This window comes from Sciurus vulgaris (genome assembly GCF_902686455.1).
Source record: "Sciurus vulgaris genome assembly, chromosome: 4".
NCBI classification, from domain to species: domain Eukaryota; kingdom Metazoa; phylum Chordata; class Mammalia; order Rodentia; family Sciuridae; genus Sciurus; species Sciurus vulgaris.
In genome coordinates this window covers 149,470,111-149,719,329 of record NC_136464.1, presented here as the reverse complement: position 1 = coordinate 149,719,329, position 249,219 = coordinate 149,470,111, and the positions used below count along the sequence as shown (strand labels likewise).

General features: G+C 40.2%; 1 protein-coding gene across 2 annotated transcripts; it reads right to left on the bottom strand.

Moving 5' to 3' along the window:
• Positions 1–49,060: 49,060 nt before the first annotated feature.
• Positions 49,061–209,020, bottom strand: WDFY2 (WD repeat and FYVE domain containing 2). Of its 2 annotated transcripts, XM_079136184.1 has the most exons (13): positions 186,092–186,445; positions 185,927–185,955; positions 150,792–150,859; positions 136,275–136,348; positions 108,198–108,252; positions 104,153–104,303; positions 95,372–95,484; positions 84,619–84,745; positions 66,070–66,175; positions 59,854–59,955; positions 58,484–58,614; positions 53,555–53,663; positions 49,061–51,826 (listed from the first exon to the last, which is right to left on the bottom strand). In XM_079136184.1, the coding sequence occupies exons 1-13, from the start codon at positions 186,188–186,190 to the stop codon at positions 51,797–51,799; spliced, it is 1,194 nt and encodes a 397-aa protein (XP_078992310.1). In that variant the 5' UTR covers positions 186,191–186,445; the 3' UTR covers positions 49,061–51,796. The 2 variants fall into 2 exon arrangements, with proteins under 2 accessions (XP_078992310.1, XP_078992309.1); XM_079136183.1 differs by lacking the exons at positions 185,927–185,955; positions 186,092–186,445 and adding an exon at positions 208,643–209,020.
• Positions 209,021–249,219: the final 40,199 nt, after the last annotated feature.

The window sequence follows — 249,219 nt, the reverse complement described above, 5'->3', positions numbered from 1 at the left end:
AGCACATACGACATGTTCTAATCAGACTCCTAAAAAGCCTGGTGACTCAAAACATTCCTCTGTTCTGATCACTTATTCACCCCATTAGTGAGGGAGGGTCCCTGCCCCAAGTGATGTGAGATGGTCAAACACACCATCCCTCACCCTGAACAGATGAGATCACTAGCAGCTTATTATTCACTTAGACTCACAGTCCCAGGGCAGAAGGACACAGCAGGCAGAAGGCTCGCCATGTTGGGCCACCTGGGTGTTGCACTCAGGAACCCAGTGAACCAGCAGGGAGGATCACGCTTTGTAGTAACCAGAGGGTGGGGTGCTCCCGCGTTCCCATGGGAATGCTTGATTGGCTTGTTAGCATTAACTTTACAGACTGGGGGGAGGGGGGTGGAACCCATTATTAGACTGTTAACTGAATGAGGGGCGGCCAGCCCAACTGCTGGGAAACTAGTCAGGTGGAGTCCTTTCCCACTGTCAGGGACATTTCTGGGAGCTCATGGTTAGGCCTTTGGGCCCTTGTGAAGCTCAAAGTTGTCAAGGCAGCCTATGAAACTTTAGGCCTTACCATGTGTCCTCCTAAGTCAATCCCTGCCTTTACTTGGCCTTATTCCACGGGTTACTTAGTCCTGGATTTGAATTTTCTCTACAATCAAAGGAGAAAAAGTAAAGAGGGAGACGTGATCAATGGTAAGATATATACAATCTAGGAAGTTCAGGGAAAACAAACCAAAACAAAACCAGGGCTCCCCTCCAACCATCCCAGGAACACCCTCTGCCTCCTCTGGGCATCTCTGAGCTGCAGCACAGCCTCTCCCCAGCCTTCTGAGGACTTTCCCAACAACCACAAACTGCCCGTTTTGATTCAGTTCCCAAGTCATTGGGGAAAGGGGTTACAGCCCAGACTCCCCAGGGATTCCTTTTGTCAGTCCAGTGGCCTCTAAGCAGGTCTTGCCACCAACGCCTACCCTCCTTCCAGGATGAAGGATGCAGGTGGCAGGTCACCCACCCATTCCAGGGACCTGCCTCTGTTGACAGGAGTGGCTGCCACCCACTGCATGATAGTCACTGCTCTGCTCCCCACCCTCACTGCACAGGTGCCCTTAGCTAAAGACTGAGGGGAAGAGGGAGGAAAGCCCAACTCCCTGTTTCAGGCCAGGTCAGCCTCATGCTCCAGAGCCCCCCAACTTCCCTGGAATCCGATGGAAGATGGATGATTTTATTGGAGCCACATCCTTTCTCCCAGGCTTCCCTTTGCCTGCCTGGCTTCCCTCCCACCTTTCTGGTGTCCCCTGAGGTCATGCCCTCTGGGGGAAATGCAGAATATTTCAAGCCCCCACCCTAACTGCCAGTCCCAGTGTTAATTTTTTAGTATTCTTCCAGAAGAATATAGTATTTATGTATATTTGTGTATTCGAATATGTATATTTAAGCCCATATGTGAACTTTTACATAAATTACATCCAAGTATTCATATCATCATGGCCAATATTCCTAAGTCTCCTTAACTGGCATGGTCTATCATTTTTGTGAATCAAAATGGGGAAAGTTGTAATATAAAATTTTATTTTGCCTCATGATGTTATTTCTGCTTTCGTGTGCCTAATGAAGCAAGCCTCTGGCTGAGCCAGAACTCCTGATGAAGGTCGTGTCAGAGCCTTTTGGATGAAGGCATGTGACTTTCCTGAGGGGCTGGGAAAGGAGAGGGGTTACTATTTAACAGGTACAGAGTTTCCATTTGGGAAGGTGAAAAAGTTCTGGAGATGGATGGTGGAGGTGGCTGCAAAGCAATGTGAAAGCACATGATGTCACTCAGCACTGATTCAAATGGCAAAGTGTATGTTATGTGTATTCCACAGAATGACCAAATCACACAGTTCTACACTGCCTGCAATGCGGGATGCTTTGGTCATCCTGTGCATATGTAAAGACACGCCCGCCACAGACTCAAAACCCACTCCTGTGCTTAGCCGATGTTGGTCTGAGTGCCACCCCGAGGTGCTGCCTGCCTCTGCCCTAGGGGTTGGGAGGGAGGAATGTTCTAGAGGGAACTGTGGGGATTGTAAACTACCCTGTCACAGATGGGAACAAATTAACTAGCCAATAAAGGGAAGGGGAAGTGTCTGGCCCCACTGAAGTTACTAAAAGCAGGCTAAGGATAAGCCACCAAGGGACAAGTCTGTCTTTAGCCAAAAAAGGGTTAAGCATGTGACTTCTGGACACAAAACTGACCACTGGAATCCTGACCCTGTTCCTTTCTAGACACCTGCCATCTCAGACATGCCCCTCCACTTCTCCAAGCCTCATTTTTATCCTTTGTAAAGAGCTTAGAACAAGGCTTGGGACACAGTATGTGGAGTATGAGCATTTGTTAAATAAAAGTTCCTTCATTCTATCCTCACTGCTCTACTGTGCTAATGTTCAGTTGTACTCCTATGTCAAGGGGAAACTGAGGCTCAGAGAGATGAAGAAGCTCTTTTGAAGATGTGTCAGAACTGAACTCAGGTCTCCTGATCCTGGACTCCAGTTCTTGACACGTCTGGTCCATCTCACTGCCAATGTGTCCGGTCCCTGTGGGGTGGTCCAGCTGGAGAAAGAAGGGGAGATTTTGCACAGATTCTATCTGAACATATGGTTCACGCACATGGTACAAAATTCAAAAGTACAGAAGGATACTCATTGGAAAGGAGCCTCGCTCCCACCTCGGCTCCCCACTGCCAAAGTTCCTGCCAGAGGCCTGCACTGTGATTAGCTTCTTGTGAAAGGAAGAAAACGCTTAAATCAAATTGATCTGTCCTTTGTGAAGTTGCTTTAGACAGACAACAGATAGCCCTGGAGGGAACCAGTCTGTAAAAGCTGAGAAGCATCAAGGGACTTAGGGAGGCAACTAGAAAGAGATTTTAAATGGTGACTGAGTTACTGAGCAGCAGGAGAGTGGCTTGGTGTCTTCCATGCACATCTTCCTTGGGCAGCTTCTCTCCCCCACTAGTGTGAATTCCAGAAAATAGATAGTCACCTTGGGTTTCTTATAAGACTTTCATAATTGAGGCTGGGAGCCTTGGATACCCTACCCGCTATTTGCTGTGCAGAAGAGCTCAGTTCCTTCATCTCTGCACAGGCAGGGTCAGGACCTGTGCATGGTCTACACTAAGAAAAACAAGGACGGCATCGGAGACCTTCCTCTCTATCCCCTGCCTCATCCTCTTCCTTTTTGTTCCTTTCCCTTCACTCTCATTTCTATTCCCCACCCCCAAAAACACACTAAACATATACAGTGAATGGTGCCTGGCTTCCTATGGACTTATGATTTATGGTTACTCATCTTATTAACTAAGTGGCTTTGCCAGGTAAAATATTAAGGCATCATTGCCATTACAACCTGGTCTTCTATGATCTCATTGGCAGCTGGTGTTGCCATGACAACTTGGCTAGAAAAACTGGTACTGAGCATCAGTGGAAGGCAATATGAACACTGGTGCATGTGTGTGTAAAAGGTCGCAGACTTGTCATCATGTATATCTTTTGTGCAGGAAGCTATGGATTTCTTAGTCCACGTGTTCTGCTTCTCCTTCCAATTTTGTTAAGAGTAGCCTCAGAGATTGAAATTAATTGGAAAAAAGCTTTGGGGGATGAACTCTTTGACCTTTAGAATGGCAAAGTGGAACCAGCAACACATAAGAAATATGTTAGAGGCTGTCTACCTGGGTGGGATGAAATCACCACACCCACCAACTTCACTCCTAAGAGCATCTTGGGCCTAACTTATTTAACATCTGTATTAATCTGGTTTTCATTACTATAAAGAAATACTTGAGCAGGGCGCAGTGGTGCCTGCCTGTAATCTCAGTGATTCAGGAGTCGAGGCAGGTGGATTACAAATTCAAGGCCAGCCTCAGCAATTTAGCAAGGCCCTTAGCAACTTAGAAAGATCCTGTCTCAAAATATTAAATACAAAAAGTGCTGGGGGTATAGCTCAGTGGTAAAGTATCCCTGGATTCAACCTTCTGTACAACAGAAAGAAGGAAAGGAGGGAGGGAGGAAGGGAGTGAAGGAGAGAGGGCGAGAGGGAGGAAGGGAGAGAGGAAGGGTAGGGAAAGAAAAAAGAAGAAATACTAGAGGCAGACTTTTTTTCTCTTTCCACATTTTTTTATTGGCGCGTTATAACTGTACAATAGTGATGGGATCTGTAGTCACATATTCGTACATGCACACAATTTAACAATATAATTTGGCCAATATCACGCCCAGCACTTCCCCCTTCAGTCCTCTTCCTATGCCTGGTCCTTTTCCTCCATTGATCTCCCTTTTTCAGGAGATCCCTGCTCTGACCATCTTTCTTTTCCTTTATCCTCTCTAGCTTTCACATCTGTGAAAACATACAGTCCTTAACCTCCTCAGTTGGACTAATTTCGCTTTACATATGGTCTCTAGTTCCATCTATTTTCCTGCAAACGAAATGCTCTCATTTTTCTTTAAGACTGAGTAAAACTCCAACGTGTATACATACTCCATTTTCTTGATCCATTCATCCGCTGTTGGACACCCAGGCAGGTTCCCCAGTTGGCGACCGTGCACTGTGCTGCTGTAAAGATGTGTTTGCATGTATCACAATGCCTTGAACTCTCAGGGTAAATACCGAAGAATGGTACAGCTGGGTCACATGATGGTTCCATGCCTAGTCTTTTGAGGAACCTCCATACTGATAGAGGCAGACTAACTTTACAGAGGTTCATTTAGCTCATGGTTTTGAAGGCTGAAGGTACAGATAGTATGGTGCAGGCTCTGATGGATGCCCCCCTCCCCGTCCCCTCGTGGAGGAGGTGGGAGCAAGTGTGGGAGGAAGAAACCTATCTCCAGATAGAAAGCCAGCAAGAATGGGCGGGGCCGGCTTCAGCCTTTTATAACAGCCCTCTAGGAAGAACTAACTAGGACCCCACCAGAAATACCCAATCGCTTCCAGGGTACTTCCTCACGACCCAAGGATCCCTTAAAGGTCCAGCACCTCAACAGTGACATACCGAAGACCAAGCCTCTAACACAGAAGCCTTTGGGGCAACACACTTACACCACATCCAAACCATGGTAACATCTTTATATAACACTCCTGTTAGACTGTAAAAAATTGGAGCTGGAAGGGCCCCAGATGTCACCTAGTCTTTTAGGAGAAAATTGAGGCCCAAAGAGGCTGACTTGCCTCTCCACAGTATTTTACAGTGGGAAAACTTAGGGCTCTAGTCATACTGACTGGTGTCAAATCCTGGCTCCACTATATATTTTCTCTGACTTCAGTCAAGTTATTTAACCCCTCTAAGTCTCAGTTTGCTGATTTGTAAAATGGGGGTAATAGCAAGAACTGCCCTTTTTTATTTTTGTGTGTTACTTGTTATGCAAGGGAGAGTGGAAACTCCTTTTATGACGGGGTTGCTTTCCTTAAAACCTTCCATGGAAGCGTGACTAATATGTACCCTAAATAACTTGGGGATTCTTGTTAATGTGAGGCTAAACATTTAATGCTTCAAGCACTCACAGAACATTTACTGAATGTACACAGTTGGCTCTAAGTGTGGGAGAAGATAGGAATGAGAAGAAAACTTACAGAGGACAACCAACATTTCTGATCACCTCATATAAAACTAACTTCTTTATAATGCTTTCAATCACCCAACAACCCCACAAGATGACCATATTAATTCCCATTTTATCAATTAAAAAACCCTCCAAGACTGAGTGTTTATGCAGCAAGCCCAGGTTCTCATGGCCATTGAAAGAGCTAGGTTCCATCCACCCCTTTCCTTCAGGGATCTGCTCAAACCCTCCATAGACCTTGTGGTTCAAAACAATTTCTTGCTCTCTCTGTGAGCCAAAAGCATTATTTCCTGAGTTGGTGTGAGAGATTCTGAGAAGACTGACACCTTTTCCATTGCTGACACAAAGCTGAATGTACAAAGCACAGTGTGTAACCCAGGGGATCTAAAATATTCTCCCAGCCAAATCAGACATTGAAAGTTAACACCCGGCTGGATGGTTTTGCAAACTGCCATTTGTTTAAGCTTCCTTTCATCACACTGTCAGGAATAAGAGCAATGCAGGGGAGCTTCAGAGTCCTGTTGGAGGAGCAAGATGTTAGCAGAAATTTATTTCAGAAGTTATTCTAAACTAAGAATATGCCCACAGGGGCGGGGGTTGATGTGGGGGGCAGGGACGGGCAGTGATCTTAATGAGGCCATTAAAGCAGCCGGCCTCTGCACATCTTATGTAAGAGTGCTCAGTCTCTGGGTGAGTGAGGTAAAGCAATGCAGAATTAAATCCAGCGACAGGGAGGTGGGACAGAAGCAACCCATTTGTAATATGACATTAGGGATGGGAGTCAGATATGGACAAGGGTGAGTCCCACATAACAGGGTTGGGAATAGAGCTGTATGAGTTGTCTGGGATCTGGGTTCGGGCAACGACCATACTTTTTTGCCTGCCCTGTATGTTTATTTGGGCATTGTTGGAGGGCGGCAGATGAAGATTTGGGGAGATCAAGGGGACCTCCGAGGCACTGCACGAAACTACAGAACTGGTGTCAAAAGCCTGGACTTTGGAGTCAGAATTACCTCTCAGGTGGGAGACCCAGCCCTGCCTCTGGGCAGTTGTGTCAGTGGGTGCACAGAACTGTTACCCATCTAACTCTCTCCCTGACAGACGCTGAAAGAGGGCAAGCTGTACTTGGGATATTGCGCGAACTAATACGTGTAGAAATGCTAATTATGATAAAACCCATTCAATGAAGAAATCATTTAAACATCATAAGCCTCATCTTTTTACTGCACATGATTTTCTAGGTTATAAAATTCTAGCAAATGCGTTTGGAGACCGTCTTTGCATTCTGATCCTACCCAAGACCCAGCATGCAGATATTCTCCAGATGGCCTGGGGTCTCAACCCGGAGGTGACGCTGTGGACCTCGGCACGACCACGCTTCCCTGTGAGATGAGCAGGAGCAGGGTCTACCCTCCCGTTAGGGAAAAGCCCTGGAAGCTGCGGCGCTTACATAACCGGGATGACGTAACCGCGGGCTGCTCCCAGGCTGGGGAGGGGGCACCCCGAGCACGACGCACGAGTCGCGTGCGGCATGCACCCCACCATGTTCCTCCACCGCCCTGCAGTAAGGCTAGCACGATAAGGCGGCCCGAGGCCCACGCGCCGCGCCGGGGCCCGTGGGCGGGGCGGCATCGGTCACGTGGCCTGGCGCGGTCTAGCTGGCTTGGCGGGGACGCGCCCGCTACTCCTCCACCTCGCTGAGTGGACCAACCGAGTCTTCAGCTACAAGGGCGCCCGCAAACCAGCAGTTAGGAGGTGGGAGTGGGGGGCTGTGCCCGGAGTCCCGCCCCTGGACGATCCCAGGAGGGGCTGCCCGAGGGGCTGGACTGGCTGGTTCCTGAGGAGGCGGGGCTGACGTCCTAGGGGCGGGGCTGGCGGCCAAGAGGTGGGGATGCTTCCAAGGAAACAGGGTTGTCATCGGGGGGCGGAGCTGGCGTCCAAGGGGCGGAGCTGGACCCGAGGAAACGGGGCTGTCCCTCCGAGGGGCGGGGTTAGCTGCCTTCCGAGGGAGCGAGGCTGGAGTCCAAGGGCGGAGCTGCCTCCGCGGAAAAGGGGCCGACTGGGGGCGGGCCTTGCGCAGGGGGCGGGGCTCCGCCGCTGGAGAGCCCGACCCACTGGCGCCCGGGCAGCCGGGGCGCCTGTTCCTGCTCGCCGTTACCACGGCGCCCCGCGGTTGTGCTCGCATCACTGTGTTCGTAGGACTCCTTGTGGCGTCAGTCGCGGCTAGTTCCAAATCGCTAGCCAAGACTCGGTCTTAGTACTTTCCTGCTTGATTTCTTCGCACTAAGAAGATGCGAGTGGACTGCGACCGCTTGCTCGACGTGGGTTTCAGGGCTGGTTTCAGGGCTCTGCACCCACCGTGTGCGCTTGGTTCGTGGCGCTGATGGTCGCGCCAGCCTGAGCCCACGCTCGATGTGCCCTAGCCGGCCCTCCACCTCCTTGTGATTTTAAGGGGTGACATTTTTCCCGAGGAGGGGTGGAAGTTATCTTAAAATTGATTCAACTAACCAGTCGTTCTCAACCCTGCCTGCTCGTCAGAATCACTGGCAAAGAATTAAAAATAGAGTTTTCGGGCCCCACCCCTAGAGATGATATGTGGTGGGTCTGCATGGGGCCTAGACGCATTTTCATCTCTGAGAGACTTTCTCTCCTTCCTGCACTAGGGTTTTATCAGTTCCTAAGGCCACCTGGGCAAGTTTCCATCATAACCAGGACACAGGAGGAATTACTAGGAGAGTCAGGGCTTATGCTCTCTTCTTTTCATCCACATCCTTTTGGGGAAAATTCACACCTTCCCCAGAACCCAGTCCCGCGAAGAATGGTGAGAAGTGTAGCTGTCAGTCCTGCTTCCCAGAAAATTTCTCTACCCTGAGTTTAGTGGCAACTACCCTCTTTCAAAGGAGTGTCCTCTGGCAGTGGCCACTGTTTGCTGGATATTTCCATGTTACACAGAACACTACAGTCAGCTTCCAACTCAAGAGCTGGAGCCGGTCCCAGGGAAAACAGGCTTGTAAAATATCTTTCCCTTGGACTCTGAACTCTTCAGAGATTTTCACACCTTGCCTTGAAGGAAGGTAGAAGTCAGGCTGAGGGGTCCAGGGGAGGGAAAGAGAAATGGCAAATTTTAGAGGGTTTCCTTGTTGTTGTGCACTTAGTGAATTGGAGGGAAAGACAACAACTTCATTTTGATTTCAATGTGAAGCTTATAGCTAGGGTTTATGGTGTTTTCTGGGCTCACGAGGATTTTTATAAAGCCTCCCTGTGTTGGGCCCCTAGCAACAGGATTTTGTCACTGTTTCCAAACTTGTGTGAACCTAATCATTCTCTGGAGCAATTTTTAAAAGACTCCTAAGCTCCTGGTAGGGGTGGGTGAGACCCAAGCAAATTCCTTATTTGGGTAAGTGGGAGACACTGATACCTACAAATTTGCTCCTTATCATCTGGGGTTCAGGAAACACTAAGGACAAGAATTTCTTCAGCTTGGATCAAAACCAAGTGAAGTGTGTGTGAAGCCAAATTATTGGGCCACCCTGAGGTGTCTGACTCAAGGGAGAAGATAAGTCTTTTCTAAGCAGTTTTCCAGATGGGACTGATGCTCTTGGTTTAGGCACACCTTTTGAGCACCTAGTCTGGGTGTTTAATGAAAGGGGAACTTATTTTGGCTTTATCACTTACCATCCTGTGACCTTAGGCAAATCATATCAATCTGCATTGAAAAATAGAGGATATCAATTTGTGAAGATAAAATCTTCCCCAAAAGGGGGCATGAGGATACATAAAAGCCAAGTCTTATTTTAACAGCAGATTGGACCATCATGGAATTCCAGTATAAAAGGCAAAAATCCAGGGCAGAGGACAAAGGGCAGGCAGGACACGTACCACAGACCAGCCCAGCGCTGCCTGTTGGCAGAGCTCCCAGCCTAGGAAGAGGTTTAATCCACAGGAACCACCCTCAGCAAACTCTAGTCTCTAATGCAAATAAATATGGAAGCCCAGAGGCTAACGTCTCCTCTGGCTGATCAGGAGAAGCCTCTATGTCCTTTCTACGGAGGGGATTTTCCGGTCTTCTTTTCAGAATGTTCCATGTGGGCCTGCTCTCTTTTTCTGACTCCGCTGTGGTTTGGGACGAGTCTGCTCATTCTCATGATACCTTCTCCTGACCAGTCCCCTATTCATTGACCCAGGCCTTTGGTTCTTTCTGATAAACCCTTGACCACTACCAGAAAAACCTTTCACAGAAATTTTAGGACCCACCTCTGCTCTTAGGGGAAAACAAATCTTTCCACTTCATCTTTATTTATAGTTTTAAAAACTCTCAAATTCCTCACTGATTTGAAGATGGGGGTAGGGTGGGCAAATGAGTTCAATTTTGAACATGGAAGGTGTTGTTTTTATTAAATAGTTATAATAGTAACCACTATGTATTGAGTTCCTTATATGTTCCAGGTGCTGTACTACGTGCCTTACATACATGATCTTGTTTAGGCCGCCCAAGAGGTAACCCTCCTTATCACCTTTCTGCAGATGAGGAAACAGGAGCTCAGAAAGGTTAAATCCACACATAAGATCCCACAGCTTTTTAAGAGGCAGCGCTGTTTAGTCCAAGCCTTTGCTATTGATACTATTTTTAGTTTCAAGTCATACTTTCAGGAAGGCTTTGGAGTAAGAAATCTTCTTGTCCCACTAACTGGGCCTCTCAGAGGTGGCAATGGGTAGGACAGTCTCTGAGGGGCCTTGGTCAGGAGAGCTACAGATGGTACAAACAGGAATTTTATTCTTGTTCTCTTAAGTCTGTCTGGCTTAACTGCCCTATGGCAAAAACTTCTAAACCAAACCCAAGCTCATAAACATGCTTTGGCCTCTTCCCCAGTGTCTAGGGTGTATAACTGGCAATGGTGCTGGGCCAAGGGAATGGGGCAGTAGGCCAGCAGTTGGCAAGGTGCGTGTAAACAGCGGGGCGGGGGCAGTAGGGCCCTCAGCCTCTTGTGAACCTTCAGCTTAGAATCCTGTTCTGCATTGCAAGGCAGAACTCACCAGGGTCTGTGAGTGAGAGGCATAAGCTCTGGGGCCCCTCTCTGCCAGTGCAGGGGTTGGGGAGGGGGGCCTCCTGCCAGTCCCTCCCTTCTGCCTCCCCTGACCTCAGTCAGTTTTTTAACCAGGAAATACTAGAAAGTGAGGATAGAAGGGGAGAAACAGTTAAGGAACTCTGGGTTACTCTATCCAATAAGACACTTTCGTGCAAATTAGAAAAAGCACCTCGTCCTCAGTGTGTTTTGCTGTCGTCTGGCAGAAAACGATCAGTACTCAGACACAAGTCCCCCACAGCTGTGATCCTAATGGCACAGCCTAGAGCTGGGCCACACATACCCCGTAGCCCTGCAGAAGCCTTGGTTTCCTCTGAGGAGGTGCAGAGCTGCTCGGTGACACTACCTTTCTCTTTTTTTCATTCCCTACTTGTCAGTCTGCTCTGCTTCTCCAACTAGGTCAGAATTTCTGGTGTGTGAGAGGCAATAAGCGTAATGCTAATGGTCCCCTAAATTAATTCCCCCACACCCAAATGGGAAGAAGCTATCCAGCTATCAAGAGGTGTGTGTGTGTGGGGGGGGGGTATTTCCCATTATCGGAGGCAGCCAGGGAAAGATAGTTGAGATGCCAGTGTTCAGGAAAATAACGTTCCAGAAAATGTAGGCTCTGAGAAGATGCTGCTGTTGGTGAGATTTGGAGGGAAAGCAGGGAGACCAAGGAAGGAGGGATTGGAAGAGGCAGGGAGCAATGACAGCAACCCCAGGCTTTCTTCCTGGGGGCAGGGGGTGTGGTCCCAGTTCCTATGGCCATTCTTTCAATAGGGTTTGCTCTTTCCAGGAGTGGCTATGAATCTGCATCTTTGTCCTGGTGACCTGGAGGTCCAAGTTCTGGAAGAGCCTTCTTGATCACCAGAGGAAGGAGCAGCATTGGAAAAGTAACTGCCATTGAAATAGCCCAGCAAGGTGGGCAGTTTGTAACCATGGGTCCACTGAACCTGGTGACCAGTCTGCAGCTGGTCCACACTGGGAAGAGCATCCGATGTCACCTGTAGGTGAGCAAATCCTGGACAGTGCTCCTATGGTGATGGGCACAGCTGCTGACTTTTGGAGCTTCGTGTTGAGCTCCAAAGGAAGTAACCGAAGCCCTTTCCTTGACATTTAATTCACAGGAAAGCTCAAGTTCTGCCCACAGGCCATGGTATCTTCTGATTAAAAGTGAGTGGCTCAAGCTGACTTTGGTCATCAAAATCACCAATGGAACTAAAAATAAAAAAATTAATACCTGGTCTCCAGCTCATGTCTTCTCAATGAGAATCTCAGGGGTAGGGGGTGAGCATGAAGGGGGATCCTGGAAGTCCACTGCAATTTGGACGTGGACCCTGTTTAAGAACCAGTGCCCCCCAAATAACTCCCCTTGGGGTGCATCAAGGTAATGTCTTCCTTGCCCATGTGCAGCCTCCAGGGACAGAACAGACCTTCTCCTCCTAACTTGCCTGCAAAGAGGCCCTCCAGTTGCCCGTGATTATTCAACCAGCAGAAGGCTTCCAGAACTGAGCAAATGCCAGAATTTCCTTCATGAACTCATTTCCCTGGGTCACCAAGAGGGACCATGGTAGCTGGAAAAGTTTACCATGTCTCTTCTCTCTTCTTCAGGAAAAGTTGATGTTTCTGCAAAAGTTCAGGGAATAGATTGGTAATTTATCGCTTTTCAAGGTGCTAAAGATGTTCCCCCCACACTTTATTCCCCTGTCTTTAAAACCAAGGTAGGCATTTTCCAGGGGAATGTTTTATCATTTGGAGCTTTGTTTAATTATCTGCCAAGTCCAGGAGGGGGATGACTGTGTCTTAGCATCACAAGAGTCGTGGACAGGAGGAGGGTGAGTGGCTGGTTTTGCAGTGAACTCGGAACGTCCCATGAAACAGGCCCAGTTTTAATAAACTGGGCTATTTTTATTGAAGAAACCAGACTCCATAATGTTTACTTGCCTCCTTGGCCCTGGCGTAAACCTTGGAGTAACCCTGGAGCAAACTCCCGTTAAGTAAACCTTGAGTGGTGATTGTGTGGCATTTGCTGACTATGAGGGCCATTTATGCATTCAGCATCCAATAACTATTGTGTCCCTACTGCTTGTTAAGCCAGTGGTTCTCCAGTTTTGCTGAAGAGTAGATCACTAGGGAGCCAGGGCCCATCCTCTGGATCATTAAAAGCTCCCCAGGTGAATCTAAAGTGCCGCCAAGCTCAGCTGTCTGAGTTAGGTGTGATGCTAGATGCTGGGGAAAGAGAAATGTCCAGGCTGATCTTTGTTATCCTTCCCGTGTTCAGACCCCTAACCTTGACGGCGATCCCAGATGCACGGTCGTTCAGCCTGGATAGGCAAGAGAGAAGGTTCCAGTGTCACTCTCACTATCTACTTTTACCCTTTCTGCTCAAGCTGTGGGGCTGACCATCTAGATTTTCCAGAATAGTCTCAATCTCAGGTCTTCTTTTTGTGGGTCCGTATGTTTTCATCTTTCTTGCGGAGAAGCCGGTTTCCCTAGCTACACTGTCACTCACAGATGGTTTTGTCGAATTCCACCAGGTGGCACAGTCCCCTCGGTTTGTGATCCAGGAGGAGCAGAAGGTGCCAGAAGTGAGATCATCAGAGAGTGGTTACCAGGGGACTGCTCTTCGCCCCTCCTGCTTGGGTTTCTTGCCTCAGTGTTCAACTCCAGGGAGGCTGGGTCCCTGCCCAGGTTCTCTGGGTTGACAATGCCTGTGTTTGCTTTGGTGTGGAGGCAGCCACAGCTCTCGTAGAGTTGAGCCCCACCCCTGAACTCTGTTATGAGGGTGCTGAGGTCTGACCCGTGGGCCTGGGCTGCCTGTGAGGCCAGCAGAAGCCAATGGGCAGGGGCCAAACCTTGCTGTGAGACAGAGCATTGGACAATGATCCAGGTTTTCCACCCCAGAAGGAGCCCATGTCAGTGACACATCAAGGGTGACTCAGGTGCCACCAAGTCAAGCCATTCATTCATTAGCCCACTGACCTTATAATGAAGAGAAATAACAACAGAGAAAGACCAACAGCATTTTGGTCTTAATACATGACAGTAGAAAGTACTTTGACACATCATATATACAGAGAGAATAACTTCCATTCTCGTGATTGTACATACTGTGGAGTTGCAATGGTCGTGTGTTCACATGTGAACCTGGGAAAGTTATATCCAGTCCATTCTACTGTCTTTCCCGTTCCCATCCCTCTTCCCTTCCCCTTTCCCCCTATTCAATTTGGTGAACCTCCACTCCTCCCTTCCCCACCCCTCTTGAGAGTCAGCATCCACATATCAGAGAGAACATTCAGCCTTTGGTTTTTTGGGTTTGGCTAATTTCACTTAGCATGATATTCTCCAGCTCCATCCACATACCTGTAAATACCATAATTTCATTTTTCTTTATGGCTGAGTAATATTCCCTTGTGTATATGTACCACAGTTTCTTTATCAAATCATCTGTTGAAGGGTAGCTAGGTTGGTTCCATGGCTTAGCTACTGTGAATTGAGCTGCTATAAACATTGATTTGGTCACAACGCTATAGTATGCTGATTTTAAGTTCTTTGGGTATATGCCAAGGAGTGAGATAACTGGGTCAAATGATGGTTCCATTCCAAGTTTTCTGAGGAGTCTCCATACTGCTTTCCCACCAACAATGTATGAGTGTACCTTTTTCCTCACATCCTTGCCAACATTTATTGTTATTTGTATTCTTGATAACTGCCATTCTGATTGGAGTGAGATGAAATCTCAGTATAGTTTTAATTTGTATTTCTCTCATTGCTAATGCTGTAAAACATTTTTTTCATGCATTTGTGGACCATTTGTATTTCTTCTGTGAAGTGTCTGTTCAGTTCCTTTGCCATTTATTGATTGGGTTATTTGCTTTTTTCGGCGTTAAGTTTTTTGAGTTCTTTATATATCCTGGAGATTAATGCTGTATCTGAGGTGCAGGTGGCAAAGATTTTTCTCCCATTCTGAAGGTGAGAGAGCCACTTTCTAATAGGAGCTTTTAGACCTGGCCCACATCCTTTTCTGAAAGAGCAGAACCAGACTGGCTACAGAATTTACAGGGCTTAGTATAAATGAAATTGTGGGGTCCCGTGTAATAGGAACAACAGGACAGCAAAGACAGAGAATGAAACCAAGCACAAGGCCCTTCTGACTGCAGGGCCTGGGCAGCTGTGAGGGTAGTGCCCCCTAGGAAGGCTGGCCCTGAATGGAAACCCTGACATCGCCCCCACAATCAAAGTGAAGAGAAGGGGCCTCTGGAGATGACCCTGTCACCTCGGCTGCTCACTGCCACTCAAGAGCATCTTCATTCCATTCCATTTCCATAGCTGTGCTATGAACCTCCTGTCCTGCAGGCCCCACATCCCAGGAATCCATGGGGGAGAAAGGGGAGCCAAGGAGGGCAGACAGCCCTCCCAAAGAGAAAAACGTCCCAATCGCAGATGGAACATCTTGCAAGGCTCATAATGATGGCCCTTATTTTTTTAAATAATATTTTCAAAGCCAGGGGCCGTTTCTTTCCTTCTTACAGGCAAGTCTCATGTCATCAGATGCTTCACAGAGGCTTGGTGCTGGTGGTGACTACGAGGGTCTCTAAATCTTCCTCTAATGTCTGCAAGTGCTGCTGCGACTTGGGCTGCAGTGGTGGGGGCTGGACGCTGGCTGTCTGCCTGCTGATAACTTTCAGTTGTGCTTGCTGCAGGATACAACAGGAATACTAATCTCAGGCTGTGGGCAGGTTTGCCTGGCTTCCAGCCACTGTGGTTTGGGACATGTTTTTTAAAAGTAAATTGTATGGAAAATGATGATGATATGGTTCTGCTTATAATATTGAGCCATTTTTATATCCATTTCCACCATTCTGGGAAGAGATAGAAAACTGAGAGGGGAGCAGCCTGCTTCCAGGCGCTGGGAGAGGGAGAGTCCTGCCCCGCCTGCCCTCTTGCCTCCATACTCGCTCCAGGAGACCCCTGGCATTCCGAGCTCGGGCTGTCTAGGGCCGAGGGTACCTGTCTGTTTGTACCTGTGTAAGTGACTTCCCTGACTCAGCGGCTCCTCCAGGCTTTGCCAGTGAGCAGCTCTCCTGCCTCTTGAGAAAGGGGCACCCCTTCACCATTCATCTGGTCTCCCATGGGTAGGAGCCCCACACAAATCACGACCTGCCTGAAAGCTCTGGGCTCTCTGCACTCCATAGCCCTGGGAACTTGGGCAATGTTCTTAGCTCCCCTGAACCTCAGCTTTCTCATCTGATAAATAGGTTTAAAACATTACTCAGCTTTTAACACATATTTGAATGTGAAGCACACACCAGGCAGTGTGCTGGGAGCTGGAGAGAGACAACAGAGAAGACACAGCCCCTCACAGTGCTGTGGCAAACAAGTGACTAATGAGCTATTTCTCTAGAGAGTGCCTGCCTGCCCTAGGCCTCCTGCCCTGCTCCAATCACAGCAGGGGTGGGCTGGGGACAGATGGTATGGTCCCCAACCCACCCCTGTTCCTCCAGCTCATAGAGCAGGCAGCTTCTGGCTGGGTTTGATGAATGGCAAGTATTAGAGGAAGACTGGTAGGTGGGAGGAAGGGGAAACCTCCCTGGTGGTGCTGCACCTCCTCTCTGGACTCCTGGCTGGAGTCACACTGAAGTTATCCTTTGTTCCTTGGTCCTGGGCTGATAGAATCTTTCTGTTCTTAACTAAATCTCTGGATTATTTTGTCAATGTTCATCAAGTTCTCACCTTCTGTGTTGGTCAGCTTTTCATTGCTGTGAGCAAAATACCTGACAAGAACAACTTTAAGGAGGAAAAGTTTGTTTTGGCTCATGGTTTCAGAGGTTCAGTCTGTGGTCAGCCTATTCCTTTGCTCTGGCCCCAAGGTGAGACAGAACAGGATGGCAGCAGAGTGTGGTGAAGGAGTGCTGCCCCATTCAGGGATCTAGGAGTAAAGAGAACAGGGGTAGAGGCCACAGGGAAGCCCTTCCAGGGCATACCCCCAGTGACCCACCCCCTCCCAGCCACGCCTCACGGCCTGCAGTTACCACCCACTTAGACAGACTATTCAAACTGGAGTGGACTGATTAGTTTACAGCTTTCATATCTAATCATCGTACCTTGGAATACTCCTGTGTTAACACAGGAGCTTTTAGGGGACACCTCATATTCAGACCATAACCCAACCCTTTATTGCCTGGACAACCAATCCTTGAATTCAGTTCCCTCTGCTGAAGGTGGTTTCTGTTAGATCTTGACCTATCATGATAAAGGCTACATTGGAAGTTCAGGGTATCATTCTCTGTCGATAGGAGCAGCTGTTGTTAACTACAGGTTGAGTAGCTCTTGTCCAAAATGCTTAGGACCAAAAATGTTTTGGATTTCAGATTTCTTTGGGGTTTTGAAATATTTGCATGTACATAATGAGATACCTTGGGAATGGAACCTAAGTCTGAAAACAAAATTCATTTATATTTCCTATACACTTTATATGGAGAGCTGGAGACATCTTACACAGTATTTGAAAAGCCCCTGCATGTTGACTTTGAGCTGTCACATGTGATCAGGTGTCTCAAAATTACAGTTCTCCTGCCTCAGCCTCCTCAGGATCTGGGATTACAGGCATGTGCCACCATGGCCAGCCTGGAACTTTCTACTTGTGATATCATGCTGGTATTCAAAAAATTACAGATTTTGGAGCATTTTAGATTTTATGGACTAGGAATACTCAGCCTGTCTTACTGGTGTCAGCATGTTGTTTATACTATCACTTCCACTCCCAATCTTATGTACTCTGCTTTAAGTTCTCCAGTTCTCTTTAGTTAGTGCCAACGCCCTGCTCTGTGGGAGTTGTGAGCCTGAGAGGCCCCAGATGTGTGGCAGAGCAGTGAAAGACTGGAGGGCTGGTCAGCTGCATGCCTGGTTGAGTGGACCTCAAAGATCAGAGGTCTCTCGAGGTGGTATGCCGCAGGCCAACTGAGTTGGGTAAGCATGGGAAAGAAGGACACCAGATAAGACTTCAGGCCACGTGGAGAACTGAACTTCTTGTGCACACTGGCTTATTAAGATCAAATGTGTAGACATGTGGAGAGGTAAATACCATGGCAAGGTGATCTTTCTGGAGTGGTTGTGTGTGGCCACAAGCTGGTTATCACAGAGCAAACTTTCTGTTCACCCATCCACTTGGCACGATGCTCCCAAGGAGTCTGGGGGAGAAAGCCAGGTGGATCCTCCTTCCTAAGCTTCTAGTTACAATTTATCACTATCTTATTGCCTGGATAGGAGGATATCAGACTCCTTCTTTGGAAGTTACTTCTCTGAGCTGTATTTTCTAAAACAAACTTTTTATTTTAGAAGAGTTTTAGACGCACAGAGAAATTGTGATAATAGTACAGAGGTTCCATTTACCCTATCAGCTTCTTCATACTTTATTCTGACCCGCTCACTTTTCCCCTAATGTCCTGTCTTGGTTTTTGGTTCCCCTCCAAGATCCATGTTACATTTAGTTGTCAGTCTCCTTGGCTCTTCTTGGCTCTGACGTTTCTCACTTGTAGTTTTTGAGGACCTTGACAGATTTGAGAAGTAATGATCAGGTATTCTGTAGTCTGTCCCTCAATTAGGATCTTTCTTGTGATTAAACTGGAGTTACGGGTTTTAGAAGGTAAGATCTCAGAGGTACAGGTGTCTGGGCTGCATTTTAACTCCTGCCACCCCCGTGATGTGTGTGGACAGTGCTGTCAAATTGCCTTAAGCCTTTTGGGGGATTGACCCATCAACATCACACACCAAGAAAAGAACTAGGGAGTTCTACTCTTTAGTCATCCCAGGTCAGCCTGGATTCCCAGCTTGTCAAGAACAATTGGCTTAGTTCTGCAAGTACTCAACATTAAGAATAAATGCCACCTCATCCCTGCATAGTGATTTCTATTCACACACTGTTGACATTTGCTCATTGTATGTGTTGGATAGTTTTCCATCACTATAACAAAATACCTGAGATAATCACCTTATAAAAAGAAAAGTTTTATTTTGGCTCAGAGTTTGGGAGGTTCTCGTCCATGATCCATTGGCCCTATTGCTTTGGACCTGTGGCAAGGTAGTCCATCACAGTGGGAGCCTGTGATGGAGCAAAACTCCTCACCTCATGGCAAGGAAACAAAAGACAGAATGGGAGGCTGAGTCCCACATACTCCTCAAGGTCATGCCCCCACTTACCTGAAGACCTCTCAGTAGGCCCCATGTTCCAAAGGCCCCACCACCTCTCATTAGTGCCACTCTGAGAACCAAGCGTTCAACACCTGGGGCCTTTGGGAACATTCAGTTTTCAAACTACAGCATTGTGGAAACTGCTCTGACGTAAGTGGGTATGCCCATGATGTCACCTCACGACTTCTGGGCCACACAGAAGCTAGACAATGGCTTGTCCACAGAAAGGATCCTTTTATTTCAATAACCACACCTGGCTCCCAGGGTTTAGAGTTAGTACAGAGGAGCCCAGCGGTTCCTGGGATCAGTCTTTCCATTGTAAGGATCTGAAGATTGGAACTTTGTACCTAGTCCCTCAGTTCCCATTCCTTCTGGCCTTAACAGGCTGCTAGCCTGTCCTCGGGGGACTCCTCGAGGAAGATGGATGATTGCCTTCATCTTTCCATGATCCTTCACTTCCCCAGGCTCTGTGGCTCTTTATTCTAGGACAGTAATTCTCTCTTCCTTGTTGCTATTTCCTTTTCATTCTGAGACATATAGGATGCTTCCAGAAAGCTCAGGGAGCTTGTGGAATGTTCAGAGCAAATTTGGTTTTGTTCACTTGAATTGTGGGGTAGTGGTTGTTTTTAACCTGAATTTTGGATAAGTGCTGGGCCGCATTGCTGGGTGGGAGGGGTTTAAGCAGCTGCGGAGAAGGCCTCAGAAGGAAGGATTAGGTGTCTAGACTCAGGTTGCAGTCATTGGTACCGGTGCACACTGACCCAGGTCTGAGTCATCAGCCTCCTGTCTGCTCTGGCTGGGTGAGGGCCTTCACAGATCTTTTTTTTTTTTCTTTTTAATTGATACCTAATAATTGCACATACTTATGACAGACATTTTAAAAGAGCCCAATCCTGCACAGACAATACTTTTCCTATCCTTTGAAGGTAGAATAGTCAGTTGTACCACACTTCAGCCAAATATGGCATTCAAGCTGACTACAGACGTTCTGAGTCATGAAAATGTAGGGTTGGTTCCTCTTTCTCATCTCTGGGCCTTTGTCTCAGGGTGAGAAAAACAATATATCTTAAAACAGGAGAAACTAATTGTGACCATACTTTGTGTTCTGTGGTTCAGTTAATAGGGAAACTGAGGCAGGGCACTGCCTTCCCTGCTTTATCAAAGACATTGTGACTTTTATTCAGATCCTTGTCTGTAAGCTCAGTACTCCAGTCTCTGCAGTAGCAGGAGTCTCTGCCGCGGGTTGGTGATAAGTCACATATGTCTACTGACCATTCCAGAAGGAATATCCTTGGATCTATGCCCTGGGCACAACCAGTGTATATTAATCATTTGCCATACACATGGCTGCATGTGCTACTGTAGGAGAAAAGGGAGCTTTAGACACAACTTCTCCATCAAGGAGTCTCACCTCTCCTGGGAAAGGTAGTTGTGTCCAGTGATATACATGATACAAAGCAGAAATTAATAAACTTCATAAGCAAGGAGAAATCAGAACCCTTACACATTGTGGGAATGTAAAATGGTGCAGCCACTATGGGGAACAGCATGGGAGATCCCCAAGAAATTAAAACAGAATGAACTAACATTTGATCCAGCAATTGCACTTCTGGGTATGTACCAAAAGAACTGACATCCAGGACTCCGAAGAGCTATTAGCAATATACGGAAATGACCTAAATGTCTATCAACAGGTAAACAGATAAAGAAAATGAAGTAAATACATTGGAATATTATTGTCCAGTATACAATGGAGTATTGTTTGTCCTTATAAAAAGAATGGAAATCCTGTGATATATGACAACATGCATGTACCTTGAGGACATAATGCTAAATGAAATAAGCCAGTCACAAGAAGTACAAATGGTGCATGATTCCATTTATAGGAGAGTATCTAAAACAGTCAAACTAATAGAATAGAAGAGTAGACTAGTGATTGCCAAGGACTCAGGGAAGGGGGATGTGGGGAGTTACTAGTCAACAGGCATAAAGTTTCAGTTAGGCAATATGAATACTCTCTAGAGATCTGCTGTACAACATTGTACCTATAATCAACACAATTTGTCCTACAGTTAAAAATCTGTTCAGATAAATAGATGTCATATTGTGTTATTACCACAATGAAATAAAAGACATATTATTAAGTGAAAAAAGAAGATGTAGTACAATGTAGAGTCTGGTCTTATTTGTGTAGAAAAAAAATACATAGTGTGTTTGTGTATAAATATGTCTATGTAGTGTCATTGAAAAATTTTCAGAAGATTTGTAAGAAACCATGAACAATGGTTTACTTCTGAGGAGTGGAACTCTTTATTTTTCATCTTGTATCATTCCAAAGTATAATTAAAAAAATTTTTTTTTAAATAGGATCTTGCCAAGTTGCCCAGGCTGGCCTTGAGTTTGCAATCCTCCTGCCTCAGCCTCCACAGTTACTAGAATTACAGGTATGTACCCCTGTGCCCAAGCATTTTAATTTTTAAAAATTATGTTTATGTACTAGTTTATATCTTTTTTTTAAAAAAGCTTTAACTTTTTTTTGACTTTCTGGTTTAGAGCATCTTTCTATGCATTGTGGACTTGTCTGATCCCAAGAACATCTGGAAATGTGTTGAAAATTTCAAGCAGGAATATAAACTTGATATTTTGACAGGCTTTGCAAATGTAAGTAGAGAATAAAGTTCAAGTTTGCACATTTCTGCACTGTGTGGAGGCAGTATTTACATGTGTTTGTGTGTCTTAATGTAAGGATCTTCAAATCTTTTAGGTGGTACCTGTTTGTGTAATCAGGTTTACTCCTTGGATTCAAGAGGTGACCCAGGCTTGTTGGTTAAATTTGTGGGAAGCAAGGGACTGTCCACTGGGTAGGTATCATTCTATTTTTCATGAAGTGATGATTTGTTTATCTACATTCCTGGGTTCTGTAGATTTAGGGATTGGTGTATCAAAATTAGAGGCTCAGGGAAAAATAAGAAGCTTAGTTCAAAAGATTGCCTGCTACAGAGAAGCAAACCTTTTGGTGACATCATCAGTTCATCAGTGTGAGGCTCCACAGAAAGCTGAGAGGATTCTGGTGAAAGATGGCCAATTACCCTCCCAGATAGTCACCTTTGAGCTAGGCTACATTTTTTATCCAAATAGTTAGTTAGTTTCTTTCCTTCTTCCTTCTTTTTCTTTTTTGGTACTGGGTAGTGAACCTAGGGTCGCTTCACCACTGAGACACATCTCAAGCCCTTTCGCATTTATTTTATTTTATTTTTTTAAAGTTCAAGAGAGGGTCTCTCTGAGTTGGTTAGGGCCTCACTAAATTTCTGAGGCTGACCTTGAACTTGTGATCTTCCTGCCTCAGCCTTCCGAGTTAATGGGATTATAGTCATGTGCCTGACTGCCAAATAGTTTCTGATGTGTCCCTTAGTGTCATCTGGGACCTGGTCTGAACCATCAACTATGGCTACAGAGCATTTGAAATGTAACTAGTCCAAACTGAGATGTGCTCTAAGTGTAAAAATCAGCAGATTTTGGAGAATTAGTGTGGAAAAGATCTACGAATATAATATTTCATATTTTATGTTACTTGTCAAAATTATGCTATTTTGGTTATATTTGACTAAATAAAATATATCCTGAAAGTTAATTTTACATGTTTCTTTATACCATTTTTTTTTTTTTTTTTTTAGACTGGGAATGGAACCACGCCAGGCACTTGCTAGCTAGACAAGTGACCTACCCCTGATTCACACCCCAGCCCCTTTTTACCTTTGGAACACAGATATTAGAAAACCGACAATTAGATATTCGTATTGGACATCATGGTCTAGAGAGATTCTCAGAGCACTTGCTCGTGAATTAAGTGGCCCTGGGCAAACCCAGATAATTGGAAATTCTTGCACAGTTCTGTGGCTGAACCCTCTGCACAATGGCATTTCCTGGAAGAGGTTTGGAGAGAAGTTGAGCAGAATTGTCTTCATTTCATTTCATCCCAATGGAAAGAGCCATTGGGATGAGGTGGTGGTGAAAGTTTGGAAAGAGGACCTTTGGCCCTATTTTTCTTGATTTTGAAATGGGCACTGGAATTTCTAAGTCAATGATGCAGGAAGATGGACTTGAAAAAAAAACTTTGCTACTAATATTCTTGTTTCTTGCAATTTTCTTGTTGTTTTTAGCAAAATAAATATAGATGTAGATGAACTCTAGAAGAATAAAAAGAACGTTGATCAATTTTTTTTTTTTTTTTTTTTTTTTTTTTTTGTTGAGGGTTGAAACCAGAGGTGCTTTTACCACGAAGCTAAATCCCCAGTTCTTTTCATTTTTTAATTTTGAGACAGGGTCTTGCTAAATTGCTGAGGCTGGTCTTGAGTTTGTGATCCTCCTATCTCAGCCTTCCAAGACACTGGGATTATAGGTGTGTGCCACCACACCCGGCTAACTTTTTGTATTCTTGGCCCTTGGCACAATTACATTAACTTTACACCTCCTTACATTATTTTTCATAAAACACCTTCTCTTTTCATGTTTCCTATGTGTCAGTGCCAGAAATAGTATTATTAAGTCATATTTTTCTAGGAAGTTCAAGGCTTATTGTAGACATCATTTTGAAGAAAAGAACAAGTTCAACTCAAATGGGGAGAGTGAAAAGAGTCCATAAGAATCTAGTCAAGGGATCTTCCATCTGGGGCTTAGGAAGGCACAACCGCTAGATGAAGAAGGACTGAGAAGGGCAACCTGATAAGGCACAGGACACCTGGGCTCAGGCTGCGGCTCTGTAATAACAGAATGAAATCATTTTATGTCAGTCCAGTGGTTCTCAAAGTGGAGTTCCCAGGTCAGCAGCATCACCTGGGTCTTGGGTGGGCATGCGTATTCTTGGGTCCCATCCCCAGATCTACTGAACCTGAAACTCTGAGATGGGACTGAGAGTTAAATCCTTTTTGACAAGCCTTCCAGATGATTCTGATGCACACTGAAGCTTGACAACCAGTGTGTCTTTGGATTTTCTCCCTCTTGAACCAAGAGGTCTGGAGAGCTCTTGTGCCTTTCAGCTGGGAGACGTGATGAACCTAAGACCCCACCCAGTACCTGCAGCTGTGGTGGGTACCTGTGGTAGGTTAAGTGTTCGGTTAGGTGTTTTACATACTATGTCGGAAGACGGATGGCAGGGGTGCATGTGGCTGCTGGAGCCACTGAAGGTGCCCATGAAGGAGCATCCCCTTTCCACCCCATTCCTGAACATATTGAGGAGTGAGATGATGGAGGAACAGATGAAGGCCAAAATACGCCTACCCAGAGGGCCAGTTGAAAGGCGTGGCTCCATGTGAGGGCCACATGAGTTTCCTAATGTGGCACCCAAGGTTTGGAAAGACTCCTCTCCTTGTCGCCTAAGGCTCTCTCAGGGAGGGGAGAAAGGGAGGGTCAGCACACACTCGGTTCATTGTTCCCACATTGGCTAAATTTGCTATTGAAAATTGCTTCACCTCCCCATGGAGGGAGGAGGGGCCCAGGCAGAACGGAATCACCCTAGACCTTAGGAGAGGGAACAAGCTTTCTCCCCAGCAGGGAGATGGCTTTGTTTTAAATAAATACCTGAAAGCTTGCTCTTAGGTGGCACAGCTTTAGTACAAAATATTTCCATCATTGACTTTATTCCAAATCTGATATCCTAACTCAAATCACCCAAAGTGCCAAAATGTGCCTTTGTATCTGGGGTCTTGCCAGAGTTGGATTCTCCTCTCTGTGGGAAGGCAAAATTTCCTGGGGTGACACAGCTGGCCTCCCACGTGGCCTCTCAGCAGGGCTGATTACGCAATTTGTAGACCTCAGTTTCAAATGGAAATGTGGAGGTCTGTGTTGAAAAATCAGGATTTCAATACAGTGACAACAGAACACTAAATCAAAGGCAGGGCCCTTCCAAGTGCAGAGCTTTACGCCCAGTTTTGCAGTCTCTTCCCCACTCACCACCCAGAAAATTCCAGTGACCGTTTACTGTGTGCGGAGTATAGTGAGAGTTTTACCAATGTATATTCCACTTAACCCTCACAATCACCCCTCAATGGAGGTATGGAGGTGTTCCTACCTCATACATTGCAGATGAGGGAAACCGAAATGGAGAGAGGTTCCATAGCATGCCCAAGGTCAAGTGGAGGAGCCAGAATTTGAACCAAAGTCTGGTTGCCTCCATAGCCCACGTTTCTAACCAGTACACATTTCTGACACCCCAGCATTTCCTCCAACACGCCTGTCACTGTATTGTCATGGAATAAATGCTAAAAGGAATACTGGGGGTGGGGGTGACCAGCCATGCCAAGGAGACTGGGTCAGGGCTGGGGCTGCTTCTCTGCAGAGCCCAAAGGTTTGGAGTAAAGAAGAGGAGGGTAGTTGGGGGAACTTTGAGTCACTTGAGGAAATGGGCAGGCATGACAGACTCAAGGGACTGCCTTTTTCATTATGTAGCTGGTTGCTCTGCACCTCTGGACAGGTCCTGCCTGCTCCTAAGAACCTTAACATCTCTTCATTTTCATTTCCTATTTGTGTTAAAAAAATAGTTTGTTGATCTTTCCATCCTCTGTGAGAAGCATAATAATTCTCGTGCTTTGATACCATGAAAGATACAGTATAATATCTGAAGAGGCTGCCAACCAAGAGCGGGCAGCGAGGTGTGTCTGCACTTGAGAGCTGAGAAGCAGAGAGGTTGAAATGTCGTCATCCTTGAACAGGTCCAGGGCCCAGTGAAAAGCCCAGACCGCTGTCTGAGTCCCGGGAAATGCTGGCTGCCTTTCTAATGGGAAACATGTTTTCCCGGCCCTATTATGCAATGGGGGATAGGTTGTTTTCTGTTTTCCAAGATTCCTTTGAGCCTCCAGAAACATTTTCAGTCCCCAGCCAAACACCAGTAGGTTCCTGATCCTCGGAGGACAGTGCACACATCTGTATTTGCAGCATTTCTCACCTAATCCTCAGGGTTTGGGAGCTAAAGTCAAGATACCTTCAGAGCCCATGCCTGCACACAGCTCTTGGTCGAGTATACGGATTAGATGGAGTTTGGACATCATTTTCCTTAACCTTTTGTGGGGGCGGGTGGGGATGGAGAGATTTTCAAGCTTTATCCAACTGAGGGATAAAAACAAGCTGTTCTGGGGAGGGGAGTGGAGGGGAGGGAGGAGATCACATGAGATAGGTTCCATGTGGTTGCTAGTCTCGCCCCTGTGTTCTGGGTCCTCCCCATTCATACACGTTTTGGCTATTATAATGTCCAGTGGCATTAAGAGTCCCTGAAGACAGATGGGCAGGGTGGCGGGACTGTGTTGAGTGCCCTGCTGGCAGCCTGCCATAGCCTGGCGTTAGCAGATTAAAACTCTCTCCCCCATCTTTGCCTCCCTCACACCGCAGGACACAAGATGAGGACATGAATTCTGCCTCCACCAGGACAGCTGTGTCACCAATTAATGGACTGTAATAAACAGGCAGCAGTGCCTTAGCTCTTTGGCAGAAGGTAGGAAAGTTCACTTTAGGTCATTTCAGAAGGTCATACATCAGTAAGTAGCCCCCCCTTATCCATGGTCTCACTTTCTGTGGTTTTAGTTACCCCAAGTCAGCTGTGGTCTGAAAATATTAATATTTGTGTTTATTCTTTTGAGAGAGAGGAACCACACTCAGAGAACTTTTATTGCAGTATTCTGTTACAACTGTTCTATTAGTAATTATTATTGTTTAATCTTCTACTAAATTTACTTTATCATAAGTACGTGTACGGAAGAAACATAGTTTATATAGAGTGTGGTATAATCCACAGTTTCAGGCATTCATGGGGGGTTTTGGAATGTGTCCCCACAGATAAGGGGGTGCCTCTGTGGACAGTAAATGTTGCCAATTGACATTCTGTCATATAGAGCTCTCTACTTGCTGCATATCTCCATACACAGTGACAAATGCTATTCAACATAAAGACCCAAGGTACAAAAACATGTTAATAATACTAGTATGTACTGAGACCTTTCCATGTGCTAAATGCTTTTTTTTTGGATTCTATAATTCATTCCTCAAAACCCTCAGATAAGGAAACTGAGGGTCAGAGGTAGTCTAACAACAGTCTATGACTCACTTTCCTAAATACAGGAACCCATAATTATACGTAAGGCTTTTTTAGTCTAGAGTTGTATCTTTCAGTTATTGCTACATAATAACCCAAAATTCTACAAGCAAAATTTACTAAGCACATATCTTTTGCTGACTCTTCCGCAGGTTTGCTGGGTGGTCTAATTTTAGCTTGTCTCTGGGGAGCAGGTTGAATTGGGGGTATGTCTCAGATGTCCTGCATCTTCCTTGGGCCATTCGGCAGGTGAGGGTGTGTTCTTATGGCAATGGCAGGAAGTGTGCAAGAAATCCCAGCCCCCTGCTCACTTCACATCTGTCAGCCTGCAGTTGGCCAAAGCAAATCGTTTCACAGAGCTCAAACTTAAGCCTCGGGCACACATTTCTCCCATGGAAGGCTGGAGAAGGGACTGAGCATTGAACAATAATCTACCACAGGATTATAATGGAGCTGAGAAATGGAATAGTACTTTTCTGTTCCTTTTCTGTGTTGTGATATGCTTAAATGCACAAATACTTACCACTGCGTCACACATGCCTGCAGCGTTCGGTACAGTTTTGCATCCTAGGAGCAGCGGGCTACCCCCTATAGCCCAGGGGTGTAGTAGGCTGCACCATCTAGGCTGTGTGCATGCTCTCCACGACGCTCACACCAGGATGAACTTGCCTAATGACATTTCTCAGATCCCAGTTCATAAGCAGCGCATGACTGTTTGCAGAAATGGCAGCTCTTTTACCCGGAATTGAAGCCCTTTGTCATCAGAACCCACCTACCTGTCCAAACATATTTCCTATTGTTTTCCTACATGGATCCTCTAGACATCGGTCCCATATTTTGGGGACATGCCATCAGCAGTGCCACCTCTGTACTTCTGTCCCTGCTGTTCCTGTGCCTGCAGTGTCCCCACCTGATGAGCTTTACTGCTCCTCTGTGGTCAGATCCCAGTGCACCTTCTGTGCATTTGCCACAGCACCAGAGAGACATCTGCTCAGAGGCTGGTTCTTGCACAGAACATGGGACAGTGGGGACAGCTGCCTGGCTTTCAGGAGGAGCTCAATGGGACCTGTCAGAGCCGAGCCGGTAACTCTCTACTCAGCTCCTCCAGCATGTGACTAGGTGCAGATTAGTTAGACCTCCTCCGCCTTCCTTGGCCATTCAGTACAATGGGGATAATGATACTTGCACGGGTCAGAGGTAAGGATTAAAGAAAGAATTGGAAGTTATTCACCAGAGGAAAGCAACTCGAGTCCTCACACAAATGTGTGCATGAATGGAATAGCAGCTTTATTCTTAATTGCCCCAAACTGGAAACAGCCCAGATGTCCTTCAACTGGTGAATAAACCATAGTGTATCCATATGACTGAATGCTTTTTGGCAATACATAGGAACAAAACACTGATACACGTAAAAGGGACGAATCCTAAATAAATTGGTGAAAGATAAGTTAGATTCAGAAAGGTGCAGGCTGCATGATTCCATCCTGTGACGTTCTAGAAAAGTAAACTAAAGGAACTGACTAGATCGTGGCTGCCTGGAGTTAGGGGTGGGAGGAGGGTATGACTCCAAAGGGAATGTGAGTGGCAGTGAGGCAATGCTGGGGACTGCTGTGAGTCACACCACAGGGTGATGCATGGAGTTGCCCAACCCTGCGCATTTGTCAAAACCCAGAAATGCACACATGCACGCGCACACATGCACAGAATTTTGTTTTGTTTCTTTTTTGGTGCTGGGGATCGAACCCAGGGCCTTGTGCTTACAAGGCATCACTCTACCAACTGAGCTATCTCCCCAGCCCCACAGAATTTTACTCTATGTAAAAAATGCATTTAGGGGGGCAGAAAACAGAAAGGAAAGCATCGTAACTTCCAGGACCATGCCTGGCACATAGTGAGTCCATTTCTTAGTAAGAAAGAAGCGGGTTTTTTTATTATGTTTCCTTGGAACTCGTTTTCCGTAATCGGTGAGCTTCTAGAAGCAGGAATTTTGTCCTCTTTAGCTGGTGGGGAGCAGATTTCAGACCACTGGGGTTGGGAGCTCCTCAAACCCCGAACAGGAGCCCTCTTTTCCAGAAGGACCATGGAGCCCCCATCACAGCTAAGGTCCTGAGGGGAGACGATTTGTAAGTTCAAATGTCAGTAGCATTCAACTTCCTGCCGGTCATGATGCTGCTTTTGATGTTACAGAAGAGCCTCCTGGAGGGCAGCACCATGCAGGGACCCACCTCCCTGCCTGCCTCCCTTTCCCTGGCCGGTCTAAGGCCTACTGGGCTCTTGGGGACTGCTCTTCTCCCTATCCAGTGTCCCCACCAAGGAACACTGGCTCCGACCCCAGTAAGTCATCATGTGACCAAGATCCCATCTGATTATCTGGCTGGGATTCAGTGAGTGTTTCCAAAGGCGACCAGGCGACGGAAAGGCAAAATCCCTCCAGGCAGTGGTGGCGTATACCCATAATCCCAGTAGCTCAGGAGGCTTAGGCAGGAAGATCATGAGTTCAAAGCCAGCCTCGGCAACTTAGTGAGGCCCTAAGCAACTCAGCAATACCATCTCAAAACTAAAAGAAATAAAAGGGCTGGGGGTATGGTTCAGTGGTTAAGCACCCCTGGGTTAAATCACCAGTAGAAAAGAATAAAATAAAATAAAAACAAAATCCCAAGTAAGCTCATCGGTCCTTTAATGAGCTGAGGCCCACGTGCCCAAGCAGGGTCTCCATGCGCTCTCTTTGTCCTAAGGAGCCCCCACGTGGGTCAGCAGGGGCGAGATCCTGACACCAGGAGCTGACCGCGGCTGACCTGGGGTGGATGACCTGGAAGGACAGCAAGTGACGGTGCTTCCAGGTGGCTTCCTCTCCCGCCTTCCCACCAGTCCTGCCACCTATGTCTGATTTTCTCCCCAACCTTGCTGAGGCCACCCGTGACCCTCATGCACCCTGAATCCAGGGAGAGCCACCCCTGCTTTCCCGCTCCCTGGGCAGCACGGGCCACAGCGGCCCACACTGCCTGGAGGGCCTTCTGCGTGGGCCTGTGGTGCCCCCCGCCCAGGGATGACTCTTCCTCCCTGTGCATTTAAAGGTAGGCGTTCCTGGGCTGGGGAGATAGCTCAGTCGGTAGAGTGCTTGCCTTGCATGCACAAGGCCCTGGGTTCGATCCCCAGCACCAAAAAACAAACAAACAAAACAAAAAACAAAGGTAGGTATTCCTGCCAGCCAGCTCCTGCGTCCTCCCCGTCTCCCTGCCCTCTCAGGACCTCATCCCTGCCTCCAGCCCCAGTGCCGTCCTGTGCCCAGGCTCCCCGGGGTCTCCACCCAGCCCAGGGCTTCCCTCTGAGCTCGGATCAGATGCCTGAAGCTTGGCGTGGCCAAACGCAGCCTTCGTCATCCCTCTTCCAAATGCCGCCCCTCCAACAGTCCCCACCGCATCGGAGCTCCTCGGTAAAGTGGACAAAGGCTCCTTAAACGCACGTCTCTCTTGTTCTGCCTGAGTCTGCCCCTGGGTTTCATAGGAGTTGAGGTCTCTGATGGCCTTTGAGCACAGCCTTGCCTTCCGCCTTGCTCACTGGGCCGCGCGGCCCTCTGGTTGAACCCCCAACCTCAGGGCCTCCTTCCCGCCCTCCCTCCCCTCTCCCACCCGCGGCCCGCCTTTTCCTGTCTCCTCCAAATCTTGACTGAAATACCCCTTCGCTGCCCACTTAGTCCTGGCCTACCTGGTGTCACCGTGTGCTAGTCGCAGCTGCGGGGAGCACAGGCTGGCCACCTGAGGCCTGGTGAGCACGGTGTGGGCAGTCCTCACTCTGTGCCTTCACACCCAGCACTGCTTCTGTCACCTGATCAGGCCCTTGATAAATTCCTGTGGAGTGAACGAAACTGGATAAGGGGGCTGGGTTGAGGGGGGCTAAGGGGAAGACCTTCCCTCTCTCAGACCAGAATGCCCCAGGACTCCAAGGCCCATTTTTTTCTGGGACTCTGTCCCGCTGGCTTCCCCCCAGGTAATATGATCTTTGAACTCATCTTTATTCAATTTATAAGGTCAGTATGTGAGTCCTCCGGGGCTCCCTATGGGAAGTTTGCTGTACCACAGGAGAAGCAGCAAATGGTGTTTGCCTGTGTAATTATCTGCTCCTTTAAAGTGACACCAATAACTTCCCAGGAATAGAAGGACAATGTTTTTCCCTGCAGAGTGCACAATTGGTAGAGGTATATAGCCCATTGGATGGTAACCAACGTAACTTTTAATCCAAGGTGGATTTGATGGTTTCTTAAGAAAAATTCCAATCAGTTTTCCTATGCTAAATTTAAAAATTGCAATGTATTTTTATCATCAAAAAACAATTATACTGACCGATTTCAGGGTCAGTATTTAGTATTTGGAGGATGGAACTGTGGTTTGAGAAATGCTTTAAGAACACTGAGCATCTCTTCCCTATTCCCCAGGCTTGACACAGTTTTACACCCCTTCTTAATTAGTTTATTGAGAGATTTGCTTCAAGTCATGTACCCATGTAATAAAAGTCCTTGTTGCCATATTTAGAAGACTAGGCCCAACATAAATTCCACTCCCAAATCTCTTTTTTGTAATGAACATCCATGACATAATGAGTCTTTGGAAGGAAGGCATTGTGTAAATTAGAAATATTAATGAGTCATATTGATAATGAATTATTTGCCTTATTACTGGGAGCAGGACTAACTTTGGGCAAATTTTCCAGTAGCTGAAGGTGACTTCCCTACACCCTGGCCTCTCTTCCCCTGGGAACATATATCCTAAAATATCTCTCCCTTGATTTTCTTTCATCAAATCCCCAAATCCCAAAAATGTCCCCAATATTAGCTAGGAAGTCTTGGAGGAAAGGAAGTTCCTGATCTGGTTCATACAAAAGTATGAATGACTGAAAGCACCATTAGCCATTTCCAATCATGCATATTATGTGTCTTTAGAGACATTCTTATTTATTTATTTAGGTATTGGGGCTTGAACCCAGGGGTGCTTCACCATGGAGCTACATCCCTAGTCCTTTCTAATTCTTTTTTGAGACAGGGTCTCACTGAGTTGCTTAGGGCCTCCCTAAATTGCTGAGGCTGGCCTTGAACTGTCTCCTGCCTCAGCCTCCTGAGTCACTGGGATTACAGGCGTGCAACTCCACATTTGGCTGAGATATTCCTATTTTAAAAGGTAGCTGACTATCTCAGGAGAACTCCTGCATTTTGTGTTATACCTGTAATCCTAGTGGTAGCGCATCCCTGGGTTTAACGTCCAGTTCCTCAAAAAAGAAAAAAAATTAACTCCTGGACTTTCTAGCTGAGACAAGCCAAGTGTCTTAGGGATTGTATGCTCATGAGTAACAGGAACCCACTCAAGCAGACTAAACAAAATAATTTATCAATAAGTACATCAGTAGCCCTCAAAGAACTCTGAAACAGAGAAGTAGAAACGCAGCTGGGCTTGGGAAGGTCGGGAGAGGAGGATGAACCTCTTGTCTGGGCCTGTTTCCACAGACTCATTCTCTCCCCTTGGGAAGCGGCCTCTGCTTTTCCATGAGAATGGGTCAGCGGCAGCTGCCAAGGGGACAAGGGGACAAGCTGCCCTGGTTCAAGGGTCTCGTTGCCACACCAGAGGGGAGGGCTCCACTGTGCAGCTGGGCTGGGCTGTTGGCCCTGGCTCAGTCCACTCTACCCATGGGGTCAAGGCCACAAGGACAAACAGTGCCTGACCCAGGGGCAAGATTTAGTTATGTGCACACAATGGGGTTGGGGGTGGGGATGACTAGAAGTTCACTGGATGAGACAAAGGGGGATGGAGGGAAGGGAGGAGGGACAGGAATGGGAAGGACAGCAGAATGAATCAGGTATGACCTTCCATGTTCATACATCAACACACAACCAGTGTGACTCCACACCACGTACAGCCACAAGAACGGGAAGTCGCACTCCATGTGTGTAGGATATGTCAAAGTACACTCCACTGTCATGTGCACCTAAAAGGAACAAATGAAAAGATTAAAATGAAGACTTGGTTATGTGCATTATGTTGCTGGGAGGGCATGGGGCAGGGGAGGGGAGGGGGATGTGTCCAGAGGAAGCAGGGCTGAGGAGTTTATTTACTTAATTTGGTGGGGAATCGGAATGTTGAGGGCTTTGGGAGCAGGAGAGTGACTCTGGCTCACATGTTAATGACAGGCCGGAGCCAGGCACCACGATCACTGAGGGAACAATGACTCCAAGCAGTGGGACACCTTCTTATTCCCTTGGCTTAAGAAGAGGGAGATTTCCCGTCTGTTTTTCATCCTGTGGGAACTCGTGGGGACCTTGGGTAGGTCACTGAGCCTCCCTGAGAGTCTACAATGACAATTCTTTTTTTGCAGGTGGGTACCAGGGATTGAACGCAGGGACACTCAACCACTGAGCCACATCCCCAGCCCAATTTTGTACTTTATTTAGAGACAGGGTCTCACGAGTGGCTTAGCGCCTCGCTTTTGCCGAGGCTGGCTTTGCTGAGGCTGTCTCAACCTCCTGAGCCCCTGGGATTACAGGTGTGCGCCACCTCGCCCGGCTACGATCACAATTCTTTTAATAACAGATCAGACGTGCATACTACACCTGCAATCTTATAGATTTTTATGTTATTATTTCAACAGGTTGTTTTTGTGTTTCCCTTTGCTGGCCAGAAATGACTCTGAGGATGTACAGGAAGTGCCTCCAAAGGCGACTGGGAGGGTGGAGATTCTAAATGGCTCGAGTTGGACAGGGCCTCTTTCCTCTCCTCTTCAGAGAGAAGCAGTGCCTGCCTGCTGGTATTGAACTTATGTGCCTTCCAAGCTGGGCAGGATGGGGAACTCCTATAATCCCAAGGTCTCCAGAGGCTGAGGCAGGAGGATCACAATTCTGAGGCCAGCCTCAACAACTTAGTGAGAACCTGTCTCAAAATAAAAAATAAAAACAGCTGCAGATGTGGCTCCGGTAGAGTTTCTGTGGGTTGAATCCCCAGTACAGGAAAAAGAAAAAAAAAAAAAAAAAAAACAAGCCGTGTTCTGGTGACCCAGCAGACGAAGGGGATGAGATACATACTGTCCCGGGTGCGGCACAGGGGTAGAGCGTGTGGTCCTGCGTGTGGTCCCTAGCACCACAAAAATAATAAACCAAAAAAGGAATTTAAGCTGTCTTAGCTCTCAAGGGTAGAGAAGGACTCCTTTGCAGACTTGGGGAGGGGAAATTTTTAAAAAGATCTGGAAGGCCTGTTGCTAACGACTATGCTGCTTCTCCAGGGGACTTAAAAAGCACCTGCCACCTGGCTGTGCCCTGGAAGAGTGTTTGGCAGGGACTGGCATGCAGCCCAGCTCGCCTTCCTGCAGGTGATATGAACAGCTGAATTGATAATGTGCATTCCCACAGAGGAGGCAGGGACTGCGCAGGGGCACCTCTGGAGTGGGGAGGCCGGGCCTCCGTGGCAGGCAGGAGGAGCTGGTCCCACTCGGAGCCTTCCTCAAAGGCCCCGTTTGCAGTACTTCCTCAGGGCAGGCTGAGGGGGCAGACTGCTTCCGGCAGAAGTTCTTTCTCCTTCTCACAAATTAAATCACAGAGAAAGCCACCAGCAGAGAGTGTGAAAAGTGTCCAAGATACTGAATGGAGGTTAACAGCTGTTAGAAACCCAGGGCTCAGGAGACTTTCAAAATTCACAAACACAAGGAGGCAGGCCCCTTTATAGGTAAGATGGGCTATGGGCAGCTAAGAATGCTCTCGAGGAGGGAAGTCACCACCCAGAATTGCAAATGATCCAACAGCAGTGCCAGGACGAAGCTGACCTGCCCAGAGAAGTTTCCAGGCCTTCCAGGACATAGGCTTATTTTTATTTCACCACAAAGCCCTCTGATCCTCTGAGGTGGGTGCTGGCTGGAAGCTCCCTTCCACAAGGGAGCCGAAGACCAAGGCCGAAAGTGCTGTGACCTGCCCACGGTCACCCCACTGACCAGGGCCCAAATGCAGGCCCTGCCTGGACCTCAGGGCTAGTCTGCCTCTTCAGACCCCTCACTTGATTCCCATCTCAGCATGGGGTGAGGGACTGGAACCCCCCTCCCCACACACATACTTTAAACACAAGCACTGTATGCTCATTGCCTAAAAAAAAATACAGAAAGGTATAAGGCCATGGTAATGATAATTCCGCCATTCAAAGATAAGCATTTTTAACATTTTTGTGCACTAAACACTGAACACCCTCCTGTGGAAACGTTCCCATCGTTTTGACACATTTTTTTCCCTCATAAATCCAGAGTGGTGTTATCCCCACGGCTCGGCAACTTCTCCTTCCCGAGAGGAGCAGCTTTCTCCATCAAATACACGTCAACACTTTTCTCCACCCATTAAAAATGCAGCAAGTGTATTTCTTGATTGCAGGAATGATCACAGAGTGAAATTCTTGTTGTAAAAGTTCTCAATTCCAAACCACACAGAAGGGGATGAGAAAGGAAGTGCAAGTTTTCCTTAGTCCCACCTTGAGATGTAAGCTGCTTTGCTAAATTTCACATTCATATTTTTCTATGCACAGACTAGACATGTATGTATATACACACACACGTGCATACGCATATGTGTGTATATCTCTTTATCTGTATCTATCGCTATCACCTATATTTGTCATGGAGCTGGTGCCTTCCGAGAAACGGAGGCAATGTGAAGTCCCTCTTCAAACCCTGATTCTTGCAATCAAGTCAGGAAGATTTCAGACCTGTCACTCAGAGTAACAGGAATGAGTTTATGGAAGGGATACAAAAAGAGAAAGGGGACACTCTCAAGGGAGAGAGTGGGTCTTCTCAGACAGGAGAGGGATGATGTGCCTCTCCTGCACTCCAGTTTTATTGGGGATCCCAGAGAAGTTTCCAGAGAGTCCCAGCCAGGTCCACCTCTTGACTTTTGACTGACAGCAGGGTATCATCAGACTCTCAAGTCCCCACTGTCATGGCAGCTCTAAGTCACCTTGGCCCATCCTGACTGGTTCTAATTGGATTCTTAACCATACATTCTCACAGATTTTATGGTTAGGGGGAACTGTTCTTATCTCCCAGAATTTCAGGATCTGGTCACAAAAGTCTCCTTTGGGGTAACTTGGGCTCTTCTTTTCAACATTATTCTGGGCCTGCATTTCTCCTGCAGTGAACAGGTAGTTTGCTGAGGAATGTGACATATCCTGTCCTCTGAGGCCAGGCAGGGCTGCAGGTGAATTGCTTCTTGGAAAAGAAAGCATGTGGGGATCAGCACAGTGTGCCCACTTGATAGAATTATTCTCTTAACCTGGTGTCCCACCATCCTCCTCTGCCTGTGCCCGAGCATGTCTATCTCCCTTCCACAAGGCAGGCCCTTCCAGAGTTTGCTTTTCTGCTCCCTGCATTCCCATAGCGAGAATATCTCTTCCTGTCAGTACCTGAGGCTCTGAGGCATCTTTCTTCCAGTCCTGCAGAAGGAGACTTGATGTGACTGGAGGAGATTCAGAATGCCAGCCACAGCTCACACAGCTTCTTCCAGCTTGATGTGAGTCCCAGGGAAGAGAGACTGCATTTCAGGAGGCCGCTGGTCCTCTGCCAAGCGTGGAGGCCAATGGATGTTCCTGCTTCCTGCCCTCTCCAGGGCTCCCCAAGTAGGGGCTCTAGGGGGACCCTACCACCACAAGATGCTTTCTGTCCCCTCAGGTGTGTATATTCTCACGACTGCCCTGATCCCTGGGCTGGAAAAAGAACACGACTCCAGAGAGGTGAGTTGACCTTTTGGAATGTCTTGAGATTAATGGATTTTGTTCCTGTTGGGAAGCCTGACCTAGGTTTGCTGCCCATCTGTCTCAAGGGGGCTGTCTGTCCACATCCACAGGGAAACCCCAGGGCTGCCCAAGGGCCAAAGGCAGGCGGAACCATGCCAAGAGCTGTGTTTAGGGGCCCAGCCCTCTCTGGAGGTGGCGCCCCTCCTGTCACTGAGCTTCTCTTCACAAAGCCTTGGGAGGTGGCTTCTGAAGGGTAAGGGCAGCTGGGGAGGCATTCAAGTGAGGGCGGCTGTATTTCCTGGGCCTACCTTGTCCAGATGGAAGAGACTGGCATATGGATCCTGTCTTCCGAGTGGGTCAGAATGACAAAGCAGAGAGGTCAGGGAGGAGGCCATTTAGTCCAGTGGCCTTCTCTCCTCTGGTGGGGTGGCAGGATAATGATCCCTCCCCAACCACATCAAGATGTCCTAGTTCCTGGAACTGGTAACCAAGTCACCTTTACATGGCAAAAGGGACTTGGCAGATATGATGAAGTTCAGGACCTCGAAATGGGAAGAGCATGATGGATTATCCAGGTAGAACCGAGGTCATCACAAAGGTCCTCATGAGAGAGAGGTGGGAGGGCCAGAGTCAGAGAGGGAGATGGAAGCAGAGGTTGCAGTGATGTGACCACAAGCCAAGTCACGTGGGCAGCTGCTAGGAGCTGGAGCAGGTGAGGAACAAATTCTCTAAAACCCACAGAGGGCACACAGCTCTGCAGACAGGTGGATTTTAGCCTTTGAAGCCCCATCTCAGATATTTGTTAACAGAAGAATAAAGCTGTGTTATTTAAAGCATCCATTTCGGTCATTTGTCACAGGAGCAACAAGAAAACGAACACACTGCTCCAGGTAGAGAAGAAGGGGAAATGTCACAAACTCATGTTTGTAAATCTATTATGTGTACTGTAGACAACAGTGATCTCAGGGGGAAAGTTGTTCGGACATGGAGCCCGGCCACCTCCCGTCAGCAAGGATGGTGTCAATGGAATCATGCCTAGGCACACAGCAGGCAAGGGAAGTGGTTTTTCCAAGACTGCATTGATTAATGTGCCCCCTGGGCTCTTTCCCAAGGTGTACTCTAGGATGCAGGTCCGTCTGGACCCTGGCAGGCCACAGTAGCACCTGAACATGTCTCAGGCCAAGAAGGAAGTTCTCATCTCCACCAGGAGTCAAGCATGGCTCTGCTCAGGCCCAGGTGAGCCTTCAGCCCCATCCTGAGAGCAGCTACAAAAACTACTGCCTCTCTTCTGCATGTTTCTCAGACCTGCACAGGAAAGAGGGAAAGCTGGTAACCAATGACATGACAGCCTCTCAGGGGCGCCCTCTGCCTTGTGCAGCTCAGAGGGAACAAAGACGGTAGATGGTCACTCCTCTCTGCTCTGGGCAGCCCTTGGCTTGGCCTGGACAGATGCCTGAGGAACCACTGGAGTTTTCTTGAGCTCACTGTGAGGGGGATGAACATTTGATTTTCAAGAACTGGAAAGGCAAGAGTTCAAATCCTATTAATGGACAGAAAAGTCATATTGCCACCTCTCAGCTGATTACAGCTCTATTTAGCATCCTGGTGTGGCAGTCCCTCCTTATCCATGGGGTATTCGTTCCAAGACCCCCAGTGGTAGCCTGAAACTGCAGACAGGACCAAACTCTGATAACTACGTTTTTCCTATGTGCCCTGCAGCATTGGAACACAGTATAAGTTCATCTGTCTTTTTCTTTTATGCCCTGGTACCTCCTTTGCATCACTACTCTTGTGTTTTAGGGCCATTACTAAGTGAAATAAGGGTTAATTAGACGTAAGTATTGCCATATGGCAACAGTAGATCTGATAACCAAGATGCTACTACCAAGTACCTTGTGGACAGGTAGCATGTACAGTTTAAACTCTGGGCAAAGGGCTGATTCACACCTGGGAGAGATAGAGTGGGTAGAACATGATTTCGACATGCTACTCAGAATTTGTACGATTTAAAATTTTTATATTGTTTATTTCACTTACTATTTTTGGACTGCAGCTGACCACTGGTAACTGAAACTAGAGAAAAAACAAAACAGGTTAAAGAGGGGCTACTGTATATGCAATTCCACACTTCCTGTTCTTTACCTCAGATTCACCTAACAGCACCCAAATGCTTGTAAGTTTCTTTCTTTCTTTTTTTTTTTTTTTTTGGGGGGTGGAGTGCTGGGGATCAAACCCAGGGCCTTGTGCTTATAAGGCAAGCACTCTACCGACTGAGCTATCTCCCCAGCCCTGTGAAGTTTCTTTGGCGCTGTGTGCCTTTGGCAGGTAGCCCTGGAAGGTGCGGTCCCACCTCCACCCCCACCCACCGTGTGCCCTTGGTGTGTCCCACTTTTGCTCACCAGCCCGCCGCCCCCCCAGACCAGGCCAAGTCCCCCTCATGACTCCATGTCTTGGCATCTGAAAGAGTTAACACTTCTTTATAGTTTTCCAAGAGGACATGGGAATAAGCCATCCACTGGTCAGAACTGAGGCCCAGAGCTGGATTTCTTTGCAAAGTATAGTCCAGCTGTCCTGGGACAGGGCAATGGGCTGAATATGGCTGAGGTCTGATAAAGGGGGTGGGGAGAATTTAATGATTTTTACTGTTTGTAATTGATGAGCTTTCCAAGTGTCTCCAGTCTGTCTGCTACAATTAGGGCAGGAGCTAATTCCCGTGTTAATTGGACACCTGCTCCGTGCCAGCCTGTGCTGGGCCTGAGGAACAGCAGGGCAGATACCACTCCTGCTCTCATTGAGCAGTGAAGAGTAGTCACAGAAACGACTTGAGAAGAGCAAGATCTAGGTGCAGAGGGGATTTCTCGGGGGACAAGGAGGTCAGGGAGTTTCCGGGGTACAGTCTGGTTCCCTCTTCTCATGGTATTTTGCTTATTGCATATTCTTGCCTCCTACAGAGGGCAGGATCCAGCACTGGGTCCTAGTCATATATTGTTGGGTCTTTACCCAGATTCAGGAGGAAGGTGACATCAAGGGGTGACAGGCATTACAGAGTCCCTGCCAACCTGGGAAGGGCTTGTCCCATGCACTTGCCGCCAACTCCCTGGCCTGGCACCTACAGGCACCTTCTTCTTGTTCCTTCCTCACTCCTGACAGGCCCTAAATCGCTTGGCCCCAAAGCACCTGACCCTCCCCTTTTCCTCAGTGCCTCCTGGCTCTAGATATGTCCTAGCTTTTTATTGCTGAGCTGCTTACGTTTCATCTAAAAATATCTGAGCAGCCACAGGATCGAATCTCCCCAGGAATGACCTAAAACCAGTGTAATGAGCACTGACAGTCCGAGGGGGGTGCGCTGGGACAAGGGAGGGAGCCACCTCCTCCTCAGGGACAGAGCTTTTGTTTTCAGCTTGCCCTGTACAAACTCGGGGAGGGCACATGGTGTGACAGGGTTATTCCTGGGGGACCTTCCCTTATGTGCCCACATCGTCACAGCTGTGTCCTGGTGAAGAAGGGAGCTGGTGAACCTTGTCACCCCTGTGTTAGGTGGGAATGAGCAGGGCCTGAGGGAAGTCAAGGGGGAGGATTGGTGACCCAGGGACAGCCCCAGGTCCCCTTACTACTCCCTAGGTTTTGGGAAATATAGAATGCACAAAGGTAAAAGAGACAGCTGGAAATATCTGGAAGTGTGTTGGAGCAGCCGCGAGGGGCAGGATACTCTACTGGATCTGCTCACCAGCAGTGGCCATGACCTTGGGCAGCTCACCCGGGCTCCCTGCCGCCCTTCTGACCTTCCTAAAGCAGTGCTGATCTCAGTGCTGACTCAGGCAGCCTCACAGCCCCTGTGAGGTGGGCATGAGGTGCCATGGCACCATTTACAGATGAGTGAGCTGAGGCACAGAGGGGCTAGGACATTCTGGAGGTCCCACCTCAGTGCTGGGGAAGCAGGTTCTCCGGTTCCCTGCTGGCAAGACCTCTCTGAAAGCCATTAGGTGTTAGGTCCTAATGTTGGCACAGACACCTTGGAATTCATCTTAAGGAATAAAGATATGGGAGGAGATGAAGTTAATAAATCCTGGAGCACCTGTACAAAGGAAATCCGTTCAGGCTTGAAAACTGCTGTTGATAAATATCTATGGGAAAAAAAAAAACTGTGCACTTTATCATTAGGTGAAGATAACAGGTTTTAAATAGTATACCGTTTATAATCTTTTAAAAAATTTATTTCAACTACATCCCTATAGAAAAGTATACTTTGGTGCAGTGTGACATCCCAGGGAGACCTGGCCTGGGAGCTTGGCAGAAATTAGCCCTCTGTTGCACGCAGCTAGGGAGTTTTGCAGTCTGGTGTTGTGCACACAAAGAGGATATTCTTGGCCATCAGAAGAGACTGAGGCTGTGGGTGTTCTTCTCACTTCCTAGTGGGACACATGCGTGGCTCCTCCTATCCAGTCCCCAGCCTCTTATGCTTCCAGGTTCACCATCCTGACACCTCCAGCATCTAAGTGTATGTTTACATCTATGTTCAGCAAGTCCACTGCTGGGATCTAACATCTAGGTTAAGGGGCAGGCCACCATCTGTCATCCCCAAGTCGTTGAGAAATGATGGGGTCTCTTGTGTCATTGACCTATCTGTGGCCAGAGGCCCGGAGTGCTGGGCAGGGGCTGGAGCATGCTGGACATCTATGGTCTCTGAGGGGCACTGCAGAGAGTCTCGAATTCCTTCTTACTCATCAGTATATCCTAATTTTCCCATGGCAAACAAGTATTTTTCTGTAAAAAGAAAAAAATGGGGGCTGGGGTTGTGGCTCAGTGGTAGAGCGCTTGCCTAGCACGTGTGAGGCATTGGGTTCGATTCTCAGCACCACATAAAAATAAATCAATAAATAAATGTCCATTGACAACTGAAAATATATTTAAAAAAAAGAAAAAAATGTTTATTTTTAATTCAAAAATAAGGGCCTTAGATCGGATGATTCCTTCTCTGATTCTATGATCTCAATCAGGCCTTTAAAGTTTACTTACTTTATTTGGTTTCCTGTCTCTCCTTGGCTTTGAGAAAGAACTATTTTCTTTTCCAACATGTTCCTGGTGGAGACACTGCTTTCCCTGAGGTCTGGGGTGCGGATACAGCCTGTAGCCAGAGCTTGGAGGAGGCTGTGGTGCATCTGTACAGATGGGTGGGTGGATGGGCCCCCTGTAGTACAGGGTCTGGCCAGGGAGGCAGGCCAGGTGACACCTCTAAGCAGAACTGGGGTGTGGCATGCAGAGGCAGGCAGAGGCAGAAGCTTGGCAGAGGAAGTGAACAAATTCTTCCCTTTCTTACTATACTCCTCCCTAAAAAGAAGAAATTACTAAAACAGCCCCCAAACACAATGGCCAGCGTCCTCAGGAAGGTGGCAGGGCAGGAGGAGTGGGTTAATGACTGTTTAATCTCCTTGGGCCTCACCCCTCTTACAGTCCTTGCTTATTAGACTAGAAAGAGGGGGCGGTTGCTCTCAGGGATGGGCTGACCTAGGTGCAGGTGCCCTGGAACCTGGGGGACATGAGGACTCAACACACGGAGGATAAAAGCACTTTCTGCTAGTGGAATCTCAGGGGCTTTAGAACAAGGTTGTTTGTTCTAAGTTCTGAGCAGCTTGGATAAATGCTATTTTGAGGTAAAAAGAGGGCCGTTTACCACCCAGCTTCAATATCTGCATACTTTTTTTGGTATTAACAAGGAGTCAACTGCATGGAATCCCTTCACCGGAGAACACGGTGCTCATCAGCCTTCCCCATCCTTCTCCCAGCCGGGAGGCTGACGACGCCGAGTTCCATGCCAGGCTGGGGACAGGCTGTGCTCCGCGGCCCGCCTTCCCCTGCAGCAGCCCTGCAGCCCGGCAGCTGCTCTTGCAAGGTGACCCCCTCCAGGCCATGAGGACAGCTGACATAGATAGAGCTGTGGTGGCATCTCTGCCTCCAAGGTGCTCCCTCCCCCATGAGACAGGGTGGGACTGTCCCCTGCTTTCCCGTGATTGCACCCAGGCTTCAGTGGTGAGAGGACTCTTTGCCTCGGAGGTTAGTTTTGGAAAGTGCTTCATCCTTGATTTTGAAGCCCTTCTTTTTCCATTTATCTTTATAAATTTGGAGGATCTCTTGAAGACCTGCGACAACCCTGGCGCGCGGGTGCTGGGCAACACCAGCCCCTGTGGGGATGGGGTAGAGGGGGTTTCTAGCTGAGGAAGCTTTGAGTCCCAGGGGATCAGGAGCTTTCCACAGCAGCCATGCGATGGAACTATGATCCTGCTCTTCTGATTCAGAAGTGTTTACCTGTTCAGTTTGGCTCTCTACCTTGGTGGGGCCCTAAGGGCTCAGGTTCCAAGACAGGAGGCAGGAGTGAGTGTAAACGTTTATGGTCAGAAAAGAACACCTGGGAATGAGAGTGGGGACGGGGCGGGGGCATGAAAGATGGTGGAACGAGACAGACGTCATTACCCATGCGCACGTATGATTACACGGATGGTATGAATCTACATCGTGCACCACCATAGAAACGAAAAGGTGTACCCCATTTGTGTACAATGAATCAAAATGCAGCCTGTAAAAATAAAAAACAAAACAAAAAAAAAAAAAAAAAAAAAAGAAGAGAACACTTGGCATTGGGCACAAGCCAACCCCTTCTTCCTGGTTTTCTTTGCCATTACTGTTGACAACCACCCTGGCTGGAGTGGCCGGGAGGACAGTAGTACCATCTCCCTCCATCCAATCCTTGCTGCCACTGGCCAGTTCCCAAACCCCGACGCATGCCTGGAGAACAACTGTGAATACATTGCAGTTCTAGCTTCTCTTGTGACTCACAATGCTACAGTGACTCCTAATGCATAGCACCTTTGAGGAAAGGGACAGGGTCTAATTCCTGCATGGCCCTTCTATCCCACCCCAGTAGGGGGTCAGGGGCTCATACATCTTTGTCATCCCTTCTCACATTTAGATCAGAAGCCAATTTTACACTCTTGCCTCTCACAGCATCATTGGCTGGAGAGGAGAAACTCACTGAGATCCTGAACAGCCGGCTCAGAGATTTAAATAGGCCAGGCCAGACCCCATACCAGGCTAGAATCACCTGAGAAAATACCAGGTGTGGACTGGGCTACACTTCCACTGAAGACACCGCGATAGCAATGAGGACCAGGAACGTATTTTACTTTTTAATTGTGGTACTGTGGATTGAACTCTGGGCCTTGCACATACCAGGCAAGCAGTCCTACCACTGAGCTACCTCCTCAGCCTGGCAACTTTTTAGAATATGTATAACTGGGGGTCTGAGCAAGCGAAACTTGATCTTCTGAGGTAGAAAAAAAAAAGTGGTTTTCTGAATCACTGAGTTGAAGTTTAACCACTTTTGTCAGTTTGAGAGGGCATAGGTGGGAGGATCACACATGTAACCCCTGGACTCTTCTTCTTCCCTTCTCAACTCCTTCATGCCCAAAGGCTGCTCTCTATTTCAGTACCAGGGAAAAGACTGGCCACAGCATTGGTCATGGCTCTCCCCAGGACAGCATAACCAAGGCAGATGTGTTTTTATATAAACAATTTAAATGAGGCCTGGTTTACGTTTAAGATTAGGAGTGGTTTCAACAATGCGCCTGGCATTCTGGTGCTAGACTTTGATACAAGTTCCTAAGTTACACCTGTGTATCCCTTAGGCACTCCAGAGAAAGTTGAAACAAAACCAGCAAAGAAATTTTGATTCCTCTTCCCAAGTTTTGGTGTTCAAGGTGAAATAAACATGAGGAAAACCCAGGTGGGTGTGGTTCCTTGGTGGGGTTGAGATGTTCACATCCAGGGACCACCACCCAACGACCCCAACGAAGAGATCTTTCTGGGCACGCCTGCCTGGAAGGCGTCTCCATCTGCTAGGTGGCAACACCATCTAGCAAGTATGGGCTTCCCTTGACAGCCTCGCCCCTCCCTTCCTTGTCTGCAGGAGGAAGACAGGGCTTTCTTTCTTTTTTTTTTTAAGTTTTATTTTTACAGACTGCATTTTGATTCATGGTACACAAATGGGGTTTCTGTGGTTGTACGTGATGCAGAGTCACACCATTCGTGTAATCATACATGTACATAGGGTAATGATGTCTGTTTCAGTTCACCCTCTTTCCTTCCCCTACCCCTTCCCGCCCCATTTCCCTCTACACAAACCAAAGTTAGGAGGAAGACAGGGCATTCTGCAGTGGCTGGGTGTGGGTGAGGCTGCACTGGCAGGACCAGGGACAGGGCCTTGGAGAGCCCAGCTGCCCTACTTCCTGGCTATTCCATACCCATTTTCTTCTCCACAAAATGAACCTCATTAGTTTTGAAGAGGCTTTCCCTGGTTGTATTTGCCCTGAAGTCTATTATTTGGAGAATTTATTAAAACGGTAAAAGCAGACATATATGAAAGGTAAGGACCACGTGGCCACAGTCCATGCACTGGGTTTAGTCCAGTAGATGTAGCTCTCCTTGAGGTCTAGAGAGTCAAGAGCAGGAAATTGCCCTCCTGGCCAATCCTGAGGGGCCAGAACCCACAAGGGTTGTGAGGTGATGCGATTATGCGTCACAATAATGATGAGACCACAAATGCAGGCAGGTATTCACAGACATTTATTTTAAACCATGGAGGCAACTCTGCATGAGAGTCTTACATTGGTAATGGCTACATGTACATTAGAGGTTAGAGGGCGGCACAGTGGGAAATGAGCAGAGTGAAAACACACACTGCTCAGCAGCAACGAACGGAGGACTGGATATAGGCATCTCAACATCACAGGACCTTCTTGCTCATACCACCTCATTAGGAGGTCAATGTCAAGACTGGTTGAGGGATCAGTGGCATAGAGCATGGGGGGTTGGCCGGAACCACTCTGTAGAGATCTGGTTCAGCTTCAGGCTTACAGCATTCTCAGTCTGACCCCTCGGAGAATCTCCTCATTCCAGAAAAAGGAAAAAGAAACCATAAAGTAACCTGCCTGCTGCAGGCAGGTCCAGATGTGGGCCACAGTCTGATGGCCACGCAGCATGGAAGAGCGACCCTGGTTATGAACACAGTGTGGGCAGGCACTGATGTGGGGCTGGCCAGCACCTTCCCTGTCGTCCAGTTGGAACAGTTTTTATACTTTCCACATAAAGATTTTCTTTTGCAATTTAACAGTACCTTGAAAAACAAAGTCATTCAAAAATCAAGGCAAATGGTATATAAGTCATGAATATTTGAGAACAATGGTTAACAATGACACGAGTGTTTTGGTCCATTCTTCATATTGGTGTATGCTACTGACAGAAGACTGTCATTCATTTAAGTGATTAAAAAAAAAATATATATATATATATGAGAAATGCTTTTTTTTCAAATCAGAGTTCCCTTTTTTGAGTTATATCTCACCCTCTCATGCATCCTAGAGAACCAAGGGAGTCAAAAAATTAAAAAAAGAATCATACATATCAAGAACAATCTAAATTAAAAAAAGAATCATACATATCAAGAACAATCTCCAAATCTAACCTTTCAAACAACCAGAAATTCCTAGACATTTCCTCTCTGGAGGAAGTCAGATACTCTTGACTCACTAAAGATGAACATTTTGAGGTATTTATTTTTAATGAGATGGTACCATGATTAATTTCTACCTTCACCATCTTCTTCTAAAACCAAACCTACTAGGCTCTAGATGGAAAAATCCAGAAAGTAATGCATTTGATGTGACAGAAACAAAAACAAACTTGGTATATGCCCTCATTTGTCTGAGTGAAGTCAGCCATCTGACTAGTAATGGTTTAGGTTAGTCCAATAATAAAGAACATTCATAGAATCGTGAAATCACAAGATTAGAAGGGGCCTTAAGCAGGACTATCAAATCCATCTTTAACTCAAAACTTTAATCTCCTTTTTAACATCTCTGACAAGGGCTATCTACTGTTAAAAACTCCCCTGGCTCAGAAAATATAAAAGGGAGGGAGTTTACTCCAATTTTGGGCAGATTTGCTTTTTAGACACTGCTGCCAGGTTAGACCTGAAGAGGCTTCCTGGTGGAAAGGCTCATGTTAAAAGGTAGAATTGTCAACTAAAACCCCACTGAGTGTTGGTATGTAATTCCTGGTGGTAAAGCTGAGCTAAAATTTAAATGCAAACATAGATGTTCTAGAAATCAGTTATGGACATATGATACTTGGGTCTTAAAAAAGGGCAAATAATGTAATGGCAAGAAATAGCTCTGTCAAGCCTTGCCATGGTGCTCTTGTGTTGGCAGAGCAGGGTCCTCCTGATGGTGGCTGCTGAGTCCCTTCCACTCTGAATTGAGAATGATCTTTCTTTTCCACTTGGCAGGTGACCCTTGAGGAGGCCCTTCTGCTTCTACCACATTGTACTGAAATGATCTGTGACTTTCGAGAGTGGTCTGAGGCTGAGGACAGGGAGGGTTGCAGCTGCCTGTTTGTGCCCTGTGACACTTAGCACTGTGTCATGCTAGGGCAGGTCCAGACCTTCTCTTTTGTAGAGCAGAGCAGCTGAGTGCAGCCCATCTATGGATGAGTCTGGATTCTTCCAGGCAAAGGGCTGCACATGTGATGGCCTCTGTTCCACCTCAGTCTCCAGTGGAAGCCAGTGCATCCAGAAAGGCCCCAAAATTAGCTACCCCTGGTCACTTTCAGATACCATTTCTGGAATTTCCAAAGAAAAAGAAATTGATACTAGCACTGGCTACAGGGTGAGCATCTGAACAAAGCCATCATGGACACTGTCCACCTTCCCTCAAGGCTCTGAAGCATCGGTGTCTAAGAGTCACATGGGTGCAGGCTCCAGGCCTGCAGCCCAGCCACCTCTGGTTCTCTGGTAAAGCCAAGCCCTTTGTGTCCTTGGACACACCAGGTGAAGATGAGGACTTGGTGGCTGTTTCAGCTGCCTAGGTTTCCTTTCTCTCCCTACTTGGCTCACTCTTTATCATGTGACACTCAGCTCAGAAGTCCTTTCCTCTGCCAGGTTCCTTCTGCCCCACCTGCTGGGTTGGAGGCACCCCCCAGGGTGGCACCCCAAACACACCTCTCTCATTACACTAATCACAGAGTACTGAAATGAACCATTTACTCATCTGTGTGGCTCTTGCCCAGCCAGGTAGGGGCCTGGGAGACCTGGTTACCCCAGTGCCTAATTCGAAGCCTGGAGCATGGTGGGTACTCAACAAAAGTGGGATGACCTGGACTAGAATCTCAAGGATCATCTAGAAAACTCGATGTTGGAAATGGATTTGTGTTTTCTAATCAAGTTGCTAAATATCTACTTTCACACCAGGTAAAATTCAACATAACATTATTTTTAAAGGAGAAAAATAACATTTTCATAAAGTGATTTTCTTCCATTTTAAAATAAAAATCCTACTGAACAAGCTTACTGACATATGATTAAACTACCATGAAAAGGCAAAACCAAAGAAATCTCATTTAATGAATATTTATGTCCACTAACAGTGACATACAGTTTAGAGCTATTCTGGTGCTTTTTAAAAGCTAAAATTTAAGATTTAAGGTTTGATGTTAAACAAAAATACATTATGCTCTAAGAAATGAGACTCAGAAGATGAAAAAGTGATGTCCCACAAGAAGGAAAAATGCAGCAGACTCCAGGGACCCGAGGCCAGCCTTCAACAATTAGGGCAGTAAGTATTTTCAGGGCCCCTGGATTTCCAAGTTGATTTTGCCCCTGGGGTGGTCTGGGAAAACAGTATGGAGATGAATTTATGTGGGTGAAGAACTGCAATAACTGCCTCCTGATATAGTACTCACCCACTCATAACCACAGGGCCAGGTCCAAAAGTGGTGTCAAACACACAACTGAGAGGAATAAACCTGGTTCCAGAGAGTTCCCAGTCTCGGGGCACTGACATCGCTTCTCCCACTCATGCCATTCCTAAGTAGTGCTCAAAAACAATTGTTCCTTGAATATTCTTTTGGTTTTTCTGGTTTATATGTCAGTTATATCTAATTGCCTGACATGACTGAAGTGTTTTCTGCTTGGAACATTCTAGATCTCAAGATCCCTTCTAGAGCCAGGTATGATTACAGGCACACACCTGTAATCCCAAGGACTCCAGAGGCTTAGGCAAGAAGACAGAAAGTTTGAGGCCAGTCCCAGCAACTGAGAGAGACCCTGTCTCAAAATAAAAAATTAAAGAGCTGAGGTATCATTCAGTGGAAAAGTGCCCCTGGGTTCAACCCCCAGTGCCAAAAAACAAAGATCCCTTCCAGTTTTGTGATTTTATGATTCTCTGAATACTTCAATCAATCAAACGAGGAACATATTATGGTTGGTTGACCTCATATAAAAAATGATACAAAATTCCAAGTACTTAGTCTAAAACCATCTTTGTTACTATGGAGACACACCCAGGCAGCAATAGAGGAACCAAGAACATGAGATTGGTTTTATTCTACCAAGTGGAACAACTCTGTGTGTGATATGTGCAGTTTTGCCGCTTCCCCAACATAGCCATGTTAGGTATTATTTGCCAGAGACGCTGTATGTTTAAGTAACAGAGCAAAAATAAATGTAAAGTGCAAATCCAATAGGGTAAAACAAGAACTATGATTTTCGTCGATGCAGGAGAAAAGCCAAGTGCTGGAGTCAGCTTTCACTCCTAATGAATGAAGCCTCCTTTTCCACAAATTGCTTGGAAGACACCCAACACCGGCACACATTTCTCCTTGAGTTACAAAAATGGTGAAGACAATGCAAAACTCAAGAATTCACAGTATTACAAACTCATGCACCCGATTTGCTAAACACTTCTCACCAAATTCAAGCACCCACACAGATGAAAGGAAAGGAGAGGGCAGAGCAAGGGCTACCTTGACCTATCCGGTTTCCAATCATAATTCTCATCACCAGAGAGGTTTCAATGTGTGAGTGGCTCTGTGGGTTAGGCCAGAGCAATGCTGAGAGGGAGGTGGCTGGAGCAAAGCTCAGGGACACGGAACAGAGCAGCCACAGTGTGTGTGATCTAATGGGCCCACTCAGTATCCCAAAGGAGGTCTGAACTCATGTGTACCTAACTGGGAATCCACGCAATGTTTGCTGGGTCCTGATCCTAGGTTTCCCTCCCTGTACGCAGTCCTCACTCTGAAGTTCAGGAAGGGAAAACAGAGCAGTTCACTTCCATTTCTTCCAACATGCTATTCTCTATTAGGTACAATGAGTAAGGGGTTGCAGGTTCTAGTAATTAACTACAAAATAGATATTTGAGTATTTTAAGTGTAATTCCCTTTTTAAAGCTCTCTCACAGAGCAATCATGCAGAAGAGACTCAAAGCAGTGATAGCAACTCTGAGTCCAAGCAAGAGCAAGGGAGGGGTCAGTGAAGTCACAAGTTGTGTGACTTGCGAGTGCATACATATGGACTCAGAGTTTCAGATTCAGGTGACAGTGTCGTCAGTGGCTTTGTGAGACACACACACACTGGCCAGTAGAATCATCTGCAGGAAGCCTCATCCCTAGCAAGCATGACTAGGTGGATACTAGGGTGCTGTCTGTGGCACATCCCCCAGTTAGAAAAGTATTGAATGATCATGAAGGGAAACACTGTTTTCCAGCCTAAGAAGAAAAACAATAGGGAGGATTTCAATTTCACTCAAATCTTACCTACCACCCCCAAACTCAAATCAGAAGTGAACAAGACACTGGAGATAGGACCCACAGGGAAGGGCAAACAGTTGGCCTATATGTCTGTAAGACTTTATTTATTTAGACTGCTGATCCACAAGAGTCTTAGTGCTCCCCCTGTATGTCTGCCAGGTAAGGAGCCAATGAGGTGGTAAAGTGCTTACAGTGGGACAGGTACCTGGCATATGCTTACCACTAAATTTTAATTCTATTTTTATGGAAGAAAATAAGATTTCAAAAAAGGAATTCAATATCCTCAGGTGCATTGCTTATTTCATTTTATAAAGTTCGATGGGATTCCCTTAGAAGTAAGAATTCTTCAGGCTCATTTTCAAAAGTCCTCTTTTAAGTTCCCAGCAGGGACACGGCACAAACTGTAGCATTTCAGTACCTGTATGTCTCAGGTCATATATGATCTTAGAATAAAAGTGTGCAAAGCATTCTGATGGATTAACTTAAGATAAAAATGTTTGAATATCTGGTTTTTAAAGAGGAAGAAAATACAGATAATGAAGAACAGAGCAGGATAACAATCTTGAAGTAATAAAGGTTCAAGTTCAGAGATGGTGTCACACAGAAAAATACCCTAAAGACGCTTATTTAGGTTTAGGTTTTTGTTGGTTTTGAATGTTGTGAGGGAGAGCTATCCAAAAAAACTAAAACACAGAAGGCTCAGGAGGCCCCAGCTGAATGGTAACTGATCCAGGCACTGATGGCGGAAGCTCTGAGTCCTACTCATCTACTTCTGGGATGACAATGGTTAGGAGCAGCTTTCTCACAGCATTTTCTAAGTGGGGAAAGACAGAAGACTAAGGCAGAAACACAAGGGCATTCCTCCTCGGCAAGAGCATGAATAGGTCAGACCATACAAACGGATCTCCCTCAGGGGAGTCAAGAAGTCAGCTGGCAGATCCACACAAACGGTTTTCCAGCTCTCTCCACGGAGGAGGACATGCAAGTAGCAACACTGGGAGTGAAGAGCATAAAGACCAATACTCTGGAGAAAAGCGGCAAAGGCGCAGGGAGATGAAGACAGAAGAGAAGATGCTGACCACACGACATGCCCGGGTGAGGCAGATGTAAAACCTACTTTAGAATGACCAACACACCCTGGACAGGTCGACGCTTCCCTTATTTCTCCAACACACAAAGCAATAAGTAAAACGGAGGGTTGAAAAATAGAAAAATTAAACACCCCACACAGATTTTTCAATATACTCAAAACAATGTAGTACAGCCAGACTGTATAAACCATTTGTTAAAAAAATATCTTCTTTTATATCGTATGAACAAGTTGAAGAGTCCCTGCAAGTGCCCTTTTGCTAGTTCCCACTGACTGCGTAGGTAGGGTGCAGATTCACCTCGGGGCTTCAGCTTCTCTTACTTCTCGCACGGAGCTTTGCTGCTTCAGTAGCCATGTGGATTAGAACAACCGTTTCTTTAGTAAATACTATCTTTCTGATTTCCTGGGAGAGTCATCAAGACACTACTGGGGTCATATCCCACAACTGTGAAAAGAAAAAGAAGATGAAGAACAAATTAAAACTGAATTGGGTTGAGGGTGAACAGTCCTTATAATTGAATCCAAGTGAGTATTTTTTCATTTAACACGAGTCTTCGTACTCCACTAATATGATTTATAAAGCTCAAAACCAAGACAAGAGCAGCTTGAAATTTTGATCCAGATAGTGGAGACTAAAGGCAGATCAGAGCCATCTGAGGGTGAAGGAACAAACTGCACACCAAGCCTGGGCCGTGTTCTTTCCATATCGTCTCTGTTGATCTTCCAAACAATTCTATAAGATGTCAAAAATAAAGGAATCGAGGATCCCAGAGTTTGCTTTAAACTTGTTCCAAGTCACAAAGGGGGCTTCAAACAGGGTAATTTAACCACATCACCTCACTGCTGCCCTTAAGAATGGGACAGGAATGACACAAAGGGCTCCTTCTGTTTGTGCATCCGCTGGGACACTGAATCCATGAGGTCTACCACAGTCCTCAGAGAGGCCCCAGATGAATGTGCTTGGATTGACTGATTTCACTGGGAAAAGACGTCATTACCTGCTGGCTTCTGCATGTCCTGCCTTTCTTTCCGTGCTCAGCTCCTCCCCACCTGCTACAGGAAGTCTTCTCCAGCAGCTCTGCCTCCCTGAGGGAACTCTTTTTTTTTTGTATGGGAGATTGAACTCAGGGGCACTTAACCACTGAGTCACATCCCCAGCCCTTTTTTTGTATTTTATTTAGAGACAGGGTCTCACTGAGTTGCTGAGGCTGGCAACTCAGATCCTCCTGCCTCAGCCTCCCTAGCCACTGGGATTACAAGCATGTGCCACCACGCCCTGCTGATGGAATTCTTAAGATTCTTGTCTGTGTCACTCTTCTGACTGCTGCATGTGTGACCTACTATTGAAGCCAGAATTGGGGACAGGCAGTTAGTGTAGAAATAGGGGATCAGTCAAATTGAGGAAATGGAGGCCGCAAAAGCCATCTGCCTTCTGGAAGTTGGAGACTGCCCCTGGGAGAATGGAATGTCAAGGATCTCCAGAGCCTACTGATTACCAAATTTACCTGCCCTTATCAAGGGCTGCAGGCAAGGAGCTGCTAATTAATACTCCCTGGCCCCTTGCCTGGCTGAATCACTTTGGCCCGGCCCCTGTCCATCTCACCTGCAAAACTGGGCCTAGTCACATTGGCAGGAAGGAGAGGTAAGGGGAGAGAGAACTGAACAAAAGAGACCTTAACCTATAAAAGATGTAGGGTGTGCTCACTTCTTGGAATTCTAGAACATCAGTCATGGCCCCCTTCTCCCCTTCGGGAGAAGTCTGTATTATTACTACTTTAAATAAAACCTGCTTAACACCCTTGCCTTGGCGTGCTTCTCTAGTGTTCAAACTTCAACATTAGAGGGAGCAGAACTCGTCACCAGTAAATGGTGGCATCACTATTATTTGTCTTTTAAGGAGTGTGTCCCAAGTAGATGATCTGTTCTGTCCACACTGGAGCTATGCATGTGCTAGGCTCTCAAAAATGTCCGGGGCTGCGGAGAGAGCTCAGTTGGTAGACTGTCCCCCTCGCAAGCACAAGGCCCCGAGTTCAATCCCCAGCACCACACCAAAAAAAAAAAAAAAAAATCTCAGTTGCAAGGGTAACCTTGTAAGCAGAGCCTCAGGTGTTCTTGGTGCTCCTGTCTAATCACCTAAGATCACAAATGGAAAGCTTAAGATGGTGTGTCTCACCTTAATGACTTTGTCGGTTCCAGAAGTCAGTAACCATCCCCTGGTTGCATCAAAATGCACGTGCACAATGTTATGTTTACTGTCATGGAAAGTAGCTGTGGGAGCACGTCTAGAAAGAGCAAGGAGAGAGTAAAAGGCGGGACATAGGAATCACAGAGACTGAGGATGACATTATGCTCTAATTTTTAGGCTAATGGCTAAAACTGCCTCACTATTAGAAATGCTCCCCAGATCTGCCTTCATTCCCTGGTGATCTATTACATGATTTTAACAAGATAATAAGGTAAAAGGATCCCCAGTCTCCAAAATGAGAGAGGAAACCTCCACAGGCACTTCTCTGATTGTCTGAAAATCTCCACCTGCACTTTGGAGAAATCTTTTCAAAACCACAGTGGTTTTGCTAAGTTTGCATTCAGAAGGATGGGCTTGAAGGTTAAATAGTCTACACCTTGGCCCATTTAATTAAAAAGAAAAAAAAAAGAGAGGTATGATTGTTAAAATACCTAAGATACTACTGTCATTCTATTTGAAGTTCATCAGTTTCTTTTTCTTTGTTCACAGGTGTAAATGCCAACTTAAGTTTTTCTCTTTCTAAAACTTTAACAGGTGAAACAAAGCAGAAACAAACATCATTATTTGTTTTGTTTTTGGTACTGGGAATTGAACTCAGGGGTGCTTATGAGCTATACCTCCAGCTTCCCCTTTTTTCTAATTTTTAAATTTTCTTATTTTGAGACAGGGTCTCCCTAAGTTGTGTAGCACCTTGCTAAGTTGCTAAGGCTAATCTCGGACTTGGAATCCTCCTGCCTCAGTCTCCAGAGTTGCTGGGATTTCAGGTGTGTGCCACCATGCCCAGCTGTTCTGTGTTTTTTAGCCTGTGCTTTTTTTGTTTCTTTGTTTTGAAGGAAGGCTTATCAGCACTTGCATTGCTCTAGGGGCGGGTAAGTGAGGCAGAAGCCAGCAATTCCCTGGGAAGGGCCGGGGAGGAGAAAGTAGATGGTCACTGGTCACTCCCTAGTTGTGTTTCCAGGGGTGCCACTCCACTGCAGTGGGCTCTCTGGAGACAGTTTTCTTCTTCCTTTTTCCTGTGTCTTTATAAAAAGTAGAATTAAGATGGACTATCTGAGGTTTCCTGCAGCTCTCTCCTTAATAAGAACTCTTATGAATTTCATGATGAGTGGAAACTAATGGATATAAATGCCTATTTATGCAAGAGCATCTTAATTTATGTTTGCTATAAGTATACAAAGAATATGTCAAGTAATTTTATTGTACTAAAAGGTGCTGGGAGGACTGGGAAGACAAGTCACCTAAGAGATTGGTTCTCCTGTAAATTACTAACAGAAACTTGTTCCACAGCATTCTGTTTGCAGCTGGGAACAATTTTCAATTAGCTAACATGAAAGAGACAATGCAGATTTGCCCCACCTTCCAAAGCACACCTAAGGTCCTAGGATACTGGGCAGGACCGACAGGCTGTAATGACCTAACATTACAGCTCAAAGCCCTAGAAAAAGAAGAGCAGAATAACAGCAAAAGTAGTAGAAGACAGGAAATAATTAAAATCACGAGCTGAAATTAATGAAATTGAAACAAAAGAAACTATTCAAAAAATTGACAAAACAAAAAGTTGGTTCTTTGAGAAAGTAAACAAAATAGACAAACCCTTAGCCACACTAACAAAGAGAAGGAGAGAGAAGACTCAAATTACTAAAATACATGATGCAAAAGGAAATATCACAACAGACACCACTGAGATGCAGAACATAATGAGAAGCTACTTTGAAAATCTGTATTCCAACAAAATAGAAACTACCGAAGACATGGACAAATTCTAGAGACATATGCTCCTACCAAACTGAACCAGGAGGACATACACGATTTAAACAGATCAATATCAAGCAATGAAATAGAAGAAGCCATTAAAAATCTACCATCCAAGAAAAGTCCAGGACCAGATGGATTCTCAGCTGAGTTCTATAAGACCTTCAAAGAAAAACTCATTCCAATACTTCTCAAAGTATTCCAGGAAATAGAAAAGGAGGGGTACCCTACCAAACTCATTCTATGAAACTAATATCACCCTCATACCCAAACCAGGAAAACACACATCAAGGAAAGAAAATTTTACACCAATATCCTTGATTAATATAGATGCAAAGATCCTTAACAAAATATTGGCAAACTGTATCCAAAAGCATATTAAGAAAACTGTGCACCACGATCAAGTGGGGTTCATTCCTGGAATGCAAGGATGGTTCAACATCTGTAAATCAATAAACGTAATCCATCATGTCAATAGACTTAAGGATAAGAATCATATGATTATTTCAATTGATGCAGAAAAAATGTTTGACAAAATACAACACCCTTTCATGCTGAAAACACTAGAAAAAATAGGGATAGTAGGAACATACCTGAACATTGTAAAGGCTACTTATGCTAAGCCCATGACCAACATCATTCTTAATGGAGAAAAACTGAAACCATTCCCTTTAAAAACGGGAACAAGACAGGGATGTCCTCTTTCACCACTTCTATTCAACATTGTCCTCGAAACTCTAGCCAGAGCAATTAGGCAGACTAAAGAAATTAAAGGGATACAAATAGGAAAAGAGGAACTTAAGCTGTCACTATTTGCAGATGACATGATTCTATATTTAGAGGATCCAAAAACCTCCTACAGAAAACTTCTAGACCTCATCAATGAATTCAGCAAAATAGCAGGCTATAAAATCAACACGCATAAATCTACAGCACTTTTATACGCAAGTGACAAAACAGCTGAAAGGGAAATGAGGAAAACAACTCCATTTGCAATAGTCTCAAAAAAAAAAAAAAAATACTTGGGCATCAATCTAACCAAAGAGGTAAAAGATCTCTATAATGAAAACTACAAAATATTGAAGAAAGAAATTAAGGAAGACTTTAGAAGATGGAAAGATCTCCCATGTTCTTGGATAGGCAGAATTAATATTGTCAAAATGGCCATACTACCAAAAGTGCTATACATATTCAAAGCAATTCCAATTAAAATCCCAATGACGTACCTCACAGAAATAGAGCAAGCAATCATGAAATTCATCTGGAAGAATAAGAAACCCAGAATAGCTAAAGCAATCCTTAGCAGGAAGAATGAAACAGGGGGTATCGCAATACCAGAACTTCAACTATACTACAAAGGAAGAGTAACAAAAACGGCATGGTATTGGTACCAAAATAGACAGGTAGATCAATGGTACAGAATAGAGGACACAGACACAAACCCATATAAATACAATTTTCTCATACTAGACAAAGGTGCCAAAAATATGCAATGGAGAAAAGATAGCCTCTTCAACAAATGGTGCTGGGAAAACTGGAAATCCATATGCAGCAGAATGAAACTAAACCCCTATCTTTCACCCTGCACAAAACTCAACTCAAAATGGATCAAGGACCTCGGAATCAGACCAGAGACCCTGCATCTTATAGAAGAAAAAGTAGGTCCAAACCTTCAACTTGTTGGCTTAGGATCAGACTTCCTTAACAGGACTCCCATAACACAAGAAATAAAAGCAAGAATCAATAACTGGGATAGATTCAAACTAAAAAGCTTTCTCTCAGCAAAGGAAACTATCAGCAATGCGAAGAGAGAGCCTACAGAGTGGGAGAATATCTTTGCCACTCATACTTCAGATAGAGCACTAATTTCCAGAATATATAAAGAACTCAAAAAACTCTACACGAAGAATACAAATAACCCAATCAACAAATGGGCTAAGGATATGAACAGACACTTCACAGAAGAAGATCTATAAGCAATCAACAGATATTTGAAAAAATGTTCACCATCTTTAGTAATAAGAGAAATGCAAATCAAAACTACCCTAAGATTCCATCTCACCCCAATTAGAATGGCGATTATCAAGAATAGGTGTTGGAGAGGATGTGGGGAAAAAGGTACACTCATACATTGCTGGTGGGACTGCAAATTAGTGCAGCCAGTCTGGAAAGCAGTGTGGAGATTCCTTAGAAAACTTGGAATGGACCTACCATTTGACCCAGCTATCCCACTCTTCGGCCTATACCCAAAGGACTTAAGATCAGCATACTACAGAGATACAGTCACATCAATGTTCATAGCTGCTCAATTCAAATAGCCAGACTGTGGAACCAACTTAGATGCCCTTCGATTGATGAATGGATAAAGAAACTGTGGTATATATATACAATGGAATATTACTCAGCTATAAAGAATAATAAAATTATGGCACTTGCAGGCAAATGGATGAAATTGGAGAATATCATGTTAAGTGAGATAAGCAATCTCAAAAATCCAAAAGGCGAATGATCTCACTGATAAGCGGATGATGACACATAATGGGGGGTGGGAGGGGTGCAAGAATGGAGGAAGGAGGGATTGTATAGAGGGAAAAGAGAGGTGGGAGGGGTGGGAGAGAAGGAAAAAAATTATGGAATGAATCAAACATCATTACCCTATGTAAATGTATGATTATGCAAATGGTATGCTGTTACTCCATGTACAAACAGAAACAACATGTATCCCATTTATTTACAATAAAAATAAATTAAAAAAAAAAACAAAACAAAACAAAAAAAAAGAAGTGTGCAGAGATGAATTCCTCAAGCCTATGCTCTCTTCATTCATCTCTCAAGATAAATCTCTTGAGGGAGGAGGGAAGGCAAAGGGAGGGTACTGGAATGAGACTGATAAAATCATATTGGGTGCATGTATGATATGACATAATGAATCACACTGTTGTAATTATAATGCGCCAGTAAAAGAAACAAAACCTCTTTGCCATGGTCTACACTCTAAACTGGCAGGAACAAGGGCTGCAGGAGTCATGGCTGGAGCGCCGAGTGCAGCTCTCAGACTGGATTCTCTCCTTCACCTCGAGAGTCCTGCTGGCCACTGGAACTTACTCTTCATCTGTGATGGCTTCATGGCAGCTGTCACAGACTCTCACTTCAAACTCGAAGCCCATCAGGGGGATGGAGGAACGCTTGGAGCTGCACTTGCCGCAGACAGCCTTCCCGCACTTACGGCAATGGTGCTGCAGGAGGGAGGGAAAGCAGGCTGCTGTGACGCGGCGCCACTCCCTGGCACTCAAGTGTGACTGACCACACTCAGGTGAATGCCAAGCCAGAGTGCTCCCCTCGCAGGAGCACACCAGCTGTCTTCTCCTTGGGGGCTGTGTTCTGATGAGGGCTGCTGGGAAACACCCGGACAGTGCCACCTCCCCTCTCCTCTTTCCCCATCCTCTACCCTGTCCTGGTACCGCTGCTGAACCACAGAGGAACCATGCAGTGGTCAAGGGATCTCAGTGGTGGGTGGACTGAGGAAGTGTCATCTCCTGAGATCATGCTGCTGAATGAAGAAGGATGTAGATGAAAACTGATTCAACCCTTGTCTGTATCTCTGGCCACGTTCAAACCAGGTGACCTAACATTTGATTTTCCTGGGGAAAACCAAACTGAACTATGCAATCTGACTGAAAATGCTATATTATGAGTAGATCTAAATAATCAAAAACAAATCAGGAGGAGGGTAAGTAAAATAATTAAGAAGAAATACGTAGCACTCGTCTAATTTAATGGTTTGGAACCAATGTGAACTAAGCATGGCACCTCTGATTTTAAGATGTATTTCAATAGATGCCATTTGAATTCTAAAACTATCCCTTAACTATTGCTTGGGACCAAATCACTATACAAACCAAACCTAGTCGGAATGAGCTATGGTAGATAAGGGTCCATTAATGTGAAGTCACAAGGCAACTCCAGGATAATAATTTACCTCTAGCACAGCTCACACCCAGGAGTGCTACCTCTTCTAAGATTACAAGGTTAAGTTAATATAATATAAAGCTGCTTCCCCGCCCTTTATGCTGCAGTCCTTTCCCCGCCTCCCAACTTACAACCTAGCTTGTCAGTATGTGAACATCCTAGCTGGCTATTGGTTCATCAGTCAGCCTGCAAGTATTCTTCTCCATTATTGGTCCTTGTTAGCCTGCGAAACTCTGCTGCTTAAGAATGGCTCCCCCACCACCCCCATTTTCTCTCTTTCTCTCCTCCTCGCTTCATGCTCTCTCTTTCTGGTTTTCACTCTCCTGCGTGTGTGCGCTCTCTCTCTCTTTTCCTCTCATTTTCTCTCTCACCCTGCAGGGAGGCACTCTGCCTGTTTGCTTAATAAACTCTCTTACGTGAGTTCCTGCATCCGGAGTGGTTTCTGGGTTCTTACATAACTTATTTCCACATGATTACATTTTGATGAAGAATTCAAATCACCTTACCTGTCTTAGGCCTATTTTCTTACTGTCCCACATTTGCTTGAAGTTCCAGAAGAAAGGCTGATCACACTTTTGACAGGAATCACTGTCCAGCCACTCAGGTGTCTTGTCAAATAAAGCACACACAGGTCACAGTGAGAAGTGGCATGGACAATGGAACCAGTGACACTGATGAAACTTCTGGAATCAGGATGTGCTTATCAAAAAGAGGGTGATTTCTCAACCATTCAAAAAGTACTAGAACGCCTCTTATGTGTCAGGCCCTGGAGATGGGATGGGAGGCTGTGGTGGATAAAACAATCTCTACTGTCATGGAGCTCATGATTTCCAGAGAAGAGTGCCATGAAATACTATTACTAATAACCATTCGAGAGTACAAGGGCCTGAGGAGAAGCACTGAGTGCCATGGCGGAGGTGTAACTGGGGGCTCAGACCCAGTTGGGGCTCTCTGACAAATGCGGGAAAGTTGAGACCCAAGGATGGGTGGGAGGAGGCCAGGAAAAGGGGCTGAGGGCAGGTCAGGATGCTGAGGGCAGATGGGGGAACAAGGGATGAAACCACAGGATTCAGCTGGGGCCATATCCCACAGGGACTTGATAGCGTGCTGAGGATTTAGGACTAATCTCCTGTTCTCTGGATGTAGCTACATTTGCTCTGATTATGAATGAGGATGTCTAACTGCATATCACGCATACATCTGGTCCCCCACATTGGGTGACACAGCACCTGACTCAGGGAAGCTACTGCCCACTGTTTACTCATGGCAGGGCACAGCGGGTTTCAGGCTCTGCTCCTCAGCTCACAGGTCACACGACGTTCTAGCTTTGTTCACTATTTCTCATTCCTGCCATGACTTCTAAATTATGCCAGGCAGGTTCTTAAAGTGAGTCTCACTTAAAGCTATTCTTTAGCAAATCTTTATGGATTATACATATGGTAACTACATTCGCTTCCAGAGTTCATGTCCAACTCTCCAGATTTTATTACTTGGCAGAGGAAACTATCTCTTCCCGTATAGCAACGAACCCAAGGAACCTTGAAAAATATTTCCAATCCAGGATTTCCCAAATGAGAATTCCAGGGAACGTCCTACTCACTGGACACTTACTTTTATAAAAGAGGCCTGAGATCAAACAAATTTGAGAAATGCCATAAATAGAAGCCTACTCCTCTGGACATTCACAGTAGACAGTAGCATAGTCAAGCTCTGGAATCTGTTTAGGGTCAATGCGACCCTTTTCTGAGGAATATTTGCCATGCATCAGATGTTAGGATTTAGCTTCTTTCACCTTTAGGCAGAAACGTACCTAAAATTACAGTCCCCCCCACCCCCAGTGGCTCCAGAGGCTGAGGCAGGAGGATCACAAGTTCAAAGCCAGCCTTAGCAACTCAGCAAGGCCTTAAGCAACTTAGTGAGACCCTGTCTTGAAACAAAATATAAAAAAGGCTGTGAATGTGGCTTAGAGGTTAAGCACTCCTGGGTTCATTCCCCAGTACCAAAAAAACAAAAACAAAACAACAACAAAAAAACCCCAACAACTTAGTTTTCCCCAACATTAAGTAAAAAGAGGACATTTCAAAGTGCTTTACTCTTGCTCCTTATTGTATTAAACAAAATAAAAGGAGTAAACCTTAATTTGCTTTGTAATTTTTGTGCCCTATTCCAGTTAAAGACAGGTTAAACACAATAATACAAAGTTTTTAGCAAAAGGCATCTTTCCCCTAAAAGACTGATCTGTTACATGATTTTTCCAGAACATATGATTCAGAAGAATCAGGAAGATTTAAAAAAGAAGTAAAAAATTTTTTGTTACACAAATAAATCAAGTAATGATTACAGTGTGTAAACAGACTGGGGTTAATCAGGAATTTCTAGGGGCCTGAAAAAACTGAATTAGCAACTCATTTCACATAGTAAAAAACATACTTAATGGGCTTCTTAGAGAATTGAGGGGGCAGGACTAATGTCTTCTTTATGGAATATTCTCAAATATCACTTTATTACTATTAAGAATCATGAAGTAGAAACAATGAACTTAACCGCCCCCCAGATATTAAGTACTATATATAGCACAAAGTTAACAGACTAAAAGAAGATATTTACGAAGTCTGTAACTAACAAAGAATTCCTGCTAATATCTACAATATACAAAGAACCCCTGCAAATCAATGAGGAAATGATGAGAACAGATGAAAAACTGGCAGAAGATACAAGAGATAGAACCATGCAATTCATAGCCAGGGGCATCTGAATAGCTAAAATATACAAAGAGGAACTCAAATTTACTACTAAGCAGAGATGCAAATAAAAACAAGACACTAATATATCCCTGTCTCCAATAGGGCAAAACCAGAAAGGGGGTAACAATAACCATTGGTGAGGCTGTGTGGTGTCAGGACAGCAAACTCCCTGTCCTCCACCAGAAATGTATGTGGGTACAGTTGTTTGGTTGTTATTTAGCAAAAATCAAGAATATACCTGGATTGATCCTACACAGGTCAATGGGGTGACATGTACCAGAAGCCATCGGGTGCCGTGTGCAGTGCCAGAGAGTTTGCATCTATCTATGTGCCCTTCAGGTGGGGAACAGAGAGGTAAAATGTGACTGCTACATATTATGAGAACCTATACACAGGCACCTCAGTATACACAGGGCTCCAAAAGGGTTCTGGGGGAAAAGTTGGAAACAACAGACTTGTAGTATAGTATCATTTATATAAACTTTAACACACACACACACACACACACACTTGTTTGGGTCACTTATCAAATGTATCACATTGGGTACCTAGGAAGAGGGAAGTGGGAGGAAGGATTTGGAAAGGGGAAAAGTAAATCAACAGGTATTAGGATTAATTTTTGTTAAAATTTTATACAGGGCTGGGGAGATAGCCCAGTTGGTAGAGTGCTTGCCTCGCAAGCACAAGGCCCTGGGTTCAATCCCCAGCACTGCAAAAAAAAAAAAAAAAAAAAAAAAATTTTATACACATGTACATACAGGAAAAAAAATGTAAGGGAAGATAACGTTTTGCCATTTGTAGGTGATGGTATTGGGAGTACTTGACCTGGCTTCTATTTGTTAATGAGCATCTTATAACTTTCCTAGGAACATGTGGTATATATAAAACATACTTTTCAAATGATAAATGTAGCAATTAGGGATCTGCAAATCAAAACCACACTGAGATTTCATCTCACTCCAATCAGAATGACAATTAAAATTAAATGTTGGCGAGGATGTAGGGAAAAAGGTACCCTCATACAACATTGGTGGGACTGCAAATTAGTACAACCACTCTGGGAAGGGGTATGGAAATTTCTCAGAACTAGGAATGGACCCACCACCATATGACCCAGCTATCCCACTCCTTGGTATATAACCATAAGATTTAAAATCAGTATACTATGGTGATGCAGTCATATCAATGTTTATAGCAGCGCAATTCACATTAGTCAAGTTATGAAATCAGCCCAGATACTAATCAACAGATAAATGGATAAAGAAAATGTGACACACACACACACACACACACACGCATGCACACACACAATGGGGCATTAGTCAGCCAGAAAAAAGAATGAATTATGGCATTTGCAGATAAATGGATAGAACTGGAGGACATCATGCTAAGTGAAATAAGCCAGATCCAGAAAGTCAAAGGTTGAATATTTTCTCTGATATGCAGAAGCTAGTCCAAAATAAGGGGGAGGGAGGGGGGAAGAGAAGAGAAAAGAGAAGAGAGGAGAGGAGAGGGGGAAGCAGGGGGGAAAGGGATTCCATTCAAATAGAAGAAAAATCTGTGGAGTAAGAAGGGGATTGAGGGTGAGGGTGAGGCAAGAGGAACAGGAGAGAGGCAGAACAGGGGAATGAATCTGGTCTAATATTCCAACAAACATATATGAATATACCACAGTGAATCTCACCATCAAGTACATCCACAAGACACTAAGTGAAAAAAAACAAAACAAAACAAAACAAAAACAAAACAACTGAAGAGCAGAAAGATCAGGAGAGTAGAGGGAAGGGAACAGGGGGAGGGAGAGAAGAGGCAAAGGGGAGGGTTCTGGGACCTGATTCAAGAGCAAATTATATTCCATGCTTTTATAATTATGTCAAAATGAATCCAAATGTTATGTATAAAATACAATATTAAACATTTACCAAAATGGGCTTTATTCACTGCACAGACAAACACAGGTCTAACACACAGAATGTCCACCAGATCTGTATCTGGCCACTCAAACTCCTCCATCATCTGTCCCTGGCCATTCTCTCATCTCTAACTGCTACACACCTGCTCATGAGCACCAATGCACCACACACCACTTCTCAGTTCACCTTGTCCTCACTCTTGGTGTCTTTTGGCCTGCAAAGTCCATGTAACTCCTGGTCAGTCCAGTCCCACTGATACCGTAGCATTGTGTCCTTCCATAAACCCTGCCCTGAGAACACTGGCCAGTGACAACGACGCTCCCTCTGAAATACCTAGCACTGATGTTCTCTCTTGTATCAATGTCATTTCATCATTTATACAATTTAATAGCATTCTGAAGTTTTCTGAGAGGCCGTCAGCACCTCAGGTTAGGGACTGCTTCATCATAGTGTTAGGCCTCCCAAGGAGAGCCCCCAACAGTCTTTGCCATAGCCAGCAGGCAGCTCCCTAGATAATGAATTACAAACACTATCTCCAGAGATTTAGGTTTATAAAATATGACACTTGAAAAGGATGGATAGAACCATTTCCACTGCTTATTTAGAACTTTCTCAACAAGATTTTAAATCCATCAACAACTATTGAGTGCTCATATATCTGCATGTCAAGAGGCATAATTTAAGTCAGATGGCTCCAAGGATTGCCTGTCAACCACCTGATTTCACCTCTGGGAACCTCTCAGTTCATAAAGGATGAAGCTACTTACACTGAGAGAAAAGAACCTGATGTTCTCTCCTCCCCTGGTTTGGTCAGTTAAGCCTGGAACGAAACCAGGTCAGATGAGGTATGACTGTCCCTCACCTAAGGCAGACCTATCATGCAGAACGCAAGCCAGGACACAATCGAAGCTCACAGGGGAGCCTGGTTAGCATGACCAGCACTCATGGTAACAATTCCCTAGCTATTTGTGGATGATGCCAAATGCTTTTCAAAAGCAATATTCTACAATTCCCCACTTCCTAACAGTAATGATCATTTTAATTAGTTACTAATAGAACTCCTGTGGATTTATGGTTTGAGCAAATAAAGCTTTAATCTTCTTAAGCATTTAATTACTAGCATTTGAAGGGCATTACATTGTGGGCAACAGAAAATTCCCTCTTGAAACAAGACGGGTGAGGGCAAGGAAAGAATTTGGGAAATTGCTTTTGTTTTTAAAAGTATTTCTTTTCTACTTAATTCTTACATCCTGCAGGAAGTAAGTTCAAAGACTGCACAATGTCAAAGGGAAAGTCTACCTAGAGTCATTCTAGGGTACTGGGAAGATGGTTAACTTCAAAGTACTTGTCAAAGGGGACATTAAGTAAACACACTAGTTAAGATACTCAAAGATTAAAAGCAAAACTCATATAAGAAAGGAGTGCTGAAAAAATTTAAATATGTGCTTAAAAAAGACAGTATATGTAACTGGGGAATTGTTTAGAACATGACTCAAAAAGAAGCAACAAAAAAATTATTCCTAGCATCATCTCTCTCTCTCTCTCTCTCTTTTTTTTTTTTTTTTTTTTTTTTTTTTGCGGTGCTGGGCATTGTACCCAGGGCCTTGTCCTTGCAAGGCAGGTGCTCTACCAACTGAGCTCTCTCTCCACCCCTAGCATTTCTCTTAATACCAAATTAAAGGTTCTTACTTCTTTTTAGTCACCGTTTCCTTCAATGACATAAAGCATGGGAGCTTTTGGTGTCCCTGGGAAATTTCATGCCAAAGGGCTAATCACCAGAAAACAATGGATCCTTTTCTCACCTGTATTTTTGCTGTGAATGGTGTAACAGATTTAAGTCTAAATAGTTTAGTCTCAGTGAAAATTCTCATGAATCTCTATCACATTAAGGTAACAAGCTAATTTGTTAGGGGTGAAAAAAATAGGAGCTCCTTTTATACCACAATTTAAAATTCTCTGATATAACATATCTCATTACATACATTAATTATAAAATATCAAGAAATAAGCAGGAGGGAGGTGGAGTCTGACCTCAGGGCCAAACCCAGCCTCCTGGGACACCTACCTCCTGTCTCTCCACATCCATGTTCCAGACGACTATCCCACCGTCACCACCACATGAGATGAGCTGTCGTGTGTGCTGTGCATAGGAAAGAGCCTGGACTTTGTCACTGTGAAAGAAACCAAGAGTTGGTCACAGTTCAGAAGAGCAAATGATAGGTCTAATGACTGACACCCCAGTAAAGTTGGCCAATGTGTATACACACTCCTGAGCCCCAAGTGTAGATCTTAGAAACCTGATGGAATTTTCAACATGCTAACAGAAGGGTACTCAATATTTAAAATAAGTCTAGTAGCATACTATAGAAATGATCCCTAAAAGTAGATCTCCTCAACAGATGAATGGATAAAGAAAATGTGGTATATATACACAATGGAATATTACTCAGCCTTAAAGAAGAATGAAATTATGGTATTTGCAGGTAAATGGATGGAGTTGGAGAATATTATGCTAAGTGAAATAAGCCAAACCCAAAAAACCAAAGGCTGAATCTTTTCCCTGATATGCAGGTGCTGATCCATAAAGGGGTAAGGGCAGGGAGGAGTAAGGGGAGGGAGGAGGTGTGGAGTGGGAAGGATGGTGGAATGAGGTGGACATTATTACCCTGTGTACATGTATGATCGCACAAATGGAGTGAATCTACACAGTGTACAGGAAAAAGAGAAGTTGTGTTCCATTGGTGTACAATGAGTTGAAAAGCATTCTACGGTCATGCATAACTAATTAATGAACTAACAAAGTGAAATGAAGTAAAATAAGTCTAAATGCTGCTTTAACCTGCTCAGGCCCCAGGAGGAGGCAGTGACTGTCAGTTACCAACACTTAAAAGAAAAAGCTGATCAAAGTTGAACTGGTTGTAACAGCTTACCAGTTCTTCTTCCCTTAATTAAAATCTGCAGCACATGTTCATTTTATGTTTTTCCAAGAATCATGATTTTACCTCTGAAAAAGCTATCCTTTAAGAACTCTGGAGGTCATCCCTAGAGATATCCACTGGTTTCAGCGGACAGAGTTGGGTAGCTGTGCCTCTTTTTGGCTCCCAGAGTGAATCCAAAGCAGTAATGGACTTGAATTTCACTGACCCTCTATGTATCTAGTTTTTATTCTCTCTTCTGGTTTTGTTTTATTTTCCTATCTCGTTTGTGTATGGCTGATAATTTATTCACCCATGGGGGTAAAAATGAAGGAGAATTCAGTTTTATGGCTCAATAATTTGATGATTTGTTAGCAATGGATTAGAGATCTATCCTCTGTTGGATGAAACAGAACAGGGTGTCTGGTTTCTTGGTCATTTTGTTGGATTATTATTATTTTTTGTACCAAGGGATGCAGGGGTGCTTAACCACTGAGCCACATTCCTAGCCAACCTCCTTTTATTTGGGCAGTGCTGGGGATTGAACCCAAGCCTTGTGCATGCTAGGCAAGCACTCTACTAACTGAGCTATATCCCCAGCACACCCTAGCCCTTTTTGTTTTATTTTGAGACAGGGTCTCACTGAGTTGCTTAGCGCCTCCCTAAGTTGCCGAGGCTGGCTTTGAACTTGCAATCCTCCTGCCTCAGCTTCCCAAGTCACTGGGATAATAAGTGTATACCACCATGCCTGGCTTGTATGTCTATTCTAAGCTCAAAATCAATTAAGAACTGTGTGTCCACTGGGAAGGAGAGAGGTTCTTTGACATCTAGACTAGTGATGTAATCATAATGCTATATCACATGGTTGTGTGTCTGTGAGTTTTGCTAAAATGCCGGCACATGACAATTCTCAATTGTTTACTCCCACTCTCCTCCCAATTTTTTTCTATGAAATATAAGTGAGGGGGCTGGGACTACAGCTCAGTGGTACAGTGCTTGCCTTGCATGTATGAGGCACTGGGTTTGATCCTCAGCACCACATAAAAATAAATGAATAAATAAAGATACTGTATCCATCTACAACTAAAAATACATTAAAAAAAGAAGTGAGTGTCTTTGGTAATTATTATAATTGAAATGAGTGATTAAGATTATGACAGATGCAATAATGAAAAAGAAGTAAAAGTGTGAATGTATCCTTTTTGTGTGTGAGACAGGGTCTCACTATGTTACCCAGGTTGGCTTTGAGGTTAGCATTCCCCTTATATTTTTGTTTTAGAAAAAATTGAATAATTTTGCTTATATCAGTGGTTCACAAACTTTTTGGTCTGAGAATCCCTTTAGACCCTTGAAACTTATTTCAGGACACCAAAAAACTTCAATAAATGATATCAAAATTTATTGTACTTTATGATATAATATCAGAAAATTTCCCAAATCTGAAGAATGAAATGGAAAATCAAGTACAAGAGGCTTATAGGACTCCAAATACACAAAATTACAACAGACCCACACCAAGGCACATTATAATGAAAATACCTAACATATAAAATAAGGACAGAATTTTAAAGGCTTCGAGAGAAAAGAATAAAATTACATTCAGTGAGAAACCAATACGGATATCAGCAGATTTTTCAATCCACACCCTAAAAGCTAGAAGGGCCTGAACAACATTTTTCAAGCCCTGAAAGAAAATGAATGCCACCCAAGAATCTTATACCCAGCAAAACTTACCTTCAGATTTGATGACAAAATAAAATTCTTCCATGATAAACAAAAGCTAAAAGAATTTACAAAAAGAAAGCCGGCATTACATAACATTCTCAGCAAAATATTCCATGAGGAAGAGATGAAAAACAACGATGTAAATCAGCAAAGGGAGGAACTATCCTAAAGTAATAGCCAAATAAAGGAGAAACCAAGTCGTGTCAAAAAACAAAAATGAGCCAAATGACCGGGAATACAAATCATTTCTCAATAATAATCCTGAGTTATGGCCTGAACTCATCAATCAAAAGACACAGACTGGCAGATTGGATTAAAAAGAAAGATCCAACAATATGCTGCCTGCAAGACACTCATCTCATAGAAAGAGATACACACAGACTAAAGGTGAAAGGATGGGAAAAAACATACCATGCACATGGACTCAGCAAAAAAGCTGGAGTATCCATCCTCATTTCCGATAATGTGGACTTCAAGCCAAAGTTAGTCAGAAGGGATAAAGAAGGTCATTTCATACTGCTTAAGGGAAGCATAAATCAGCAAGATATAACAATCATAAATATCTATGCCCCAAACAGTGGCTCATTCATCTACGTCAAACAAATCCTTCTCAATTCCAGAAATCAAATAGACCACAGCACAATAATACTAGGTGATTTTAACACACCTCTCTCAGCACTGGACAGATCTTCCAAACAAAAACTGAACGAAGAAACCATAGATCTCAATAACACAATCAATAATTTAGATTTAACGGACATATATATAGAATATACCATCCAACAAATAGCGAATACACTTTCTTCTGAGCAGCACATGGACCCTTCTCTAAAACAGACCATATTTTATGCCACAAAGCTAATGTTACCAAATACAAGAAGATAGAGATACTACCTTGTGTTCTATCAGATCGTAATGGATTGAAATAGAAATAAATGACAGAATAAAATACAGCAACTACTCCAACACCTGGAGATAAAATAATACGCTATTGTATGATGAATGGATAACAGAAGACATCAGGAGGGAAATAAAAAAATTCTTAGAGGTAAACAAGAACAAGGATACATCATATCAAAATCTCAGGGACACAGTAGTTAGAGGAAAATTTATTTTGTGGAGCGCATTCCATAAAAGAAGAAAAAAAAAAATCAACAAATGAACGACTTAACACTACAGCTCAAAGCCCTAGAAAAAGAAGAGCAGACCAACACCAAAAGTAGTAGAAGACAGGAAATAGTTAAAATCAGAGCTGGAATCAATGAAATTGAAATAAAAGAAACAATAGAAAAAATTGACAAAATAAATAGTTGGTTCTTTGAAAAAATAAACAAAATGGTTAAAAACCCTTATCCTCGCTAACAAAGAGAAGGAAAGAGAAAACTCAAGTTACTAAAATTTGGAATGAACAAGGAAATATCACAACAGACATGAGTGAAATACAAAACATAATTAGAAGCTATTTTGAAAATCTATACTCTAAAAAAATAGAAAATATCGAAGATATCACTAGGTTCCTAGAGACATATGAATTACCTAAACTGAACCAGGAGGATATACATAATTTAAATAGATCAATTTCAAGTAATGAAACAGAAGAAGTCATCAAAAGCCTGCCAACAAAGAAAAGTCTGGGACCAGATGGGTACTCAGCCGAGTTCTATAAAACCTTTAAAGAAGAGTTCATTCCAATACTTCTCAAAGTATTCCATGAAATAGAAGAGGAGGGAACCCTCCCAAACTCATTCTATGAAGCCAATATCACCCTGATACCTAAACCAGACAGAGACACATGGAGGAAAGAAAATTTCAGACCAATATCCTTAATGAACATCGACGCAAAAATTCTCAACAAAATTTTAGCAAATCGCATACAAAAATACATTAAAAAGATAGTGCACCACAATTAAGTGGGTTTTATCCCAGGGATGTAAGGTTGGTTCAACATCCGGAAATCAATAAATGTAATTCACCATATCAACAGACTTAAAAGTTAAGAATCCCATGATTATTGCGATAGATGCAGAAAAAGCATTTGAAAATATAGCATCCCTTCATGCTCAAAACACTAGAAAAAATAGGGATAGTGGGAACATTCCTTAACATTGTAAAAGCCATCTATGCTAAGCCCATGGCCAATATCATTCTGAATGGTGAAAAACTGAAAGCATTCCCTCTAAAAACTGGAACAAGGCAGGGATGCCCTCTTTCACCACTTCTATTCAACACTGTCCTCGAAACTCTAGCCAGAGCAATTATACAGACCAAAGAAATTAAAGGGATATGAATAGGAAAAGAAGAACTCAAACTATCCCTATTTGATGATGACATGATTATATATTTAGAGGAACCGGGAAACTCCACCAGAAAACTTTTAGAACTCATAAGTGAATTCAGTAAAGTAGTAGGATATAAGATCAATGCTCATAAATCTAATGCATTTTTATATATAAGTGATGAATCTTTGGAAAGAGAAGTTAGGAAAACTACCCCATTCACAATAGCTTCAAAAAAAATAAAATACTTGGGAATCAATCTAACAAAAGAAGTGAAAGACCTCTACAATGAGAACTACAGAACACTAAAGAAAGAAATTAAGGAAAACCTTAGAAGATGGAAAGAACTCCCATGTTCTTGGATAAGAAGAATTAATATTGTCAAAATGGCCATACTACCAAAAGTGCTATACAGATTCAATGCAATTCCAATTAAAATCTCAATGATGTGCAACAGAATGAAATCAAACCCCTATCTCTCACCCTGCACAAAACTCAACTCAAAATGGATCAAGGACCTCAGAATCAGACCAGAGACCCTGCATCTTATAGAAGAAAAAGTAGGTCCAAACCTTCAACTTGTTGGCTTAGGATCAGACTTCCTTAACAGGACTCCCATAGCCCAAGGAATAAAATCAAGAATCAACAACTGGGATAGATTCAAACTAAAAAGCTTTCTCTCAGCAAAGGAAACTATCAGTAATGTGAAGAGAGAGCCTACAGAGTGGGAGAATATCTTTGCCACTCATACTTCAGATAGAGCGCTAATTTTCAGAATCTATAAAGAACTCAAAAAACTCTACACCAAGAATACAAATAATCCAATCAACAAATGGGCTAAGGAAATGAACAGACACTTCACAGAAGAAGATCTACAAGCAATCAACAGATATATGAAAAAATGTTCAACATCTCTAGTAATAAGAGAAATGCAAATCAAAACTACCCTAAGATTTCATCTCACCCCAATTAGAATGGCGATTATCAAGAATACAAGCAACAACAGGTGTTGGCGAGGATGTGGGGAAAAAGGTACACTCATACATTACTGGTGGGGCTGCAAATTAGTGCAGTCACTCTGGAAAGCAGTATGGAGATTCCTCAGAAAGCTTGGAATGGAACCACCATTTGACCCATGTATCCCACTCCTTGGCCTACATCCAAAGGACTTAAAATCATCATACTACAGAGATACAGCCACATCAATGTTCATAGCTGCTCAATTCATCATAGCCAGATTGTGGAACCAACCTAGGTGCCCTTCAATTGATGAATGGATAAAGAAACTGTGGTATATATATACAATGGAATATTACTCCGCCATGAAGAATAATAAAATTATGGCACTTGCAGGCAAATGGATGAAATTGGAGGATATCATGCTGAGTGAGATAAGCCAATCTCAAAAAACTAAAGGACGAATGATCTCGCTGATAAGCGGATGAGGGCATATAATGGGGGGTAGGAAGGGTTAGCGTTAGGGTTAGGGTTAGGTTTAGGGTTAGGGATAAGGAGGGTGGTAAGAATGGAGGAAGGAAGGACTGTATAGAGGGAAAAGAGGGGTGGGAGGGGTGGGGTGAAGGGAAAAAAATAACAGAATGAATCAAAGAACATCGCCCTATGTAAATTTATGATTTTTAATAAAAAAAAAAAACTTGAAAAAAAAAAAAAACTAAAAACATGATTCCTATGGGGGGAAAAAAAAATCCCAGTGATGTACCTTACAGAAATAGAGCAAGCAATCATGAAATTCATCTGGAAGAATAAGAAACCCAGAATAGCTAAAGCAATCCTTAGCAGGAAGAGTGAAGCAGGGGGTATTGCAGTACCAGATCTTCAACTATACTACAAAGGAATAGTAACAAAAACAGCATGGTATTGGTACCAAAATAGACAGGTAGATCAATGGTACAGAATAGAGGACACAGACACAAACCCAAATAAATACAATTTTCTCATACTAGACAAAGGTGCCAAAAATATGCAATGGAGAAAAGATAGCCTCTTCAACAAATGGTGCTGGGAAAACTGGAAATCCATATGCAGCAGAATGAAATTAAACCCTTATCTCTCACCCTGCACAAAACTCAACTCAAAATGGATCAAGGACCTCAGAATCAGACCAGAGACCCTGCATCTTAGAGAAGAAAAAGTAGGTCCAAACCTTCAACTTGTTGGCTTAGGATCAGACTTCCTTAACAGGACTCCCATAGCCCAAGGAATAAAAGCAAGAATCAATAACTGGGATAGATTCAAACTAAAAAGCTTTCTCTCAGCAAAGGAAACTATCAGCAATGCGAAGAGAGAGCCTACAGAGTGGGAGAATATCTTTGCCACTCATACTTCAGATAGAGCGCTAATTTCCAGAATATATAAAGAACTCAAAAAACTCTACACCAAGAATACAAATAATCTAATCAACAAATGGGCTAAGGAAATGAACAGACACTTCACAGAAGAAGATCTACAAGCAATCAACAGACATATGAAAAAATGTTCACCATCTTTAGTAATAAGAGAAATGCAAATCAAAACTACCCTAAGATTCCATCTCACCCCAATTAGAATGGCGATTATCAAGAATACAAGCAACAACAGGTGTTGGCGAGGATGTGGGGAAAAAAGTACACTCATACATTGCTGGTGGGGTTGCAAATTAGTGCAGCTGCTCTGGAAAGCAGTGTGAAGATTCCTCAGAAAGCTTGGAATGGAACCACCATTTGACCCATGTATCCCACTCCTTGGCCTACATCCAAAGGACTTAAAATCATCATACTACAGAGATGCAGCCACATCAATGTTCATAGCTGCTCAATTCACAATAGCCAGACTGTGGAACAAACCTAGATGCCCTTTGATTGATGAATGGATAAAGAAACTGTGGTGTGTATATATATATATATATATATATATATATATATATATATATATATACACAATGGAATATTACTCAGCCATAAAGAATAATAAAATTATGGCACTTGCAGGCAAATGGATGAAATTGGAGAATATCATGCTGAGTGAGATAAGCCAATCTCAAAAAAACAAAGGTTGAATGATCTCGCTGATAAGCGGATGATGACACATAACGGAGGGTGGGAGGGGGGCAAGAATGGAGGAAGGAGGGACTATGTAGAGGGAACGGAGGGGTGGGAGGGGTGAGGGGAAGGAAAAAGTAACAGAATGAATCAAACACTATTACCCTATGTGAATGTATGATTGCACAAATGGTATGCCTTTACTTCATGTACAAACCGAGAAACAATATGTATCCCATTTATGTACAATAAAAAAAAAAAAAAAAAAAAAAAAAAAAATCCTAGAGAGTGACCAAACTAAATGTGAAGAGGACAAGAAAAACCCAACTCACTGCTTTGCAAGTAACAGACATTAATTAAATACTGGTCAAATTATATGAACTTGATTATATTTAATTTCCACATTTAATTTCAGCCCACTTGTGCTAGTTTTGTTATTCTTGAGCACTACTTTCTTAACTTCTCTAAGTCTTAAATTCACATCTGAAAAATCTTATTTAAAAGAACTGCGATTGGGGCAAGAGAAGAATGGAGGAACTTTGGATTGTGTAGAGGAAAATGGGATGGGAGGAGTGGGAGAAAGGAAAGATAGTGGACTGAGAGACATCGTTACCCTGTGTATATGTGTGATTACATAAATGGTGTGAATCTACATTGTATACAACCACAGAAATGAAAAGTTGTACACAATTTGTGTACAATGAATCAAAATACAGTCTGTAAACATAAAATTTTAAAAATAAATAATTTATTGTATTTTAAATTAAAATTGAGTAATTTAAAAATACTGATTCATTTGAAAAATGCATTGATGAATCCATTCCATTTTAACATTACATGTATTTTGTGAAAAACACTTTGCCAAAAAAAATTGTTGCTGAGAAAAATGTTACTTTAATGTTACTTTAGTGTTTTTGTCTGGCTTAATGGAGAGAGACAGATACTCCTATCTTTGTGCATTTATTATGATATCACTCATCATGCAGCCTATAGAAAACTCTGCTGTATACTTTTGAGAGAATAAGGATGCTAACGGCAATCCTAAAGTATCAATCTGTTCCAGAATGTGAAAGTGAAAAATGGAGGAAACAACTTGGAAAGAGAGTTTTGTTTGCTTTGGTTTATAATATGAGTCTGAAAGAAAGCTATAAAAAGCATTATGATTTTGGTAAATTTCCCTTGGTTTTGATGGCTTGCTTCCCTGGTTTACTGATTAACGCCTTTGACTATAATACAAAGGCAAATTCTTTTTTTTATTAATTTTTTTTATTTTTACAGACTGCATTTTGATTTATTGTACACAAATGGGGTACAACTTTTCATTTCTGTGGTTGTACAGGATGTAGATTCACACTATTCATGTAATCATAAACATACATAGGGTAATTCTGTCTGTTTCATTCCACTATCTTTCTGTCCCTCACCCCCTCCCACCCCATTTTCCTCGACATCATCCAAAGTTCCTTCATTCTTCTCTTCCCCACATCACCACTCCTCGTTTTATATCGTCATCTACTTATCAGATAGAATATTTAGCCTTTGGTTTTCTGGGCTTGGCCTATTTCACTTAGCATGATATTCTCCAACTCCACCCATTTACCAGCAAATTCCATAATTTTATTCTTTACCTTCTGTGGAACCTGCCTAGCTAGAAGAGATTCTGTGTCTCATTAGAAGTATTCTCAATGCTTTATGTGTCCTTGATATTTTTTAGAAGGGAAAGGGAAGAACAAAGGACCCTTCCTTGTGAAAAGGACTCAATTTTAAAAAACTGTGTTAATTTCAATGTTAATTTTAAAATATTTTATTGATCTTTCTATCATGTAGAGAGCCAGGTGCTGTTTCTTCAGCACATGGTTTTACTTTTCTAGACTGAGCCCTCTATTTTGAAGAAATAAACTATTTAGAGTATGTTGTATGCCTAAAATTCTCTATGATATTTCACAGAGAGATCCTGGACAACCATGAAGATTTGTTCCTTCACCTTATAAAAAAAGAGATGCTATATGTAATTGCATTTAGTGTGTTACTACTTTAAGAGTTGGAAGTGGAGGTGTAGCCCAGTGGCATAGTGTCTATCTGGCATGCACAGGGCCTTAGACTCTAACCCTAGCACCACAAAAAAAAAAAAAAAAAAAAAAAAAAAAAGGAAGGAGTTGTTAGTTCTAGGTTAAATCGGTATTAGTAAAGTGTTATTAATATAAATATTTCAGAAATGTTATGTTTTATGGGAAGATCCTGGAGATCTGCCAATGCCCTCATTGTCTATAATATGGTTTTACCTGACAGGTACATACTGTTCAAAAACTCTGAGGAAATAATTATGCACAGTATTCTAGTACAAAATTTGATTCTTCCCCATTCTGATAATATTGGTCACAGTGACATATTAACCATCAAATCACTAATCTACAGATAACTTTTATATTACTCTGATACCTGCATGAGGTTCTGATGTAAGCACAAACCAGAGTTTGTGGCGAGGACAGCCTCAGAGTTTCATGGAAAAGGACAGTATGTACCAGGTATTTTAACATATTGACATTTCAAATAATAGACTCTTGGGTACATACCACTGAGTTGACACTGTTTAGACAATTTTTAAGCTGTGCCAATGAACTGAGTCAGGATTTCTTTGGATTTTTGGACTCTTTTTAGCCTGGATGCAGATGGCTTCATCAATGAGGACTGCTAAGCCAAGAACCAGCAGAACAAGAATTAATTACAGTTCACTCACAGGATTGAAGGAACAGAAGAAGGAAATTTATTGTGGATGTTTTTCTGGAATACTGTTGAAATTGTTTTAATGTTCTATTTTCTGGATACATGAGGATGTCTTTTTTTCCTCTTACTTTTTAAGTCATCTCCTAACCTCAATTTAGTAAAGTCTTTTTTATAGTTGTAATCAAAACATTAAAAAAATGTTATCTAATTCTCATCAATTGCCCAGAATTCAAAATTGTTACTGAGTCCCCTTAATTTTCACGGCAATACAGTTATCTGCATAGGTTTGCTGAGAATCTGTCCACAAGATAAAACTGGGCAAAGCAATTATATAACCAAGCCTTTTGCTGGAGTGTCATATTTTAGAGTGATACTCCCTGAATCAGAGATGAGCCTCCTTTTCAAGAATGCAGGGAGCTAAGGCCTACAAAGCCCTCCTAGGAAAACAGACCGGCAACCTGTGGCAGGTCCTGGTCTTCTAGGCAGTAAGGAAGGTGCCAGACAGGGAGTACAGCAAATACTGGAAACTTCCAGGAATTCTACTGAAACATTAAGAACCACAGGTGAAATACGGTGGGAGATTTCTCAAGTTTGATTTTCAAGCCTTGGAAAAGCAAATAGAGGTTCTGAAAAGTTCAATCCTTGATCCTTTGTAACAACGTCCAGGAGAAAGCTAATTTTGCAGGCATTAACAGCTGTGGAATGTAGAGTGGTCCTAGATACACAAAGCAAGCCCAATAAGGCCTAGATGGTTGATTAATACTGCACCAATGTGAACAATCAGACCAAATCTTATGAAGCCAGCCTCTTTGTGTGTGTAATCAAAACTAATATTTGCAATTATTTTGATCATAGGAGGGAGAAAAAATTGTTAAGAGAAAGTGAAAGCCCTAAAATGGGTCAAAAGAGATGACTAGGTGCCTTTCCAATGGAACATTAGGTGTTAAGCATACTCTTCTAGGTTATCTGATTCTCCAAGAGTCTGTATTTTTCAGTACATTTAACTGGGTTATTTTATAACTGTGTTATAGAAAACTGACATTATTGCAAGTAAATCTTACCCAGTGAAGACACCATTATGCCTGGACCCCAGCCCACCCATGGAAGAAGCCAGCAGGGCATCTACTTACAAATGCACCTCAGCATGCTCCACTGCCCATGTATGTCTCTCTCTTTGGATTGACTTTTGAACTAGCAGTGACATCTTACTGGTTTTCTTATTAATTAACTGCTACTATAAAATCTTTGACATGCATTCATTTTTTTAAAAAGCCGATTGTTTTCTTACTCTCTCCTAGTATTATTTCAGACCTTTAAAAGTATGGAGTGCCACCATTCTGACATTCAAAGGGCAAGAAGGAAAATCTACCTAGCTGAACAGGCTCGTAACTGTGATTTGAACTGCATTTCATTTGTTAAGGCACCCTCATACACATCAATGATCTTGTCAAACCAAAATACGCTGCAGAAGAAAATGCTTTGCCACACGTAGCTGGCAGCGACATTCAGCAACAAATACATAATTTATGGGACTCCAGGACTGTTAATATTCCAACACAGAAGTGTGGAACACAGTGATGAATACTGGATTCTGAGCTTTTTAATAAACGGCTCAGGGTTGTCTTGATGTATGAATTAAAAATGTAACCACCTCACAGTTAAAAACTAGGTGAGGGAATGTCTCTCCAGGTTCAGAGAATGAAAAGATGCCTTCTTCCATTTGTGTTTCATATGACATCACTGCAGCATGTACACTGGAAAGTCATTTCAAAATTGGTTATGAGTTTGTGGATAAGTGTGTTCCAGGCACTGCACTGCAAATGCTCTTACAGTGCACAAAATCCCACTTGTCAAAGCACCAGGATGTCCCGTCTATAAACATTACACTTAGTAGGATAGCTGCATTTCCTTTCGTACCAGGCCTATAGGCAACATATGTTTGATTGGGTCTAGCTATATAATTTGAGACCAGAGCAAAATGAAAATAAAGGGCCCCTTGTTAAATATTTATTGAAGTTACAAGCTGGTGCCAACAGAGCTTTAAACCAAGGGGGCCTGTGGGACTGCACAGGTCACACACCCATGTCCATCCTGCATCGATGCTTAAGGGGAAAGCGCAGAGGAGCCTTTATCCTCTTTACAAAAACAGACTCTAAGACACAGCCTGACCAAAGGTTGCTTCAGAGGTCACCCGAGAGGGTTTGTGGGCACTTCAATGTACGGCATCTTTCATCTCTGTGATGAAAGTCTAGGTGATTTAGTGAAAGTTCAATTAGTTATGCATCTGTCACCAGAGATCTCTCTCCTATAAGTCTCCCAAACTTCCAAGGAATAAAGAAGGTTTGTGAACAAAGAACACACGTGAGGTCTCCCAGATAATGATCTCCATGGTCATCCCATGTCAAATGGGATCTGCCTCCACAGGATCCTTGGGCCACAGTCAGTCTGAATGGGAACTCTGGGACCCCTGGTGGGCACTGGGAACATTCTGGAGGTGAGGGTGGAAATTCAGATATGGTACTGCCCCTCTGTCCTCTTGCATCTATCTCTTGAACCCACTGTATTTTAACTCGTGTTGATCCATTTTGGAAAATGTCCTAACCCTGACAACTAGGAGAAGCTCTTCATCTCCTGAGATTCAAATCAAGAGGGACTCCTTCACACCCCACCTGATGCTTCTTCTTTCCAGTAATGCTGATGAACTGTCCTACATGTACCCTTTTTCCTCCTGGCACAGCTCTGTATGGTGGGGACTGCTTCCTTACTCACTGTTGTGTCCTAAGTGCCTAATACAAAGTCTGGCCCACAGCTGGAGCTCACAAACATTTGTTGAATGAATTGTGAACAGAAGGATTAGATGCATGTGGCAATATTTTCATAGGACATACAACAGAGAGATACAGCAGTTATGTCCAAAAGTGTGACTTTTTTGACTTAAAATTTTGTTAAAAATAATTGTAACAATGGAATACTACTCAGTCATAAAGAGAAATGAAATTATGGCATTTGCCAGTAAATGGATGGAAACAAAGACTATCAGGCTAAGTGAAATAAGCCAGTCCCAAAAAACCAAAGGCCCAGTGTTCTCTCTGATATTTAGATGCTAATTCACAATAAGGGTGGTGGGGGCAGGGGGGGATGAAGGAAGAGTAGAAGCACTTTGGAATAGACAAAGAGGAATGAAGGAAAGGGCAGGGGAATGGGAATAGGAAAGAAAGTAGAATGAATTGGACATTACTTTCCTATGTGCATGTATGAATACACGACCAATGTAATTCCACATCACGTACAACCAGAAGAATGGGAAGTTATACTCCATATATATTTAATATGTCAAAATACATTCTACTGTCATGTATAACTAATAAAAACAAATTTTTTTTTTTTTTTTTTGGCAGTGCTGGGGATTGAACCCAGGGCCTTGTGTGTGCAAGGCAAGCACTCTACCAACTGAGCTATATCCCCAGCCCAAGAACAAATTTTTTAAAAAAAGAATAACTGTAACAACTGACATTTATTAAGCCTTTACTCCTGGGCTGATTATTTTACATGTACTACATCGTTTTATTTTTAGACAACTTTGTGAGGGGTTTTCCTTCCAATATTATCTTTATTTTAGGGCTAAAGAACTGAGGATAAGGGAGGTGACATGCCTTGCTTCAGCTACATGGTTGCTAGCAGAATAGCTGGCTCAAATACAGTCTGACTTGACCCAGGGGCCTGCACACCACACTAAACAGTACCACTTTACGACACAATTCTACCCTCTATGGAAACTCTACTATCCAATTTTCCATTCTATTATGCACTTAGCTAAATAATTAGAAATATGAACATCTCTTCCCCTCTGCCTATTAGTTTCTTAATCCTATAGTGAGAAACACTCCTAAAACCCAGAGATTTGCAAGGAAAGAAAGTTGCCATACACATTGATCCCTGCCTGCTGTCCCTGCCCCAAACTCAAGAAGAATTCCAAGAATTTCACTCCTTTCATAATGTTAAATCCGACACTTGATAAGAGGATAAGCACAAATCTTCCCAATGCATATTTAGTTATAAACTGCTCATTTCTTTACCAAAAGGTCTGAGGACACTCATAACAAAAATCTTACACATGGTAAGAGAAGTAAGACAGAAACCAAGAGCTGGAATTTCAGAAAGAGGAAGCGAACACACAGGCTGTGGGTGCTGAGCATGGCTGTGACCAAGCCTCATGCAACCTGCAGATTCCAGTTTTGGCGGAGGGTCCCAACACAAGGCACTGCACGGGTCTTGACCAGTGATTTAAATAAAGTTATATTAAATTTCCAAAAAGTCTTAGGCCAAAAAAAAATTAATAGAAAAATTACCATCACAAAGTTGGTCATGAAATTATAGGTCATATATAGGAATAAAAAATGATTTAAAAAGGCAGGTTCCATTATTAGATAATGCACAACACAAGTTCAGGTTATGCTTCTCTAATATCCAGGTAACTGGTGGCTGATGCCTGAAAAACGTAACCAGCCCCTGGAACTAAAACCTTTTTTTGCTTTTCCTCTCACAGAACAAGCGTAACAAACAACCATATTCCACTTGCTACAGGAATAAAAATGCCAAAATTCTTCAAATCCAGATAATATTGTGTAAAAGTATACTTTCTGAGCTTTCTCCCCTCAGACTCAGAAACATTTTCACTGTCATCAATCAATTTCTTTAGTGCTAAAACTTTCTGCTTTGATGGGATTTTTACACATCAAATCAAATCACAGTCCTTGCTTAACAACAGAGTTACGTTCTGAAAATGGCAGGTTAGGGGATTTTGTCACCGTGTGAGGGCCATGAAGAGCACTTACCCTAACCCAGATGGTGTCGCCTGCTACACACCTAGGCTATATGGTGGAGCCTGCTGCTCTTAGACTACAAACCTGTGCCACCTGTTACTACACTGAACACTGCAGGCATTATAACCACAGTATTTGTGTATTCAGGCATACCTAAATGTACAAAAGGAACAGAAAAATAAGAGCCCAAAGGATTTTTCATCTTCCTTATAATCCCCCAGGACCACCATGGTGTATGAGACGTCCTTATGCAGAACATGACTGTAGTTCTAACAGTGGATCTATTGCTGCAGAACAGGAACAAAAGACCCCTAGAGCTTCCCCTCAACACTTCGGTGGACATTCCCATGTCAAGGGAAGGTGGCTTCCCCTCGCATTTCCCACCTGTTGTCCCTGATGTAGATAGAACTCCATGAGTGCCCCTGGGGGAAGGAAGGAAAACTAAGAATTGGAGGAGAGGAGCAGGCAGCTGTGGGCCCCAAGCAGAAAAGAAAGAGAAAACATCAGCAGGCCGCAGCGGGGACTGCTTGTTGGCCAAGGTTCACTGTTGCAGCCCTGGTGCCTCACAGCGCTGGATCCGCAGAAGCAGAGCGCTCTGAGTCTGAAGGAAGTAAGGCTCAGGTGTGCTATTTTAGAAACAGTACCTGATCTCTCTCTCTGGGTGATTACGAGATTAAACTGAGGCATTTGTAGGTTTTCAGAGCTCTCTGACAAAACATCAGGTGCTATTCAAATACAAGAATCACTGAGATCCACTCCTGCAGCTCCTTTTCAAGGGAAGGAATGGCTACTATGAAGGGGCCGGGCCTTCTTCCTTGCCCAGTGCGCTTCACCGGCTCTTCAGCCTCTTGTGAATCCCAACCTACTACTTCCAGCAGCCCAAGTAGCCCCATCCCCACCCGGCAGTCAGACCCACCTAACGGGGTGACACTGAGTGATCAGAGGAAGGTCACTTCTCCAGCTCTGTGACACTTGGGCATCCCTCGCAGGCTAAGGCCTGCTGACAAGGAGATCTCACATTATTTATTACCAGGTTTCAATTAAATAAGGCCCCAGGCAAAGACCTGCTGCCACTCTTCCTGTTTAAAGTCAGTTCTGGCTGGTGTGTTGTGGTGTATTCCTGTAATTCCAGTGACACAGGAGGCTGAGGCAGGACAACTGCAAGTTTGAGACCAGACTCAGCCACACAGCGAGATCTGCCTCAAAATAAAACATTAAAAAAAAAAAGGGCTGGGGATATGGCCTAGTGGTTAAATAACCGACCCTGGATTTGATCCCTGGTACCAAAATAATAATAATAATAATGATGATGATGATGATAATAATAATAATAATACGAATGCCAGTTCTGTATGGTGGTTCCCCATCCCAACAGTAGGCCTGCCTGCCCACCAGTCTAAGGTCTAAGGATACAATCCTATCAGAATGAACTCCAAGTAGATTCTATTTTCTAAAATGAAAAGTCTGTACATCTTAGAAGCTGGAGGGCCTATCTGTTTAGGTTTTATTTTTCTAGGTCTGAGAAACTGTATCCAAATCTTATATCTTCTTTCTAAACAAACTGCAGGGATAAGCTTCCCATAGCCCCAGTTTAGTGCAGGTCAAGGACTTTCTGCATACAACAGTGCTGGCGTTGAGCAATGCCAAGATTTAATTTCTTATGGATGAAATTGTGCAAGACTGCACACTTATTTTTTATGGAGTTAACAAGAAAAGTAGTTTGGAGCTAAACTGAATGAGTCCAACAAATGTTACTGATCTTCATTCAAAACTTGCATTTTATTTCTCTGAGAGAGGCTGACTTGGCAGGAATTATTTGGAAAATTAGATAATAACTGAGTGTTATTAAATGGAAGTATGTTTTGACTTCTCTCTTTCTCTATTTTACATGGATGATGTGAATTCCTTCTATAGGACCTGGATGGTCAGTCCCCTTGTTAGGGAGACAAACGTAAGAGAACGATTGCTCTGATGAGCTGATGAGGCCTGTGTAGCCCCACGCACCAGGAGAGGCTCACACAACTGGTGTGTTCTCTAAGAAGGGGAAGAAGAGCTCTAATGCTAGCTCTAAACCTGACATAACTGTGCATGGGCCCTCCAACACCTAATTAGTTATTACCCAATAGTCCCGAATCATAGCTTCAACTACTTAGGAGAATATTTGGAAACTAGTGTTTCCGGGCAGAATGTAGGAAAGCTTAATGCTGCCTAAAACCAGTTAGCTCATAGGAACATTACTGATATTTGTTAACAATTGCTTAGGGTCACTTTTAATATCATTTTGAAAACTTCACAAGTATAAAACAATTCACATTAGCTCTGGAGTTGTTCACAGATCTAACAATCTTTTCCGCAAAATGATTGGGCTTTGTCCCCAGGGTTAGTAGCAGCAGATGGTGGGCAGCTCTGAACATGGTCCGAGGGTCACAGCAGAGAGTTGCCTGGGTGGCTTGTCACAAAACAAGTTCCCACAGCCCCAGACCAGCAACCAGAATCTTAGCCTGGAATCTATTTTTTAACAAATTCCTTAGTGATTCTTCATGCAAAGTCAAGTGTGAGAACGGCTCCAAGGAAACACAGGCTTCTCTGCTCCCTCTGCAGCCCCCGAAAGCCCAACCCTCCAGGAAGAAGGTCTGATAGGAATCAAGGCAAGGGCTCAATAAATACTTGGTGAAGTACGAAATGTACTGTGTAAGGATATTATCTCCTCCTCAAGTTGCCAGGGAGCTTCAAGCCACATTTGAACTCAATTATGGAAATTTTGTAGGCCTTCCTGGCTTGTATTTTTAAGTTCTCTTTTTTTTTTTTTTCACCCTTATTCAAGTTTGTACTTTTATATTCTCCCTGGTTCTAATTTTTACCTTTTATTTATTTGTTGCCATTATTTTATTTTATGGTTTCATAAGCACTCTCAAATCCTGAGACATAAAACAGGGTATAAATATATAAACACACTTTAGCACAGACATAAATCAAGGTGGCCGTTACTGTGTTCTTGACATGTTCCTTTTTACTCAAAAGTTGTGTCATTGAGACTGGCTCGTACTCCTTTGTCCCACCTTTCAGCTGGGAATATTTTTCCAGAGAGTTTATAAAAACACCAGCAGTCTTACTTGTGTCCTTGGAGCTCAATGGCTGTTCCTTTTCTCCCTCCGATGTCCCACATGATGACGGAGTGATCTGAACTGCCCGAGAATAACACCCGCTGGACTGGGTCCCAACAGAGAGCGGTCACCCCACCTGGAAGGACAGACGCAGAGGCTATTACTCACAACATAACAATGTTACTCATCAATAAAATGGGAATGCAAAGGAGTGAGCATGCAGTGCAGCTCCTGGCATCTAATAAATGTTTGTTCAAAGAACAAATGAGTAGGTCCCTGAAGAGAAAAATTGGCTCCCAGAGTAAAAATTCTACTCTTCAAGCCCCCCACTTCAAAACTTCAGTGTACCATAAAATCAATTACATAAAGACCAAAGGGAAATGAAGAAAAGACAATTAATTGACTTTCAAAAACTAGACATAATTCTGAGAAAAATGGAAAATATTGCACTATTTGGAAATATTAACCCTATTTTCTTAACTGCTGCCTGCCTCCTACCCTGACAATAACAGATGAGAAGTAAATGGAGTTTAAAAATGCTCAAATTAGATTTTTTAAATTATTATTTTTTGACATACAAAACAATACATATTTCTAAGAGTGCAACGTGATGGTTCGATACAAGTATACATGGTGTAATGATCAAATCAGGGTTATTAGCTACTCATCTCCCCAAACATTTATTATTTCTTTGTGGTGGGAACATTCAAAATCCTCTGTTCTAGCTCTGTTGAGATACACACTACCATACTGCTAACCATACTCCCCCTATAGTGCAACACAACACCAGAACTGATTCTTCCTTTCTATTTGCAACTCTGTACCCTTTGATCAAACTCTCCCACTCTTTCCTCTTACCCACCCCAGTCTCTGCTGGCCACTGTTTTTTTTTTTCTGGTGTATGAGGTATCGAAGATTGAATCCAGGAGCGTTCCTCCTCTGAGCTACATCACTAGCCCTTTCTAAAAAATTTGAGACATGATCTCACCAAGTTGCCTGGAACCTGGGATTCTCCTGCCTCAGCCTCCCGAGTCACCGTGATTACAGGCGTACACCACCCACACCCATAGTTGGCCACTGTTTTATTTGCTGCTGCTGTGAGATCGACTTCTTTAGATTCCATGTTCATGAAACTGTGGTGTTTCTTTCTGGGTTTGGCTTATTTCACTTAACATAATGTCCTCTGGGTCATCCTTGTGTTGACAAAGTTTATACCTTTTTATGGGAGAAGAGTGTTCCACCGCATTTTCTGTACCATTCATCAGATGATGGATACTTAGACGGTTTCCATTTCTTAGCTACTGTGAACAGTGTTGCAATAAACATGGGAATGCAGGTATCTCTTCAACATATCGACTTCATTTCCTTTGAATACATACCCAGTAACTGAACTGCTAGACAATATGGTGGTTCTACTTCTAATTTTTTAAGGTACCTCTATCCTGTTTTCCATAATGGCTTTGCTAATTTATATTCCCACCAACAATGTACAAAGGTTCCCTTTACTCCATATCCTTGCTGACATTTGTTATTTGTTTGTCTTTTGGGTGACAGTCATTCTAACTGGAGTGAGGTGACATCTCATTGTGGTTCTGGTTTGCATTTCCTTGATGATTAGTGATGTTGGATCATTTTTTCATATAACTATTGGTTATTATTTGTATATCTTCTTTTGAGAAATACCTATTATAGACTTTAAATCTTGAACATCAGATATAATTAGGCCAAAATATCAGAATTTAAAATTATTTTTTCTTTTTGGGATTTGAATTTATGAATTCCTTGAAAATCACTTACATTATTTAGTGTATCCTCAACTGTAAAATGGGGATAATGGTAATACTAAGACCACTACAACTATTACTACTAATGATAATATCAAAATAACCATTACCCACTTTATAGGAGTGTGGCAATAATTAGATCAATTACACAGACCCACTCTGTAAACTGTAGTATGCTGTAACAGATGTTAGTTATTAGGATTATTCTGACGGTGTGGCTACAAAATTCTATGACCTATTTTCTTCTATGGTAGTAGCCTTATAAATCACACTTCTTGTGTACTGAGAGCAGTAATAAGTTTCTTCCATATAAGATGCACACAGAGCCTATAAATACTTATGAATGTCAGAAATACATATTTTTTATGTTACCGAAAAATATATTCTGAGAAGGATGCAAAATAGCTTCTTATTTTTGACTATTTTAAAGTTTAGATTATCAAGTTCTACTTTAAGTGCTTTTAGGGAAGTTTCTCTCATAATTGTCTCAGAAGCCTTTTTTTTAAGAGATCAAAAGGGAAATCCCCCCTATTCTGAATTAAGCTTACTAGCTTCGCTCTATACCTGCACACCATTCTGCTTGTGTACACTCCTGATCCTGGAAGAATAACATCACTGCCCCTCGGGCATATGTGGTTAACTACCCCATAGCTCCCAAACCTCACCCGCTTCCACCACTGTCCACCCCATAATGGCGGTCGAGCACAGTACTGGTGCAGGCAGGCTCTGGCACTGACTGTTGAATGAATAAGGAAGCGGATGAATAAAAACACAAACCCCCTTTTTTCTTCTACTTCACACAAGTCCTTGCCTAAATGTCTCCTCTCTAGAGACGCCTTCCTTCACCTCACTACTCCCATTTTTCCCCCTCAAATTGGTTGGTTGACTGTCTACTAGAATATAAACTGTGGCTTGTTCACCACAGTACCCCCAGTTCCCAGGATTCTGCTTGGCTCTCACAGGTATTGAATATGCCTGCACGGATGCGGACTGACTGAATGAAGGAGGAAGCATGTGAATGAACGCTCTTGGCCTTGTTCTCAGCAGATGAAACACGCATATGACAACTGTTTCCTGGCTGGCCAGCACTGTTGACATGATGACTTTGTCTGTTCTACCTTTAGGTTGGAGGATGCTCAACTCAAGGAGAATCTCTGAGTAGTCTTGCTTGACTAGTGGAGCCACTATGACTAGGGGAACAGATAAGAGAAAGGTGAGACATACGTGATTTCCCCTATGAGACATGTAAAATGGGTAGCTCTGTTTTTTAAAAGCACCACCTTAGATTTCCTTTTTTTTTTTTTTTTTTTTGGGGTACTTGGGATTGAACCGAGGGGACTTAAACACTGAGCCACATCCTCATCCCTTTTTATATTTTATTTAGAGATAGGGTCTTGCTAAGTTGCTTAGGGCCTTGCTAAGTTGCTGAGGCTGACTTTGAACTCACAATCCTCCTGCCTCAGCCCCCTGAGTTGCAATTACAGGCAAACACCACATGCCCGGCAAGATTTAAAAGAATGGTTAGAAAGGCTTAATTAACTCAATTAAAGACTTAATTGGAGGGGCTTTTCATCCAGTCAAAATCAATATGGAAACACCTCAATAAAGGTTACAGTGTGCCAGGAGATACATACACCCTGCACCCCTGCCAATCAGTCCACCTGCATATCTACAAATGCTACACCGTGACACAGGCTCTTGGGCTTTCTTTGTTGATTACTATGGGATGAGGATGGATTATGGTGAGTGACAGTTTAGCTATGCTATTATAAGTGCACAGGTTCTGGGACCATATTTTAGGTTCGAATCCCAGTTGTACTTTTATACGATACGTGGTCTTGGGCATGTTATTTAATGTCACTGTGCCCTTGAAGTCCTATCTGTAAAATAGGGATGATAACAGTACCTAACCCACAGTTTTGTGATTAAATGGGTTGATAAAGTAAGCCCTGAGCCTAGTGCCCAGTGAGGGGAAGCACTCAATAAATGTCAGCTATGGTTACAGGGCAGGAGACCTCATCTATACAATCCCTGGGATGGTGTGCCTTGTTGAGTCAGCTTTAAGGCAGTGACCAGCTTGTCTTCATGCCATCCCCACCATCATGAGATCAACTGAAGTTTTAGAAATTGGACCAATGTCTAGTTTTACACATTACATCTGACTGAAAGGGCCAGAGATGGGAAGGGGAATTCTTAGTAACACGGGGTGTTAGGAAGAAATCAATAAAGTAGTTAACACATTGCAGGGTATATTCATCAGACTCCCAAAGAAGTCATAAAAAAGGATAAGACAGAGGAGGGAAGCAAATAACTCTGTGGTCCCAGGCCAACTCTAAGTGCATGTTCTGACAATGAGGCCTGCTGAAAGTTGGCTTACAAAGTGTAAACCACAGCATCCAGTTCAAATCAGATCAACAAGCATGCACCGAACATCCTCTGCACAGGCTGTGAAGATGTGGACCCTCCACCACCACAAATGTACAATGACGAGACAACAGAATTATTTTGGAGAACAAGAGGAGCACACAATTTGCTTGGTGGAGCCATTCTCTCCGGGACATGTGGCTACTCCTTCTGCCTGTCCTACCCTTTATCACCCTCTTCAAGGCGTAGTTCAGATGCCCTCTCTTCCAGGAAGCATTCTCCAACACCCTCAATCCAGGTGAGGCTCCAGCTTCTCTGTGCGTGTCTGTCATTACACTGATCCCACCATACTGAACTTGGCTGGATTATAAATCAGTGCTCAAGGTAGACCTTAGGTTTTGTACCTTTGCATTTGAGCATAGCTCATGCATGGTGCCTGGTATACAGAAGTGCTCAATAAATGCTTAATCAACTGGCCCACTCTACTGGATGGCAGAGAGGAATGGGCGAGAGGCTGGTGGCAAGGTTGTGCAGAGATTCCTGGAGCTGCAGAGAAAAACAGGGGGAGGGAGAGCAGCTGATGGGAACAGCCTCATCCTCCTGTGGAACTTTCCCTGCATCTCTGCAGTCAGGGCTTCCTGATGAACAATAGGTCTTTCTCCTCAACACTTAGGCAGTGGGGAAAGTCAATCATCTTGAGGGAGCCTGCATTCCAAGTAGTCAGATCCTGTGAACTTCATGTCCCAACCTGCAAGGAGGGCAGGGCCAGGGACTACAATGGTCGTGATTTTCCAGTATTCATATTTTAAATGACAAAAATAACTTCCATTTCATTCCATTTTGTTTCAATTAGTTCATCTTTCTAACTCTCCTTCAGTGTTTCTTTTTATGCTTTGGCTTGCCTTTGACCTCTATGATATAACCTACAGGATAATTTTTAAATTAAATAACTTTAAAATTAAAGTTATTAGTTATTCTTTAATGACTAGAGAGTTTATTATTTTTAAATAAGAGATGAGTTCTTACTATGTTGCCCAGGTTGGCCTCAAATTCCTGGGCTTAAGGGATCCTTCTGCCTCAGCCTCTCAACTAGATGGGACTATAAGCACTCCACCATGCCTGGATCTTTTTGATTAATCAAATAATTAACTTTTGATTGTTAGAAGAGAATCTCAAATGTGGAATTGAATCAAAGCATATAAACATTTTTAGAAATGTAATGTTATCAAAATGCTTAGTAAACTAAAATTTTAAAAAAGACTTTTATAACATACCTTGTAAAAGTGAAAGACTGTGGAATGTTTGCAAAACCAGGGTTGGAGATGGCTGAGTCTGCCTTTACCAGAGAGTGACGTGGTAACTCAACAAGAACACCACACCACAACTTCAAGGGTAAGGTGGACAGGCTAATGTGTGGCTAGAGAAGAGCCTGAGTCAGTGCTCAGATCACAGAGCCTCTTGAATAAAATATCTATTTCTTGGTTGTGACTTTTCAGTGTAGGCTGAACTAAGGAAGGTTTGAGAAGCCTCCCTATGACTCTGCACAAGGAGATGACTGCTTGTTATGTTTCCGAGCAGGCTGTGAATGGCATCCAGGGGTTGACAGCACTTTCCACTCACAGAATGTCTTGATGAATTGTCTATAATTATTGGTCTAATGTGTGCATTCCATGCTGGACTGGAAGTGAATAAAGACAAGGATTATGTTTGTTTTTATTTACTACATACACATACAAGAGTGAGCTGAGCTCACTCAGGGCTTGCCTGATTTGATGGAAGTCTGCATCTACTGATTTGCACTTGATGTAAACTGGATCTGTAGGCAAGTCTGCATTGTACATGAACATTAAAGTTCTCAATTTAATTATCTGAACTTGCATATTTGCACTGAACTTTCTTGATTTATTTAGTTTTATTAGAGTTTCATTGTTCCTTTTAATAATTCTCCTAACAGCTAATAACAAAGGCTATGTTTAATTTTTCATTAATTAGTATGCTTTGGCAGATTTACATTGAAGTCCTACTTCTAACATGTTCATGCTAATAAAAAAATCTTAGAAATAAAAGAAAAGAGCTTTTATTGGTGTTATTTATTTCCACTGGTCAAAGTAAGATTTTTTTCCCCCTGCTTTGTTCAAGTCAGTTTATGGCTCTTTGGTACAAAGACATTCAAAGTTCTGTAAAAATAATAAAAACAATGATACTTGGCATTTAGCTCCAGAAAGAAAACCAGCAGAGGGAGCATAAGAACCTACAACTAGATTTCTAAATTCCTATGGATGAGAAAATGTTATGTTTTGGCCTCTGGGCATGACGACTAGGCCAAGTCCATCATTAATCCACATTTTTGCATGGTCATCTGTACTGTAGAAGATTGATAAGGCAAAAGGCCATGACTCCATACACATATATACCAAAGACTTATCTGTTTCTGAGTTTGGATCTGGACTAATGAGATCTCTAAGACCGCTCTTTAATGGATTGGGGTTTATATTAAGGTTTTGCTTGTTCCTTACAAAAACTCCTTACTCAAAATTGAGTTTGGCTAAGTTTGAGACCCTGGGCCTAGGCATAGGAAGAGCTCAACAGTACATCTGAATCACCATTGGACACTCAAGTGTCTTCACTGCACCTTTAAATGAATGAACTGCACTGCAGCCAGATTAGTGCTGGCAGACACTCCTCTCTAGGAACAACAACCGCAAGTTAAATACCTTACTTGTTCCATTCGCCTTCATGGTGGTTACTGATCTTTTATGTTCTGTCTGCCTTGAAGATATTTCAAGATAAAAATGAAATGAAAATGCTTTCGATTCTTTGAGAAAGATAAACTTGATGCCAAGGAAACATTTTATATTCAAACAGGTCTGCAAAACATGAGTCCCCTGAGCCACATCTGGCTGACAAAACAGCGTAGAAGCTTTACTTACCCATTTTGACTTGGACTCAATACCAAACTTAGAGGACTCCTATCAGCCACCACATGGGCAGTGCCTGACTCCTAATGAGTCAAGATATCAGGCCTAACGCGCCTTCTGCCTAATCAAATCTTGGAACTATCTGGTTGGTCACCAAGTCTGCTGAACAATTCTCTTCCTCCTCCTCCTCTTTTTTTGGGGGTGGTGGGTGGTGCTGGGGATGGAACCCAGAGCCCCCGCATGCGCAAGGACTTTACCACTGAGCTCCATTCCCCAGCTCCCACGCTCCCATTTTCTTAGTTGCTGATGGACCTTTATTTTATTCACTTATTTATATGCGGTGCTGAGAATCAAACTCAGTGTCTCACATAGGCGAGGCAAGCACTCTACCACTGGACCACAACCCCAGCCCCCTCCCATTGTTTTTTGTTTGTTTGTGTTTGTCTGGGTTTTTGCAGCCTCCTACATTCACTTTGATTTCAGCCACTCCTTGCTTTCCCAGGACGGTTTCCCACTGGCTTTCCAATTACACACTGTGTGTACTGCCGAACCATCCTTTAAAATCCCATCAGGTTAATTTTTTTGAGATGTCAGATGAGTCTCAGGAATCTGAAGGGATTTTCTCTTTCTTTCTGGTTCCCCCTCCACCACCTCTTCCCTTTATCCACCCTCATATCCAATGTTCCAGTCACAAGAGGGTGACCAGCAGTGCCAAAGAGCACCTTGACCTTAAAAATCTCCATGTGCTGGTTTTCTGCCTGGACTGCTCTTGTCACTTTTTTCCCCAAAACTCAATACTTACTCAACCCTAAGGATCTTGGGTCAAGTAACATCTCTCCTGGGGACATTTTCTTTGACTGCCTACCCCTCCTCCTTCCAAGTAATTTGTCCATTTTGTATTCTTGGAAGTGCTTGGTGCTTGATTCCCCTGCTTTGTCACCATACATCATAATTACAGTTAGCTTGTGTTCTCACTGAGTTGTGAGGAAATGAGGACAATGACTGTACCTTTTATTTCTGTGACTGGGTGTAGTGGCTGAGATGAACAAGGGAGAGCACAGAGTGTAAAGGGAAGAGGATCCAGGGCAGACCTGAGGATTCTGGGAATGAACAGACAGAGGCATAAAGCACAGAAAGAAAATTGGGAGAGGACAGTTCACAGAAGTGAAAGGACAGTAGTGACAGCAAGAACAATGGCCATAATGTAAAATTCTGCTGAAAGGGCAAGTGTGACAAGGTTTAAACATGTCCCAGCAGGTCACAGGTCACCTCAGGAAGAACCTCTCAAGTAGACACAAACCAGATTGCAGGGGGCTGGAAGGAAAATGGAAGGTGAAGACTTTGAAAAAGTTAGGAAAATTATATTTTAAGAAACACCACTGTTTGCCACAATCTGGATGAACCTTAATGCCATTAGGCTGAGTGCAATATGCCAGTCACAAATGGACAGTTACTGTATGATTCTAGTTACACCAGTGTCCCAGAGTAGTTTATAGAAGGATGGCTGCCAGGGGCTGGGGCAAGGGCTCAGTATTGCCAGGGCACAGAGCTGCAGCTTCACAAGATAAAAACTGTTCTGATGGGGATGGCTGCACAACAATGTGAATATACTTAATGCCACTGAATAGGACATTTGAAAATGGTTAAAACGGCAAATTTTATGATATGCATATTTAATTAGAATTTTTTTTTTTTTTTAAAGCCGCCCTGCTGTTAAAAGAATACGATGGAAATTGTTACAACAGGACATGGGACTGAGAGGGCTTGAGTTTGTTTTCTTTATGGAGAAGCAAGAAACTTAAGCATGTTAATAAATTGAGACAAGCAAAGGGAATCCATTTTGGTGTGGACATTCTGAAGAGAATTCGCCTGGGGCGAGAGGAAGGCAAGCTCCTGCACTGAGATGGGGAGAGATACAGGAAACAGTCCTCGGGCAGCAGGGATATGGAATGGGCAAGAAATACATTTTTAAAAAGAGCTTCTATCTGTGGCTGGGGTGTAGCTAGGGATCACCAGAACAAAAAACAAAACAGAACAAAACAAAAAAATAAGAACAACAAAACAATCCGATAGCTTTTGGGGAGGTGGCTGGGGTAAAAACCTGCAGAAGCTTTTTAGGGAATTGGTGGCAGAAGCGTGCTGAGTACAGGAGAAGGGATTATTAGGCAACTTTGTGAGTATGGCTGGGAAATCATGACCATGCAATGGTAATCATGGCCTAAGTCTCATGGAAACATGATTTGCAGCTCCAGCAGCTGACTGCACAAGAATGTGGAGAGTCAGTTTGAATCACAGACTCCAATTCTACAAAGAACCACCCTCTCAATCACAGAACTGAGAATGCTGGGAAGCACATGTCTGAAGCGATGCACCATCGGGAGGGAAGGGATACACTGAGGAAGTGGAGGACTGGAATCCTCAACAAATGCAGTGAAGTAGAAAAATAAGGGAATGGAAAGATGAGGAGACAAGTCAGCAGTGAAAGGGAACAGCTGAAGATTTCTTAAGTGACACAGTTCTAGGTCTCTACCAGGTTCAGGCTTGGCCAGGGTATAGGAGGCTAAAAAGAGACTTCTAGGGCTGGGGGTATGATTCAGTGGTAAAGCACTTGCCTGGCATGCACAAGGCCCTGAGTTTGATCCCCAGTAACACACACACACACACACACACACACACACACACACACACACACACACACAGAGATAAATCCAAAGAGGAAAGACTGGGGTCCTACCCACAGGGAATATTTCTGTGTTCTTCCTTACAAAGGCACAGACAAAAGATGATCTATGATAAATCTTTTGCCTTGGATTCAATTTTCTTTTTACTGTTTATTTTTTATCTGAGCATTCTATTTTTTTCTTTTCGGGTAATCTTTTATGGTTGCATTGGTACTATTCAATTAGATATCCTCTACCCCTACTTTTGTTCTTATATGACATCCAAGCTGACTATTATCCCCATTTTACATGGGTTGATAGTCTGCAAAAAAACAGAAAAGCTCATTAAGGACCCTGAGAATAGACAGTGGCTCATTTCCCAGGGTGGACATTTTCTCAAGCCAATGTCACATGTTTAAAACCTAAGTAAAACTTTAGTCATTATCACCCATTCAAGTCTTTCAAAGGCTGAGTGACTATTTTATATCACCTTGCTTAGATGATCCTGGAATAAGCCAGTGACATAAAGGGGACTGTTGGGTTATAAACTGAAAAGAACCTGAAAGAAAGGGAAAGATGAACTTGTCACTCTTTTTTAGTCTAGCTACCCACAACGGGTGGATCTTTCACTTGTCTTGGATGTGGGAATCTTTCTTGCACACCACCTTCTCACTCCCCGACTTAGGCAATTTGTCCTCTCAGTTTTCTGTGGTTTGAGCAGTTGCCACGTAGTCTCAAAGAATGTCCCATTAACACAAGCCAACACTGGTTTTCTTTAGTGCAATCTGACAAGGAACTAAGTCACCAACATTTTCAAAAGAGATTGATTCCTCTTTTGTTTGGATTATGGAGAAAAATTTTGACAGTATCTCTTACTACACCACCCTGAAATCAGTCAAGCAGATCCTAAGCATCTCTGCTCAAGCACAGCTTGTACTCTACCATTTTCCAAACATTATTATCTGAATATCATAATATGGAACAGGCAATAGCATAGCGCGATGCCAGCACGTGATGATTTTGCTTTGAATCCTACCTGTGTGTCCTCTGAATGTTGTGACCAGGGTGCAGTTTTCTTGCTCCAGTTTGAGGATTGTTACTTGGCCTGAGTGGTCACCAATAAACACATGCCGGGTTTCAACATCAAATCTATCATGTAAGCATTAAGGATTGTTTCTCAAAATTGAAGGGAGAGGGGTTTACAGTTGAAAAAAAATGCATACATTTAACAAGAAATGTGCAAATCCCATGCTGGAGAACTTGAAGACAGTGCTGAAAGACACAAAAATGAACTTAACAAAACGAAGGACATATTGTGTTACTGGACAGTAAGATTTGACATGATAACGATGTCACTTCTTAGCATATTAATAAATTAATACACATTTAATGTAGTAAAAATATCCACATGTTGTTTTCTAGAGTTATGTTCATTCCATAGTTCACATGGAAGCATATAAGCAAGAGGAGCAAGGAATACTCTGAAATGAAAATGATATGGATGTTATGAGGTCAAGTCAATCCTACTAGATATTAAAACATGTTACAAAGTTTCTTTCTTAAGGAATTTAAAATACATTTCAATGATAACACTTTCTCACCCAATTTTTTTTTTTTTTTTTGTGGTGCTGGGGATTTGAACCCAGGGCCTTGTGCTTGCGAGGCAAGTACTCTACCAACTGAGCTATATCCCCAAACCCCCAATTTTAAATAAAAAGAATTTGCTTTTTTTTTTTTTTTTTTTTTTTTTTTGGTCCTGGGAGTTGAATCCTGGGACCCAGGGGTGCTTTGCTGCTGAGCTATATCCCCAGCCCTTTTCATTTTGAGGCAGGGTCTTCCTAAATTGCTGAGGCTGGCCTTGAATTTGTGACCCTCCTGCCCTGGCTTTTGAGTTGTTCAGGTTGTAGGCATGTGTCACAGGGCCTGGCAGGATCTGCAATTTTAAACTGAGGTTGCTGTCGCATCAGGATTTAACTGCTGGTTGCTCCACGGATTTTGATGCCATCGCACTGCTAATTCCCTAGGGCTCTTCAGGCACACGGTAGACAGGTTCTCCTCTCCTGAAAGGCCTGGTGGTCACTTCGCAGGCTTGACTTGATCAACTGCTTAACCACTTTCAGTTTTGCATTCACTGATGTGATATTCTTATGAACTTGAAGGATATGCGCTTTTTCTAATTCAAATATCTTTATTGTATTTTCCCCAAAGTGGACATCTTTTTTTACTTTTTATTCTGTTAAGAATATGCAGTTTGTGAGGGTGCTGTGCATCCCTAATTTTTTAATTTGCAGGTGAAGCTGAAACACTGTATCTGGAATTCTTGATTTGGTAAATCTGTTATGAATTCCATCTGTACAAATGAGAAATTCCACCCCTTTTGTTGCAGTCTGTAGTTTCTCTGGTGCCTCTGCAATCCCTGCTACAAGTGTAGTAGTTGCCTTCTGCAGAGGAACTGACTAATAAACATTCAGCCTATAAAGTTCCTTTAGTTAAAAAGGTGGTATTGGTACATGAAGAGACAAGAGAACAAAGAGGAAGTTCAGAAATAGACCCAAAGCATACAGAAATCTAGTATATGTCTACACAGTTCTTCAAATGAGTAAGGAGAAGAAGGATTAAAATAAAATGGTGTTGGCACAAACTACATACCTCTTTGAGAAAAAAATGGGACCTGTATTTCACATTGCATACCAAAAAATTCCAAATCAATTAAGGACTTGCCTGCAGGAAATAAAATTATTAAGTTCCACAGAATGGGTTTCTCTGTAAGTTTGGAGTAGGAAAAGTTATACCAGAAACACAAACAACAAATAATATAAGCAAAGACAAGAGACTAACTGGAAAAAACATTTCGAACTTCTGTCACAAAGGGTCCAAATTTCTAATATAAAAGTGCAATCAAAGAAAAAAAGATCAGAAACCTGACAGAAAAATAGGCAAAATTTGAATGAGACTGTGAATGGACAGTTCAAGAAATGAAAATGGTGCTGTGTGAAAAGAATTAACACAGCAGGCCAGACTGCTGCTCTTTGCAAGACTGCTTACGAAGTAGGTCTAGTGTCTGGGAACCTGAATTTTGGGCAAGTTCCCACCATTAACTGATAAAAGAGGTTCAGAGTGCCTTAACTATTCAAACAATATGGTTTATGCTGAATACCTGCTTTCCTTCTGTAAGTCTGAATTTTGGTGTGTGCCAGGTGGGTGCTGACTACATCACTAGTGCTCACTAAAAATTCTAGACACCAAGACTCTTATGAGCTTCTCTGGTTGACAGTGCCTTGCAATCCTATTTCTAGAGATCTATCCCAGAGATACAAAACTAAGAAATAGCACATGCCCACAGCTGTTTACTCTGTGTTATTTTAATAGCTAAAATTTGAAAATAGCCCCAAAAGCCGTGAATAGAGAACTTACTGAATTAATGATGTTATATCCACAATAGAATACTATGCAGCTAGAAAAAATAAAGATCTTTAGACACTGACATGGAGTAATTTCCAGTACATACCATTAACTGTGTATGTGTAGGGGGAATAAGGCAACATGTGCACATGCAAATATTCAGAGAAGGAAGCCTGGAGGGATTCAGATCCAATAAAAATGGCTGCCTATGGAGGAGGGAGTAACAGATGAGAGGACAGTGAGAAGTCAGAGTTCTTGTTACAGTATCTGATGTGGAGTTCTGCAACTTTTACATATTAATTTATATATTAATTCATATATATATATATGAAAAAAATCCCTCAAACTGAAAATAAAGCAAAATAAATAGAACTATCAAATTGGTGATACAGCCATATAGTTGAGTGAATTATTTCAAGTGACTTTAAACCACATTTTTGAAAGTACATACTTAGAAGAGTATACTCTAAGGATAAAAAGAACTTCATCTAAATCTCAAAATCTCATTCAGTAGTCATATTGTCATTATAATACCATAGGATAAAGCAAATAAGGAGTTACGTTGATGCTTTAGGAACCAAGATTTTCAGCTCAACATCAAAGAATCAAGTTCAAAAATGAAGAAGTAAAAACCCTATCATGTTAAATTTGAAAATTTGAATTAGAAATATTATGATTTTCTTTTAAAAAGTAACACATAAGAATTATTTCATAGCTGTCTCTGAATATTATTCCTTACTAAAATAACAGGTAATTCCCTAACTGGTATAGGAAAAGGACAAGATGAGCTTAAGACATGATGAGCCAGAAAGCAAGAAAGTTACCACGTCTAGTGGGCTTGAAAAAATAAGACATGAGGGGACAGTGAGGGAAGAATAGGTGGAGCAAGGAGGCATTTTAGGGCAGAAAAACTACTCCATGTGACAGTACAATAGTGAATACACGTCATTATACCAGTGTCTAAACTCACATAATGTACAAAACCAAGAATAAACTATGAACCATAAAATGGCCTTCGAGTGATAATGAAGTGCCAGCATAAGCAGGTTTATCAATTGTAACATACCCTGCTGGGACATGTTGGTAATGGTAGAGGTCATGCATGTGTGGAGGAATGAAGAATTCCAAAACCTCCGTACAGTCTACATAATTTTGCTGTGAACATAAAACCAATCTAAAAAATTAGTCTTTAAAAAATAAAAATTAAAAAGATCCCGTGGCCAATATGATGTGGCTTTTACTGGCTGGATATGGGACAATCTGAATATTAAAAAAAATAAAGAGCTGGGTGCAGTGGTCCACGCCTGTAATACCAGTGGCTTGGGAGGCTGAGGCAGGAGATTCGCAAGTTCAAAGCCAGTCTCAGCAACTTAGCAAGGTCCTAAATGAGACCCTGTTTCTATGAAATATAAAAAAGGGCTGGAAATGTGGTTCAGTGGTCAAGTGCCCCTGGGTTCAATCTCCCTGTTGCCAAAAAAAAAAGGTAAGAACTTATTAAAATACTGAGTGTTTAAAAAAACTAAAACCAAATTGCAACAAAATTAAACAAGACAAAGTGTTCATAATAGTGCATAAAAAGAAAAACATCCCCACTGGAGGTAAACAGGGGAGTAATTCCCTACTCTTTAAATTAGCAATTAAGGAGAAAGAAATTAAAGAGTTTATTCTATTTTTAAGATAGCTGGATAAATTAAGAATTTATTAAGAATTTAAAAATTAAGAATTAAAAATAAAGGATTTGTCTTGCGCTAGTTATTATAAAGTTCTAGTTTATATTTAAAAAGTCCAACTACCACATGTGGAAAAACATGATAGAATTAGAAAAATAGCCTGGTAAAGCTCATCAATGGATGGAACCACTAAAAGGGCCAGCAGGGACACTGGTACTGCAAGGATCCCACTGTCACCTGAATCACTGATCAGTCATAACTGCAAGAGTAACAACTCACACGCCTCCTGAGGTGAAGCATGCAAAACCATCAAAAAATATTCTCACAAGAAGTTAAACCTAAATGGAATCAAGATGTTTGAGGCATCTTTCAATTTATACAAGATATGGGAAGGGACAAGTATGGAACCCTGCAAATGACCGCATGGGGAAAGACAGAGACCAGTTTAGAAGCGGATGGTCTGTCTGAGAACCAATTCAGCACCTTCCTCAAGATAGTGGTAGTGAAAAGAAGTGGGTGAGGGCACTGCTCTAGACCTTGGATGTGGACCTTGTCCATGCCCAACTTCAAACCTACCCACTGCAAAAAGCCACTTGCAAAACAATGAGTGAAAATAGATTGATGATTCAATAATATCAAAGAGTGATTATTAATTTCTAGGTGTAAGAACAACATTACAATTATTTAAAAAATTTATATATTTTAAAGGTGCACAATGAGGTATCTAAGGGTGAAATGACATTAAGATCTGGAATGTGCTGTAAAATATTCTAGCAAAGAGAAAGAAAACAAAAACAGAAGAATCAGCAGTAGACAGGGGTAGTGGGTGAGTGTCCACTCCAGGATCTTCTAAAATTTGGGGCATAGCTTGGAAATTTTTGTAACAAAACATGAAAATAAAGTGAAGGAGAACAAAGCATAGTTATACTCTTTTGACAAGTTCTTAGACACATGTAAAATAGTTATTAAGGCTTATAAGGAAAATAAATATTAAATTTATCTTAATATAAGACCAAAGATGAAAACAAACTTAATTGATACAACAATCTTTACAACTGCAAGTGAATAACATTATTCTGTAAAAGACATGAATACAACAAAGTCTATTTAGAAGAGGGTTGGAATAAAATGATAATACAACCTCCAAGCTTAGAGCGACTGCCTTCAACTATGCTATGAAGACACTGAGGTAACCTTAAGAGCTTTTCAGAACTGTATCTGCCTAGGAATAAGTCTAAGAGATTACATTTGGTGGGAAGACATTTTACTGTACAGTGATGTTTTGGAAATATCTCCAACATGAAAAAAATCCTAAAATAAAGAGTTCTTGAATTATTTTTTGCGAGAACATAAAAAAAAAAAATGATCAAAACATCGTCAAAAACAAGACACCAACAGATCTTGTTTCAGGTCTGGAATGTGCTTTAAAATGTTCCAGAAAACAGAGAGAGAAAGCAAAGAGGCAAAGAAGAATTAACAGAGGAAAAGAGTGTCCATTATAATATTTTCTGGATATTACAAAGTATTTACAAATTTAAAGATCAATAAGTGAAGTAGAGAAGGAAAACATTTCTATTTCCTGCCATTTACCGGCCATCAGACTTTTGGCAAATATCACCATTGTGCTATATCTAGTTGTGCAAAAGACTAGCCCAAATATTATAATTCCCAAGTTCTAATCTTGGTTCTGCCAGGTAACAGTCATGTCACTTTGGGCAAGCCACTTGTAACCTTCCTGAATCTCTGTCTCACCCAACCTTAGTAGCTACATTATAAAAACAAAGGATATGGCTATTTCATCTTTACTGCACATTATTGTTTTGATAGTAAATGAAGTAAAGTATGTAAAAGCACATCAGGTATTTTCAAGGACTGCAAATATATTTTCTTCCTTTTCCTTCCTTCCTTATTACGATTGTTATTTGTGTTATTGCTATTATGGATCACTTAACATTTGAAGCTTCAGATATATAGCCAAATAATCAAAGGACCTGAGGTTATTCAGAAATCGATAATTCAATTTGAGAACTGGTTGGTCTGCTTGTCTTCCTTTACTCTCTACTTCAACTTTGATTTTTTTTAAATGCATATTTGCTTCTCTAAACAGATAAAAAAAAAAAAACAAAAACAAAAAAAAAAAACCTAGTAGGGTTCACCTGGGAGTGAACCCTAAGACTGTGGTGGTTTGCCCATTAACTAACTATCCATCCACCAGCCAGACGCAAGAAAAAAAGCTCTAGCTTTTAAGTCCCACAGTTCTTGGCTCAGACCCTCTGGCAAAAACACAAAAATATCATGCCATCAATGTTTAGCCTTGAAAAAATAGCCAGGAGCAAGAATTGGCGGTGTGGCTCCAAAATTGGATCTGGTGAGGCAGAGCTTGCAGGGGTCAGGGAATCTTCTGTAAGAGCCGGTCTGCAGTACTGCAGCTCCCCTCCATCTTCAGAGTGAGGGTGGCTAGGTGGTCCAGCCCGAGAACTGAAGCCCAGAGGCTTACCTCACCACCACCACCACCACCACCACCACAACACACACACACATGCACGCACACACACACGCACACACACACAGAGGCTTCTGATACCTGATTAACATGATGTTCTCCATGGTAAATCACATGGTGTGGCCAAAAGAAAAAGTTACAAAATGATGACTTTTGAAGCTGATGGCTATAATCTTATACCATAGACCACCACCATCAGGGCAAGTTTAACTTTTGCATATTGGCTTTTGTTTTTCATTTTCAGATAGTTTAAAAAGTTACCATCTTCAAGGTTAGACCTGCATTGTTTCCCATACTCCATTGCTTGGGTAAGTGAAACAAAAGACATAGGGAAGAAGCATCTTTAGGTTTGGCTAGTAACACAGAAGCCAGCCTTAGGACAAATTAAGCTGGTGCCAATAGTTCTGCTCTCGCAAGGGCAGTGCAGTACAATGGGAAAAAAGCAGGAGTCCAAGGGAGAAGACCTGGCTTCTGGTGGTGAGTTTCCTCGTTATGAGGTAGGTAGTCTCAGATAAGGCAAAGGACACTTTCTAGGTGTCAATTGGCTCATCTAAAAAATGAGGGAGTTAAAGACTTGTTTTTAAAAAATGTTTGATAAAAATTGTACACATTCAAGGCATACAACACCATGATTTGATATATGTATGCGCTGTACAATGATTACCACAATCAACATGCTTAACACATGCATCACCATCTGTAGTTTTGTGCGTGAATGTGTGTATGTTCTCAGATGTGCATGATAAGTATGCCACCCTCACATTCACATGTGGAAACCTAATTCCCAATACTGATGGCATTAGAAGATGGAGCTTTGGGATAGTGAGTAGGTCATTAGGATGGAGCCTTCATGAACAGGATTAGTGTCCTTATAAAAGAGACTCCAGGGATCTCCCTTGCCCCTTCCACTCAGTGAGAAGAAGGTCATCTATGAACCAGAAAACCAGCCTTCACCAGGCATGGAAACTGTTGGCAACTTGATCTTAGCCTCCAGAACCATGAAAAATAAACCTGTGTTGTTTGGAAGCCACCTAACGAATTATGGTAATTCATTAAAGCAACTTGGACTAAGACAGAGAGGGTGGGCCCTTCCAACACTAGTACTATAAGAAATCATTTATCTATAAGCAAGAGAATTCATGTATTTCAATTTAAGCATCATGCTCATCTAAACTGGCTTTCAGAAAGTAAAGGCTGGAGTTTCTTGTATTCACAGGTACTAATCTCTCAATGATAAGCTTATCTTGCTTACCATTCCCTTGCCTTTGATCTTTCTAACTTGTTTTTATAACCTTCTACAGTGTTCTTAGCTTCTTTGCCCTTCTAACAAGAAAAATGACATTGGCTTATATACATTCGCTCATATATACTTAGAGCCATACATCTGCAAAGAAACTGCAATGTACTTTGTCATGTTGAGAATCACTGACTAGGTGTTTTAAAAATAGGGAGATTAAAAACGAAAATACAGACCTTCCTGTTTCTTCCTGTTTTGTTGACAGGTGATCTGATTCCACCTACTTCCTTATTTGTCAGAAGATGAAGAGATTCTACTGTTTTAAACTAAGAATCCCAGAGTTCTTTACTCCTGGCAATGGGAGCATAATTCACACTTGCTATGTTCTAGTTGACACTTTGCTTGCTGGAGCCCGAGTGGGGATTATCCAGCATTAGCAGGGGTTCATCCTGAGCACATGGACCCTGGCGACTTGGGAGATAAGAATATTATTCCACATATCTTGGAAAAGTTTCACACCCAGAACAAATCTGATAGCATTAATAGGTAGATGCCAGCTAACCCACTCTAGTCCCAGCATGGCAGCTTCTCAATAAATGTTTTTAAAATTAACAGAAATTTTCCCAGGCACTAAGGGAGTGCATATAACCTTAATAATATCTACATAAATTACTCGTAGACCAAAATCAAAATCTGTGCTTTGGTGATGGCTTAATCTCCATGGACCATAATTTTTTCTGATAGCTGAGGCTTATAGATCTGGGTATGACCCGTCTAGTTGTCAGAACAGTGTTGTAACAGACCAATGAAGTTACCTCAGTTCACTCCACATGGGAACCCCTGATAACAAGTATCTTAGCAAAGTCTCTGGTCATCTTATTCACACAGGGGCAACTCAACAAATAATGCACCAAAACTTCAAATTGCACATACTTCAAATTTTCATGAATCAAAGAGGTCAACAGCTAAGTTCCCACCAAGGGATTTTTGTCCAGCAAAGGATACTGCAGGCCTGAGGCCACAGCACTGGTGCGATAACCTCCAAGGCGCTGCCCACTCTCAGAGCAGTGCCAGGCAAACTGTTTGTCTTGTCCCGTGCTCAGCACCCACTCCAGCTCCAGAACAAACAGGATCATCGTCACTCTGCTCTGATGCGCTGAAAACCAAGAGACAAGGAAACAACCTATAAAGCATCTCAAAGAGGTTGGAAAAGCATGGTCCATGGGGTTGTATCATTCTCTTCTCCCCATCCTGCAAAAAGTTGACAGTATAAGCTGTTAGGGACAGGGTACAACAGTTGTTCTGGTCAGGGGTAGGAGTGTGCTTCAATAGACAGGCATGCCTGAGTTTTTATGATTTTAAAAACAGTCCTTCTCTTCCCAATGCTCACCTTGTGCCAACCCAAGAATTACTAATTCAGAAAGTTCTTTACCCAAGGGTCTAGGCCACCTCCTTCAATATGCTAGGGCTGCTGGACTAAGGAGTATCAGACCCAATGTGACCACAAAAACCATCAGGGATGATGTTTGTAATGTAGTCACTGTAGTCAGTTCATATGCACTTCCAAAAAAAGTAAAGAGCATATTGTTCTTCTATATTGTACTCTGTTTCATAAACTTTTAACAAAATTCTAGATAAACATCTTTCAGAAATCAAATGCTTGGGAAGAATTATAAAAAGAATAAAATATTCTTTATGCCAAAGTATGCATGACTGTGTGTGTGTGTGTATAAATTTCCTAGAATTGTTCATATAAGAATCTTGAATTTCAGTTAGAAGAGACTATTCATGTCATCTACCCCTTCTCCCTATTTCACACATGGGCAAAGTGAGCACAATAAAGCTGAGTCATTAGGCTGAGGTCTCATGGCTTCTCAGTTACCAAACAAGGTGGGAGGATTTTTGCTTTCTTATTATACAATTCCAGAGAGGTGGAGGGGACTGCAGTTAACTGCAGAGCTGACTGCAATGAACACCACCTGTTCAGCAGTCTAGTAGGGCGGGAACACACAAGTGAGTGTACTGAGGTAACAGTGAAGACAGGAGTTTCCCATTTTGATCCCCACGCTGAGTTAGACAGTACAGAGAGATAAAGGCAGCTTTGCTGGCAATAACACCATCTGCCAATTTCTGAGCATCTAATGGGTGCCAGGTATTTAAATGAATTCTGTCTCTTAATCATTATAATTACCCTGCAAAGTGGGTGATCTGATTTTATAGCAAATCCGACCTTCACGAGACGGCCCTTTTAGATTGGCTACCATACAATATAGTCAGAACCACAGGGAACACCCACGGATAGTCATTTCAATAAATGCCTGATGTTGTGAAACCTGACATTTGAAACATGGAGAATCTCAGAGGATATGAAAGCAGTACATAAGTGCTTTTCAGAATCCCATCCCCCATCAAGATCAAATTTAACTTGAAGATGTGACTTCTTGGAGAAACACCTGAAGATCTTTTCATGTCCATGCCATAAATGTCCAATTCAAGTTTCACCAGCAACAGAATAAAACGAACTCTCTAATGAGTCCAAGGACACTCAAATCTACTTCAAGTAGAAAGTGGTCCCTTGCACCCCATCCTCTTTCTCCTGAAAGAGCCTTTAATCTGTCACTTTAAATTCAAGGGATGAAAGCAATCCTAGATGACAAGGGGTCTGACCCTTGGGATGGCTTTCATGTGCCAGAGGAGGAGACAGAGGCTAGAACTGTTAAGGGAACTGCTCGAAGCTACCAACCAGTGAGTGACAAAGTTAGAATCAAAATTCTACTCTAGGAGCTGGGATGTAGCTCAGTTGGTAGAGTGCTTGCCTCTCAAGCACAAGGCCCTGGGTTCAATCCCCAGCACTGCAAAAAAAAAAAAAAAAAAAAAAAAATTCTAGTTTATCTACAGCAGAGCTTTTTCTCAGTGTCAGGCTGTCTACTGAAAAAACAAAACCAAAGTAAAAAAACCTCAACTACTCAAACCATATATTCTTTCTAAGGTGAGAGAATTATTATATTCAAAAAGAAACCTTTCAAAGATATATGCTTATTATTAAGTTTCAGAAAATTATATATTAAAAAAGAAAACCATGGAATTCACATCTGATTTATCTTCCTTCCTTCCTTCCTTCCTTCCTTCCTTCCTTCCTTCCTTCCTTCCTTCCTCCCTCCCTCCCTCCCTCTTTCTTTCTCTCTCCTTCCTTCTTTCTTTTTTTTCCCCTCCCTCCCTCCCTTCCTGCCTGCTTTCCTTCCTTCCTTTCTCTCTTTCTCTCTTTTTCTTCCTGCCTCCCTTTCTTTCTTTTTTTGGTACTGGGGATTGAACCCAGGGGTGTTTAACCACTGAGCCACATCCTTGACCCTTTCATTTTGAGACAGGGTCTCACTAAGTTGCTAAGGTTGACCTGGAAATTGCAATCTTCCTGCCTCAGTCTCCCACATCACTGGGACTATAAGCATGTGCCACCACACCCAGTAACATTTGGCTTCTTGAATAAAAATGGTGAGATGGGGCATCCTTGCCTTCCTGATCTTGCAGGGAAGTCAGTTTCCTGATAATTAAGTATGAAGTCAGTTCCTGACAATTAAGTATGGGATTTGGTAGATGGTTCCTTATCAAGTTGAAGACATTCCCCTCCATTCTTAGTTTGCTGAGTTTTTTAAAATTGATGCATTATAATTATACATAATAGTGGAATTTGTTACATATTCATACACATACACATAAGAACAATATTATGTGGTCAATTTCATTTCCTAATACCTGCCTGTTCCCACCCCCACCCTGCTGTCCCTTTCCTCTATTCTACTGGTGTCTCTTCTATTTTTATGAGAACTCCCATGCCCCTTGCCCCTTGTTTTCCTTTTTTCTCCCTAGCTTCCATAAATTAGAGAAAATATACCACCCTTGACTCTGAATTTGGCTTATGTTGCTTAATATAATACTATCAAATTCCATCCCTTTTCCTGCAAATGACACAATTTCATTCTTCTTTACTGCTGAATAAAACTCCACTGTGTGTATGTATATATGTATATATGTATATATATATATATACATATATATAATATTTTATTTATCATTCATCCATTGATGGACACCTAGGCTGGTTCCATAATTTGGCTAATGTGAATTTGCTGCTATAAACATGGGTATGCATGAATGGCTATAGTACACTGCCCTTAATTCTTTTTCCTCCCACATTTTTAAATTAGTACATTATAGTTGCACATAATGGTGAGATCTATTGTTACATATTTGTACGTGCACACAATATAACAATATAATTTAACCAATACAGACTTTAATTCTTTAGGATAAAATACAAGAAGCAGTATAGCTGGGTTATATGTAGGTTCCATTCCTTGTCTTTTGAGGAACCTCCATACTGATTTCCACAGTGGTTGTACTAATTTACACTCCCACCTGCTAAGAGTTTCTGTCATGAAATGGCTTTCGTCAAATGTTTTTTTGCATTAATTAGTATGATTATTCTTCTTTAGCATGTTGATATGATAGATAATAAGATAGCTGGAATAAAGCACTTGGTTATGCTGTATGATTCTTTTTATATGTTGTTTGATTTGATAGTGTTTTTTCTTTTTTGAGGATTTTTGTATTTATTTTCATGAGAGATATCAGTCTACAGTTTTCCCTTCTTATGACTTCTTTGGTTTTGCTATCACTGATTTTTTTTTTTTAAATCATTGAGATAAAATTCACATAAAATTTATTTTAACCATTTTAGAATATTTAATTCATTGGTTTGTAGTATTTTTACCACTTTGTACAAGCATCACCACCATCTATTTCTGGAACATGTTCATCACCTAAAAAAGACACTGAATATCCTCAATTCTCCCTTCCCCCATCCTTAGTCAAATACTAATCTATTTTCTGTCTCTATGGATCCTCCTAGTCTTGATATTTCATACAAATTTATTCATACTCTATATGGCCCTGCTTTGTTCTCCTGACCATGCAAAGAAAAAAGTCTTTTCTAGTGGCAGTGAAAATCATCAAATAATATTTTGTAGTCTGGGTAATAAAAAAACACTCCTACCTTGATAGTTTTTCACAGGAGTCATCTTGTTATAATCTTCTGACAAAATAAACTCCTGAAAAAGAAAAGAAAAACATTGAGCAAAAGGAAATTTTTAAGTGAATAACTATGTTTTGGCAAAATCAGATTGTGGAATGTCAGTATCATCTCAGAATTACATCTAACATTAGTATTTTTGTCAATTGACTCAGCATTTTTATACATCTCTAAAAGTAACCATAATTATGATCCAATGCAAGCATCATAATTTTTACCTTACAACTCTTGACTATTTTTGTGCATACATGAGAAGAAAACTGAATCAAGTTCAGAGTTTTGATGTTGGTTGATTTTGAAGATTAAACTGGATTCAAAATGCTTTCCTCTCAATGGCGCCACAGCTGAAAATTTGCAAGGCTCTGGTCAGTGAGCAGACAGATACCAATTTTCTACTACAGAAATAAAGTAGATATTTTAAAGTTTCTGTTGTTAATGTCAGCAGTTTATTTCCCCTTACTGTAAACTTCTTGGGGCTACACCTTGCTCATTCCCTGTATCTCTGGGGTGCATGACATAGTACCTTGGCACAGTAAGAAACTGATCAATATTGGTCAGCCTCTCAATCTGATATTAGTTTGGATATATACTGGGGGGACACATAAAAGGTGAGTGTGTGGAGTTTCACCTAAGCACCTATGTAGACAGTGATGTACATGTGGAAGTCAACCAAATATTTAGGAGGCCCACCATGTTTTGACTCCTTTAGTTTCTTTCAAATACAAAATATTCACAAATTCTTTAAAAAAAGTTGTCAAACACAAGGAAAGCTGCAAAGTGTAATAAAGTGATGCCTTCGTCTGAGCTTAAAAACAGAACAATAAATCTTCTCACAACATTTGGAAGCATCCAGAATTTTTCTCTGATGATTTTTTAAAAAGAAGGGTGGGAGGACAGATGCATAAACTTCTTTATTGCTATCTAGTGTTTACTGAGTTCATATAGATTATGTAATTTTTTAGGAAAAAAATTATTTTTATTGTTACTGTGATAAATGTCACCAAGATAAAGCAGGAGGTGACGCGAGAATGAATATACCAGGCAACCACGCTCTTTTCATTCTCTGCCTTCCCATCCCAGCCCCCTTAAGATGCCTTTCTACAAATGGATTTTCTTCACAATGATTTTCTCAGTAATAACATTATTCAACCTGTCACTTTTAAAATTCATATCATTATTCCTTCAAGGAGTGGCACCATATCCATTTCTCATTTCTGAAGAGTTTAGACTCACAATTGAGCAGAGCAGACTAAGTTTTAAAGGAATAAAGTAGCATGCCCACAAGAAGCTGATTGACAGCGTGGGGAGGGAAGCTTGCACAGGCTCAAGCAGCAGTTTATTATCAACCTTTCATCCCACGGAATGGGTCACAGCCCTGAACACCACACGTCAGAGGGTCCCACATATCTACACACACACACACACTCAGAGGATTTATTAAAGACAACTGTTATTTGGAGAGATGTTCACTGAGTTCATATAGTTCATGTTACTTTAAATATACTGAAATGGTTCTCTGGCTTGGGCAAAGAAACCTCAATTCCTCTTGCAACAAGGCAAGATACAAAACCAACTCAGTACAGGTTTGCACTTAGAATTTAATATACACAAATTAAATACTACCAGTTCATGACACTGGTAAACCCAACTTTTTGTTCATTTGTTTTTCCTATGATAATAAAAATGTAATCATGAATAAAATTCGGGAGATTTTGTCACTTTCCATTAGTATTTTTGATTACAGAAACCATATGTTCTTCTAAGAAATGTAAGAAGGATAAAAATGTAAAGATCCCTTGTGGTACCATTTGTTAGAGATAACATTATGAAAAGTATTATTGTAATAATATTATTATTGATATTATTAAAATGTTAAACTACTTGGCCTTTAACAAGTCATGTATATTACTCCAGGACTACTAATAAACTTCATTTTAAAAAATTTTTTTCATTTGTTCTAATAAGTTGTACATGACAGAATGGATTTATACATTCTAATAAATAATATATTAATGGAGTGTATTTTTCTGATTGTACATATTGTAAGATCACATCAGTCATGAAGTCATGTGTGTACATGAGGTAATACTGTCTGTTTCACTCTACTATCCTTCCTACCCCAATACCCCTTCCCCTCCCTTCGCTCCCCTCTACCTTTAACTATTCTTCTCTAGCCATACCCTTTATTGTGAATTAGCATCTACATATCAGAGAAAACATCTGGCCTTTAGTTTTTTGGATTTGGCTTATTTGGCTTATCATAGCATGATATTCTCCAACTCCATTCATTTATCACAAATGCTATAATTCCATTCTTCTTTAAAGCTGAGTAATATTCCATTGTGTGTGTGTGTGTGTGTGTGCGCGCCCACACACACACACATTTTCTTTATCCATTCATCTGTTGAAGGGCATCCAAGTTGGTTCCATAGTTTAGCTATTGTGAGTTGAGCTGCTATAAACATTGATTTGGCTGTGTCACTGTAGTATGCTGATTTTAAGTCTTTTGGGTATAATCAGAGAAGTGGGATAACTGGGTCAAATGGTGGTTCCATTCCAGTTTTCTGAGAAATCTCCATACTGCCTCCCATAATGGTTGCACCATTTTGCATTCCCATCAGCAATTTAAGAGTGTACCTTTTTCCCCACATCCTCGCCAACATTTATTGTTGCTTATATTCTTGATAACTGCCATTCTGATTGAAGTGAGATGAAATCTCAGTAGTTTTGATTTGTATTTCTCTAATTGCTATAGATGTTGAACATTTTTTCATATATTTGTTGATTGATTGTATATCTTCTTTTATGAAGTGCCTGTTCAGTTACTTAGCCCATTTATTGATTGGGTTATTTGGGTTTTTTGGTGTTAAGTTTTTTGAGTTGTTTATATATCCTAGAGATTAATGTTTTATCTGAGGTGCATGTGGGAAAGATTTTCTCCCAGTCTGCAGGCTCTCTCTTCACATTATTGATTGTTTCTTTTGCTGAGAAGAAGCTTTTTAGTTTGAATACATCCCATTTATTGATTCTTAATTGAACTTCTTGCGCTTTGGGGGTCTTGTTAAGAAAGTTAGATCCTAGGCCAACGTGATGAAGATTTGGGCCTACTTTTTCTTCTAGCAGTCGCAAGGTTCTAGTGCCTTTGAATTGAGTTTCGGGCAAGGTGAGAGAGAAAGATTTAATTTCATTTTGTTATATGTGGTTTTCCATTTTTCCTAGCACCATTTGTTGAATAGGCTATTTTTTCTCCAGTGCATGTTCTTTTTAATGAATGCACAGAACATACTGTAATGGTCTTTCCCTAAGGAATATTATATTGCTTCCTATTTTTTATGTAAATCCACTAATAGTTCTATAATAAGTAAAATGATTTTGGGTCAGAGTATGACCATTAAAATTTTGATAAACATTGCTAAATTTGAGTTTTAAAAAGATTGTATCTATTAATATTCAAACAATATAATGTAAAAGTCTTACTATAGCTTAGTTTATTTCCTTAGGCTTGACTGAAGAAGAAATTAGATCAAAGATGCACAAACTTTAAATTAGTTTGGATAAAATAATGTCTATCCTTCCTTCTTTTATTCTACCTTTTCTTCTTACCATCTAACTGTTTGCCAGTCTACCATCTAATTAATTTTAGTGCTCACTCTAATACATCAAACAATATAGGATATGCAAAGGAAAAGTGAGTAATTGTCTCCATCTTCAATCTCACCCCTTTTGAGGGAAGTCAGTATTAACAGTCTGGTGTTATCATTCCATGTCATTTTTTAACACTTATTAAACATAATATGAACATACACCCAAAAATAGGGTTTTGTTTTGTTGTACAAACATAGGATCACACCATAGATATTACATTTAACTTGCTGTTTTCACTTAAAACATATCATAGCTATCTTTCCAGGAATCACATGGTTCTAACTTAATCTTTCTGATTGTTCAATAATACTCTACAGAATGGATATGCCATACTTTATTCAAGTACTTGCTCCTTTAAATGGACATTCCACTCATCTACCATTTTTTTACTAGAAAGGTCTCTGCACATATACCCCATGTGCATGAACTAACACAGATAGAAAGATTGTTGGCTCAAGGTTATGGACATTTAATGTTTTGCTAAACATGTTGGATCATTCTTTTTTCTAAAGTAATTTACCCCTACCCACTTTGTAAGACAGCATATATTCCCGCATCTCACTAGCACTGGGATGTTACTTTCTTTTCAATTTTTGCCAAAAGGTACCTCATTGTGGTTTAATGTGTACTACTCTGTTTATGAACTGGACCTTTTTTGTATGTTTATTTGTCACTTTCGTTTTTTGTTCTATGACATCTCCATTCAAACTTGCTTTATCGTGTTCCCTCAGGCAAAGCTTAAGTCTAATGCTTTGTTTAGAGGCACAATATCCACAGTGTAAGTGAGGGAACGCAAAGCAAAGCAGAGAAAGACGAACAGTGTATCACTACCAAGTTGGGTCCTGAATAATGAAGAAGTCCATCTGTTTCTTGAGTACAGAGAGAGTTTCTGGATAGACAGAACTGGAAAGAATTCACTGGAGGGAGGAATAGAGAAGTTTATCTGCCAGCTCTCTCCCATCTCCCTTTGAATTTTGTTCACAGCTCAGGGGAGATTTAGCTTCCCCCTCCTTCTGGAAAGTTGTACTACTTAGTCCATTTGCAGCCACTGGGAAGTCAGATCTTCAGCCTAGCAGTGCTGTGCTCTGACATCCAGAAAGTGGCAGACAAACCAGAAAGGCTGGGCTTTGACCTCAGGATGGAACAAGGAACCCAGAGGGTCCAGGAAAGAAGTCAAGAAAATCTGAAGCAGGGTATGTGGCATGACCTAGGCATTTCCTTTCCCCCTTTGTCTCTTGTCTTTGATTATTAGGGATAGTAATCCCTTGACTAATAGATAAATTGACAATATTTTCTCTTTGATATTCCGTCTATGGATTTTATTTATTAAGTCTTCTGCAGTATTGTAAAATTTTAAATAAATAATCATAGCATTCTGAGTTGAAATTGTACTATGTGTTTGAAGTTTTAATTTTGGAAAAAATTATATTTCAGTTGTAATATGCTTACCATGAGAAATGTACTTAGATTGCTAAATATAATCTTTCTTTACTAGTTTGAAAGGGATTTTTTATTCCCATTTTAACTTCATATATACTAAAAATAGCTTTTGGTTCTGGTATACACATATATTTTAGTTTAATATGTTATAATATTTAATATGGCATTTGCTGTTGATGTTGAAAAAACCATGTTGGACAAATTTAGGTAATCTCTTAGTTTTAACTGGAGTTTTTGTTAACAGTAGCTGGTGCATTTAATTAAATGTGGTTTTGGTATCTATTATACAAACTTTAAAACATCCTTCAATTTACAGAATTAATTATTCTGATAAATTGCTTAATACTGGCTCATTCTTGAATTCCTGAAGGAATCCCAACTTGCCATGGTGTACTTTTCTATTACTGTGTTATTACATTTCATGTGCTAATATTTTAAAAGAATTTTTCACACACACATGTACACGATATTATTGGTCTGCAGCTTTCCATTTTGGTGCTTTTTGGGTTTCAGGTTAAAGTTAAGAAAAGCAGAGCAGGGATTAAGAGCTTGGACAATTGTCTTGACTTAAATCCCTACTAAAATACATGCTAGTAATATGATTTTAGACAAGCTGTTTGAATCTCTGCTTCATTTTCTTCCTCTGTTATGAAGACTGAGTTAATGTTTATAAAGCATATAAAGCAGCATCTGGCAAGTAGTCAGTACATACTCTATTAGAGTTGAGCAAAATAAATGTTACCTTTTGTAAAATAAATTTAAGGAGATTTCCTTATTAAAAAAATTCTCTGAAATAATACTGAAAAACTTAGAATTGGAGAGAATTCAGTTTTTTAATCTCCCCCCCCCCTTAAGTCAGCTTTTTCATTGCTGTGACCAAAAGACCTGACAAGAACAATTTTTAGAGGAGAAAAAGTTTATTTAGGGCTCATGGCCTCAGAGGTCTCAGTCTGTAGATAGCTGGCTCCATTGTTCGGGCCTAGATGAGGCAGAATATCAAGGTAGAAGGGTGTGGTGGAGGAAAAGTGGCTCAGGACATGGCACCAGGAAGCAGAGTGAGACTTCTCTCACCAAGGACAAACTACATACCCCCAAGGCACACCCAATGACCCACCTTCTCCAGACGCACCCTATCTGCCTATCGTTAAGACCAAGTTAATTCCTATCAGGGGATTAATGCACTGATTAGGATAAGGCTCTCATAACCCAACTGTTTTCCTCTAAACATTCTCGCATTGTCTCACACATGAGCTTTTGGGGGACACCTCGTATCTAAACCGTAACACCCCTTGTATCTATACCAACACATATAGTGGGATGGTAGTCCCATTTGTGCTGCTTTGTAGTTCTTGTTTTTAACCTAACATTATCACATGAGTATTTCCCATGTGATAAATAGCCTTTGAAATCAGAAGTATTAATGGCTACATAACATCCTTTGGTAAGGCGACATATAGGATTTTAATATAATTAGTTCTTATTACATTACTAAGACACCAATGTTCTATTATTAAACAGATAATAAGAATATACCTATTAATGATATTTTGTGTTTTTATTTTTATTTTCTTTCTTTTTTTTTTTTTTTTTGTGTGGTGCTGAGGATTGAACTCAGGGCTTTGTGCATGAAAGGCAAGCACTCTAACAACCAGCTGCATTCTTTATTTTCTTTGGATAGTTTTCCAGAAATTAAATTACTAATGTAAAGTTGCAGCATTTCTAAAACTCTAGATAAATATTACTAGTATCTTTTCTAAATTGTGCCAATTTATGTCCCCTTCCATCACTGTATAAGAGTGCCTATTTTATTCAATTCTATCCAATATGTACATTCTAAATTTACAACTTAGATCAAAAAGGAAGTTTAAAAATTTTAACACTTCAAATATTTATTAGCTCTTAGCATTTCCTCTTTGTTTTTTCTGTTCTACAGGATTTCAGTGATTTTTTTTTTTTTTTTTTTGCTTGTCATAGGTTGAGGATATTAGCCATTCTCTTTTATATTTTAACTATTCATTGCTTTATTTTAGTAGTATTTAAGAAGTTTTTCTTAATGCTGATAAATTTTTACTTGAGATAAGGACATTGTTTTCCTTTGTGATTTCCATTGTTTAAAGCTCACATTCTGTGTAGTGATCATTTTATAAATGTCTACTCTATTTACTTCTCATTTTTGATTTCTTTTAAGGCTTTATTTTGTACATACAAAGTCCCTTTGAAGATCCTGGAATTTATTTTGGTATAAGCTATAAGGTGAGGATTAAACTGATCTTTTTAAGAACAAACCAATGGACTCATGCCATTTATAAACTTTTTCACATCCATATTTGAGATGTCTTCATTACCTTTTCTCATATTCTTCACATAATTGGGTCTATCTGGGTGTCATCTAACTCTGCTCTATTGACTGCTAATCTTATTTGGTACCAGAAAAATGATTTGATTACTACAAATAAAAAATATGCATTAACATAAATTTCCCTTCTTAAAAATGTAATTAGACCAATAAAAATGTAATTTAGTAGATCATTAAAATAATCTTTTTATATAACAAAAAAGAAATATCACATTAAGAGCATTTATTGGAATTGCAGTAATCCTATAAACTGGGAATTACTGACATTTAAAGGTATTTTAAAATGTATATTAGCAAATTTTTATGATTTTTTTCAACTAAGTTTCACTTTTTTTTTTGGCGGTGCTGGGGATCGAACCCAGGGCCTCGTGCTTGCAAGGCAGGCACTCTACTGACTGAACTATCTCCCCAGCCCCACATATTTCTTTTTTGAAATTATTTCTAGACTTTATGTGGTTGTTAACTTTTGTGCATGGGATCATTTTCCTATTACTAATCAACTGTGTAAAAAAGATTTACAGGTCGTACTTTGGGTCAAGCAGAGTTCCTGGAAGGCTTACTACCGACCACTTAATATCTTGATTCCTGGCAGTTAGAGGTGATCAATCTTGGATAAGGCACTGGTTACAAGGAACATTTAACGTACTTGTAACTCTAAAGGCAGAATGGAGCATCATTCTATTCCTAAGATTTAGAAGGAAAAGAAGGTTCTTGTGCTATTTGGGGTCAAATTAAGGAAAGAGAAGAGAGAAAGAAAAATGGCAAGGTTATTTAAGTTGCAACATTATTAGTAGCCAATACTTTGGGCTGGGGAAGTGTAAACAATAAAAATGGAGAAAGTGAGTGAGGTTGTAAGCCTTCCGGGAACTGTGCTATCACTATTTCTCAGTTTGGCCCAAAAGTACTACCCCATTTGAGCATTTATCAGTGTGCATGTGTGTTTTTAATTCTTTTTGTCTATTCGAGTTCCTATAAAATTCCAGCCTTGCAGAATGAATCAATCAGGTGGCAATAACTTTAATCAGGCAACATCATATTTTAAACTTTTTAAAATTGCTAACATGCCCTATCATTAAAGAAAGTACAACAGGCTCATGTGTAAGTACACACATGCCAATTACAACCCTCTTGGGGAATGTTTCATAAGAACTATCATTATTTTCTACTAGTTTATAAAAATATACCTGTCAAGTAGATGCCAGGGACTTTGTTTGTAACAGGTCACTTTAGCTGAATCAAGCTCGTACCCAGCTTTTGTCAGTCTATACAAGTAGGTAATAGGCAGTACTGTATGTTTTTTCTCAAATGAATGTTTCTGGTCATCTTTAGGCTTCTATGTAGTGTTCAATTCTCAGTGGTGCCTTGGATTCTTCTGTGAAAGCAGGAAGGAACAGCAAGGAAATCTAGGGTCCAAGAGCTGTGTTGTAGCCTCTGGTTCCATCCAAAGAGCTTGGTCTGGCATGCACACATTAAAGTTGAGGTATGGTGCTATGGTCTGAATGTGTGTGTCCCTCCCAAAATTCACATGCTGAAACTTACCTGACAATGAGATAGCATTTATGAAGCCTTTAGGAATGGATTAAGTCAAAAGGGCAGAGCTATTTTAAATGAGGTTAGAAGCCCTTATCAAAGAGGTACAAGGGAGAATTCACCTTTCTTCCACCTTCCATTCCTTTCACCAGAGGACACAGCATTCACCTCCTTTGTAGGATGCAACCTACAAAATGCAATCTTGGAAGCAGAGACCAGACCCTTTACCAGACAACCAAACTGATGGAGCCTTGATCTTGAACTTCCCAGCCCCTAGAATTATGAGAAATCAATCTTCTGTCTATAAATTACCCACTCTCTGGCAGAAAGGCCAAGGGCATTTATTGGCCAGTTCTCTCTAATATCCAACCCCTGCAAAACATGAAACTTAAACATTCAATAATAATTTAATTAGAAAGCAATGGGTCCTTGCTGTTCCCATGATCACCCTGACTTTCCACTCTAAGTTTACCAATCAAGGAATACAATACAGTTCCAAGCATTGCCCACCTGCTTACCTATTAACATAAGAGTCAATGAAAGAGATTCTCAAGAATTCCCAATCTTTTAAAAAAAAATCCAGTTTTTAATTTCTTGCTTTATTTGAAAGACTGCCAATGATCTCTTATTTCCTAAAATATAGCACTACTTTAGGAATAGAAATATAATCTAAAATTAGATCTTCAGCTACTGATTGTTATGTTTGTTACATGTCAGAGATATAAACTGACCGAATGTTTGATAGGTCTAATTTTTTTTATGAAGAAAACTGACCTATAGTTACATTCCCCATATAGGTATTCTTCTCTTCTCCGAAAAATATCTCAAACTCAGCACCAATATCATGTAAAAAACAAAAAACAAGACCAAAACAAAACAAAACAAAACAAAAAAAACCCGGAACCTCAGTCCAAAGGTTGTAAGAGAGCCAGGTGTAGCGGCACATGCCTATAATCCCAGCTGCTCAGGAGGATGACGCAGGAGGATCACAAGTTAAAGGCCAGCTGGGCAACTTAGCCAGACCCTGTCTCAAAACAAAATTTTAAAGGGATGGGGGTGTATCTTGGTGGTAGAGCACTTGCCTAGCATGTGCCAGGCCCTGGTTCCATTCCCAGTACACACCCTCCCCCAAAAAAGGAAGGTAGAAATAACGTCATCTGTTTATTTACCAGAAGTGTTGCATAAAAGTACCCACTTCTGAAATAATTGTATACCTGTGCCTACACAAAGTCATTACTGAGGGAACAGATAAACACATACAGGGTTTCATGAACCAGAAGTATTACAGAAGCATTATGGAATAATACCAGAAGTATTATAGAGACAATCAGATTGGGGCTGAGTGTTCTCTTACTGCAGCTATTTCCATAAAAGAGAAGTCGATCTAAAGACGAAGTCTAATTGGGAAGGCTGATACGGTGAATTTTCCACTTTACATTTATAAATAATCCACCTCTGTTTCTTGTTTACAAATTTCCAAGACATTGCCAAATATAGTACTTAATGTCTCAACTATTAATTGAAATGAACATAAATGATTTGTGTGTGTGTGTGTGTGTGTATGTATGTAAAAAATGAAACATTAAACACTAATTCCTTCTCCTTCCTTTCCCTACCTCTTGGCAGTCACCCTTTATGTTTCTATGATTTTGATTATTTGAGACCTTGTATAAATAGAATTAAACAGTTTTCTTTCTTTTTATGTCTTACCAAAACGGCCTTAATGTTTGCCTATGTTGTAGCATGTGACACAATTTCCTTCTTTTTTAAGGCTGCACAATATTTCATTGTATATATGTGTGTGTGTATGCGTGTGTGTGCACGTGTACTTCACATTTTCTTTATCTACTAATCTGTTGATGAATAGTTAGGTTGCTATGCCTCTTGATTATTGTGAATTATAATGCAGTGAACATGGGTGTACAAATATCTGTTCCAGATCCTTTCAATTCCCTTGGATATATACCTAGAAGTGAGACTGGTAGATCATATGGTAATTCTATTTTTAATTTTTTTTTTTTTTTTTTTTTTTTTTTGTTCTAGGGATTGAAACCAGCAGAGCTTAACCAGTGAACCACATCCCCAGCACTTTTTAAAAATATTTTATTTAGAGACAGGGTCTCACGATGTTGCTTTAAAATTTTGCTAAATTGCTGAGGCTGGCTTTGAACTCACAATTCTCCCGCCTCAGCCTCCCGAGCCACTGAGATTACAGGCATGCACCACTGCGACTGGCTCTATTTCTAATTTTTTGTGGACCCTCCATACATAAGAGAGTGACTGATTTAAACTTGGCATTAGGAAAGTACTACTAACTTGAAAACTGCCTTCTTTTTAATGATATATCTTAAAAATTAGCAGCATCTCCCTTTTGCCTCTGTTACCAGAAAGTTCAAAATCAAATTCAAGTCACAACCATACAAACTGTGTTGGTTCTAGTAATCTGCATATTTGGGTTATTCTAGGTTTTACATAGGTTTTTTGTTGCAAGGAACCCAAGCCACTAAAGAAGAGAGGATTTACTGGGAAGAGACAGCAATAGTAAGAGTAAAGATTCGGGCCAAGGAAGCTGCACTGGCTGGTGTCTGTCTCTCGCAGGCTTGGGGATCTTTGCTGTTCTCTGTAAGTGAAATAGTCTACTATCCTCAGCACCTGATCTCTCCTGACAACTCGGCTTCTGCTCTCTCATCGCTAGAGCTTCCAGGAGAGGATTTTCAGGGCAGTGAAACTACTCCGTATGATATTGCAGTGGTAGATATGTCATTACACATTTGTCCAAACCCACAGAGTACACACCAAGAGTGAACTCTACTGTAAACTAAGGGCAGACAGAGTAGATTCATCAACTATAACAAGGGTGCCACTCAGATGCGGGATGTTGATAAGAGGGGAGTTTTGCACATGGGAGGGGCAAGAAGTAGGCAGGAAATCTCTGAACTTGCTTTTCAATTTTGCTGTGAAATTAACACTGCTCCAAAGAAATCTACAAAAATACCCTCATATCCCCTAAGATGATGTTAATATCCTCCAAAATTCTTAGGCCTCTTACTTATGGCTGTCTCCATAATTAAACAATTAGAGGCCTAGAACTTGTAACCCTTAGTTATACTTTTGTTTAAATCAGTGGCTCTTCATCTTTTTGGTCCCAGGTTCCCTTTACTGTTAAAAATATTTTAAGACTTGGAAAGGCTTTCATTTACATGAACTGCATTGGTTGACATTTATAATATTAGAAATTAAAATTGAGAAAAAATTTAAAATGTTAATTCACTTAAATAATGATTTTATTTTATGTATTAATATAAATGGTAATCTTTGAAAGATAATGATTCTCTGCAAAACAAAAACTTTAGTGACAAGAGTGGCACTGTTTTCCATTTTAGCAAATCTCATTAATGTCTTCTTAAGAGAAGACAGTTGGGTCCTCATTCTGCTTCTGAATTCAATCTGTATAACTGTTAGCAAATTAGAGTAGAAAAGGCAAATAAAGTTTCAGAATTATGATGAAATGACTTCTGCCTGATGGATCACAGTTTGAGAATCACTGGTTTCAGAGGTTAACATGACTTTAGGTTTTACTTAATCTTCATTTCAGATTCTGCCATTGTGCCTGCAAAGTTCAAGGAATTATTCTTATTTGTTTATGATAATAAAAAGAGGCTTCGCTGGCCACCAAACAAGAGGACAATCTCTTGCTCAGAAATGAGAGGGTGGGTGCATTTTTCCACTCCTGTCAAAGGCCTACTGACCTGATCTTTTCTGACTATGAGATTTTGAAAAGAGTGGGGAAGGAAAGCTTTAGCTGCAAACCCTCAGTCTCAGTTCCTGATTTTGTAAGAAGCCTCTAGTCACATTTCTAAGAAGACTAACATATGCTGCAATCACCAGAAGCATCTGGAACAAGAGAAGAAAATGGGTGTATGGAAGAGAAGCAGCTACTAGGTTCTCCAGATTCAAAATTCCACCTATAAGAAACAAAGTCAGATTTATAAATTTCTATAGTTTGAATCCTGAATGCCCCCAACAAAGGTCCACATGTTTGAAGGCTTAGTTCTCAGGATGACATTATTAGTAAAACCTTTAGGAAATGGGGCCTACTAGAAGGAAATTAGGTCACTAGGGGCATGGCCTTGAAGGGACTATTGGGACCAGCCTCTTTCAGTGTCTCTTTTTGCTTCCAGATCACTATGAGGTAAACAGGCCTCTTGCCACATGACTCCTGCCATGAATACCATGAAGTACTGTGCTGCCACAGGCCCAAACCGACAAAGCTGCCATGCACTGAAACCTTCAATACTGTGAGTCAAAAAAACCATTACCTCTTTTAAAGTTGATTCTCTCAGTTATTTTGTCACAGTGACAGAAAACTGATGAATATCATTTTCTATAAATTCTCCCTTCAAATTTAGTTTCACGTGCAAAACATCAAACTAGGGATTTCAAGATCTCTCCACATATAAACTGCTGAACTGTCTGACTACTACCCCTCTAGTCTGCCTGGGTGCTTCACGGTTCAGATATCATTGTCTTCTCTCATCAATGTTTCTGTGTTCTCTCACTCCACCAACTCCCCAACACTGACTGCAAGTAACCAAATGCAGATGGCTTTTCAACCATCTCTCTCTCAAGACGCTAAAAAGAAGGGGGTAAAAGAGAAAAGACTTGCCTGTTTGTATATAGACATTCCATGACTACTTCTGGCAAATTTCAGAAACTTAAGGACAAATGCTCTTGAACTTTATTCATGAATGAAGAATATTCAGCTCAAGGACAAATTTGAAGCCAAAACATTGACGTATAACACAAAGAAAGCCCCTAATGTATTGTGTGTCCCCCAAAGACAGTGAAGAAACTGAATATTTAAATGACATTTATATACAACAAAAATTCAGCTAATTTTAAAAAGCAAATGACATGAGATCAGTTTATATAAACTTGAGTTGCTGATGCTTACTTTTTAAGCAGAGGAAAAAAAAAGGTTCAAAACCTTTGAGAAAATCATTCTGAACATAAAAGCTGCCTGCTGAAATTGAAAACTGCTTGTAGCTGATGTTATGATAGTTAGCCCCAAAGTTAAGGCTGGCGCCTATTATTCTTGCTTATGAGCAGTCGATGAAAGATGTTTGGAAGTTTGGTTATTAAATTTTGGACTTCCTGGAGTTTCAAAGTTTGTAAAGGATTGTGGAGATTATCGCAATGACTCACTCTTAATAGAGAAACTGAAGTCCAGAGACACTCAGGGATGTGTCCCAAGGTCAACAGGTTACCTGGTTGCACAGCCCAGGCTGAAAACTTGGGTCTCTTGATTTTTCATATCCACTGCTCTTTTGTTTCACACAAACCTCAAAAAGCCCCCTCAAAATGATATTGAAACCTAAGAGAATATCTCATTGAATTTCCATGAGCAAAAGGAAAATATTACAGTGAAATTCTGAGGTCACTACTCTCTTCAGAGAATCCAGATAACAACATATGACAACATTCCTGAAAGATAAGCACAAAGCACCACACACCACTAATGCCTCCATCACGACCCCTGTTATTACAGTCTGACACTCGGAAGCAGGACCAACTAATCTGCCACAGACACCGTCAATCAGAATAGCCACTAGCCACAGACAGCAGCAACTGATGTATACTGGCTGAACAGGAGCATGGCCTGGGAGTTATCTTTGCCAACTACCCCTTCTTCCTGCTCAGCTTCTATACATTTCCTCAGATCCTGATGGTAAGGATGCCACCCTTTTATGCTATTGATCATAATGTGCATTTAATCAGAGCTATCTACAATCAGATTATTTTATCTTTTCTTGTAGATTTTAAATAGAAAGGAACGGGGATTTTGTTTTCCTCATACGGGTATCTACAATATGCCCAGCATTTTCCCTAGTGTACAATGCATGGGAGAGAGGTAATTAGGTTAAGTATCCCATATCTGGAGTGCTTAGGACCAGAAGTACTTTGTATTTCAGTTTGTTTGGTTTTTTTTTTTTTTTTTTTTTGGATTTGGGAATCTTTGCAAATAAATAATAATAAATAAAATAAATAATGAGTTATCTTGGGGATGAGACTCAAGTCTAAACACAAAGCTCATTTATGGTTCATATACACTTTACACCCATAGCCCAAAGGACAGTTTATAAAATACTTTCGGTATGTCTGTGTTTTGACTATAACCTAAGGCCTGCTGTGGAATCTTCTATTTGTGATGTTATGTTGGTGCTCAAAAAGTTTCATATCTTGGATTTGGGGGTTAGAAATACTCAACCTGAACTTTTACAAACAAATGGTTCCTGTCTTCACCATTCTTCCCTAGACATTCTCCAACTTTCAAGTTTTTTGTTCGAATGACACCTCACCAAACTATGTTTTAAAAATTGCAACCTGGAGCTGGGGATGTAGCTCAGTTGGTGGAGTGCTTGCCTCACAAGCATAATGCCCTGGGTTCAATCCCCAGCACCGCAAAAAAAAAAAAAAAATTGCAACCCATTTTTTATACCCAACCCTCACATTTCCAATCCCCCTTACTCTATTCTATTTTCCCCCATAACACCTATCACCTCTATGAGCTTCTAATATATGTAAATTATTATGTAAGATTTCCCAAATCTGAAAAATATATTGCATTTAGTAAATACATACCACTACATTTACTAAAGACAGGGGAGAGATTTTTGAGGATAGGTATTTTACTGCCTGCCTAAGTAGGTGCTCAATATATGTATTTGCTAAAAGAATGAAATGAAATAAAATACTATGTAGTAGCACATTAACTGACATAAAGTAGAGCCCTCTATTAATATACTTTTGAAATATATGGAAATAGTAATAAATACTACACGAACACGAAGCATTATTTTTTCAGTGATGGCTGCAGTAAGTGGGACAAGTATTAGTTTGTTTTCATTCAGAAAACATTCATTCAGTCCTTCATCAGAGAAGGACCTCACGGTTTGCTATTCAACAGAAGGCTTGGAAATAGGGGCTGGATTTCCAATTGGAGTCTCAATGCTTTCCACAGTAGGTATGAATAAAAACATGTGCAATTATCAGACATTCAAGTCATACAAGAAAAAAGGAAGAGCACCAATTGTTAAGCTATTGTTTTTCCTAATCAAGGCTGAAAGATAGAACAGTATAATAATTTTTGACTCAAATTTAAGGACGAACTGATGTTTTACCTCCCTGGTCAACAGAAAACACAATAATGTGTTGCTTTTCTGAGCAGTTTCTAACCATGACCTCCATGCTAAAATATTATAATTATCTCTTCTTCTGGACTTAAATTCATAAATTTTCAATTCTGATTACTCAAACAAATAAATATGCATAGAGCAAGTAATGAATGAAAGAAGAAAGCAAATATTACATGTAAAACCAAGTCTTGTTAGCTAAAAAGAGTGCCACAAGAAGTAAATTAATTTGAAAATCTTGAGTTATTTAAAAATCATCTTTAACTCAAGATGGCAAATAACTGTGTAAAAAATAATTCTCTTCAATTTCAGATAAAATAATTACATTTACCCAAAAGGAAATTAAAGCTCACCAATTGCTGATATAATTAAAATTTCTGCCATAAAAATAGCAGTTATCACTTATCAAGGATCACTGGAAGCCAAGACCTTCAGGTACAGCACTTGCACATCCCTACCACAATCTCACGCACTATTATTCTCAGTTGACACCAATAAGTTGAGGTTTATGCAAAGTTAGCCATCTTGTCCCTGATGATCCAGCTGAAAGATGGCAGAGCTAGAAAGCAGATGCAGACTTTGCTAGAAGGAAACTTCATTATGTCAAACCACATGACACCTGTCCCTGCTACAGGAAGGCAAGACAGGTTAATAATGGTTTCTCCCAGGAACTATGAGTAAAGGCAGCTGATAAAGGGAGGAGGGAGAAGAGGGAGGCAACTGATTTCTCCTCATCAGGGTTGGCAGAAACAAGGGCTGTGATCAGGGTAACCAGACTTTTAAGAATGAAGGTGGAAAGAAGAACTAATGGATGGAAACAGATGAAACTCATTATATTCTTTCAAAAACATTTCCAAGGTTCCACTCTTCATGGGACTCTACTGGGTATGGAAAATGCCAGTGTGTACTACATGCTTCCAGCCTTCAAGTTGCTCTGGCTAAGGAGGTAAAGAAAATAAGAAATGGCACTTATAAATTCCTCCTATTCACCAGACACTTTCAGTGATATCTTATTAATACACAATTATATAAACGAAATATATGTCTAACTCAATAATCAACAAAACTACTAAAGAGGAAATATGAACCCACTACTCCGAGAAGCCTTATAAGAGCATTCTTAGCTCAGTAGAAGAGAGTTTGCCTAGCATGAGTCCCTGGGTTCAATCCCCAGCACCACAGAGCAAGAAAAGGAAAAAGAAAAAACCTTTAACCCTGCCCTAGAATAGGACAGGCTTCTCACAGGAATGGGGTTGGGGTTTTAAGCTAATTCTTAAAAGCAGAAGTTCCAGGGAGCAGGTCAGTGAGAGCTAACACTATTCATTCAGTTAGACTCACATATATGGGCATGGATATGCCAGCCAAACAGTAAGTCTGTTATTTGGTAAGAGCTGTGGTAGATGAGGCTGACAAAGGGGGATAGAATTAAGGGCTTTGAACTTTCGAAAGTTGTTGAGTCTATCCACAGCGGAGTAGCACAATTACACCAGAATTCTGGATATCTGATGGCAGAGTAGCTGGAAAAAACTAGAGACAATAGAAAGCAGGACCAGTCTACGGCAACAGTCCAAGCAAAGGCTGCAAGGGATGGAAATTTTAAAATGTCTAATGGGCAAAGACAAAAAAGGACAGAGACTGGCGACAGTTCTGAGGCTGAGGGAAAATGTGGATCATATTTCTGATTGGGACTACTCAGTGATGCCATTTATTAAAGGAACAGAGGACAAAGGTATGTGTTGGGGAAGAAATTTCTAATTAGAATCTCCTAGATCAGAGGCATCTCAGAAACACCAAGTAAGCAGATGGAATAAGTCTCAAGCTCAAGAGGACATAATGGGTCACAGTTCGGAGAACTGGAGCTATTGGATAATTATTGCACTAAAACAGAACGGTGTAATACTTCTGACTCAAATCTCAGGACTCACTCATGTCCTGAGCCACAGGGAAGATCACCAAGAAAGAGTAGACAGCAGGCGGGCAGCACATAGGTGAGCATCATGTCCAAAGCTCTGACAGAGAAGGAAGAGTCAGGAGGGAAATCTGGAGGGAATTCAGAAACTGAGACAATTACACCAAATATCCAACCATCACTTCACTCAACCTGCTAGGAGGTACCTTTTCAGTTCCTTTCTTTCCATTCCGGGCTAAAGATCCTGCCCTTAGGTTTTGACTTCTCTCCAATCCAGGAAGCCAGCAGGACCTGTGTGATTGCTGCTGATGGAAAAGCTGTGCTGTTCTTTGTGTCAATATGGCTAGCAGTCTATTTGCAACTGTGTAACTTGCTCCAATGAGCTTAAGGTCAGTACTGATAGTTTTCTTCCTATAGCCATATCAGTATGTAGCTATAAAATAAATAAATAAATAAAGTAAAGCATTTTGAGAGAAGAGTTTTCTTACTCCTCCTTCTGTAATGGGTTGAAGCTGGAGATGAGTTGGGTTGGAGCCTGCAGGGCAGCACAGGAGGAGTATATGAACAGGGAGGGACATGCACCTTAGGAAAAAAAGTACTCTGGTTACCATCACCCTGGGTCACTGTAACATCAGAATGCAGTTAAAGATACACAGGGCTAGTACTGAGTCCCAGGGACCAACACAGACCTATCACCATCCCCTCTCTGCTAACATAAGTTTCTAGCTGGCCAAGGGACACACATTTTTCGATATTGTCTCAGATTCCAATGCTAGGTGATGGCAACTCAGCAACCCCAGGAGCTACCAAAGAACAACTGCTACTTTACGTGTTCTGACTCTAGGGGTTCTCAAGCTTCACAGCAAAAGAATAAGTGTCAGATGGCTCTTGGGAGATGTTTCAAGACTCTGCTGTTGTCAAGGTTGTCTTGAGAGGAATGCCTCTGAAAGTGACTAACTTAGAAATGCCACACCAGCCCATCTGGGTTCTGAATCTTGTAATCTAAATGACAGTGACATGAGAACTGAGGCTTGGCTCTAGTTTGTGTAAGGTATTATAGCAGTGCAAAATATTTACCGATACAAAGATATTCTCAAATGTTTGAACAGAAATAATTAAAGGACTTTTTATTATTATTGTTGTTGGAAAATAAATGTAGGACCACAGAGCTCTCTAGGTATTGGCCTATCAAATACAGATTCCTAAGGCAACAAAAAGAAATACGATCCTTGATGGCTGGTAAGCTTTCCCCCTTCTATACTCAGTCCACTAGAATAAGGAAATCACTTGTGATGAGAAATGTGCCACACCTTCTTTAATCATTAATCAGAATATTACTGATAATCTGTATTTCTTTCCAAGTCCAACCCTCTTCTGGAAGGTGATGATTAAAATGGTAACAACTTGGCTAAAAAACTCTTCTGCAGAAAGACACAAGTGTTTACGGCTCATGTTTTGCAAATCACATGACAATTACTGTGATGAGGCAGCAAAGACTGAGGAAAAGAGAAATAAGGTGAATCATCCTGTGGAATATGCCACCACTAAAATGTTTCTTCCCCTTGGAACTGGCCTACTAAATCCACATGACACAGATTTTGCGGCTTTCTGGATACTGTTAACAGAGATTGCTGCTGCTGATGACACTGACAAGAGCTAATATTTATGGAGCAATAATATATTCAGGTTGTTCCAGGAGCTTTCCACGTATTGTGTTCAATATTCCTAACAACTCTATAAAATGGATATAATTACCGTCCCCACTGTATAGATAAGGAAACAGACATAGTAAAGCAACTTGCCCAGTGTGACAGTTTCAGGCGGAGAGTTCCGTGATTTGACTCAGACAGTCTGATCCCAGAAATTATGCTATAACCTCTACAGACTGTAAATACTGAATTATTCATTTACTCACTCACTCATTAATTCAACTTATAAGTGTTTACAGAGAACATAAAATGCATGGACATCATACTGGGTACCAGACATATAACAGAAAGTCAAGCAGACGTAGTCCCTGCCTTGTGGAGCTTATCCTCAATATATACATGAGTCAAATAACTGCACCAATGACCATAAAATGGCACTATGACAAAAGCTACAAAGAAGAAGCATTCAACCAGGAACACTTATAATTCAGGCACATAAGCTGCTGAAAGATCAGGGAAGACTTCCCCAAGGAAATAAGAAATAAATAATATGAAGGCTAAGAGTTAAGTAGGCAAAGAAAAGGCAGAAGCATATCCAAGGCATAGAGAGCAGCAACGTTAAAGGCCCTGTGAAAAGGATCGTGGTGAATAGAAGGGATGGAAAGGGCCGATAAGGTGAAATTCCAAGAGAAAGGGCACTGTCCAGAAGGAGGCTGCAAAGGTGGGCAGGGCCAGAGAAGAATTTAGGCCTGTGTCCTAACAAGTGAAAAGCCACTATATTGGTTTTCCCAGGGGACACAAGATAAAATTTGTATTTTGAAAAGATTCTTTTAGTTCCAATATGGAAAGCAGACTGGAGGGGGCAGGATGCATATGAAATGACCAGTGAGGGGAGTAACTGAGGAATCCAAGGAAGAGACAATGGTGGAGGTTAGAGGAGGAAGAAGGGTGGGGGTGGGGTGGGGGAAGGGATGGAAGCTTTACTTAAGAGTTAAAAAATCAGCAAGTGATGAAATAGAACTGAGGAGGAATGATAACTCCAAAGATTCTTGGCATGTATGACAGGACAGACAGTGGAAAGCAGGAACACTGAGAAAGTCTAGGTAGTGTGGAGGAACATGAGTCTGACTTTGGACTTGGTTTGAGGTTCCTTGAAGACATTCAAAAAGAAATATTAAAGAGGAAGTTAGAACCTCAGAGAAAAGGTCTAGATAGAGATAAAAAGTTGAGACTATTGTCATATATATAGCAAATAAAATCATGATATGGCTGAGACTGCCTACAGAGAAAAGAAGCAAGGTGTAAGAGTAAATATGGAGAAATTTCAACACCAAACCAAAGCTGGTTAAAAAACATTCTAGGCTGGAAGAAATAAAGTATTATCATAGATATTTGGAAAGGGACTATTTCAGAAACACTGAATAGTATTTCAGGAAAAAAAAAAAAAAACAACAGCAAAGAGTGGGCTAAATGCTGCAGAGATCAAACATGATGAAAACTTAAAAATGTCAACTTCATAAATCAAATATTCATATCCACCTGGAACCTGAGAATGTGACCTTATTTGCAATGAATTTGAAGATAGGAACAAGTTAAGATGAGGTCATGTTGAATTAGGGCCCTAAATCCAATGACCAGTGTCCTCATAAGAAGGCCACATAAAGACAGAGGGAAGACAACATAAAGATGCCCACAAGGACTAGCATGAAGAACCTAAGAGTCAAGGAACACCAAGTACTGCCTGCGACTATCAGAACTAGGGAAAAGGCAAGGGAGGAATCTCTCTTACAGGCTTCAGAATGAGCATGGTCTGGCCAAATCTTGGTTTCAGACTTTCAGACTCTAGAACTGTGAGAAAATAAATTCTGTTATTTTTAAGCCACCCAGTTTGTGGTACTTTGTTATGGCAGCCCTAGGAAACTAATATATTTTGCTCTGATACGCTGCAACTGGAAACAACTCATCTTGCTCTCATGCAAATGCAAGGGAAACTTTCCAAGACACCCAAGAGATGCCTTTAATAGAAGATTGTACTGAACCCTTATATTCCATGTTCATTCCTATACATACATACCCAGGATAAAGTATAGATCATAAATTAGGCACAGAAAGAGATTAACAACAATAACTAAAAATGAAACAATTTTAACAGTCTACTATAATAAAAGTTATTTAAGGGCTGGGGGTGTAGCTCAGGGTAGAATGCTTGCTTAGCATACGCAAGGCCCTGGTTTTGAGCCCCAGTACTGCAAAAAACAGAAGTTATTTAAAACTTATGAACTGTTTATTCATGGAGTTCTATTTTATATTTTTGAACCACAGTAAGTCATAGGTAATTGAAACCTTAGAAAGGGAAACTATGGATGGGGGGGGGGGGGGACTGTATATTAGGATTGTTATATCTTGAACTTTCTGAATATAATAAAACACTGAACTAAAAATCCTGGTCTCAGGTGACAAGAACAGTTCTGAAGATGTCTGAATTTCCTTTTAGAAGATGCTAAATATTGTGTTTTCAAAGAGGTAATTTCTCCCTTTTATTTGAAAAACTCTCAGAGAAACTATATCCCTTTCACTTGAAGCTACTGGAGTGGGGGCACTTGGGCTTCCTTGTTACAGCAAGAGACTGCCTGAGTACCTTCTGTTATCTGTGATACAGAGGCCCTGCCTATGGGATTCTGCTGAGATGGACTATTTTGAGTTCCACATGCCACAATTTCAAACCATGTCGTCTAAAGAACACCACTGTGGTGAAACAGAGTGATACTCTTATTAAGGTGTTCATTTTATCAGCAAAATATGAACCTCTAAATGATGATAAATGTGAGAAGGCATATTCCTTCAATAATGCCAAAAGTTCATCAGATTTCTAGTCTTAGAAGAAAAAGAGGCAATGTTTTATCAATAGCATATTTTAGGGTCTCACATGCTATCATGAACATATTATATTTCTACTTAGGTTTATCTACTTATCTATCTATCTATCTATCTATTTATTTATCTGCAGTGCTGGGGATGGAAGCCAGGACCTTTCATATGCTGGGCAACGGCTCTACCTCCATTCTTATTTGGCTGCTTGATGTATCTCAAGTATGAATTTCAAGAAGCAGAAAATGGATAGCAAATTCTTCTATATGTCAAAACCAGTCATTTAAACCAGGATCTGTTCATACTGTGTCAACTGTTGAGAGTATATATTAAAGTTCTGCTGGCATAATGCCTAATTCTGTTTGGACGCCCTGAAGAGATGAGTTGAAATGCCTTTTCTCCATTTAGCTGATATGTTAACAAAGCATCTGCAGAGGTTCTCTTAGGACACAAAACTGAAAGAGACATAATATTTGCCTTCAGGTAATTCATTCTAGGAAGGATAAAGACCCCTAAACTGAGGAGCATATCTAGGCTTCAAGACACACAGAGTTCCCATGTCAGCTGGCTGTTAATTTTAGCTAAATAGGCTGGTGAAGGCCTGTAAACTCTCCAGTCCTCAGTCCAGTCCTTCTCTGAGACACGCAATTTGTAACACCACCTACCTCACAGATGATTGCAAAGCTGGAATGAGGCAATGGAGGCAACCCAGAGTGCCCATGGTAAATGTTCAATAAATGTTTAGTTCTCATTCCTTTTCCATTCCCTTGGATAAACTATGTGAACTACCAGTAATTTATATCATGAATATAAAAATCATAAGACCTACAAAAACAATAAATCCATACTTGGTCACCAGCATTTATTTTTATATAATAATCACTGCTCTGGATGCTAACCATTACATTGATCAATCCTTTCTACTCATCTCAAACTTAGCCTAACACACACATAACTGTAATTGTCAAGAGAACAGAGAGTTTATTATTTCAAGGATGTCTTCACAAACTCTTCAATGACTATAAATTTATATTGGCAAGATATTAATAAAATTTTGGTTCCCTAACAGTTTTGATGAAGAAGAAAACATATGAAGATGAATATATAAACATCTATATTACTATCCTACAGCCAATATCCAGTAGGATTGGTGAAAATTAGGTTTAATAGAAACTCTTTATTTCTATGTTGACATTTCCTTTCTAGTCAATTATCCCCTCTAAATACAGTAGAAAGTCTTGGGGTGGAGTGGAGGGACTCTTCCACGTTAGGGGTCTAGCTCCTTACACAATGTTATCTACTCATCCTGAGTAAAGGCTTTCACAAATCCCATTTCCACATGGGTTGACTTCTCTCCAAGCATTTCTTACCCCTTTTACCTCCATGTTTTTCTCCCATGTCAGCAATATTGCCTGAAATACCTTACCTTCCTATCTTTAGCTAATCAAATCATAGCCTTTCTTCTAAATCCAGCTCACATCCAGTTTTCAGAGAGCTGTCCCAGACCATCCTTTCCTCTCTCTTCTTACCTCACTACGCTACCAACATCATGCTCATTATTAGTGCACTATTGTTTGTTTACTGTTACTTATTCATACTTCATTTTTTATGGTTTCCTCAACCATATTATAAACCATGCTATGTTAGAACTGAGTATCTTTTGTACACCGCTGATATTTAGATATTTGTTGGTTGGCTAGAATACATGAGGCAAAACAAGTGAAAATTTCTAAGTCCTACTTGGGCAAGGATAGTAGTTAGCATAATTTGACTGCTTTCAATATTAATACATTTCTGAAAACTCAAGATGAATTAAAGTATTGGCACAACTTTTCCATTTGAAAAATATTTTGTGTACTAACAGAATTATAACATACTATCTTGGAATTTAAGCAGGTGCTTGTTACAACCAACTACACTAAAATGATAATAGAGTTTGTACTTTAGTCAGTAAATTTATTTAACAAATTATTCATTGAGTTCCTAATTCTTATAAAGAATTACACTAAAATCTGCTGAAGAAGAGATGAATAAAAGCACTGGCCAACTCCTTAACACTCAACACTTTAATATAAGAGACAGATTTGAAAACATTTCACAAAGCAGAAATTAAATAAGCAATCAAATAGCTAACTCAGTGAATAATATGTGATTGATTTCAATCAGTAGGGTACAGGAATCATATGCCTAAAATAAAATAAAATAGGAAAGATAGGATTTGAATGAGGCCTCAGAAGATAACAAGGGCTTTTTAGACCAAGAACGGAATTCTGAGCTATATAATCAGAAAAAGCAAAAGATATAGATATGAAAATAGACTTTTTATTTTTAGCTTCTCTCTGTAGGTGATCTCATGTGCTATTTCATGGGGGGGGTGGGGAGGCATTCTTCTATATGTCAAAACTGAATATTTGTCTCTTTTCCCCTTCCATCTCAAAACTGTCTTCATCCTTGCCCATACCTAATTCTCCAGATTGTTGTGTATTCTCTTGCTGTTTGTCTCCTGTCCAGTCTAGTTTCAGGACTTACCCTCTCCTTCCTTTGTGGCCAAGATCTTTTTAAAGAATATTCCATATTTCTTATCTCTACTTCATCTCTAATTCATTACTTACTAACTTAAGTTGAATTGTTCAAAAGTTCACAGTGTTTTGTATTTAGCAAAATAAAGTGAAACATGGATTTACTTTTTGATTTTTGTCCTTTATTTATTTTAAAAGATTTAACCAGTGTTTCTTCTTAAAATTTGCTATATTCAGGAAACAATGTGTAGTTTCTGAAGCAGGACTTCCCATGTATAGAGAGTAAACTATTAACAGCTGAAACTCTATTTTCAGCAAAGAACCTGTTGTTATAGTGATCAATGAGAATCCTGAACCTTAAACATGCTGCTCTTTCAATGCATGTTCCCCTAACTCAGAGTTCTTTACAATTCCTCAGATGAGAAAAGGCAGAGTGTACAATTCATTTTCTTCAATAATATAAAGGAGGCACTTTTAAGGAAATTATTTCATATAAGCCAGGGTTCTCAATCCTTTTTGAAAGATCAAAGAAAGGTAAGGTTTGGTATCTCAACTGTTCTGACACAGCCAAGGAAGTGACTAAGTCCCTGTACCTGACAGATGCTCCAGCTCTCTGGCGGTTTCACTGACTAAAAGGATTAATGGCTAAGATGGTTTCTCCTCTTCTATACTATAAATAGTTAGAATTCTCCATCACTTACTTTGCTCACCTATCTTGCCTTCAAAGCCAAATTTATCAGCACCCACTCATCACCAATACCTCAAAAGTGCAGAGAACCACCCATAAGTAATACACATCTAAGACTTTTCTGGGACAATGAATGTCATGCACACGATTCTATGAACTGTTGGGTAATTCACGAATCTCAACTCATCTTTTCAATTTCCTTTGTAAAACACTTCGGTAAATCGAACAATCCAATCCTTTTATTATTTATTTATTCATTCATTCATTTATTGTTCTTCTGTGGTACTGAGGATTAAACCCAGACCTTCATGTTTGCTAGGCAAGTACTCTATCACTGAGCTACATCCCCAGTACTTTTTAAAGATTTTATTTTGAGATTGTGTTGCCCAGGTTGCTAAGTTGCCCGGGGGTAGCCTCCAACTTGCAATCCCCCTGCCTCAGTTTCCCAAATTGCTGCAGTTATAGACATGTGGTGCCATGTACAGTTTCCTCTAATCTTTTAAAAATGTATTTATCCTATCAACAACACATCCTTTTCTTAAACTATATAAAGGTGGATATTATAAACTTCTATCCTAAGAAATGGTGTCTAAGCCTACCAAACGCATTGGATATTATGGAAATTCCATAAATATTTGCCAATAGGCTGATATATACTTAACAATATTATTCAATATTTCCATAAAGGCCACTCCACAAGTGTTTTGACTAAAGATCAGAAAATTTCAGGCCCACCCCTAACACTGGTAGGGACTAGGATTAAGACTACAAATGGAGGCCCATATTTCATATACCTAAATAAATTTCAAAATGATGCACAGTGGTGAATACTGGCATCTCAGTTACTTGGGAGGCTGAGGGAAGAAAATCATGGGTTCAGGTATAGCCTACGCAATTTAACAAGACTCAATTTCAAAATAAAAATAAAAAGTGTTGGGAAAATAGCTTAGTGGCAAAGCACTTGCCAAGGGATATGTGAAGCCCGTGTTCAATCCCCAGTGCCAAAAAAAGAAAAAAAAAATAGTTACAAGTTAGACTATTAAGTAGCATGTGGCCTTAACTCTAACACTGACAAACAGACCTTCAAATACCTGGCAATACAGATAATTGTAATTCTTTGAAGTTCCATCACAGTGGTCAGCCCACCCCTGCTCTTCCCATTCCCGAGTTCTGTCAACATCTTGAGGGGCCCTGCATACCTGTGTGGATATCCTGCTAACCTCAAACTGCTCCCCTTCAGGCATTCCTCAGGACTAAGGGTATACTCACTAGTTTTATCTTCCTAAGGACCAACCCAGGGAAAAGGCCCAGGAAGACGTTGGAAGGAGCTCTGAGCTATTTGAAGGCAGAAAATTCCACAGTCCCAGTGCAGAGGATGCAGGGAGAGAGGGAGTAAGGCTCGGGCTGGTCATATCCCCTCAGCCCCTTCATCCTGTGGGTAAGTGTGGCCACAGCAGTGCTTTTTAATTCACAAGTCAAAAAGCAGAGCCTCCCTTGCCTGGGCCTGAAAGTAATACAAATCAAAGGGATAACGAACAGATCAGACTTTACTAATGGAAACTCAATATGTAAGATTAAGAAGGTAGATAAAACTCAAAATTCCAATCTCTAATCACTTCAGTTCCCTCAAGATCTATAATCAAAGGGTCTAATATTTAATCTGTATCTACCCTATAGACTAAAACCTAGATTCTGTGCTTTCCTTACAAATTCATACAAATTTATAGAATTGTATTCATATGCTAGATGGAGTTGAGAAAACAAAGTAGAAGGAGGAGAACACAGAGTATTAAAGACAAGATCACACATGCAGAGGTTAAAAAAACAAAACAAAAAACAAAACAAAACAAAACAAAGAAATCACTTCCCTTGGGTTCTGCTGCTTGTGTGGGGAAGTTTACACCATGATTAATCAGCTGATCAAAGTTCAGTATCTCAGCTTGCTCTTACTAAGGCAGGTTCCTGCAGCTCACTCATTTGCTTCCTAAGGCCCCTAGCCTGCCTACCGTATGTGTGGTAGGTCACACTGAGCTTCGTCAGCATGTCAGTAGACTGATGACAGCTCTCCCTACACAGAATCTCTTCCTTCACCATAACGTGCTCCACTGCAATTTCCACTTTACTTAGTAAGAAAATGATTTTGCTAATTTGAAAAAACTAATAAATAACTCTCATCACAATACATATATATACTCCACAGGAAGGGAAGTACTTCAACTGGAAATCTTATTTATGTGTACTTACTGAGATTGTACCATTGTCTAGACCTATGGACAGTCTTCTTGTTTCCGGGTTAAAAGACATGCATGAACATGGAGCTGAAAGAAATGAACATGTTGATGAAATTAACAAAATGACGATTCTCATTGATTCAGGAGTGCCTAACTAGCTAAGAATGTGTGGCTATTTTTTTCCCCACTATTTTCTGAAATAATTCATTTAACTCCCACTCACCAAAATAGTAAGTAATTTTACAATCAATCCTTAGTTTTTTAAGTTGTCCTTTTAATTACTATAGCAAGTAACACATTCTGAAGCTGGACAAGTTCCCAGGGGCCTGGTCTCTGCTTGCACTGTCAGTATTCAGGCTAAATTTGCTTGACTAGATTAATAATACTTTTGCTGTGTAAGCTTTCAGTCACCACTCTCTCACTTCCACTCAAACTCCATCTTCAATAGAAATAACTCACTCTTTCTGAATTAGGGAGACTGTTAAAACAAAGATCTTACTCCCAGCCCTCCCTGCCCGCACACATACAAACACATAAATCTGTATTTGATTTAGCAATGATACAGGGCAAGGGAACTAACAAGTCTTCTACTCTCTGCAGTCAGGAGGTTTGGTGGGAGCTACTGGTTGAAAATGACCACAGACCTGTTTCAAGGTAAAAAACACCCAATCAACAAGGGCTAGGTACTGCAGGAAAGACACCAGATGAGTCAGCACACCCAGTCCTGGACTGGGACTCCCTGATCCACAAGACCAACTGCCTCTGTCTACTAAGTCCTAGGCTCAGAAGAAACCTGTGATCAATAAGCACTTACTAAACAGCTTCCAGGTTCCTGCCTTCTTTATCTACACTTCCTACTAAGAATGGGGAATTTTTGACAATCTACCCCATACTGAAAAAGTTGTTCGAAAGAGCCCAACATGGGGGTTGAAGTTGTGGCTCAGTGGTAGAGTGCTTGCCTGGCATGTGTGAGGCCCTGGGTTCAATACTCAGCACCACATATAAATAAATAAAATAAAAAAGATGCATTGACAACCTAAAAAAAAAAAAAGAGCCCAACACAATTTTTAAATGTTCCCCCATATTCATAGTAGCCCTATAGAGTATGAACTTATACATCAATATAATCATAATCACAACCCCAAATATTTTCATTCCTACTTTTTCAGTTATGATTAAATGTCTCATCCAGGTCATACAGAAAAAAAAAAAAGTTGGAGAAGGTTCAAAGACATAATTCAAACACACAGTGCCATTTTCAAACACCCATCTAGAAATATCTTTAAACTATAAAAGAACTTCAAGTTCTGTTGACAGAATTACTTCATGAACACATCACTTAGTAACATTTTTTTCTCTACAAAAGGGCCCTGAACAAATCAACAACATAAAGAATCTTCTAAGCTGAGCTGCATAAATAATTTACATATTTCTAATTTCAACCATGACATACTCAGAAAACAGAAACATACAAAAAAAAAAAAAAAATTCCCCAAAACTCCCACCAATATGGACTATCTTCTTTCTGTTTAGCCACAAAATAAAACCAGATTCCAAAATGTATACGGCCAAAAAAAGCAGTTAAGTGATATTTAATACTCTAACCTAAGAAATTCAGTCTTATTCACCTTTGGTCTATAAATTATTTGGCAAAATTTCTACACAAATGCTAAGATGCCAGGTCTCATAATCTCATATGTATGCAGAATTAAAATCTATTGATTGCATGGAGAATTACCATGCTAGCTGAAAAAAAATCAAAAGAAAAAATATATTGTGAATACAGCTATATAAAATATATACACACATTAAAAATACATAGAAAAACTAAGACTAGTTCTTTTTTTCAAAAGCTTTTTCTTTAACACTGTCTTTAATCTTGTCATTTTGCTGTTCTTGTTAAAATTCATTTTAAATATCTAATTATTTATTACAATTTAATCATGAACATATGAAGAAAACTTGACTGCGGCCCCAAGGGGTAGCATGCTACCCAAGAACAACCTTATCATTTAGCTATCCACCTGACCATTCATAAGTATATTCTCTGTGAATTCCTTAAGAGGTCATGTATGGTCCCACTAGAGTTAGAAAATCCACTGATTTCTAAACATGATTTAAAAGACTTTCACAACACTGCATAAGCTATCCTTAAATCTACATTGCTATTTCTTTATTCCTATTATTTCCCCATTTGTTACTCAACAAAAATTTAGAATGCTCACTATGTTCCAGGCATGTGACACAATGATACATAAGGTATTACCATTGCCATCAAGAAATTTATAGACTATGATACCAACTACATATAAGAACAGTGACTCAATTTCACCTTCTTGGTTCAAATCACTTTATGTATAGGAAGAAACGCTTATCAGAATTCAAAAGCCCTTTCCTTTATAAATGCAATTAAAAAGAAATTTTAATAGAAATTCTGTTCTACAACCCATATGCCTGAACCTATGATGTTCCAGAGCTAGACAGCATTAGCTGCCTGGTGCCCTAAAGGTACAGCCATCCTTCAAAGAAGCATTATGAGACATCAGGAGAGAGAGAGAGAGAGAGAGAGAGAGAGAGAGAGAGAGAGAGAGAGAGAGAGAGAGAGAAAGAGGGGGGAGAAAAGGCTTTGGGCAGCTGAGCCTTATGATGTTCCTCAATGGTTTCTCAGCTGAGACACTCTCCCGGGAACAGACCTTGGATTGGTTACCCATAAGCCCTGGCAGGGCCACAGAGGAACAAATGGTCTCTAAAGACTTCTGATGCCTAGATTTGTTAACTACAGTAAATCTTTTCTTTGGGGGTTAGAGGGGTACAGAGATTACCAAAAAAAATCCACTTCTTGTGTAAAGGCTAGTGCTTTATAAAATGACTCCTAGTCATGCAATACAAACATCAAAGGGACATAACTGGGGAAGGATAATAAGACAGAATAAAATTAGTAATGGTGAAATGGTAAAGGAAACTTTTGGCAGGAAGAATAGGGTAGAGACAAAATATGATTTAGCATAATAGCTGTTAGTAGTTTGCAAAGATGTACACTTCACAAATAAAAAGTCTGCTTCAAATGCTATAAAAATAATAATTCATAAGGTAATAAAGAAATAACTGATCCTTCATGGCTGAATGTGCACCTTAGTGATGAACTAGCTGGCAACTGTTCTTCTAGCTAACCTTAAAACTGCTTTCTCCAAAGAGGGAAGTAGCTGATCATAACTATAAAATTACAATGCAGTGTCCCTCTGTTGACTTCCTCTATCAAATTCACAACCCTGAGCTCTAGATGACATAAATACAACAATACACAATCCTGAAAATATGCTATCGCTGCCCCGGCACTTTTAACTGTTTCCCAGTGAGGATAATCATACCAAGTAAGCTCTGTGAGGTGATCCCATCTGTTGAGGCCTCCCAGGTATACTATGTTATATGTACACAGCCAGAGACTTCTCTTACATTAACCAAATAACTGAAATTCAAGGACTTGCTACTGCTTTTCCTGGTGTTGTACTCTAGCTTCCTACTGTCCCCCAACAGTTTTATAAAAATGTAGTGGGAAGATGGTCACAGTTTCTCAAAAAAAAAAAAAAAAAAAAAAAAAAAGTACAGAATTAATTTTCTACACATCTGAAAAAGATTTGCCATCTATCCTTTCTGTTTGAGGCTGACGACAACCACAGGGAGTATCTGGTAAAATTTTAGGAACCAAGATAACAAAAGACAGAAAAGGCTGGGCTTGTAGCTCAGTGGTAGAGCGTTTGCCTAGCACACCTAAGGCACTGGGTTTGATCCTCAGCACCACATAAATATAAAGGTATTGTGTTCAATGCCTTTTTTAAAAAAGACAGAAAGCAATGTGTGCAGGCCTTGTGTACTGGGACCTCTTATTCTCTTCTATTAGTATCAGGACTTCAGACTTTCATGGCCTATCACAGTCTCTCATCTTTAAACACTTTGGTGACATCTGAGTGAGTTTTAAAATGAAATCTTTGTAATGTAAGCCAAGCATTCAGCTTTAAGATTAAGGAAAACTAAAAAAGAAGCCCCAGTATAGGTGATTATATTAATGTTCATATAATTTGAAGGAGGAAAAACCTCAAGAGACATGAGCCCTAGACACAGGAGACTCAAGAGACCAACATCAACCAGTCAATAATTAAAAGGATTGGAGAAAAAGTGACTACTTGCGTTTCTAATGTTATCCCATAATTGGCATAAGAAAAAGTCATTATCCTTACTTAAAAAAGAAAAAAAAAAATGTAATTGAGAGGAAGTATTTTCAAAGTATTTCTATTTGGGGGAAAGTTTCTCAATTTCTATTGTTTTCACCAATAATTCTTTCATTTTCCAATTAGTTTATTCTCTGTCCTTTGCTGATCAGTTGAACTTTGCTTGACTAAACACAAGTTTCATTGAAGATTAAGCCCTGGATTTCAATCACACTGACTGCTTTACATTGCTAAAGGTATTATTTGGCAGGATACACTAATCTTCAGGAGATGTTCTGGTTAGAGCTTTAAAACTAAATAAACAATGGTACTTCCTTGAATAAAACTTCAAGTGTTAAAGGCATCTTGATGAAGTTAAATGTTAGGATCCCACAATAAGGGGCCTTCACCTAAACCTCCAGTGTGTAACACACCCTGAACAAAGCAAAGGCTGGATTCACAGACAGTATTTCATCCAGCCTTATTTGTCTTAGGATAATATTAGATGTGCACTATCCTACTCGTGTTTTATTTCATTAAGCATACCAGTATTGAGGAATTTGATTGTCTAACACTAAAAAGTATTTTTGATTTAAGTCAAACATTTTATGCACTCTACCAAAGTTGACTTATTTTTTTTTAATCTAGTCTGAGTAATATCAACGAAGTTACTATGAATAAGTGGGGGGGGGTAGAAGTTCACTGGATTAGACAAGGAGAATGAAAGGGGGATGGAAATAGGAAAGAGCAGAATGAACTGGACATAACTTTCTTTTGTTCATATATGAATACACAACCAGTGTAACTCCACATAATGTGCAACCACAAGAATTGGAACTTATACTCCAAGTATGTATAATATGTGAAAATACACTCTACTGTCATGCATATCTAATAAGAACAAATTTTTAAAAAAAGGTTGCTTTTTCTCCCAGACAAGTTTTAAGTCACAATAAAGTGACCTATCTACAGTGTACCTTACAATTCTCTGCCAGATGAAAATCAAACAAAAGTATGCTAAATAAATGCTATACTTTCTCAGATTATTAATATGTCACATTTTTACTTTGGGTAATCTGTTTTCCTTCATTTTCCATTAAAAATCAAGTTTCTTCCCTATCTCTCACCCTGCACAAAAGTCAACTCACAATGGATCAAGGACCTTGAAATCAGACCAGAGACCCTGCATCTTATAGAAGAAAAAGTAGGTCCACATCTTCAACTTGTTGGTTTAGGATCAGACTTCCTTAACAGGACTCCCATAGCACAAGAAATAAAAGCAAGAATCAATAACTGGGATAGATTCAAACTAAATAGCTTTCTCTCAGCAAAGGAAACTATCAGCAATGCGAAGAGAGAGCCTACAGAGTGGGAGAATATCTTTGCCACTCATACTTCAGATAAAGAACTAATTTCCAGAATCTATAAAGAACTCAAAAAACTCTACACCAAGAATACAAATAACCCATCAACAAATGGGCTAAGGATATGAACAGACACTTCACAGAAGAAGATCTACAAGCAATCAACAAACATATGAAAAAATGTTCACCATCTTTAGTAATAAGAGAAATGCAAATCAAAACTACACTAAGATTCCATCTCACCCTAATTAGAATGGCGATTATCAAGAACACAAGCAACAATAGGTGTTGGAGAGGATGTGGGGAAAAAGGTACACTCAGACATTGCTGGTGGGGCTGCAAATTAGTGCAGCCACTCTGGAAAGCAGTGTGGAGATTCCTTAGAAAATTTGGAATGGACTCACCCTTTGACCCAGCTATCCCACTCCTCGGCCTATACCCAAAGGACTTAAGATCAGCATACTACAGAGATACAGCCACATCAATGTTCATAGCTGCTCAATTCACAATAGCCAGACTGTGGAACCAACTTAGATGCCCTTCGATTGATGAATGGATAAAGAAACTGTGGTATATACATATACAATGGAATATTACTCAGCTATAAAGAATAATAAAATTATGGCATTTGCAGGCAAATGGATGAAATTGGAGAATATCATGTTAAGTGAGATAAGCCAATCTCAAAAATCCAAAAGGCGAATGATCTCACTGGTAAGCGGATGATGACACATAATGGAGGGTGGGAGGGGGGCAAGAATGGAGGAAGGAGGGATTGTATAGAGGGAAAAGAGAGGTGGGAGGGGTGGGGGGGAAGGAAAAAATAACGGAATGAATCAAACATCATTACCCTATGTAAATGTATGATTATGCAAATGGTATGCTGTTACTCCATGTACAAACAGAAACAACATGTATCCCATTTGTTTACAATAAAAATAAATTTTAAAAAATCAAAAAAAAATCAAGTTTCTTGGGTACCTCCTCTTAGTAAATACAAAACTAATCATAACATCTCACTGTTTTTAAAAATGGAAGTAAAAATAATAAATTGTTTTTACACATATAAATTATGTTTACAAATGGGTCCATAATATACCCTATGAAAAAAAGAAACTAACAAATGCAGAAATATACTTCACGCCCAGGAACCAAGCAGTTATTTGAAATAAAGTATAAACTAAAACAGTAGGATGGGCATTTCCCAATTATACACAAATTCCCCAGGCTGCTATGAAATTGTTGACTGAGTTAAAGATGTTTAAAAGTCACCAAAACAATCACTACTTTATAAAAACAGAACTGCTAGATTTATAACTTTAAATACTTCCCACTGCTAATCAATCTATATAAACTTTCCCCCAAACTGCAATAAGCACAGAAAAAGTTGGTTAAGGAGGGGAAGGTTGGACAAGGGCAGAAACTACCTTCATCATCTTGAATTATCCAAAAGCTCTTGTTCCTAATGGGAAAATTAACATTTGAAATTTACATACAAAACAACTCATTTCTATTCCAGATATAATGGCATATGAACATATTAATCAACTTGATTTTCCAAATCCTCAATTTCAAGATAACCGTTGCCTTAAGATTACAGTCTCAACAAACGGGAAAAGGAAACCAACCCAGCCACAACCTCATGAATTAGCCAAATGTTCCATATAACTCTGGGTTAATAATAACAACAGTATATACTATTAAACACAAAGACCTTGAAAAGTATTGTGCAATTATTTACTATATCTAATAACCAAGCTATTTTTGCAAATTTGAGAAGACAATGAATAGTTTTATCTGTTGTTGGGCTCAAAGCAGAGCAATTGTAAAGAACTTGCCCGAAGTGACTTAGCAAAATGGTAGAAATAAAAATAAAATTCCAATTTCCCACCTAGGCACAGGTTCTAACCTACAAACTATTTTTAATGTTCCAATCTAAAGTGGTGCACTAGGAGTGGAATGAATTTAATATAAACAATAGACTTCATCATGTTCAAGTTCACCTAATTATCTTAAATAATATAATTCATTTATTGTACTCCTTGCCTCATATCACAAAGAATTTGAAATCACTAAAGAAGCAGATACGACAAAATCAAACAACAGAAACTTAAATAAAGATCTGTTGGCAAACTTTGTAAGCTTCGTGTTTCACATTATTCATAAGGACTAGGAACCAGGTCCTCAGAACTATTGCTCCCAATCTTTTTTTGGCCTTATGATATATACAGGAAAGTTTATTTGTACATCACTGGAGTTAGTGGAAGAGACTAACCACTCCATTCCACTTTTCACTATACCCTCTGCCTAGCTAGGAGAGGATCAGCACTCAGGGTACCAAGACACTGTGCACACAATTCAGGAAATTCTGCTTTAGAGAAAGCAAAGGATTCCTGGCCCTCATATCTGAAAAATATCCCTCCTCTGTGCTTCTTTATAAAAGAGATGCTGTGTATTATGGTGGACATAATTACTTTAAAAACAGCCGTATGGGATTTCATGTGGATGTACACATCAGTTGAAGCTGAGGTGTGATGAAAAAAGGCAATTCTGCAGAGGGCTAAGTCTACCACGAAGTGGGAAAATGCAGAAGTTAGCTGGACATTCACAGTATCTGCCACATTCATTCTCTCAACAAGGCTTTTGATAAAAACTCAGAAGCAGATGGTTCAAAATGATGTGTTTCAGTGAAGACTCAAGGTTAAGGTAGCCATACTTGTGTGAAAATTGAGGGGCCCAATCACAACCTCAGACTGGACAGATGCCATCCCTCCATAAAGCAGAGAGCTGGACAAATACTAAACAAGACATCTTATAACTATGTTTGGCACAGCTATTTATTTGCAACTACTTTTGAAAAAAGGTCTTCTGATTTGCTTTGCGGACAAATGCATAAAAGCTTAGAAACCAAAGTAAATTTCACCTGCCTGATCTCGAAACAACAGAACCTATTCAGGTTTTCCAATTCTCCAACATGCCCCAGCCTGAGGCTTCTGCCCCCTCCAGTCTTTTATTCACTACATATGTGGCAGCCCAAGGTGATTTTACCTATTCTCCATACCCAGGGGAGAAGCTGGTAATAAAGGCCCAGAGATGATAAGCAATCCTCTGATAGAATAAAAATAATCTCTACCACCTGACACCCTGGCTTGTACTTCAGATTCCTCCCTGCCTCTCCTTTGTCTGACCTGGAGTGGCAAACCTAGTTGGTAAAGTAAATCTAAAAGATCTCAACCATGAAAATCGGAATGCTGTACTTTTCACATGCTTTTTCTCTATAGTGTGAGGTAAATGTGGTGGTTGGAATTCTATCTATTAGAAGCCTAGAACAAATAATCACATTTATGGCTGCAACTGAAATCTCAACACTGCACCCTGAGGAAGGCCCCTTTCTATTTGACAAGCTTGGGCAGGGACCCAGGTGGACAAGTTGTAAGATGATATTATCATAAACAATTAGCAGCTACTACATGTATACACTGAGAGGCTATTTTGAAAGAATATCTGATAAGGAAATGTTGTGATTTCTCATTCATCCATAAAATTAGCTAGCTTATAGGAAACTACAAAACAAGTCAACAGTTATCCCAAATTCTCCCTACAGAGGGGCTGGGAGAGGTAGTGTGAGTTCTTAGCAAGCACAAGGTTCTGGGTCCTTTTCAATCCCCTGCACCAAAAACAAACAAACAGATCTCTATAGAGATCAGGGTTTAAACGGATCTCCTTCAAGAAATCTTTGGGACCATGTCCCCATCATGCCTCTTTTCCTATCATAACCCTTATTACTAAACATGGTTGGTACTCATTTAATGTCTGCCTTCCCTATGACATTGTAAGGATCGCTAAGACAGGAGCCAGCTGCCATATTTAATCACTATAGCCTTTATACAGTGCACAGATCATGGTATGGAAGAAATATTTAACATTTGTTAGATGAACTGTCCAATGAAATTAAAGAGGGTAAAGTATTACTTTTTGCTTTTCTTCTTTAAATGCCCTCATTTTCCCCAGACTATGAACAACTCAACACACAATGGCACCAACAGGGCTGTTGTGGTTTAGATGTGTGTGAGGTGTCCCCCAAAAGCTCATGTGTGAGACAATGCAAGAAGGTTTGGAGGAGAAATAATTGGGTCATAGCTTAACCCAATCGGTGAGTTAATCACCTGATAGGGATTAACTAAGTGGTAACTGAAGGCAGGTGGGGTGTGGCTGGAGGAGGTGGTTCATTGGGGGCGTGGTTGTGAGGTATATATTCCTATGAGTACAGTGTCCCTCTCTCTCCCCCTCCCTTTCCTTCTCTCCCTCTGCTTCCTGATTACCATGATGTGAGCTGCTTCCTTATGCCATACTCTTCCGCCATGTTGTTCCTGTCTCACCTAGAGCCCTAAGGAATGGAGCTGGCCTTCGCTGAACTAAGACCTCTGAAACTGTGAGCCCCTGCATAAACTCTTCCTCCTCTACAGTTGTGCTGGTCCAGTCATGTATTCACAGCAACAAAAAAGTTGTCTAAAACATGGCAAGTCCTTCCTATTTAAAGATCACAGAGACCCAGGAAAAACTTAACAGATAGGAATTAGGAGGTACACAATTAGGGCTATGCTTAGTCAAATACTTGCAGCTACAACTGAGGGAAACCCACTTGTGCCAGCTTAAGAACAAATAGGCATATCCAGCAGAAGGTGGGCACTTAAAGGCAGAAACCCAGCCAGGCATCAGGGGTGAAGTTTAAGAAGATAAGGAGGAAACCTTCAGGCATCACTGCTTGGTTTTTCTGTCCCTTGGAGGTCAGAGGGTCCTCCCTTCCTAGTTCATCCTTCCCTTTCTGAAAATCGGTTTTTACTGTTTCTTTAGGTGCAAAAAAGTCTCACAGCTCTTGGGCTTATATGTTTCCAGTTCAAGGGACCTGTCTGGGCTAAGACTAGCATTTCCTAGTCCAAATGCTAAATTCCTGGGAAAAGCAGACTGGCCCAGGGGCAAACAGCTTCAACCAGGCAAGTCTGGTTTCTCCTAGTTCCCTTCCTTCCCCTTGAGGAAGGAGGAGTGGCTCGGAAAAGAGACGTGGATCCACTCCAACAGTGGTGCTCCACTGTTATCCTGACTCATCTGTCTGCTCTTCATCTTTCTCCTGCCACTCCCTCAACGTCACTCTGCCTTATCACATTCTGCCTTTCAGGCTGACTCCTATCATCAACTTAGCCTTCACTACTCATTCTTTCTCATTCCAGGCCTTCTGCTCCTTGCCTCCATTAAACTTCTTTTCAACACTACCAAACATCTCTTCTCCTGCCCAGAACATGACAAATACTCTACTTAAAATGTATTTTAGTGAACAAAATAACAAGCCATATTTTAAATGTGTATTTTCTCTTGTATTTGGAATATTTCTTATCATGCACTACTATAAAGGTACAACATAGTCATATCTGCCTTCTAGTATCCATTTTATGGCCTCTGGATTTATTCAATTTTCTTTCCACTTATTTTGTTACTAATACATAATTTGTAACTAATACCACAATGCTTAAGCCTAATACCAAATAACCTCTTAACAAAAAACTTTTCAATAGAAAAGACTGCAAAGCAAATCTTTTTGAAATTCAAATCTATTTCAGGTTCTCTGATCAAAAGGTAGCTTATTTTCTTATGCAGTAAGACTATGTCATTTTCAAGTTAAACAAAGCTTAAATTCTTGCTCAGAGGTTAGTTACTATGCCATCTAAATGCATACAATTCCTCGGAAAATAAGTCGATTTCTGACCAACTGTGAAGAACATCACCTTTTTTTTCTTATACCTGTACACATTATTACTACTATTACTGTTACTATTATTACTATTCAACAACGAAAAATTATAGAAGTCACTCTGACTATGTTCATGTACAAATCCTGACATCTACATCAGTACACCTATATACTGGTCATGCAGTAAATGTTTGATTGACTAACATGTAGACATATATGTACATATTTACTAATTACCATTATATACACATGAGGCTTTACATGTGTTCATTTAAACATGTATATAGGGATTAACAATATATTGGCTGTAATGTAGCAAGACAAGTTCTTTCTCAAATCTTAATGTACATTCAAATCATGAAGGGATCTTATGAAAGTGCAGATTCTGATTCAGTAGCCCTGGGTAGAATCCAATAGTGCAGTTCCACTAATTTCTCAGGTGATGTTGATTAGGTTGGACCACAAACACCACTTTGAATAGTCCTATTTTTACTCCCTTTAGGAGAACATCATAGACAAATATACAAATAATTAGAGGGTCCTGTTTCTCAAAGCTCATGTTGAATCATTAGGGAAATGGATGATAATATTCTCTTTATAATTAGACTCAATCCTTCCGTAAGTATTTACTGAGTACTTGTGCCAGTCATTCTTACAGTCTACTCAATGGTGAAAATACAGCTAGAGGATTCTCTGTATTCTTAGAGATGGCCAAATAAATAGAGCACAAAAAGCCCAAGTACACATACTCCTGTAATCCCTGATTTGAGAGGCTTAGGTGGAAGGATCACAAGTTCAAGGCCAGTCTGGGCAACTGAGTGAGACCCTGTCTTTCAAAATTAAAAATTATAAAAAGGGCTGGGGATGTAATTCAATGGTGGAGCACCCCAGGGTTCATCCCTAGTACAAAAAAAAAAAAAAAAAAAAGAGAGAGCGAGAGCATTATAGAGTGATACAAATATGGGTATATATTCAGGTATAGGGAAGTAGGGAAAGGGATAGATAAGCAATTGCTTAAGACCCTGTGCCCTCATGAAGTTCCCAAACCTTCAAACTATCACCCAGGTCTGCCTTGTTCTCTGACTGACAAGTTGAAAGTTACATGTCTCTGGGGCCAACATCAACTTGCTAGATTACAGCACTACCCCATCTCTTCCAGTTAGATCTATTACATCAAGTTTGATAAAGAAGCAATACCAGAGAAAAGACTGGTTATGGCACTTAAAAAACAGGAAAAAAAAAATTGGAGAATCCTCCTCCTTTCCTGTTTTCCTGAACCTAATCACTACTATTGCTCAACAAGCCCATGTTTCTTTGGGGCCTATAATGTCAAGGGCCTATAATGAATGGCATCTGCTAGAAGCACAACTGGTAAAAAAAAGAATACAGTCTTAAGAATTCCACTTTGTCTAATCCAAAGTACTTCTATTCTTCTCTACACCTTACCTATTGTTAGTCAGCATTCGTATATCAGAGAAAACATTCAGCTTTTGGTTTTGGAGGACTGGCTTATTTCACTTAGCATGACAGTCTCCAGTTCCATCCATTTACTGGCAAATGGCATAATTTCATTCTTTATGGTTGAGTAATATGCCATTGTGTGTGAGTGTGTGTGTGTATGTGTACACTTTAGGGAAAGAAGGTGAATGAAGGCACGGGAGGAGAACAGGAAAAATAATTGAATGAATCAGACATTACTATCCTATGTGCATGTATGATGTAATCCTACATCATGTACAACCAGAAGAATGAAAAGTTATACTCTATATATGTATAATATGTCAAAATAATTCTATTGTCATGTATAACTAATAAGAACAAATGAAAAAAAAAGAATTACAAGAAGTTTCTTCTTCACAGAAAAGGGAGCTGAATACTTGGTTCAGCTTTGTGGTTATCATCTATTTGCTACAAAATTATAAAGTCATGCAAAGCCTCAAAGACAATTTGAAACTCACTGAAAACCATTATATCCTTAATAATTCATTTGTTCATAAACAGAGAAAATTGTTATTATGATATTCTTTTGCCAGAGGCATAAACTTAACCACATCTATAATTTAGCATGAATTTATTTTGGTTGGGTATAGTGGCATGTATTTCTCAAACTGGGATACATGTATTAGGGGGTGAGGTGCACACACTGCAGAAAGCCAGAGGGTATCTGAGTCCAAAAGACAAACCTGGGAATTTTTCTGCATGTCGATTTTAATTAAGATTTAAGGCAGGAGAATAAAGAAAATGATTAATGCAATTGATAGTGAACTTAAATGACACTACAATAAACATGCAATAGAATGCTCAAACTTCATTTATTTAAAAGAAAAAACACAAGACTAAAAATTAATTTACTAATTTGGAAAGCCAGTTCATCACTTGTAGGTTTAAGAAACACATACCTTTTTTTAATTAAAAAAAAAAAAAAAATTAGTGCATTTTAATTATACAGAATAGTGGGTTTCACTGCAGCATACTCAGACATGGAAATATATACCTGATCATTATCCCCTGCCCTTGCCCACTCTTCCCCTTCTCCCTGACCCCATTCTTCATCTCTAAAAGTCTTCCTGCTACTTTCATGTTTTCTTCCTGCCACTCAAACTCAGACTCCACATATGAGGGAAAACCTGTGACATTTGTCTTCTGTATTCTCCCCACCCCACAACTCTCTCTGAAAAATTTGTTATTTGTCAGTAAGTGCAAGGACATATTTCTCTGATTCAATGTTGAGGAAATTAAATCTATTTCTAATTAGAATGTTTTAATCCTAAGAAAATCTTTTGAGAACTAAATGTTCAATGCTGAATGTTCTGAATTTGAATAAATGCTATAACAATAATGCAAGGCTAAATTTACTTCACAAATGTAATCATTGGACAAAATTTTGAATTGTCCATGAACACACTTTACAAAATAGTTAAACAGAAAGTAGGCAATAAGAGGGAGACTGCTGTAATCAGACAGCCTATCTGCTGTAGTCTTTTTTCCATTGATCTTATTCAAAAACTAAATATACAGTCAATTTCAGAATAATTTTCTTACTTTACCTAGTGAGAACTTTAGAAAACCTAAAATGATTTAATATGGTACTTTTCATTATAATGAGATTTCAACATTCAATCTTCTCAAGAAGAAAATACAGAGAAGGCAATCTGGGAAGAAAGGGGATTTGGGGTACAGGTCTGTTCTTTCAAGACAGTGACCCAGATACTTACAAGGCATTGCATGGTATATGCTTGGCCAGTACTGCCCACTGTCTCTCTTTAACCAAACACGAACGGTCCTACAATAGAAGAAAATGTGTGCATGAAATCACAGTGTTTTAGTCACAGGAAAATAGTGATACACAGAAAGTAAACTTCTTAATATTATATACATATTCACATCTTGACTACACATATGTATGTATCGTAACATATACATTTATATATACACACATACGTATACATATATGAGCATATTACATATACCACTAAAAAATCTAGAATCCTTAAATTTAAGGCTTCTGTACATTGAGAATTACATGACTCTTTATATGTCATCCTCATACATGTACATACACATGTCTAATTATGATAGGATTTGAAAACTATTTTCACTGATGTTTTACATGATCTGACCTTTGCCCTTGCTATGGTTTGAACATGAGGTGTCCCCAAAAGCTCCTGTTAATGCAGAAATGTCTGGAGGTGAAATCATTGAATTCTAAGAGCTGTAACCTAATCAGTCCATCCTAGTTTGATAACCGTAGGCAGGTAGTATGTGGCTGGAGGAGGTGGATCCCTGGGGACATGCATCTTCCCTCTAGCCCCTTCACTCTCTCTGCCTCCTATCTCTGCCATGAGCTGAGCAGCCTTCTTCCCCAGGATGTATTGCCTCATCTTGGGCCCAGAGTCATGTCATTGACCATCTATGAACTAAGACCATTAAAACTGTGAGCCCCAAATAAACTTTTCCTGCTCTAAGTTGTTCTTTTTGGGTGTTTTGGTTACAGAGATGAAAGAACTAACAAAAACAGCCCTAGTCTTCTGGGAGCATCCATCTTCCTGGGGGACTCATTAGATTTTTCTAGTGAAAGAAGTGCAAAGAGATCAAATGGAATAATATACAGCATTTGATATGAACAGAAGGATTACAACGTAAGTCTACAGACTTACTGTTCCTCATCCTGAGAAACAGTTTTTCCAAACATGGTCAAGCAGTGGTGAAGTCTGAAACTCAGATTTTCTGAGGTAGTGGCCGACCAGGGGGCCCACTGTGGAACAGGATGACACTGGAGCAAAGGCTGGATGACATTCCAGGTCAGCAGTTCAGATAGCAACCAGGCACCCAGGAGAGCTGAGAGAGACACAAACGAAGAGAGACTGGGGAGCACCACCAGCTTCTAACCAGCCAGAAAGGCCCAGCAGTAAGTTACCCCAGTCATGACGTCATCAGCCTATGCCAGTAAGGCAAACACAACTGGAGACCTAAGGACATTATTCCAGAGACCAGAGGAAATGGTGGACATACATCAACCAAAGGCAATGGTCAGTGTCCCACTGCCAGGAGGACAGAGGCTATGCACCTTTCCCTACACCATCCCAGGGAAGAAGCAGAGACTGAGCATTTACCTCAGAAAGAGTTGGTCACTACCTAAAGAGACTACTGAAGTCATCATAACTGGACTAAGTTTCAAATTGCATTAAATATCCCCTACCCCATCTAATCAGTGAGTCTCCTATAAATAAGCAGGAAACAGTCTAGACCACCTATAGAAACAACAAAATTATACCATTTTCTCTGCACAGTCACAGTTATGATATAGTGCTATGTAGAGACACATTAGATAGACATGGAAAATTCAAAATGCAACATTCTTTTTGGTCAATCACACTAATTTGTGTGGTGGGCAGATGAAATGGTTACTAACTTGTAAGAAGTAACTGTGAACCTACTCATACAACTATTTCAGTGTTTACTCTTAAAAAAAAACTTTTTATAGTATATATTAGCATGACATTATAATATTGGTATTATCATCTTAATAAGAATCAATACAGGCGAGATATCACAGAAGATGGATGAGAGAAACTTCATAAACTACCCTCTATCAAGTCAACTATTAAGACTGGCAAGAACACCCATTAAGTTGGCAGAATCATCTATTTCAGTAATCTACTGTCCAGTTAAATGTTAAGTGTACAGGGAAGTGAAATAAAAAAGTGGTAAATTTCAGTGAATTTTAGCATTTAATAGTTGCAGTCACCCATGCCCCAGTCCATGGCAGCAAGAATGGAGATAGTGGCTCTTCTTGATAGAGCAGCCTGCTGGGACTAGAGTAGGAACCATGTCCTCCACAATTTGGAGATATATTGTGATTTACCTGGAAGTCCACTGAAGGACTGGAGCACAGGCTTATCATTGTTTCAATTCCCTAGAACCAAAGGGCTTCCCAGGCAGTGTCTTTCAAAAGAAATGAAAGAGATAGAACTTTCTTTTTCCTTGTTAGAACCTCAGCAAAAACAACAGCGACTTCTGTGAACACAACAAGAAATACTGTCTTTGCAAAAACAGTTTAGAAAAGTCACTAAACAGCTATGGCCTTCAACAAAAACAGTAATCCCTGGAAAGAAGGGTGAATCTGATTCCTACAATTACTGCATTATAATATTAAAAGTGTGCAGTTCTCGACAAAATACTGCAGAGCATACAAAGAAACAGAAAAACATAATAAATGGACAGAAAACATTTATGAAGAGGACCAAACATTGAGCTTACTAGAAAAAGACTTTAGCTGTCTTAAATATATTTAGAGCTGGGGCTGGGATTGTAGCTCCGTGGTAGAGCACTTGCCTAGCATGTGTGAGGCACTGGGTTGGATTTTCGGCACCACGTATAAACAAATAAAGGTCCATTGACAACTTAAAAAATATTTAAAAAAAAGAAACACATATTCAGAGCTGCAGAAACCGTAGACAAAGAAGTAAACTGAGCCAAAGATGTATGAACAACAGGCGACATCAATCAATAACTAGAAATTACAAAAGGGAATCAAGCAGAAGTTTTATAAAAATATAATAATTGAAATTAAAAACTTACTAGAGAAGTCCATCAGCAGGTTTAGGCAGTCAGAAGAAAGAATAAACAACTGAAGATATAGACAAGACAAATGAAGACAAGACAACTGAAATTACCATTCTAGGAGAAGTAAGAGAAAAGAATGAAGAAAAATAAACACAGCCTAAGGGACCTATAACATTATAGGTGTACTGACACTACATGGGAGTCCTATAGTAAGAGAGAAATTTGCAGAAAGTATTTGAATAAAAAAATTGGCCCTAAACTCCCCCAAATTGACAAAAGATATGAATCTGATCATCCAAAAAACTCAAAGAATTCTAAGGAGGATAAACACAAACAGGTCCAAAACTAGAGTCTCTGTGTGTATGTAACTTGAGAATCAAACCCAGGGCTGTTAGGCATGCTGGCAAGCACTCGACCCCTAAACCACAAGCCCAGATCTGACATATTACAATCAAACTGTCAAATGCCAAAGAGAAAATCTTGAAAGCAAGAGGAGAAAATTGACTCATCATGTACAAGAGATCATCAATAACATTAACAGTCAATTTCTCATCAGAAACCATGGAGGACAAAATGCAGTGAGATGCTATATTTAAAATACTGTAAGAAAAACAGTATCAAGAAAGAACTCTATATCTGGATGAACTATCCTTCAAAAATGAAGAAATGAATCCATTTCCAGGTAAAAGTTAATAAAATTCATCAGTACATCACTTAGAATGATGTATAAAACATCTGGACAGAAGATCAATAAGGAATTAGAGGACCTGAATAACACTATAAACCAATTAGACCTAACAGACATAAACAGAAGAGCACTCCCTCCAACTGCCTTCCTTAAACTAACCTGTATTAAGGGCAGTTAATAAATTTTTACATCTAAAAATAAAATTATATAAAAATATCGGTTCTTTTGTCTCCTATGATACAACAGCAGTTTAACAAAGAAGACACTGTATGCTAGAGATAAAAAATACAATTTGAATGGCTACAAATTTCCTAAGTAGATGTAAATTCCACTGTACAACACCTAGAGGTTTTAATTTTTCTGAACTTATATTTTAAAAACAACACAAAGAGTTTTTAATAGCAAGTGAAAAACTTTTTCCTTGAAAAAAGTTTTTCAGAAAATAATTGTGGCTAAGGATGAAGGCTTAACTCATTGAACAAACACATGTGTAGCATACACAAGGCCCAGTGTTTGGAAAGTGGGGATATAACAATGATTATAAGACATGCCTGAGCCAGTGGAGGTCAGTGGACCTCATTTTCTTGAGGAAGAAAAATGTACGTAATGTGAGGCAAGTGTTCTTTCATCCAACGCACAAAGACCTAGGTTCTCAGGAGCCCAACAGGGCCAAGCCTATCACACTATCTACTTGGTAGTGCCCTGTTTCCTCGCCCCCTACCTACTCCCCTCTCCCAGGCTCCTAACACTAGGCAAAAGCAGATACGGGGGAGAGGCAATGCTCATCTTAAAAATCTCAAATGCTCATCTTAAAAATAACAGTACAAAGCACCCTTAAGAGGCCTCAATCAGTTCAACAGATGGGCTGTTTTGAAAAGTACACAATCTTATTTTATGTTGGATACAGCTCACCACAATTTAACAGGTAAAAATGGCGCACTGTAACCACAAACAAACCACCTTTGTTCTCAGGAAGTTCACAGCTCAGTGGGAGAGACAGGTTGCAGAACACTACAAAACAAGGTAAGGGCTGCAGAGGGGCAATGGCCTTGCAAAATACAAGAGCACATGTGGGTCTCTCTCTAACCCTTGAGTACAGATCCTGGTGGGGCTAGACAGTATCGGAGGAAGCGTCTTAGAGATGATGGATCAGAAATACAGGATGGGGATCTGCCAGGGGAAAGTGGAGAGGGGATGAGAGCAAGGTCCTGGCAGCCCAGGGAGGCAAGAACGAGCAACAGTAGTGAGAAACAGGCCTGGACAAAGTAGCAGACAGAAGGCCATCAAGGTCCTTGAAGGCCATGCGGAAGAGTTTGAATTTCACTTTGAGGACAGTGAGAGCCACAGAAGACAAGGAGTCAGTCACGAAATCACTGTTGTTTGGGGAAAGCCAGGAAACAGCCGAGTTACCCTCAAGTAAATGGTGTAGAGAAGTGAACAATAACCCAGGCAAAACACGACAAGGTGGCTTGGATAGAGTAAGTGGTTAGAGCACTTGCCAAACATATGTGAGACCATAGGTCTCACAAAAAAGAAAAATTAAAAAAAATAAAAAGGATGAGTTCCTAAAAGAAGGGTAAGGACAGATTTTGGAGCACTCAGGAAGTAGAGGAATCTATGCCTGGGGGCTGACTGGCTGCAGGTGCTGCAGGAATGGACAAGCTATTCATCAATCAGTGATTTCTGTGGAAGGCAACACTGAGTTCATCTTCAACATGCTGAGTTCGGGGACAATCCAGTCAGGGCTGTTGTGGAGTTAACTGCCTATCTGGAGTTCAGGGATATGACCTGAGCTGCAAATTAGGATTTGGGAGTCACAGCACATAAGTAGTAGCTCTCTGTGAAAAAGAGTAAAAAAGAAGACTGTGAGAAACCCTAGAAGAGCACAAAAGGCTACGGGGTACAGAAAGAAAAATATGAGCAGAGAGACTTTAGAGTGGGTCACCAAAGGCAAAACAATCCTTCAGACAATGTGTCCTTCTTTTTGGTCCAGAAAATAAGGTCATCATTCTCATAAACATACCTAAGAACTGAACCAAATCCATAGTGAAAATGTGCCTACAATAAAATACTAACTATATAGGTCACTTTTCTGAGAGAAAAGGGAAGGTTGGGGGTGGCAATAAACACTATACCACAGGTTGCTAAGCTACTGAATAAAATAAGACGGGGTGTCTATCCATGTTGAAATCCAGGCTTTTAAAAATGTGCCCTAGAATGATGCAACCTTCATTAGTTACCATAGCAATGAGCTTCATTTCCCAGGGGACAATTGTTATTTTTGCCACCGCTGAAGTAACTTGGGGTGAGGGGGTGGGGACTGAATCCCACCATGTTTTGAAAATCCTGGATTTCCAGGGAATACTTTTGTAATAGATCACACATCACAAGAGCAATACAAACAGAAGCAGCCAGCCCCTAGCAATCTGCAAATGAAAAGAAAAAGTTTGGGCAAGAGTTGTCAGTCAATGCCTTTTTTGTAGTTTTTACAGTGTTTGGTTTAAAAGGGGAAAAAAATGCTTCTAATGCAGATAATATTGCAGGGATTCTTAGAAAACAAACCTGAATGATTAATGACAAAAAAAATTTATTTCTCTGATTACTAGATTTCTCTGATTACTGTGTTGTTCCCAAAAAACACATTCAGATCACATATAGTAAATAAACCCAATCTTCTATAAAACCTTGTGTATCTCTGGTATCAGGCTTCTCTGTGGATAGACAGAAACTTCTGTGTGGAAACCACCAGTGCACTAAGACAACCAAGGGTTTAACTACAGGGGCTGAAGCTGGGTGGGTCTAGCCTCATCCCCTCTGCCAACAACTCAGTTCCTCACATTAATGACTCTGTTCTAACAGACCAAAACAACTTCACTGAATCACAGACACCTTCTTTTCCTCATAGTTGTAGCAGTCCTGCAATCAGTGGCTGGAGAAGAGATGTGGCTGTTAAATGTCTTGCCACCTGAGGTTTTAATAGCATTCCTTTTGTGGTGAGGAGGGGGACTGGGAAGTGAACCCAGGGGCATTTTACTAACACTGAGTACATCCCCATCCTTTTTAGTTTTTTTTTTTTTTTTTTTTCCGAAACAGGGTCTCACTAAAGTGCTGAGATTAGCCTTGAACTTTCAATCCTCCTGCCTCAGCCTCCCCAGACACTAGGATTATAGGCATGCACCACAGAGCCTGGCTTTTTACTGGCATTCCTGCCCCATAAACATTAACAGCACTTCTGATCATTTGCAGTCATGTGCAATCAGCAAAGATCTGATGGCAGGCGTTTCCCCTCCCCATTTCCACCAGTAGCGTCATGTCTCTTAATCCAAAGGCTGTGAAAACCTTCACAACTTAGAATTCACACAAAGCGATGCTATTTTCAGTGTTTTTTAAATGGATAAAATCAACTCTTGAAATTGATCCAAACACAAAATTACACACACAAAACACCTGCAACTGTCTTTATTGGTCAATAACAGGGACTTTGAGAGAAAGAAAACCCCATTAGGCCTTAGTTTTGAGCAGCTTTGTCAGTAATAAGCATTATTCTGCCTATGGATGATGTCCTTGTATTGTGAACTTGCTTTCATATGTTTTGTTTTCTTGGTAATCTGGCTCTTAGTGGCTAATGAATAAGCACAGCTTCCTATCCTCTGTAGCTGAGGGCCTGGACTTCCCAGACTCCCTTCTTTCCACCAGTGTGACATGCATATCATTTCCCTTGTATGTCGAACCCCACTGAGAGGCCTTCAGGACTCCTCAGGCAAAACTAAGCTCCAGGACTACACTGTACCTTGCACAAGCCGTAAGGACATGTCATGTTAGCTGTCAACACTAGTTAGCAAGTTTCTCCTCCCATGAGTGAAATAATTCCTTGAGGACTTTATAAATTTTGAACCTTGAATAATTTTATCCTTGCTTTTTATACGTAGCACAGAGCAAGAGCTTTTAAAAGGTCAAATACATAAAAGAAAGAGAAAACAACAGGAAATAAAAGAGAAAAATGAACACATCATTGGTGCCATGGGTGAGAAGGACCCATAAGCACTAGGAGCAATGTACCAGAGGATCAGAGGTGACAGGGTCCTGATTATTAGCATCAGTGATGCCGTCTGCTCCTCAGTCCGAGTCCCTCATGGGCAAAGAACTCTGAGTATAAACCTCAAACTGTCAGCCTAAGCTATTCAACAACATGGGAGTACTCATCAATATCATCCCCTAGAAGGAATCTGGATGGCATCATCAGAGGAATAATATAGACTTAAATATTGTTCTTGGCTCCCTACACAGTGGGAGGGTCTGGTTACTGTCATCTTACTCACCACTATATTCTTACAGTGCAGGCATAGAAAAAAAATGCTCAGGAGGAACTCCATGAAACAGTAAAGAACAATGATTCAGAAGTGCCCCTGGCTGCTTCTGTTCTGAATCTGCAGGTGACTACTCTTCCAGGGCAGTCACTTTAAAGTCACAGAAGAATCATGGGGGAGAGAGACAGGGAGTTACTGTTTTATGAGTCCAGTTTCTTTTTTTTCTTTCTTTTTTTTTTTGATAGACACACAAGAGTTTATTATAAATATTTGTTGTTCTCCATTTTTAAAAATCTACATTATTGTACTTAACAAAATTAGATAGATTGTTTTAAATAACTGAAATAGTGACCAAAAAATTTTATTTCTATAATATAATATTAAATTCCTCCAGTAGAAATCATGTCACTCATGTTTAGATTTTATTTTCTCCAATATCTGGACCCTATATGTTTTTTGTAATACTAGGAACATCCAGTTTCTCTTTGAGGTATGAAAAGGTCTGGAAGTGGATAGTGAGCATGCTTGTACAATACTGTGAACATACTTGGTCAATGAAAAGTACACTCAAAATTGTTAGAATGGTAATTTTTATTATATATATTATATTTATATTATATTATTATATATTATATGTAATATATATCATGATAAAATATTTTTAAGATAAATTTTAAAACAATATTACCCCCCCTACACACACCAAACTGTAATTTTCATAGCACTTGCCAAAGACATAACAATTAGAAGACAACTGCAGGCAAGACTGGCCCTGGAATAGGTTCATAAAAGGCATCTTGGCTAAGATATGAAAGGAATTCAGCAGGGCAGGGCAACAGAGTACCTATCCAGCATTCAAATTCAACTGGAACTCAGGGTCTGGAGGAATTGGACTTCACTTCCTATGAAGGAAGGAACAAAGGAAAGTTTCTAAACCATGTGTGCTTGGGTTACATAATGGAAGGGGATGTTTTCAGAAGATTACTTTGGCAGTAGTGAACAACTTGGATTAGGCAGGAGAAAAATTAAAGGCTGCAAGATGGTTGAGAGCCTACTATAGTAATCAATATGCTAGAATGCAATTGTGGCAAGGGAACACAGAGGAAGAATCAAGTCCCAGATATATCTTTAAGAAGGAATCAAGGAAAGAGGAAGGAGCCAAAAATGGTTACAACCTTTCTACTCTAGAGGCACATTTGCAACAGATGCCTGTTAACCCTTCATTTACTTCATTGGGATTGAACCCAGGGCCTTGTGCATGCTAGGCAAGCACGGTTATCCCATATTTTAAAAACAAGAAAAGGTCTCCCAAAGTCAAATCAATTTTTCATGAGAGAAATTTGAAAAATCTTATTGGTTTCCAGTAATGTGACAATGTAGACACTCTAAAAGATTTTCTGGATTAAAGCAACCAAAATGCCAAGTAAAATGTAGTGGAATCTGGTTGAATTGTTATTTTTAAATTTTGCAAACTTATTTGAAATAAGGAATCTGCAGATTCCCCAAAATGCTAGCTAATAGGAGTTTTTAACAGTATTTAACTCAAGTTTTTAACCTTAAGAACCCTTGCTGAACCCCAGAGATCCCAGGATCCAGGTAACCACTTTAATGCCACATTGGGCATGAGCTATAGAAGAAAAGGCCTAGGTCTTGATCAAGATAGGGACTCTATGTCTATTTAGGTTAAGATCTCAAAAGGCTAACCCTTACCATGAGAGTGAATGAAAAATAACATCCCCAACCTCTCACCCCACCCTACCTCAGCAAAGAAGAGGAATAGCAAAGGAACTTTTCTGGATAAAAGAAAAGAGGGAAAAGATGCAGTCCTCCAAAAACTGGCCTTCATGAAAGCTCAGTATAATTCATTGTGTTATCTAAAAAGTTTCAAGCACAGAATTAAGTGGTTTTGGCTTATAATTATCCTCAGGCAACCAGAAGAAGCAAAAGCAAATCCAGTTTAAGGAAATGGTCAACTTCAAAGAGACCACCAAAGAATTTCCCCAGAAGAAGCTCAAAGGGTAATGAATGAATCACAATTATAAATAAATAAACAAACTGACAAAACCGAGGAGGAAACTGGGTATTACAGAATAAGAACGAGTAAACATAAAAGACAATGAAGAGAGACTGGCAAAGACACTAAAATTAACAGAAATAGAATAATAAATTGCTATAGTTGTTTCAATAATGAGAAGTTTAAAAATATGACAAAGAATAGGTATAAATGGAAAAAATAAAAACTCTGAAACTGAAAACAATAATTAGTATTAAATACACTCTACTATCATGTATATCTTAAAGAACAAATAAAAATAAATCAGATAAAAAATAAAATGGAAAAATCTTAATGGACAAATAAAACATTAGATACAACTGAAGAGAGAATTTATAAACTAGAAAAGAAATGAAAAGCAATCTAGCATATGAGCCTAAACAGAGACAAAAATAAAGAAAATATGAAGTTAAAGAACCATGAAGGACACAGTGAAAAAGATTAGAATGAGAAGGTCCAAGATAAACATAATTATAAGAAATAATAGCATGGAGGCAACTGTTGAGAGATAATGGTTCAAACTCTTACAGAAACTTTGAAAAATGCTAACATGAAGATAGTGAACAACAAAAAAATTCACTCCAAACAGGCCAAAGTTATTATCATTTCTGTTCCCAGATGAAATGATTCGACTATAATGAAGACTGTAACTCAGTCACACTTCTATTTTCCTGACACCTTGGAACTTCAGACAAAGAATAAGTTCTCTAAGAATGCACGCAGACCTCATCAGAGAAAACAGGAATCCAATCATGCACCATTAGATCACTACCAGTTTTCTTTGCTATCTATATTTTCCTGAGAAACAAGAAAACACATTTTTCAATATCACCTCTTACGTTTCATGAGTGACTAGAAAGGTTCCATGAATAAGAAGGATGGACCCAAGTGGGGTAGAACATGGTTTTGAGATGTAACTTCCACTAAATGAAATTAGCGCAGTATGGAAATAGAAAGTTCACCCAATCTAACTGCCCCTTCTCTGTTTTCTTTATTCTTTACAAGTCACCCTCAGTTATGCAAAGCAAAGCTATAACCACCCCTAGTAAATGTGTAAAGATGCCAAGACTCTAAAGGAATTAAATGACTAGATGAAAGTCACACAGATAGATGGTGGGGAAAGCCGTACCAAAACCCCATTGTCTTAAGTCTAGTATGTGAATCTTGATTGGACACTGGTTTGAATAAATCAAAAACTGTGAAAAGACATTTAAACTAGGGAAGTTCAAACATGCTAAGTAATATTAAGAAATGATTGTTAGGGCTGGGGAGATAGCTCAGCTGGTAGAGTGCTTGCCTTGCAAGCACAAGGCCCTGAGTTCGATTCCCAGTACCACAAAAAAAAAAAAAAAAAGAAATGATTGTTAACTTTGTTCTGTGTGATAATGACACTGTGGTCCACAGAATAAGTTATCCAATATGGATTACACTGTAGCATGAAGAGGTGAAATAATATAGAAACTTAAATTTGGCAGGAGGATGCTGGGGATTGAACCCAGGGCCTCAGGCATGCTAAGCATGCTAAGCACATGCTTTACCATTGAGCTACATCCCTGGCCCTAAAAATCTGTTTAAAGAAAATACCGGCTTCCCTACCCAGTAAGGGATGAACAGAGTAGACATATGAAACAAATTTGGCAAAGGTTGATAATTGAAGGTGAGTGATGACTATATCACTATTGTGTGTGTTGTATGTGTTTGAAATGTCCATAATAAATTGTTTTTAAAAATCTTGAGCTCTTGATTCATATCAACACTGTATATAAAATTGTCCACAATAAATTCTTTTTAAAAATCTTTGAGCTCTTGATTCATATCAACAACTATATAAACAGCCTCCTTTAGGAGCACAGAGATTATGAACAGAAAAGTAGTAGCAGATATTAATTCAAGTAGTACTAAGAATTTGACATCCATGTAGCAATTTACATGGGTTTAATATCTTTTGTGGATATTAATAAATAGTTCACAAACGAAATACCCTACTTATAGATAACACATTCTGTTCCTCTAAAAAGAACAAACAACCTTGAACAGACTTTGCTTTAAAAACTTCTAATAGTTAAGATTAATTATCTACCATTTATGCCCAAATGTTAAGAAATTTGTACCAGAATAATCCTGCCAGAAAATTTTTAAAACTCTCACATCAAATATTCTCAATATATTTATATTACAGTAGTAAATGTCAATGATAAAGAAAACAGTAGCATATGAGCTTCTTTGGAGTTAGTAGAGTAGATGAAAATGTCTTTCTGCAGAATTCACACATATTTCCTTAGGAAATTAAATTCTCCTCACTACTGAAAAACACTAAATGGCACAAAATAACTCAGATTCCATATTAAATAATCTACATTGTTTTGAACATCCATCCACTCTCCTTTATGACAAAGAGACAAGCACTGAGTTTCTAAGATGGAATCACAAAAGCCCTTATAATTCAGTCTATTTTTTTAAAGCAAGTAAGATTAATCATATTTTTCATGAATTTAAATGCATCTGACATGCTTTGTATTAGTACAAAGGAAGTATAAAACAGGAAAATCAAAAAGACAATGATATTACATCTTTACTCTGTTAAGTTAAATAAACATACAACTGTAGCTACTTATGCTCTCTGCAATTTTGCTTAATATAAAGTAATGATTTAGAATGGTTGAAAAATTCTTCTGTTATCTTGCAAAACCACAGAATATCCCCTCCCCCTATAATCAACCTTCCTTATTGTGGGTTTCTGAGATATGTAATGCCTATTTGTGAATGTTAATAAATCCTATAACTCAAAATCACATGAACTTTTCTTCCATGTTAAACTTTCTCTATGAGCTTTTATAGAACTGTGCATCAATGTTCTTGATGTGTCAAAATACATGATGTAAGAAGTGAAGATAGACCTACAATAGAACAAATTTTCTGTATGTTGGACAGAGAAGTCTATTACCAGAAATGATTCATTATATCTCAACCTCCCTTGATTTTAAGCTGTGCCTACAGAAAAGTAAGCTAATTAAATGCACAGAGAAGTCAGAGAAGCACACTTCTATTTAGTAATCAGCCTTTATTTATGAGTTGTGGGGCAAGTGGGGTAAAAGTAATAATTGCAACTAAATTATTTCCTAATATTCTCTTCAAGGATTCACTAAACTGCAAAAAGATTCTAAAATCCACAAGAATCTTGAACTAAGACTGACAAGTCATAGTCCCATGCCATCAGAAGTCATTCTGTAATGTAAACCTGACAAGTAAATTACTGCTCTATATAATATGCATCAGTATCAACTTGAGCCCTGTAAAAATAAAAAAGTCTGAGAAGCTCAGCAGTACTCGATAGTTTTACTAGCCAGCATTCTCCCAAGGAATTATATGTGTAATAAAATGAATGAAATCAGCATTTTCTGACTCACACAGCACAGCTTTTCATGAATGGGCACTTATGTGTAAAGATGGATTAACTCTCTGATCTCATTTTAATGAGTTTGTCTTTGAGGGACTACACTGCACAGAAGTTCAATCACTCTAGTCATTTAAATCAATCCATGAAAAGAGTTTTGAGAAATGCATTGACTTTATTTGGGCATCCTAAATTCACCAAAATTTAAAAAGTCAGAATAATTTAAATAGTTAAAAGTTACTGCTTCCATCCAATAGTTTGCTAAACCCTGTCAATTCTACCTCCTCGATCTAGCTAAAATTTGTCCCCTCTCAACTTCTACACTGCCTTAGTTTACACTCTTATTGCTACGTAGCTGCAAGAGCCTCCCAGTGGGAACCCTAACTCCTATTTCACCTTTCTCTGATTCTTTTTGCACCTAGCCACTGACATCATCTTTCTGAAATGCAAAGCTAATTACATTATAGCCCTTGTAATAATCCTAAAGATCAAGTGCAACTCTATAGTCTACCAGGTCCTTCAGTATTTCACCTCTGCCTGCTCTTCCTGCCCTACCCACACAAGTTAGCCAATGCTGCTCCAGACCCTACCGAACCACTCTTGTTCTCTAAATTAGAAGCTGCCAATCTTTTGGACTGGGTAGGTTAGGAAAACAACTAAAAGGGTGGTGACTTACACATAAGGCTGCCAACTTTTTATTTGCCAAGAAAAAAAGATTTCAAAAGCAAAATCTACAATTTGTTAGCACAATTTGTTCATTTTACCAAAAAAAAAAAAAAAAAAAAAAAAAAATTAAGAACATAATCTTACAATTTTAAAACCTGAAGAAGTTAAAATTTAAAAATGAAAAGCATGTTGCATTTTCTACACTGGTAAAAACTTCTGCATGAACTGTTCAAAAAAAACTACTGCTCTAACTCCTCATACCTTTATGTCCTCTGCATATGCAGGCCATCTGCTGAAGAGTGTTCTCTCATCCCCATTTTTCATCTGCCTTTAAGTACATCCTTCAATTCTTGCTTTATAGGACTGTTCTTTTCCATAAAATATGTGCTGGGCATCTGGTTAAAATGCAGATTCTAGAAGTTTTATAATTTAAGTTTTTACATTTAAGTCTATGACTTGCTTTGTGTTCATGTCTGTGTGTGGTATGAGGTATGAATTGAAGTTCATTTCAAACATGTGAGTATCCAACTGTTTCGGCAGGATCTGTTAAAAAAAAACTATTCTTTCTCCACTACTTACCCTTTCTCTCTTTAAAATATCAAATTAGGGATGGGGATGTGGCTCAGTGGTAGATTGCCTGGCGTGCACAAGGCCCTGGGTTCGATTCCCAGCACCACAAAAACAAACAAACAAAATCAAATTGACCGCATATGTGTAGGTCTCTTTCGGTATTCTGTTCTTTTGCATTGACCTGTTTGTCTAGGTTGAGCCATCTCACGGGTATCTCAACAGGACTCATGATCCAAAGACAAAGAACAGTCTGTGCATGTAAGAGAGGACCAGGATCCTGGCTGGCCTCCTTGATGTTTGCCTATTTTCTTCCTCTGCTTTATTGTATTCTTTGCCTTTATTAGCCTTAGGTAAATACACTTTGCAAAGTCTTGTGAGTCCTTTCAATTAACTGGTCCAGGGTAATAGCTACAATGATTTTGCTTTCCATGCCTGAAAGACTTTTCTTACCACAAAGCCAAAGAACTGTTTTCCATTCTTCCTAGATGGGTCAAGGTCAATTCCCTCTTTGCCCTCTCTGCTAGGATTGACATATCCCAAGTTATACTAATCATGGCCTACAGGTCTATTTTGATACTAACCAAATATGATAAAATAAGATGATTGCAAAACTGGAAAATTTTTTTTTTTTTGTCTTTGCTAGGATACAATTAGATAGTCCTCTTTTTTTAAAATTTTTTTTATTGTAAACAAATGGAATACATCTTGTTTCTCTGTTTGTAAAACTGGAAATTTTTAAATCTAAAACATGTTTACAAATCAGAGTACAAGTGCCAGGGCATAAATGCAATTGTGCACGTATGAATATGGACTACAGTGGTAGATAAAACAAACTTTTGACCCCCAAAAAAGCAAATCCCAGAAAAGTCCAAAGTGCACCCTGTCCTTTATGAGAGTCAAGACAGACTAAAATATATGTAGGCATTTTCACAGTCTGAGAGGGGAGTTATGTTTTGGCACTTAAAAATGGGAACATGAGAAATAGTTTTACATTTAAGTTTTTGCATTTAAGTCTATGACTTGCTTTGTGTTCGTGTCTGTGTGTGGTATGAAGTATGAATTGAAGTTACAGTTAAAATAAAGTCACAACCTCTCCTTCTATCTGTTATTCAACTTTCCCCTACTGTGACAAAATATCTGAGATAATCCACTTAAAGGAAGAAAAGTTTATTTTTGCTCCTGGTTTCAGAGGTTTCGGTCCATGGCTGCTAAGCCCTGTTGCTTTAGGCCTGTGACAACACACTGCACCATAATGGTAGCATGTGGAAGAGGAGGACTATTCACTTCCTATAACCAGGAAGCAGAGAGAGAGAGGAAAGGGCACCATACTTGACATCCCCTTCAAAAGCACGCCCTAATGACCTAACTTCCTTTCACTAGGCCCTACCTCATAAGGTTCTTCCACCTCCCAAAGGAACCACAGGCTAATAACCAAGCCTTTAACATATGGGGTCTTTGAGGGATTCTTCCAGACCATAACATTGTATTAGTTGAGAAAGTTAAATAGTAGTAGAAGAAATAGTAACAACGTATTGAACATTTCATTATTTAAGACACATTTTGCTTTACTTGCTTTACATTATTAATCCTCCAAAAGTTCTAGGACAGAGATCCTGTTTCAATTTCTATTTCAGAAGTGGGGAACTGCAATGTGGAGAGGTTAAGCTGCCTGTGGTCGTCAAACCAGGAAGAGGAAGAACCAAGACTAACCCCCCAGGCAGCATTCTTTACCAAAAATGCTTGGGACCAGAACTGTTTTAAGATTTCAGGTTCTTTTCAGATGTTGGAATGCTTCCATACATGTAATAAGATATTCTGTGGATGAGAGCCAAATTCAAACATGAAGTTTATTTATCCTTCATATATATCTTATACACATAGCCTAAAGGTGATTTTACCACTATTTTTAGTCATGTGCATTTTGACTGTGACCCATCACATGCAATCAGATGTGGAAATTTCCACTTGTGGAAATCATTTTGGTGTTCAAAAAGTCTCCAATTTTGGAGCATTTTTTGATTTTAGATTTTTAAATTAGGATTGCCCAATCGGTACCACAGATTCTGGAAGTTGCCTGAATACCTTAAGAGAGGAATAAATTAGACCAGGAAAACAAAAGGTGAAAATGAAGGAAGTATGGTGAAAAGTTTTCACTGTTTAGAAAACAGAAGACAGGAAGCCAAGGAAAATGGCTTATAGGCATTTGAACACACCTTGCTCAGTACATTAGCGAGATCTGGATTTGATCATTGTAATATATGCCTTGAAGGCCAGGAGACAAAAAAAAAAAAAAATCATGAAATTCTCTCAATTACACAATGCTGCTGTTCTTTACTGGCTGCTATGGAAAACGATGATCACATCATAATCTACTTCTCATCTCTTCTTATGTCATTTAAAAGGTTTAAGACTCCTTTATGGGGGGACTCTAAATACTTCCCTCTCTTCAACTCAGAGCTTTGTCAGTGTGGATAAAATTCACTTAATCCAACCATAACACACCCAGTTGCTTTTAAACATAAAATTTTTAGTGCAAAAATCCTCCTTGTTCTAGTGAAGTTATTTCTTGGTACTCAATGTATAAGAAAAATCAGTTATTTCCAATCTTAAAGGGCTGTCAGGTATTGTAAATATACAAAAGCTTAATTCTTACCTGGATTCATGATATTTTTAAAACCTTATTAAAAGACTGAAATACTTTTTCTCCTTCATTTTCTTTCTTTTATTTTTTTATTTTTTATTTATTTATTTATTTTTTGCGGTACTGGGGATCGAACTCAGGGCCTTGTGCTTGCAAGGCGAGCACTCTACCAGCTGAGCTGTCTCCCCAGCTCTCCTTCATTTTCAGAAAATTGTGGTCCTAGCCCTAAAGTCCATAGAAGTAAATTTTCACCCATTGTTTCTCAAAAACACTAGTGTTTTCCAAGTCTACATTATTAGTTCTTGGTGTTGTTAAAGACATTTAATAGTTGCTGCTTGGAAATAAAAGGAAAAGAAGATCATGAAAGACGAGAATCTACAATTTTTTGCTCTTCAGTTTGGAGAGCTAGACTCAAAAACAAAAGTTCAGGGCTGGGGAGATAGCTCAGTTGGTAGAGTGCTTGCCTTGCAAGCACAAGGCCCTGGGTTCAATCCCCAGCACCGCAAAAAAAAAAAAAAAAAAAAAGTCTGTTGCAAATGGTAGTAAATTTTAAAATGTAGTAACAATAACTAATATTAATTATTCTCTTATTACACTAAGCCAGGTTTTAATTACTTTATGAGAATTCTTTGTTTTAATCTTTACAATACTCTTAAAAATTGATGCTATTGCTGGCTTTGTTTCTTATTAGCTGTATTGAGTGGCACAGGCCTACGATCCCAGCAACTTGGGACACTAAGGCAGGAGGATGACAAGTTCAAAGTCAACCTCAGCAACTTAGCAAGGCCCTAAGCAACTTAGTGAGACCCTATCTCTAAAGAAAACATTTTTTTAAAGGACTGGGGATGTGGCTCAATGGTTAAGCACCTCTGGGTCCTATCGCTGGTACTAAAAAAAAAGAAGAAAAAAAAATAGCACCATCACTATGTTCATTTTAGAGATGACAAAACAGGCACAGAGTAATAATTTATTTAACTTCTTAGGATTAAAAAGCAGCCAGAGGGCCTGGGGTTGCAGCTCAGTGGTAGTGCTCTTGCCTAGCATGTGTGAGACACTAGGTTTGATATTCAATACTACATAATAAGTTAAAAAAAAAAAAAAAAGTTACTGTGTCCATCTACAACTGAAAATACTTAAAAAAAAAAAAAAAAAGAGTAGCCAGAATTCAAATCCACAAAGCCTGCCTCGAATCCCACGCCATTAACAACTACTCTCTCCTACCACTAAATAAGACCCAAATATTAAACAGAATGTACTAAGAGAACAAACTAAAAGCTCAGAAACAGACCCAAGTATATGTAGTGGCTAGTAAACTAAAAGTTTATTACAAATAATGAACAGATGAATAATACAATAGATGAATTATACAATAAAAGGTGCTGTCTTCAACATTTAATAATTTGGTTCCAAAAAAGTGGAACTTTACCTCACCCCATTTACTCAGATAAATTTCAGGTGGTTTTAAAGAATAACATGAATTTCTGTAACCAAAAAAATACAAATAGCTGACTCTGGCTTCATCATTTCTTGATGAGACAACTAATTTGATAGGGAAAATTATCCACTATAGACCAGCTCATTAACAAGACCCTTATCCATAAACCCGAACCCTTGACTACAATCAGCAGGAAATGGTTCAGGAAAGAGCATATTGAGTGGAAAGCCCACTCAGCAGCCAGTTCCCAGATCAACAATAAAACTGTTGCCATTCATCAAGTGCTGAGAGCCAGACATCCTACTAAGTGCTTTCATCCATTAACAAATTTCAATATTATTACTCATGTGAGAACACTTTCACTCAGAGGTTAAACAAGACAACCAATGTTATACAGCTAATAAGAAGCAAAGCCAGAACTGGAACACAATGGCCATCAGACTCAAGATTAAACTCTTGGTCACTCCACTATATGTTGAGGGGCTGTGTCTACCAGGATTCCCTCTTCAGAGCTTGGGAGAGCTCCTCCATTGGAGCAGAAGCTGGGTACAAGACCAAGGCTAGAGAACCAGCTGTGCTGGCAAATCTGCCCCCAGGCAGCCATCCAGGAGGAAAGGGAGACTAGCCCACGGGGCCTCAAGTGGCCAAGGCAGACACAAAAGGGACACTGTTTCTGAACAAAGGCATACTCTGCCCTGCAGCTGTCTCCCACTGCCTACAGCTCCATCCCTACCCCACACAAACTATTAGAACTCTAAGCTGCCAACAAAAAAATTACAATAAATCTAACCCCCACTCCCAATTTTGCCTGGAAAAGAACTGAACAATGACCTACACAATCTCTGACAAAGCATATTTCAGTTACCAATTTTAAACCAATGAGGACCTCACTTGGCAGATGAGCAAACAGAGAATCTAGCAGACTAGACAGGAGAAAAGGCTCAGTATTTCAAGAGATGTGGGGAAATCTGAATAATTAGCATAACTGCAAGAAACAGACATGCAATTTTTAAAATATACATTCTGAGGGAAATTCAAGAGGACTCCACCTCACTGACACAAAAGGAAGATGAAAATGGAACAAGAGGAAGTAGTAGCACCTGAATGTATAGATGAAATACATGTGGGTTTTAGTCTGCTATTAACAGAATAACAGACTGAGTGTCTGAAATAAGCAGACATTTATTGGTTCACATTTCTGGAGACTGAAAAGTCCACGAGCAAGGGGCTGCCTCTGACAAGGGCCTTCTTACTGTGTCATCTTACGGTGGAAGGCAGAAGGGCAAGAGAGGGCAAGAGACTGAACTCACAGCCTCAAACTCTTTCAGAATTAGCATTAATTCATTCTTGAGGTGCAATCCTCATAACAAAAACACTTCTAAATGGTTCACCTCTTAATACTGTCACAATAGCAATAAAATTTTAACATGAGTTTTAAGGGGACAGTCAATTACCACATTATATAATAGGAATTTCAAAAAGAAAGGGAAAAACAGACAAGAAATAATAAGTAAAGGAGAAGTAATATAAAATGGAAAAAAAAAACTTAAAAATGAGTATTTCTGACAAAGTATTACTCCACTCGGAGCTTAGTGGAATTCAACATAAAAAGATCTGTGCCTCTGGGGAGAATTTCTAAATGACTAAGAGAAAAAACATACAATAGATAAACGGACCTCCACCAAGACTTTAAAAAATCAAAAAATGTGAATGTGATAGTCATCAGGTTTCATATCTACCATACTAAGTGATAAAAAACAAGAGTAAGATTTGTAGGTTTTTACAAGGAAAAGACGGCAACCTATGAATTCTAAATGTAGTTAAATTATCAATACTATAACTATTATTATCACAAAGAAATATATTAATAGTCATAAAAAGACTAAAAAATGTACTTTCTGCATATCCTAGTTGGAAAAATATTCTTAGGGAAGGGAGGTTATCCAACCAAATGAAAAAAAATAAATTAAAATGGGAACTCAAAAAAGAAGACATATAAAAAAGTACAGACATACAGAAATACAAAAGAAATATCAATGAACAAAATAAAGCTAACAAGGGCTGGGGTTGTGGCTCCATGGTAGAGTGCTAGCCTAGCATGTGTGAGGCACTGAGTTCAATTCTTAGCACCACATACAAATAAGCAAAATAAAGGTATTGTGTCCATCTACAACTAAAAGTGTTTTTTAAAAATAATAAAGCTAACAAAATTAGAGTGGTCTAAATAATGCATGCTAACAGAGCTGATATTATAATGCAAATATTCAGAAAGGATGCTCAAAGTGTAACCAAAAGCTTGGTCCTTGTCCCCATGCCAATTCAAATAAGGAGGACATGGTTTTGAGAAAAAGGAAGAAGTTTTATTGCTTTGCTAGCAAAGAAGAAACACAGGGGACTGCTGTCCCAGAGCCTGTGACTCTGGCGGTCAGGAGGAACAGGGAGCTTTTAAAGAAGCTCTTCAAAGGCTATATTCTAGGTGTGCCCTGACAGGTGGTTCCAGGGTACCCTGATGGTATGTTAACATTCACTTGTTAATTTGGGAGATATTCACTTCCTAGATCCTCTGGCAGATATCTCCTTCCTGTGGAGCACAGATAACTCAAGGTAATCTGTTCCCTGCTTCCAGGTTAGGGAGGGGGACAGGGAGAAGAGGAAAAGAAAAACATGTCCCTTTAAAAATAAGCCTCAGAGCCATATTGAAAAGGTGAAGTGGATCACTGTTACAAAAGGAGTGTATTGTAAAAGAAATTAGTATGAACAAGTATATCTCATTTCAACAAAATTTTAGGAGAGAAGAGGAGGAAAGAAAAGAGGAAGGAAGGAAGGAGGAGAAAGAGGGAAGCTGAAGTGCTCATAGGTTTAGGGGCTCTTAATATTGTTGATGATTATCCTCTACAGATAGAGGAACACTACTATAAACAGGTCATCAAGCATTTTATATGCATTTATTACTGACTATAGCCCTTATAGGTGAATAAGAAAAATAAAAATAGGTAAACTCTTTTGCGATGAGAACTTGGAAACTTTAATCATTCCAGAGCCTATGCCACAGTCACATTAAATTGGAAAACTTAAATACAATTGACCTCAAAATCATGCATCATACTTCAGAAAGATGATATTAAAACAAGTCCATATATTGCATCAATTTCTAAAGCGCTTAATCTTTTTGATATTTAATGAATACCATAACCATCTGTGTTCCTGAGTCTATTGGAGATGAAATGAATGATCAGGGATCAGAGCAAGCTGGAAGAAGCCCACACTGTCCACTTAGTGTGCTCCAGTGACTTCCTTCTGTTCACCTTCTCCACATGAGAGAGGACAGCTTGAGTCACTTCCCACGAGCAGACCAGTACTTACCAATAGTTTCAGAGATGGCATCCAAGTCTGTCTTCTCCAGCTTAAAACCAAAATCTTGGATCTCAAATTTTCAACTTTAAAGGTGGAAGAACACCCTAGAAATAATCAATTCAACCTCCTCATTTTAGACCCAAGGGAACTATCAATGTACAGTTTAAAGCCATCAAAACAGAATACATACAGCAGAAAGAAATGCTCCATGGAGCATACAAAGATATCATCTTAAAAAGAGGCCTAAACCCTGCAAGAATGTAGGAGTTGCTCAAATTAAAGCTGTGATCCTATGTTTGAAATGTTGGTCAATCAGTTTCTAAGGCTCTCTTTAGATATTATAAATCCTTTGGTAAGAAAACTCCATTCAGTTGAACAGGGTGCAGGGTGGGGTCAGGGGTAGAGCCTTTGCCTAGCATGAGGCCCTGGGATCAGTTCTTAGCATCACACACACACACACACACACACACACACACACACACACACACACACCCACACACCCAAAAAAAAAAAAAAAAATTAAACGCAATGCACAGGGTTAAGCAGCTAATTGGCATATGCAATGCATCAAAGGCTCGGTTAGCTGATCCTTTCTCTCCTCCCACAAGGAACGGAAACTAGCCTTTGCCTGTTCGGTTACTACAGTTGTCTTCACTAACATAACAAGGGGCATTAAAGACAGGAATTTGTAAACAGCAAAGTGTATACAAAAAGATTAACTAACATAAAATTTTTGTTAGATTTATTTCATTTTGTTTTAGGCCTTACCACATTAACCACACAATCATTAAATGTAACATACTTCATTTATGAAATTAAACAAACTATAAACATCTAAGATACTAACTGTCCATCAAAATTAATGGTTTGAGCCCCACTGGTGAAGAAAGAGGAAGGAGCTCTTACTGAGCCTTGCACAATGGAAGCTGCTCCTGTCTATTTTGGCGCGTGTTTCCTGGTAGGATTCTTACCATGCCTCTGGTAAATAGGTATTTAAAAACCTCTTTTCCAGAGAAGACAACTGCCACTTGGCCAGTTAAGTTGCTCAGGTCTCACAGATAATAGGAAGAGAAGCTTGAATGTGAACTCACTTCAAACCCTGCCTTCTTCCTATTGTATAAATACTGCCAAAAAGTACTTACCATGGAAGAAGACTCAGGTCTTACTTCTGAATCATTTATGTTTTAAAGACAAACTTGAACTTCATTCTCTAACTTAAGGGTATGAGACTCCATGTGAAATTCTAAAATATTCTTTTTTCTTCAGCATCTGTCTTCCCTCTGATCCTCAACAGGAGACATACCACTAGTGTGGCACAGGCCACACCTGGCTGCCACCGTGCTCTGGACCACCCAACTGTGATGGAAGGTTTTCCTAAAAATCTTCATCAGGACTTTTTTTTTTTTTTATCAATATATAAACAATGCATGGCAATATTAAAACAAACAAAAGTAACTTACTAGTACTAAGTATTAAATGCTGCATCAGATGAAAGTACCCTCCGTTGATATCAGTTTCCTTCCCCGGGTCCTGGCAGCTTCTCAACCCTGCCCAGTCAGCATTCCACCTTCAGCCAGGGCTAGCAGCTTTCTAAGCTAATCTTGGCTGAATTCCACATGATTTTCTTTGGTCTCAGTAATATTTTTGCTTAGCTCTCAAGTCCTGGGAGACTTTTTCTATAAATGACTGCCATTTTTTGTATTGAAACTTCTGAAAACCTCCAAATTGAAGCCTATTTTAATTGACTCTTGTTGAGAACAGGTACCAACTTTTAGTGGTAGTTAGTTGCCTTGGTGTCAGGCATTACATGGAAGGACAATTTTGCTTTGTATATTATAAACATCAACAGTTTTCAAGGATGTATTTTAAGACAAAGGTACTCCTTTTTATTATATAACTGGGACTAAAGAATGGTGACATTCTTTCCAGCTTTAAAAGAAAACAAATTAAAATTCAAGAAACATGAGTTTTGCACCCCCAAATATTTATGTACACAGATACTGTGAGCATGCACTTTGTGTGTGTGTGTGTGTGTGTGTGTGTGTGTATGTGTGTGTGTGTGTGGTGCTGGGGAACGAAGTCTAGGGCCAGCATGCTAGGCAAGTGCTACACCCCCACCCCCAACCCTACATGCTCTCTTCATTAAGAAGGAAAACCACCACATCAAAACTAGGAAAGTGTATGGCTTAAACACTGTTTAATCAGAATACAGTTGTGTTAATTATTCAGACAGGAAAACAATGAAATGCATTTCCTACTCTATTCAGTCAGGCAACACAACACTTCTGACATCCTACACCAATCAAGCAATTCTCCAGCAGACAACCAGCTGAGTGTCCTCTAATGCAGTTCAATTTCAACACTTTCTACCTGGAGATAGCAATAGATCCCAGGGTTAAGGGTTGAGTCCTACAAAACCTCTCCCCTGCATCAGATACCAAGCCTCAGGTTGTGACCTGTGCTTCTGCAGGACCAGCTAAAAATCAAGGCTCTCACAACCCCTTCCTCCGGTTTAGTTAATTTGCTCATTTGATTCACAGTACTCAGGGAAACACTTCATTTTTGCCCGTTTATTATAAAGGATATTACAAAGGATATAGATGAAAAGTGTGATAGGAGAGATGCTGTTAGGGTTTAGATATGAAGGATCCCCAAAAGCTCATGTGTGAAGCAATGTAAGAATGTTCAGAGGTGGAATAATAAGATTATGAGAGCTTTATCCTAATCAATGCTTTGATCCACTGATATGGATTAAGGTGTGGCGGAAGGAAGGAGGTCACTAGGGCGTGTCTTTGAGGTTTATATTTTGTCCCTGATAAGCAAAGCTTTCTCTGCTTCCCTGCTGGCATGTTCTGAGCTGCTTCCCTCTGCCACACCCTTCCACCCTTCTGCATGACGTCCTGCCTCATCTTGGGCCCAGTGCTATGGAGTCAGCTAACTGTGGACTGAACCTCTGAAACTGTGAGCCAAAATAAACTTTTAAACTTTGTCTTCTCTAAATTGTCTTTTCGGGTCCTTTGATCACAGAGACACAAAGCTGACTAAAACAGATGCATTCATAAGGCTGACATGCAGAGGTTCCATGCCTCTTGGGGCATGTCACTATCCTGGTGGGAGCCACCTTTATCTCTCCTCTCTGGACCTCCAGCTGCTAGCCTCTCCACCCCGACCCTGCCCAGACCTGGTCCACTCTCACAAGGGTCAGTGGATACTGCTAAAACAAGTGAAATCTCAGTGCTGCTCTGCTCAAACCTCGGCACTGGCTCCCTGTTTTACCAGAATAAAAGCCCAATTCTTCACAATGATCCACACATCATCTTTCATTTTGTGACATCCTCTGACCTCCCAGCACTCTTCTCTCCTCTCTCATTCCTCCAGGGCAACAGAGCCTCCTGCTGAACACCAGGGTCATTCCTGCTAGAAGATTCATGTCCAGCTAACACCATGGTTGACCTCCTTCCCTCTTTCAAATTTCTTTTCAAATACTGAACAAAGTGAGAAGTAAGAAGTATCCTGGCCATTCCTTTATAAAAGGAAGAAAGGTCACCATCTGCCCCACTCATACCTAGATTCTCAGTTCTCTATGGTTTTTTCCCATAGTGCTTATCATTTTCCATCCAACTGTTCACTTGTTGATCATGACTCTCATTTCTCCCTAGAAGCCCAGAAGCCCCACCGTGGCAGGGATCTTCATTTTTAGTGCCTCGAGCAGAGTCAGGGACTCAATTAAAATTTGCTGAACAGATGCTAAATTAAAGTAAAATAAGCAAAGTGAAAGTCATGCCAAGATCCCAACACACTCCTAGCAAATCAAGAGGCTGAGGCAGGAGGATCACAAGTTCAAGGCCAGCCTGGGCAAATAACAAGATCCTGTCTCAAAATAAAAATTTAAAAAGGGCTAGAGATGTAGCTCAGTTTACAAGGACCTACGTTTAATCTCCAGTATTGATACACACACACACACACACACCAAAAAAAAAAAAAAAAAAAAAACTTTGACTCAGAGACCTGAGGCAGTTTCTATTTTATTTCTCAAAACTGTTTTAAGATATGAAGTCCACAGGAATCTTCAATTCAAAATTGTCCTAAATCCTTTAAAGTTGGATTTCCCAGGTAATCAATGCCCTTTAATTCTTCTAGATCTAATGAAGAGAATATTTCTGAAAGGCATTAATGTGCTTGCACTGAACACAATCAACCCCAATCTATGAAGGCTATTCTTCTGCCTAGACAAGGCTTCTGTTACCACAGAAATGCTGAAGGAAGGAAGAGGAAAAGAGAAGGGATGAAGCCTAGGGTAAGGCTTGTATGAAAAAGTGTTTTTTTCTAAATCCCTTAAACTTCATTACTGAGGCCAATAGGACTTGGGAAGAAAGAGCCAGAACTAGGGGAGGAAATCAATAAGAGAAGTGCGTCTACTCTTCCCTTCTGGAAACTGTGTTTAGTCTCAGGGTGAAAGAAATCCTGAGGGCAGAGGGCTTCTGCTGTGCTCAGATTCTGGGAAAAGATTTCCTGGCCAGGCCACACCACACCATCCCCTGGTCAGCCATATCAAAGAAAACTCAGTGTTCCAGCAAAATCAGAACAGTGGCTGCAGTTTATTTATCCTTCCTATATAGCCCTGACTTCTGTTCCACAAGACTCAAAAGCCTACCTGAATGGGGACAGATAGGAATAAGCAGACTCTGCTGGGATGCCTGAAGCCCACAGAGGCAAGGGGAAAGATAAAGCCAACATAAAGGCTGAGGGGACCACTAGCAAACAGCAGAATGGCAGATATCCAGAGCAAGCTGAGTGGAGCTGGCCAGGAGCACCAGCAGACATGATCTGATGGAGGAAGGCAAGAGTCAGCAAGTCTTTAGCAGAGGACATCAGGGAAGCATGTCATCCCTCAGTGATCTTGAATCCAGGTCACAGGCCAGAACAGCTGTTCCATGGCTGAACCAAAAAGGATCCAGATGTCACCAATAAGTCAATGGATTCCATCCACCCATAATCTCCTGACCCACCCACCCCCACCTCACCCAAATATCTACCATCTTAGTGAGGTATGTAAAGGGAGAGAAGATATAAGAATCTGGGCACTTGAAATTTTTAAAAAGGAGCATTTACCTAAAAGCTATGGAAATATTTGTATCAGGCTAATTTTATTGAACTGAACCATGCTAGCACTGCCTCTCTCCCTGTATTTCTGTACTGGGAAGAAGCTTGTAGGGAGGATCAGTCCAGATGACAAGAGGAATCTCTAAACACATTTTGGAGTTCTGTATTTACCTGTTTTGGGAGATGGCAGAAGTAGGTCTTGTGATGACAGAGAAAAGACACAGCTGAAAAAGAAAGTAGAGTCAAAAAAGACAGGCATGGGGCGCACACCTGTAATTCCAGCACCTGGGGAGGCTGAGGCAAGAAGATTGCAAGTTCAAAGCCAGCCTCAGCAATTTAGTGAGGACCTAAGCACCTCAGCGAGACCCTGTCTCTAAATAAAATATTTAAAAAGGCTGGGGATGTGGCTCAGTGGTTAAGTGTATCTGGGTTCAATCCCTGGTACCAAAAAAAAAAAGTACAGTCAAAGAAAGTAAGTGAGGCCTGGGAATGTAGCTAATGGGAGAGGACTTGCTTCTTAGCATGTGCAAGTCCTGGGTTTGATCCCCTGTACATACACAAGAAAAGAGGTACAAATGGTTTATCCCACTTTGAGTTCTGTAGCTCACCATTACAGCAATAGCACTTCACACAAGCCAAAAGCACTGCGCATTGTGTTCACTCCTCTAGCTTCGTTGAAGGTGGATAAGCTCCAGCAGCCTTGTGATTGCTGCTTGATGAAAGGTATGTGGCACTGCCCATTCCCTCTTCACACTCCCTCCTCCAGGATTCAAGATGAGGACAGGCAAGGAGGAGGCACTCTGAGCCTGCATTGTTTTGCACTGGCAAGCCTCCTTCTTCTAGAACTGTGATGTTCTGTGTTCAGAGAAATTCCAGCAACAATCTATGAGAATATGAGTTAATCAGTCACAGCCTGATGCTATATACTAACAATGAGGGTTTGGGATGGTGTCATGAATGACAGGAACAAGTAGGCTCCCATTACACAAGGTAAACAAACTGCACTGCACAAATTAGGAAACTCTTCTAATATTCATCCATCATTTTCAAAATACATGAATTAATTTCTAAATCATAAAGTTCTCCAGATTGAGAACCAGGAAGTTCATGTGACTCTAAATCCACTATCCATTTATTCATCCACTCACACAGACATTCATTTAACTACAGATGATCCCTGATTTATTGACTTTATGATGGTGCAAAGTGATGCATTCAGTAGAAACCCTACTTTGAATGTGGGTCTTTCCCTGGCTAGAGATAGGTAACATAAAGTCTGATCCTGTCTCAGGATGCTGGGCAGCAGCAGGGACTGCAGCTCTGACTCAGCCAAGAGACTGAGTCAGCCACAGGATCATGTCAGTCACCAGATCACAAGGGTAAACAACTGGCATTCTGCAGCGTGCTGTGTTGCTAAACTAGGATAGTCAGTAGGGTAGGGAGATTAAGTGCATCTTCAACTTAAGATGTTTTCAACTTCCAGTGGTTTTATTGGTCCATAAGCCCATCATGAGACAAGGGACATCTGTAATTTACAGATTACACATCATGCAACACCACTGTGGATATACATCAGAGCAGGATAATCTCCATCCTCAAGAAGCTCAGAAGCTAGTAGCTGAGACAGACTAGCAAAGCACTGTTTATTATCAGTAGCACTGCCACTAATGTGAGAAGCTAGGCCATCTATTAGCCTAAAGCAAACTTCTAATGAGGTAACATGTATAATAACGGTGCTAATACATAGACAGGGTTAACAAAAAACAAAAATGCTAATTCTCTTTCCTGCCTTCTCTGTACTGATCTGATACTTCAAAGGAAGAGAGACCAAAATATAACACTAAGCACAATGACACAAAAATCTGTCAAATTTAGAGAGTGCTTATCACTTATACTATACAGACATCCCAAATTTGGGCATTAAAGTACATGTCTCTAACAACAAAGGTGTGACTACTCTCTTTATAGGATCTGATTTCCATGATCAGACCAAGACTGCTGAATAACTGCAGGTGAAATTAACAGTAAGTAGAAACACATGGGCACCTTTGTCTTTTATAACATGTAAAGTATGGTAAAAACTTAGGAGCTTTTTCAATTTGATGACTAAAGTAGAAAAATAAGACCAATAAGTCAACAAGTTAGCACAGAAAGTTCAGCACCTAGAACGTTAGGCTGCATCTCAAAGGTTTCAAGCTATCTTAAAATTTCTTGAAGCTCAAGATCACCATGTTATTAAAGTGGCAGGAGGGATTTTCTACCTCCTCCTGGATTCTGGGAGAAAGGTTTATCTGTCCTGAAACGTCTGCTCTTCCTGGGAAAACAGTATGCTCAAGATCAGCTGGGTGTGGTAGTGCACACCTGTAATCCCAGTGGCTAGGGAGGGTGAAACAGGAGGACCCAGAGTTCAAAGCCGACCTCAGCAAAAGCAACTCAGTAAATACAAAATAGGGCTGGGGATATGGCTCAGTGGTCAAATGCCCCTGTGTTCAATTCCCAGTACCCGGCCCACCCCCCCAAAAAAATAAAAAAGATTGAGAGTATTATGGGAAAAGGAAGAAAAGAAGATCAGAGGGAGGAGGACCTTGGTGATGCCCAGATGAGGACAACTTCCTACTAAATGACAGACATCACAATAAGTGAAGAACTCTGCTCTTTGACTTCTTAAGTGTTGAACTGTCTAAAAAGATTTCATCGCTCATAATGGACACTCAGCCAAAACCTACAAACATAGCTAAAGAGAGAAAGCTGGGAAAAGCATCTGATAAAAGCCAGTGCATCTCCCAAATCCCTCTCCCTGTCACAGTGAGTGGCAATGCTCAGGTTGTTGGAGTCTGGCTTAGCCCATCAGCTCTGTTAGCAGTGCCACAGATAAGTGAAAAATCACAGACCAAGAATCAGAAATAGGGCTGGGGTTGTGGCTCAGTGGTAGAGTGCTCAACTGGCACACATGAGGCCCGGGGTTCAATCCTCAGCACCACATTAAAATAAAATAAAGGTATCATGTCCACCTACAACTAAAAAAAAAAAATTTTTTAAAGAATTAGAAGTAAAACTTTGGGGTGTTAAGGCCCTAAGATTTGGGAGTTGCCTGTTATTGCACTTTAATCCACCCCATCCTGACTGACATAGGTGACAAGTAGGTAGTGGAAGGAAAGATATTCTATAAGTTGTTTACTAATGAAGCCAGAATTAAGGACAGGTACTTTGTGTAGAAATAGGGGCTCGGTCAATTCGAGAAAATGAAGCCATGAAGCCATCGGCCTCTGGAAGTTGGAGATTGCCCCTGGAAGAATGGAATGTCAAGGATCTCCGGAGCCCATTGATTACCAAATTTACCTGCCTTTATCAAGGACTGCAAGCCAGGAACTGCTAATTAATGCCCCCTGAGCCCTTGCCTGCCTGAATCACCTTGGCCCTCCCCCTGCCCATGGCTTTTCACTTAATGCAAAACCAGGCCTAGTCACGTAGGCAGGAAAGAGAAATAAGGGGAGGAGAGAACTGGAGAACAAAAGAGAATTTAACCTATAAAAGATGTAAGGTGCGCTCACTTCTTGGGACTTTAGAACATCAGCTATGGCCCCCTTCTCCCTGCCAGGAGAAGTCTGTATTATTAGCTTTAAATAAAACCTGCTTAACATGCTTGCCTTGGCGTGCTTCTCTAGTGTTCAATCATCAACATTAGAAGGAGCAGAACTCGTCACCGGTAAACAGCGGTGTCACTAATCCAGCATGTTTTCTACCCCCACACATCATTTACTCCCCATTCTCTCCCAGCAAACAAGTCATAAAAATCACTAGCTGCATTTTAACATTTTGAGAATCATAAACATATTTTTTAATTTTCAAAAATTATTTGGGGAAAAAAAGTCATTGCTGGTTAATTGTTCATCCTTACAAAACAGAGTAATTCACCCTTGCAAAAAAATTCAATTAATACCCAATTAATTAAGGTGAAAAATAACCAAACCTCTTGCCCAAATTCTTTTATATGCACAGTTGTTGTTTTTTAAGAAGAGATAACCATGAAAACAGTATACTCGCTACAGATGGTTGTACTTAACAGCCTGAAGACACCTTTCAAGTTAATAACCATATTGTATGATAACATTATTTAACCACATCCCTACTGATGGACATTTTAGCTTGTTCCACATTTTTATTTAATTGCAATGCGACAGAAAACACCTTATAAAACCATGTGTAGCACTTATGTAAAATCTATCCCAAGAAATAGGCCTGTTGAGTCAATGCTATGTTATGTTTCAGATCAAGATTGCCAAACTACTCTCCAAAATAATGGCACCAGCAGTAGTATTGATAGTATATGAAAATGTCTTTTCTCCTTAGAGTCTTACAAAACTGGATATTAACAATTTTTTAAAATATTTGCTGGATGGGAATAATAAAGTAGTATTTCAGTATTTCTTTCAACTGTACTGATTTAATTATTTATTTCCAACTTTTTTAAAACTATATATTTTCTTTGGACAAATGTTGGTTTTTTTTTTTAACAACTTAGGGTTTTTTTTTTAATTATTATGTATTTGTAGTGGCTTTTATTATAAATAGTCACACTTTTTAATCTATGCTGCAAATACGTTTTCTCCAGGCCTTCACTTATGAATCCTGACTTTCAACACATAGACCTTCTTTTAATGAATATGGTTAAATCTGTTAAACTTTTCCATTATAATTTCTGGACTTTAAGGGATAATCCTTTAAATTAACCACAAGCTTACTGTGTCTGTTGAAAGAACTTTTAAAAAAAAATTTTTTTTTAGTTATAGATGAACACAATACCTTTATTTGTTTATTTTTATGTGGTGCTAGGTGAGCACTTCACCATTGAGCCACAACCCAGCCCAAGAACTTTTTTTTCTTTTTCAAGTTCTTTAACCCTACCCTGAGCTTACTTTATTCTTTTACCTCAATGCATAGATGGCCTAAGTGCTAAGTTACTCAAAAACAACCAACAGGGCACCCAGGGTACAGTGGGTTTTCAATAAACATTCATTTATTTTATTCTCCCTGAGTTCCATTGGTTTAGAGACAACAGATACACAATTTTTTCAAAATATTTTCCAATAGAATTCCAATTATGTTCAGAGAGCCAATGTACCCAGCCAAAACAACACATCCCAGCCTGTGTGCAGCTACGGGTGGCAGAATGACACAGTTCTGGTTAATGAGAGGTAAGCGGAAGTCACTGAACTGAGCTTCCAGGAAGCTCTGTGAAAGAGAACAGCACAGCTGATACATGCTTTTGCCATCTGCCCTCCGCCTCCTTCCTGCCTGGAAAGCAGATGCAATGCTGACTGGAGAGCAGCCACAATGAGACTTCAAAGTGACAAGATCACTAAGGATGGTTGAATGGAGAGGCAGAAGCAGCCTGGGTCTCCCATGGCTTCTTTGAACCATTGACCACATCTGGAATGCCACCTCTGGACTTCTTGTTACAAGAGGAAAATAACCCCTTTCCTAGTTTGAGATACTGTTAGTCAGGTTTTCCATTTCTTGAAACAGAATGTATTATTTAAACTACATGCAGGGGCTCACCCAACATCTTCACATAGATTTTAAAACACCCTTTTCAATTTCATGGCTTGAGATAAGTTCTCAAAGAAAAATTATGCTGGTTTGAAGGGTAAGTTCTCCATTCACAGATATATTTAATTCAAAAAGGAGACGTCAAATCATTAAGCACTCAAATAGAAACTCAAGAGCACCCTTAAGGAGAAGTTAGTAATCAACAACATATGGGGTCACCTGTAATAATCTTGGTTTTTAAATTACCCTTATTAGGATACCACATGTTTTATTTTAGCTGTGACAGATTTTTAAGGACATAAGATTTTTCAATGAAAAAAAATGCGTCTGATGAGGGATTCTTAAAAATTACACAAGATTGAATTTTTAAATTTGTCATTAAATGATTTCCAATTAAGAAAATATTTCAGAAGGTACAAAATGAAAGCCCCACTACTAAGATCATAATCTTCAAAGCATTTCACTAGATAAGGGATGAAAAGAACAAGCTGAGGGAACTATTTAACAACTCTGCTTGTAGGGGAGAAGTGTTGCAAAATTTAGCCCTGTGTTAGCCCTCATTCCAGCTGGCCAGTCTTTCAACCCCAAGCACAAAAGAGCCTGAAGAGCAGACTCTGCCCTGGACAGAGAGGTCTTAGCCTACAAGGCATTTGCTTCACTTTGGAAAAGAAGGCAGTTGGGAGTCCCCTGTTCCCAAACATCAAGCTCCAGGAAGCCGGGGAATATCCTACATAGTCATCTTTGCAGCCACCACTGCTTCCACCAAGAATAATTTTCTTTTTATAATAACCATCAATGTAATTTTCACATGGCATTAGATGTTTTTTAATATGAATTCTTCAACTATGAATAAAAAAATTTCCTTACTCAGATTGAACACTGTCCTGATTTGGCTCTGCAATACAAAGGAATGAACCACATGCTCTTGATCACAATCTTTTTACCCTCTTGCTCTAAGGGGGAAGGAAGATGGAGAGAAGATTGGAATGGAATACAGAGAAGAAAGTCAATAAAGAATGACAGTACATAAATATCATGTATATGGTCAACCATAAACTTTCCCTAGTAAAGAGGATCAACACAGCCTCCAAAGTCAGCCATAAGGCCCTTATTACCCTCCAGTCCAATGGGGGTAGGCAATTATTATTTTAATTCTTCACTTTACAAATGGACCACATCAATTCTCAGAATTTAATACACTTTTTGAAATATATATCTACAAGCTTAGCAGAGTTTAGCAAATTTTTTGAAATCCCTATCTGGAAACAGTAAAAAAAAAAAAAAAAAAAACTAGTTGTAAAAGGACTTTGTTTTATGTCAGTCCCATTAAGAAAAGCAGAAATTTGGAGCGATATCTGTCATAGGTAACCAAGCACTAAATAATTAGGAACTGTCTAAAATGCATTCCAAATGCACATATCTAACTTTGGTGACCCAGTCCCTCCCATAGAGGGTGGCAAAGTGGAACAAGGAAGCCCAAGACTAGGAATCAGTATCCATGTTTCAATTCTCCTGGCTTCAACTGTGAATTCACAGTCTACTGATGAGCATTCCAGTTAAAGCTCCAAATATCTTGGTGTCCTTAACTGAAAAATGGCAATAATGATGCCAATACCAATTAGGGTGTTCTCAAATTGAATACGGAAAATTCATTTTCTGGTAACTAGAAGTCAAGCAGTAAGGCAGCTTCCAGGATGGCTAATTTGGTAGCTGGTTCTTTCCACCTCTTTTCTGCCAATTAAGCATGTCAACTTATTTTCAGGCTACCTCTTCTCCCAGTCATGACACTGCTATGGCAGCTCCAGCTGGTCACAATCAGTCAAGACAAGAGGCAGCAGAAAAACATTTTTTCCTTGTGAATCCTTTTCAAACAGGGAGGCAGCTTGTACCTCCTCCCCTTATTCCCATAGGCTTCCCCTTGCATGTTGCTGGTCACATGCCTAGCCCTAAACCAATGCCTTGGAAAAGAAAATGAACTTATTATAACAGGCCTGGACTAATAAAGAATTTAGTCCTGAGTCATGTAGGATTGGGTGGGCACCTAAACAAAACTAGGGTTTCACCAGTCAGAAAGAATGAAGTAGACAACTGAGCAGATAATCAACAATGTGGGGGACCTGTAACTTCACAGTACTATAGCGATATAGGTAAAGTGATCAAATGATAAAGCATGAAAAAAACTGCAAAAAATGCTTGAAAGCAAAATCACAATGATGAAATACATACACTGAAAATAAAGATTTTTTTTAAAAAATCACAAAATAGCAAACTATAAAGACTGCTATTCAATACTAATAAATTATTATTGAACTACTATGAATATATGCATTCTTCAATATATATATGCAGATTGACCAAATGAAGCATTAGCAATAGGTTAAGCCAATTTACACTTATGACTTCCACTCAACAAGTATATTCTGAGCATCTACTATGTACCAGGCACTATTCTAGTCACTGGGGATACCACAGCAAGCACAGCAAATTCCTGCCTTGTTGTTGATGCTTATACCATACACTTACCTACATAAGTGCTTTTGAAGACAAGCGCTCTTAATCACCAAGAGATTGAACTCAAATTAGAACACATATTTTTAAATTAATTACATAACTTTGGTTTTTGTTTACTTCTCTATAACATTTAAAAATAAAATCATAAATCTAGGAAAAAAGTTGACAGGCTCTCACCAACAGAACAAAGGAATAGTTAGCCAGATTCCTCTGTGTTGTCTTTTTCTCCCAATGTTGAGCTAAAGCCAAAAAGCAGAGCCATATTTCAGCTATCATTTCTGAAAATGATTCTTGCAAAGGGCAGGAACTAAAATAGCATTGTTATCTATAGTCCAAAAGCAATCAAAATACAGATAACCAGAGAATCAGTCATAAGAACAAACCACAATAGATGTTTTCTATGATTGTCTTTTGTAAACAGATTTGACTTTATGCTTTTATCTGGGAATCTTACAAGTATTATGTTACTTTCACATCAATCCTTACCAAGGGGCTTTACCAAGGTAAATAACTATTGAATGCAAACAAAACTTTGTTGCCTTGCCTTTGCAGATATGAGGATATCTGCAAAATTACAAGTTAAATGATACAAAAGTCTACAGATTAAATATGAGAATAGTTTATATGCATAAGAATTCAAATAGGTTCTAGTTACGAGAATTCTAATGGGTTCTAGTTAAGAGAATTTGTTCTAGTAAGTTCAGACTAAATATATATATGTACATGTATGTGTACATATATAATATGTAACAAATAGGTAATAGTAAGTAATATACAATACATTACTTCTGCACATTTATTTTGTGGAAAACCCTAAATTTCCTAATAAATGGGTGCTCAGGGACTTTAAAGTATTCACTTTACTTAACTCCTTTATACATGTTCACTCAAGGTCATACAAACTTTTCTCTTATTTAGAAAGATAACCCTATATCTGTTTCAGGAGGGGGATGGTATAAAAGAAATACTTTGTGTCAACAAAGCTATTCCCTTTGTTTCCATTAGTGTGTACAACAAATTAAGTGGGAATCAATACTCTCCCCTTAAGTCTTCATCTTTAACTTTGTACTTCCCGAATCCCTGAAAATTTATACTCATAGAAATCACCAAAGAGTTTTACATAATGACACATTCCTGGAGTCCTATCTACTTGGATAGCTGAAGTAGAAGGATCACCTGAGCCCATGACTGGAGACCAGCAAGGCAATTCAGTGAGATCCCATCTCAATAGCAACAAGAAAAAAATCACCTAATGCAAGAATCAAGATAACTATTAGGCTGAAGAAGGTCAAATAAATTGGGGACAAAATAGCAATGATGACACCACCCAGAATCCAACTTAGAAACCATACCCAGCTCTCAGTTATTTGAGGCACAGGATGTGCCCTTTCTGTTTGTACACAACCAGCCCTGTGCATTCGCCATCCAAATCCAGAACCCAGTCAAGCCTTTCACAGAGGACCTTGTCATTGCCATTTTAGTGCTACCCTCTGGACTTGGGTATAAGTCAGAAAGAAGCAAGAATCATAAGCCCCTAGGATTCAATTCCATTTTTAATCAATCAACACTGATTAGAAAGAACTCTTGGGGTTGTTTACAAAAAAGAACGGACTTCGAAGTAGACCTTCAGGAGTACTCTAAATAAAATCTAAGAGCCAAATGCAGTGGTACATGCCTATAATCACAGCTACTTAGAAGGCTAAAGTATGAGAACTGCAAAGTTTGAGACCAGCCTGGGCAATTTAGCAAGATCCTATCTCAAAATAAAATAAAAGGACTGGAAAAAAAGGAAAGGGGAAATACTGTCCATATTATACTGTATGCATGCATGAATATGTAACAATGAAACCCATCGTTAAGTATAATTATAATGCACTATTTAAAAATGGAAAATAAAAACAAAAAATTTTTAAAGGTAAGGGGGAGTTGGGAATGTGGTTCAGAGGTAAAGGACACCACAGGGTTTATCTCTAGTACTACACACACACACACACACACACACACACACACACACACAATTCTCCAAGGAACTCCCCTTAGAATCAATTTATCCTTTAAAGATGGAAGACTGGGTTGCTTAATGCACCATATAATGGATGCATATATTTCACATCTCAGCACTCTGAGTCAATCTCTGTGAATTCTCAAGGTAGCAAACAGAAGACTTTATGAACACTGTATTTTTTTTCTCTTAATTGTTTTGTTTGTTTGGTGACATTGGGGATTGAACCCAGGGCTTCATGCGTGCTAGGAAAGCACTCTATTGATGAGCTGCATTCCCAACCCTCATCACTTTTGTGGCACTCTTTCTAAAATATCTTCTGTGTCCTTAAATATAAGCTAAACTTTTTTTTTTTTTTTTTTTTCTGGATAGCTTAAATATAGATGTCCCAGTAACTATAACTCTACACAGAGGGTTGCTTGTCCTAACACTAACGTCCCAAATCTCACTGTTTCTAGTTCTTATATCCACTTTCTATAATTATGCTAAGATCAACTGTCAATTCTTGAATGTGTTATTAAGAATACCCTTATTAGGCCTTTTCACCTTCCCATTCACATTCAATTGATATAAACAAAATATAATCATTAACGAAAGGCCTAATACCAGTGCCACTGTGAAAGGTAAATTTTCTACACTGGTGTTTTAAAATTCAGTATCTAGATTATTACAAAGCTATCATTCACAGTGTTTGTTTCCCAAATATCTACTTATAAAAACACTTGACCTAAGTATAGCACTAAGGTAAATAAACAATAGAAATGATGGTCTTATCTACAGGCAATCTTGTCTCCAAATACACAAAAACTTGCATTAATTCTTGGAATGTTACTTTAATGTGTAAATGCTTACAACATACCCAATGCTGCACCTGGAGCTAGGGACCCCAAATTTCCCCCAAACCCAAATCATATAAATTTCTCAATTGCAAATATTATCTGAATGAACACATTTTCCTAATGTCTAAAAATTGTAGCATGTGCCCTGTATGGTGGCACACGCCTGTAATCCCAGCAGCTCAGGAGGTTGAGGCAGGAGGATCACAAGTTCAAAACCAGCCTCAGGAACTTATTGAGGCCCTACGCAACTCAGTGAGACCCTGTCTCTAAATAAAATACAAAATAGAGCTGGGAATATGGCTCAGTGGTCAAGTGCCCCTGAGTTCAATCCCTGGTACCCCACCCCCCAAAAAATTATAGAATGTGCCAGGGGCTTTACATACAACTCCTTCTATGTTTCAATCCTCACAAGGACCATGATGCATTTTTTAAATGACTTCATTTTTTAAATGATTTCTCTCTGAGAGAAGAAGTCACAATGGTAAGAAGAGGAGCAGAGATGTCCAGGTTGGTCCACCACCAAACATTTTGCCCTCTCTGCTTTATGCTTTTTGATTTAGAGAAAGAAATGAATAATTGCAATTCATGCAAAAATGAAAGATAAGAACAACCTTACAGAGTAGCAGTGAAAAAAAGAGTCATTTTGGAAACAATATACCATGAAAAAATGCTGGGAGAGTCCTGGTGCCAGTAACTTATGTAACTTATTAGTGCCTAACAGAAACATTTACAATGCCCCTGCAAAGAATTCTGCAAGTAATAATGGTAAAGAACAATTTTTTTATTTATACCAAAGTTGTTTTCTTTTAATTCTAAATTTCTGACATAATGTCCTTTGGTTTAATAATATATATTTGGTAAAAATTCTTCATATTTGCACAACCCATATCCACCACAATTCTCTATCATTCAATATTGAACTTCCACCTTTCAAGGATGGATTCTAATAATGAGAGCTAACGTTCATTAAGTATTTAATATGTACCAGGTCCCTTATTACATCTTTACATATTATATCCCTCAATTCTCATAATTTTTTGAGATACTTTCATTTCACTTGAAATGAGGCTGATGCCACTAAAGGATTTTTTTTAATCAATTTAAATTTAAACTTAAATAATTGCATAGCGTTACTCCACACAGTCTTCAAGTCTCCTCTATTCCAGCGCCCTGGCATTCGTAAGCCTGGCCCCACTGCTTCTGTCCTTGGGTTCCCAGAGTTACCCTGTGAGCTCATAATACACTCCCCTTTTCTTAGGTGTTGGCGACATTCCATTTCTTAACTAAAAATCAAGACTGAGATTGCTTCCTACCTATTAAAATGGCCTCTCCTCTGTTTGGTAGAAGCAGGATCATAGTGAGGTGTTCTTCTCAACACATTCAGAGAATAACCTTTCAGAGGAAAATCTGAAGCAGAAATTTCTAAGGGGGGCAAGATGAGGGAGGCAACCCTAATTAAATGTCTTTTCTAAATAAATGAAAACCTTATCAATAAACATTACAAATTGGAAAGCACTGTTTTCAAAAGAAATTGATACATATAGCACAAAGGGCTGACTCTAGTTATTATATTATGCTTAGTCTGTAATGTCTAAAACAAAATTGCACTGACTTTTAAAATTAAAAGATTTCACATAAAATCTGAATTTCCAGAGCTTGTGGGAAAATGCAGGGATCTGGAGACACTGGTTCTGCATTCCCACAGAGCAAATGTACACTCCAGTATGCCACAATCCCCTTCTTCTTCAGTCTGTGACACAGGCAAAGCATGCCACCTCACTCCTTTACGCTACCTGCCTTGCACCCTATGACCAGTCTGTAACCCCTAGTAATGCTTCACAAAAACTTTTCAGAGGCCTCACAACACCTGTAACTTAAACCCCTACAAAGAAGCAATGGCACAAGCCTATAAATCCGCTACTGGGGGGCTGAAGCATGAACTCAAGTTCATGGCCAGCCTGGGCAACTTAGTGAGACCCTGTCTTGAAATAAAAATTAAAAAGGGCTGGTGATGTAGCTCAGTGGGAGAGCACCCTTACGTTCAATCCCTAGTACTACACACACACACACACACACACCAAAAAAAATTTTTCATACCCACTATTTCACTTAATTCTTCCCACAATCCTATGAAGAAGGTAACATTATTCTCCTGATTTATAAATTAGGAAGTCGACCCTCAGAAAATTTTAGAATAAGGGAGAGAAGCATAGTTTTAACTCAGGTCCTATAAATCCTTCTCCAAATCTCTTTCAACCACAGCACAACACTTGCCAACAGTCCAAGAACAATTCTTTGCTCTTAACTGTGGGAAAATTATTTACATTATAATGTAAATAAAATATTCTTCAGTTATCTTGCTCTGAGAAATGTCACTGAGAAAATATGGCCAGGCTGATGATGTGATTATTGTATGTGTAAAATTAAACCCATCAGTGTCCCCAGTGAGGTGACTCCTTGCCTTTTTCAGTCTTTTAAAGTAACTAGACAGGTTTCTCCCAACCAACAGCACTCTGCCTAGGGGCTCCAGGTGCTTCAGACCTTGCCCAGAAACCCTGAAGGCTGAAGGCATTACTACCTCACAACACCCGTAACTTAAACCCCTACAAAGAACTTCTACTCCAGATGTTTGGAATGAAAATACTGGAAAAAATACAGTGGCTGACACCTACAAATCATTTGGCAATTTAATATTTGGTGTCTACATGAGAAGAAAACGGAATGAATTCTGGTGATTCTTAAAGACTGTCAAGAATTGGCCAACTTTCTGTTAATTCTATTTGCCAGACTGATGACCTTCAGGGTGGTTCTTGGCCAAATATATTAATTACTGAAGTCCCAGGCCTACTTCTATGAACCCAAGAATATCAGGTGCCCAGATACACAGATTTATATTACGACAGTCCCATCCAATCTGGGAACCAATTCGAAACAGCAAAGATAGACCTGCAACACTAGCAAAAAAAAAGGCAGAGTTGGGGATAGGGAGAAGTTATAATCACTTTTCAGGGCACAAAATTCAAATGGGACCCATTTGGAGACAAAACTACTGCAACCTGGAAACCAACATTAGTCCAAAGCATACAGAGTAGTTCCCACAGCTAAAGGCTTCATATGAGATCAACTTATAGGTTCTCTTGGGCTGACAATGGAGTTAGACCCCAATAACCTCATGGTAAATTGAAAATACCACCCATCGAAAATTCATTTAATTCACCTAACCTACTAAATATCTGTCCTACCTTAAATATGCTCAGAACACTTACATTAGCCTACAATCAGGCAGTTGTCTAACACAATGCTTATCTTATTATGAAGTATTTAATATCTCATGCAATTTATTGAATACCTGTGTCCAAAGAAATGGTGGAGCACAGTACTGTAGTGGTTATGTACCTCGTGATTGTATGGCTGACTTGGAACTACCTGCATCACAAGAAAGGACTGCACTGCATATCGCTAGCGCAGGAAAAGATCAAAATCCAAAATCCACAGTGTGGTTTCTTCTGAATATAGATCCTTTTGCACCATGATAAAGTCAAAAATCATTAAGTCAAACCACAGTGAGTCAGGGACTATCTTTTTCCCCAGTTTCCAATTTGTTCCATTGTCACTATATTCAGCTAAAAAATATTTAAGCAAAAATAAACTAATGAGGCTGTAACCTCATGCCTGTAACCCCAGCAGCTTGGGAGGCTGAGGCAGGAGGACTATGAGTTCAAAACCAGTCTCAGCAACTCAGTAAGACCCTGTCTCTAAATAAAATATTTTAAAAGGGCTGGGGATGTAGCTCAGTGGTATCTCTGGGTTCAATACCTGGTACTAAAAAAATTAAAAAATAAAAAATAATGAATAAACAAATAAATATTCCCATTTCGTGACATATTTATGGTCAGATGTAATGCTGAAGGTCAAAGAGTCACCTTCAACCATAAAGTAACCAGAAGGATGAAAGCAACATACTGGAGATGGTAGAGCAGAAAGTTATAAAAGCCACTTATTTCTGGATGTTGTGGTACGTGAGAAAAACCAGTCCTTTTCTTGATTAGATCTAATTGATAAAGGTCCAGTGCAGCCTACAGGTTTTCCTCATTCAAAAACCCCAATATCTGACACTAAATGCACAGCCATTCCTGATATAATTCATAGTCCTAACTATGATTCTATAACACCAATACTGTATCCACGGCCAGAAAAAAGGGAGTTACAAGAGTATAAAAGGGATTTCTTGGTGATGTCTGTCCTGACTGGTTAGCTGACTTATTAACTTTCCCTTTAAAAATCAACACAATTTTATGCCCATGGAGCCTCCATACTAACTTTCTGTACCTTTTTCCACCAGAGCCTCATAGAGATAGCAAAGTATAGAGCAGGAGAATGGAAGGGCAGTGTAGTCCACTTCCCCACTGTGCTTCTCCCTGGTCCCATCTGTCTCATCTTTAAAATCAGAGTTAAATACTAGACACATAAAGTCACCTTAAGGATTCAATGAAAAAAGGCACATAAAGTGCTCGGCACAGTGCCTGGCACATGGTATACACCAAGAAAAATTTAGCTATTAAGTATTATTAATATACCTGAGGTTTTTTAAGCCTACCCCTTGAGACAGAATATATACTGTGCCCGTAATGCTTGACAGTCTAGTTTCATGTTGTTTTTAAAATTTCAGTTTGTTAAATGTATTACAAAATGCAATTTAATAAGTTCATCCATCCAGGGGAAAAAGCCTTTTATTGAACTATGTGTTTTGATTTGAAGTTTAGGAAATATGATTACCATACAGGGTCTACTCAGGAGCTGTGAAATCTGTCACATAACAATGGTTTTTGCTCAGTATACACTCATAATGAAATACCTACCCTTCCCCACATTATAGTCATTCCAAGAAAACAGCAGACCACACGTCAAATCCGCAAATGAAGCGATAGAAGAAAATGGCTACCTGAATATATCAAGTGCTACATAAGGAGATATCAAGAAAAACAGCAACGAAGGTCAGGAGCAAAGCAAGATTCAGTGTTCATTATTCTGCTGATACCAGAGCAATAACCACATACCAAGCTACAAGAACACAGGCATCTCATGCCCACACAGCCTAGCCGTGTGTACCTACAGGACTGCATCCCTTTTCTGGGGCTTGCCTCATCCCTTCCCTTCTCTTCCCATCCACAGGCTGCAGCAGCGATTGCCATATTCCTGCAACATGACCCTACTTCTGTCCACAGTCACAGAGATGACTGCTGACCTTGGCTGGATCACCAAGTCCCTTCCCAAGGAATTACAGATCTAGGACTGGGAACTCAACATCAATGTCTCCATGCTTATCTAGACTGTAACTGTAATATTTCAAAGCAGCTGGCACTCTTGTTCTACTATGTGGACTAAGAAAGAAAATTGGAAGCCAATGAGACCAAGAATGAACACAGGGGATCCAATGAGCAGCAGGGAGAGGAGACTCCTTGGTTCTCTGTGTGCTCCGGTTTTGTTTTGTTTTGTTTTTTTTGTACCAAGAATTGAACTCAGAGGTACTCAACCACTGAGTCACATCCCCAGCCTTTTTTGTATTTTATTTAGAGACAGGGTCTCACTGAGTTGCATAGGGTCTCACTAAATTGCTGAGGCTGGCTTTGAACTTAGATCCTCCTGCCTCAGCCTCCTCAGCTATAGGAATTACAGGCAGGTGCCACCATGCCTGGCTCCAGTATTTATCTCTATTCCTAAGGTTCACATGCATCCATCTGCAAGATACTTGAGACTTGTGTCAGGAAATTCAAGAACTGGTTTCTGTATCAAACTAAGAGACTCCATCATTATACAGCATTAGAAGACAAATGGTTTAGACAACTCCCTCACTGTGATCTTATACACAATGCAACCTCCAATATATTGCTCCAATTTTGCCAATAGGTTATAAATCCTAAACCCAGAAGACTTGAGAGAGGGGGTGATGGAAACACCGTGAGAACAGAAGATAAATAATGAAATACATGAAGCATGTGCTGAGGGAATGCAGCTATCAGCAGATGAAAGGAAACAGAAGGAGAAGGATAGGGGAGAGGAAGAAGAGGAGTGAAGGAAGGGGGAAGGAGGAGATGAGGGGAGATTACTAAAGGATGGACACCAGCAAGCATTACTAATCCCAAGAGTGGTTTTCTAAGTAAAAAGTTTGCAGCTGTTAAAGTAGAAATGCCCACAGAGATCTATACCAGGGCACACTTATGGTTAGGATTAATTAGTCCCCAAGGGAAATGAACTACCAAACAGTAACTTTTTTTAACCTGCAAACCATATTTCTTCTCTTCTACAATTACGTAATTCTCAAATTTAATAATCTCCTAGCTAAATTCCATTTCAAGTAACTAAGTGTTTCTGCCACTTCAATCCCATTCTCTCTGCCAGTTGACTCATCAAGCATTTGTCACCAGCATTAACCTCATATTTTCCCACATATATAAGTATGGACTAGTCAGCAACTAAAGCAACAGAGAGATCAACTTTCTAATTGAAAGTTTTGGAAAAGCAGAAATGAGCAATGCTGAGCACTGAAAATAATGACTATGGCAGCATCCCCAAAAGGACAAACTTCATATTTATGCAATGTAAAAACTGTTCATTGTTTCAAGTCTTCAAGTACAAATTTAGTTCTTGGTGTGCAAGAATGGAATTTCTCAGTATTTATTTGGCAATCAGACATCCAAAAGAGCTTAGTCCAAAAATGCAAAAGCTTCAATTATGCTACACACTCAGAAAATTATCTATGACCACTGGAATTCAGAATACAGTAATCTCAAGAAATCAACATTCTATTCACTTAATGGATCAACAACTTGGGGCATATATAGTTCTTCTGGGTTCAAAACTGACACTGATACTTCTAGAGTGCAACTCTTAAAAATTAATAATTAGAAATTATTAAAGAGTGAAGTAGAACATGTTTAAAAAGAAAAGTAACAAAAAATAAAAAATAAAAATAGGAAGGGGGAGGACTCCACCCTGGAGAAATAGCATGTACCTGCAGGCACATCCACACATGCTTCAGGAGCCTCAAAGAACATGTGCTAGGGCCTCATCCTCTCCCTATGCTACTTTGAACCTTTTCCCACTGATTTCTTCAACCTTTGCCCTATCCTATCCAGTCAAAGCTCAAAGATCTATATTACACATGTCTGATACAACAGAAACTTCTCAAATAGAAGCTCAACAAGAAAAATAAATAAATCAGAGAAGTTACTTTGCAAATAAAATTCCACACCAATTTAATCCATCCTAATAGCATGCTATTTCAATTAACTATTCAAATTAAACAAAAGTAATCTTCCTAATTTAACTCTACCTTCTAAAAGAGTATTTATTCCTCAAGTTGTTTAACAATCTAAACTTTAAAATGCAAAGAGAATTTATCATTCCAATATAAATTCAAAATTATTCCAAAATTCAAAATATAATGAAATAAATGAACCATTTCCAATTCATTTTCCCCCAAACAAAATCAACCTATAAAATATTAAACAGCTAGTATTTCCCAAAGTTCAGCAATGTCAATAAACACCAAAATAGATTGTTGAGACTCTAAGAGCAAGGCATGGGATGACTCTAGAAAAAATTAACCCAGACCTATTAAATAAAAAACAACAAAGTAATTTTAAGTTTTTCTAAAAGTAGAATTTAAATGTATTTAAATATTACATTCACCTACTTTCAAAATGAAGACAAAAAACATAAAAACATGCATTTTCATTTTCTGTATTTATGATCAGTTAAATAATAACAATCCCTAACAGTCATTAGGACCTTATGATATAGAAAATATGTTCATACGTGTTATTTATTAGAAAAAGGTGCTGGGGGTGCAGCTCAGTGGCAGAGCATTTGCCTGGCATGCACGGCCCTGGGTTCAATCCCTAGCACTGCAAAAAACTAAAATAAAATTTAAAAATTGTGAGAAATTATTTCCAGACAAGAACCGATGAAGGAAAAGGTCACTGAACAGGTGTGATGCTTCAGTACTCTTTCAGAAGTTCTGATTTATAAGGTAAGAGTGGGGAGAAAAAAGAGGAAAGGGAAAAGGGCACACAAGGACTGATTTAAAGACAAAAGACAAAGAAGAATTAGATGAGACAGTAGTTGAAGAATTAGAAAAACAGAGTTTGGAAGAAAGGGAAGGAACACTAACAGACCAGCTGGGTGCAAATCCTTTATAATATGGAACTAATGAAAGCTCAGAATAATCCTCTGAGGCAGGTATTATTTTAACTACCATTTTACAGCTGAGAAGTTTTATTAGAAATAAAATATCTAGCATAAGATCACAGAGCTAATAAGTGGCAGAACTAAATGTCAAACCCAGGATTCCCACACTCCAGAGCTTGGCCCAAAACAATGACTTCAGAGAAGAAACAGGGAAGAGTAAATGCCAATCATAATTTACCACAACACACCTTCATTTATATATTAACTGGGTATAACATGGGGAACTGTTATAAAATGTGTCTTAATTTTTAATATATGTGCTTCTTCCCTTCACCTGCACCTAAGCTTTTAGAAAGCTTTCTTGAAATCTTTCAATTTCATTTTTCTTCTTCTTCCAAAATGGCAAAAAAAAAAAAAAAAAACCTCTACCACTTAGTCTGTAAAAGGGGAAGCTTCTCAGCTTCTCAGATCTTAGAGAAGACTCTCTGGGTCTCATATGCCATTTTCTCACCAGTAGGCATCCTGGGCAGCACAGGCTCTCTCTCTCAGGGCCAGACTCAAATGACTTTAGCCTAAGTGCGCAGAGCAGGAGCAAGGGGTCCACAGGAGGAGAGTTCACAGCCTGGCATAGCTATATCTTCCCTTTTGTCAAAAAAGAAAGTGGCAATTTGGGGGCTGGGGAGATAGCTCAGTCGGTAGAGTGCGTGCCTTATAAGTACAAGGCCCTGGGTTCGATCCCCAGCACCCAAAAAAAAGAAAGAAAGTGGCAATTTGGGTTTTTATGTGAAATCCATTATTTTAAACCTTGCCTACAAATTCAAAACTAAAAACACCATGAATGCAACAAGGTGCGGGGCGGACAATAGAAGTTCAGTAGATTAGACAAAGGGGAATAAAGGCAAAGGGGGACAGTTACAGGAAAGACAGTGGAATGAATCTGACATAACCTTCCTATGTACATATATGAATACACCAGTGAATCTCCACATCATGTACAACCACAAGACTGGGACCCTAATTAGAATAAGATGTACTCCATGTTTGTATAAATATGTCAAACAAAATATACTCTACTGTCACCTTTAAAAAGAATAAATAAAAAATTTAAAAATAAACTAAAAAGAAAAAAAAATAAAAATAACAATACTGTGTGTGAACCATCCAAAATCTGAGAGTGGACTGAAGTCCACTAGTTGCCTGTTTATACTGCCCAGACTTCCAATTAAAGACAGTTTAGTTAGAGCTTTCTCTCTCCCTGTATTTATTTCCCATAGAAGACATGGAAGATAAAGCATTCCTGCCATCCAGGAGTCCGATGGGTACAATGGACACACCATTTCAGGACAAAATAGCAAATGGAGACAAAGAAGCCTGCAAAGGAGAATGCAGCGCCCACCTGCAACACTGATTTTCCCGGGACAACTTTGGGAAGTGATGATAAAAAAGATGAAGGAGTTGCCAGGCCGCGTTGACTGATGCCTGTGATCCCAGAGGCTTGGGAGGCTGAGACAGGATGGCAAGTTCAAAGCCAGCCTCTGCAATTTAGTGAAGCGCTAAGCAACTCAGTGAGACCCTGTCTCTAAATAAAATATAAAAAGGGCTGGGGATGTGGCTCACTTGTTAAGTTCCCCAGAGTTCATTCCCTGGTACCAAAAAAAGATGAGGAAGTTAACCTTACCCTTGTAAATCTAGATAAGAGAAGAAAAGGTTCAGAACTGTAAAAAAACAAAAAGTTCAACAGCCCAATCTTTACATATCCAAGGTAACTCAAAACAGCCAAGACTTAACTGGAATCACACCAGAAAAACTTACCTACCTGGAGGTGTGCTGATGACATAAACAAAAAATAAAACAAACCTTTACTGAGCACCATCCATGTTAAGTACCTCCAACTGCTATAGCAAGATTATCTCTTGTAAACCTCCCCACAACCTCAGGAAGAATCACTATTCCCAGCGTGGAAAATGAATCTGTGAAATCATCAAGTTTGGGAAAGAGCCAATGTCTGCAGCCAAATGATTTCTTTCTCATTAACTTGCTGACCATGTCAAAGAGATTCAGGCTATTACTGCAGACACATAATGGCAAACAGTCAAGAATAACTCATTAGCTGCAATAATTAAAAGTGTAGAACTAGTTTTAAAAGGGGCAAAGAGATTGGTAAAACACAACAGAGGCCACATTTGGGTCCTATAGATGATGAGAATTTAATTTTGTGATAAAGGCAGTTTCAAAAATAAATACAAAAAAAAATAACAAAAATTCAAAAAGAAATGCTCAAATAATCAACAGCAAATTTAGGAAAATCTCCAATTTATGCCATCCAATGAAATGTACTGCAAATAAATTAAAAAGTTATTTTTCATCAAATTATATAATTATGACGAACAGAAAATGAATACTCGATGAATCCCTTGAGGGAAGAAATCTTTTAAAAATTAGGAGTGATGGGAGAAATTTCTATTATTAAGAAGGATAGTGCCAGGCATGGTGGCACACACCTGTAATCTCAGCAATTTGGGAGGCTGAGGCAGGAGGATCACAAGTTCAAAGCCAGCCTCAGCAACTCAGCAAGACCCTGTATCAAAATAATTAAAAAAAAAGGACTTAAGATGTGGTTCAGTGGATAAGCACCCCTGGATTCAAGGCCTGGTTCCCCCCAAAAAAAGGATAGAGAACTAAATGTTCTGAATGTAAAAAATAAAAGGCAAACAAAGAAGTGGAAGATCTCTCTCTGGATATAAACAGGCATAAGATCAACAGCCTTGCTGTATGTATAGAATATATGTACAAGAAATTGTTAAGGAGAGCCAGGAGACATCAATGGAGAAATGGACAAAGGACAGAAACAGACGATTCACAAATAGAAAAACAGTATACAAACAAACAGAAAAACATTCAGTAGCCAGACAAAATTTAGAAATTAAACATCAATGAAATGCCATTGTTTTTCAAGCAAGTATGAAGAATTTTATTTTTATTTTTTTAAATATTTTTTAGTTGTAGATGGACACAATACCTTTATTTTGTTTTTTATTTTTATGTGGTGCTGAGGATCAAACCCAGTGCCTCACACATGTTAGGCAAGAGTTCTACCACTGAGCCACAACCGCGGCCTGAAGAATTTTAAAATAATAATATCCATGGCTAACCATGTACAGCAAAACTAATATTCTCACGTGTTATATCACTAGAAATATTTTAAAGGGGCACAAACCCTTTGGAAATTAATATGGCAATCATCTTACAACCTTTCCAAAAGAAATTATTTAAAAATTGGGGGAAAGGGTGGACACATCTATTTGCTTAACAATGTTCATCATAGCATTTATAAAATTGAAAATAATCTAACTAGTCAATAATACAGGACGGATAAAATTATGACATATCCACTATACTGAAAATACCTTGAATATAGACTAAACTTCACTCATGATGGGAGATCCAGGGACAAGAACATATAGTCCAAGCATTAAATAAAGATTAGTAAGTACTGAAGGAAAGGAAAAACATACAGCTACTTAAAAGATGTGTAAAAATTAGGTAGCTATTGACACAATTTTTTTTCTTTTTTTATTTTTACAGACTGCATTTTCATTCATTGTACACAAATGGGGTACATCATTTCGTTCCTATGGTGGTGCACAATGTAGATTCATACCATTCGTGTAATCGTACATGTACATAGGGTAATGAGTTCTGTCTCATTCCACCATTTTTCATACCCTCCCCCTCATTTCCCTCTCAGTAAAGTTCCTCCATTCTTCTCTCACCCCCCGACCCCCATTATATATCATCATCCACTTATCAGGGAAAACTTTCTACAACTGGTTTTTTGGGACTGGCTTATTTCACCATGCATGATATTCTCCAATTCCATCCATTTATCTGCAAATGAGAACAAGAATTCAAAAGTATAAATTACGTAAAATCACATTTTTGAAAACTGCATTAGAAAAACTTCTAGAGGTAATGTATGAGATTAAGTTATTGTGCTGAGAGGTTTATAAGCAGTTATTCTTCACTGTGGTTATATTATCTTGATTTAAAATGTAAACATACTCCAGAGGGATTATTATGATTTAAAATTTGATTCTTAGAAACTAAAGAAAAGAAAAAAATTAAATAACTAATAGAAAACACGTAACATCTTCAAGTAGCTCCATATTATAGATAAATCTGTCCAGTCAAAAGGAAACGCAGTGTCATACAGAGGTTAGCAATGACATTCATAATTTATATGAGATACATCATTTTTTATCAAGTCCTAATCAGTAATGAACAAATCGCAGGAAGCCAAAATGTAGCCAAACAACTAAGTTTGCTGTATTCCTAGTTTTTTATGAACTCTCTGGCTCTGGGCTGCAAGGGTTTAGAATAGTTAACTCCTGACTTGGATAGAGGCCTCCAGTCATACGGGGTCAATTCTATGACCGAAGTGGAAATTTCAAAAGAGCAGAGCAGGCCACGAGTGGGGTAAGGTGGTAGGGTACCAGTTCCCAAGTTGAACTGCATTTCTATCTTCTGGAAAACCAAAATTACATAGAGAAATAAGAAGGCACAAACCTTTAACAGTTCCTCTAAAGAACTATATTTCAACCTTTTTTTTTTTTTTCCCATTAATGTGTCATGAAATTAATTGAAAAGAATTTTTTTTTGGTACCGGGGGTTGAATCCAGGGGCGCTTAATCACTGAGCCACATCCGTGGTCCTTTATTGTATTTTATTTAGAGGCAGGGTCTCAATAAATTGCTTAGGGCCTCGCTAAGTTGCTGAGGCTGATTTTGAACCTGCCATCCTCCTATCTCTGCCTCCAAGCTGCTGGGATTACAGGTATGTGCCACCACTACCAACTGAAAAGGGTTTTAACCAGAATTCTAGAAGGGCTACAAAAGAACACAAAGATCAATGTGCATATCACGTGGAAACATTATCACTTCATAAAACTTGTTTCACTGATACATGTGTGTATGTGTGAAAGTATGTAAGTCTTGGGTAACAATGCTAAATAGATTTCTTACTGAGATTTGTGGTCAATAAATTTCCAAAACATTTTTCTTGATAACCCACACCCCAATGTGGGGTGCAAGTAAACCATCCAGAGCTAAACTGCTCAGTACTTGAAAATAAAGGACTCATCTAGAAGCAGGAATGCAGTGAATCCAGTTCAACTGGGTATCAGGCACCAATACAAAACAAATACTTCTGTAACAATCCAGCAACAAATAACTGCCGCCATCCAAAGACTCCTGGAAGCATCATTTTATGGCTAAGCCAAGAAGGATTGACAGTTTCACACAAGTACTCTGCGTTTTCTCCTCTGCACACTTTCTTCCACTTGAGGTATTAGGATGATGTGGTTGCAGAGACTGTATACTCCTGTAGTCACTATGCACATATACCACTGTGCTATGAAATCCAACTCCCACTTTTGCCAGATGAAGAAACTGAGGCTTAGAGCAATGAAACACCCTAAGAAATTAATGCCAAGGTCACTGCAGAGCAGAGCTGGCTGAGATGAGACTCCTAGTCCCAGTTCTTTTCCAAGAATCTTAAATTAAAGCCACTGGAGAGCACAAAGTAGTATTCCTTGCCAAAGTCAAGTAGATGACTTTTTTCTCTTTTTGTCTTATTGGTTAGTTTCTATACCTCTGAATTAATTTTCACTAATGACTAAACTAAGTGTTGGACCACAAAGCATTCACCCTTAAAAATAAAAAGCTGGGCATGGTGATACACACCTATAATCCCAACTACTCAGAGGCTGAGGCAGGAGAATTGTAATTTCCAGGCCAGACTGGGCAAACTGTCTTGAAATAAAAAAAATAAAAAGGGCTGGGAATGAAGCTCAGAGATAGAACACCCCTGGATTCAATCCCCATTATGAGAAAAAATAAATAAATAAATAAAGTAAGTTAGCTAATGAAACTGCTTGCTGAAATTGCACAAGGGCATTTTTTTTTTTTTTTTCTGTGCTAGGGAATTTCTATGCTAATTGTAGCACTCTCCTTGGGAGACCTATTCATATAAAAATAGTGTTGCCTCCTGAATTTTTTCTATTCTGATGCTATAACTGAGAAGAAAAGCTTGTCTGGATGGCCATATTCTTCTCAGGTAAATATATACTGTATGTAATTTTGTTTAATGGCACATAAATCAACAGATCACTACTTATAATAGTCTTAAATCACAATTTACTTATTGATTTCTAAATGCCACAAAATGTTTTAATTTCTCCTAATTATTCTTAATGACATCAAGATGATTCTTAACAACAAACAGAAAAATGTCTCCCACAGACAAATGAAAAATGAAAACAGCCAGGGGAAAATGCTGTGCAAGTAAAAACTCAGATTTCCTTTTTGACTTTTGTTTGCTTGGAAAAGATCACCTCTCTGAAGTCTCTTCCAGGTTACTGGGCTACTCACATCTCATCCACTACGTTAGCTCTATGATTTTTACCTATTCTTTTTCAACCTATTCTTTTTCAGTTTTGTAGGGCCTGAGGTATAAGCTCATCACTATGTCGTAATCTGAGAATTGCTCTTCTAGGAGTGTCAGGGTCAGAATTGCTACTCTGACATTTTTTGTGGTGTTGCAATATTCAAATATGAATATATGCTGAATGAGATCCTGCACAGAATCTTTTTTAATAAAACGTAAGGGAGAAATGCTGAACCATTGGGAGCTCTGGAATCACTGCAAGCTATGCCTCCAACACTCAGCCTCCTTAAACAAGCTTTCCCACGATGATCTTTCCTTGAAAAAAGTCAAATCGGTTGCTAACCTTTCAGACACGAGCAGCCGGTTTCAAGACAGATTCACTGGCATGTCTTGAATTCAGAATACAGTCTGATTTTCAACAATCATATGGGGTAAGGTCCTTCTTTAGGACCTTGAAACCAGCAATTATTACTGCCAAGTGATGAGTCTCAAATATAGAGTTGAAAATTTATTAATTTTATGTCATTAGAGATTTCACACACTCAAAATTTAGTCTAGATGGGATCTAATTTTGCTGACTTCAGAGACCCCACTTTATCACTCCAAGAAGTCCTCAATTTCACAACTATGCTTATACTGTGGGAAAAGCTTAAGATTTGCATTTCTTAAAAAACTTTATGCAAATCTTATAAAATACATGATACATAAAATTCTATCAAGAGCTAAACTAATTGAGCCAAGATCTAATTAGAATGAAACTAATAGTTGAAGCAGAGAACAATTCCACAATGAAAAGAACTGTGAATGGTAAATGAACCAATACTATCAAGATTTATGAGACGAAATGAAATTTTAACATATCTTTTCAAGAAACAGTCAAGTATGCATGATCACTTAGAATCACAGTAGTTCAAAAGGCCTTAGAGAAAAATATCCAACTCCTTCCTGTCCCAGCTTATCCCCATCCCAAGGCAAGCTGCTAAACTTCTCTCAAGCTCATCTAAGTATCTTTGCTGGTAGAAACTCAACCTCCTCAGGCCCATTTCAATTCAGTCATTTCTTGATTCATTAAAGGAACATATATTTCATATCACCTTTGTGCTAGACACTGGGCATCAGATCTTCTTTAATTAAGATGAAAATCTGGGGGCTGGGGCTGTAGCTCCGGGGTAGAGCACTTTCCTAGCAAGTGCTAGGAAATAAATGAATAAAATAAAGATCTATCAACATCTCAAAATATATTTTTTTAAAAAAGATGAAAATCTGAGGAATATAGTCCAGTGGTACAGGACTTATCTAGCATGCATGTGGTCCTGGGTTAAGTTCCACTATACCACCAAAAAACAAACAAACAAAGATGAAAATCTGTCCCCCTTTTATTCACTGTGGGAGTTCAGAACATTTTCCTTCCCAGTTTTGATCTCATCAACAGTACTTTTTCTCACAGCCTCTACCATACACAAGCGTTTTTATCCAGAAACAGTTCTGTACTCGCACCCAATTATTCTCCTAGAGATAGGAATTTTCCACATTGCTCAAAGTGTAACAATGCTGAGTTAAGTTCCAAACTAACATGGCTCCAGTCTACACAGTCATAATCAAGTCATTCTAACACTTCTCGATATATGGGAGTTTTCTTGACCCCTCTACCTAGAATTCTACTCCTTTCCTTTATCCCAGCCTTTTCATATGAACTCCCATTCATCCAGCAAGAACCATCTGGGCAAGAGATTGTTGGTCTTCTCTAACCACTACGAGCAGAGATTTTTTGACAATTCCAGAAGCCAATTCTGTACCTGTCTTCAGCACACTGTGTCAACTCCTGGAGAGGGAACAACTTCCTATAAACATCCAACAGAAACTACCTAATCACTATAACTCTCTGTATGAATGGTAAGATTGCTGTCTTGTGTGAAGACAAGCACATAAAGAACTTATGAAGATAAATAAAGATAAAGGTCTTATCAGGACTGGGTTCCACCTGAAGAAAAGTTCCTCTTGGCTTTATTGAGTCTGCCACTAAAAAGGAAGCACCAGATAAACTGCAAGCATAAGTCTTAACCAAAACAAGGCAAAGATGTCTGAGACGAAGTTTTTAAGCAAGGAATGGTAAAACGGCATTTACTCAGAAAAGGCAGACCAAAAGATGCTAGGAAATGAGGAACCCAAAGTACCAAAGTTTAGTGCATCCTTTGGAGAGAGACCATAGTTACAACCAAAGCAGACTCAAGAGAATGGCAGTGAGTTCTGGGAATTGGCTCTGTGTTATGGTAGTACCAGAAATCAGAAATCTTTACTTGTATATCAGAATGTTTTTATAGTCCTTAAGTTTCCTCCTTTTTTTTTTTTTTTTTTTTTTTTCAGTACTGGGGATTTGAACCCAGGGCCTTATGCTTGCAAGGCAAGCACTCTACCAACTGAGCTATATCCCCAACCCAAGTTTCCTCCTTTAATAACAATGAACATTCCAGGTTGTCCTAACTTTGCTAAGGTGAACTTACAGGAAACAGTTTTCATCCATTCTTGGACTTGAAGATTTAAGAATTATTAGCCCAAGATACTGATACTGAGAACTGTTTGAGGGTTAAAATGGTAATCCAAGTGAAATAATCCTACAAAGGAGAGTATAATTTTGGAGGACAATAAGCACTGTGGAATCCACTCATTCTTCCCCATTTGAAAATTTTCTTTTCAATACTACCTCTTAGAGGTAGTGACTTTGTTTCATTAAACAATATTATTCTAAAATTTTCCCCACTAATTAGTATTGTGACTATCTTGAAAGACTTTTGTCATTTTCATCATTGTGTATACATGTGACTACAACACAACAGGAACTCAATGTTTGTTGATGGAATGAATGAAGTAATGCATGGGCTTTCAGAATTTTAAGGCACCTTAAAGCCACCCAGTCTAAGACTTTTCCCACAAGTGTACATTAATCCACATTAGGCTTTCATAAGTCATCAAAATATTCATTCAATAAATATCAATTAAAGTCTACAACAGCTAAGATGCTGCACTTTCAGAAACGGGGAAAAAACACTAAAACTACACTGATAAAACAAACATTCATCCAGGAACTCCAAGAGTTTGCCAAGTGTGCGCCACTGTGTGGGCCCTACAGATACTGTTGTGAACAAACCCACACAACTCTGTAGAAAATTCACAGAAGGTAAAATAGACATGAAGTATGTACACTATGTTTAAAACAGAAAATGTTAAGTGTTTTCCTAAGGAATCTTAGGTCAAAAAGTAAACGAGGGTTTCATAAGATCTTATGGGACATTCAGTGTTCCCCTGTAGGATATTTTTGTAGCTTAACCTTATAAGTCAAGTATGAAGATAACTAGTTACTAGCTGACATAGTTATGTTCATAGCTTTATAAGTTTTCATGAATATCAATATTCTAGCCTCTTATCTTTAGTATTATATCAAGTGACATTAACAGTGGATTTTGAAAACCAAGAATATAGATCAATTTCTTAATGAAAACCAAAACTGAGCTCTAAATTACAGTAGTCTTCAGACTACTGAGTGTATAACCTAAAGCAGCAGACTTGTCAATCTGAGTAATAATAGAATATATAAAAAGAACAATACTGGATTTCTGTATGGATCTTATTTATTTAACAGTAACTGATAAAATAATCTCTACTCTTCACAATATAAACTAGGAAAGTAAAAATTAAAATATAGCTAAACACCGTGTTTCTTTTATCCTATAATCAAATGAAATTTATTCTTCAGCTTCTTCCACATGTATAATTTTAGCTTCTCCAAACACTTTGAAATATACACCATTAAAGCTATTTCTTTCAAGGCAAATGCAGTGAAACGGGAATCAGAAGTTTCAAAACTTCCTCTTACTCGATTCAATGAACTTACTTAGAACTTTCTTACAGTAGTTAGGAAATGATCAATTTCATCTATAGTGAGAAAGTGACATCAATATATTTTATGGAATGTATTCCATAAAGTAGTTCTATGAGAAAGAATTTCTAGGTTCAGAAGCCACTGAATTTCTTCTGTTTATTGCAGACTACTTGCCAATAATGTATGTATATAATGTTTTCCCCTGGATATGCATGGGAAGTGAGTCAGCTGCCATGAAGACTAGGATGTGTAATACATGTATGTGATTATCTTAAGATATGAACATATCTATCAAGCAAACTTTTTAAGGCCACATTATAAACAAAGTGCTGAAATCAATATAAAGACAGTAATGAACACTTCATTGCTTTACCTCTGCAACTGCAGAAGCCACCATGGGAGAAATTTCTCTACATCAGCATAATTTGAACTTGTATTAGGAAAACCTAACTATTGCTTTAAGGTATCAAAAAAAAAAATTTACCTGTATCTCTACAATGTTACATTTTTAGAATGCTTGAGATATCACCCAAGTAACATTTCCAGATATATTACCATAACTATAATATTCAAGCAGTATTCCTCTGGAAATTGCCTTCCTCAACCTTATTTCTGCATATTAAATGACATTAAGTTGAAGTAAAAACGCAATGCAAGGGAGTCTAATGGGGCAGGACAACTAGCTCCACTTCTGCAATGAAGCAAAATTAAGCAAAAAGAAAGGAAGCGAGCAAAGGGCAGAAACTCAAGAAGCTATTTGCAGCAGTGGTCCCCTGCAAGTTCTAGGCGCTTCCCCTTGAACTAGAAAAGATAAGATGAGGGCAGGCACCACGCAGAAGCCCAAAGTTACTCTTTCCACAACTTAGAATATTCTCTGAATTCAATGTAAGATATCCGGGAAGTGTGGATTAGGTGGGAATGTCTGGGAGAAAGCAGTGGCATTTGCTTTCTCAGTTTGGGGCCCTACGAACTGTAGCAGAGAATAACCCTCAAATTTTCAGCTTATCTTGTGGAGACGGCTCGGAGAATCCTCCCCAGGCATACACCTGCAGGACCCGGCGGCTTCTCTCTCTCCCCGACCCGACCCCAGGGCTGCAGAAAGGTTCGGTGTCTGGTGCACCGTTAGCCCAAGGGCCATCCAGGTTCCCCCCGGCTCCACCCGGCCGCGGTAAGGCCAGAGCGCACGACCCGGTCTTGTCTTGGCTTCGCGGAGCCACACAGATGCGGCAGTGTACTGGTGGCCACAGGCACAAGGATGCGCATTATAATAAAACTTGGAAAAGCATGTCTACACTAGCGCCGACGTGGAGGCACGCGGGCTCGGGGACCGCCAGCCCGTCCCGCCTTCCTCGCGACCGAGTGGCAGCAGTCCATACCTGTCCTCTGAGACACTGATGACACCCTCCTCTTTGGGCACGATCACGGCCATATTCACCACCTCTTGAGACCCCTCGACCCGCTGCAGCAGGATCGGCTTTCGGGTCAGCGGCTTGGGCTGGATTTCCGCCGCCATCGGAGGAGGGGGCGCGCCAGGGGCGCCGCCGCCAACTGCGCCTCGGGGCCGGGCTGAGGAAACCTCTCGGGCACGGGCACGGGCTAAGACAGGGACGCTGGCTGGCCGGAGCGGGACGCCGGGGACCGGCAATCATAGCCTGGCCGCCTCTCCTGGGAACGACTCTGCACTCCCGGATTCGGGCACCAAAACCGCCACCACCCGGAATGCCACCGGGCGCCACCACCAGAAGAGGGGGCGGAGAACCAGGGGGCGGGGCAGGGGGCGGGGCCTGCCGCAGAGGTGGCCGCTGGTGGGCGCGAGGGCGGCTCCACTTCCGGGAGGGTGGTGTAGGAGGAGGGGAAAACTGGACAAGGAGGCGGGGCACTGGTGGCCAATGCGCACGCGTCAGCCCAACAGCCCATTTCCGCCCAGCCCCTCTCCAACTCCTGGAGCCCCGAAGCACGGCTCGGACGCATGCGCTGTTCATTCATCGCGGTCTCCTACCTCCCACACCCAATGTTTAGTCCCCGCCCTCTTAAACCTCCTGAACGCGCGTGTACACAACCCTGGGAACGCGCTTGCCTAAGGCCCCGCCCTCTCCAAATGGCCTGAAAAGAGGGCGGAAGCGGAGCTGGGAGTAACGCGCTTCAGCGGGACCGGAAAAGAAGAGGAGGCTTGAAGGAAGGAAAGAACCCGAGTTAGTTGGGACGTGACTGGGCATGCGCTCGGGTTACCTGGCTCAGCGGTGTTAACAATGAAGCGAGGCGGGGTGGCCGCTTAGTGCTCCAAGCGTGCACCTGGCCCAGGCTCTGAGTGACACCCTGGGACTCCTGGGAGTTGTAGTTTCTTGGAGCCTCCTCTTCCCTGTCCTGGAATGACCTGTCGTCCACTGCTCAGCGATCCCGGCCTGGGGAACTCACTGGGGCTGTTGGCCAACTCAGGCTCGGACTGGCCTCTAAGATTGCGAAGTGACGGGCAGGCCCAACTGGGCAGGACGTCGCTACTCCCAGGGTCAAGCTGCTGCCCGACGTAGTGGCGCATCAAGGGTAGGAAAAGAAGAGACTCTCTCGTACAGGCATCTTAGAGGGAGCTTAGAGATAATCTGAGGTATCAGCCTCCTCTTTTTGTTAGATAGCTAAATGTCTAGCCCAAGGTTACTTTAGCCCCAAGTTAGGGCTAACCGCCCTGCCTCATGACTTGAACTCAGCCCTGCCTGCTCCTAGTCCTGTCTTCGCATTCCCAAGCAATCCAGCCTTTTTAGCTTTCTCCAAGAAAGTGGACAGCTAACTGATTACATCAGCACAGTACTAGAATGAATATAGATAACTTGTTGACAAGGCTGTGGAGAAATGGATCTCCATTATACACTGCAGTTGGAAATGTAAAATGGTGCAACCTCTTTGGAAAACAATCTCACATTTCTTCAAAAGGTTAATCATAGTGTTACCATATGACCCAGCAATTCCACTTTTAGGTATATACCCAAGAAAGATGAAAATTTGGGTTCATACAAAAACCTGAACACGAATATCCACAGCAGCATTATTCCTGATAGCCTAGAAATTGATGAATCCCAAATATATGTCAATTGATAAAATGTGATATATCCATATAATGGGATATTAGTCAGCAAAAAAAAAAAAAAGAAATATTGATAACCTGCTACACCTGAATGAACCCTGAAAACAATACGCCAAGTAAAAGAAACCAGTCATAAAGGAACACATATTGTAAGATCCTATTTATCTGAAATGTCCAGAATAGACATATCTGTAGGGACAGAAATCAGATTAGCTGTTGTCAGTAAGGGAGAGAGGAGGGACTAAGAGGTACCAGGTGTCTTTTAGAGATGGAAAGAATGTTCTAAAATTGATTGTTGTGCTAGTTGCACAACTCTGAATATACTAAAAGTCATTGGATTATACATTTTTAAATGGTGAAAGTTTGTTACATGAATTATGGTGTCTATTATCCAAAATTATTTTTGATGACTGACATGTTTCCATAAATTTTATTGAAAGTGAAATATTAGACACATGGAAGGATATTTTATGGTACTTATTACAATCATTTTTCAGAAATTATGGGTTTCTTTTAGTAATGTATACATTTAATTTATTATTGCTATTATTCCCCCTTTGCAGTTTTAAAATCAATGATGTTTTAAATCAAGGGGCTATGATCTTTTCTTGTGGAAGAATTCTTTTGTACAATCCTTAAAGTAGGTAATTTTCTCAGACTCTGAGAAGTGTACAAAATTATATCATTATTCCTTTTATATGCTATTCTTTCACTTAAAGGCACTTTGTTTAGCCCTATATATTAAGAAAAAAATTTGGGAAAATTTAGACTTTTAAATTCAAATAAATGGATAAATTTGCAATTTTTTATAAAATGCTTTTATCTTATTATATACCTACATAAATTTTTATCCAAATGTTAGAGTTGTAGATTTTTATGGAAAAAAATTCAGCATGTAGCCTAATTATCAAAGCTCTATTGTTAAGTCAATCAGGCAAATTAGACTGCCTCTCTGTCAAAAAAATTCTGACTTCATTTTTTCTATTCAAATAAATTTTAATATACATTTTGAGAAATATTGTAAAAAATGAAATTTATCTTTAAAAATGGATTATTAAATGTCAAGATTTCAATTTAGGTCTAATAATTAATTTTTAATAATTTGCTAAAATATATAATAAACCAATATGCTTATTGTATATTATAATGTATAACTTGAATAATAAACTCTGTGAAACCAGTAATAAAAGGTATGATAATTATGTGTCTGTTGAACTTTGATGTCCAACTTTTGAGAATAATTAAATAGGAATCAAATATAAAAATCGTAATTGATTCCATTAGTTTGGTTAGAAATCATAATCAAATTTTCGTATATTTAATGAAAGAGCAAGGTACATACTTCTTAAAAGTGACTTATCTGATGGGATAGGGTTGTAGCTCAGTGGTAAAGCTCATACTAAGGTATGTGAGGCTTTGGGTTCAGTAGCACCAAAATAAACAGTAAATGTTCTGGGGCTAGCATAAAATATACTTTTATTAATAAGAAGTAGAAAATATTAATAATTTTATAATTGATTATTAATATTTCATATGACTTTATGAACAGGTTCTAACTATCTTACTGAATAACAGTAACAATCTGAAAAAAATTAGTTTAACAGTGGGTGTTTTTCAGTTTACTTTGAAAACTTGGTATAATACCAGAAAATATTCTTCTTGTACAAAAAATAATTCGAAGAATTAATTTTGTCCACTTGGGTTTCTCTGCAGTCTTTTTCTTTCTAGTTACCAACTCTTTCTAGGGATAAGTATTGAAAGCAACTGAAAAGGCTGCCCAGTTTAAAATACACAAAAAGTGCTAGGGGTATAATCCAGTGGTAGAGTGCTTACCTAGTGTGCACAAGGCCCTGGGTTCAATCCCCGCACCAAGGAAAAAAAAAAATTGGACCACGGTAACTCCACAACATATACAACCACAAGAGTGGGTTCCTACATAGAATAAGTTATAGTCTATGTATGTATAATTTGCCATAATATAGTCTACTGTTAGGTATAACTAAAAAGAAAACAAAAAATTGTAAAATGCATGACGATGTTTGAGCATGCCATCTTCTTACTGCGAGTCACTTCATTTTACTTTCATAGTTCTCTCCTTCCAGAATGAGGCATTCTTTGATAATAAAGGAAGCAAAATCATTAAACAAAAATTGCCATTATTTCCACCACTCTGCTTTATTTTTTAATTTGGAAGATCCCGAGGACAGCCAAAATACCCTTAACCCTTTTTTCTCCCTTAACAGAAAAAATATAAGACAAAAACATCAGAAAATTCTGTAGGGTATGTTGCCTCATTAAGCATCAAAATTTCCCCAAAATCAACATTTTAGTATTGTGTTGTTGCTCAGGCTTTCTTCTCTAACCCAGAGCAAAACATCAGAGTAAATTTTAGAGTGGGTAAAGGATATGAAATGTGAAAATGTCTGATACAAGCATGGGTGCATCCTCAGACGAATAGATTTTAGGGAAAATAACCTCTAAACGTTAAGGATCTGCAAATGTCTACTCTTAAAATCATGCTTGTCCATGTACCACTTGAGAAGTTCTCAGAGACCAGTTACACAAGCCACAGTTTGGACTCCTAATCTAGGAAACAGAAGGGGGAGTGGTGTAGGCTGCTGCTCCAGTGGTAGAAGGAGGCAGATTAAGGGGATTATTCTTTATAATTGGACTAAGGTGACTTCTTTTAGATAGACTCCTCTCCCTTGGAAGGCTAATTAGGGAAGACTATGAGACAGGGAAAGAGAATTCACAACAGACTCCAAAGCCCTTTCTAGTAGTAAACAGCATGCAGCAACTAGCAATAGAAGGCTGCATAGGGATCCTGGGATCCTGGTGTGATCTGATGAAACCCACACCAAGAGAAATCTAGGAGCAGACAGTATTCTGAGACCCAGAGAGATGTTCCTTTAGTCTGCAACAGAAAAATATCTGACAGGCAGCTGTGCACCAACCTCCAGGCTGAGGTTCAAGAGCAAGGTTCATATGTGTGGTGACAATTTGGGAAAGCAGTGCAGGGCCATAGGGCTGAAGTTGCTGGTGTTCTGAGCTCAGGAAACAAGGTAGGAGAAGAGCACTTAACAAGGTGCCCTGCAGCAAATCGCTTAATCTCTTGGTGCCCCTTCTTCATCATCTGTAACTTGTGGATAATCACAGCACCAATCTTAAAGAGCTGTTCCAAAGCATAAATAAGATCATTGTTTTGACAGAAGAAACCCAATGTCTAGCAAGTAACCAAAAGAAGAAAGGAAAGGTAAAAAGGAACTGGAGGAGAACCACAGTGGGAGACAGACAGAAGAAAAGGGTTGGGAATGACACAACTTTGACCCAAAACAAGGGAGGAATCTAATGATCAGAACTGGGTCACAAGTCAGGGTCAGACCACATCCAAGGACAGAGAACTATAGGCAACTTCCAACTGTATTTGTAGGCTATTTGTTTTTAGAATTCACTGTTTTAAACGAGTGAATATTCTTGCTGACTCAAGTATGTGTTGGTGGCTCTCAGGCATCTCACAAAACCCCTGCAGTATAAAACCGATGGGCTCTTGGTATCTAACTACGATGATGAACACTGCTTCCCTGGAAGAATATTTTTTAGTTACAACCAGTAACATGAGAAAACATCCTTCCATTTTTGTCTTCCTCCTCCTTTCCCATCCCCTTCTTGGCAGCAGCCACATGGCCTCCCTCAGCAACAAGGTTTTGTGATTCTGAAGTCTGGCTTTATACCAGAATGCCTGGGCACTTTTGGAAAATGCAGATTTCTGGATCCAGTCTGTGAACTATTGAATTTAGTGTTCTGTGACCTTAGCTTGAGAATCTGAATTTTTTATGATGCATTTCCAAGTGAGTTCAATGCAGGTGACCTTTCATACTTAGTCTAATCTGAGAACCACAGCCCTGAAAATCCACTAAAGGGGGCAGGAAGAATGAGCGACCAGTAGTATGAAGGGTGTGGCCTCCAAGCATGGCATGTATCTCTCATTTCTCTTCTTTGCCACTTTAGAGAGTACTAGCCAAACTGCTTGCTTTTCTACTGTTGTTAGTGAGCATTCCCAACCAGACCAATGCCTCTTTTCTATGGCCCATTGAGTAATGAAACACTGGCTTGTGGTTTTTCCTCTCCTCGATTGTGCTGGAAGATGACACAAAATTTTTGCTAGGCTTTTCTCTTACTCTTCCACAGTCCTCCCCACTCTTCCATAAATCAGGCAAGTGTGTGCCAAAAATAGTCTCCATATATACAAAGGATTGCAATAGGGTTTACCTTCTCTTTCCTTCTTTCTTTCCTTTCTTTTTTCTTCGTGCTTATTTATTTATATTTGGTGTTGGGGATTGAACCCAGGATTTTGAGCACACTAAGCACACACCACCACTGAGCTACATACCCCTGCTCTATTTTTTTAATGTATATTATATTTTAAATTATTTATTTATTTAGCAGTATTGGGGATTGAACACAGGGCTTTATGCATGCTAGGCAGGCACTCTACTGCTGAGTTGCATCCCCGGCCTTTTCTCATTTTACTTTTATTTTGAGGCAGAGTCTCACTAAGTTGTAAGATGAAGCTGGCCTTGAACTTGTTATTCTTCTGCCTTAGTTTCCTGAACCCTGGGATTACAGGCATGCACAAGTGCACCTGGCTTCCTTCATGTTTTCTCATGGCTTGATAGTCAATTCTTTATAGTACTGAATAGTATTCCAATTGTCTGGATGTATCACAGTTTATTCATACATTTGCTTACTGAAGGACATCTTAGTTGCTTCCAAGTCTTAACAACTATGAATAATTATAAACATGTATGTGCAGACTTTTGTACAGACATAAGATTTCAGCTCATTCAGGTAAATACAGAGAAGCATAACTGCTGGATGTTCAGTAAGACTGTGTTCCTTTTTTTAAGAAATTGCCAAACTAACTTCCAAAGTGTCTGTACCATTTTGCATTCCCACTGGCAATGAATAAGAGTTAGATTTATTTAAATTTCAGAGGAGGGGCTAAGGATGCAGATAAGTTGTAGAGCACATGCCTGGCATGCACGAGGCCCTGAGTGTTCAATTCCCAGTACTGGGGGGAAAAAATCATAAAAATTAACTGTTCTAGAATTTTCTGCAGAGGAACTAGCAGAGCAGGATAGAATGCAATGAGAGTAGAAACCGACCTCAAGGAAATGGCAAGAGTGTGAAAGAGTAAACAAAAAGAGGGAAGGAAGGGAGCTTTCATTTCTGTTCCTTCTTTGCTTTCCCATTACTAGTAGCTTTCATGCTACCACAGACCCACCCATACACTATTTCTGCACTGGGCTGACGTGAGAGGCAATGATTATGGCCTATGAGGTCTGCTTCTTAGAAGAACCAGAGCCAGGAAGACCCAGATGTGTTCAAGAGGAAGTGAATCTACTATTCCTAGAACATGGTGGCTCTCAAAAATGTGGGTTAACTGAAAGCTTGAAGGCAAATCTTAGCTTCTTATTTTGCCATTCATGGGGTCTTATGTCTATTCAAGTCCTTGGTTTAGCTCAAGGAAACTCAAACTAATTCATTATGCCATAGACATTATCTTCATTCACATACACTCACTCTCTCTCTCTCTCTCTCTCTCTCTCTCTCTCTCTGTCTCTCTCTCTCTCTTTTCCCTACAAAATATTTGTTCAGGGCCTACTGTGTACCAGGGTGTATGCTGGGCGCTGGATATGATTAATTCTCCTGTGAATTCAAAGGCAGAGCTCAAAGTAGTTCATTTCTCAAGTTTATCATTAAAGGGCCTCAGACTCTATTGCACAATGAGCAAGTAAAGAGGAAGAGTCCATGTGTCAAGCATTTGGTTTAAAAACAAAGGTCAGGTTTATGCTGAGTTTGTAGTGCCTAATTCTTGGGTCAGGGCTGCTGTAAGTGTTCTGCACCAACAATGGTTAATAGAAAGTATGAAGGAGGCGCTGGGGAGATAGCTCAGTCGGTAGAGTGCTTGTCTTGTAAGCACAAGGCCCTGGGTTTGTTCCCCAGCACCCCCCAAAAAAAAAAAAAAAAAAAAGTATGAAGGAGTTAAACGGGACATATGGAGAATGATGATTGCCTGAATGAATAATTAAATGGGAGTGGTATATGAGATATATTGCCATTTCAACCATGTATCACCTCCAAGTGAATAAATGTAACTCCAGTTGCTTGACTAAGGCATGAACAATTCATATTTTATGACAACTTTTGGGGATAACATGTTTTTCAACAAGTTCCTGGTTTTTGTTCAATTTTCCACTAAAATTATACACATGAGGAAAATAAATGGTTCTGTTAACAAAGGATGAGCTTATCTTTCTCCTCCAGGACTTTGACTGAAGGTCAGAGAGGCTAATGACCAAAATTCTAATGTCATCACTGGAGTCCTGAGAGAATGGCATCTAAAACTCTTTGGATATGTCGGATGACACTTTTTATAAACTTTTCATAAGCTTCAAAAGTCAACACAGCATAGCCATCCTACAGATGACCAGTGGTATATGCTTAGGTCTCATCAACATGATTTTAGGAAAACCATTTTTTCATTCTCAGACACCATGTTATAAACTCCTTATAAACAAAGACCCATCTTTTCCCTCCTGTTGTACTACCTTGGCATCAAGCACAGTGCAGGGCATGAAGAGGGAACTCAGTAATGACAAATACATGGAAAGACTGAATCTCAGTACCTTTGCACAACAGATTCCAGAGAAATGGAGTAGAGTCACCTGTGTTTCTCATATCAATAGAATTTACTTGCAGATCATATTAGAGGTGGAAGAGATTAGGACTAATATTTGTTTCCAAAGATGCCTCCTCTTGAGCAAAATTGGTTAGGATTAGATTATTCTCCCTGAAGAGCAGCAAACACCAAGGGAAAAGGGTTTTTTGTGCCAAAGGATTTACTTTTTTTTTTTTTTTTTTTTTTCTGCAACTGCCATTGTGTCTTCGGGTGGGGGTGGGGGCAAGAAAAAACAAACAAACAAACAAAAACCCTGTAAAACGATTAGAAAAAAAAAAAAAGGACAGTATTGACAAATAAGTAAAAAGAGTTCAGAGAGAGAATAGGACAAATTCTGAGTCCTACAGGGAAATAGAAATAGGACAAGATATTATTAGTGACCAAATAATATACTGCAAACTTTAAGTTTCTACATTAAATCCCAGAAAAGGTCTATGAGCTTCTAAAACATACATCTTTCTTTCCAGGCTACAAAATTCCAAAAAAATGTATGTCCTATACCATATGTTCATGAATTAAGTATTTAAAATTTTTTTCATATATATTTTTAGTTGTTGATGACCCTTTATTTAATTTATTTATTTATATGCGGTACTGAGAATTGAACCCAGTGCCTCACACATGCTAGGCAAGTGCTCTACCACTGAGCCACAACCCCAGTCCTGAATTAAGTTTTTTTTTTTTTTTTTTTAAAGATGATAATTTCCTTTTGAGGTTGGTACAAACAATGAGCTAGAAGTGGAACTCTTGAGGGGAGTGCTGAAGGGAGTGGAAATGTGACTTACACTGTCCTCAGCCCTGCTCCCACCAAGCCATCCTCATTGCTGTTGGAGTTATCTTTCTAAAACTCCCATCAGAACGCGTTACTTCCTAACATGACCTAAAAACCTTCAAGAGCTTTCCCTGTCTCTAGAGCACTCATCCTCTGGCTCACGGCCACACCTTCTATCCCTCACACCCTGCATCAATGACATGGCACCAAGCAGAATGATCTTAGTTGCGAGTCATTCTATTCGACTTGGAAAGACCAGCAGTCACTTCATCAGAGTTTGGTCAGGTCATTGGCTCCATTTCTCTGCAATCCCCTTAGCTCGGTGACATCTTTATCATCTGGTTAGCTTCCCTTGTTGTAACAAAATGAAAAGCAGTAGCTCTTGGGGGGTCCATGCTTTCTCTTCCACATCCCATAGCAGTTAGCCCATCTCTTTCCCAAACCAAAGCCTTAGGTTTCTTTCTGATTGGACATATGCAGCCCTGACCTAATATTGCTGAGCAAACCATGGCTGATTTGCTTTAGTCCTTGAGGACATGCCTCTGTGAACCAACTGTGGCAAGGGAACAGTTTATGCTGACTAGCTAAGGCCAATCAGGGCCCATCCTGGAGCTGGAAATGAGGTCAGTTATACTCAACTCCATAGATGAGACATTTGGAGGGAAAGAGAGAATGGATCTGAACAAGCATCTCCAGAGTCCAAACTACTTACTGTTCTTGTCCATGGTTGTTATGGTTTGGACATGAGATGTCCCCCAAAAGCTCACGTGTGAGACAATGCAAAAAGGTTCAGGAGAAATGATTGGGTTGTAAGAGTCTTAACCCAATCAGTGAATTAATCCCTGATGGGATTAACTGAAGTGGTCGAGTGTGGCTGGAGGAGGCTGGAATTGGGGTGAGGCTTTGGGGTAAATATTTGTATCTGGCAAGTGAAGACCTCTCTGCTTTCTAATCATCACGAAGCTGCTTCCCTCTGCCATACTCTTCCACCACAATCTAGCTAGCTGTATGTGGACTGAGACCTCTGAAACCGTGAGCCCTTAAATAAACTTTTTGTCCTCCACAATTGTTCTGGTAGGGTCCTTAAGTCAAGGCAGCTAAAAAGTCGACTAAGACAATGGTATACTTCCCTGCCCTGTTCCTGGAATGGTCTTTTGCCTTCATATGTCTGGAAAACTCTAACTGCTTCAATTCCAGCACAAGTATCTCATTCTCTATAGAGTCATTTGGGATCTTTCACCCCGAATGGAATGGGTCACTCCTTTCTGTGTGTCATTCAGTTTTATTTTTAGGATCAAACCCAGGGAACTCACAGGTGAACCACTCTACCACTGAGCTACACCTCCATCATCCCTGCCCTGTCCCTCTCCCCGCGGGATTGGACCCAGGGGCACTCTGCATCCCTTTTTATTTTATTTTGAGACAGAATCTTCTAAGTTGGGCAGGCTGGCCTTGAGCATGCCATCCTCCTGCCTCAGTCTCCTGAGTAGCTGGGACTAGAAATGTGTGCCACTTCCCCAGGCCAATGTGTCATTCTTATATCCAGGACAGATTTGATTTATTGCCTTTACCCATCATTTATCAACTGTTTTTTGAATAGATTTCTCTCATCAGGTAGGCCCTATGGTATTTATCTTTATTCTTAGCACCTATGAAATGACCAGAGGATATATGAGTATCCCTTGAATACATTGTGGGTTTTATTAGTTCTTCTGAATGTATTGATTACCAAGTTGTGTTCCCTGTGTATATGTGTGACCTCTTCTGACATCATCTACTCAAGAAAGAGTCCGCAAAAAAATAAATACTAGAAAATAGACAGACTGGAAATAAAATGGCTGCATCTCTCTAGTTGTGGTGCTCTTGGTGTGGATTTGGAAGAAAATAAAGGTCTCTGAGGATGTAGGCCAGTAATGCCCTCTGCTTTACGAAGGCAGAAACAAGGCAAGAGACTTCCTTATAGGAACTTCAAGTTGATGACTTGATCAACCAGATCACCTAATTACACGTTAAGTTCCAGCAGCTTGTTGCCTTTATAATTTCTAATCAGAAAAGGGGAGTGTTAGTCAGCTTTTCATTGCTATGACAAAATACCTGAGGAAACAAACTTAAAGGAAGAAAGATTTGTTTGGCTCACAGTTTCAGAGGTTTCAGTGCATGGACACTTGGTCCCATTCTTTTGGGCATTTGGTGAGGCAAAACATCATCCGGGGGGGAACACGTCGTGGAACAAAGCTGCTTACATCATGGAGGAAGGGAAGGAGAAAGAGAGAGAGACAAAATAACCCTTCAAAAGCAAGCCCACTGTGACCTACTTCCTCCCACTAGGCCCCCTGTCCTAATAATGTTTCTGCTACCTCCCAACAGTGCCATGAGTTGGGGACCAAGCCTTTAGCACATGGCCTTTGGGGGATATTTAAAATCTAAACCATAACAGGGGAGCATACTCTAAATATTATTTCCTTTTACCTCAAAACTCTGGAAAAAGCATGATGCTTTTACCTCTGTTCACTTCACAGTGTCTGAGGTCAGAGTAAAGAATCAAACATTCCTAAAATATGAAACAAAATTATTCTCATTGTCAATAAATTTGTAATACACTTACTCTTGGAAGAGTGTGGTGCATATGACAGAGAAACACAAGAAGCAATTGAACAATTTTAAGGAAACTAATAATGAATTAGCAAAGAGATGTGTTCTGCAAATAGTAATATTGATAATATTAGTAATATTGATGAGCCAGGTGTGGTAGTGCATGCCTATAATCCTTGGGAGGCTGAGGCAGGAGGATCAGGAGTTCAAAGCCAGCCTCAGCAACTTAGCAAGATCCTGTCTCAAAATAAAAAAATAAATAAATAAAAAGGGCTGGTTAAGTGCCCCTGGTACCAAAATCATCATCATCATCATCATCATCATCATCATCATCATCATCATCATCATCCAAAGGGTCTTGGCATTTGGAGAGGAGACATGCACGGCGTCAGATGCTATTATCTGCCATCACAGTTGCAAAAGCAGCAGAAGACAGGCTCTGTGACCTGGGTGAAGTCACATATAAATGTGCCACTAGAGACTATTAATAAGTGTAAGATAGTATAGTATAAGTCACACATCTGTGATGGCGTAGCAGCAGCATTTGACTGATCACTGAGTGAGTGATCAGCATGGAATGATATTAGTCAGGGCAGGTTCTTGAAGGAATGAGTCACAGATTTTTTGATCAAGAGACTGACATGAAATAGATGGTACTGGAAAAATATTATCTTAGTAACTGGGTAGAGAATGAAAGAGATGGGGGAGCACAAATCAGGGAGACCAGGTAGGAGGCAGTAACGCGGACGAGGTGATGGGAGGTGGACTGGCATGTGGGCGTGAAATGTAGCCTGAGTGGGTTAGAGAAAGGAATGCATGGATTGCATAATGACGTGGGCTTTGCAGACAAACTGGCTTGGACTCCAGTCCTGGCTGCACCACTGGCTAGCTGTGTTACTTGGGTAACTAACCTACCTACTCTAAATCTATTCCCTTATCCACAAAAATGCAGACAATAATAATACATGAGTGAGCATTTGTCAGTTTCTGTTTTCTGTTATGGGAACATCCTTTCTGATTTGAGTGAATCCAAACCATTCCTCTGTCTGCCTCTGGCAGCAAGGCCAAAGGCACGTGCTTTGAGCCAGGTGAGTTGATACTCGTCCACCTCTCTGTACTTGGAAGTAGTGATACAAAGGTACTGTGGTCAGTTTGAGACTAAGCAAGGCTCTGTGGTGGGTAGGAGAGTCCAGAATCATAGCAAAACTTGTCCTGGGTAATTGTTCCTGAGATGGAATCTTAACTCTGTGCTCTGCTTCTTTTCTTGGCTGCCTCCACTTTCCTAGTCCCCCACCTTCCTACGAATGCCGAGGTTGCCTGACAGCATCCTATAAACTCTTTTTCTGCATAAGTTACCTACTGTTTGTTACCAAGAACCCTGTGAGAACATAACCTTGAAGGGCTGTTTTCAGGACTGAACACAGGGGTGTATACCAGGTCCTTAACAGATACATGCAGGCTAAATGGGTCATTTAAGAAGAAAGCTTGTGACAGAATGGTCATAGATACTGATAACTGGATGTGGAGGAAGAATACAAAGGAAGAATGGGGAAGGTGGTACCAAATTTGTAAACTGCCTTCCTTATCATTGTTCTACCTCTAACAAAAATATGGAGGCTGACGGTAAGACAGCCTACTTGAAAAGGGTTGGACGGTAATGGCAGAACTTCTCATCAAGCTGTCTGAGAACATGGTATTTTGCCGGCATGACAAAGTCTAAACTTGTTAACAGACACATGAGATACTTCATAACCCTGTCCCAACCTGCTTTTCCAGCCTGATTCTTGCCACTCCCTGAAAAACACCTGATGCTGGAGTCAGATCAAACTCTCAGGGTGCACACTATGTTATTTTGAGCTCTGAGCCTTTGCACATGGGATCCTCTGTGCCTGCAAAGACATTTTTATTTTTACTTTTTAAAAAATTTTTTTTTTCTTCCCAGTGCTAAGGATTGAATACAGAGCCTCTTGGATGCTAGGAAAGTGCTTTACCACTGATCTCTCCTCCAGCTCCAAATCCTTCTTATCCTCCCTCAACTTTGACCCTTCATTTAAGACTTGCTTTGCATAATTTCTCCTCAGTGAAACCCTTCTAATGCCTTCCAGGAAAAGTTACCCCATAGAATTCTGTTCATACTTCTCTTCGAGATCACATTTTATTCTAATTTTCTCTTGGTCTCTCTCCTGACCTGTGTGGTCCCAGATGACAGGTCCGTGGTTTAGCTGTCCTTGTATTGCTGTTGGCTGACATTATCTGGCACATCTGCAGTACTTCACAGGCTCCACAGGCTTTTTGCTGACTACCCAGATTATTTATTTGAAGATAAAAGGGTGTGAATATAAAATAATGAAACCAAGTCAACAGTCCACACACAAAAGTCAGTCTTGTTTATTATTTGTTAATGTGTTAAGTAGTAATTAGTGTCTTTTGAATTTCCTAGCTCCCAAAGGGCACAGCTCTATTTTAACTCACCTTGTACCCATGGGTTCGGTACCGATAAATGCAATAAAGCAATTAGAATCCTTTTCAAGGTGCTGCTTTGGTATAACCAAAGCAATACGGCTAACACGGTGAAGAGATCACCGCTGAAACCATAGCTATAAAGGGCCAAACAAACAGCCTTGATTTTTCCATAGATATTTTTCTAGCTCTAGTCCTTATGATTCAGCCAAGTCACCTTTTCTATATAAGAACCCCTAATTAAAAGAAATACTTCCTTTTATGCCTACCCAACATAGGCTTAAGTACAAGGTTTCCAAGGAAGCTAGTCATGAAGTCAAAATTTATTTTATTTTCTATTGTTCTTAGAAATTATTCTTTTTAAAATTTTATCTAGAAGATTTTAGAGATTTCATTTTAATTCATCTTTATCTCCCAGCCATCCAGTTTATCTACCTGTGCACAATCAAAGCTATTACTTCCTTGTGCATTCTCCCAGAGATATTTTATGCCTATAAGGAAATATTATTTTTCTCCTATCGCCTTTTACACAAACATGGCTTGGCACACACAATCTTCCTTTTTTCCCCTGCTAAACAATTTATATCTTGTAGATCTTTTTATACCAGAATTTATCAGTACATATCTCTCCACCCGCCTCGCCCCCCAGCTGCATGGTATTCCACTGAGTGGATGAACTGAAATCCCTTAAACCAGTCCCCTATCCATAGACCTCCTTTAACTTTGTCCTGATCCTTTCCATTTTATGAACAAGGCAGCAGCTCTTTTAAGACTCCTTTCAAAGTTCCTACCTGACCTCTGCCTCCTTTGTTTTTTAAAAAAAATGCAGTCTCTTTTATTTCACAAAGAAAATAGACACTATTAAAGAGTCCATCAGTTTCCTGCCTCCTGTCCTATTTCACATTCCTTCCATATCAGACAGTGTCCAGTTGTCAGAAAGAGCCTTGTTTTCTCTTGCCTCTTGTACCTACCAGGGTGCCATTCCCATTCCTCCTATCCTTGGTTTGTCTGATTCTGCTAACCTTCCAAGACCAAGTTTGGATATCATACCAGAGGGAGTTAATCTGCTCTTGTCGTGTATTATGTCACTTCCTTGTTTTTCCTGGGTTATGCTGATATGAAATTTGTGTACAAATCTCCCATAAGTCCGTGAGCACCTTGAGAGCTAATTCATATCAGGATGCTCAGCACCTAACATAGAGTCTGATAATAGCAGCTACTCAATAAATATTTATCGAGTAAATGAATAAATCATGTGGGGGAGATGTAAGTATATGCTGTAATGACAGGTACTTGCAGAATGGTAGAACATGCCTTCAACTTTGCACAGGGCAGTGGAAACAACAAATCAAGAGACCAGAAATCAAGGGCCCCAATTCTAGGATGGGCATATGCCATACCTGACAACTGAGGCAGGAGAACCCGGTTGCAAATTCTAGGCCAGCCTGAGCAACTTAGCAAGACCCTGTCTCAAAATAAAAATTTAAGCGATTGGGGGATGTGGCTCAGTGGTGGAGCACTTGTCTAGCTTGCACTAGATCCTGGGTTCCATCTTTAGTAATGCATATGTGTGCATGCGCACACATACATGCGTGCAGACACACACCTTATTCTATTTCATGGAAACAGGAAACTTTTCCAACACATTCGCTGCTGGCTCTTCACTGATGCTGAGAAAAAATGAGGGTTTGTGTTCTAATCTACCATAGATACCCCTTATTTTAATTAGTCTACAAGGAGAAAGCTAGAACCAGGGGTTCTGTAGCTTTTGGGTTAATAAGAGAACATACCCAAAACCCAGGCATGGGTAAATTATCATAATGATCCATGAATTCATTTGACTTAAACAAATCCAACCAATTGACTTTTGCAAATGTATCTTATAAATTAACTTATTTCTTATAGTCACAGGTTTTTCCAAGCTTGGTGTTAACCATATGCTTAATCTGGAAAATGAAACAAAAAAATTCAAGGTTTCTCTTGGGTGGGGTTCTTAATTCCTCCCCTATGATACCAATAAGAGCAATAATGTGACAATTACTGACAGAACCACCATAGATTGAAACTGAAACAAAATCTTTCACCCATCTGACCTTTTTGTTTTGTTTTATTTTGTTTTGTACCAGGGATAGAACCCAAGGGTGCTTTATCCTGAACCACAACCCCAGCCCTTTTTTTTTTTTTTATATTTTATTTAGAGACAGGGTCTCTCTGAGCTTCTTAGTGCCTTGCTAAGTTGCTGAGGCTGGCTTTAAACTCGAGATCCTCCTGTCTCAGCCTCCAGAGCCACTGGGATCACAGGCATGCACCACTGTGCCTTGCTCGACCTGTCTCTTAACAGGGGATCTTCATACATTTACTCTTCTGTAGTTACCGGAATGCAAATATTTTCCTATTCTCTCTTCCTTTTCTTATTGTACAGAACATACACAATTAATGTCATTTCTAATTCTCCATTAGTTTATGAAAACAAAACCTTTATATCCTGATCAAATACCATGGTGACCCAATATCATTTTTAAACCAAGACAGAAGATCAAGACAATATCAAAGTTTTATATTTATAGTTTTTATTTCCACACTGTTCAACAAATATTTGTTGATTGAATAAATATTCTATTGTTTAGCTCTATAATCAGACAAATTTCAGTTAACTTTTCTAGGTCTTGTTTTCCTCATCGAGTTCAAGTTGCATTTTCTCAAATTATTTTTAATAGTTTAAACCCTTACTTCAAAGAAAACCATAAGCAGAGATAATACACAGAACAAAGACTGCTCTAGATAAAATGGGTTTGGGAGACCTAAGTTTCCTCCTTTTCATGCCCTTTCTCCTCCTGACCCACTTTACTGAGCCCCAGGATCCTCTATCATCTAAAAACCATCAAACTAGATATGAATACAAATATAAATAAACCTGACTCTCAGACTCATAAGGAGATTTATAATTGATTGGGTCCAGAGATTCCCAAATTGCATCCTCTCAATTTTTAGGAATTAAACAGGATAAAACCCACCCCAGTTAAAACTTAATTTCTTTGCATTGGATGGTATGACATCAGTTCAACCAATGGCAATTGATTGTTGATGCTAAGCAGAATTAAAAATCATATATAATATATATTTATCAACAATTAACATGTTAATAATGAACATATTTTAATAGACAAAATTTCTTGGGCTGGGAGTATAACTCAGAGGTAGAGAGCACTTGCCGACCATGTGCAAAGCTCTGGGTTCAATCCCCAGCACCACAAAAATTAAATTAAAATAAAAAAGAAAGAATATAAATTTCTCAACATACGAAAATAAAGGAAAGGGAGAATAAAAGAAATCCACTGGAAGTGAAAAGTTAAGAATTATGATAAATTCCATTTTCATACAATAGAATGAGGCAGGAAAAGATTAAATGACTTGTCTCATCCCTCACAGGTTACTTAGTGGCAGATTTTGCAACAGGACCCAGGACTTTAAATTTCCAGCCCAGTACTCTTACCTGACCATGTTAACACACTGGGGATTGAACTCAGGGGCACTCGACCACTGAACCACATTCCCAGTCCTATTTAGTATTTTATTTCGAGACAGGGTCTCACTGAGCTGCTTAGTTTGTGGAGTCTAGCTTTGAACTCATGATCCTCCTGCCTCAGCCCCTGGGATTACAGGCTTGCACCACTGTGCCCAGCTCCATGTTAATGTTTCTACAGAAGGGTAGTGTTTTATCTTTATGTCTCAGAGATCCATTGTCACCATGCAACAGAATGATAGAAAGTCCACGTTATTTCAGCTTTTCTTATCTGAATCCTTGATGTTTGAAACTGTGTAGAAGATTAGAAGTCATCATAACCTAGAAATGCTTACTTGTCAAATGACTGCTTATAAAACCCACTCGAATAGTTAATCCCATTTAACATTAGCTTGCTTCCTCCTTTCCAAGTCACCTCCTTTGTCAGATCTCTAGCAAATATCTGAATTTTTATACACATTGACAATGCAGCAAAAATACAACACAAATTAACTACTAAGTGAAACTGTCCATCTTCAAAAGGTACAGAATTCTATGATATTGCTGAAGGAAAGCTAACATGTTTAGTCCACAGTGAAAGGGAGAAAGACATAGGTGTGGTTCATATTTTAAGTTTTTTGTTGTTGTTTTTGTTTTGCTTTTTTTGCAGTACTGGATGGAGATTGATCCTAAGGCCTCACAAGCATTTTACCACTCAGCTATATTCCTAACCCTTTCTATTTTGAGACAGGTCTCAACAATTTGCCCAGGCCGACCTTGAACTCGGAATCCTCTTGCTTCAGCCTCCCAAGCAGCTGACATTACAGGTGCTTGCCACAACGTTCAGAGGCCTAAAAGTTTCTGTGCACTTACAGAACTGTAACTTGACTTGATGTATAAACAGAATGTAACCCTATCTGGAAATATACTCTTGTAACAAGTAGCTGAATCTCAGCCAATCCTAGCAGCTGAACCTCCAGTCAACCAAAAGCTGAACCTGAAAAAAAAAAAAAAAAGACTATGTAGAAGGTAAATGCCAATTGCAACCGTCAGGTTATTTGTGTATGTCACTTTCATTTTCCTGGCTGTAATTATAGCCTGCACAAGTGGTGGGGTTGGGGGACACTGTCAACCAATTTGGCCCAGACTGCTGCCCGATTCATGAATCACTTATTTGCTCAAATAAAATCTGCTAAATTTAATTTGTCTCAAGTTTTTCTTTTAACAGGTGATATCAAAGAGGTAGACAAGGGCTCCATAAGGGAGGGCCCTGTGGGTCTCACTACTGCTTTCCATTCTGATTGGGATGGGAATTTGGAGGCCTGTAAGCAGGGGAAGTAACAATCAGAGTTATCTCTAAAACTTTCCTTTTTCACACCAAAATATATGATCTTGTAATCATACTTCTGTGATTCTATCCCATAGATGTATCTCCAGGTGTATGAAATGCTACATGTACAAGGTTAATTGTTGTTGCATTATTTGTAAAAGGAAAAAAAAAAAGACCCAATGTAAAAAGTAAAAGGGTCCTGGTGAAATAAATGGTGGTATGAAATGGAACTGTACAAGTTAGCCAGGAAGAGCTTCACGCTGAAGAGCTTTCGGACAGCAGTAAGTGAACAACAGTAAGGTTCCAAAGAATGTATGCAGCATTTGCAGGTAAATGGATGAAGCTGGAGAATATCATGCTAAGTGAGATAAGCCAATCCCAAAAAGCCAAAGGCTGAATGATCTCTCTGGTAAGTGGATGATGATACATAACGGGGGCGGGAGGGAGGCAAGAATGGAGGAAGGATGGATTGTGTAGAGGAAAAAGAGGGGTGGGGAGCGGGTGGGGAGAAGGAGAAATAACAGAATGAGACAAACATCATTACCTTATGTACATGTATGATTACACAAATGGTGCAACTCTACTTCATGTACAACCAGAGAAACAAGTTGTACCCCATTTGTGTACAATGAATCAGAAAGAAAGAAAGAAAGAAAGAAAGAAAGAAAGAAAGAAAGAAAGAAAGAAAGAAAGAAAGAAAGAAAGAAAGAAAGAAAATAAGTAGGCTATCTTTTGTGTAATAAGGTGGGAGTAAATTTGTTTGTATATGCCTTAAACACCCTAAAAGAATTTTTTTTTTAATTGGACATGATTATCATCAGAGGGTTGAGGTAAGGATTGTGGAAGGGGTTGTAAGACTTCTCTGCACATATTTTTCTATAGTGTGTTGAATGCTGAATCATGTAAATGTTTTACCTAATAAAAATATAACTTTAAAAATCACTCTGGCTGTGGGGTGTGGTGGCACATGCCTGAAATCCCAGTGGCTAGGCAGTCTGAGGCAGGAGAATTACAAGTTCAAAGCCTCAGCAAAAGTGAGGCGCTAAGTAACTCAGTGAGACCCTGTCTCTAAATAAAATACAAAATAGGACTGGGGATGTGGCTCAATGATGGAGTGCCCCTGAGTTTAATTCCCAATACCACCCCCTGAAAACCCCAAAAAAATCACCATGGGAAGAGAAGATATTAAGAACATAAGAGTGGAAGCTGCCCAATAAATCTCAAGTATAGCCCTATGTTTTAGGGGTGAGTGAGATGAAACTCAATAGCAAAAATTTTAAGCAAAATAACATGTGGGGAAGGAATGTAAAACATTCAGGGGGTTGACTGGAACATAATTATTAGGGCAGGTAATTAAGTTTCCTGGTTTTTAAAAAATTTGACTCATGATAAAAGGAAATTTTGATGTACTATTTTAATTTTCAGTAACAAATAAGCATGTTTATAGAGAAAAAAAGGAGCTGAGAATGTAGCTCAGTGGCAGAGTACTTGCCTAGCATGTGTAAGGCCCTGGGGTCAATCCCTAGCACCACACACACAGAAAGAGAGAAAAAGAGACAGAAGAAAAGTAGAAGATGGGAGTGTGTTTAGAAAACCTCTAACATAATTCAAGCAAGAACTGACGAGGCTGTTCCTGGGAGGCAGCAGAGGAGGCGGCAAGAATAGAGTAGTGGTTTGGGAGTGCAAGCCAGTTGGACTTGCTCATGGATTGGATATAGTATGTGCAAGAGGGAAAATAATCAAGGATGACTTGTAGATATTTAACTCGAGCAGATGTAGGAAAGAAGAAGATAGGGTGGAGGCAGGAAAGAGGGACAGGGAATACTGAGAATCAAGAGGTATGTTTTGAACACACAAACTCACTATGTCTCAAGTTTTCAATTCTGTGAATATTTCAATGCAACTGACACAGGTATTAAAATAGGTTAGAAATCATAACCTAGAGCTTATATGTCCTTTACATATTTTTCATCTATATGAGCAATATATATATACATATATATATGTATGTGTATTATTTTTTCAAATGCTCTAGTTATTCACCTGTTTTTTTCTTAAAGCCATAGAACTCTCAGCTGGGCTCAGTGGTGCACACCTCTAATCTCAGTGGTTCAGGAGGCTGAGGCAGGAGGATCACAAGTTTGAAACTGGCCTCAGCAACTTAGCAAGACTCTCAAAAAAATGAATGGATGAACGAATGAATGAATAAATAAATAAATAAATAAACAAACAAATAAATTCAAGGGCTGGTGATGTAGCTTAGTGGAAAACTTCCCTTGGGTTCAGTCCCCAGGACCACTAAAAAAATAAAATAAGACAAAGCAAAATAACAGCAATTAAAAAAAAAAAAGACATGGAACTCTAAAACATTTATTTCAAAGTGACCCTAAATGGCAAATTTGTTGCTTAATTTGTTTGTTTTATAGTAACTTTATTTTATTTTATTTTTTTAATGTGGTGCTGAGAATTGAACTCAGTGCCTCAAACATGCTAGGCAAGCTCTCTACCACTGAGCCACCACCCCAACCCTCAATTTAAGTTTCTTTATAGGTATACAATATAAAGCATTGTGGGACATAACAGGTTAAGACAGACAAGCCTCTTAGATATCAAAATGGAGATGGAGATGTCTACAACTATAGAGAAACATCAGAAGGATGGTGACAGCAGAGTTGTTTCCAGAGAATTAGTTCAAAATGAAAGAATTGAGAGGCCTTGGGAAAAGTTAGTAAAACCCTTACACACATTTTTGTTAAAATGTCCATCTGCATTATCATGCTACACAAATAAAACATAAAATGAAGAATTTCATCTGTGCTAGTATAAAATTTTGTTCAAAAAATTAAATCCCAAAATTCCAATCACTCAATTTATTTTTAGTTCTAAGAGTAAGGAGATAGTTATCATTTTAGCCATTTAAAAAAAATGAAGTATATAATAAACATATTTTCACAATTTTTTTGAACTTTGCACATAAAATATTTAACATGGAATATTGACTTCTAATATTTCTCTTAAAGAATTTTAAAGGCTCTATCTATATATTTATTATATATACATGTACATTCTATATATAGAAATACATATATCCTACCTAGTTTTTTTCCTGTTTGTCTGTATTTTAAGTTATATTTTCTGGGCATAAGGTTTTTTAGGTCATTAAATGTATAATTATATATATATATATATATATTGGCAATACTGGGGATTGAACACAAGGCCTCACATATGCTAGGCAAGCACTCTACAACTGAACTACACTCCTAGCCATTTTTAAAAAAATTTTATTTATTATTTCAGTACCCAGAAGCACTTTACCAATGGGCCACATCCCCAGCCCTTTTTATGTTTTATTTTGAGACAGGATCTTACAATGTTTTGTAGGTGTTCACTAAATTGCTGAGGCTGACCTTGAACTTGAGATCCTCTTGCATCAGCCTTCCAAGCCACTGGAATTACAGGCATGCATCACTGCGCCCAGCTTAAATTTTATTTTTGAGACATACTCCCATTAAGTTGTCCAGGCTGGCTGAGTGTAGCTCAGTGGTAGAGCACTAGCCTACTCAGAGGCAACTGAGCTACATCCTCTATCCTTTTTATTTTTTATCTTGAGACAGGGTCTAGTTATTGCTAAGTTGTTCAGGTTGGCCTCAAATTTGAGATCCTAGCCTCAACCTCCTGAGTAGCTGGGATGAAAGGTGAACATCACTATACCAGGCAAATGCATAATATGTTTTTTTATTCTTCTGCCTTTGTTGCTTTCCCAAAAAAAAAAAAAAAAAAAAAAAAAAAAAAAAAAAATCTACATCCACAATTATATAAGTAATCTAAGAGAAATTATATTTTTTTCAGTAACTTATACATTCATTAAAATTTTTTATATTAAAACCTTTAACCTTCCAAACTTTTAATTTTATCTCTTGAGTAGGACTCTGTATTTTCTCCTATTGTTTAGGCAATTATACCAACACATATGCCATAATGCATCCTTTCTTTCTTCATTTGAAATGCTGTCATTAACATATGACAAATTCTTAAATAAATTTAAATCAGCTTCTGGACTTTTAATTCTGATTGTTCTGTCTGTAAGTCCCATTGCTGTACAATACATTTAATTCATGTAGTTTTGTAACATATTTGGATATAAAGACTCTTATCTCTATATTTTTTAAAACTATAATATCTTTAATGCTTAAGTCTATTTTCTTTTTCAAAATGTAGATTATTCTTACATTCTTACATGTCTATTCTTTGGCAAGTTTATTTAATGTCAATTTTGGCATATTTTCTGCCCCCCCCCCCATTCTTTTGGGATTTTAATTAAGATGCCACTAAATTTATACATTAATTTAGAAAGAACTCACTTTTCATAATATTAAACTATCCAGAAGGGTTGTGGGTGTAGCTCAGTGAGAGTGCTCTCCTAGCATGCACAAGACCCTGGGTTTGATTTTCAGCGGGAAGGGCTAATGTGGACACACACACATGTACATACACACATTCACATATCCAGAAACATAGTTCAGCCTTGTGTTTATTAAGGTCTTTATGCTTTAGGACCCTTGGTTGGGATTTATAGATACTTCGTATAGGCCTGTAGGTCTGGCTGTAATCCCAGTGACTTGGGAGGCTGAAACAGAAGGATCACAAGTTTGAGGGCAGCCTCAGAAACTTAGCAAGACACTGTTTCAAAGTAAAAAATAAAAAGGACTGGGGATGTGTCTCAGTGGTAAAGCACCCCTGGTTTCAATCTCCAGCAACCCACCCACAAAATAGTATATAGTATAGTATATAGTATATACAGCTTTCTCTCTCTCTCTCTCTCTCTCTCTCTCTCTCTCTCTCTCTCTCTCTCTCTCTCTCTCTCTCTCTCTCTTTCAGTGGGGAATGAACACAGGAAGTTGCACATGATAGGCAGGTTCCCTACCACTGACCTACATACCCAGCCCCCAGTTCTTAAGTGGGGATTTTTTTCATTATATATTCTAACTCTTACCTAGCTTGATAAATGGCGGGTTTTGTTCGTTAGTGGTTCTTGTTTTGAAGTATTGGGTTACATCACCATCCCTTTTTATTTATTTATTTATTTATTTATTTTATTTTGAGGCAGGGTCTTGCAAAGTTGCTAAAAGTCTCACTAAATTGTTCAGGCTGGCCTCTAACTGGCAATCTTCCTGCCTCAGCCTCCTGAATCACTGAGGTTACCGTGTGTGCCACTGCATATGGCATGACTGGTTTTTAAGTGAAAGCGTGACATATAATTCACATTCTGTAAGAGTCATCCTTCTAAAGTGTACATGTCAGTCTTTTATAGTATGTTCATAAGGTCATATAGACAATCACCATTATCAACTTTTAGAGTGTTGTCATTACCCCAAAAAGAAACCTCACGCCCTTTAGCAGTGACTCTCCATTTCCCCTGCCCTATGTGTCTCTTCTTAGCTGTTCCTGATCTCCATTCCTGATATGTATAATGAAACTTTAATCACAAATATAGCTTTTTCTTAAGATCTGTGAGTCACTCTAATGAATTATCAAACCTAAATGGATCATGGAAAGCCCTGAATTTTTAGACAGTTATTGGGAAGTGCAGGTGGCCTGGGGAGCCCTGAAGCATGGCTGGAGTCTGAAGTAAGGACAGTCTTATGCAGACTGTCGTTTCACTGTGGGGTCTGCGTTAACTGGTGGTCAGGGTCAGGACTGAATTGCAATATCCATAGTTGGGGTTGAGACAGAACGAGCATTGTCTTATCATTTCCTGAGACTGAGTAATTTATAAGTACCAGAAATACTTTTGGAGTCTGGGAAATCCAGATCAAAATGCCATCAGATTTGGTGTCTGCTATCTTCACAGATAGTGACTTCCGGTGTGACCTTGCAGAACAGAAAAACAAAGGGTTCTCTTAAGACTCTTTTATAAGGGCACTGACACCATTCTTGAGGGCTCCAGATGCCCATTTCCAGGAGCCTCACTTCCCAATACCACTGGACTGGGGATTAAATTTCATGATATGTATTTTTTGGGACTCAAATATTCATACCCTAGCAAGTTATCTTTTCATGTGCTTTTTGGACATTTATATATCTTCTCTGGAGGACTGTCTGTTTCATTCCTTTGATATTTGTTTTTATCTTCTTACTCTTGAGTAGTAAGAGTTCCCTATAACTTGTGAATACAGGTCCCTTATCAAATATGTGATCTGAAAATATTTTCTCCTCTTCCGTATGTTGTCTTTTTACTTTCTTGGTTGAATTCTTTAAAGTGCAACAAGTTTAGATTTTGACCAAGTCCAGTGTATCTATTTCTTGTTTTTGTTGGTTTTGCTTTTGGTGCAATATCTAATAAACCATTGCCTAATTCAAGGTCACAGAGATTTACTCCTACCTTTTCTTCTGAGTTTGGTAATTCTACCTCTTACTTTTAGGTTGATGACCCATTTTCAGTTAATGTTTGTGGATGTGTGAGGTAGGAGTCCGACTTCCTTCTTTTGCATGAAGATCTCTAGCATGCCAGCACCTAATGTATCAACTTCTAAACATTCTGCAACTGCCCACCTCTCATTGGTTCTAACAATTTTGGTGGGTTTCTCTATTTTCTTCAAGTAGATAATGTCATGTACAAATAATAATTTTGGCTCACTCTGACAATATTTATATTTGTTATTTTATCTCCTCAGATAGTAAAAAAAAAATGTTGATTACAATATTTTTGTATTTTTCACTTTTTGGTAATGTTTCCAGTTTGGCCACCACTAAGTGTAACACTTTGTGCTCACTTTGTGCTCATAAAGAATGTCTTTCAGTACTTGCTACTATATTTGTATTCTTTTGTTACTGAAGTATGATGAAGAAACATGGCATAACTGTAAAATCTTTTACAATTATAATTTAGGCCAGGAGAGGTGGTGCATGCCTGTAACCCCAGCATGTTGGGAGGCTGAGGCAGGAGGATCACAAATTCAAAGCCATTCTCATTTAGTGAGGCCATAAGCAACTTAGCAAGACCCTGACTCACAATTTAGTGAGGCCCTAAGTGACTTAGCAAGACCCTGTCTCAAAATAAAAAATAAAAAAGACTGGGGATGTGGCTCAGTGGTTAAGTACCCTGGACTCCAACCCTGGTACCAAATAATAATAATAATAATAATAATAATAATAAAATAATATTTTAGAATATATTGGTCTAATTTCTACTGGAATATGACTGCTATGGTTTATGCTTCAACATTAATATATTGAAATTTTAATTCCTAAATGCATATGTTAATAATATCTGGAGTTTGAGTTTTAGAAGTAATTAAGATTAGATGAGGTCACGAGGGTAAGACCCCCCCAGGATAACACTGTGGTTTTCTAAAAAGAGGAAGAAAGATTGAGCTAGCTTGCTCTGTCTCACCATATGATGCACCCTGCCATGTTATGACACGGTAGAAGGACCCTCCCAGAAGCAGAGCACATGTCAGCACCATGATCTTAGATGTCCCAGCCCCCAGAACCATGAGCCAAATAAACTGCTTGTACATATAAATTACCCAGTCTCAGACATTTTGTTATAGCAACAGAAAATGGACTAAGACAGTGGTTTAATATTTATTGGAAAGAGGTTCATTTGACAAGTTTCTGTTGTTGTTGTTTGGTGAGGGGATCAAATCCAGGCCTTTAAGGCTGGGCAAGCATTCTACCACTCCCATCCCCAGTCCTTTTTATTTTTTATTTTGAGACAGGGTCTCTCTAAGTTGCTTAGGGCCTCACTGAGGCTGGCTTTGAACCTGCAATCCTCCTGACTCAGCTGGGATTACAGACATGTGCCACCACACCCGCCTGTATGTAATATTTTTCTAAAGCAATTATCCAGTGCAGTTTATCTATTTTTTAAAAAATAAATCCTACATAAACGATATGGTGCTTTCGACCCTATATAAGAGAGGACTAATATATTTTTAAAACTAGATCAATTAGGGCTGGGTTTGTGGCGCAGTGGTGAGCACTTGCCAGAACATGTGAGGTCCTGGGTTTGATCCTCAGCACCACATAAAAAATAAATTAAAAATATAAAGGTATTGTGTTCATCTACAAAAAAAAAAAAAAAAAAAAAAAAAAAAAAAAAAAAAAAAGAGTAAATCAATTAACAAACTTGAATATATAGTTCACAATTACTATAAAAATTTCCAAAAGTAGGGAGTGGTATAAAAAGTAGAAGAAAATCTTTTCACCACTGTTCCCTATCCTCTATGTTTATCTCTCTGTAAACAGCTACTATGTTCTATTAGAGAACAGGGATTTTTTTTTCTTTTAAATAAAAGAAGTCTGCTATACAATACACACATGCTGATAGATACATAAAATATATGCAATATATACAAAATTTATCAAATATTTATATGAGAAAAGCAATTTGCTAAATAGTACTAAGGAATCCAATGGAAGGCAAAAACCTGAGAAGAGAGAAAAGAAGAGAGAGAAGTTGAAAAACATTTTTTTTTCAATACTATAATAAGATCAAACTTGGGGTACTCTACCACTCACTCAACCTCCTCCCCAATTCTTTTCTTCCCTTCTTCCTTCCTTCCTTCCTTCCTTCCTTCCTTCCTTCCTTCCTTCCTTCCTTCCTTCCTTCCTTCCTCTTCTCTCTCTCTCTTTCTCTCTCTCTCTCTCCCTTTCTCTCTTTCTTTCCTTTCTTCTCTTTTTTCTTTTTTGCTAGAAAGAGTCTTGCTAAGTTGTCCAGACTGGCCTTGAACTTGCCATCTTCTTGTCTCAGTCTTCCAAGTATTTGGGATTACGACGGGCCTGAGCTACTGCACCCAACCAGAAAAAAAAAAAAAATTGTAGTTTTCCAATAGAGTCAGTTGTCAGCTTATTTAAACTCCAAATGCATTTTTTTCACCAAGTTATATCAAGAGATAAATCTAAACACCATGCCACATTAACTACATAAAATATAAATGTCCACCACCTCACTTTTCCGTCAGATGGCAAATAAGATAGGAACCCCACATTCCTGAGATGCAACTGATCAAGAGCACAAAATGATGAATCAGATTTATGTGCCAGAATGTCCTAAGCTTCTTCAATTAGGCAGGAGAAGCCTAAATAAATCAAAATCATGGCATAAAAATAACTTAAAAGCTTTTCCCCAAATAAATTTGTATTATGCTGTAAACAACTCTGAACAGTCTGCTTGGAACTGTGGTGTATGGAGAAGGCAAGCTGGTGCTTGGGTGTAGGATTTGGTAGAGTCATCATGGCCCACTCTGGGGGCTTGATGAAAACTCTGGGCAGTGGAGGTGGATTGGAGAGTGAGAGTGGAATCTGAGGTGGAGGGGGGTCGCAGGGGAAGGGAGGGGCTGATTCAAGCAAACCAAACTTAGGAAAGGCTGATTTATAAACAGAGATGTCATTTGTTCACTGACCAGCACAGAGGGATTAGAGGGGTGTTTTATTCACTCTGCATCCCTTTCAGTAATAGACTGCTCACTCCTGGCAGTCAGGATACTCCTGACCAACAAATATTGCTCTTCATGCTATACAGTCAACTGCACAGGTTCTGAGTTTCATGGCCTCCAGACCTGTCCCGCTATGTAACCTCAAATAGTAATTTAACTTGTCTTTTTCTTATCTGTGAAAATGGGAATGACAATAGTATTAACTTTGGCAAGATATTGGGAAGATCCAATGAGATAATTCATTGTTAAAAGTTTAGCTGTACATGTATGATTACATGAATGGTATGAATCTACATCGTGTACAACCATAGAAATGAAACAGCGTACCCCATTTGTGTACAATGAATCAAAATGCCGTCTGTAAAAAATTAAAAGCTAAATAAAAAAATAATAAAAAAATTTTTTTAAAAAGTTTAGTGCTATACCTAGTACCTAGAGAACTCTTAAAACATGTTTCCCGTTAGTATTTTGGCTACTCTTATCTAGTTCTGTCGATTTGTTTTTGCTTAAAGAGAATAAACTATTTTTAATCCTTTGCCCAAATTAAGGAAAAGAAAAAGTGAGATGAAAAACCAGTTTAATTAGATAATGAAATGTCTGAACCTTATTCAATGTTTTAAAGAAATGCAATTGTATTGCTTACAAATATGAATATATTACAACTACAAATACATGCAGAACAAGAAAATAAGTTTTTTAAAAGCTGGAATAAGTAAAGAGGAAACAAATTTTTAAAAAAAAATTTTAATTTAAAAAAAAGTAAAAAGAGGGAACTTAAGGGTAAAATACAATTTATAACAAGAGAGTATTTCTGCAATGTCTATTATCTGCCTATTTCTGTCCTTGCCTTTATTAAACATGTTTGCAACACAGCAGGCCAAATAGGTTGCTTAAAAGCTTAAGTCAGATCATGTCACCTTTCTGTTCAGAATCTTCCCACCTTGTTCAAAGTAAAAGTCAAAGCTTCACAATGCTCTAAAGATCTATGTAACCTGCTTGTCCCCACCCCCAACTTACTTCAAAGACTCCATCTCAGAACACTTTCCCCCTACTCATCCTGCACACTGTACTCTGCCATGCCAGGCATTCCTACCTCAGGACCATTGCACGTGTATTTCTTCTCTGCCTGGAGTTCTCTTATCCTTCAAATTCATTCATGGCCTCACTCAAATACTACCTCCTTGACTGTCCTATTTGAAATTGTAACTTCCTCCCCCCATCCTAGCATGCTTCCGTCTCCTTCCTTGCTCTATTTCTCTATAGCATTTCATCACATAACGTACTCTATATTTGTTGGTGTATTTTGTTTATAATCTGTCTCACCCTTCCCTCTCTGCAACAGAAGCTCCACATGGCAACGTCTTTGGTTTGTTTTGTGCATGGCTGCATCCCTGGTCGCCAGTATTGAGGCAGAGTGATAACTAACAGTTTGAATGGATGAATGGATTTATGAATGATGCTAGGTGCTTTTATATATGCCATCTCATTTATCTCCTTTGATAAAGGCTTGATTTTCATAATAGGATACCACTAATGGGAGTCATTATTAGAGTTCTGTAGTCTTACATTAAAAAAACTTCCTCCCTGAAATTAAAAATGGACTGAAAGCATCTTCGATTTCCTAAAGCTGACACTTGAAAAACACCGTTTATTTTAATGTGTGGGATGACCTTTACAGGCATATGATATAAGACTAAGATTCAAAGGAAGAAGTTGATTTTCACTTTTTACTCAGTATAAATGACATACATTGCTTCTGAATAAAATAAATGATGAATTTTCATGTAAGTTTATTTATTTTTTTAACAATGAGTGAGTGTAAGAGTCAGATTTATTCAAGTGTGCATAGAAACGGAACTCCTGAAGGGTGAGGGAGACCAGACAAGGATTGCCCTTCAGTAAAAATCTAAATCCTATTTTAGCATTAATTCTTCAACCCTTAAAAATGGTTTTGTTAAATGGTACATAACAGTAGAAGTGCAGGCCTGCTGTCCTGTCTCTGCCTTGCTGGAGATAAGGCCTAACTACTGAATTTCTGGTTTCCATTACAGCTGATGACATGAAAGAAATGCTTGTAAGAACAAATGTTTGGTTCCAGGCTGCAGCCTAATTTAACACTGTGCTTGGAAAAGAAAAGTCGATGATTCATTCCAAAGCCCCTGGGGAGGGAGGGGCGATTGTAAACAATTTGGAAAGGGGCAAGAAAGCCTAGCATGAAACCATTGCAGCAATCTTTAACCACCACCAAAAAAGTCTTGCCTAAACTTGACTGAATGCTGATATTTTTTCCAGGACAATTTTAGCTGAGCAAAGTCTGTGGGGATTGAAACTGCTTTCCCTTTACTCTGACTTGGGGAATGGGAGGTTGTGACCATATGAATGTTTGATAGTGTCAGATAATATGAAGTATTTGAGTGACTTACCCTGAGGTCTTCATAGTTGTGATTTTTCTTAAAACATTACTTGTGATTGTAATATTTTTAAGGGCCACAACCTTAGGCAAATTTTTGTGGAAGAAGTAGTTTTGTTTTTGCTTTTTAATAGAAACTAAGATCCAAGATACATCAGCCATCGAAGTAGGTGGAGTAGACGGCTGCCCCGGCAGTGCCCCAGAACCACTCCCACCACTTGCTTGCTGATTCCTAAAACTTAGAAAACTAGGAATTAATTTCCTTGGATTAGGACTTAATCTTCATCCAAGGAAATGATGTAGCTGGAATGTGGCTCAGTGGTAGAGCGCTTTCCTAGTACTTGCCAAGGCCCTGGGTTTCAACCCCTGGCGCCAAAAAAATAAATAAAATTTTAAAAGGAAAGAAAAATGCTTCATCTGTAAAAATGGTAACAGTCTTGCTCAGATCACCCATAACCCTAATGGTTATGACCTCGCTGGGTGAAAGTGTACCAGCTTCCATAACCAGGTGGGGAGAAAGCCAGGCGGATCCTGGCTGTGGGTAGTAGATGGCAGAGCTGGTGGCAGACCCCATGGAGGAGCATATCAAGGATCTTCAGAAGGCAGGTGAAGCAAGGAAGGAAATCTGAAACTTTTTCCTTCCTTAGGAACCATTCTTCCTCAAGTCTTCCTTGCGTGTTGGAGGAAAGTTAAGGTTGATATGGTAATGTGGTCCAAAGAAAGCCCACACACTTGATTCTTAGGTAACCCTAAACTACAGACTGGATTATCATAGCAATTCATCCCCAGCATTAACCAAAACCACTCACTTAACTCTGATGAATGTCTTGCATGTCTATTGCTTTTTGCTTTTTCACAACAACCAGAGCCGTTCTAGAGTCTTTATCGTTTTAAAAGATATTCTATAAAATACCTCTAATGTGGAAAAATTAATCTTTCTCCCCCACAGTTTAATAAAGGAGTAAAATTGATGCTGCTGTGTAAAAACGACTCCAATCTTTTAGTTGTCTGTTAGGCTTTTTGAACTAGTGTGACTAGCTCCATGGTTACCTCACTGAGATAACACTGACATTTAATTTCTCACCACTTAACTTAGTTGTTTCCTTTTATGTAACTTTCAAAACAATTTAGTACCTAGGCAGGGGGAAAGAGGGATTTAATAACGTTTGGCTTATTATACTCTTTTAAGATGAAGATTTGTGGTCTGCACACATCTTTGCTTCTTAAAGTTGTGGCACAGCTGTTAAAATAACAAGTCCTCTTGGTTTGTAAAGATTGACAGTATTTGTTTGCCAGATATTGAGCTCCTATAAGGCAGCAGACACTGTGCTAGATACTAAGGCCACAGAGCTGAGGGCCACCATCCTGACCTTAAGTTGCCCAGTCTAGTCAGTGTGAGGAGACAAATTGCTGTCTATTAAGAACATGGCAGACATTTGTAAAAGACTGTGGAAGGTTGCTCACCTAGGCTGGAGCATCCATAAAGCTTTTCTATAGAGATGTAATGTCTTAGCTGAGAGTTTTGGGGATGTGAATAGTGGTAGGAACTGACCAGATGAAGCAGTCGTGGAGGAGTGTTCTAGGCAGAGGATACAGCATGTGCAATGGAGAGACAACATATTTCTCACGCATCTTGCCTCTTCAGGACAGGACCCAAATCTAACCCCAGTGCTAGTAGCAGTAACTGACAATGTGCCTCTTTCAGAGATGGTTTAATTTCTCTGAAGGTACCCACTAAGAACAAAGGGGTTTACAAAAGTATTGTGATGGTTTTAACAATATCTGTATCATTAAAAAAAATAATCTAAGAGGATAAGACAAGGATTTGAGATTTTAAGTAGGGGAGTTACATATCGTATTAGTGGATTTACTTCATTTAGCAAATTCGTTACAATTTTTCCATATTATCTTTATTAAATTGTATTAAAGTCCTTTCTTCCTTTCAGATTTCATAATTTAAGCATACTAATAAAGTATTATTTGATTCTGAGATATCTGATTCCAGATGGATTCTGCTGACCACCTATGAGACTATTGACCAGGTTCCAGAAGGCAATGAGGTATTTGAATAGATTTACCTGACTCCTGTACACACAGAGGAAAGAAAGGAATGGAAGGCTGTGGAATTAAACTCAGAATAGAGATCATTTACAATAGTTGCTTCTGTTGTCAAAGGATATTAGAGGGGAATTCTATTCATATTGCCAAGCAGATTAGTAATTGATTTGGGAAACTGAATTCAAGTCATTGAATTTTGATTCTGCATTCTTTTCAGTTGATGATAGTTATTTTTAGAAGAGCAATCCAGATTGAGTGCTTATTGTAACACATTAGATTTTTAGAGATATGTTAATTGGAGATTTGGTCCAACCAACCCTTCTTGAGGAAACAGAGAGAGAGGACTCACTAAGACAATGGTAGCAAGACTGAGGTGTGGGCCTCTTGATTTTATTTTGTTAAGTGTCTGAAGCTGAGGTTGCTGGGCTCCCCCCAGCAGTCAAACCCTGTAACAGAGATTTGCAAACAGACATTAGAATGGGAAGTGCCTTGGGGTCAATACCTGTAGGAAAGTGAAGGAATTTGGGACGGGCAGAGGGAGGAGTTAAACTGTGGGAACTGCAACAAAGATCAAATTGTCCCTCAGGGCCAGAGCTGGGATGTTCTCTCTGAGTGATTCCACCTCTAGGCAGAGGATTAGAGCCTCTCATCAAGCAGGCATTATACACAGGCCGCTTTCAGGGAAGCAGCATGACTTTAGGCGTGGCAGCTGTCATTGGGAGAGAGCAGTTCTGGGGGGGCTTTGCTGAAGGCTGTGGATCACCATCACTCTTAGCAGCTGGGGAAATGAGTTCTACAGAAGGCTGGGCTACAGCCACTACTGCAATGTGGAACATCGCTTGGTAGTGACATCTTCATATACATCCACTTGATTTCTCCCACTAGCTAATAAGATTCTTGTTGACAGATCCTTAATTTCTATTGGGCTAAAAAGCAGTATAGGGCTGGGGGCATAGTTCCGTGAGAGAGCACTTGCATAGTAGCATGTGCAAGACCCTGGGTTTGATCCCCAGCACTGAAAATAAAAAAAGTATAACAAGAAGCATATGCTAAGATGACACTATCAGAAATTAAATAATACTAATGGATAGATAAAAATTTTTTAAAAAATTATAACATTAATTGTAATATATACAATGATATTTCCCCCTTGATTAAAGCTATAATCTGAAATTAGGAATATGATTTATTGTGTTAGATACATCATAGTTTTAAAGTTAGGAAATCCAGTTCCTTTTCCTCCCTCCCTCCCTTCCTTCCTTCCTTCCTTCCTTCCTTCCTTCCTTCCTTCCTTCCTTCCTTCCTTCCTTCCTTCCTTCCTTCCTTATGGTACTAGGGATTAAATTTAGGACCTGTCACATGCTAGCCAAGTACTTGACTGCTGATTTACATAGCCACCCCTTTTTAAAAGTTATTTTGGCCTCAACTTGAAATCCTCCTGCCTCAGTCTCCTGAGTAGCTGGGATTAGAGGTAGGCACCCAGCACTCTATTTGCTTTTTTCTTTTCTTTCTTTTCTTTTTCTATACTGGGAATTGGAGGGGCACTCTACCACTGAGCCACATCCCCAACCTTTTAAATTTTTTAAATTTTGAGACAGGGTCTCCAAATCGCCCTCTGGGTTTGAACTTGCAATCTTCCTGCCTCAGCCTCCTGAGTCGCTGGGATTACAGCCAAGTACTGCACCACTGCACCCAATTCTCTATTTGTTTTTTTGACAGGCAGTAACCAATCAAAAGCTACATGACTGGGTAGGAGGGAAATAGAAATCAACACGTTAAGATAAAAGAACATGAGGTTAAGCCCAAAGATACAACTTTCATGAAAAGCTTACCTGTTGTCCTAATTAATTGCATAGAAATATAAGAGGGAAAACCCCTGCCAACTTCTAAGTAAGTTTGATATTCTCTTTCGTTTGTTATCACCAAGGGATACAAAGTGAATAAATCAATAACCCTGAAGCATACACTTAAGAATGATAAACTTTTTCATCTCACTAAATTCCTTTTTCCTTTAAGAAACAGGATTAAAGAAACTTCACATTCGAAGCCAAATGACGACTTGAAGGCAGAAGGACACAGCACTAAAATGTGAGGTATCATATGTCTCTTATTAAAAATGTCAGTATGTATCGACTAGTTCAGGTGTTCTCCTTCCATCTGGAAGATCATTCGTTCCAAAGGTATATTTAGTGTACTTATATACTTCTGTCTGTGTGCACAAAATTATTTAGGTCTAAGAAAAAGACATTCCCAAGATTTTTTGTTTGTTCGTTTGTTTTTTTCTTTTTTTGATGCTGGGGGCTCAAACCCAGGGCCTCATGTATGCGAGGCAAGTGCTCTATCACTACTACACCCCCAGTGTAACCCCCAAGTTTTAACAAGTGCTCTAAACAAAAAGCAACCTTCAGGAATAAGAGTAATAGAAGAACTCAAATATTACACATGGCATTGAGAACTGCAATGAAAGGCCTTTTGTGTCACTAAAGCATCCCCTTGGCAGGCCCAGATGCAGCTGTTAACATTTTGGGAGCATTCAAAAAAGGCAGATGTGCCCAAGCATGGCCGTGCCCCGTTTCCAGGGGGCAGGATGTGGTGAATCAGTTATGGGCTTGAAAGAGTGGCCTTAGAAGCCCTCTTCCAGGAGGCAGGCTGGCTGTCCCAGGGTTCATGGTGTGAAGCAAGAGGCTGTCTCTTCTTTGACTTCTTCAAATGCCAAACAAGCAACAAGTTGAAGCTTTGGCGGAGCTTTACTTTTTTGAAGACTATCATATACTACTGCATTCCCTTACTAAATGATATTTATTTGGATATATTCAATCAGAGCTCAAGATAAATTTTAGAGAATTTTATAATTTTTTGCTTTCATGAATGGTTGGTTTGCTAAACAATTTATGATCAAAGAGGTGGACAGGGCCTTCCCCAGCAGAGATCTGGAGATACCTTTGCTGGAATCCTGTGTATGTTGTAGAAATGCTGGAATAAGGCAAACACTCAGTCTTCCAAACCGTGTGACAAAGGCACATACTCAATTCTCTTGCTTTCCTGTTTTTATTGTTTTTGGTACTGGGGACTGAACCTAGGGGTGCTTTATCACTGAGCTACATCCCCAGCCCTTTTTATTTTTAATCTTGAAACAGGGTCTTACTAAATTGCTGAGGCTGACTTTGAACTTGCAATCCTCCTGCCTCAGCCTCCCAAGCTGCTGGAATTATAGGCGTGCACCACTGCCCCTGGCTTCCCTGTTCTTCGAATGAGACCAATGCATCAACTACATTGCATCAACTACATTGAGTGGAGACTCTAGTCCCCAACATCTTTTATCAAGATAATGTTGACATGAAAAAGGAACTATTCATTGTTTGTTATCCTATAGACAAAAATCACTAAGTGATTTATCTTGTCTACAAATCATTGTGGTATAATATAGATGGACAGTTGCATATCCAGACCAAGAAAACAAAACACCCTCTAAGATCCTTTTTAGGAAAGAATTCTAAAAGAGGACTATTTACTTGACTTTGTCTACTCTAGAAATATGGATCTCGACTCAAATAGATATTGCCTACCTTGGTCAGAAGTTTATAATAGTAATAACACCAGAAGAGCTTATCAATTTGGAACTTTAAAAAGATCACAAAAGGATTTGACAGTTAAATTATTCTTTACAATTAGAATTCTAATTCAATTAGAATTGTATAGAAATATACACTTTGTTTCATACCATTTCCCCCCCAAAATTCAAAGGCTTCTGATACTATTTTCCAGATCTTCTTAGTACAGTCTCCTAGGACAGTTCTAGTAGAAACTTTTTGCTTCCCATGCTTCAAATATGTGATGAAAAACTCCCATATTTGTTTTCCTGGCAGGAGGAGGGGAAAGGAACATCCACCAGTGGCATCTTAAGACTTTCAACTTGTCCTTGGACAAGACCCGACCACAGGTCTCTACAGCAGGCTGCCTCCTTTGGATGCTTTGCCTTCACTTCCATTGTAATCTGGTTCCTGGGTCCGTCCACCCCCTGGAATATGGTACTTCACAGTGTGCCTTTCTCCCCAGGTTCATTACTGCCCCAGTCAGAGATTTTGTTTCCCTTTTTCTGGTGCTCCCCTACTCGGCTGAGTCTCTGTATCCTGACCCAAGTCACAATGAATTCTCTACCTCAAGAAGGGTATTCCCTGAGGATGTGGGTTGAACAAATGAATGGATAATTGTTCTGTACATTGCCTATTTTTAATATAATTAAAAGGCACAAGATCTTCTGCTTTGACACTAAAAATAAAGAGAATTAAAGTAGTTCAAAGAATAAAAAGAATAATATTATAGTCCATGATCAGTTTGCAACAATTTACTACTCCTCATTACTTAATAATGCAAATACATAGTAATCAATATAAGATCAATTTCAGTTTGTCAGTTGCCAGTTGCCTAAGACTTTGAAAGACATTTTTCAACCCCCACCCACCAAGTTTACATCTACCTCCACAATACTGTGTCTTTTTTTTTTTTTTTTCTTCCCTATAGACTAAAATTGATGAAAATAGACTGACTCTGGCCACCACCAACTATCATTTCTTTTGAAGTTTCAATTACTTCAGTCTTTTGGACCTGAGTAATCAAAAATTTATCATCTATTTCAAAGCATAAATCTTTTTCAGTATTTAAAAATATGCATATTTTTATAACCGTCCTTTAAATCTCATTCTCTGGGATCACAAAACGTATGTAGTGAAGACATCAACCGATAATACCTAAAAGACAGGTAAGTTTTAGACTGAAAGGGGAGGTTGTAATGGGGCAATAGACAAGCCAGTGGAGAGCAAGTTGGGAGACTGGGGTCCAGGCTGCCTCTGTCTTCCCTGGTGGTGCTGCCTGCCAACTAGGGCTCCTGTCTGTCCCACCAATTCTCTTTCCTGCTCCACACTTACCCAATGTGTTACCCAACTCTTCGGCATTTTCTCACCACAGTGTGCTTTTGGAAAACATCCCAGCCTTGCATACACTCTTCCATCCACCTGTAATGCCTTTCTCTATATTCTGCTTGGAAAATTCCTGATCATCCTTCACCAGGTTCAACTGCCACGTCTATGGTGAACTCTTCCCTACAAGCCAGTGACCTTTCTCCTCCTTTTAGCTACCACCTGCCCCCAAGTGGGGCAGACACACCCTGACGTGGTGCCAGAGAAAACCACTCGTGACCTTCTCTGAGAGTGCTGGTCACAGGTATTCACCCACTCAAATGTTTTATGCCTACTGTTCTAGATTCTGGAAAGCAGCAGGGAACAAAACAGACAAGACTTCATGGGCCTCTATAGGGATAAACAGACAATGAACTAAATCAGTAAATTATGTATGTAGTGTTTTAGAAGACTGTGAGCGTTCGTGGAACAAATACAATAGAGAAGGGAGATGTGCCTGAGGAAGATATGTGGGGTAAGAGAGATACCAACTGAAATTGGGAGGTCAAGGAAGACTTCCATGTGAAGGTCACTTGTGAGCAAAGACTCTAAGGAGGGGAGGGAGTGAACACTGGGGTTACCTGATGGAGAGTGTTCCAGGCCCAGGGGACAGAAAATGCAAAGTCCCTTTGACAGGCGCTTGCTAGTAATATGTGAGGAACAGCAAGGGAGCTTATGTGGATGGAACAGCAGAAGTATGGACAGTGGAGCAGGTCGGAGAGACTTTAAAGGATGGAGATAGAGGCCCAGATTTTATGGGTCTTGGAGACCCCTGAGAGGACCTCGATTTTTACTGAGAGTGAAATGGGAAGTCAATGGAGGGTTTGATCTGAGGACTGACTTGATCTGAACTATGTTTTTAGAGTTTCCTTTTGGTTGTTGCAGAATATGGATTGTTGGGGGTGGGGGGAAGCAATAATCCAATAAGAGATGAAGACTTGGGCCAGAATTGTAGCAGAGGAGGTAGTGAGAAGTGGTCAGGTTCTGGATCCATTGTACACATACAACTTTTCATTTCTATGGTTGTGCACAATGTAGATTCATACCATTCATGTAATCATACATATACATAGGGTAATACTGTCTGTCTCATTCTACTATCTTTTCTTCCCCTACCCTCTCCCACCCCATTTTCCTCTACACCATCCAAAGTTCCTCCATTCTTTTCTTGCCCCCTCCCACCCCCACCCTATTATGTATCATCATTCACTTATGAGAGAAAACATTCGGCCTTTGGTTTTTTGGGCTTGGCTTATTTCACTTAGCGTGATATTCTCTAACTCCATCATTTACCAGCAAATGCGATAATTTTATTCTTCTTTATGGATGAGTAATATTCCATTGTGTGTATATATACCACACTTTCTTTATCCATTCATCAATTGAAGGGCATCTAGATCGGTTCCACAATCTAGCAATTGTGAATTGAGCAGCTATTAACATTGATGTGGCTGCATCACTATAAAATGTATGTGATTTTAGATCAAACCATTACATCTCTGGATATCATTGCTTCACTGAATACAAACAAAGGGTTTTAATTCTCTTTTAGTGTTTGTTTGTTTTTTTTTTTTCCACATAAGGGAGTTTATTAAGCAAACAGAGTGTTTCCCTGCAGGGTAAGAGAGAAAATAAGAGGAAAAGAAAGGAAAGAGAAAGGACGCACGCTAGAGAGAGTGTGAAAGCGAGGAGGATAGAGAAAGTGAGTAGGAGAGAGAGAAGCAAGAGAGATCTCTTTTAGTTTTGAAATCAAAACTTTCCAAATATTTGTTTCAGAGATCTGATAGTTAACTTTTTCTTTTCTTGTTTCTTTTTTTTTTTTTAATAAAAATTGGCAAAAATGGTTTCTAAAAGGACCAAGAATAACTGAAATAATTTTGACAAAGAGAAAGTTGGAGAAATTTTTCTGATTTTAAAACTTATTATAAAAAAGCTACAGTAGGAAGAATGGCTAAATAAATTGTGGTGTGTCTTTAAAATGAAATCCTAAAAATCATACTCCTCCAATATGTGCAAAAATGTGGGTGAATCTTAAAATTATTAGGCGGAAGCCAGGTTCAGTGACATGCACCCATAGTCCCAGCTACTCAGGTGGCCAAGGTAGGAGGATCGCCTTAGTCCAATGTTTTGAGGTCAGGCTGGTCAACATAATGAGACTCTATTTCAAAAAACAAAACAAGCCGGGTATAGTGGCGTATGTCTGTAATCCCAGTGACTTGGGAGGCTGAGGCAGAGGATTCCGAGTTCAAAGCCAGCCTCAGCAATCTAGCAAGGTCCTAAACAACTTAGTGAGGTCCTAAACAACTCAGCGAGACTCTGTCTCTAAATAAAATAGAAAAAGGGCTGGGGATGTGGATCAGTGGTTAAGCACCCCTGGGTTCAATTTCCTGGTGCAAAAAAAGAAAGAAAACAAACCAAACAAAATGTTATGCTGGATGAAAGAATCCAGATACACAGAACACATACCATATGATTTCATTTATTGGAACTTCTAGAAAAAAAAAAAATGAATCTATAATGACAGAAAGCAGATCTGTGGTTGCTTGGGGATAGGGGTAGGTAGCAGCAGCTGAGATCTGGCCTGTTCCGTAACCAACTAGCTGCGTGAGCTTG

What these genes read in the sequence shown, in the direction of transcription:
- WDFY2 (XM_079136183.1), bottom strand. Translation starts at nt 208,779, where the DNA reads ATGGCGGCGGAAATCCAGCCCAAGCCGCTGACCCGAAAGCCGATCCTG. An exon ending in TGGATGTGGAGAGACAGGAG is followed by an intron (nt 59,956 to 66,069) that starts GTAGGTGTCCCA and finishes TTATTTGACAAG; the next exon opens with ACACCTGAGTGGCTGGACAG. An exon ending in GAACCGACAAAGTCATTAAG is followed by an intron (nt 51,827 to 53,554) that starts GTGAGACACACC and finishes TTCTTTTCACAG; the next exon opens with TTGTGGGATATGACCCCAGT.